We start from the raw sequence: 288,358 nt of genomic DNA, 5'->3' as shown, positions 1-288,358 counted from the left end.
ATTAGGGGTGTGTCAGGCACCGACACTTCTAGCAGAGGAAAAGAAGGCCAGATAGACCTATCCTAAGTCTCTCATTGGATTCCCTCAACTGCCCCTCCCCTGCCTGGGATTGACATCAGGATAACCAGCCTATAGTTACCGTGGTCATCCCACTTGCCCTTTTTTGAATATTGGCCCAAAGTTAGCACTCTTTCAGTTTTCTGGAATTTTCATTATTTTCCAAAAAATTAAAAACAGGAACATCAGCTGACCAGAGATCTCCTTAACCAGTTCTTTTTGGACTCTTGGGAAGAAGTTAAATGGGCCTCTCAATTTTAAAAAATGTTTATTTCCAGTTGATGTTGCTTAACCTCCTTGGTTACTAATGGACTGTAAAATATTTTATTATCCTCATGTGATACAAGTATATCATTGTGATTTTCCTCTAGGGATCTCAAAACACTTAAAGGTAGAGAACCATTATTATCCTCATTTTACAGATGGTAAGACAGAGTGAAACCAAGTCTCTTACCCAGGATTACACATCAAATAAATGGCAGAGTTGGTAATAAAACACAGGTCTCCTGACTCCCTGTCGGAGGCCCTATCAGCTGGACATTACTACTTATACAAATTAGTGGAAGATGGGAAACTAACTGGAATAATATATTGCTGTCTCAAAATACTACTTCCAGTCTGATGCCCTACACGCTGAAAAATGCTGCCTCCCTATATGCTAATCCAATTTCACAGGAAAAAAAGGTGCGTTCACAGAATGCAGCAGTGAAGTATATGAGATTTCAGTGAAGCAAGTCTTTAGGAATAAATATTTTCAATAGGGTTGGGCGGGAGTGAAAACGGAGAAACAATACAAAGAGTTCCAGAAAGGTTAAAATTAGGGACTTAGAGGTAATAGACAACAAATTCTTTGATAGACTTACTGGCCTAGTGGATGGGGGAGCGGGGGAAAAGCAGAGATGATATCTTGATTTTTACTAATGCTTTTAGCACAGTCACACGTGACATTCTCGTAAGCAAACTAGGGGAATGTGGTCTATATGAAATTACTATAAAGGTAGGTACAAAATTGGTTGAAAGCCTGTATTCAGAGTACTTATCAATAATTCATTGTCAAACAGGGAGGGCATGTCTATTGGGGTCCTGCAGGGGTCAGTCCTGGGTCTGGTACTATTCAGTATTTTCATTACTGATTTGGATAACTGAGAGGAGAATATGCTTATAAAATCTGCGGATGACTCCAAGCTGGCAGGAGTTGTAAGCACTTTGGAGGAAAGGATTAAAATTCAAAACAAGCTTGACAAATTGGAGAATTTGGTCTGAATTCAGCTAGGTGAAATTCAATAAAGACAAGTGCAAAGTACTTCACTTTGGAAGGAAAAAAATCAAATACCCAAGTACTACATGGGGAATAACTGACTAGGTGGCAGTACTGTACTTCTGAAAAAGAACGGCGGATTATAGTGGATCGATCACAAATTGACTGAGTCAACACATGATGCAACTGAGAAAGGCTAATATCATTCTGGGGTGTATTAACAGAAGAGTTGTACGTAATAGATGGGAGGTAACTGACTTGCTCTACTCAGCACTGGTGAGACCTCTGGTGGAATATGTACATGAACATAAAAATCACAGTATATTAGAGAGACAAGGTGGGTGAAGTGTGTGGTGGTGTGTGGTGTTTTTTTTTTTTTAATTGGACCACCTTCTGTTGGTGAGAGAGACAAGCTTTCGAGCCACACAGAGTGCTTCTTCAAATCTGGGAAAGGTACTCAGTGTCACAGTTAAATACAAGATGGAACAGATTGTTTAGCATAAGTAGTTAACACTCATTGAAAGAACCCATTCAAGGTGAAGTGGCCAGTTAATTGTTGTAAGAAACCATAAATCCAGTTTCATTATGAAGACCATGACTTTTAGTGTCTAGCAAAGGTTTGTGTGTGTTTGTTTTTTGTTTGTTTTTTTTAAAGGTTTTTTGCATGTTTCCTTTGAGGATGAGTACTGAAAGGTCAGTTATGGAGCAATCGCTTTGTGAAAAGTGTTTGTCTATAGGTGATATGTTGTTTTTTGTCTTATCTTCCTGTGTGTGAGTTCATTTGAGTGCAGAGTGATTGTCTTGTTTCACCCACATAGTTGTTGTTAGGGCATTTAGTGCACCGGATGAGGTACACCACATGTGATGGGCATGGGTGGGACTCAGGGATCTTGAAGGTATGTCGTGGCGGGGGGCATTGATCAGTGTAGATAAGATTTAAGGTTTTGCATCTGTTGTTCTGGCAGGGTCTGGTGCCGCATTGAGTTGGTGTGTCCTGGTCTGTGGGAAGCTTGCTTCTGATGACGAGTGTGGTGAGGTTGGTGCTTTGTCTGAAAGCCAGCAAAGGGGATTCCGGAAAGATTTCTTTCAGGAAGTGTTCCCCACCAAGTATGGGTTGTAATTGTTTAATGATATCCCACACGAGTTCCAGGATGGGGTGGGAGGTGACAATTAAAGAAGTGTGGTCAGAGTATTTTTTCCTCCCTGTATTGAAGCAGGTTCTCTCTGCATATTTGGATGGCCTGTTCCATGACCTGATCTACCTCTCTGGTAGAGTGTCCTTGTTTGGTGAAGGCAGTTTTAAGTGTGTTAAGATGTGTATTCTGAACTTTCTCCTCTGAGTATATTTTGTGGTATCTGAGTACCTGACTGTGGATAACCAATTTTTTCGTTGTGTTTAGGGTGGTTGCTGGATCTGTGGATAAGTGTAGTGATTTGGTCTACTTGTATACAGTTGTTTGAAGGGTTCCATTGTTGAAGCTGATCAGTGTCCAGGAAGTTAATGCTGGTGTGGGAGTGTTCTAGAGAGATTTTGATGGATGGTGGTTGTTGAAGTTGTGGTGGTAAACTGAGGGAGTTTAGGTGATCTGTACCTGTACAGAGGATACAAATATTCATGTGTCTCAGGTATATCATTGGTTTCATGGTGCATTTGTCCAGAAATTCTTCCCCAAGGTGGCTCGTGAAGAGGCTGGTATATTGGGGAGGCATCTCAGTACCCATGGCTGTTCCCATGGTTTGGACAAAGCGTTATTGAATGTCAGATGGTTTGGGGTGGATATCTGAGTGTCGATTGTCTTGTAGATATTTGAGGCAGGCAGCAATGCCATCATTGTGAGGGATGTTTGTGTATAAAGGGAGATTGTTTAAGTTGTGGAGTTTCTAGAGGAAGTCAGTTGTGTCCAGGAAGAAGCTGGACCTTTGTGTGGTGAGTGGTTGTGACATTCTCCACTGATGTTCATCTGGACCGGTGATCTGCTAGGTCACTCCAATCCTTGACTTTGGTAGTCAACCTTACCCTGCTCTGCTGTGAGAACCCCCATTTGTGGGCTGTTCACGCACCGCCTCTAGCATGTAAGCTGCTCCTTGGATTGTGCAACTGAATGACACTAGCCAATATCGCCAGTCCCAGACACAACCCTAGGAACCTCCATCTTGCAGTGTCCAGTTATGCCCGCTGGATGCTGCAAGCTTATATGAGTTTGTCAATTTAACAAAGAAATTGATACGTACCAGGCTTGTTATCCCAAGGAGAGTCTCTGACCACGCTTCAAACCAAACACACTGTTTCAGGTAGAATAAACAAACACATTATATTAACTATGAAAGATAGATTTTAAGTGATTATAAGTCAAAGCATAACAAGTTGGATTTGGTCAAATGAAATAAAAGCAAAACACTTTCTAAGCTGATCTTAACACTTTCAATGCCCTTACAAACTTAGATGCTTTTCACCAAAGGCTGGCTGGTTGCTCTTCAGCCAGGCTCTCCCCTTTGATCAGCGCTCCAGTTGCTTGGTGGTGATGTCAGTAGATGAAGGTGGAAGAGAGAGGAAGAGCATGGCAAACATCTCGTCTTTCTTCCCTCTTGGCTTTTCCCTGCCACCTTCAGAGTTAGGTGAGCATTACCTCATCGAAGTTCCAAACTGATCAAAGGAAGGTGGGTGACTCACTCGAGAGTTCAACAGATCCTTTTGTTGCTGCCTAGGCCTTTGTTCCTGTGAGGCTGGGCTGGGTTTGTCCCATACGTGCCCTGATGAGGGGTGAACTGCCTCTCTCTTGGAGAGTTTTTGCCTGGGCTTATTTTAAGCCATGAAGACACATTTTCAGCCTCATAACTATGTACATGAAATTACAATCTATAACATTACAATAACATCACTATAACAACAATGCTCAATGCATCATGAGCCTTCCGAACACACCCGACATGACAAACTTTGCGATTGGATAGCACACAATCCTTTTACCAGGATGAACATGGGGGTGCTGGGTGTTCCCCCAAGATACAGAGCATCACAGTGGTTTGAGGATGGTTTTAGTCCCAATATTCCTTTGGTAAGAGTGCCGTGGCCAGATGTGGTGGATCTGTGTGGGTTCCCTTGTTTGTGTATCTTGGAAAGCACGTAGAAGGTCCCTGGGGTGAGTTCATAAGGGATGAGGTTGTAGAGTTTCTTTTGGAGTTGTTTGGGGAAGGATTTGATGGTAGCCTTAAATTCTGGGGTGAACTGTGGCATGGGGTCATCCCTGAGTCCTTTATAGGAGGTGGTGTCAGAGAGTTGCCAGCTGGCCTTGTTAACGTAGTCATCATGATTGAGAACTATGATGGCATCCCTTTGGTCTGCTGATTTGAGTGCTGTCTTGTGGTTGGATTCAGGGACTGAATGGTTGTCCTTGCAACAGTCGATGTGATGTACGTTAAGGATTTCACAGTCAATTTTTTTCCTGAAGCAATACCTTAGCATTTTGGTACATGCTTTGTGTTTGTAAGAAGCTTTCATTTAAGCAAACTGAGTTGGGTGAATACCACTAAAATGCAATGATCATTAGGTTCCATTATACTTGCTCACTAAGTGAAGAGAACTGTAAATGCTTTTCTTTAAAAAGAGAGCTAATATTAATGTTTCAAATTCATCTTCCATTCATTGTTGGTTAGGATAAAACAGGAGTGTGACTGATTTAGAAAATGATACAAGTAAAAGTAGGCCACTAAAAAGATTTTTCTCTACAATGCAAACAGCAGAATGAGAATAAAGATTATTATTTAAGAAATGTGTGTATCAGAGATGAGTGCCTTTAGAGAGGTATATATTAGAGTGATGCTGATCTAATATATTTCAAAATCTGTATTGCATATTTTCAGCATTCAATTTGCTTAGAAAACTTCCTTAAATATGGAAATACTAAGAAAGGACAAAACTCCCATTGATTCACTGGTGCAGAATCAGACCATAGGATTCTAGGTAATGTATCACCAGGGATGTGCCCCATGTGCTGAATCAGCACACCTTGAGTAGCCTAACTCAGTTAAGCCGGCCCAACCCCCTCTCTGACTGGCCTTTTCTAATTTGTGGGGTGCACTGGCTCTGGAGGAGTAGATCTATGGGGCAGCTTGCACTACTGTAATGCCTCTGCCATACACGTTAGTCCCAATGACTAGCAGGGGCCTAAGGTCTGCTAATGTAGGCATGTGCCCCACTTTGGGTTTGTTCTGGTCTGCGTGGCTCTCAGGACAGAATATCTGTGGGTTTAGAGAGAAACCTTAATTCCCTGCCAGTTTCACCCTGTGCCCCTGGTGTCACAATGTGCAGGGAACTCGAGTTGAAACTCAGAGAGTTTGTCCCCTGTGTTGGAAAAATCTTGCAGGGAAGAATACGGAGCATTGATGATATTTCTGCATCATCACTGGGAAGGAAGAAATACTTCCCCAGTGTCCACTGCCCTACTTCATCTCTGGTTCTGTTTTACAAACTCAAGGAAGCATTCACTATTCAATACACTATTGTCTATCTTCTAATGCTCCAGCAGAGCTTCTAAATGAATTTCTGTATTGCTGGTGAAAATTAGTTATTTAACAAAAAATTCCTGTTGAATACTGTTATCTTTTAATTCCCATTTTTCTCAACGTGTGCAGTATAACCCAGGGTCTTGCATGATGTGATCAATAATTCAAAACATTCCCCAGTTTCAGAATGTCCTGAATAGTTTGAGATTTTCTAGGGAGTCTCCCATAGGCTGCAAAAACTGTTGGCAAATCCAAATTTGAACCTTTGCTTGTCTAGCTAAGGCTTCTCAGACTGAACATGATCTGAGTAAAGATTCACTTAAGCAATATTGATCCGGTCCAAGAGCTGCTTATGTTGAGACTAGTTGATTTGAACTGTTCATACAATATATTTCTTCAGTTGTTGTAGTTTCTAGGAAAGCTGCAATAAATCGATATGTACATGGGATCTGTAACAGTGTAGGATAGCTGATGCATAATGAACTCATTTTATATGAAATTCTATTTCATAACCACATTAGATTTCTTTTCTCTAGGTTCATCAGTTCCTATTACTTTTAACTTATGATAGATTATTGATCTATAATAAATCCATGGAATCATGACAGGATAACTGGTACGCATGTGGTAGAAAAGCTATGTGACCTTCAGATTAATCCTGATTTTGTGAGACAAGGAGAGAAAGTGGATAAAGCACATGGAAAATGCTGGAAATATGTCATGGCAATTTAATGCTTGCTTGAACAGTGCAGTGCCATACCTTTTGCTCCTATTTTGCTTGTGGTGAATATGCTCTCTATACATTCAAACTGCACAATGGAGTATAAGCCTATAAGTAGAAGCTTCAGAGCAGAAGGAGCTCTTTGCGCCTTCTATTCTTGGATTTATAGAAGAGCTGCTGTCAACAGCCTTGACATATCTTACATACCCAGAATTCCACCAGTTACTCTTGGAAGTCACCCTAACTGAACCAGACCTGGTAGAGAGGTGAAGTTTGAACTCTGAAAGGGAAAGAACTCTCTGCTTACGGTGAACAGCTCATCTCCAGGTAGCAAGGACGCTGACCCAGTGTCCTGGATGCTCTTGTTTTCCTCATGCTAAGGATCCTGTGGTGCATAGAGGACTCCTTGACAGACAATAGCACAGCGAGGCCTTCTCAACATAAACCAGAGGGGCTGTTACAGAGCAGAGATGACTTCAGTGTGATCCTCCACTACTCAGCACTTAAACTGAGCTGAGTCACAAAATCTGGGTGAGGTGGTGGCACCTCATTGCACAACTTGGAAAGAAGCTTTAACAGGCCAAAGCTAAACATGCAGAGACTGCTGCCCTTAGGTGTCTGGGCTACTGCTATTCGCTGACCTGAGCTGTGAGAGGGATTTGTGGTAGGTGGCCTGGGAACTCTGGCCTATTGGGCATTCAGAGAGACTGGTGGGGAGGGATTTGAATGGAGTGCTTTAATCTTAATTTGAATGTATTGCTGCTGATTTTTTTCATAGAATCATAGAATATCAGGGTTGGAAGGGACCTCAGGAGGTCCTCCAGTCCAACCCCCTGCTCAAAGCAGGACCAATCCCCAACTAAATCATCCCAGTCAGAGCTCTGTCAAGCCTGACCTTAAAACCTCTAAGGAAGGAGATTCTACCACCTCCTTAGGTAACGCACTCCAGTGTTTCACCACCCTCCTAGTGAAAAAGTTTTTCCTAATATCCAACCTAAACCTCTCCCACTGCAACTTGAGACCATTACTCCTTGTCCTGTCCTCTTCTACCACTGAGAATAGTCTAGAACCATTCTCTTTGGAACCACCTCTCAGGTAGTTGAAAGCAGCTATCAAATCCCCCCTCATTCTTCTCTTCTGCAGACTAAACAATCCCAGTTCCCTCAGCCTCTCCTCATAACTCATGTGTTCCAGACCCCTAATCATTTTTGTTGCCCTTCGATGGACTCTCTCCAATTTATCCACATCCTTCTTGTAGTGCGGGGCCCAAAACTGGACGCAGTACTCCAGATGAGGCCTCACCAATGTCGAATAGAGGGGAACAATCACATCCCTCGATCTGCTGGCTATGCCCCTACTTATACATCCCAAAATGCCATTGGCCTTCTTGGCAACAAGGGCACGCTGTTGACTCATATCCAGCTTCTCATCCACTGTCACCCCTAGGTCCTTTTCCGCAGAACTGCTGCCTAGCCATTCGGTCCCTAGTCTGTAGCGGTGCATTGGGTTCTTCCGTCCTAAGTGCAGGACCCTGCACTTATCCTTGTTGAACCTCATCAGATTTCTTTTCGCCCAATCCTCCAATTTGTCTAGGTCCCTCTGTATCCTATCCCTGCCCTCCAGCGTATCTACCACTCCTCCTAGTTTAGTATCATCCACAAATTTGCTGAGAGTGCAATCTACACCATCCTCCAGATCATTTATGAAGATATTGAACAAAACTGGCCCCAGGACCGACCCTTGGGGCACTCCACTTGATACCGGCTGCCAACTAGACATGGAGCCATTGCTCACTACCCATTGAGTCCGACAATCTAGCCAACTTTCTACCCACCTTATGGTGCATTCATCCAGCCCAGACTTCTTTAACTTGCTGACAAAAATACTGTGGGAGACCATGTCAAAAGCTTTGCTAAAGTCAAGAAACAATTCATCCACTGCTTTCCCTTCATCCACAGAACCAGTAATCTCATCATAGAAGGCGATTAGATTAGTCAGGCATGACCTTCCCTTGGTGAACCCATGCTGACTGTTCCTGATCACTTTCCTCTCGTGTAAGTGCTTCAGGATTGATTCCTTGAGGACCTGCTCCATGATTTTTCTGGGGACTGACTGGCCTGTAGTTCCCAGGATCCTCCTTCTCTTTTTTAAAGATTGGCACTACATTAGCCTTTTTCCAGTCATCCGGGACTTCCCCCATTTGCCATGAGTTTTCAAAGATAATGGCCAATGGCTTTGCAATCACAGCCGCCAATTCCTTTAGCACTCTCGGATGCAACGCATCCGGCCCCATGGACTTGTGCACGTCCAGCTTTTCTAAATAGCCCCTAACCACTTCTTTCTCCACAGAGGGCTGGCCACCTACTCCCCATGCTGTGATGCCCAGCGCAGCAGTCTGGGAGCTGACCTTGTTCGTGAAGAGAGAGGCAAAGAAAGCATTGAGTACATTAGCTTTTTCCACATCCTCTGTCACTAGGTTGCCTCCCTCATTCAGTAAGGGGCCCACACTTTCCTTGGCTTTCTTCTTGTTGCCAACATACCTGAAGAAACCCTTCTTGTTACTCTTAACATCTCTTGCTAGCTGCAGCTCCAGGTGTGATTTGGCCCTCCTGATTTCATTCCTACGTGCCCGAGCAATATTTTTATACTCTTCCCTGGTCATTTGTCCAATCTTCCACTTCTTGTAAGCTTCTTTTTTATGTTTAAGATCCGCAAGGATTTCACCGTTAAGCCAACCTGGTTGCCTGCCATATTTTACTATTCTTTTGACACATTGGGATGGTTTGTCCCTGTAACCTCAATAGGGATTCCTTGAAATACAGCCAGCTCTCCTGGACTCCTTTCTCCTTCATGTTATTCCCCCAGGGGATCCTACCCATCAGTTCCCTGAGGGAGTCGAAGTCTGCTTTCCTGAAGTCCAGGGTCCGTATTCTGCTGTTTACCTTTCTTCCCTGTGTCAGGATCCTGAACTCAACCATCTCATGGTCACTGCCTCCCAGATTCCCATTTACTTTTGCTTCCCTCACTAATTCTTCCCAGTTTGTGAGCAGCAGGTCAAGAAAAGCTCCCCCCCCCAGTTGGCTCCTCTAGCACTTGCACCAGGAAATTGTCCCCTACATTTTCCAAAAACTTCCTGGATTGTCTATGCACTGCTGTAGTGCTCTCCCAGCAGATATCAGGAAGATTAAAGTCGCCCATGAGAACCAGGGCGTGTGATCTAGTAGCTTCTGCGAGTTGCCAGAAGAAAGCCTCATCCCCCTGGTCCGGTGGTCTATAGCAGACTCCCACCACATCACCCTTGTTGCTCATGCTTCTAAACTTAATACAGAGACACTCAGGTTTTTCTGCAGTTTCATACCGGAGCTCTGAGCAGTCCTACTGCTCCCTTACATACAGTGCTACTCCCCCACCTTTTCTGCCCTGCATGTCCTTTCTGAACAGTTTATAACCATCCATGACAGTACTCCAGTCATGTGAGTTATCTCACCAAGTCTCTGTTATTCCAATCATGTCATAATTCCTTGACATCATCAGCTTCTGTGTCCTTTTCTCTTTTCTTAATAAAGTTTCCCTTGTTTGTCTAATGGACAGAGTGCCTGGGGGAGGGGAGGAGTCCTGCCTGCACAGGGAACTGGAGCAGGATTTGTTTTTCCCCAGAATTCTTGGTGGGGGCTTGATTTTTTTCAAGAGACTCCACCTAGACATACTGACCCAGCCTTCATTGTTAAGCACCTAGGAGAAAATTACAAGAGTATATTTCTGCATAGACCTTTTCAACTGTGTTATCCACCTGGTCAGTTACTGCTTATCGCCAGCAGAGCAGACAAGTTGCAGATTTTCCTTTCTTCTTCCTTCTGGAGCTAACCATAGAGGTAGAAATTACCTTGCCACTGAAAGACCACCGATTCTTGGTGTAGAAAGTAGCAACCAATTGGCAAAGATATCAAGGCAGTCTGCCTACACTTAGAAAGCACCATGGGATCTGTAGCTTCCATGGAGAAATGACAGGACCTAAATTCTAAAAGGTTCACCTTGTTGCCTATGGTTCCTGTGTTGGCCATCTCCTTTCCTTTAGGCCATGGTCCAGCAATCAGATCTGTGCAGCCAGACGTTGATGCCTTCACCCCCATTTATGGTTTTAACTGAAACCAGGAAAACCTTGTTGGTTTTAGCTGAGTTTTAGACTTACTAGTGTGTCTGAAACTAATTTATTTTTCCAGTCTGACTGCTATCTTACGCTCCTAGATTCACAGCTGACAGGAATTTAAACTTCCCACACGCTTGTATTATTACACTAAACCTCTGAGTGTTTTACCTAATCCAGAGTGTTACAATGGCAATGCTAGTCCTTTTAAACTATTAATTAGTGCCTTAGGGGAAGAATGAAGTTGAATGGAAGCCTTAACTTGAAATGTACTAGCTTTTATCAGCTTGTGTCACAACTTTTAAATTAATTTTAACATTAGTTTTTCATTTTCATTTTAGTTTTCTGGAAACAGAATTGTTGGACAGAAATGTTATCTGGGATTGCATTGGAAATAGTTGAAAAATAGCTTCAGAAATAAAGACAAAGTGTTTTAATAGTTATGTTAGTCAAGCTCTTAAGTGATGGAGTAAAAAGATTTTCTTTTTAAGACCATAACTGCTATTATAAGTGTCTCAGTGCAGAAGTGAAGATAATGCAGACAAAAGACTTAATGATAGACATCTGTAATGATCACAGATGGGAGAAAATATTGTTTTAGGTGTGATCTATTCTAAAAGTTCAATTTCAGCAGGCACTCCAATCTTGACAGCAAATTAAATTCTTTAGAATTTACTTTAAGTTGACTTATCTTTATTTGTGTTGACAGAGGAGACAGAGAGCAACCATAATCTGATTTTTTCCAAGGCAAGTTTACAGGTGTATTAGGCAGTTTCCCAGTGAGGGTGGGATAATTTTAGAAGTGTTTGTACTGTAAATGGTACACAGTATGCTGGAGCAGCGGTTGCCAATACATGGATAAGTTACTGGTTGCTCGTTGTTTTAGCATGAGGTTTGAGCCATTCTCAGAGGTATGAAAACAAACCTGAAGACTCAGACAAATGAGAGTTGTAACAGGTATAAACGTACCTAATATACTCATTTACAATTATGGGGACAGAAACCCAACCCAAACAAGTACTTTTAAATTCTGGCTGTAGTTCTTTGGGGCACAAGAAAAGCCTACAAGGCTGAGATACTGTCACTGGATCTTCATGGGTGGATTCCTGCAACTAATGATGTTTTCAGTCTGGGCCAGCTAGCCTGGCTGAGTATATAGGCTAGAGTTCAGGTTCTACTTTCGCTCAAGCTGGTGATTCACCCACTTTGCAGACTGCCCGGTCGAAACGGGACCCTCGTGGCTCTGATCAGCACAGCTGGACTAGGCCGCTAAAAGTCTAGTTGCGTGCAGCACCAGCAGGGCAGGCGGGCTCTGTGCCCAGCTACACGTGGCTTCTGAGAAGTGGCCGGAATGTCCCGCTAGCTCCTAGGTGGAGGGGCGGCCAGGGGGGCTCCATGCACTGCCACCACCCACGGGTGCCACCCCGAGCACCGGCTCCGCAGTTCCCATTGGCTGCAAACCACAACCAATGGGAGTGGTGGGGGTGGCACCTCTAGGTAGGGACAGCGTGCAGAGCCCCTTGGCCGCCTCTCCACCTAGGAGCTGGAAGGGGGACGTGCTGCTGCTTCTGGGGAGCTGCCTGAGGTCTGTGCCACCCAGAGCCTGCACTCTGAACTCCCTCCCATGCCCCAACCACCTGCCCCATCTTGGAACCCCCTCCAGCACCCTGAACCCCTCGTCTTCTGCCCCACCCCAGAGCCCATACCCCCTCCCACACTCCAAACCCCTCATCCCCAGCCCCACCACAAAGCCCCACCCCAGCCAGAGCCCTCACCCTCTCTGCACCCCAACTCCCAGCCTGGAGCTCCCTCCCACACTCCGACAGGGCCAGCCCACAACATTTTGGCACCTGAGGCGGGGAGCTCAAATGACGCCCCCATGCCCCTTCGCTTGGGCCAAAACTTTGAAAGGTCTCAATACTGCCTTCTTCCTGTTCTACTCCTCTCATGGTACTGCTCTGCTACCTACCCCAAGAAAGGAGAACTAACAACTTAAAATCTTTAAACAAGGCATTTTAAGTTAACACTTAACTGGATGAAATGAGCTATAGCTCACGAAAGCTTACGCTCAAATAAAGTTTAGTCTCTAAGGTGCCACAAGTCCTCCTTTTCTTTTTGTGGATACAGACTAACACTGCTGCTACTCTGAAACTTAACTTTCAAACACCTGAACAGCAAACGTAACTTTTCTTGTCTGCATAGTAAACGCTGGCATTTTTATCTGTTTGAATAATCAAAGTGGTGCTTTCCGTGTCTTCTTGGTTGCAAAGATTTGAACTGCTTCCTGCTGAAGGTCCACAGTCTGTGCCAACTCATGCTCTATTGAGATGGTTGCAAGGCCAAACAGTCTCTCCTATGTCATTGTGGAGCGTAGATGTGTTTTTTATTAACTTCAGCTTGGAGAAGCTGCGTTCTCCACTGGCAACTGTTACAGGAAGTGTTAGAAGTATGCACAGAGCAACAAAAGCATTTGGAAAGAGGGTGGTCATCTTATTCATGCGCACATATTCCAGAACAGGCTTTGGAGTTGATCCTGCTGAAATGTATCTTGAAAGGGCTTTCAGTTCATCTCCTAAATCACTCGCATCAATATCGTGTATGTCATCATGTGTCAACATTGTCTCTAGTGCCCTGCATTGCTGGTGTAGGTCTTCTTCAGGTACAGTGAGGAGTTTTGGAATATCATACAACATCCCAAATATACTGTGGTGTTCCTTAAGCTGCATGAACGTTCTTCAACTGACTGTATTACATGATCTAGCACCTGGTTAAAGAATTCAACTTTGAATTGTTGTTTGGGGTCTCTTATGGGATTATCCCGTGCTTTATAATCAAAATATCGTCTTCTTGAGTGACTCTTGTATTCTTGAATGGGTGGGAAAATAGCTTCAGTGTGAACTTCCTCTGCCAACTTCTGTGCAGTCTTCAGAATGTTTTGAAATCCCTCATCTGACCGGTAAGACTGTAGGTATGACTTTGCTCTGTCCAGTTGTTCCATTGCTCCAGATATATCAAGGTCAACACCTTGGAATCTCTTGCTTACAACATTTATTTCAAACAGTATGTCATGCCACAACACTAAGCCACACAGAAATTTGAAGTTATGTACATTTCTGGTGATTCCATTTCCCTCTGCCACTGTTCTCCCATGAACAGTTCTTGTCATAGCATTATCCTCCATAATGGCAATTATGGCATCATTTATCTTCCCAATTTGGTGTTTGATAGGCTTTATCGCCTCCACTTGACTTTCCCATTATGTGGCACTCAGTGGTTTCAGTGTCAGAGAGGATGTTCTCAGATGTTGCTTCAAAATTTGCCATCCAATGGGTTGATGCAGAGAAAAATACATAGATGCTTTGAATTACATTAAAAAAATTCAGCAGGCTCACTAGAAGCTGATGCTGCGTCACTGACCACCATGATGGCAGGTTTTGTAGAAATTTTGGTGGTGCCCAGAACCATCCCCCCCCAAACTCTGCCCCCCATCTGCCTAGGCTCTGGGAGGGAGTTTGGGTGGGGGGAGGAGGTCTGGGGTGCAGGTTCTGGGATGGAGTTTGGGTACTGGGTGCAGGCTCTGGGCTAGGGCAGGGAGTGGGGGTGCAGGCTCTGGGATGGAGTTTGGGTGCAGGCTCTGGGCTGGGAGTGTAGGAGGAGGTGAAGGTTGCAGGCTCTGGGAGGGAGTTGGAGGTTGTAGGGGGTGCGGAGGGTGGGGGTGCAGGGATGGAGGTTTGGGGTTTGGCTGGGGATGAGGGGTTTGGGGGGTGGGAGGGGGCTTAGGGCTAGGACAGAGGGTTGGGGTGAGGGCTCGGGGGTTCATGATGCAGGAGGGGGCTCAGGGCTGGGGCAGAGGGTCAGGGTGCGGGGGGGATGAGAGGTTTGGGGTGTGGGAGGGGCAGAGGGCTGGGGCAGAGGGTTGGGGTGCAGGCTCTGGGGGGGCAGGGCTGGGGATGAGTTTGGGGTGCAAGCAAGCTGCCCCTGAGCTGGGGCCAGAGAGGAGGATTCCCCACAGCCTTCTCCCTGCCAGCAGCAGTGAGCTCTGGGGGAGGGGCCCCCCTCTTCCCTCTGGCAGCACACTCACCTTGCACCACTGTCACTGCACATGCTCCATGGGCCCCTCTCAGGTTCAGGAAGCCCCCTCGCTTCCCCTGTGGTGGATGCCAGGTTGAGGGGGAGAGAGGGCTGCCATCACATGTGCCCCCTCATTATAGCCTCAATGGGGTGAGGGATGGGGCTGCCCCTTGCCCAGCATATGGCAGGAGTGGTGACTGCAGGCAAGGGGGGGCCCCGTGCTGGTGGAGGATCCCACTGGAAAAGGGAAGGCTCCTAGGCGGAAGGGCAGGGTCAGGGGAGCCTGCCCTGCCACTAGTGTATGGAGGGCACTAGGACCCTGTGGCAGCAGTTGATGCCGGGAGCCAGCAGGGCGGAGGCAGCGTGGAGCTGCAGGGGAAAGGTAGGGACACTCCGGGACCCAGGGGAGGTGTGCAGGGGCAGCAAGTGGGGGCCAGGGGACATTTGGGAGAGGTGCGGGGGGTGGCAGGCGGGGCCAGGGGAGAGACCCGGCCCCAAACATTTTTGGCGCTGGGCCCCCGGGCCCTGAATATTGCTGGAGCCTGAGCACCACAGGCCCATACAACTTGCCGCCCTTGTTGACCACCAACTTCAATGAATGAGACCTGCATGGAACAAAAAAACCTCGAGAGTTTAACTCTCGGATCCGTGTCTGCACTGCTCTGTTCTTTCCTCTCATGTTGGCACAATTATCGTAGCCCTGATCTCTCAAGTCAGCTATCACAATTCCCATATCTTCTAGCTTTTTAAGAAGCACATTTGTCATACCAGCTCCTGTAATATCATCAATGTCAATAAATTCTAGAAAATGCTCTGACAGTCACCATTGCAGGGACATTTTCCCTAGGTTCTGTTGTTACAAAATGCACCATTAAAGCCATTGTTCCGTATGGCTGATGTCAGGTGTGCAGTCCAGAATAACAGAGTAATATCTTGCTGACTTCAGATCTGCCACAATCTTCTGTTTGACTTTTGTTGCCCATAACTGTGTGATCTCATTTTGAATGTTTTTTTCCAAGGTAGTGGTGTGTACACATTTCTTGGGTGGTGACTCTTCTTAGATGCTGCTGGAGTACAGCATCAAACTCAGCCATCAGCTCCACAATTTTAAGGAAGTTTCCATTGTTTGGCACGTACAGCTGAGCTGAGGTGCCACGCAGTGCTAGGTTTTGGGTCGCAAGCATTCTCACAATGCCAATGAGCCTTTTCAGAACATTTTGCCAGTAAAGAGACTCTGATGCAATCATCTCTTGATGCTGATCATCTATGGTGGCCTTTAACGTTAGTCTCATCTCAAGCACTTTCCACCTATGGAATGCTCTCTGGTGATTTCCTGTCTTCTCATGGCATGCCAGATTTCTAGCCAGATTTTTCCAGCCCTTTGTTCCTGTAGAACCCAATGTGGCTGGAACATTAGACTGGAAGAATTTGCAACAAAAACATTATGCAGCATTCCGGGTTTCTGAGTACATAAGCCATGGCCTCTCCACTTTGTCATCATTGGGGATTTCACACCACTAATGTGTTGGATGGAAACTTCTATTTTCATTGTCTTTGGGGAACATGAAGTTTTTCCACTTGCTGTGTCCCATGCAGTACAAGGTAGTTCCTCAGGCTACTGCTCAAGTGGGTCTACAGTCTTGGATCATCTAGACTTAAGGAACTAAACTTGGCAGCAGCTGTTCTCTGATCTACACTTTTCTTCAGGAATGTGCATGGTTACATCCATTTGAGATGGAGATATGGATGCTGCAGTGGCTGCCAGGTCACCTGCACTCTGACTAACTGAAAGATCAGGCATCTCCTCGCCACTCACATCCTCACTGGGGCTGGAAGGCTCACCATGAACATTTGTGTCTATGGATCTCAGGAGAGCTCCTTCTTGCTTAGATAGAAAAGCTTGCTTGCTTGCTTGCTTTTTCCAAATGCTGCCCCAGAGGGGCATTTTCTTCCTTTACTCATGACTGATGTTCTGTGCCAGCTATAGTGGCTCTCAACGTGTAATTGAAGGGGACAAATAAGCAGGCTGGTAGCAGGGCCTGAGTGAGGGAAGATATCAGCATCTTAAGGGCGTAACTGGCTCCTACTACTTCACTTGACTGCCTGTTCTCCGCAAGTGGGTTCAGGGAAGCAGCAGGAAACAGGAAGCTCCCTGAGAAGCAGGTGTTAATCAGCCCAGGCTCCTGGGGCTGCTAGAGAGGTACGTAAGAGGCTGATTCTCCTCTCTCTCTTCCTGCAGCTCCTGCTGCTTTCTGTTAGTTCCTCTTACCTTTTCTCCTGCCTGCCAGTTATGTCTCTTGTGCCATCCTTCCTCCAGCACAGCACTCCACCATCTCTGGGCATCTAGAGTAGAGAGAATACATATGCACCAGCAGCAGACATAATTTTCTACGTTCTGGGTCCTAGTGACACTCCCCCACAGTCTGGCACCTGAGACGGCTGCCTCAGTTTGCCTCATGGTAAGGCCAGCCCTGCACTCTGAACCCCTGAGCTCCAGCCTGGAGCCCCCTCCTGTACCCCAAACCCCTGCCCCAGCCTGGTGAAAATGAGCACGTGAGTGAGCGTGGGGAAGAGGGAGTGAGGATTGAGTGAGCGGGGGGTGAGAGAAGGGGTGGGGCAAGGGTGTTCAGTTTTCTGCAGTTTCAAAGTTGGCAACCCTACAGTTAGGACTCAGGCTAAATCACTCAAGTGCTTGTAGTCCTCCAGTGCCTTCCCACATTTCCTTCTATGTGCCTAGAAGGACAGCTGAATTCTCCTACAACTCACTGGGAGAAAATCAGCATAAAGAACCACGTGCTATGCCCCCAGGACTGCTAGTGACACAGGGAAATGGGAGTGCAGCACCAGTGAGGACACAGTAAGTTGGGTATGGCTTTGCAGCATGTCTCCTCACACCTGGCCTATGCTAACCCATGCGCTGATCACCCAGGCTAACTTCTCAAGGAAGATATACTCCAAGAGAGACCATGCATGATGCTGTGTGCTGCCAGTGACTGATGCTATATTCAGGAGTGATAAAACCACAGCTGAGAGATGTGGCTCGTCTCAAATTGATGCAGGTAAAAATAAGTTTGTGACTGGTACCTATTTAGAGGTACATGGGAGGTAGAGGATTCAGTGAGCTTTCTGCCTTCATGCTCCCTGTGCTAGGGCTACTCACATTCCCAGGGGTCTCTTCTAGGAGCAGGGATTGATACTTGCTAGTACCCCTTGTAGTGCAAGCTACTCTAAAGGGGTTGGGAAGGAGGCAGGTCAATGGATCTACTCTCCCTCTTCACCAGCCAGCAAAGCTGACCAGCTCTATAGGAAAAAGTACACTAAGTATGTTTCCCATGTGCTTTGGGATACTCTGTGGGTGTGTTTACACCGCAATTAAAAACCTGCGGCAGGTCTGTGCCAGCTGACTCGGGCTCGAGTGGCTTGGGCTGTGGGGCTGTTTAATTGGCATGTAGATGTTCAGGCTTGGGCAGCAGCCCAAGTGCCGAGATCCTCACTCCTCGTGGAATCACAGCCCGAGCCTGAACATTTATGCTGCAATTAAACAGCCCCTTAGCCTGAACCCTTTGAGCTGAAGTCATTGGCATGAGCCAGCTGTGGGTTTTTAATTGCAGTGTAGACAAACTTTAAGAGATCACTATGCCTTCTTGAAGTGCCATGCCTCCCACCCCCAACTCAGAGCTAGGAACCACAAGAGAGTCCGACGCATTTATACCACCACACTCCTTCCCTGTGGGTCACTTCTGGGGCCAGATCCTGTTGTTCTGTACCACAGTGAGTTGAGTCACTCTGATTCTTTCCTAGTGAAGTGTGGGAGAAACCCATAATATATTCTGAATATCCCATGGATTTCATAGAAAAAAATTACAGCAGGCTTTAACCATTCTACTGATACTATTTTTAAATGTCCTTCCAACTATAAAATCAATTGTCTTCGTACCATCAATCCAATTGCCTTGGGACTGCTATAATTTACACCAGGCTGCGAAGAGCCACAATGTGGCTGGCCACAATCCCTTTCCCTCCAGCCATCTACTATTTTCCCTGTTACAATGGCAGCACAGAGGGGGAGTGGTGGAAAGCCCCTGTGTCAGCTCTATACCCTGGTGATCGCCCATTTCACTGAGGTGAGGGTAATCACCTCAGACTCCCTGGGCTGCTTAGACTGATTTAGAGCCAGAGTCTGTTGGTACAAAATGGCTGCACCACATCAGGGACTCTGGCTCACTGTGCCTTAAGGTTGCACTGAACCAGGACTGAATATTGCCTGGCCCATAATCAGATAGAAAAACAGGGAACACTTCTGTGGCTGGTGACTTTAAGAGACCAGGTGGCTCTTTGAAAGCAGATCAGATGTTGGGGACGTAAGACACGGTCTGGTTGGAAGATGGATTAATGGGCAGAGTGCAGGTGGTTCCACAATTTTTCCACATGGATTCCTTAGAGATCTTTTAACCTTATTTAGGATACTAGGGAACTCTCTCATTAATTCCCTCCATTTTTTTTCTTGAGCCTTTTTGTGGTGCCAATATGTCTTGCTCCTTTCCTTTCTCTCTTCTTTAAATGTGAGCATAGCTAATTTTTAGTGCTTTTTTACTTGTTTTGAGTTTCTATTTTTAGAAATACAGCTGCCTGTGCTCCAAATGTTCCAGATGGTAACAGCACTGCTGCTCTACTTTTTCTCTTTAACCCATCCTGTACTCATTCCATAACCCTCCAGAAGAGGAGTAGAATTTAAGGCCAGAAGTGACCAACAGATCATCAGTTCTGACCTCCTGTATATCACAAGCCACCAAACATCATCTGGCACCTGTACACTAAGCCCAGAAACTAAAAGTAAACCATATTACAGCCCTAGGAGACTAAACTATTGTGTCACAGGCAGAGAATAGGAGGGACTGAGGTGCACCATGTCAAAGGCCCCTGCAGTGACAGTGAATTGATTAAAATGAGAGATACTTGGACAATCTCGGCAAGTGACCTGCACCCACATTGCAGAGGAAGGCAAAAAAACCCCAAGATCACTGCCAATCTGACCCATGGGAAGATTCCTTACTGACCCTACGTATGGCGACCAGTTAGACCCTGAGCAAGCAATACCCCCACACAAATTTGTCCAGATCTCTCTTAAAACTAATTACAGTTTTTGCTCCCATAATTCCTATTGGGAGGCTGTTCCACACCTCTGATGTTTAGAAACCTTCTTGTAATTTCCAGCCTGAATTTGTTCATGGCAAGTTTATACCCATTTGTCCTTGTGCCAACGTTGTCCTTGAGCTGACCCATAGCTCTTCATCCTCCCTGGTGTTTAACCCCCTGACATATTGATGGAGTGCAGTCATATCCCCTCTGTCATCTCTTTACGAAAATAAACAAGCCAAGCTCTTCCAGTCTCCTCTCATAAGATAGGCCCTCCCTCCATTCCCCAGATCATCCTACAGCTCTCCTCTGCATCTGTCAAGGTTCCTTCCCTACTCTGAATTCTAGGGTACAGATGTGGGACCTGCATGAAAGACCCCTTAAGCTGATTCTGACCAGCTTAGGTTAAAAACTCCCTCAAGGTACAAACTTTGCCTTGTCCTTGAACTGTATGCTGCCACCACCAAGCGTGTTAAACAAAGAACAGGGAAAGAGCCCACTTGGAGACATCTTTCCCCCCATGCCCTACACCCCCTTTCCTGGGGAAGGCTTGATAAAAATCCTCACCAATTTGCATAGGTGAATGCAGACCCAAACCCTTGGATCTTAAGAACAATGAAAAAGCAACCAGCATCTTAAAAGAAGAATTTTAATTAAAGAAAAAGTAAAAGAATCGCCTCTGTAAAATCAGGGTGGTAAATACCTTACAGGGTAATCAGATTCAAAACACAAAATCCCTCTAGGCAAAACCTTAAGTTACAAAAAGACACAAAAACAGAAATATACATTCCATTCAGCACAGTTCTTTTACCAGCCATTTAACAAAAGGAAATCTAACTCATTTCTAGCTAGATTACTTACTAACTTAACAGAAGTTCTGAAGAGCATTCCTGACCTGGTCCCAGCAAAAGCATCACACAGACAAACAGACCCTTTGTTCCCCCCACCCCGCCCCAGCTTTGAAAGTATCTTGTCTCCTCATTGGTCATTTTGGTCAGGTGCCAGCGAGGTTATCTTAGCTTCTTAACCCTTTACAGGTGAAAGGGTTTTGCCTCTGGCCAGGAGGGATTTTATAGTTCTGTATACAGAAAGGTGGTTACCCTTCCCTTTATATTTATGACTGCATCTGTTCCAGTTTAAATCCATCTTTCTTGAACATGGGTGACCAGAACTGTGCACGGTATTTCTTTATCCAAGATAGAAATGCCTGACCTGATACACCTTAGGATTGCATTTGCTTTTTTCGCAGCTGTATCACATTGGTAGCTCATAGTCATCCTCTGACTGACTAATATACCAGGTCTCTCTTCTCTATCTCTTCCAACTGATGAGCCACCCCAGCTTATAGAAGAAATTCTTATTAGACCCTAAGTGCATGACCTTGAACTCTGTACTACTGAATGTCATCCCATTTCTGTGACTCCAGCCTTCAAGGTCATTCAGATCTTCCTTAACAATAACCTGATCATTATCCATACTGACACTGCCTTCCAACTTTGGATCATCGCCCAGTTTCATTAGCACCCTCCTCCTTCTCGTGCCAAGGTCATTAATAACAGTATTGAGTAAGGTTTCAGAGTAGCAGCTGTGTAGTCTGTATTCGCAAAAAGAAAAGGAGTACTTGTGGCACCTTAGAGACTAACCAATTTATTTGAGCATAAGCTTTCGTGAGCTACAGCTCACTTCATCGGATGCATTGAGTAAGATTGGTCCCGAGACCAATCCTGGAACTCCACTAGTAACCTCCCTCAAGTCCGATAGTTCTTCTTTCAGCACAATCAGCTGCCTTCTCCCTTTTCCCACTGTACAATTCTTGTATTAATCACCATTTTCTCTAAGGGTATGTCTACACTATGAAATTAGGTCAAATTCATAGAAGTTGGTTTTGTAGAAAGCGTTTTTAAACAGTCGATTGTGTGTGTCCCCACACAAATGCTCTAAGTGCATGTAGTCGGCGGAGTGTGTCCACAGTACCGAGGCAACCGTTGACTTCCAGAGCGTTGCACTGTGGGTGGCTATCCCACAGTTCCCACAGTCTCCACTGCCCATTTGAATTCTGGGTAGAAATCTCAGTGCCTGATGGGGCTAAAACATTGTTGCGGGTGGTTTTGGGTACATATCGTCAGGCCCCCGTTCCCTCCCTCCCTCCGTGAAAGCAAGGGCAGACCATTGTTTTGCGCCTTTTTTCCTGAGTTACCTGTGCAGATGCCATACCACGGCAAGCATGGAGCCCGCTCAGCTCACTGTCACCATATGTCTCCTGGGTGCTGGCAGACATGGTATCGCATTGCTACACAGCAGCAGCAACCTATTGTCTTGTGGTAGCAGATGGTACAATAGGCCTGAAAACCATCCTCATCATGTCCGAGGTGCTCCTGGCTGCCTCAGTAAGGTCAATCAGGAGCGCCTGGGCAGATATGGGTGCAGGGACTAAATTAGGAGTGACTTGACCAGGTCATTCTCTTTAGTCCTGCAGGCAGTCCTATTGTACCATCTTATGGTGAGCTGGCAGGAGATGTGAACGGCTAGCAGTCCTATTGCACCGTCTGCTGCCAGCCAAAGATGTAAAAGATAGATGGAGTGGATCAAAACAAGAAATACACCAGATTTGTTTTGTATTCAGTTGCTCCCCCCTCCCTCCATGAAGTCCTGCCTGAAATACCAGAGGGAGGGATAGTTTACTGGGTTGAGCATTGGCCTGCTAAACCCAGGGGTTTGAGTTCAATCCTTGAGGGGGCCATTCTGTGTGACAGTTGTTTTTGTTTCTCCTTGACGTAAAGCCACCCCCTTTGTTGATTTTAATTCCCTGTAAGCCAACCGTGTAAGCCATGTCATTAGTCGCCCCTGCCTCAGTCAGAGCAATGGCAGACAATTGTTACGCGCCTCTTTTCTGTGCAGACACCATACCCTGGCAAGCATGGAGCCTGCTCAGATCACTTTGGCAATTAGGAGCACATTAAACTCCATGCGCATTATCCAGCAATATATGCAGCACCAGAACCTGGCAAAGCGAAACTGGGCAAGTAGGCGACGTCAGCATGGTGATGAGAGCGATGAGGACATGGACACAGACTTCTCTCAAAGCATGGGCCTTGGCAATGCAGGCATCATGGTGCTAATGGGGCAGATTCATGCCCTGGAACGCCGATTCTGGGCCCGGGAAACAAGCACAGACTGGTGGGACTGCGTAGCGTTGCAGGTCTGGGACGATTCCCAGTGGCTGCGAAACTTTCGCATGTGTAAGGGAACTTTCATGGAACTTTGTGACTTGCTTTCCCCTGCCCTGAAGCAAATGAATACCAAGATGAGAGCAGCCCTCACAGTTGAGAAGTGAGTGGCAATAGCGCTGTGGAAGCTTGCAATGCCAGACAGCTACCGGTCAGTTGGGAATCAATTTGGAGTGGGCAAATCTACTGTGGGGGCTGTTGTGATGCAAGTAGCCAACGCAATCAAACATCTGCTGATATCAAGGGTAGTGACCCTGGGAAATGTGCAGGTCATAGTGGATGGCTTTGCTGCAATGGGATTCCCTAACTGTGGTGGGGCCATAGACTGAACCCATATCCCTATCTTGGCACTGGAGCACCAAGCCGGCGAGTACATAAACCGCAAGGAGTACTTTTCAATAGTGCTGCAAGCACTGGTGGATCACAAGGGACGTTTCACCAACATCAACGTGAGATGGCCAGGAAAGGTACATGATGCTCACATCTTCAGGAACTCTGGTCTGTTTCAAAAGCTGCAGGAAGGGACTTTATTCCCAGACCAGAAAATAACCGTTGGGGATGTTGAAATGCCTATAGTTATCCTTGGGGACCCAGCCTGCCCCTTAATGCCCTGGCTCATGAAGCTGTACACAGGCAGCCTTGACAGAAGTCAGGAGCTGTTCAACTACAGGCTGAGCAAGTGCAGAATGGTGGTAGAATGTGCATTTGGATGTTTAAAAGCGCGCTGGCGCAGTTTACTGACTTGGTTAGACCTCAGCGAAACCAATATTCCCACTGTTATTACTGCTTGCTGTGCGCTCCACAATATCTGAGATAGTAAGGGGGAGATGTTTATGGCGGGGTGGGAGGTTGAGGCAAATTGCCTGGCCACTGGTTATGTGCAGCCATACACCAGGGCGGTTAGAAGAGCACAGGAGGACACAGTGCACATCAGAGAAGTTTTGAAAACCAGTTTCATGACTGGCCAGGCTACAGTGTGAAAGTTCTGTTTGTTTCTCCTTGATGAAACCCCCCACCCCTTGGTTCACTCTCCTTCCCTGTAAGCTAACCACCCTCTCCTCCTCCCTTCGATCACTGCTTGCAGAGGCAATAAAGTCATTGTTGTTTCACATTCATGCATTCTTTATTAATTCATCACACAATTAGGGGGATAACTGCCAAGGTAGCACCGGGAGGGGTGGTGGAGGAGAGAAGCACCAGGAGGGGTGGTGGAGGAGGGAAGGACAAGGCCACACAACACTTTAAAACTTATTGAATGCCAGCCTTCTGTTGCTTGGGCAATCCTCTGGGGTGGAGTGGCTGGGTGGCCGGAGGCCTTCTCACCGCGTTCTTGGGCATCTGGGTGAGGAGGCTATGGAACTTGGGGAGGAGGGTGGTTGGTTACACAGGGGCTGTAGCGGCGGTCTGTGCTCCTGCTGCCTTTCCTGCATCTCAACCATACGCCTGAGCATATTAGTTTGATCCTCCAGAAGCCTCAGCATTGAATCCTGCCTCCTCTCATCATGCTGCCACCACCTTTCAGCTTCAGCCCTCTCTTCAGCCCGCCACTTACTCTCTTCCCAGTCATTTTGTGCTTTTCTGCACTCTGATATTGTCTGCCTCCACACATTCGTCTGTGCTCTGTCAGTGTGAGAGGACAGCATGAGCTCAGAGAACATTTCATCGTGAGTGTGGTTTTTTTCGCCTTCTAATCTTCACTAGCCTCTGGGAAGGAGAAGATCCTGTGATCCTTGAAACACATGCAGCTGGTGGAGGAAAAAAAGGGAGAGTGGTAGTTAAAAAGACACATTTTATAGAACAATGGGTACACTCTTTCATGATAAACCTTGTTGTTAACATTACATACATGGCATGTGTGCTTTCGTTCCAAGGTCACATTTTGCCTTTCCCCACCACGTGGCTAACAGTGGGGAACATTTCTGTTCAGCCACCGGCAAACAGCCCAGCAGGAATGGGTACCTCTGAATGTCCCCTTAAGAAAAGCACCCTATTTCAACCAGGTGACCATGAATGATATCACTCTCCTGAGGATAACACAGAGGTAAAGAACGGATGTTGTTTGAATGCCAGCAAACATACACTGCAATGCCTTGTTCTACAATGATTCCCGAGTACGTGCTACTGGCCTGGTGTGGTAAAGTGTCCTACCATGGTGGACGGAATAAGGCTGTCCCCAGAAACCTTTTGCAAAGGCTTTGGGAGTACATCCAGGAGAGCCGCAAATGCCAGGGCAAATTAATCATTAAACATGCTTGCTTTTAAACCATGTATAGTATTTTTAAAAGGTACACTCACCAGAGGTCCCTTCTCTGCCTGGCAGGTCCAGGAGGCAGCCTTGGGTGGGTTCCGGGGGTACTGGCTTCAGGTCCAGGGTGAGAAACAGTTCCTGACTGTCGGGAAAACCGTTTTCTCTGCGTGCTTGCTGTGAGCTATCTACAACTTCATCATCATCTTTGTCTCCAAAACCTGCTTCTGTGTTGCCTCCATCTCCATTGAAGGAGTCAGATAGCACAGCTGGGGTAGTGGTGGCTGGACCCCCTAAAATGGCATGCAGCTCATCATAGAAGCGGTATGTTTGGGGCTCTGACCCGGAGCGGCCGTTCGCCTCTCTGGTTTTCTGGTAGGCTTGCCTCAGCTCCTTCAGTTTCATGTGGCACTGCTTCAGATCCCTGTTATGGCCTCTGTCCTTCATGCCCTGGGAGATTTTGACAAATGTTTTGGCATTTCGAAAACTGGAATGGAGTTCTGATAGCACGGATTCCTCTCCCAATACAGTGATCAGATCCCGTACCTCCCATTCAGTCCGTGCTGGAGCTCTTTTGCAATTCCAGGACTCCATCATGGTCACCTCTGCTGATGAGCTCTGCACTCACCTGCAACTTGCCACGCTGGCCAAACAGGAAATTGAAATTCAAAAGTTCGCGGGCCTTTTCCTGTCTACCTGGCCAGTCCATCTGAGTTGAGAGTGCTGTCCAGAGAGGTCACAATGGAGCACTCTGGGATAGCTCCAGGAGGCCAATACCATCTAATTGCGTCCACAATACCCCAAATTCGACCCAGCGAGGCCGATTTCAGTGCTAATCCCCTTGTCGGGGGTGGAGTAAGGAAATCAATTTTAAGAGCCCTTCAAGTTAAAAAAAAAAAAAAAAAAAAAAAAAAAAAAAGGCTGCTTCGTATGGACGGGTGCAGGGTTAAATCGATTTAACGCTGCTAACTTCGACCTCAACTCCTAGTGTAGGCCAGGGCTAAATAAATTAATAATTTCCCATGTGGTACTGTGTCAAATGCTTTACTGAAGTCCAAGTATTAGATCTATTGCATTGCCTTGATCTTAACTGATTTTTTTTCTCAAAGTAGTATCTCAGGTTAATCTGGCACAATCTACAGTCTAGTAAATCCATGTTGCATTATGCCTCCTCTTATGTTTACCTCCATGAATTTAGTTATTCTCTTTCAAAATGTATGTTCTAAAACCTTTCATACTACTGAGACCAGACTAACAAGTCTATAATTGCCCAGATCACTTCCACCCTACCCCACTCCTTTCTTAAATGTAAGTACAATGTTAGCTATTCTCAATTCATATGGTACTATTCCCAAATAGATATATTTATTTAAAAAAAATCCTTGCAAATGGACTGGCAGTCTCATGTGACAGCTCTTTCAGTATTCTAGGGATGGAAATTATCCCGTGTCTCCAACTTGAGCACATTAAGCTACTTAAGTTTTAATTCTGCTTCAGTTGTGGTAATTTCCATTTTTATAAACTCACTTCCATCAGCCTTCCTGCCTTCATACCCATGTTCCATATTCTCATCTTTATTGAGAAGTGGGGCAAAGTATTCATATTGGTTTGGGTCAGACTTAAATTATCTTTAATCTCTTCCCTGTCCATACTGCATAGCAGCCTGACCATATCCTTCCTTATTCTCTTTTTATTTATATAGCTTTAAAAAAAAACCCTCTTATTATTTTAATTTCCTTGGCAAGATCTTATTCAGCTTGACTGTTATCAATTCTCACTTCATTCCTAAATTTTATGACCTCCAAGATGTAACTTGCTTTGCTTACTCTTAATAACATTTTGAGGTATTACTCGTCCTGTTGAGTCTGGAGCCTTTCCCTTCAATTTTCCCCCACTTGCTTGGCATGCAAATTGCAGATAGTTGTTTTTTTTTTATAGTTGGTTTAAAGAAAATTCCAAACCTCCTCCATAGTTACGTCTTTGAGCTCTTCCATCCAGTTGACTTTTCTAACTAATTTTCTTCGTGTCCCAAAGTCTGACATTTTGAAATAAAAAACCATAATTGATTACCAGGTTTTGATTATCCTTCCATTTTATTTAAGATGAAGAGTGTGAACCTGTTAGTTGGCTCTCCTTTGTAAATTTAAATCAACTTTATTAAAAAGGGGAAACTTTCCTTATGTTGAAATTAATGTCAGAATGCTGAAAAGTGTGGCAAGCTTATGTGAACCTCAGAAGTTAGTGAGATGGCTTCTATAAATGTAGTAGTATAACCAGATGACCATCTTGATCCCCTGGTTAATCCTTTCATATATTACAAAGTCCCCTTCAACTCCAGCAAATCTCACTGTAGCAATCCAGTACTTACAGCTGATGGCAGGCTGTTTAGTGGGAGTCAGATTTCCTCCAGTAAATAAGTCAATATTTCCTCTGAATTTTCTCCATAACTGATTATTCTACGTTCCTTTAAGTAAGGCACTTATCTGAGAGATTCACATTCAAGTCTCATGTACACTTTGTTTTGGCTTTCAGATTTTTACATCAGAAACTCTGACAATAACTGATTACAAGACTTTCATCCTTAGGGAGAATTGCTGTACCCAGTGCAGAGCCCAAATAACTGTGCACTGAGGAAACGCCCGCCCCCTCCCCCACACTCTCTCTCTCTCTCTCTCTTCTTCCTCAGTAAAGGCAAGTGATTTGTATGTATTGTCAGCTTCACTGCCCATTGCGTAAGTTACTAAGCTAACCTGTGCTTTGCTGCTCTGGGGTAAGCCTTGATACAGCTGGGAATCTGATGAAGCTCTCTTTCCACTCAGCCTTATCAAACTGAAAGTCTTTAGGAGGGATGAACACTAGCATTTTCTTTGCCTCTTGTTTTTGCTGGTTCAGAATGAGTCCCTGCCTGACATGCTATCATTTGACAGTAATAATGAAATGAAGAGCCCTATTTTCTTACAGTGAATAAGGAGTGTACATGCAGTGTTGCTGTAGCTGTATTGGTGTTAGAGAGACCAGATGGGTGAGGTAGTATCCCTTATTGAACCGATTTTCTGGCCAATAAGAAAAGGATATAATATATCCTTCCCCTTGTCTCAGTGAATAAGGAACTTTGTTAGGAAAGGAAAAACAGTGTTACCCCCAGAGAAGCTTTAAGGTTATGTCTATATTATACTGCACACTCCTTACGGCGATGTGTAGTGTGTCGCACTGTCTGGAGTGACTCACAACTGTGAGTGCCTATCTCAGGGCAGACTGTCAGAAAACAAGGGCAGATGCCCCAAACTGGTGGTATATTCTATTAGATTTCACCAAGTCAATAACAAATGTAAACTTCTGGATCACAGTACCAGTCTTACCATGGAGTCACAGACAGTCACCTTACACTCTCCAGTCTGTCTTGTCACCCCGGCAAACTGAACTTTGTGATTAAAAATTTACTTAAACCTAAAATCACACCACATCAGTTTTATCCCAGTCCCAAGAGACCAGTCATTCATCCTAGATCAACTGGTACTCTAGATCTTACACCAAAGATAATGCTTGCAGCCAATTCTATGATCAACAAACTACAGGTTTCAGAGTAACAGCCGTGTTAGTCTGTATTTGCAAAAAGAAAAGGAGGACTTGTGGCACCTTAGAGGCTAACCAATTTATTTGAGCATAAGCAACAGCTCTCTTCATCAGATGAGCTGGAAATGGCCCACCTTAATTATCATATACATTGTAAGGAGAGTGATCACTTTAGATAAACTATTACCAGCAGGAGAGTAGGGTGGGGGGAGAGAAAACCTTTTGTAGTGATAAACACCCATTTTTTCATGGTTTGTGTGTATAAAAACATCCTCTGTATTTTCCACAGTATGCATCCGATAAAGTGAGCTGTAGCTCACGAAAGCTTATGCTCAAATAAATTGGTTAGTCCCAAGTACTCCTTTTCTTTTTTTTTTTTTTTTTGAAACTACAGGTTTGTTAGCTAAGAAAAAAGAATGAGTTTTTGAGAGGTTAAAGCGGGTCAAATATAATAGATAAATCACAGTTTGTAACTTCAAATTCTGCCCTATTAGAATTCAAACAGTCCAGAGATGAAGGATCTTTCTTTGAATCCATATTTACATCTTCTCACAGAAGACAAGTTGACAGTCTCTCTACCCACATGGGCCTTTCCTTTGATGACAGTGAGTGAGGAAGGCACTTAGACTTTTGACCTCTGACCATATCTTGCAGTGTGAGTCACCGAGAGCCAGAGGCCCATGAGAGCCTTCAGGGATGTGTTGCAGAAGCTTTGGGCCTGCCCTCTGAATGCATGCCTTCTGCTTCAGTGAACTATATTGCATTCGACCAATCTCCTTTGCCCATGCTCAATGCGGCTGACTGGCAAGAAGCCCAGCTGCAAGATACTGACATTCGTGATACACTACTTGCCAAAAGGGAGGGGTGAAGCATTGATTTCCTGTCTTTAGAAGTAGACAAGAGGAATGTTGGGAACATTCTAGTAGTGACTGACCATTTTACGCGGTATGCACAGGTATATCCCACACGTGATCAGGGGGCCATCACTGTCACTCGAGTACTGTGGGAAAAATATTTCTCAGTTTATGGATTCCCAGCCCGGATGCACTCAGATCAGGGGCGGGACTTTGAGAGTCATCTTCTGAAGGAGGTGCTGAGGATAGCAGGAATTAAAAAGTCTAGGACAACACCTTATCACCCGCAAGGTGATCCTCAGCCAGAGAGGTTCAATCGAACCCTATTAGATATGTTGGGGACTTTGCGACCAGAGCAGAAGGCAACCTGGAGCCAACATTTCACATTTTTGGTGCATGCCTACAACGCCACAAAGAATGATGCTACGGGAGTCACCCCATATCTCTTGATGTTTGGGCGAGAACCAAGATTACCTATAGACTTGTGCTTTGGTGTATCAGAGGATGGAGATAGCTATGAAACTCATCAGCAATATGTATCCTGACTAAGGGAAAAGCTGCGAGATGCTTATCACTTAGCTTCATCTGTGGCTCAGAAGAACGCAGACCGCAACAAACGTCAATATGATGCTAGGGTACGTTTGCAGGAGCTCCAGCCGGGGGACAAAGTTCTGCTGCGAAATTTGGGTATTGCTGGCAAACACAAGATAGCTGACGGATGTAAGGCAGTACCTTACTTGGTGATGGAAAAGCTGGGAGACCTGCCGGTCTACAAGATCAAACCTGAAGAGGATCCAGGGCAAATAAAGACAGTGCATAGAAACCTTTTGCTCCCGGTGGGGGAATTAGTAAGTATCCCTTATGAGATGGACTACAATAGGGCAACCGGGCAGGATAAAGTTGCTAGACCAAAGCCACCATCCAACATCTGCAGCTAACCTACCCCCATGCAGCACATCCAAGAGTGAGTCTGAGGATGAAGACACAACCCTGGTGTATCCTGGAATGGAGACATCCTCGAAGGAAACCTCTCCATTTGTCACTCGGGGATGTTCCCCCTACCACGGCAACAGAGATTCTCAATAGACGAGACAGGGTGATAAGACCAGTAAAACGGTTAACTTATGCACCTGGGGTGACTAGTGAGGAGCCCATACATTTAGCACACAGGCTTATGGAAGCTAAAGTGGGCTTCCTGAGGCCCTTTGGAGGAAGCCAATGAGTTGGTATAAAGGGAATGTGATTTGTCAGGATGACAAATTCTCGGCTGGGGGGAGAATGTAAGCAGAGTCAGGACAGGCTCCACCCTGACATCCGGTGGTGAGGTGGCAAGTTGTGGAAAAGAACTTCAGGGGCTGATTTCATTTGCATAGGCACACCCACCCTGCCTAGAATGAGCCCATAGCTGCCCAAATGGTCACTTTGGCTGCTGTGGGATCCCCACTGTCTCTGTTATTGGGGCAGGAAGAATAAATTGTTATCCCGATTATGGGAATCAAGGACAGTGGAACTGTACTTGGCCTTTTGTTATGATGGAGGGACTCACCATCAACTAAGTAGCATTCGCTAGGCAAGGGACATGGGTTCCAAAACTCTGTGAATTGAGAGAGGCTGGAGACAGGTATTAGTACCTGGTGGCGTGGGCCCCTTTTGTGAGGGCCTGAAACATCAATTGCACCTCCATCTCTCTCCACTGTGGAACATCGGAGCTAATTTTGGGTCTATTAGGAGTCTAGCTATAGGTGCAGAGCTGAATTCACTTTAGTCTTATGGTGCACCAGCACTGAGGCTCCCACTACTACAAGCTGAAATCACTGAGCACTGTGTCAAGTAGTGGGGAGCCTGAAGATCTATTGCAGAGCGGAGCAGTTCGCGGGACGGCTGGAGCGGCTGGTGGAGCAGTTCACAGGACGGTGGGAGCCGCTTGTGGGATGCGGAGCAGAGCAGTTCATGGGATGGCTGGAGGGGCTCGTGGATCGGCTGGTGGAGCAGCTCGTGGGACGGTGGAAGCCGCTTGCAGAGCGGAGCAGTTTGTGGGACCGCTGGTGGAGCGGAGCGGCTCGTGGAGCGGATCAGAGTGAAGCCCTATGGAGCTGCGGTGCAGTCAGCTTCAGATCATGTAAGGTGCCCCTTACCTCTTCCCCTTGCCCCCCCCCCCATTTTCACCCAGACTGAGGAGTAACACTCTGCAGATGAACTCTCGAACTCTGGGGCTGGACTTTTGGGTTGTTGGACTTTTTGGACTTTGGGTGATTTGGTTGCTGGACTCGAGACATTTGGGTTGTTGGACTCAAGAACCCAAGGGAAAGGACCTGGCCCAATTTGCTGGGGTGGGTCTTTGCTCATGGTTTGGTTGATGAACCGTAGCTGTGGTGGTTTCCCAATTTAATGCTGATGTCGTTTACCTCATGTTAAAGATTCTCTGCTACACCGAGACTCTGTGCTTGTGAGAGGGGAAGTATTGCCTCTTTGAGGCGCCCAGCGGTGTGTGTAAGATTTTCCCAGGTCATTGGGTGGGGGCTCGAGCCAGTTTTGCATTTGCTTTGATGAGAGGGAACCCCTGTGTATGGAACCCAGCTCTTGCGGCTATCAACTCGGCCTGGCAGAAGGGTTACATATAATGGCCACTTGCTCTGAAATCAGCATTTTCTGTTAAAGACCTTAAGTCCTTCATTAGCATTTCACAAGATTTCTTTGATGGGTAATGTAGTTGCAAAGGCATTTACCATGTAAATGTTTACTTGTATTGTTTTCACTTATCTACTCCGGTCATAATGTACTAGCAATCTTCCATTAGTTTTATGAAATTTAAACACCAAAAACACATAAACATTTACAATTGCTTTGATCTAATACGCAAGTGAATTGATCTCAATACACTCTAGCATGACCAGGTCAGCCAGGATCACATAGCGTACATACTCTGCCCACACCCCCTAGCTCAGGTATAAATAGCAATTTAGATGGAGAGGCATTGGTTAGGTGAGTCAAGTAAAGAAACACCTGAACTCTGCGGACATGTACCCTACATCAGTGGTTCTTAAAGCCAGTCCGCCGCTTGTTCAGGGAAAGCCCCTGGCGGTCCGGTCCGGTTTGTTTACCTGCCGCTTCTGCGGGTTCGGCCAATTGTGGCTCCCACTAGCCATGGTTCGCTGCTCCAGGCCAATGGGAGCTGTGGGAAGGGCAGCCGGTACGTCCCTTGGCCCTCACTGCTTCCCGCAGCCCCCATTGGCCTGGAGTGGCGAACCGCGGCCAGTGGGAGCCGCGATTGGCCTAACCTGCACAAGCGGCAGGTAAACAAACCGGACCGGTGCGCCAGGGGATTTCCCTGAACAAGCGGCGGACCGGCTTTGAGAACCACTGCCCTACATGGCTCTCTACGTGTCCAAGTAGTACCTGTCCTATCTACACTGCTATTTTTACCACTGTTGTGTCCTGCTGCCTCACTGCTGCTGGCGCATTTCGCCACTGCCTACTCCCTGTCAGAACCTTTCATTGAGGCATGTAGCTACAAGTCACGGTGTGGACGCAGCAGGCTTTTCACTGCGGTGTCTAGTTACACGTACGCTACATGTGGCCGCTTGTGGTGTGCGGTGTAGGTGGACCCTGTCTTGCCTTCAACTTTACTGGAAAATCTACATGTAGAACCTTACTCGGCACTGCCACAGATTTAAAGAAACCTGACTGAGTAGACAGTATCTGCAGTCACACATAGGCCCACTACTGCTAGACCTTAGCAAGCGGTTTCCAGTTAAACACAGACACCAAAAAGTGAGAGAACTAAATTGTGACCAAGATGCATTACATCACAATGCTCCATCATAACAGAGACAATGTGAACTAAGCAGGAATTGTTCCTCTTCAGGTACAGACATGATCCACATTCGCAGGCACCTAGATTAATCAGCACATCCCCAGCAAATACTGCAGAGCGGGAGAATGCTACAGCACTAAGCAATGGCTAGTCACTGATAGCAAGAGAAGACAGGTGCTGTGGATTATACCCAGTGACTAAAGAGAAATTTGGTTGAAAGCTACAGTTTGGAGACCTTGGGGAACTTTATTTCCTTTCTGGTAATATTCATCTATCACAAACTGTCCCACAAGCAGTGGCATCAAACCAGGAGGGCTCAGTTCCTTACATATCTCAGATTCAAGTACCTACCACCCCAACCGTAGTGGAAATACCAGCTGAAAAATTTCAGCCAGTTCTAATTGGCAACTAGGTTTTGGAACAATACTGGTTCCTGTGGCAACTGGTCTTCCACTAGAAGTCAGTTAACTGGTTCTAATGGAGCCTATCTAATGGAGCCCCAGAATTTCCACTGGGGGAAACAAAGTCTGACCACCACTGAGGGATGTTCTGAATCTGAGGTACACCAAGACACATACACCACTGGTTGAGCTGCTGCAACAAAGCTTCACTAGTGTCAAACCCCAGCAGAGGGTATATTAAACACACGGCTATTTATTAAGGATTTCTTATGTAATGGCTAAAGTTTTGGTTTCAACAGGGATTAAACAAGGGTCCTCCAGGGCTTAAAAAGCATGAGCTGCTATTGCATGAGCTAAAGCTCCCAAGCTAAAACATATAGTAGACTCATTCTCTGTGGATTAGCACAGAGGTGGACCTATAATACACACTCACCAATGGGTTCCATTTAACCCAGTCTCTCATGCAGACCACGTAATGAAGTTGAATTTTGTCCTGTATCAATATAGTGACTTCAGGGATATCATGGTTGTGATGGTAGTTGTATATTTTTGGGAATTGAACTTAAATCCTTTGTGGGTGAGAAGCCATGCAATCTGGTGCATATAGGGTTATGTAGCAAAATGTATAATGCTTCTTATACTATATTTTCTATAATGTTTTTCTATCCCGGATCCTCAGCTGGTGTAACTGACCTTTCTTTATTGATGAGAGTGGAGCTATGCTATTTCACACCAGCAGAGAATGTGTCCCCAAATCTCGCTCCATTCAAATATTTACTCATTGTACTGCATTATTGTCTCTTTACTATTGGTTATCAATTGGGAAAATAGTAAGAGAACCAATGGTCATAATAGAAGGCTAATTCTACTAAGTAGTGAAAGTAACCATGCTTATTTGTCAAATTAATAGTGATCACAAAAAAAAGTAGCACAAGTATACTCAATACCTGCTAACTAGTCTGGCCCATTTGTGTTAGTTGTTATGGTAATAGGAATTATAATACTAAAGATTCTTTTGGCTCATTATATTACAAATTAGGAGAGAGATCTGGAACAAAGAAATTAGATTCCCTACAGAGGCTGCAATTACTAGAAGAAGATATAAGTCATTTTCATTTGTATTTTATCTAGTGCTTTTCATTCAGAAGGAGCTCCAGGCACTTTAAAATTTAACCAAGTGATCTTCTAAACATGAGCTGTATTCTCCCCCCTTGATATTTGCACAGAATGCCTATTAACACCAGAGGAAACTGCATGAGGATCGAGAGCATGATATGATACCTGGCACTTACACAACATCTCAAATCACTGTACAAACACTAAAGGTGAACTGCAAAGGGAGAAAGATTAGGATTGTGCCCTTTTTTGTCTTTATAGTACTCCACACTGTTAGCTGTCCTTATAGGAAATATTTTGGCTGGCAATCTCTAGAATGCCGCTCGAGAGTCTGGGGCAGAGCATTCTCACTAGCAAGGACCTTGGCTGTTTAATGTGGACATAGCCCTGGCTGGGATGATTTAATTGGGGATGGGTCCTGCTTTGAGCAGGGGGTTGGACGAGATGACCTCCTGAGGTCCCTTCCAACCCTGATATTCTATGATTTGGTCTCACTAGAATGCATGAGAACTCCAAGACTGATTGTGTTGAAGACAGGATATAACACATCTGTGTTTATAGTGCCTAGGGACCCCCAACTAGGATCAGGGCTCTGTTATTCTATATTAATCTGTATTTATGCAAGCTCTCAAGAGCTCTTCTTATGAGTTTTTTCTTCCCAGTAGGGTTTAGTCTTTGCAAAGTTGTGTTTTTCTTAATTTCACACCTTACCTTTGTGTGAAATTTACATTAAACTTTGTGAATTAGAAAGGACTAGATTCTCATCTCCATTAGACTGGTGTAAATCCAAAACAACTGAATCCAGTTACATTGAAAATGATCTATCCTTAAAGTCACTTGCCTGAAATTTCATGACAAATGAGCTTAGACACAAAGATCCACACCCTGCCCCGATAACCAGACTGTCTAGGGACTGTCCTCTTTTAACAAGAAGGAGACCTATTTACTATACTTCACTTGTGTGCGGCTCTGTGGGTTTGCAACCCACGTCTACTGGCTCCTGGGTGGCTGCTATGGTCCAACACCTCTGGTGAAAGGAGGAACAGCAGTTTGAGCCCTATGGGTCAAGCAACGCTGGATGTACTGCCCACAGAGGTCCTGAATGGCAGAGTCTACTGTATTCTCTGATAGCCCTTAAATAACATGCCTGGGCAAGTGAAAACACCTTGGAGGCTGCTTGTGTCACCAGGTGGATCTCTGCTTTGCTGATGCAAACAGATCCTGCTGCACACTCCTGCTATCTTGCCCTGCTCCTGCTACCTGGCCTCACTCCCGGTCCTGATCTCCTGCTCTGCTCCGGTCATCTCACCCTGCCTTTGTTCCACTAGCCCTACTTTGGCTGGCTACCTGGCTTCTACATGGTACAGCTAACTGACCTAAATTCTGACCTGATCCTATGGTATAACACTGGTATGGATGGCTGCTTCTGACCTTAACTTTCCAGATTGAATTTAGCCTGTGTTCTCGAGCTCTCTCCAACCCAGGCCCTGGCCTCTACCCACGCCCTGTAGCAGGGTCCTGACAACTTATCACCAAAGTATCTGAGCATCTTTTCAACCTCCCTGGAGATTACACCCATTTCTCAACTATGCAAACTGATCTTGGAATGAATGTGATTAAAAACAGTCACTCCAGCAATCATGATATTTCTGACAAGGGAGGCAATGTCAGAGAATAGAGAGGATGATTCAGCTGTTGTATGGGGTTCATTTTTTATCTTATGTCACATCTTCTATATCATGTTAATTTGGTTGTAAAGATTAATATTAGGTTAGGTAGAAAGATTCTCATCAGAGAAGAACTGAGTAGTTAAATGGGAATTTCAATGACGTAATCTCAGGTTGAGGCCTTTTAGATAGGATTATTATTATATTACAGCACTAACAGCAAGAACTAGCAGGAATAAGGATAATGGAGGAAGAAGGAAAACAAATCCTATAAGTAAAAGACTCTTAAGTGTTTTATAGATGAAAGCAGCATCCTCTATGGACAGCTTTAATTCAACTCTTAATAGTGCATCTGGCACTTAATAGTGTACCTTCAGTAATGGGTACATGGGCTACAAAGAGTAGATTGTTTGTTTGTTTTTATTATGCCTTTCAATGCTCTAATTGCTTTAGAGTGTGGCAGGCATATATAAAATATCTACATAAATATTACTGAAAACGTTCTGTAGTGTGTCAAATTAACAGCACTTGAAATGTGTGAGTATTTAGAGTAAAAATCACTTAGCTGTTAGAAGTAGGTGTAGGATTCTTCAGTGAAAGGGACTGCCTTAGCAAGTGAAAGTATGTCCTGCAAACATGCAGCATATGCTTATCATACAGCAGATGTTAGAATTTGGAATATATACATAGAACAGTGTCCAAACTATATTTGTTTTCAGAGTGCTATTTCTTTCTTGAATCTATACTACCATGACTTATTTAGGAAGATTAAATTTGTCTATCAAATCACTAGTACACAATATGATGCTTTCATAATTCTCAGTGGCTGATGGCTAGATTTCATGCATTCATTTTACCAAGTTGCCCTCTTGACTAGCAGATTCACAGCACTCAGTGGTCCAGTTCATATCAAGGATTTGAAAGGAATTGGAGATATCCATTTAGAAAATCAGCAAGGATCGTTTCTACCACTACTTGTTAGCTAAGGAAATGCAATTATTCAGTAGTATTTTTTTGCCGCTTAGCTTAATAGTATAGTGTAAAGATTTCACTTTCATCGAAGTGCTGTAGATTTCAGATGTAATTACTGTGGGAGTTTCCAAATCAATGTTTAGCTTTTTATATTCTAGATGCTAATTAAGGGCCTGATCCTGTTTGCATTGATTTCCATTGTGATTTTTTCCACTGAGGTCAGTAGCACAGTTGTGACCTATATCTGTGGAATGAGCAAGTTGCAGTCCAATTATTCACACTCTGTGCATTGCAAAATATAAGCAAAAGCAACTTGAACAGTTTGTGTTTTCATCGCTTATTTTGTAATGTAAGTTCCAGGTTAAAATAAGTTCTAAAGCCTGTATAAGAATTATCATAATTCACTAGAAAGACAACGGTACATGCTGCATCCTCTTGTAGCAGACAGAAATAACTAGATTATTGGAAAAGAGGCATTATCTATGGATGAAGTCACTAAAAATTCAGGAATTTTCTGTTCTATTCTGTCCACAGAGAAAACTGCACCCAAAGGTCTTGATAATTGTTGGAGAAGGGATAAGAGTTTAAGGGAGTTGGAATGCAGTCTGTTCCTTCTGGAGAAAGAATTGTGTGTCTGGTAGGTAGCTGGAGTGTTCTTTGAAGTTTTTTCCTCTTCTAGCCAGAGTCATTGAGATTCTGGGGCACTTCAAGGGAACATAGAAAATATTACATTCCACTGCTTGCTGCAGAATTCCAGGAACCTTGGCTGTTCGTGATTGCATTGCTACAGAGTTGGTTTTATCCTGGCATTCTACTCTGTGCTCATGGATTTACTCAGGGACATTTAAATGTATGCACTGTACCCATGTGATAGATGGGGAAACTGAAACAGTGAGAGGAAGTGACTTGCCCAAGATCACACAACAGTCAGTGGCAAAGCCAGTAACAGAAGCAAGGCCTTTTGACAGTCTGTGCAGTGCCTTATCAATAATTTTACCTCCTCTTAACTGTGTATAAAACTGGCTAACTGATAGGTCCCAAAATGTTAGTTGTAAATTGGGAGTCCTCATCAAGGGGGTATGTTTGTGGCGAGGACCCTGGGCTATTTAATGTTTTTATCAATGACATGGATGAAAACATAAATTCTCACTGATAAAATATGCAGATGACACAAAGTTGGAGAGTGGTAAATAATGAAGAGTACAGGTCACTGATACAGAGCAATCTGGATCCCTTGGTAAGATGGGTGGAAGCAAACAATGTATATGTTAATATGGCTAAATGTGAATGCATACATCTAGGAACAAAGAATCTATGCCAGTCTTACAGGATGGGGGAGTCTATCCTGGGAAGTAGTGACTCTGAAAAAGATGTGGGTGTCTTGGTGAACAGGTAATTCAACAAGAGTTCCTACTGAGATGCTGTGGCCAAAAGGGCAAATGCGATTCTTGGATGAATAAAGCTGGGACTCTTAAGTAGGAGTAGAGAAGTTATTTTACCTCTGTATTTAGCATTGGTGCAACTTTGCTGGAATACTGTGTCCAGTTCTGGTGTGCACAGTTCAAGAAGGATGTTGATAAATAGGAGAGGGTTTAGAGAAGAACCATGAGAATTATTAAAGTATTTACAAATATGCCTTACAGTGTTAGACAGAAGGAGTTCAATTTAGCTCAAGAGGCAGGCTATGTGAGTGTCTTGATAAGGGTATAAGTACTTACATGGGGGACAAATATTTGATAATAGAGGGCTCTTCAATCTAGCAATCCAATGGCTTGAAGTTGAAACTATGTAAAGTTAGTCTGGAGATAAAGTGTAATTTTTTAACAGTGAAGGTAATTAATCATTGAAACCACTTGCAAGGGTTGTGATAGATTTTCCATCACTGGCAATTTTAAAAATCAAGTTTAGATTAGAAATATACTCTAGTTCAAACAAGAATTAATTCAGAGAAGTTCTGTGGCCTGTGTCATACAGTAGGTTAGGCTAGATGATCACAGGCTTTATAATATATGAACATTTCATTATGCAAAAATACTCCAGTGTTAAAAGTATACCACAAAGTTCTACTTTAAATACAGCTAGCATGACCTGAAGCTATGATAATCTATCCCGTCCTTGTTAGTCACCTTGCCATTTGATATAATTAAATGGTTCTTATTATGGGGACAAACACTGGGATCAGAATAAATAACCACAGAATCCATATTCACTTTGGCCTATACCCAGGAACCAAACTCAGTTCCCAGAAGGTAAAATTATAGTGAAAATCTATTGTGCTACTTAACCCATCACCCCCACTTTAAAATGTCAACTTATAAAGAACCAAAGCATAATATAAACCTAGTTTAAGATGTCACACTCCAGGTGAAAAAGCTATAAAAGCACCTTAGTGTTTAGTGTAGGTTAAACTCCTGTGATGTTCTGAAACAGGCCTTACATGTAGGCTAGAATAATACACTTCATCCGTCTATGCTAGTTCTTGTTAATGGTACTCTTAAGACAGTCTTTGTAGTAATAGGGCTGTTACTCATCAACTCATAGGCAACTGACCAGCCACCAAATAAGAATGACTTTTGGTCATTATAGATCTGGAAGCAGATTCCAGCCTGGAAGTGAAAGGCTTTTGGTTTGGAAGACTAGTTTACAAATCCTATTACCATATCTAAGCCATCCAATTGCATAGCTGGAAACCTGGTGGTCAGCAACAGAACCCCAATCAGGGGTGAAAGTAAGTCGAGTGACTTACTGGTACTCTGGGGCCATCTCTGGCCCCCAGAAGGGGCGGGGCCTAGGGCGGAAGGGGTGGGGTTGAGGGGGTCAGAGCCAGCCCCAGCCCACCCTGTAAGGTAAGTGCCCCTCCCCCCACCGGGGTAGCAGCAACAGCCCGGGGCTCCGGGGGCTATTTAAAGGGCCCCGGGGCTCCCCTCTTCTATCATCGAGGTCCTTTAAATAGCTGCCAGAGCCCTGGAGTAGTGGCGATGGGGCTCTAGCAGCTATTTAAAGGGCCCGGGCGGTAGAAGCAGGGGAGCCCCAGGCCCTTTAAATTGCTGCTAAAGCCCTGCAGCCACTACCCCAGGGCTCCAGCGGCAGGGCTCTGGAGGCAATTTAAAGGGGCTGGGGCTCCAGCCGCTGATGGGAGCCACAGGCCCTTTAAATTGCCCCCTGGGGAAGCTGGGCTGCCCCAGTACGGTGCACCGGCTCTTACCAGTATGCCGTACCGGGGCGTACCTGCTTACTGTCACCTCTGACCCCAACCTGCACATCTGATTGTCCCTGGGTTCCTCCATGGCTAACATAGAGATCTTTATATAAGGTCTTAGAATAATAGAATATCAGGGTTGGAAGGGACTTCAGGAGGTCATCTAGTCCAACCCCCTGCTCAAAGCAGGAACAATCCCCAATTTTTGCCCCAGATCCCTAAATGGCCCCCTCAAGAATTGAACTCACAACCCTGGGTTTAACAGGCCAATGCTTAAACCACTGAGCTATCCCTCTTGCTAGTGTATATGAGGAGCTGTTCTATAAATGAGAATTTCTTTCCATTCCACTGTCAATAAATCAGGTGCACTGCAGAAAGAACTATGCCAATTTAAATATTGAAGAAACATAAACATTCATGAGCCATTCAAAGCTGCTAGTGAAGTTCTGTGCGAATATTTGAATATGTTTTATATACAATAATCTAGAGGATGTAAGAGCGGATATAAAATAACTCATCTGAAATTCTTTCACGTGCCTTTTTTTATGGTGTTCTAAATTTCAAATTTTGAATAGTAACTCTTCTAGCCTGGACACACAACCCATAATTTTTGGCCATTTGCTATATGGTCCTTGATTTATGCAAACTGCTTTTGCAGAGACTAAGTGTTATGCAAGTGATTGAGGCTGATTGCATCGTTCTTTGCATCAATAACTTGGAAGTGAGGTATAACCACCAAGGAACGATTGAACTCCCTTTCTTCAATCAGGCATAATCATATTTATATTTCACAGGAAGGAATCAACTGAGAAAAAAGACACACACATTTCTCTACATACATATCAATAATTTAATTTTAATAAACCTGTGGTGGAATAAAGAAAGTGTGTCTGCTTATTCACTTAAATAATAAGGTAACTTCTAACCAAATATGTGAATGAAGGTATAGCTCAGGGGTTCTCCAACTGTGGGTCGGGACCCCAAAGTGGGTTACCAGGCCTAGCTTAAGACTTGCTGGGGCCTGGGGCCGAGTCCTGAGGGCTTCAGCCCTGGGTGGCAGGGCTCAGGTTACAGGCCCCCTGCCGGGGTGGTGGGGTTCAGATGCTCAGGCTTCACCCTCGCCACCCCCCCCACACACACACTTCCTGGGGTTGTGTAGTAATTTTTGTTGTCAGAAGGGGGTTGCAGTGCAATGAAGTTTGAGAACTGCTGGATATAGCTTATTGCTGTCAAGGCTGGCACTACTTTCATATATACCGACTTGTAGAGCGCTGAGGGCCAAAGTTTAAAAAAAAAAAAAATTCGGACATGCAATTGCATGTTCAAAATTTGCAAAATTATGTTGTGCAGGTGAGGAAAATGTCCATGGTTGTGAGAGTAAATCAGGTAATTGCATGCACATATGACTGCAACTGACTATTTCCATATTTCATTTACAGTTTTTTGTAGACGCAATTTGCTGCATATGCAAATTGTTCATACATCTGCACCACTAACCCTATTAAAAGCTGGGTTCCTACACTGTGTGTGCGCATACTACATATATAAATACAGTAAGCCACCTCTGAAAACAGCACAGCATTAACTTTAATGAAGTTGCACAGGTCTCACTTGGTCTGAAGACAATGGATTCTATCAGTCTAACTGAAAAGCCTGATTTGGCCTGCAGAGACTTTTTATTGGTGATACATACATGGGATGAGATGGACCAGCTTTACTGTCAGAGCCCCAAATGTGTGTGCGGTGCTGGCAGTTATAACTAAATATTAGGCCTGATTCTTTGCTCACATCAGTGCAGACCAGGAATAACTCCACTGAGGCCACAGAGCCATTTTGACAGTTTAGCCTATTAGGATAGAACTATACTTTAAATATCACGTTCAGCAGAGCTCCCACTGTGTTTGAATGACAGTTTAGGACACCTTAGACATGAGTGAGTGCGTGTGTGTGTGTGTGTGTGTGTGTGTGTGGGCATGTGCAGGCATGGTGGGAGAGATGACAACGGATTGCTCAGGCTTAACTCCTATATTGAGTTTAGCCAACAGACAGACATGTAAAATGTGTGTAGAAGCAGAGTATATATTCAGCACAGAATCTATTCCTACCTTTCCACAGTGCCTTTAAAACAGTAGTAAGTCTTTCTGGTGATTTTCCTGCTGTATCTGGGCTACATAATACAGCATGGTTGTTTAGGGCAGGCTTCAGATATTTATAATGTTGTTTTTGATAAATACATTGCCAGAAAACCTCATTGAAAAGAGGTAATGCCTAGCTTACAAACTCATTGAACTAGACAAGTGAAGAGAGAGTATGTATGTATGTATTTATTTACAGAAAATTAACAGTACTATTGAGCCCTCTCACTGCTTTTGGACAAATTCACAATTGTGGGGAAAAAGTTTAATGTCTAGTCTTTCTGGTAGCTTCCAAGACCAGGGAGATTGTCACTTTTCAAAATTTTCCTGGCAGAAGGCCATTGGCCTCACTTTCTCTAGCTCCCTCCTACTGTGAGTATGGGAGTCCTATTCAATTTCATCCCTTGACATCTGTTCTCTTTACTCTGTCTCTCCTCACCATTCCATTTGGAATCTTCTGCAGCCTCTGCCCATTGCAGCCTACCAGCATTCTGTGTTTAAACCCCAAAGGATTCAAAACATGTCCACATAGGATTGCAAGTTTAAAATATTTTATCAGGTGGGGCTAGATCTCCTTCACTTCTAAAATAAATACAATATAGTAAAAGAACTAGAATAAAATAGATGTAGCCCTGTCCACCAGCATAGCTGTGAGAGGCTTGTTTAGTTCTTGACCACTAGTACTGTATCAAAATGATAACACTCAATAAATGTATATCTAATATGTAATATAGAGCTATAGTTACACTCACACTGCATGTCTGAAGCAACACCACTGAAGTTATTTTGGAATTACTCTATACAACAGCATAAAAGTCAAATTTGGCCTATGGAGTGAAAGTAAGTTATAGTGAAACTGTTGTAGAATAAAAATGTTTGACAGCAGGACACTGCATCCAAAAGCGAAGAACATTTTTGCCTACTAGATGTCACTTTTTCAACCCAAGTGACAGTGTATGTTCATATAAGCTGAAAACTCCCAACTATTTTTACTATACCTGTTATGAAAGTGGTTTCACTTTCAGTGTGCTGAAGATTCATTCAAGTTCACAGGGGCATGTTACCTTGTCAGCCAACCACAGGGCAACTGTGTGCCCACCTTAAGAACATAAGAACGGCCATACTGGGTCAGACCAAAGATCCATCTAGTCCAGTATCCTGTCTTCCAACAGTAGCCTATGCCAGGTGCCCTAGAGGGAATGAACAGAACAGGTCATCATCAAGTGATCTATGCCCTGTCGCCCATTCCCAGCTTCTGGCAAAGCTGATAAGCCTAAGGGCTTGTCTCCACTGTGAATGCTTTGCCAGTATAGCAATGCCAGCAGAGCCCTCTACTGTAAATACAGTTTATGCTGAAAGTTTTTCTGTCAGCACAGCTGAACCACCTCCCTGAATGACATTAGCTACGCTGACAGAAGCACTCTTCTGTGGTTTAGCTGTGTCTCCATTGGGAGTTTGCTCACATAGCCTAGCTGGCTAGAGGGTGTGCCTTTTTTCCCCCACACTCCTAGCTATGCTGGTAATACTTCTGTAGTGTGGATTAATCCCAAGTGCGAAAAATGTGCTAATTCTGTTTTGCACATTCTCTTTACAGTTTGGTTCTGCCCTGAACATTGTCAGGGACGTGTTTAAAGTTGGGGGTGAGAGACAGTGCCTCCATTCTAGCCGTTCCCTGAAAAATCCTTTTCTGAAGTTTTGGAGCCGCCTCCCACTTCTCCCAAGGTCATTAATGTAGGTAAATGGTGGGAGGGCAAGGTGGTGTTGAGGGAAGGAGCTCTGGAGACTGGGGGACAGTAACCACGCTATGCTAGCCCTGCCACCTGGTTAGTACTTGCCAGTAAGGAGAAAGCTCCCCCCTCTCTTTCAATAGATAAACTACAGACAAAAACCTCAAGGCATTTAAAGCAAATACTGACTGGTGCTGGGGTCAACCACATTATAAGGAAAATTGCCCTTGGCAGTAATTAAAGTAAATTAAAAAAGAGCGAGAGCTCTTGCCACACCAGGCAAAAGAGGAGGAGGAACTGTGGGAGAGTACTGTTCCTCAAAGTCCTGGAGAGAAGGAGGCGCTCTCTCTCAATTTCAGTGGAGAAGGGGAAGCTGGTTCCACCTACTGCCTGTTACTTTAATCCCAGCCCTCAGGTAAAAATAGTTAGCAAAAATATTGACTTCAGTGAAGTTGCATGGCTGTTGATAAGGCATTTTGGGAGCCATTCGGATGGAAGGCACTATATAAATGCAAAATGGGATTAGTATGTTATATTCTTATAATGCAAAAATGTTTTGCCTCCTAGCCAAACTTAGGTTAGGAAAAAGACTTAGTGCTAAGAGTGTAGCACAAAAGTAATAGTACTTTACAGACAAATGAACAGTGGGCTGGTTCTCAAGAGCTTATCATCTAAAGAGAAACAAGTGAATACAAAAAACAAAGGGAATAAGAGAAGATCAAGTAGTTGCTTAAGAATTTGATCATGATGAAAAAAGTTACTCACCTTCTCGTAACTGTTGTTCTTCAAGATGTGTTGCTCATGTCCATTCCAATTAGGTGTGTGCGCACCTCATGCACAGTCGTTGGAAAATTTTTCCCCGAACAGCACCCGTCGGGGTGGAGTGGTGCCTTCATGGCACTCAGTCTGTGACCCTGCCGACCCAGTGCCTCCTCAGTTCCTTCTTGCCGATTACCCTGACAGAGGGGAAGGCGGGTGGGTCTGGAATGGACATCAGCAACACATCTCAAAGAACAACAGTTACGAGAAGGTGAGTAACCGTTTTTATTCTTCAAGTGATTGCTCAAATTGATTCCAATTAGGTGACTCCCAAGCCTTCCTAGGCTGTGGGGTCAGAGTTATGGAATCGCTGATTGGAGCACCGCTCTGCCGAAGGCTGCATCATCTCTGGCATGCCGGATGATGGTGTAATGAGAGGTGAACATGTGCACCGAGGACCAAGTTGCTGCCCTGCAGATTTCTTGGATCAGGACCTGGGCCAGGAATGCCACCGATGGGGCCTGTGCCCTTGTGGAGTGTGCCATAACTGCCGGGGCTGGTGTCTTGGCCAGCTTGTAGCACATGCAGATGCAGGATGTGATTCAGGAAGATATTCTTTGAGATGAGACAAGGAGTCCTTTCATCTGGTCTACCACCGCTGGTTCGACTTCCTGAACAGCTTGGTGGGTTCGATGTAGAAGGCTAGCGTCCGCTGAACATCCAGAGAGTGCAGCCTTTGCTCACAGCTACTGGTATGAGGCTTAGGATAAAAAACAGATGGGAATATGTCTTGGCTAGTATGGAAATGTGACACAACCTTTCATTGTTGCCCTGGAGCCTTTGAGGCTATGCAGCCTGGAGTCAGTCTGTTCAGCAAACAGGCCCACTGTATCAAAGGGTAAGTTATGCATAGTTCGCTGAAACTTGGGCGGGAGCCCCGAGGCTTACAGCCATCAACTACTCCGCATAGCTAGCCCTGAGGACAAGGTGCACGCTGCCAAGTCTGCAGCATCCAGTGAGGCCTGTAAGGAGGTCTGGACTCTGCTGGTACCAGCTCCCTAAACTTCAGCATTGAGTTCCAGAAGTTAAAACCATATTCTTTTTTTATACGGTCTCCCAAAGCATTCTTGCCAGCAAGTTAAAGTAGTATGGATTGGATGAATGGACTATAAGGTGGATAGAAATCTGGCTAGATTGTTGGGTTCAACAGGTAGTGATCAACGGCTCGATGTCTAGTTGGCGGCCGGTATCAAGCGGAGTGCCCCAGGGGTCAGTCCTGGGGCTGGTTTTGTTCAATATCTTTATTAATGATCTGAATGATGGGATAAATTGCACCCTTAGCAAGTTCGCAGATGACGCTAAACTGGGGGGAGAGGTAGATATGCTGGAGGGTAGCGATAGGGTCCAGAGTGACCAGGACAAATTGGAGGATTGGGCCAAAAGAAATCTGATGAGGTTCAACAAGGACAAGTGCAGAGTCCTGCACTTAGCCAGTCAGTCCCCAGCCTGTAGTGGTGCGTGGGATTCTTCTGTCCTAAGTAGCAGTTCTGCAGAAAAGGACCTGGGGATTACAGTGGACGAGAAGCTGGATGTGAGTCAGCAGTGTGCCCTCGTTGCCAAGAAGGCCAACGGCATATAGAGCTGTATTAGTAGGAGCATTGCCAGCAGATCGAGGGAAGTGATTATTTGCCTCTATTCGGCACTGGTGAGGCTGCATCTGAAGTATTGCATCCATTTTTGGTCCCCCCACACTACAGAAGGGATGCCTGCTGGTTGGCAAGCCTGAGTTGCAAGCCCCCCATGGAGTAAACTTTGCATCCGAATAAATCCAGTTGCTTCGCGCCCTTAGTTTTAGCCACTGGGGCTTGCTGACCATGCCCCTCTCTCATTTACTGCCAACACTACCAATGAGCAAGGCTGTGGGTGTGTGAACAGGTAGTTGAACCCTTTGGAGGGTACAAAATACTTCCCCTCCACACCCTTAGTAGTGGGAGGGATGGAGGCTGGGGTCTGCCAAATGGTCTTTGCATTGGCTTGTATAGTTTTAATGAGGGGTAGAGTGACCCTGGATGGCCCTTCTGGTGCCTGGATATCCACCATAGGGTCCTCCGACTTTACCACCTCCTCAGCCTGCAGGTTCATATTTCGTGCCACCCTGTGCAGGAGTTCCTGGTGGGCACGGCTATCTATAGGGGGATGGAGGTGACTGCAACCGCCTCGTCCAGGGAGGATGACGAGGACGCTAGTGTGGGAACTGGGTTCTCTGGACCCTCTTAGTCCTCAGGGACTTCCTGCCCCCATTCTAGCTCCGTGCCAGACACTCCAGGGTCTGGCTTTGGAACTGGGGTGGGTTCCAGAGGAGGTGGTGCCACCCTGTGGGTGGGGTGACTGGCCGCTGCCTCAGGCTCCCTAGGCTCAGACGCCATCGAGTGTGAGGCCTTGGACTGGGCCCCTGGGCCTCGTAGTATGCTCATGGGGTCCAAAATGGCTACTGCACTGGCCTATGCCACTGCACAGGCCATGGCCCTGCACTGACATCAAGTCTATCCCATGCTGACTTGTGCTGGGGCCACTGTGAATATTTGGACCCCATCTCTGAGTCCGAACATGGGAACTGCGACTGCGATGGCCATTGCAGTGCCGAGCGCAGCTGAGCTGGGGAGCGGTGCTGCGAGGATGGGGAGCGGTCCCGTGAACGGCATCTGCGCAGAGAGCCGGATCAGTGCCAATACGAATGGTGTCGAGATCAGGACCTACCGCAAGAAGGAATCTGTGCCATGAGCAGGAGCGCTGGAGGGACCTGGATCAGTGCTGCGAGTCAGACCCGCTCTGTGAATGCGACCGGCACCAGGACTCTGAGCGGTGTTGGGATTCCGAGCGGTACCTCCCCTCTGCAGGCTGAGTCGGAGGGAAGATCGTTGTCAGCTTTCCCCAGGATGGTGCTGCCTGTGGTGGTATCAGAGGCTCAATACGAAGGGCCGGGGACCTCGTCATCGCAATGAGTTGGCAGCCTCAAAAGGTGTCTGGGGTGGAAGGCAGTTCCACCTCCTCTACCACCAGACGTGGGGAGTCCAAGTGCACTGGACTCAACAGTCCCCCTTGTGGGGCAGAAGTGAATGGTGCAGGCTCCAAAAGTTTCGGTGCCGGGGGCTCCTCCCTAGGACTTGCCCCATTGGCCAGCTCCGCTGGGGTGGATCCTGAAATAGGGAACCACTCCTCCCTTGCTTCTGGTGCCGCGTCTGCAGCGGTGAATGGGATCGGTGCCGGGTCCGTCTCATTGTCTTCAGTGCTGGGGAGTGACGGTGCTGCGGGCTCTACCAGAGTCCTTCGCGGTACAGCCTCTGCCACCCTGGCACCGGGTCCAGCGGCGCTGATGTGGGTTGCGGTCTAAGTGCTGCCTCCCTAAGGAGCTGCTTCAATCTAAAGTCCCCCTCCTCCTTGGTTCAGGGGTGAAAGCCTTTACAAATCCTGCACTTTTCTGACTGATGTGCTTCCCCCAGACACTTTAAACAAGTGTCATGAGGGTCGCCTCTTGGCATGGCCTTGTTGCAGGACTTTCAGGGCTTGACTTAGGCATGTTAGTCCCCCAAGGAGAATGCAGTCGGGTTGGAGGGTAAACCCCCAGCCCAACATTTAAGTAACTGGCTGATTAGTGCTTAGTTCGTTTTTAGTTATTCTAGTTCTAATCAACTATAAAATACAAACAGTCTGAAAGAGAAGCTAGGGAAACATGGAGAGCTTGCAAAGCAAGGTGCCACAGTTCCAACAACCGTCACTGGCCGTAAGAAGAATTGAGGAGGTGCCGGATTGGCAGGGTCATATGTTGAGCACCATGGAGGTGCCACTCTCGGGGGCTCCATAGCCGACCCATTGGGTGCTGCTAGGGGAAAAGCTTTCAGAGACTGTGCATGTGATGTGTGCACCCCTCATTGGAATCGATATGAGCAATCACTTGAAGAATTATGGGCTTTTGTTTTATTTGCTATATTAGTCTTTTTTTAAAAAACAAATATTAAGGGACTAAATGAAACTTTCAATTGTGCTGTTAGAGGAAAAGGACAATGAATGATTGTGAGAGTCAGTGAATGAATCTGCAACCAACAGTAACGATATGGAGAGACACAGTTTAACCTAATCAGTCAGAAGGACACGTTGGTAATGTATTGTTTTGAGTTGCAGATGTGGGTCAGAGTGATGTTAGTAAGGAAATTAAAGAAATGGAATTCTATAGACAACAGCCTTAGGCAAATCCCTGCATTATGCTAATTCTTGTAGAAGGCTTTCTCAAAGTACAAAGGGAACTGTGGAGATGGGGCTAATTTTACATTGCTCAGGTAAGTCTTAACAATGTTCTGGCTATCTTTAAAATAAACTTGCACGACCTCACAAGTACTGTGTAAAAGATTCGCAAAAAGAAAAGGAGGACTTGTGGCACCTTAGAGACTAACAAATTTATTTGAGCATAAACTTTTGTGAGCTACAGCTCACTTTATCGGATGCTGTAGCTCACAAAAGCTTATGCTCAAATAAATTTGTTAGTCTCTAAGGTGCCAAAAGTACTCCTTTTCTTTTTGCGAATACAGACTAACATGGCTGCTACTCTGAAACCTGTGTAAAAGATTGCAATTCCAATTTGCTGATTAAGAGCCCAGTCCTGCATACCTTTACCGACTTGATTAGCCCTTACTGACCTGAGTAATCTCATCGGTGCTGATGGGACAACTCACATGACAGCATGTAGGACTGGAACCTAAAGCTTCCAAGTGAAATCCTGACCTCTCCTGAAACTAATGGCAAAAGTCCCCTTGACTTCAATCAGGCTAGGATTTCACTCCATATCATTTCAGTACGATAACAACATAAAATGTTTGTTTATTTTCACAAGAATAACAAAGATAATAAATGCAACTGCTACTTAACAGTATAATTTGTGATAAATTTAAGAGGAGACTGGATTGGAGCTTTTACTTTGTTGCTGGAACATTTTCTCTTATTTTATGACCTGGAGGCAAATCTTCATAGATTCCGAGTCCAGAGGGGTCCATTGTAGTCACCTATCTGATCTCTTGTATAAAACAGGCCATAGAAGTTCACCAAAATAATTCCTAGAGCATATTTTTTAGAAAAATATTCAATCTTGATTTTAAAATTGCTAGTGATGGGGAATCCACCATGATCCTTGGTGAGCTGTTTCAATAGTTAATTACTCCCATTATTAAAAATATATGCCTTATTTCCTGTCTAAATTTGAATAGCTTCAACTTCCAGACACTGGAACATGTTTTACCTTTCTCTGCTAGATTGAAGAGATGATTATCAAATATTTGTTCCCCATAGGTACCTTATAAATCAGCCCTTCCCATTCTTTTTGTTAAAGGAGCTTAATCTATTTATCTTATCACTATAAAGCATGTTTTTTAATCCTTTATTTGTTCTCGTGACTCTTCTCTGAACCCTTTCCAATTTATCAACTTCCTTCTTGAATTGTGGACCTCAGAACTGGACACAGTATTCCATCAGTAGTTGCACCAATGCCAAATGCAGAATTAAAATAATCTCTCTACTCCTACTCAAGATTCCCCTGTTAATGCATCCAAGGATCACACTAGCCCTTTCGAGCACAGCATTGCACTGGGAGTTCATTTTCAGCTGATTTACCACAATCCCCAACCTTTTTCAAAGTTACTGCTTCCCAAGATAGTCCCTGATCCTGTATTTTATGCCCTACATTCTTTGTTTCTAGATGTGTACATTTATCTCTATTAAAACACCTATTGTTTGCTTGTACCCAGCTTACCAAGATCCAGCTCTCTCTGTATCAACGACCTGTCCTCTTTGTTATTTACATCCCTCCCTAACTTTTCTGTCATCTGCAAACTTTATCAGTTATAATTTTTGTTTTCTTCCAGGTCTTTGATAAAAACGTTAAGTAGCATAGGGCCAAGAACCTATCCCTGAGGGACCGCTCTAGAAACAAACACACTTGATGATGATGCCCCATTTACAATTACATAGACTTGTAGGACTGGAAGGGATCCTGAGAGGTCATCTAGTCCAGTTTCCTGCACTCACAGCAGGAGTAAGTATTATAACATATGAGTTAGCTTTTAATCCATTTATTTTGTGTGCCATGTTGACTTTTTATATCATTCTAGTTTATTAATAAAAATGTCAGGAGGTACCAACTTAAATGCCTTACAGAAGTTTAAGTATATTATATCAACAATATCATCTTTATCAATCAAACTTGTAATCTCATAAAAAAGATATTAAGTTAGTTTGACATGACCTATTTTCCATAAACCCTTGTTGATTGGTATTATTATATTACCTTCCTTTAATTTTTTATTAATCAAGTCCCTATCGGCCACTCCATTATCTTGGCTGAGATCAATGTCAGACTGACAGGCCTGTAATTATCTCAGTCATCCTGTTTAACGTTTTTAAAATATTCTCCCAAATTAGCTTTCTTCCAGTCTTCTGGAACTTCTCCAGAGTTCTAAGACTTATTGAAAATCAATATTAATGGGCATGTGAGCTGTTCAACCAGCTCTTTAAAACTCGTGGATGCAAGTTATTGGGAACTGCTGATTTTTAAAATGTCTAACTTTAGTACCTGCTGTTTAACATTCTCCTGAGATGCAGAAAGAAGAGAGTGCTACATAAGAATGGCCACAGTGGGTCAGACCAAAGGTCCATCTAGCCCAGTATCATGTCTTCTGACAGAGGCCAATGCCAGTTGCTTCCGAGGGAATGAACAGAACAGGGAATCATCAAGTGATCCATCCCCTGTTGCCCATTCCTTGCTTCTGGCAAACATCCCCTGCCCATCCTGGCTAATAGGTCCATTAATGGACCTATCTTCCATGAGTTTATCTAGTTCGTTTTTTAACCCTGTTATAATCTTCCCTTCACAACATCCTTTGGCAGAGACTTCCACAGGTTGTCTGCATGTTGTGTGAAGAAATTCTTCCTTTTGTTTGTTGCTGCCTACTAATTTCATTTGGTGACCCCTAGTTCTTGTGTTATGAGGAGGAGTAAATAACACTTTCTCCCCACCAGTCATGATTTTATAGACCTCAATCATACACCCCCACCCCCACGCCCCATCATCTCAAGCTGAAAAGTCCCAGTCTTATTAATCTCTCCTCATATGGAAGCTGTTCCATGCCCCTAAATCATTTTTTGTGTTATGTGATATGACATCATCCATTCCCCCACCCCCATACAGAATAGAAATAATTATTTTGCCTTTTCTGCATTATTATTGACAATTCTACCATTTCCACCTAGTAAGGGACCAATACCATTGCTAGGATTCTTTTTGTTCCTAATATACTTCAAAATGCCTCCTTGACTCTGCTGGCCATAGATTTCTCCTAGTGTCCCTTTGCATCCCTTATCAATGTTCTACAATTCTTAAAAAGAAAAGGAGTACTTGTGGCACCTTAGAGACTAACCAATTTATTGGAGCATGAGCTTTCGTGAGCTACAGCTCACTTCAGCTGTAGCTCACGAAAGCTCATGCTCAAATAAATTGGTTAGTCTCTAAGGTGCCACAAGTACTCCTTTTCTTTTTGCGAATACAGACTAACACGGCTGTTACTCTGAAACCTACAATTCTTAGTTTCTGGTGTATATTCATTACTATCAACTTCTCTTTTCTTCCATCTTTTATATATTATTTTTTAATTTTTTATAGCTGTTTTTTTTAGCCAACATAGCCTTCTTCTTCGATTGTGGGATCATTGTTTTTTGGACTTCTAGTAAAGTATTCTTAAGCAATTTCTGATTATTATTCACATTTTTCTGATTAAATTCTTCCTTCCACCTGATTTGGCTCATAATTGTTTTCAGTTTTGTGAAATTAGCCCTTTTAAAGCACTGTGTGTGTGTGTATGTATGTATGTATGACTGGTCTGGTTTTTATTCTGTCTGAACATTATATACGATCAAGTCATGATCACTTGTACCTAAGCAACCATTTTATTTCTGTGATCAGTTCCTCTTTATCTGTCAAGATGAGGTCTAATATAGAATTTCTCCTATGTTGGATGCAATGCTTGTTGAATTCGAAAATTGTTATCTATAATATTTAGAAATTCCAAGGATACTTTAGTACTGGCAGCATAAGACCTCCAGAATATGTCACTCAGATTGAAGTCCCCCATGATCACATAGCTTCCCCCCTCCCCTACACATTATAGATAAATGTATAAGGGGCCAGTCATCCTGTTTGATAGTGTGATTAGGTGGCCTGTAGCAGACTGCAACTAATACCCCATCTTGTGCTCTATCTGTTAAGAAATTGATCCATAAGTATTCAAGATCATTTTCTTCCACTTTATCAGTGATTCAGAAACAGGTAATATCATTTTTGATATAGAGCACCACTCCCCTCTCCTCTTTTGAACACTCACTCCTTCATAAGTAGGTTATAACTATTGATATTAACATTCCAGTCAAGTGAATCTTCCCACCAGGTTTCAGTAATACCAACTAAATTAAATTTAAATTCCAGTTCCTCTTGTTTGTTATCCAGGCTTCTAGAATTTGTGTATAGGTTATAATAATATCTCTTCTCTTCCTGTTCTTTGGTTCATTGATTAATTTTATTCTCAATATCTTGATTTTTGTGCTACATTCATGCTCATTCTTTTGTGTACCCTCCTCTTTTATTATTTAACTCCCTCTTGAGTTGCACAAATTATTTATTACAAAAATACATTGCCTGCATTTGTCAATTATTAATTTCATCTGGCATCATGACGCTCACTGACTTAACTTTAGTAAGTCCTTTTCAAGTTCCTCACAGTCTTCTTTGGAAGATTTTTAGTCACCTAGTTGTTGACACCCTTTTCCAGATAACTGATACACATATTAAAACACCTATCCAAGACCAGACTTTGGGACAAGGACCTTTACTGTCTTGTCATGTTGAAAATGGTCCATTTATTCCTATTCTTTATTTTCTATTTCTTAGCCAATTTTTAATCCATGACAGCACTTTACCTCTCACCTCATGAACACTCAGTTTCTATAATAGCTTCTTGTGAGGGACTCTGTTAAAGAATTTTTGATAGTCCAAATATGTGTTAACTGGTTCTCTTTCACCTAGTCTCTTACTGACATGCTCTAAGTCTAAGAATTCCATTGCATTGGCATGAATTTCCTTTGCAGAAGGCCTCCTGGTTTGTCCTTTTCATATTACAATCTATTTTAAAATTCTATTTAATTATAATGTCAACTAATTTACTATGTACCAAATTAAGGCTCACTGCTCTGTAGCTCTCTGGATCATGCCCTAGGAACCTTTTTTTAAGATAAGTGCAACATTTGATACCCTCCAGTCCCCTGCTACAGTAGCTGATTTTAATGAGCAATTGCATATTTTTGTTGGAAGCTCAGCTATTTAATTCTTAAATTCCTTCCAGGGAAAGCTTAGCACTTCGCATAATCGGACTTTTAATGGAAATACACTCATTTTTCACCTCAGGGATGAAAGTTGAAATGTAATAAGACTAACGTGCCATTCAAGTTGCTCAGAGGATTTTAATTTTTTTTTATTTTTATTTTTGGCCACTTGAACTCTGGTGAAGGGATCAGGGTCTTAAGGGAAAAATTTTCAAAAATGACCGTTATAAATATAAAGGGAATAGTAACTACCTTCCTGTATACAGTGCTATAAAATCCCTTTTGGCCAGAGACAACATCCTGTTACCTGTAAAGGGTTAAGAAGCTCAACTAACCTGACTGGCACCTGACCCTAAGGACCAATAAGGCGACAAGATACTTTTAAATCTTGTGGGGGTGGGGGAAGGGTTTTGTTTGTGCTTTTTTTTTTTTTTTTTTTTAATGTGGTAAATTTCTTTTGGGACTGAGGGAGGCCAGACAAAAATCCATCTTCTCCAACCCATCCTAATCCAAGTCTCCAATATTGCAACCAGCATAGGTAAGCCAGGCAAAGCGGATTAGTTTCTTTTGTTTTATGTGAATTTTCCGTGTTAAGAGGGAGGTTTATTCCTGTTTTGTGTAACTTTAAGGTTTTGCCCAGAGGGGGATCCTCTGTGTTTTAAATTTGAATACCCTGTAAAGTGTGTTCCATCCTAATTTTACAAAAATTATTTTTACCTTTTTTTTAAATAAAATCCTTCTTTTAAAAACCTAACTGATTTTTCAATTGTTCCAAAATCCAGGGGTTTGGGTCTTTAATGATTTTTGTAACAAATTGGTAAGGATTATTATCAAGCCTTCCCTAAGAAAGGGGGTGTAGGGATTGGGGGAATATTTTGGGGGAAGACATCTAAGTGGTCTCTTTCCCTGTTCTTTGTTTAAATCACTTGGTGGTGGCAGCATACTGTTCAAGGACAAGGCAAAGTTTGTACCTTGGGGAAGTTTTTAACCTAAGCTGGTAAAAATAAGCTTAGGGGGTCTTTCATGCGGGTCCCCACATCTGTACCCTAGAGTTCAGAGTGGGGAAGGAACCCTGACAATGACTGACTAGTAATTTTAGATGCCTCAATTTTTGGGTGCCCAACTTGATGATCCTTACAGGGGGTCTCATTTACAGAAAGTGCTGAGGATCCAGGGCTGGCTCCAGGCACCAGCGAGAAAGACAGAGTGTCTGCGGCGGCGGCAATTCAGCAGTAGTGTCTCTCTCTCCTGCCATCTGCGGCGGCAATTCAGTGGTGACAGGTTTTTTCAGTGCTTGGGGCAGCAAAAACAGTAGAGCCGGCCCTGTGAGGATCACAGCCTCTCTAAAAATCAGGCCCCTCTAACGTCTCAAATTGCGGATCCAAATGTAAATCTGAAGCCAGATAACCAAAAAAACAGATTTAATATGTCTTTTTCTGTTACCCCTCCCACAAGCAAAAGATACTATTAGAGCTCACTTTTCTGATAATAAAGTCTGCTTGATTACATTTGACTCAAGGAATCAAATTACTACCCTAAGGCCTTGTTTACACTACAGAGTTTTTTGTCAACAAAAGTTAAGCTGACAATCAAAAACTGATATATTTACATAGAGCATAGTGTGAACATGCATGAGCGGTCTGTTGACTGAGCATGTCCATACTTTGGTGCACTAGCATTGACAGTCAGAGCAGTGCACTCTGGGTGCTTATCCAACTATGCTACATGCCACCTTCAGCTAGGAGTTGTGGGAAGGCAGAGTGGATCGCAGTGCATCATGGGTGTGGGCTCAGTGCCCCATGATGCAGTTCTTTCTGTTCCAGCATTCCGTGGGCTTTCGACGGCATTTTGTGGCATTTTTCAACGGCCCCTTTTTACTGTGTGCCCGCCATCTCTGTCTGAAAGGCTGGATCCTGCGCTGTTCTCTACTGTGGTGGTTGCTGTTATGAACGCATCACAGATGATCATGCAGTATATCACGAGCTCCAAATCTTAACAGGAATCAGAGTTGCCTGACCTACTGTGTGCCATGGAAAGAAACAACACCAGATTACTTTTGTTATTCACGGAAAAGCTGAACATAGTGGACCGTTGCTTTTGGGCTCAGGAAACAAGCACTGAGTGGTGGGATCGCATTGTGATGCAGGTCTGGGATGATGAGCAGTGACTGCAGAACTTTCAGATGAGTGGAGCCTGCCCCAGCAGCACAAGGACACCAAAATGAGAGCTGTCCTCTTGGTGGAGAAGCATGTGATGATCGCTGTGTTGAAACTGGACTTTTACCAGTTGGTCACAAATCAGTTTGGAGTCAGAAAGGTGACTGCTGGGGCTACGTTAATGCAGTGTGCAGGGCCATTAATCGCATCCTGCTACAATGGACTGTCTCTCTTGGAAATGTGTGTGAAATAGTGGATGGTTTTGCAGCAATGGGATTCCCTCACTGCAGAGGGGCAATAGATGGCACACATATCCCAATTCTGGCCCCAGCCCATCTTGTGACTGAGTACATCGATAGAAAGAGGTACTTCTCTATGGTATTGCAGGCACTTGTGGATCATCATGGGCCTTTCACTGACATCACCGTGGGGTGGTCAGGGAAGGTGCATGATGCATGCATTTTCAGGAACACCATCTGTACAGAAAGTTTCAAGCAGGGACTTTCTTTTCAGACCAGAAGATTCCTGGGAGGGATGCTAAAATGCCCATAATGATCCTGGGAGACCCAGCATACCCTTTACTCCTATGACTCATGAAACCTGACACGGGAAACCTGGACAGCAGCAAGGAGCACTTCAACAAAAGGCTGAGCAGGTGCAGAATGACCATGGACTGTGCCTTTGGCAGATTAAAAGTGTGCTGGCACTGCCTGTATGGCAGGTTAGACCTAAATGAGGAAAACCTTCCCATGGCCATAATATTTGTAAGGCTCAGGGTGAAAAGTTTTTCCCCTGGGGTGGAGCGTGGAAGCTGATCACCTGGCGGCTGAATTTGAGCAGTCAGGTACCAGAGCTATTAGAGGGGCATAACGGGGGGCTATTTGAATCAGAAAGGCTTTGAGGCAACACTGTGACAATGATTACCAGAAAGACACATTACTGTACAGCACTCCGCCATGCTTCTCTTGCCGCCTTGCATGAGAATCCTGACTATTCCTGACCAGGATTTGTAGGCAGCAAGTGATCAAATTGCCACTATGTGTTACTACCAGCAGCAACCACCCTGTGTAGGAGACAAAGTTTTATTATATACCAATTAACACACATACAAAAGGCTTGGTGGGAAGGGAAATGACAGTGTAGGGCAGCGTATGCTGTCAGAGCTGTCTGTATGTCCAGCTATTATTTTGGAAGTTCTACAAAGGGGTGGAGTAAACAGGGTACTGAGACATTCTGGGAAGTTGCAAAGAATGTATGGGAGGAGTTTGGGGGGGGGGCATGGAAAGCAGTTCTGTATAGGCTGCAGGGGCGAGCGAGCATGCATGTGTTCTGCCTGGAGCGTGAATTGGGACTTCAATATCTCTGTTCACACCTCTATCACCTTTATCATCCGCTCCTGGCCCTTTAAAATGTGCTGCTCACTCACCTTTCTGTCCTGCCTTTCTATTCTACACTTTTGCTTCAGGGTCTCTCTCCATTTCCTGTGTTCTCTTTTTTTAGGCCTCTGAGGATTGGAGTGCCTCTCAGAACATGTCCTTCTTGCTCTGCCTTGGCTGCTTGCTTATCTGGTAGAGGCACCCCACCATTGTGTAGGGGGTTCCCCTGAAGGCCACATCTGCAGAAACACAAGAAACAGTAACAGAAGCATGCTAATTAGTTCACACAGAGCGTTGAATTATTACGGTAAAATGCATCTTTTAATGTATTAATCACTTTCTCCCTGTCCTTTGGCAAGGGCATATTGTGGCGAACACACTAAACATGGTGAATTCAGCCCAGGTGGGGATTGGCTGTTCAAGATGGGGCAAAGGGTCTAGGTGTGTGTTTGTTTTTTTTAAGGGTATCAGTGCAGGTGACTAAGAACAATATTGTAAAATCTGTCACCAATTTCCATGCAGGGGTCAATCCTCTCACTCCTGAGGGTAATTAAGGATGTAAGGGTGCATCTGCTGCATGCATGTGGCTTCAGACCAGGTCCCTATGCTGCTTGCCTGTGTGCTGCTTTGGTCCCTGCACAAGTCATGGCTGATTGGCACAGGAAAGTTTCCTGCAACAGAGGAAGAAACAAGCAGCTCTGCCAAAGCACCTTCAGCAGAAGATTGGTAAGTAGCTCCAGGAAAATTTCCTTCAGATCTCTCTGGAGGATTCCTGTGAAATCTCCGTGTGCATTAACACACTGTTCTGCCGCACTGCTTTGCTACACAGGGGAATATGGAGCACACTCAAACACAGCTAGTCTTGTACATTTCTATCCCTTCATCCACTTCTAGAATACACAGAGCAAAGGACAACTACACTGCATATGAGTTAACCGAGCAGCATCAACTCAAAAAGATCAGGGCTCTCCTCTGTTGTATCATGCCCACCAGAGACTGACTGCTGGGACTGGCTAGACCCCTCCACAGTGGAAAGGAGGTCCTGACTTCCTGTGCTGCCAGACAACCCTGCCGTGTGCTCTGCATCATCCTCCAGCTTGACGACCTCATCCACAATTTCGTTAGGGCCACTGTCCGCTGCCTCCAGCCCCGATGAAGTATCCACAGGGTTCTTGGCAGTGGAGGTGGGGTCTCTGCTGAGGATGGCTCCTTATAAAAGCGGCAGGTCTTCATCATAGTACCAGAGTGAAGGTTTGCATCCCTTGCCTTCTGGTATGCCTTCCTCAGCTCCTTTATCTTCACACTGTGCTGCTACGTGACTCGTTTGTAAACCCTTATCACACAAGCCATGAGAAATCTGCCTGTAGAAATCTAAGTTCCTACAGCTGGAGCGGCGCTGGGACTGCACATACACTCCCCATACACTCAGCAGATCCACTGGGTCCTGTGTACTCTAAGCAGGAGAGCATTTGCTGCGTGGAACTGCCATGGGCAGCTGGAAAGATGTGATGTGAGTGGTTCACGCCAAGCAAACAGGAAGTGAAATTTTCAAAATTTCCTGGACCTTTAAAGGGGGAGGGGCAGAAGCTTGTGTACCTGTGAGCAGGGCAGTAGAGTTTGAACTGCTGACCCAGGGCGATCAGGATGGGCATTGTGGGACACCTCCTGGAGGCCATTTACAGTGACATAATCAAGCTTGGTGTCTACACTGACACTTTGTTGATATAACTGTTGCAAAAGCTCTGCGTCTCTTGATGAGGTGGTTTGATTTTGTCAGCAGAAGTGCCATTGAAGTGTGTACACCTCCAGTTTTGTCAGCAAAAACCTGATTTTTCTCGACAAACCTGTATAGTGTAGACAAGGCCTAAAACTTTTAATGTAAGATTTAGAGGGGCAGTTATCCCCTAGAGAGCAAAATCTGATGGATTTTTCCAATGGTTTTGGATTAGTCATATCTGTTTTTTACATGGTATCAAACAGCCCTTTTTAATCACTAAAAAGAAGCTGACAAAGCTACCTTAATTCTATACATATATTTCAATAAGGTTTGGCCTTGAAAGGGATTAATCACTTCCACTAACGCATCATCGTAGATGGTAAAGCCTACAAAAATAAAAGGAGTACTTGTGGCACCTTAGAGACTAGCCAATTTATTTGAGCATAAGCTTGCGTGAGCTACAGCTCACTTCATCAGAGCTCATGAAAGCTTATGAAAGCTCATGAAAGCTTATGCTCAAATTGGCTAGTTTCTAAGGTGCCACAAGTACTCCTTTTATTTTCGTGAATACAGACTAACACGGCTGCTACTCTAAAGCCTACAAAGGAATTCATTTATCCACTTCTATACTCTTTCACTTGTTTCCTCTAGGTAGCTATTAATCATCTTCCCACTTTCAAAACCAACATGAAAAATGTATAAATTTGGGCAAAGGTGGAACAGATAGGAGGTGATGAGCATGGCACATTTCTTGACTGGCCTTTAAGGGGGGAGAATAACTTTTTTTCCCTCTTTACCGCGGCAATTGGCAACTTACATGGCAACAGGCAATCTGCCCTATTTCCCTTCTCGGAATGTTGTCCTAGCATACCACAGAACATTGTCTGTTTGATCTGACAGGGAAGTATTTCAATTTTCACCATTTTGGGAATTATCCTTGCATAGTTTTACTGACATCTTCCACTTTGTGTTCTTTCCCTAGCGCAGCAAACTCAGTTTTCACCTTTTTTTAAATGCCAGAAGCGATGCTTTTTTGCTTGCTCTGGATCACTGCCTTTGTACGCCCTGACAACACACACATTCTCTCTTATTCAGCCAAGACAATATTGTTAATTTATTATTTTATCTCCTATTTGAAGAGGCAATTGCTGGTTCAATACTGAATGTGGCCCCCCTCCCTAAACCCCCCCTTCTGATCCTGAGGGCCATACCTCTACTCTTTCCATTTGAAAAATAACAGACTATCCAGGCCTGACTGTACATAGAAGATTTTAATAATGAATCACATGAAAAACTCAGGTTATGCAACTGAAAACTGAGTAATGACACCTTACATTCAACTTTGGATAATCTCACATTTTCCAGAAATGAAACAGATCCTAGCATCTTGTTAGTTTAACTCTTCTACTTTGATCAGTGAAATCTATGTATGAAGTAGTCACACACTTACAATCCATTTTTAATACTGCTTTAAAAACTAAGACACAGTGCAGCATTTTCCCATTAATTCAGATTTTAGAGAAACAAACATGGCACAAGCAGAACATTCATTGACAAATGTACAGGTTTGGCTGTAGATAGTCTGTAGACCCAAATAGAAAAACCAGTGAAGAACTGTCAGCATATTACATTCTAGCCTTTGATTGTTGAAGTTATAACACCATAAAAAGGGGGGAAATGTTGCTACGCAATACTTGAGAACAATTCAAAACCACCCCTGGGGTTGGAAATGAGGGAGTTATGCAAATCTTGGGTGTTCCCAGAAACCAAGTTTGAATATACTATAATCACCTCCCCTAGGCAGTGAGTGGAATGTTTGAACTAATATTCCCTGATGCTGACATTTTCACTCTGTACTGCTCTCTTACAGAAAGATTTGGAACAAATCAACAGGTGTCTAACCTCCACAGCTCCCTATCCTATAAGCCCAGAAGGCCCTAAACTCAGCAGAACTGATGTGATACAGCTCATAGGAGACAGGACACGGGGGCTACTCAAAGGGACTTTGCACTCCTTATGTGCCATGGAGACTTTTCTATTATGCCTCTCTTTGCAGTAGTGCATGCGTGCACATCTAGGCTGTGGCAAGAGAGGAGCTAATGGAGCCATATGTCACGGCACCTTCACCTAGAGAGGATGTAGAGCCCTAGTTGCTAGTACTATAAAAGCCCCTTAGTTGTGAAGGGAGGTTTCACCTGACCCCTCTCTGATCCTCTGTCCAAGCTTCATTTATGCATGCTTTGTATGCATGGCAGGAGAGCAGTGAACAACATTTGGGTCTTAATGAGGTGCTGAAAGAACCTTCATAGCTGAGCTCAAAATGAGATTGCTGGTGGTTGCATTCAATTATTGAAGGGTTAAACCTTGCTTCAGAAGTTCAGTAATATATCAGGATGCCAATGCAGTCTTAATTGATCAAAGGTCAATATTATCAAGGATTAATGCCTACCAAGTGCTTAGAAGATGAGCAGCATGAACTATTAATTTTAATTGTTATTAAGAGCCCATTTATAACAACCTAACTCAAGTGGAGTAGTACCTTACTCTGAGAGCAAGCCTAGCTTGTGAAGTAAGGTACCCCTCAAGTTGAGTAAAAGTTCTCCCACCATTCTATCAGTCGGAAAAGGAAGACCTCTGTGCTCGAACTGAGATTTTAAATGTTCGTATTGTTCACCAACCCAGCAGCACGGGCTTTGGCGATTTTTTTTTTTTTTTTTACTTCAAAAACCTGTGTAGCAAAAAATAAAATAAACCCAAGAAACAAAGAAACAAAACCACACACAGGCTGCACACAAGAGCTATGCAGTTTCAAGTACTTTCTTTAAGGAAACATACTGGTGTAGTTTTTCCCCCTAAAGATCTGATTAGTCCTAAAAGATTCTCCATTGGCATAATCCTGATTCATTACACTTTTCTTTAGCAGCAGAACAGTCTGATTGTCCATGATATTACCCAAATTATACATTGGAGTAACTCCACTGACATCAGTAGCTACCCAATGTAAAATCTGGTATGGAGAACGAGAGCATTCTTTCCTGTTACCCAGCAATGAAGTTGCTCCGTTGGGTAATTAAGTTCTAGTAATGGTTAATATGGGCAGTATGTACAAAAATATACAAATCACAGTATATCGCATTTAGAGAAACAAGGTGGGTGAGGTAATATCTTTTATTGAATCAACTTCTACTGGTGAGACACAAGTTTTTGAGTTTACACAGAGCTCTTCTTCCAGTCTGGGAAATGTGCTCAGTGTATCACAGCTGAATACAATCAAAATGAAGCAGCCAGTTAACATGTCTTCAGTCATGGGCTGGGGGAGGGAGGAGAAGGAACGGAGGAGGGACTATAGATTATTGCTTCCCCCTCCCCCCTTCTTTCCTTCCCCTATACCTGGATAGGTGGTAACTAGCCACCTCACCTTGAATAGTCCCTTGAAATATGTGTTAACTACTTATGCTAAACAATCTGTTCCACCTTGTATTTAGCAGTGACAGTGGGTATGTCTACATTGCAATCAGACAGCTGTGGCTGGTGTGTGCCACCTGACTCTGGCTCTCGGGGCTTGGACTAAGAGGCTGTTTAACTGCGGTGTAGATGTTTGAGCTCAGATTGCAGTCCAAGCTCTGGGACCCTCTCACCTCACAGGGCCCTAGAGACCAGGATCCAGCCTGAGCCCAACGTCTACACTGCAATTAACCAGCCCCATAGCCTGAGCCCAAGTCAGCTACCATGGACCAACTGCAGTACCCTCTGAGTACATTTCCCAGACCTGAAGACAAACTCTATGTAAACTGGAAAGGTCATCTCTCTCTCCCTGCAACAGAAGTTGGTCTAATAAAAGCCATTACCTCACTCACCTTGTCTCTCTCATACCCTGGATCCAAAATGGCTACTACAACAGCAGCATACAGCATAGATTATTTGGCAATAACAACTTATTTTAGGGTATGATTTAAAAACATATTAGGTTAAAACCAAAAAATCCTCACCGAGGCAAACATCTGAGAACAACTTTTTAAAAATAAAATATACATGTCAAATTTACAATTTTAGTATTGTGCAAAATAGCTCATAGAGAAACATGGCTCACCCTAAGAGATTGTACATGCTCACTGAGGACTTATCCCCAAAGACTGCTAATTATGGGATTTATTATTTTATTTAGAAAGTGCTTATCCCTATAGTATCTAAGCACCTAAGGAATTAAAGGAAAATAATTGAAAAATATTAAAAAGTGAGCCATAACTTGCCTAAAAAACACTAAGAATCAGGAAGAGTCAACGTCACAAACCAGAAACCCCTGCTATTTTCCTATCATGAAATTAAATGGACATTGGGTAACATTTTTAAAAGCACCTAAAGACTTAGGAGCCTAAGCCCCATTTTCAAAACTAACTTAGGCACTTCAGAGCATTAGTCCCATAGGCCTTCAGTGAGACTTTGGCTCCTAAATCACTTTTGAAAATAGGACTTGTGCTTTTAAAAAATGATACTATTGTTATAGTCTGGGCAGCTCAATGTTTGATTATTTTTTCTTCTCCTGTACCTATCTCCCCGGAGCCCACTATTCAGAATATGTGGAGTTTTTGTTTTCAGAACAAATGCTTCACTGTTATTTGCTTTAAACAACAGAAACACAGTGCCACCAATCTAGCACTCTTGCTAGTATTTGTGGGATGGAGGGAGGAAGCACGTCAGTAATTATGGAAACAAATTGCAGTTTGTCTTCTGGAGACAGTGGGAGCGAGAGAGGTTCTTATGAGGAAAGCAGCTAAAATTAAAAATGAAGGTGGAAAAAATTACCATGATACTGTCCCTTTCATTTTGAAGTGCAATTTTAAAAGCCTATTGGGAAAAGCTGAGAAATAAAACTTACCTCTCCTTCTCTTCGCATCCACTGACTCACACCCAATCTCTGCCACTAGCATATAGGTCCACCCATGCAAGCTGGCATGTGGCATGTTGATCAGCCAGTCCTTGCTCAGGATCCCTCCACCCAGTTCCCACTGCCAATCCAGTTTCCCTCTCCTAGTCCTGATCCCCTCCCCATCCATTCACCTGATGATCCACTCCACACGTTTCCTGGAAACTCTGGGTCTTGTTCCCACCAGGTATCACTGTACCTCATCTCAACTTCCCAGCTGCCACTGATTTACTTTATGCCCATATTCTCCTGGATTAAAAAACAAAAACAAAACAACCCTCCCGCCCCCAACATACACAGGGGTATTAATAACACAAATGCTGAACTGTTAGAATGATCACATGCTTTCCAAACCAGCAGAGCACATGGGTATTTTTTTTCCATAAAAAGAACACTGAATGCTTAGATTATTCTGTTTTTAGTTTCACCATTCTCCAGTGTAGAAGAGAAGTTATGTTCTTGTTCTTCACTTGATTTCATTTCTGATGAAAACTGGCTCATCTCCCGCCCTTCTAAAGTCACTTTATTCCTTTTGGCAAATGCCTGGCTGATTTCATTAATAGTCTTATTTTTTGTTTCGGGCAGGACAAAAAACAGATAAGTAGCTCCAGCAAGGCAGATGACAGCAAACACCAGGAAACAAAATGTCTGCAGTCCAGCCTGTGAACAGAAAACAAATGAAACCAACATTACAGATACTAGAGAGGCAAGAATCTTATGATTAGAAGTAATTCTTGGGAATTGTTTGAAAGAAAGTACATTAAACATACAGAACAGCAGCCTGGGTGAATTGCATTTATATTGAGAGACCTGGAGCAATTTTTTTGTACAATAGTACAAAGTACAATAGTAGGCTGCATTAATTGCAAGCCAGCAGAGCAAATCATTACCAGTTTAAACATGCTAATTTTTCAGTTACTTCATGAGGAAGGGAGGGTACAAAGAGCTTCCTCCAACCTTCTCCAGGACCCTTACTTAAGGGCCAGATCAGGAGCTCAGAGGAGCACAGGATTGCAATCAAGGTGCTCCTGAGTCATGTTGCACTCCAAAGCAGGTGATGGAGGAGTCACTCACATGACTTCAATGGGACCTGAGGCTGCTCACCACTTCTGAAAATCAGGCCAGTTACTTAGGTGCCTAAATATGGATTTCAACATCTAGGTTTGAAAATGCTGGCCAATATTTTTAGTAGCACCCCTTTGTACTTAGGTTAGCACAATATTAAGAATCTGTCACAGCCTTCAGGGAGCCGAATGAAAGTTTTGAGATTATAAAGTCAAACACAGATTTTTTTTCCCTCTGTTTCTAAAGTTATAGGTATATATTATATAGGAAAAGATGTTACAATAAGAGCTACCTTTCTCAAGAAAAGAGAGAGCATTGCAAGGATTAACTAAGATCAGTGATATGAAATACAATCCAAGTTTACATGCTTCAGATTTTACTGCTGCAAATGCTCTACTGTACAAAAAGTGATAACTAACTTCAATAATTTATCATGAAAACTCTAGCTAGATTGTAGGACTTGCATATTATCAAAATGACAGTGTTTCTATCCTGCTGGTTGTTAAATGACCCTTGTTAGTCTACCCAAGTTTTTATAAAACAATTTTTCAAAATGTGCTGTAGTATTCGAGACACAATATTGCAAGGTACAGTTTCTTTAAACTGGGAATGCAGACTGACATTCTGCCCCCACTGAAGTCAATGGCAAAACTGTCATTGACTTCAATGGAGCCAGGATATCAACTGGAGTTTTGAAGTATCTCCCGTCTCTGTTTTTATGTAACTTCATACACTCAAACCAGATGTGTATGGTACCCACAACAAATCTTTCATTTATTTTTATTTGCAAGGCAAAGTTTAGAACTAAGCATTGGTTGCAGACCTAATAAAAGAATAGCTACACACACATTGCATATTTTCCATGACATCTGACATGCAGTCATGAGTAAAAAATACAAAGGGAACTAGACATTACACACACACACACTTTTCTAAAGACAGAGGTTGCTAGAAGGCAAGTTGTATAGAAGACAAACAAAGACTGATTGGAGCAGGGGGACTGGCTCCTCAGTCTCCCACCTCCCCCGTTAATACCCTAGTTGCCAAACTTCAGGGTCATTCTCATTTTCCCTGGCCTAGTGATGTATTTAGCCACAGTGGAACAGCTTCAATAGGAGAGATAGAGGGCACCCTGCCTCAGAATATCCCATAGTTCAGTGGTTAGAACACTCTCCTGAGAGGTGGGACATCCATGTTCAAATCCTTTCTCCTCCGCTGAGAGGGTGGAATTAAAGTTGGGTCTCCTGAATACATCCTCGGTGAGTGCTGTAATCACTAGGCTAAAAATTATAAGGTGGGCGCCTCCTTCAGCTATTTTGTGGGGAGTGAGGCGGGTGCCTAACACATTCTCAACAGAGTTGAATTAGATGTCTAAGCCAAGTGACTCCAGGAGGGGGTTCCCAGTTGCAGATAAAGGGCAGAGAGAGACTGTTCCCTGCACACCTGGTCTTGGGTGCCTAGCTCCTTTGGAGGGGTGGGGTTTAGCATGCACCCATCTCATCGGAATCTCCCATTGGCTGCCTTGAGCAGCTCCCTGCCTACTCTGCTGGCTTTTGTGGATCATATTATACAGTGTCTATTCCTCCCCATTCATTGTATAGAGAGCCTAGCCTAACTAAGCCTCATGGATCACAGTGTGGTGCCAGTGATTCTTCTATGCACCTAAAAGTTAAGCATTGTGAAGTTCAGTGTCACTTTGCCTAAATCTCATTTGTGTATCTCGGCCCAAGTCACTATCCTTTCCACATTCAAATTCCGCTGAAACACTCATCTCTGCTGTGAAGCCTACATGAACTGAGCTATGATTTGTGTGTGTATATATATATATATATATATATATATATATATATACACACACACATATACACAGTTACAATTGGTCATTAAGTGTACAGGAACTGATGATAATTTCACACAATCTTTATGAAACCCTGACTTTCCCCAACCTTATAGTATATTCCTCCCCTCTTTGTTGTCCCACATCTACATTCTAGAATGCAAGCTCTTTGGGGTGTGGGGCATGTGTTTGTACTATGCCTAACATTATTTTACATGTCCCATTCAGTTACCATCACCTAAATACTAGGTGTCACAACTGATGCAAAACAAAACACTCTCTGGTGAAGGCTAAGTCCAATAAAAGAGATTTCTTACCCTGTCATTTTTAATATTCTGGCTGAATTACCAATTTGGCTAGTCACAATGTTTCCAGGGATAATTAATCTGGCTCTGCCCTTTTATTCACTTTTGAAATGCAAAGAAAGCACATCCTCTGATATACTGACTAAGGCCCCCTAAATGCAGCAGCCCAATGCTCCTGAAAAACCAAGCAATAATAAGAGCATGTACACATGAAATGAGGTAAGGACGCAGATCTGGCTTTCAAGCTTATGAACAGACAGAAACAAATGGATTTAATAGCTATGAAAAATAACTTCACAATGTCTCCATAAGTTATCCTGTCATCTTGAGAACTGTAATTTTGAATGTGAGTTTTCAGCTTTTAGTAGATTTGCATTTGATTTTTATCTTCCAGAGTGTAGTACTTCGTAATTGCCTTTATTGAACTTCATCTTGTTGAATTCAGATCAGTTTTCCAATTTGTCAAGATTATTTTAAATTCTAACGCTATCCTCCAGAGTACTAGCAACCACTCTCAGCTTGGCCTCATCTGCAAATTTAGAAGTGGACTCTCCACTCTTACCATTATCTAAGTCATTAATGAAAATATAGACTAGTACCAGACCAAGGACTGACCTCTGTGGGACCTCACTAGATATGTCAGCAAACCATTGACAACTCTTTGAGTACAGTTTTCCAATCAGTTTAGCACACACCTTAAAGTTATTTCATCTAGACTACATTTCCCTAGTTCGTGTATAAAAATGTCCCATGGGAATGCATCAAAAGCCTTACTAAAAATCAAGATATATCATGGCTACAGCTTCCCCCCATTATCCTCTAGGTACTTACAAACTGATTGTTTAATAATTAGTTCTAGTATCTTTCCAGGTATCAAAGTTAGGCTTTATTCCCCAGGTCCTCTTTGTTCCCCTTTTTAAAGACAGGTACTCCATTTCGATGTAAATGCAGTGCAGTCAATGGACCCTCTCAACAGGATAAAAGATACAAAAATGTTCCAAGCCTGCGTAGGGTTATTATTGTGTGCAGAGACAAAGTACAGGCATTATCTTCCCTCCACACCCAAGCAAACGCTGAAAGACACTGAGTATTGATTTTTGCCCTTATCAAAAGTCATTTCTTTCAAATTGCAGCATCCACCCACATGGAGCAAGTATTAGAGAGCTCATTTTCAAATCAAGAAAAGTGAAATGAGTTGAAAAAAGATCTAGTATTAAAATAAATGTTGCTATGATTTCTGTATATGCTGAAAGATTTTTTTAAACTTAAAGCTTTCAAAAGCTGTTAAAAAGAGGAAAAATCTACACCTGTTTACATTCTGTAAGTACCATAGCCTGGAAGAATGTCCCTTGCTGGATCATTTAATAATGTGTCAACTGATTCCTTATTCAGTCCATCTTGCTGTAGGGCTCAGTTACTAAGTGATGGTGTGATAATTGTAAAGAGGATTAAACTACCAGTTGGCAGGAGGTATTCTCAGAAACAGAGAAGAGAATGAGTGAATGAATTCATTCTGGAGAGGTGTTGAAGAAACCTGAGCTTTTGAAACAGGCCTTTTAAAATCTTCTCATTTGGAAAAAGAAACCTTAATTATCTTGCTCTGATGTTGACCTGATGTTTTTTAACTGAACTGTGAACCTTTTTGAGATTATTCTCTATGGAAATTTAATCCAAAACCAAACTAAAATGTATTGAGTATTTTTTTTATTTGTACCTGATTTGCCATCTCTAGAATAGCGGCAGTGTTTCATAATTATTATCGGATTACCCCGTTACTTGTTTGGGGAATTTTACCTGGGAACTGTTGCCCTTCTCTTCATTTTCCTAATCTGCTGTTTATTTACAGGGGCAAAATTAATGACATTTAATCAAGAGCCCATGTACTCTGCAACAACTGATATTTAAATTCATAGATTCATAGACTCCAAGACCAAAACAGACCACTCTGATCATCTAATCTAACCTCCTGTATAACATAGGCCTTAGAACTTCCCCACTATGATTCCAAGAGCATCTCTTTTAGAAAAACATCCAATCTTGATTTTAAAATAGCCAGTGATGGAGAATCTATCATGATACTTGGTAAACTGTTTCAATTGTTAATTACTCTGTTAAAAATCTACAACTTATTTCTAGTCTGATTTTGTCTAGCTTAAACTTCCAGCCATTGGAACATTATACCTTCCAACATTATACCTTTCTCTACAAGACTGAAGATACCACTATCAAATATTTGTTCCCCATGTAGGTACTGATAAACTGATCAAGGTAGCCCTTAACCTTTTCCTTTTAAGCTAAATAGATTGAGCTCACTGAGTCTATCATTACTGTATAAGTAAGGCTGCATGTCTGTCAGAGGTCATGGAAGTCACAGATTACCTGACTTTCGCATCGGCCAGTGTGGCAGGCAGCCCCTGGGCCAGCAGCAGTTTGGGTGTGAGAGGGGGCTCAGGGCCGGGGCAGGGGTTTGGGGTGCGGGAAGGTGCTTACCTTGAGGGGCACTCCCTGCAAGTGGCCGGCATATCCCTGCAGCTCCTCCTAGGCAGAGGGGTCAAGGGGCTCTGAGCGCTGCCCCTGCCTGCAGGCACCATCCCACAGCTCCCATTGGCTGCGGTTCCCGGCCAATGGGAGCTGCAGAGCGGGTGCTCATAACAGGGGCAGCGCTTGGAGCTTCCCTCCCTCTAGGAGCTGCAGGGACATGCCGGCCGCTTCTTGAGAGATGTGCGGAGCTGGGTAGGGAGTCTGCCAGCCCTGGCAACCCTCTTCCCCTAGCACTAGCAGGGGTCCCGGGTTGCGTGCCACTGCCTGGCCCCAGCACCAGTGGGGGTCCTGGGCCATGCGGCCCCCTGCACCCCTGGCACCAGCGGGGGTCCTAGGCTGACACTTGCAACCCCCCCACCCCATCAGCAGGGGTCCACTCCCAGCTTCGTCTCAGGCCACCCTTCCCAGCACCCACAGACCCCGGCCCAAGTTTTAGTTAGTAGTATATAGTACAAGTAATGGACAGGTTTACTGCCCGTGACCTGTCCATGACTAAAAATACCCATGACTAAAATGTAGCCTTAATTATAACGCATGCTTTCTAATCCTTAATCATTCTTGTGGCTCATCTCTGAATCCTCTCCAATTTATCAATATCCTTCTTGAATTGTGGACACTGGAACTGGACGCAGTATACAGACGTAACTGCACCAGTGCCAAATACAGGCATAAAATAACCTATTTGAGATTCCCCAGGTTATGCATTCCCAGAATCACATTAGCTCTTTTAGCCACAGTGTCACACTTGAAGCTTATGTTCCTCTGATTATTCATCACAACCCACAAGTCTTTTTCTAAGTCACTGCTTTCCACAAAGTCCCCCATCCTGTAAGTATGATCTTCATTCTTTATTCCTAGATGCATACATGTACAATTAGACATATTAAAAATGTCTATTGTTTGCTTGAACCGAGCTTACCAACAGATCCAGACCACTCTGTATCAGTAATCTGCCATCTTCATTACTTACCACTCCCTAAATTTTAGCGTCACCTGAAAACTGTATCAGTAATGATTTTATGTTTTCATCCAGGTCACTGATACAAATGTTAAATAAGATAAGCCAAGAACTGATCCCCATCGGACCCAACTAGAAACATAACCACTCAATCATGATTCCCCATTTACAATTACATTTTGAGATTTATCTCCTTCTGTCCCTTTGCTTCCCTTCTCAATTTTCTAGAATTCCTAGCTTCTGATTTTTATGTTCATTACTATCTCCCTTCCTTTTGTTATATATAATATTAAAAAATATAAATAAAGCTCCCTTCACTTCCCTGCTAACCCAAGTTAGATTTCTAAGCAATATGACCTTCTTCCTTGATTGTGGATTTTGGGTGTTCTTAATCAATTCCCAATTATCATTCTTATTTTTCTGATTAAATTTTTTAGCGAGGCCCTTTGTTTTCTGAAACACCCAGTGGAATACATTAGACATTCTGTATCAGCTCCTGAATTTACTGAATTAAATATGAAAGTGAATATCATCATCAATGCATTTTAGTTTGCTCCTAAATTTGCAGTTTTCAGAGTAATGTCACAGATTTTGACATTGCATGCCTGCATTTTAGAAATTGCCATGGGGGCAACTTAGAGGTCATGAGCATTGACTAGGGATGAATTGGAGTTTCTGGCACATGAGAGGATATGTGATGAGAACTGATAAGCACGCTGATCGGATGTTTTTATTAAAACGATCAGCAGTGAAATATTTACTCATGACGACATTTAAATTTGTGACAATATGTTTCAGAATCAGCCACCAACTGAGATGAATGCATTGTTGAAGAAACCCCATATGACTCCTTGCATCTACTTTAGGCAGCAGGAAAGCGGTAGGTGCAGGAGGTTTAAAACGGATAGTAAGAAAGTCACCCAGTCTTGATTTGAAGACATCATGAGATGGAGAATTCACTACTTCCCGCTGTTGTTTGTTCCAGTGGTTAATCATCTCACTGCTAAACATTTTGCCTAATTTCTAATTTGAAATTTGGCTGGCTTTGGGTTCCAGTCATTGGGTCCTGTCCTGCCTTTCTCCACTAGACTAAATAGCCCACTAGTACCCAGTATTTTCTCCCCAGTCACCCTCCAGTCTTCTTTTTGATAAATTAAACAAACTGAGCTCTTTAAGTCTCTCACGATAAGGCAATTTCTCCAGGGCAAGGCATTTTGTTGTTCTTTTCTGTACCCACTCCAATTTTGAATATCCTTTAAAAAATGTGGATACCAGACCTGTATGCAATATTCCAGGAGGAATGGGGAGGAGATTCTGAAAGGCATAAATTGCAGTTAGATGCCTAACTCCCATTCATTTCATATTTCCCCCTTAATACATGATGCAGCATTTAATTCTGTACTTGTAGTAGAAATAGCCCTAATGAGCTTTTCCTTGTCTAACCTTCCCATGAGAAAGTGAAAAGAAATGCTGATTATTTTGGTAAAAGATAGTCATTTCTCTAACTACAGACATAATTATTTTAAAACACCAAATACACTTATAAAAGCATAAAATAACTCGATTAAGATAATACCAATGGATAGGGAAGCCTTGTTACTCACTTTTTTGTCAGTACTCCCCATTATTCAAATTATTGTGCAGCATAATTTAAAAAAATTTAAAATGTATCATTACACATTGGTGGAAATAATCAAAAGGAACCCTACTGGGTAAGTGAATCTCAGGAACTAAAAAGGGGACTCTTGAGTGTAGAAAAATGAGGCAGAAACAATATGGAGGTGCATGCAGGGTGCTAATGAAATGTATAATGATGTGGAAGTGCCACTTCACCAGGAGAAATGAAGATACACAAGGGAAACGGGGGAAAATTAAAACACATATCAAGCCTCATTGCATCTTAATAGCAGGCAGAACAGAATGAGCAGCACTTCATGGCACAGGCAGTTCTTACTGTGCACAGATCCAGCTGGACTATGATGAACGAAGCAGATTTTTAAAAAAAGACACTGCAGTGAACACCATCCTTAAAACTGAAAGAAATCAACACGTACCACGTTTCTCATACGCCAGCATTCCGACTCATGCAGCCATATCGGCAAGCCAGTTATTTCCGCTCCAATGATTTTTGTTTTTAATCAAAATGTCTTAGCCTTCAAGACCTTGCAGACTGAGCCCTTACCTAGGTCTTTATGTATTCAAACCACTACACAAAAATCATGCAACTTATTGCCCTGCCCCCGCCACTGCCTCGGCCTTGCTGCAAGGGATGGCGCTGGGAAACAATGTGTCTGCCTCCTCCTTGTCCCTTTTGGGATGGTTTGAGTCTCCAGGGAAAGAGAAGGCCGGGGGAGGGGGTGGGGGGAGAGGAAGGAAAATCACAGCCATCACCGAGGATAGGGGATGTACTCAGACCCTGAAAGGTGGAAGGAAGGCTCCTCCCACTCACTAACTGGCCCAAACTAATGAAACTTCATTTTTGGTCCACCAATTTCCTATGCACTTATAGCAAAAACCTCATTCTTCCTGAGTTTGTATTAGAAATGACATATATCCTCATTATCTAAACTATCAGTTTTTCCATTTACTTTCCATGGTAAAGTACAGTGTGATATTCTCAGGCTAGTTTCCAGCCTATGGCTTAAGACTTGTCTGACTGAAGAGTTCTGCCTTGCCTCCCTGCTTCAGGAATCCCCTTCCTCCATCTCCAGGCCTGCACCTAACAGGCTACTCCTGCCTGATGCTCAGGCAGGAGAGGAACAGGTTATGTGAGGAGGCAAGTGTGAAGAGGAACTGACACGGAAACTTGCAGATGAGACAGTGAAGAAGCAACTGGTCTCTGCAGGGTTGCAAAGGTTAGGTTCTGGCTCTCAGTTTTGGCAGCTGGGGTGGAAGTCTCATTTAACTGGGAGAGGAAGAGTTGGAAGGGAACCATTACTGGTATTCTAAGAGTTAAATGGTGCCACTTACTTAGACTGAAGGGGGTGCAATTGCCACCTAAGGCATTGCTGTGTAGGTCACCACACCAAGGGGCATCATTTCCTCTTCTTCTTCCATTGCTCTGCATTTTGACTCTTTCACATTATGGCAGAGTCATGATTAAAGAGAGGTAAGACAGAGCAATCATCTTTTTGAAAACAGGCACAGAACACACAATAATTTTGGAACACTCCAGGACAAAAGTGATTAGCTCACTGCTGTTTTTAATGTTACTTAGGCAAAGAAGCAAGCATAAATTAGCACCTCCACACTAAAATCCCAGATTCAATAAAGCTTACACTGATCTGAGTACTCACTGAAGGTACACTGTGAAGAGTTCTGTGTTATTGTATGTACCTCCTTACTAGGGTGCCAATATTTCCCTATGCTGAATACAGGACACCTGGTAAAATTACTCATATTCAAGCAAGGTCAACAGCAACCAATCAGAACTATGCAGTACAAATGTTCAAATTAACATCAAGTTGACTGAGCCCCTGTTAAAAAGAAATCCTGCATAGCTGGATTCTTTTTAATTTACCTTCTTGTCTTTAAGGCTTTAGGGTTCACACAGGGAGAGGTGACACACACCTCTACCCCCACCCATACAGAGTGAGGTGACCTCTCCCCCCGCATATCCCTCTCTCACACGGGAGGGCGGGGGTGACCGACCGACCTTACCCTCCCTGCCTGGTGCTCTCCGCCCTCCATGCCTGGCCGGACCCTCGCGATAAACCTGCCTTTCCTGGTACCTGGCACCACCTCTTCTCAAGGCAGTGGGGGGCGGGGGATGCGGGATCACATCCCACCATCAGATTCCTGCCAATGTTCACACTAGAATGTGGCCAACAGCAGCCTTTTGGCCCTGTGCAGGAGGGAAGGGACAGGAGCTGCTTCCAGTCACAGGGGAGGAGGAGTAGGAGAAGAGATAACCTGGCCTATGTCTCTCCAGAGCTCAGCCCTTCTTAACCCACGTTGCCCCGGCTGGAAGCAGCCTATCCCTCCTGCCTGCTAAGTGTCTAAAGGAGGCTAACACTTCCAGGCTGCTGCTCGCCACTGACATAACCCAGCTGCCTCCTGTCCGCCAGCAACAGCCCAAGCAGGAAGGGGTTAAGCCCTAAGGTTGCATTGTGCTCCGAGGCCCAGGGAACCTAACTGCAGGGCCTTCAGCTGAGCCGCGGAGCCTGGCCAGAGAGGTGGCTCAGCAGGGGAGGGTGCCTAAGGGATGGAGCAGCCCCGATGCCCTGGGGGCAGGACCCAGGGTGGTGGTGGGGGAGAGGGTGCTAAGCCCCTGCCTGGTGTGGCTGCTGTGGAGCAGGTTCAGGGTGGGAACAGGCTGGAAATCACTTCCCCCACATATTCCAGAGCTTAGTTGCGGGGCGGAGAGGCTTCCCTATGCCAGCGCTGCACGGGGCTTTGGCACACACAGGGCTTGGCTCCTCCTGGCAAGTGTGGAAAGTCTTGTGCTTTCTCAGGACTCCAGCCCAGCCAGAGGCAGTGGGGGAAGGAAGGAGCCTGCCGGCCAGGCTCCTGGTGAGCTGAGCGCTCTGACCAAGGGCTGCTTCTCTGCACAGCACTGCGAGCAGGATGTACCCCGTGGGGGGGGGGATCTGGAGGAGCAGCGGGGCTGGGCGGGGCGGTGAAGGGGCAAAGTGGGGAGAGGACAGCGAGAGGGGGAGCACGTAAAGGGCCAATGGGTGGGCAGCAGAGGGAACATGTAACCGGCCACTGCCTGGAGCACGCAGCCAGTGCCAGCTGTAAATGGGACGGGGCCCAGGTAGCCAAGAGTCAGCATGCATTGGGAACTGCACTGATGGACCAGCAGGGAGAGCGGCCCACCCCTGCACGGTGCAGCTTTTCCCCATCACTAGCCTTGCACACACCCCCCCCGCACACTCACCGCTGGCGAGCAGTGATCCAGCCAGCAGGAACCGCCAGTACTGATGTGGGGGGAGGAAGACAGAAAATATGGGGCAATTTGCCCCTTTTAAAGAAAAAGTCGGGACACTTGCAGAAGGGCTTAAATATGGGACTGTTCCATTAAAAATGGAACATCTAGTCACTCTACTGATGACTGCCACAGTTAAATGCACTGTACTCACTGCCATACAAAAAGAAATTTCTGTGAAACTGCCAATTCAGCTATCTTACAGCATAACGTTGCTTTAAAATGTGAGTGTTAATTTAACTTCAATGATCTAAAAGAGCAACCTGAAATAGAAAGTAAGAGTACATCAATGTAACATCTTAAATTGCTAAAGAGACGTGAAATTAATTGAAGAGGCAGACTGATTATCATTCATATGTACTATTTATGTAACTCTTTATATTTACCTAGTGCTTTGCAAACATATAAAATACAGTATACAGCAGTGGTTCTCAAAGCCGGTCCACCACTTGTTCAGGGAAAGCCCCTGGCAGGCCAGGCCGGTTTGTTTACCTGCAGCGTCCGCAGGTTTGGCCGATCGCGGCTCCCACTGGCTGCGGTTCGCTGCTCCAGGCCAATGGGGGCTGCAGGAAGCGGTGCGGGCCGAGGGATGTGCTGGCCGCCCTTCCTGCAGCCCCCACTGGCCTGCAGCGGCGAACTGTGGCCAGTGGGAGCTGCAATCGGCCAAACCTGCGGATGTGGCAGGTAAACAAACCGGTCCGGCCCACCAGGGGCTTTCCCTGAACAAGCGGTGGACTGGCTTTGAGAACCACTGGTATATAGGATCTTTGTCCTGAAGAACATACAATCTAAGGCCCTGATCCTCCTGTAAGACCCAGACAGTTTGCAGGGGTCTGCCTATGCAGGCTTTGTCGTTGGGTTGGGGTTTAACATGCATTAACATAAAACTGTTCTACTACGCAATGATTTGGGGCCTGATCCTGCCTTCCTTATGCAACCAAAACTCCCAGTATAGCTAGTAGAAATTCTGGCTATGAAAAGAGTATCCAATTCTGTGCAGTGCTAAGTGTCCTCAATTCACATGAGGTATTCAGTAGCTGGTATTATCCAACCTCAAATGCTAGGCTGGGCCCTTGAAATGTGTATTATAAATACACTGATGTGCTTAAACAGAATCAAAACCGGTCAAGTAACATTTTATTTCAGCAGCATGGGAGGAACTCAGGCCTGGTCTACACTACACAAAGTTGCTTTGGCATAGCTATGTTGTCTAGGAGTGGGAAACATTCACAACCCCTGAGTGATATAGCTCTGCTGACAGAACCCCCAGTATAGATGCAACTAAGCTGACAGAAATGTGCTTCTGTTGGCCTAGCTAACGTAGTTCAGAAAAGTTTCAGAGTGCAACAAACCCCAGTGCTAACTCCGTCCACATATCTATTCAAGGGACACACATCATCAAAGGTCCTAACCACATCAGCCACACCATCAGGGGCTTGTTCACCTGCACATCTACCAATGTAATATAAGCCATCATGTGCCAGCAAATGCCCCTCTGCCATGTACATTGGCCAAACCGGACAGTCTCAACACAAAAGAATAAATGGACACAAATCAGACATCAATAATTATAACATTCAAAAATCAGTAGGAGAACACTTCAATCTCCCTGGTCTCTCAACAACAGACCTAAAAGTGGCAATTCTTCAACAAAAAAAACTTCAAAAACAGACTCCAAAGTGAAACTGCAGAACTGGAATTAATTTCCAAACTGGACACCATCAAATTAGGCCTGATAAAGACTGGGAGTGGTTGGGTCATTATAAAACCTAAACCTAATTTCCCCAATACTAATTTCCCCCTACTGTTACTCTCACGCTCTTGTCAACTGTTTGAAATGGGCTACTCTCCTTACCACTACAAAAGTTATTTTTCCTCCCTTGGTATCCTACTGTTAATTGAATTGTCTCATTAGACTGACCTCACACTTGGTAAGGCAACTCCCATCTTTTCATGTATTTATACCTGCTCCTGTATTTTCCACTCCATGCAGCTGACGAAGTGGGTTCTAGCCCATGAAAGCTTATGCCCAAATAAATTTGTTAGTCTCTAAAGTGCCACAAGGACTCCTCGTTGTAGTTCAGAAAGGTGGTGTTACTATGTTGGCAGAAGAACTCTTTGTCATCTTAGTTTAATGTATACTGGGGTGTAATGTAGACCTGGCCTAAACACAAAAGAACAGGACAGATATTTCATGGCATTATGGATGGCATTTATATCCATAAATCAGTTATTAAAAAAACAAACCAAAACAAAAAAAAACAGTATCACTATGTCATGATGACTACTTTAAGTAACATGGCAGTCAGACCACAATTCAATAAATATTCTGGTAATTTATAGTCAATTGTAAGGCCCAGGTTAGGTTGAACTCACACAAATCCTTTAGTTAAATGGCACAGGAAATCACTTAATAATGCTGTGTAAAAAGAGAACATTAAAATAGCTATTCCATGTGTGTTCTATTTTGCCAGATTCAATTCTGAGCTTTCCTTGAGCAAATATTTGCAATACTTCTGTGATTAAATTAACAGAATTACAGGACCCTACAGGACCCTTACTTATCAGCATAATGGAGTGATATGGAAATTCAGAGGAGTGGGTGGAGCTGGTGAACACGGCAAAACAGCGTTTACTATCAGTCATTTGAAGTCTGGCCATTTGGGATATGAATACACTGCAGCATGGAGTGAGCCTCCCAGCTCGGGTAGACAAGACTTGCGCTAATGGGGCTCAAGCTAAAAATGGCACTGCACTATAAAGCCCACCTGACCTGGCAGACTTGAGAGTTTGAGCTGCAGCATGATCTGCAACATCCACACTGCTATTTTTAGCGTGCTAGCTGAGCCCTGCTAGTGCAAGTCTGTCTCCCCTGAGCTAGGTGGTTCACTCCCACTGCAGTGTAGACATACAAACACATACAAGGGTATCCCTTTGGGCTCACAAATACTCACATGAATGAATTTTGGTTCCCATGAATGTTTGGGGAGTGGGTGGTCTCTATATGAACACCTATATCTCAGGGTGGATGAGGCTATCCACAGGCAGGCAAGAGCATCTGTTATATGCTATTAGTTATTCATTATTCTCCTGTTTAAAATTTCATTCACCCAATCAAGGAACAGAATTAGTGATCTGAACTACAGATTGTGAATTATGAGCAGTTTATACAAAGAATTTGCGAACAGCACATCGGTTGAAATTTGTTTGTATAAACTTTCCAAACAATTACAAATAAATTAATAAAAATCAGTCTGTTCACAAAGAATTAATGAACAAAACAAAAGGTTCAATTAATTAAAAAGACAGATTTACAACAAGAAAGAAAGTATCTGATACTCAAGCTTTCTTTAATCAAGCAGACAAAAACACCACAAGATCCAAAGGCTGGAAGATGAAGTCAGAAAAGTTCAAGCTGGAAATAAGATGCAAATTTTTAATGGTGAAGGGAACTGATCATTGCAATAGGTTACCAAGGGAAATTCTTCATCCCTTGGAATCTTGAAATCAAGATTACATGTCTTTCTAAAATATATGGTCTTGTTCAATCACAAGATGGGCTAGATTACAAAATAATTGAGTGAAATTTGATGGACTGTGTTATGCAGCAGAGTAGATCACCACAGGTCTCTTCTGGCCTTAAAGTCAAAGAAATCTATTAAATGTGATCAGTTTTAGTAGAGAAGGATTATTGAAAAAATGAGGAACTTTCTCCACTGACACAATTCTCTCCCCATCCCTACACAGCCTATTTTCAAATTCCTGGTGAGAGAAGGTGAAACCAACGTTGCAAATAATGAGATTTGCAATTTACCGTCCATCTGAAAGTCCAGCCTGGGAACAGGGAGTAACTGAGTGTGTGTGACATCTGAAGAACTGGACAGGTCCATCTCCAGCTTTTACTAATAGGAGACAAGAACCTAAGGGTGAGATTATGGCTAGTCCTGCAACAGATGTGCTAGAGGGTGGGAGGGAGAATGGGGACAAATAAACTGGCTGCAAACTACTGGGAAACAAAGATGTTGAATGGGCAGCCAGCACAGTTAGCATCATTCAAAGCCCAGAAGAGGAATGCCAGGGCACAATGTAGTTGCGACTATGGCTCTGCCCCATGCACACTAGTAAGTTTAGACAGCTCTGCATTTGAGAGAGAACAGGAGACGTGATGGCTACACCTTTTAATTCTGCTGCCCACCCTGATTCCCAAGCCCCTGGAGCCACTGCTCTTTACAAAGACATAATGCATTTCCCCCCAGTACTCAGCCCCATTAATGTACTCCCCTGTTCCACAGCCTTTCAAGCTTTTCAGCCATAGGTTATGCCTAAATGTATGGGTTGCATAAATGCTCATCTGCAAGATCTCATTAAATCAATTTTTCAAAGACGGATCAATTTTATAGACTTCAAAGTCTTTGACAGCTAAAGTCACTCCCAGTGGGTTTGTGATCAAGCACTAAACAGAAAGGCCAAAGGGAGCATTTTAAATTCCAGAATTTTATAAGGGCCCTTGAAGGTAATAGTTACAAAGTACTAGCTTGATTCTATAGTTCTCTGAGTAAGGGTTGCAAAATTTTAATAGCAGCAGCTGAAAATAAATTTGAAGAGCTTTTGACTTTCCTGGTCTGCATTCTAATAGGAGTGTGAAGGATTTCATGTTCTGTTTGAACTTTTTCAATTGCACAGCTCCATTTTATTCAAGAGCTACAAGTTAGGCAAACTTCCGGGAACACCATAAACAATGTTTATTTAATGCTATACCAATGCTTTAGTAAACATTAATGTAAAGTTAAGCATTATTAGGATATTTCTCCTTTGTGCAGCATAATTTTCCTGTCTCATAAGAATTTAAAAAACATTTCCCATCTTGAATTGGGAGAAAAAGTTGAAATCTTCAAAATATTTTTTCAGATATTTGATTTGTGAAAATTTTTGATTGGATCAATTGAAACATTTTGGTTTAATGATTTCAAAATGTTTCATTTCAATTTTGACCTTTTAAAAAAACTATATATATATTTTAAAATAAATTATTTTGACCCAAAAACATACCCTTTCCCAGGAACAGTCTTGGTTAGATGAATCAGTATTTTTTAATGAAAAACATTTTGTTGAAAATTTTCCAGCCAGTTTCTGGTTTTTAACTTAACCAACAGCACCTGTAGAAGTCAGCAGTGGGAGCTCAGAACTTTTGAAAATAAGGCTATATATTTAGTTATTTTGGGTCTGATCCTGTTCCACTGACTTTGACGGGTGCCGGATTAGACCCACAGTACTTAAATATGCATTTAGAAGCCTAACTTTAGGCACACGGGTTTAAAAGTTTTGGCCTAAAGCATTTTACACATTAAGTGCAAAACCTATGGTTAGTTAATTTTTTAATAATGAACACTAAAGGAAAAATTAATGATGAAAAATAGAAGTTTATTTTTGCTGCCTTTACTTCACTGTATACAAATTGATTTTAAGACATAGCCATAAACTGAAATGTGATTCATTTTATTAGCCATTGTAGAACAACCGAAAAATTGCAAGCAGCTGTTCTTGAATCACTGATATTCAGTTTTATCACAGCTAAATTGTCATGTATTTTGAGGAACTTCTGCAGCTCCATTAATTTTTCCTGTTGCGTTATGGCCTAAGGCTAAGCCACTATATTAATATTTGTACTACTTTTTTCTGTTATAGGCCATTTCTTGTTTACTTTATTGTCTATGTTTTGGTCCTCTGCAATTTTACTATTTTTTTCTGGTAAAAATAATTAGAGCTGCGTTCTGTAGTTCTACTAGAATAGGAGATTTGCTAGTGTCTCTGAAGTAAACCCGCGTTTCATAACGATGGCTTCTAAACTGAAGCCTGACATAGAAAAGGAGTGGTGTGAAAATCCTACGCATACTGATAGGCTAATATAGATCCCTATTGATTTCTGTGCTCCATTCTATTATGTACAAGCATCAAGAAACTCAAAAGAGCAGAGTTTTCAATCAAACCATAATTAAAAGACTGAACAACTTAGGTCAGCCCAGCCTTGGGGGTTGTGACCCCAGAGGCATAGTGAACACATGTCGGGTGGTCACAAACACCATGCCCATTCCATATAGCTAAAGGGGAAGAGGGTTCTGGTTAAATGACCGGAGGAATTCTGGTATGGAAAAATTAAGAATGACTAGATTAGATGACCTGGATACACAGACTTCAATTTCTATGTTTCTAAGAGTCTGAATACTGCTCATGGTGATAGAGACTGACAGTTATTAATGGCTCTTTAGTCCCTTGTGATAGATAATCTGGTGACCTCTGTCTGGATCCTAGCAGACTGGTATCTACAACACATGAGTAATCCTTGTTGACAGCTTTGGAAGAAAAGCCAAAGAATTGGCAGCACACAGTAGTAGCTAAATGACCCTCAGACTGCTAGAAGTACTTTGATGGGCTTTGATTTAGGCCCTTATAGTGTTTATTTTTATACCTGCTATACATAGAAAAGGGTGCATTTTTGCAGCTTCCAAAGATGGAAAGCTCTGATCTGATGGGCTCTAAGCATTAGAACATCAGTCAGCAAGCTTAAGTCACATAAGCTATCACCACTAGCTCTGATTAGCGTAACTTTGAAAAGCTTGCAAGACAGTCTAGATCAAAAGTCCATTGCTAGAAAGAAAGTATACACAACGCAATGAATGGACTCTTAATTTTCTCTTTTATGTTCTCTATACAAACGTACTTTTTTTGCTCCCGATGTAAATGGCTTACTTTTAATATTTAAATCTATTTGTGAGTTTTAGTCAAAGACTAATTCATATCAGGAATTAAGCTTTTAAGTAACCTGGAGGGTTCATATGATACCCACAATCTAATGATTAAAAAGGAAGCTTGTGCAAAGTAATTAATGTGGTGCTCTAATTCCAAGCCAAGTAGCATGAAATGTAATTTAACCTCATAGATGAATAGATTCAGGATATTCAAATATTGTAGAAAAAGATCCCGCACTAAAAATTAGATACATACAAAAATAGGGTTCATTCGGTCTTGTCTTGTCCTCTGCAGATTCCATTGGCTAAAACAATGTGGAGACAATCGCTCTGTTGGTGTAATTCCATTGAAGTCAGTGCAATTGCAGAGAATGTGACTCTGGACTTGAAGTACACTAGCTTGTGCTGGGATCCCATTAGATATCACAGGCTCAGCAAGGTGAGTGTGGATTTGTACTTGGATGGGAACCTGCTAGTGAAGATGCAGCGCAATTTATAAAGTGCCTACCGCTGGAGGAGCGAAGCACTGTTCACACAAATATTTGAAGAGAGACAGTGGGATTTCCAAAGCGCTCATTGTTGTCATAATTCCGCCCCAGTGACACCTGTAGAACAGCCAGTGTTCAGCGCTTTTGAGAACCCCACCTGGAAATGATATTAACCCCATGGTTAATGAACTATTCCTGGCACCATCAAAATGATATGGGCACTCAGGTTGTCAAGAATGAATAAAGAGAGAAAGCAAAAACAATCAAGGAGGGAAACAAATGAATACACTTGCCATCCTGCCTTGAGGGTCACCCAACACAGTCTCCCTAGCAGATTTCCAAAGAGAGAGCGTTCCAAAGGAACGAGCACAAAGAAAGTCTTTCCACTGGATCAGAGGTTGTAATGCCAAAAAATGACAGCAAGAGTATCATCCAAGCTGGCCTTAGCAAATGTAATAAATAGTAAGAGGTGTTCTCTCAGCTAAGGACTGTGGAACTGTGCAACGATAAAAAGCAATAAGCATCTTTCATACTGTTCCTTTTATCCTGAAACATTAAAACAGCCTGAGGAAAAAAATATTTTTTATTAATATCTAGCGATCTGGCCATTTTACATATTTGTAATGTTCCATGACCAAAGTATATAGGAACCTAATGTGACCCCATTTTGATTCTTCTTCTACTTAACTGACCTATACGGTCTCCTTTTTTCCTCTAAAAAAGAACAAATATGTTTTGGTGCTTCCCTAACAGAGTGCCCCCTTGTAGTACTGTGCAGTGCAGCTGTCACAATTCAGGGCAACTGCACCCGTATTTCCCCTCAGTGGTAGAGCAAGGGCACCCAATCTCAGGCTTCCACCTCCCTAGCTGTTCCTCTCTTGAGTAGAGACCCACACCTCTCTCCCTTCTGAACAGGGTATTTCCAGGCTGCACAGTTCCCTGCCTTCACTGTGTATTTCCCAGCAACAGACAGTTTGCTCATGGACACCTGCTTGCTTTCTCTTGAGAGAGAGTTAACAGTTGTAAGTACCACACAATTCTATTACAGGAGTGGGTGGGTGAGGTCCCATGGCCTGCAATGTGTGGGAGGTCAGACTAGAGCAGGGATTGTCAAACTTCATTGCACCACAACCCCCTTCTTCAAACTTCATTGCACCACAACCTCCTTCTGACAACAAAAATTACTACATGACCCCAGGAGGGGGGGACCGAAGTTTGAGCCCACCCAAGCCCCACCACCCCTGGTGAGGGGCGAAAACCAAAGCCCAAACGCTTTAGCCCTAGGCAGGGGGCCTGTAATCTGAGCCCCACTGCCCAGGGCTGAAGTCCTCGGTCTTCGGTTTCAGCCCTGGAACCCAGAAAGTCTAAGTCAGCCCTTGTGACCCTATTGAAACAGGGTCATGACCCACTTTGGGGTCCTGACCCACAGTTTGAGAACCACTGGACTACATGATCATGACAGTCCCTTCTGGCCTTAAATCTACAAGTTTATGCAAGTCTACTTCATTATTAAGGTAAAAAGCATTACAGAGAAAACATATTAAAAGCAATAAAAGAACCTGCACACACGCGAATAAACTTACCTGAATTAACCCCAACCCTAACATGGATCCGGACAGGCTCAGTCCTATGCTGGACCAGGAAGAAGGCCCTAAGCCAGTTTAAAACCAGGTAATTTATCCAGAATCCCTTGCTTTGTCTATTCGACCCTGGAGAATCTACTTTGAACTAATACAGGCATATGTTTCCAGGGGGGTGGTTTCTCTGGAGATGTTACAACCTGAGTGAATTTGCCAAATCACTCCTGATGTTCTCCTATTCACCCTTCCCATGGAAATGCACACAATTCCACAATAACACATACCCAATTGCATTTTTAATACCATGGACCCCAAAGGTATTAACTCAATTCAATAAGTTCACTCAAGATATTGCAGGATATCGTCAGTCTGTCACAGCAGCAGTGACTCACCTCAGTTTCCCAACAACTCGCCCACTGCTCTGCCCAGCCTCCAACACCTTCTGGGTTGCAGAGACTTAGCCCTCTGGCTGGTCGCTTACAGTCCTACTGCTTCTGAAGCAATCAAAGTGCAAACAAGTCCGAAGCAACATAAACTCTTCCTATTCCTCCAGGAGAGCTGGTAGGCACCAGTCTCTGACCCTAGCCAGCCTTCTTGCCCACAGTGAGCACCCCATATCTCTCTGACTATCCTCCCTATCCCCCGAGCTGAGCAGGGCTCTTCTTTTTAAGCTCCTCCCTTGAAGACTATTTCCTGCTCCAGGTGTCCTAATTTGGGGTTGATTGGGCCTCCAGTAGCCCACTAATCCCTTCCTGCCTTGCGTGGAGGTTTTCTGCCCCATTACCTCTCTCTCTAATTGTACTAGGCTTGAGAGAAAAAATTGCTACAAATGATTTAGCTCACATGAGAACACTGTTTCCTCAAATTTGTTTTACAATTTTTGGTGAGTTTTTTCTTTCCCTCTATAGATTCATCCTGAATACACTACAATTATTAAATACTTAAAGATTGAGGATGGGATTTTCAAAAAAGCTCAGTGAGGGCTGAATTCTGCAGGAATATTAGTCAATGGGAATTTCACCAGTGACTTCCATTGAGTTTAATGGGAGCAGAGTTCAGTCAATGGTGAGCAGTTTCAAAAATCCCAGTCTAAAATTTCAGCTGTATTGGTAAGCTGTGACTGATCGCATAAGATACGTTATTATCTCTGCTCCCTGACTAGATGGGCATACGACAGCATGAATGCATGATGGCATGTGCAAATTTAAAATTTGCTTTGAATGAGTATTTGCAGATGCCTGTTTCAAATATGCTTTCAGCAAACAATAATGATCATTAAACTGATTACTTAAATGTTTGGGTAAAGAACATAAAGGACACTGTGCAAGTGAACTAATTTTGAAATGTAAGTAAATACTTGTTGGAATCTTTTTGTTGTATTCACTTAGCTCTGAATAGTACTGTCCAACTCATTATTTATCCAGAAAAGAAAATCACAAAGTGAACCTTTTCATGTTTTATGCATTCCCCAAAAGGAACCTTTAGCAAACATTTCGACTTGGTACATAACAGAGAGGAAAACAGACATAACTGAGTTCAACATTTCAACCTGACAGATTTCTTAGAATGAGCTAAAATCTCTCTCATGGATTTACTAAGAATCCCATTTCTGACAACATGCCTTCTTTAAAATTAATAATGAGATCTTATTATGAGGCAATATATCAATCACCCTCTTTCAAGAGCCCTGAAAAATTATTTGAAAGGCAACGGCCAAAGACATTTATACTAGCCTGATCCTATGCATTTGAGCAGTGAGCCTATGAATACTACTTGTATGGACGACCTGATGCTTGGGACATGAGACACATACTTTAGATCTCAAGAAACTGTATTCACCAATGTATTATTCATATGGTCCAGGAGAATTACAAGCCTTTTACAAGATTTGTTTTGGTCACTTTACTTTTTGAAATAATTTCACACAGTAGAAAAAAGACTGATACTGCAGGCCACATTTTCAAAGACTTGCTTTGTTTTAACAACGAGGAGTCCTTTTGGCACCTTAGAGACTAACAAATTTATTTGGGCATAAGCTTTCGTGGGCTAGAACCCACTTCATCAGCTGCATGGAGTGGAAAATACATGAAAAGATGGGAGTTGCCTTACCAAGTGTGAGGTCAGTCTAACGAGACAATTCAATTGACAGCGGGATACCAAGGGAGGAAAAATAACTTTTGTAGTGGTAATGAGGGTGGCCCATTTCAGACAGTTGACAAGAAGGTGTGAGTAACAGTAGGGGAAATTAGTATTGGGGAAATTAGGTTTAGGTTTTGTAATGACCCAACCACTCCCAAGTTAGAAATACAGAAGGGAAACATTTTCAACCAGAACTTGTTTCAGTGAAAAATACAGATTTGGTGATAGTACAACATTAGCAAGTTCATGTCAATTACATGAAACTCAGTTAGAAAACATACTCAAAAATTTGTGAAAAAATAGAAAATGTTTTGACAGTTTTGAAATGAAACATTTCAAGTTTTTGATTTGAATCAACTTTCTGTTTTGAAATTTCCTTGGATTTTATTAAAAAAATTAAAAAACATTTAAAAATGTTTGAAATTTAAATACATTTTAAAAACTTTTTGATTCCTCCAATATTTTAGAAAAAAATTTGTTTTGGTTCAATTCACACAGCTCTCGTTAGGACTTTATGTGCCCTTTAAACCCACAAGATGGTTTAATATGATTTTCAAAGGACGTTACCCAAAACTGAGATAATGGATGATTTCCAACACTCACTGTCAAAATTCTCGTGCAGGGCAGAAGCAGGGATTGGCGCAAGCTCATTATCTATAGTAAATGAGTGAAGTTAGTGTCTAAGAAAGAAGTTAGGGCTTGATGCTGTCAGATGGTGAATGTCTCTTATGACATGCTGAACACCCTCAGCTCCCACTGACTTCACTGGGTTCTGTTGGGAGCCCATAAAATCAGCCAACTTATTGAGATAGCCAAATACGGATGTAAGAAACTAATTTTAGGAACACATTTTTGAAAGTCTTGGCCAGTCAGTGTGGAACTGATACAGTAATTACAGTTACATAAAAGACAACATTGCTTGTTCTTAAACTCATGTCATTTGCTGTTTTTATATTATGCTTATACAGTTTTTGGCAAGTGAAATAATTAAATAATTAGAGCTGAGCTTAAATAAATAAATAACTTTAATATTGAAGACAACAAACCCATTACTAAATGATCACATTAATACAGCAAATTAGTATTTTAATTTACTTTCAAGAGATTGGGCCAGGATGTTGAGGGTTTTAGGTCTCAATTGGGGGAAGACCGAGGCCGATAATTAATTTTATGGATGCCGGTAATCCCTCGCTCATGTGTGTAATATTACACATTTGCATCAATCTTTGCAAGATCAGGACTTTAGTTTGCTCTGTTTAGATAGAATATATTCAGGAAGATTTCCAGCTCTCCAGGCAAATACTCAATCTCAGTATATTATTTTTAAGATATCTGAAAAAAATGCCCTTTCTCAAGGTGTGAGCAAATAATAGAAAGCAGTGATTTCCTTTACCTGCAATATCCTTAGCTTTAAGTACCGAAGTGGAGTGAGCCCTTAGAAGTTTGAGATTCATGCCCCAGTTCAGTGCATTTATTTTAAAAGTATGGATCATCAGAAGCAGGAAGCCTGCCAAACAATCAGTGGGATCACTTGGACAACTGAAGTGCTAAAGGAGTACTCAAGGAAGACTAGACCATTGTGGAGAAGCTAAATGAATTCTTTGCATTGGTCTTCACTGCAGAGGATCTGAGGGAACTTCCCACACCTGTGCCATTCTTTTTAGGTGACTCTCTCAGACTGAATCATAGAATCATAGAATATCAGGGTTGGAAGGGACCCCAGAAGGTCATCTAGTCCAACCCCCTGCTCAAAGCAGGACCAATTCCTAGTTAAATCATCAACAGATTGATGAGAGAGGTGTCAACAGAGGAGGTTTTGGAACAAATTAACAAATTCAACAGTAATAAGTCACCAGGGCCAGATGGTATTCACCCAAGAGTTCTGAAGGAACTCAGATATGAAACTGAAGAACTACTAACTGTGGTATGTAACCTTTCACTTAAATCAGCTTTATACCAGATGATTAGAGGATAGTTAATGACACCAATTTTTAAAAAAGGCTCCAGACGCAATCATGGCAATTTGCAGGCTGATAAGCCTAACTTCAGTACAAGGCAAATTGGTTGAAACGAGAGTATAGAACAGAATTATTAGACACAAAAATGAACATGATTTGATGGGGGAATAGTCAACATGGCTTTTGTAAAGGGAAATCATGCCTCACCAATCTATTAAAATTATTTGAGGGCATCAACAAACATGTGGATAAGGGTGATCCAATGGATATATTGTGCTTGGACTTTCAGAAAGCCGTTGACAAGGTCCCTCACTAAAGGTTCTTAAGGAAACTAAGTAGTCATGGGATAAGAGGGAAGGTCCTCTCATGGACTGATAACTAGTTAAAAAGATAGGGAAAAAAGGACAGGAATAAATGGTCAGTTTTCACAGTAGAGAGAGGTAAATAGGGATCTGTATTGGGACCAATGCTGTTCAATATATTCAAAAATGAACTGGAAAAATGGATTAACAGTGATATGGCAAAGCTTGAAGATAATACAAAATTATTCAAGGTAGTTAAATCCACTGCAGACTGCGAAGAGTTACAAAAGGAGCTCATAAAACTGGGTGACTAGGCAACAAAATGGATGAAATTCAATGTTGAAAAATGCAAAGCAATGTGTATTGGAAAACATGATCCCAATTATACATACAAAATGATGGGGTCTACTTCGCTGTTACCACTAAGGAAAGAGTTTTTGGAGTCATTTTGGATAATTCTCTGAAAACATCTGCTCAATGTACAGCAACATGCAAAAAAGCTAACAAAAATGTTAGGAACCATTAGGAAAGGGATAAATAATAAAGACAGTAAATATCATAATGCCACTATATAAATCCACGGTACGCCCACACCTGGAATACTGAAGACAGTAAATATCATAATGCCACTATATAAATCGACAGTACGCCCACACCTGGAATACTGCATGCAGTTCTGGTTGCCCCAACTTAGAAAAATGTATCAGAACTGGGAAAGGTCTAGATCAGAGCAAAAAAAAAAAAAAAAAAAGATTAAGGGTATGGAACTTCCCTCTGAAGAGAGATTAAAAAGACTGGAACTGTTCAGCCTGGAAAAGAGACAACTGGGGACATATGATAGAGGTCTATAAAATCATGAATGGTGTGGAGAAAAAGGTATTATTTACCCTTTCAAATAATGCAAGAACCAGAGGTCACCCAGTGAAATTAACAGGCAGCCGGTTTCAAACAAACAAAAGGAAGTACTTCACATAACGCACAGTCAACTTGTGGAACTTGTTGGCAGGGGGTGTTGTTAAGTCCAAAAGTATAACTGGGTTCAAAAACGAATAAGTTCATGGAGGGTAGGTCCCTCAGTGGCTATTAGCCAAGATGATCAGGGATGCAATCTCATGCTCTGGGTGTCCCTAGGGCTCTGACTGTCAGATGCTGGGACTGGACGATAGGGGATGGATCATTTGATAATTGTTCTATTCTTTTCATTCCCTTTGAAGTATCTGACACTGCCCACTGTCAGAAAACAAGAGATTGGGCTAGATGGACCTTTGGTCTGACTCAGTATGGCCATTCTTATGAGGCTAAATCCAAGAATGATAAGAAGTTGTTGTCACCACCCTGGACAAAGTATTTAAAAATAGAAATAAAGCTTTAAAAATTACTATTGCAGCTGCAGGGATTTTCCCTCAAGAGAACTTTTAAGAAAGTTTCCCTCAAAAATTGTGGTGATTATGTGGGTAGGTCCCATGGACATTCTTGCAGTTTGTCACCATGCTGCCAAGAGTGCACTTACTCAGCCCCAACTTACATGGCATCGGATCTGTTGGCTGTTTTATGGACAGCTATAAAAATAACCCTCCCAGATACAAGATCCACATGGAAAAATGTATATGTTAGGAAACAGGAACCAACCCTGAAGTGCTAATTCAGTCCAAATATCCATTTGATGGACATTTTGTTTGAATAAAGGACTTTGGGATTTGGCCTATAAAGCAGACAGCATTAAAACAGTCTAAAACTCTACCACGCAGAGAAACACTGGGGCACTGTGGGGGAAGGGGCTGCAATATCTTTGTGAGCTGTTTCGTAAATCTGGTCTACAGACTCCCTTCTCTCATTAAGGTCTGTCTTTGTCTTCAGGGCCCAATCCTATGAACTATGGAGTGTCCTCAATGCCCAATGAAATTAGAGGGTGCAGAGAGCATTGAACACCTCTCAGGAGGCAGTCTCCTGAAGTGATGAATAGGAGTTTGAAATGCCTCCAGACTGAGAAATACAATTTTTATCATGTGTTTGTATATGAAAAGGTTACAAGATCACGTGTGATGAAGACATCACAATTCCTACAATCTTAAGCTAATAAATTTAATGCATAAAACAATGAATGTTTTTGACATCTGTTATTTAAAAGATATTACGGCTTTGCTTCTTAATTTTCTTGTTGTAAATACTATATGTACCTAAACCTCGCAGCTCAATCTGAGCAGCTGTCCCCACAAACAAAGATATGACCAGATAAACATAGAATTTTGCCATCTGCCAGTAGAAAAGGACTGCAGGGACATGTTAAAGTTGCAGACTCCTGGAGAAGAGAATAAAAAGTCTTGACTGGACCATAACAGTTTTCAGTTTTTCATGGTAGCAGAATACAGCCAGAGGAAAAAAGTTTTAAAAACTTATGTTATTTAGAAATGGGTAGCTAATCCACAATGTTTGTGTAATAAAGAGGGAGCAACAAATAACTGTTTTGAAAACATTAGAGCCACACTTTTTTTGCACTGCAGTGATATGATTATAATGTAGTATTCAGATGAGCAGATCAAATACACCTTGAATATTTCCATATAATGTACTGCTTTCCATTTTAAACTTAATTTTGACCTTCCCTCTAACTTTCAATTTTTAAAATAGTTATCACATTGAAACCAATTTAAGAAATCGATACAAACAAATTACTCTACTTTCAATATTCTACAATGAGGATGGGAACCCATATAATATTTTCAATTATGTATTTGCTTTAGAATCTTAACTCTATATTTTAGTGCACGGGTCAGGCAAGTATCTTACTTCACTAAATTTAACGACAGGGATTGATGGAAATTTTGATGTTCAAACTAATTATTAGGTGACATTTTGGTGAACTGACTGCCAGTGTTTCACCCTATCTGTGATTTGGGGGGGCGTGTCATAAATATAAAGGGAAGGGTAACCACGTTTCTGCATACACTGCTATAAAATCCCTCCTGGCCAGAGGCAAAGTCCTTTTTACCTGTAAAGGGTTAAGAAGCTAAGATAACCTCGCTGGCACCTGACCAAAATGACCAATGAGGGGACAAGATACTTTCAAAGCTGGCAGGGGGAAACAAAGGGTCTGTCTGTCTGTGTGATGCTTTTGCCGGGAACAGAAAAGGAATGGAGTCTTAGAACTTAGTAAGTAATCTAGCTAGAGATGCTTTCAATTTCTGTTTTGTTTAAATGGCTGGTAAATAAGTTGTGCTGAATGGGATGTATATTCCTGTTTTTGTGTCTTTTTGTAACTTAAGGTTTTGCCTAGAGGGATTCTCTATGTTTTGAATCTAATTACCCTGTAAGGTATTCACCATCCTGATTACAGAGGTGATTCTTTTACCTTTTCTTTAATTAAAATTCTTCTTTTAAGAACCTGATTACTTTTTCATTGTTCTTAAGATCCAAGGGTTTGTGTTCACCTATGCAAATTGGTGAGGATTTTTATCAAGCCTTCCCCAGGAAAGGAGGTGTAGGGCTTGGGGAGATATTTTGGGGGGAAGACGTCTTTCCCTGTTCTTTGTTTAACACGCTTGGTGGTGGCAGCATAAGGTCCAAGGACAAAAGGTAAAAGTTTGTACCTTGGGGAAGTTTTAACCTAAGCTGGTAAGAATAAACTTAGGGGGTCTTTCATGCAGGTCCCCACATCTGTACTCTAGAGTTCACGCTACCAGCACTCCCAGCTATCTTTGAGACACCACTGACTTCCTGAGGAAACTACAATCCATCGGTGATCTTCCTGAAAACATCATCCTAGCCGCTATGGATGCAGAAGCCCTCTACACCAACATTCAACAAAAAGATGGACTACAAGCCGTCAGGAACAGTATCCCCCGATAATGTCATGGTAAACCTGAACTTTCATGGTGGCTGAACTTTGTCCTCACCCATAACTATTTCACATTTGGGGACAATGTATACCTTCAAATCAGCGGCACTGCTATGGGTACCCGCATGGCCCCACAGTATGCCAACATTTTTATGACTGATTTAGAACAACGCTTCCTCAGCTCTTGTCCCCAATGCCCCTACTCTACTTGCGCTACATTGATGACATCTTCATCATCTGGACCCATGGAAAAGAAGCCCTTGAGGAATTCCACCATGATTTCAAGAATTTCCCTCCCACCATCAACCTCAGCCTGGACCAGTCCACACAAGAGATCCACTTCCTGGACACTACGGTGCTAAGAAGCGACGGTCACATAAACACCACCCTATACCGGAAACCTACTGACCGCTACTCCTACCTACATGCCTCCAGCTTTCATCTAGACCACACCACACGATCCATTGTCTACAGGCATGCTCTACGATACAACCGCATTCGCTCCAACTCCTCAGACAGAGGCAGACACCTAAAAGATCTCTATCAAGTGTTCTTACAACTACAATACCCACCTGCTGAAGTGAAGAAACAGATTGACAGAGCCAGAAGAGTACCCAGAAGTTACCTATTACAGGACAGGCCCAACAAAGAAAATAACAGAATGCCACTAGCCATCATCACCTTCAGCCCCAAACTAAAACCTCTCCAACGCATCATCAGGGATCTACAACCTATCCTGAAGGATGACCCATCACTCTCACAGATCTTGGGAGACAGGCCTGTCCTTGCTTACAGACAGCCCCCCAACCTGAAGCAAATACTCACCAGCAACCACACACCACACAACGGAACCATAACCCAGGAACCTATCCTTGCAACAAAGCCCGTTGCCAACTGTGTCCACATATCTATTCAGGGGATACCATCATAGGGCCTAATCACATCAGCCACACTATCAGAGGCTCGTTCACCTGCAACTCTACCAATATGATATATGCCATCATGTGCCAGCAATGCCCCTCTGCCATGTACATTGGCCAAACTGGACAGTCTCTGTGTAAAAGAATAAATGGACACAAATCAGACATCAAAACTATAACATTCAAAAACCAGTTGGAGAACACTTCAATCTCTTTGGTCACTCGATTACAGTGTGGCAATTCTTCAACAAAACAACTTCAAAAACAGACTCCAACGAGAGACTGCTGAATTGGAATTAATTTGCAAACTGAATACAATTAACTTAGGCTTGAATAGAGACTGGGAGTGGATGGGTCATTACACAAAGTAAACTATTTCCCCATGTTTATTCCCCCCCAGTTCCTCAGACGTTCTTGTCAACTGCTGGAAATGGCCCACCTTGATTATCACTACAAAAGGTTTCTCCTCCCCCCGCCCCCGCTCTCCTGCTGGTAATAGCTCACCTTACCTGATCACTCTCATTACCGTGTGTATGATAACACCCATTGTTTCATGTTCTCTTTGTATATAAATCTCCCCACTGTATTTTCCACTGAATGCATCCGATGAAGTGAGCTGTAGCTCACGAAAGCTTATGCTCAAATAAATTGGTTAGTCTCTAAGGTGCCACAAGTCCTCCTTTTCTTTTTGCGGATACAGACTAACAGCTGCTACTCTGAAACCAATTAATTTTCAATAGCTATGAATATTTTACACATTTCCCCCCAAAAATTTTAACATAAAACTATTGTGAAAAGTATAAAATATGTATAAATAACTGCCTCTTCTTGTTGCTTTATAAAAGAAATTATTGAAATAATTCATGGAGCAATCATACTAAAACTTAAACAGATTGAATGGATTAATCATTTTGTTACGATGTTTCAAGCATTGATAAGGTTTTTTTATATCATGCTATAAGAACAAAATTACAACAGCCTTAACCAGGAAATGACTATGGGGCTATTGACTCTGTAATGAAGTATGTGACTCAGATGCTATAATTCAGAAAACAAAGCTGACTGAAGGAGCTGGACAAAGAGAAAGTTAAGGAAGACCATTCTTAAACTCCTGATTTATTCTCTCTAGCTTTGTGAATGAGGAAGGCATTACTGGTCAATTTCATGAATAATCTTAGAAGAAAATTAAAACACAAGTAACTGTTTTCATGTACATACATCTGATTTCAAATTATAAGGAAGCTCTATGAACAAAAAACAAACACACAAAAACAGCAGTACACGTTGCCTTCTGTATAACTGAAGATGTATTTTTGTCATGAAAAAGTAGAATTTTTCATGAAGCTAAATTGTGTATTTCCCAGGACAACATGAAATCACTAGAAAAATGTTAGTATAAGATGAAAAACCAAAGAATTTCAATCACGTTTTAGCCTGCTGAGACCTACATAGTGCCTTTTTAAAGAGTTAACATTCAGGGCATGACCTCTGATGAAGAATTAGCAGAAACACAGGATACATATAATACAATCTAGCAAAGATAATCATGGACACATTAAATGAGAGATGTGCAAACATGAGGCACCTTGAATGTCCTACAAGAAAAATCTGAAAAAAGTGTCATTTTCAGGAGAAAACTGCCCTGACAAATGTACACAATTATGGTGGGATTTTCAAAATCACAGAGCATTAGCCTAATTACACTGAAGAAAATGGGAGCTTTAGTTACTTCAACAGGAGCAGAGTTAGGAAGCACAAAGTACATTTTGCAAATCCTTACTCTTACTTTATGGGTTGACCCAATGCCTAGTGAAGCCAATGAAAAGACTCCCATTGACTTCACTGAAGATTGGATCAGACTCTTGGGGCTTATTATTGTGAGCAGTCTAACGGAAGTCAATGACAACAATTTTTGATGAATGATAAATTTACCAAAAAATGAAGTTTTGGCCAACGAAAATATGAGGAAGTTGTTTTAAAAAAAGTCAAGAGAGTTCATTTTGACATTTTCAAAATGAGCCATTTTGAAATTTAGTTTCAAATTGATCTGTTTCATTTAGAAAATGTCATTTCGAATCAACGTTTCATTTTTAAAATGTCTTTTCGTTCGACCAAGATGATTTTTTTTTTCTGTTTTTTTTTGTTTTGGTAAGAAAAACCAAAAACACCAAATCAGTTCAGATTTGTTTTTTTTGGATTTTTCAGTTAAGCCCTGAACCCAAAACATCAGTTATTCACTCACCTCTAAGGAGTAGGAAAGGTACAAAGGACTGGGATCTTTGTATTCAGTTTACATTTTGAATGTGTTCTTAGTAATCAAAAGGCTAAAGACTTCCCCACTACCCCCTCTTTTAAATGCAAGATTAGATTAGCTGGGTCAGTGTTTATAACAGTTTCCAGATCGCTCACATAAATTATAATCCATGCAGAGAAATTTAACTAGTGCTAGTTGGTAAAAGATGTCCTATATGCTTCTTCTCACTGAGAATACATGTCTAGCAGAAACAGTACATGGTTTACATCAAGTATTTTTTCAGTTATGAGTAGACACAAAAAGCAATTTTCAGAAATTAAAAAAACCACCACCTATTCCAAATCTCATTATCTAGAAAGGACTTGTCTAATTAGCCTCAGACTTTCCAGAACAGTTCTCCTCTGGACAACATTTAAATGTGAAAAACTTTTGCTTTCTTTCCTTAAAACATTTTCTGTTTGTATCCACTTAAAATGGTAACAGGCAATTATGGTGTCACTACTTTGGCTTTGTAATTGTGAATTTCACTTTTATCATGTTATCACAGGGTGGGATGGCCCTTCCAGGTAGCTGGGTTTAGTCCCCACCTGTGATTAATTAGTTGCATCCCAGCTGGTGAGATAAAAGGCCAACAAGCAGCTCACTTACAGGGAGAAGGGATGCTCATGCAGGAGACTCAGGAAAAAACCTGGTAAGGAGGGCTTGCCACACCAGCCAGATGAAAGGCCTGGGTGGAGATAACTGCTATGTAGGCAGCAGCAAAAGACCTCTGAGGCAAAGGCTTTAGCAGGGGCCAAGACCTGGTTTACCTCTTTTGGCTGACATTTAGCTGTGTTTGAACAATAAATGCATCCCCGGAGAAAGGGACTGAAATATTGTCAGTGGTGGTAGATTCACTGATGCACTGGCCAGTGAACTAGCCCACCAGCTTGCCTGAAAGTGGGGAAACAAAAACAGGGTTCTTTGCTATGTTTGGGGAGACCCTGCTACACACATGTAGCACTGCGATAGGTATATGGCTGACAAAGCGGTCAAAAAGCTTGATGTAAACAAACTGGAGAGAGTCCAGAGGAGAGCACCAAAAATGATAAAAGGTTTACAAAGCCTCACCTATGAAGAAAGTTTAAGAAAACCTGGCATGCTTAGTCTTGAGAAAAGAAGACTGAGGAGGGACTTTATAAGTAATCAACTGTTCTCCCTGTCCACTGAAGGTAGGAAAAATAGCAATGGGCTTAATCTGCAGTGAGGGAGATTTAGATTAGACATTAGGAAAAGAGCTGTAAGGACAGTTAAATTCTGGAATAGGTTTCCAAGCGAGGTTGTGGAATCCCGGTCAACAGAGATTTTTTAAGAACAAATTAGACAAACACCTGTCAATGATGGTCTTCTAGATATACTTGGTATCAAAGTCCCTTTGAGCCCTACACTTCTACATTTCTATGATTCTATCCAAAATCCCATTTGACTGAAGTGAATGGGAATCTTGGTATTGACTTTAACGGGTACTGGATCAAACCTGAAGTCCTGATTTATCACCCATGTTCATCATTTCTTTGAATGTCATCATTCATTTTTTGGGAGCATAACTCTCTCCTTCTCTAAGTCCCCATTGTGACATTCTATACCTTGGAGGAGCATACTGCAACCCCATATTCCTCATTTTCATATAATCGTGATCTTACATATAAAACATGCCTTGTAAGGTATTAGGGGAAAGGTTATGATCTGCTGAAAGTCAGTTCTCTATCCATACATGTATATCATTAATGCATATGAAGTTATGAGAATTGTGTTGTATGGTGGTCACTAAAACATGCTGTAAATTGGGGAATCAGCCGGATATTACCTCCCCAGAGGCAACAGCAAGGAAAGTAACCAACACCTGGACAGGGTGTCAAACAACCCATCAACAGCCACTGTCCAGCAAGGGAGCTACAATGCAATGACTCACCTGCATGAGGCCACACCAGGGGAACTGCTCAACCTCGCTTGGAGAGACTCAGGGCTAGTCTACACTCGAAGTGCTAAAGTGGTGCTGCGTCAGCGCTTTAACGTGCCTTGTGTGGTCACGGCGCAGCGCTGAGAGAGAGCTCTTAAAAAAACCCACCTCCATGAAGGGCGTAGCTACCAGCACTGGGAGAATGGCTGGCACTTTCTGTCTACACTGCCGCTTTACAGCGCTGAAACTTGCTGCCCTCAGCGGGTGGTTTTTCACATCCTTGAGTGAGAAAGTTGCAGTGCTGTAAATTGTCAGTGTAGACAAGCCCTCAGCAATGCCCCCCAAACATGCCTGGACTTGTGCTCCCCAAGCACATGGACTGAGGGTATAAAACAGACAGAGTGGACCACACTGGGCCCTTCTCCTGCCCCCACCTATGGTGCAATCAACCAAGACACTGAGAAGAAGACAAGACTACAACACAGGAGATTGGCCCAGGTTTAAGGAACAAACCTGTATATTAAGGACTGCAATATTCAGTGGGGTGAGAAAAACGGCTTAATCTAGTTGCTGCCCAGTCTAATAAGGTTGAGAGTTTAGACTGTGTGCTTATATTTTATTTCTTTTGGTAACTAACTCTGACTTTTTGCCTATCACTTAAAATCTACCTTTTATAGTCAACACATTTGTTTAGTTGTTTTTCTTTATCAGTGAGTTTGTATGAAGAGTGTGGCAAAACTGCTCAGGTTTTCCAAAGGCTGGTGTATGTCCACTTTCCATTGCTGAAGTGGTGAACCAATTAACAAATATGCACTGCCCATCTTGAGCAGTGCAAGATGGTATATTCCTGGAGTACAGTGCTGGGAGCTGAGGGGATTTGGCTGGTGCCTTTCTCTGTGTGATTCATGAGTGGCTCTGGGAACATTCATACAATCCGGCTGGGTGTGGGGACTCCACATGCAGTTGTGCTGAGTGATCACAGCTCCTGGAGGGGTTGCTGCTGGTCACTAGCAAGGCATTGTGAAAGATAGCACAGGCTGGGGAGACTTCAGAGGGCACAGTCCCAGGATGCATCCCAGTCCCAGGCTGCACCCCGGGGGGATCCCGTCACACCCACCTTCCCCACCAGAAATAAGCTATTGTTCACAAGCCCACAACATAATAATATTTTCCTCCTCACTTTCCATTAAGTGGAGCTTCAGCATAACACACATTTACAACTGACACACTTAAATGCACCAAAAGGAGGTGCAGGTTTCAATCCACTTCTCAACAAAGAAAGTTTCACAATGACCCAATGATAAACTATTAATTCAACTATCATACAGTTAATTGTGCAGGGTGTTTACCTGAATGAAAGGGAAAAGAAGTCCCACTGAGAAGTTGGAGAGCCAGTTGACTGTCCCAGCTATCAGAAATGCGGCAGGCTTTTGAGACTGCTGAAAAAACTCTCCCGTCAAGACAAATGGAATCCCACCTGAAATGTAACAGCCAAGAAATGGTTGGTTTAATAAACTCTGATGCCTAAAGCTGTGGTAGCAATCAATATGGAAATGTCAAAAATTCACAAGCACTGAGATCTGCGACATCAATCAGTTGTCTGGTGCAGCTCTCCATCTCTATTCTGGTGTGAAGTTATAACAGGTAGACCTTGAACACTACGATTTATTATTCCACATGGTTTATTGAAACTTTAATTTTAAAGGGCTTGGCTTTCCCCTCCATTATACCAGCTTTACATGAGTATAACTCCTTTGTGGAGTTAGAATGACGTAAAACTGGTAACAGAATGGATAATGACAGGTTTCAGAGTAACAGCCGTGTTAGTCTGTATTCGCAAAAAGAAAAGGAGTACTTGTGGCACCTTAGAGACTAACCAATTTATTTGAGCATGAGCGGACAGTGGGGTGGGAGGAGGTATTGTTTCATATTCTCTGTGTGTATATAAAGTCTGCTGCAGTTTCCACGGTATGCATCCGATGAAGTGAGCTGTAGCTCATGAAAGCTCATGCTCAAATAAATTGGTTAGTCTCTAAGGTGCCACAAGTACTCCTTTTCTTTTTAGAATGGATAATGGAGCCCAAAGTGTTTACCAATTTAATTTTAAGTTGATTACACATGGGAGCAGTTTAACTCCTGTTCTTACTAAAACAGTCAAAATGCTGCAGATTGAGGGATATTCTGAAACAGATTTTATGTTAAACATTAGTATTTGGACAGGTGATTTAGAAATATACTTTAAAAAAGAAAGATGATATATTAAATAACTTCATAATTATTCACATTTTTGTGACAGTGAAGCTGGAAATGATGAAAAGACAAATGATTACTACTTTATTTGGTATACTTTCATTGTTATTTATTTTACACACACACAGTTTATATTGAAAATGTTCTTTTAATTCTAATCCCTCTGGAAAATCCATTTTTCCATATTACCCACAAATTTAAAAAAACAAACCCTATTGTATGTTATATCCATTCTCTGTGTTGTCTCCCAGTATGTTTCTATCTGATCTCTCTTTGTCCTTTCGATTGTTATCTCCTTGGGTGGAGACTTTATCTTCATTTGGCTTTTGCATAGCACTGAACACACTTGTCAGTGCTTAAAAATGATATACCAATAGACTGCTACAATACAGTAACTAGTGCTTAACAGTACAACACTTAAAATACATATAGTATCAACCATACTATGAACACTAAGACATAACCCTTTGCAGACATATAAAGGGACATATAGAAAAGATAGGGCATGTACCTTACTAACATGCAGTAGGAAGACCGGTCTCTGCCTCAAAGAACTTAAAGTCTAGTGAAACAATGGACACATGGAAAGAGGGGAATGGGATGAACAAAAAGCCATCTGACTGATAGTACAGTTCAGCATGCATCATATTAACTATTACTATAATTTATTCATCTTACGACAGTGTCTGAAAGCCCCAACTGAATTTGAGGCCCTATTGCGCTAGGTCTGTACATACACACAGTAAAAGACAGTCCCTGCCCCAAAGAGCTTACTGTCTAAATGGACAGTAGGAAGGGGACAGAAAGGTAGTATTGTTATCCTCATCTTACAGATGGGGAAATGAGGTACCAAGCCACTAAGTGCTATTACCTCAAAGCTACCCATCCTGTCCATATTCTACAACTAAAAAACTGTATTCATCTCTATGGGGAATTAGTAGAGTGCACTGGCTTTTCTGTACAGCACTTTGAAGATGTATAATGAAGTGATATGTAATGGTTCAATAGGAGCATCTCTTATAGTGTATATTACAAAGCACAGGCAACACACTGTCTCTTAATCCTCCTAATCTCCCTGCACAGAGAGATTTCCGTACTCTTGGGACCTGGGTTCAACTTCTAGGTTCTGGCAGGCAACATAACTGCATCTGTTATGTCAGCATCTGTTTCAGATCTTGACATGCCATGTGAGGAAGCTGTTTGCCAGAGCATTTGCCCTGTGGAGAGAGGAAGTGAAGCACTGCATACGCAGAAACCATAGAATGAGGATTTATTTATATTTATTTATTCTGTCATGCCTTTGCTGTAGGACAAGCTACAGAGGTGTTGCTGTTCTTGTCAGTATAATCAAAATCTTGTTCTAGATCCACTTGAGAAAATACACATTGTATAAGAGAGGAAAAGAGCCAAAGGCAAAAAGAAAGAGAACAGAAGGACAGAAACATGTCATAAAGCATAAATGTAACTGTGCTACTTGAAAAACAGGCTCTTGAAAAATCATGTGTGCTTTCTGGATACATATTCAGCACCAGTAAGCCTATGCTTTACATTAGTCACCAGAGCTCTTGAATGTAATTAAAAAAGAATCTTAATTAATTTAATTAAAACCATGTCCAAGAGATTTTCTAGAAGTCAAGAAAAGGGAGAGTGATGCTGTGGAGGCCTTTCCAAAAGTGTTTTTTTTTTTTTTTGGGCGGCGGGGGGGGGAATATTAGAGATGGCACAAACAAGTTGTTCCACACTTCAGGGGGATATAGCCAACTGTTTCTGAAAGGCACTGACTAGCTAGCATAGGGAGGATACGCTACTGCAGTGGGATGATGTCAGAGATGGCGTGAGAGAATGAATCAGCCTCTGCGTGTGTGAAGGAAAGTCTGACTGAGCTGAAGCATAGGGCAGTTCTGAGGAAAACGAGGAGGCTGGGTTAAGACAGATTCTTTGATGCAAAGCCTTAAAATATCACAGGGCTTATGCTGCACTAGGACATGAGGCATGGGGATGAAGGGGTCTTCCAGGAGTCAGTACATGGTTCATCGAATTGTGGTGAAGGAGCCACTGCAAAACAGAGTGAAATGAAGCAGGGATTGAACCACTGGACAAACCATGGAAATAACCTTTGAAAAAGGGGTCTTGGCTCAGGATCCAACGGCCTTTCAATATGAAACCTAGAGTAGAGAAATCTAGAGTAAAAAGCAGTGAGATACAGGTCAAGATCAGGATGTCAGAGGAGTGACCAAGCTAAGGTACTGTATGTATAGGTAGGATTTAATGTTTGAGTATAGGAATATGAATGGACAAGATACACAATCTAGATATGTACATCATTAAAATCGACTGTTTATTGTTGGCTTGATTTGGCCCTCTAACATCAATGAATCAATTTAGATGAAAATTACACCAACATCTATGACAATTAAACTTTAGAGCAGCATGTCTCAGACTTATGAAAACAGCCTCCTTTCAGGAAAATGAAATCACTTCTCCCCATTAACCTAACCAAGGCCCGCCCAAAATAAGTGGTCTGTTGTGATAATTGTGATGCAGAGCAGGCTGTGCAGATTTTCATAATCTTCCTCTCCTTTCTTGCATGCTTTGGTAAACAGTGAAACAGTAAATAATGTTGACATTTAAGCCTCATCTTTGGCATCTGAATCTGCAGAACCCATTGAAGTGAATGGGTCAGCATACACCTCAGATTTAACATTTCAGGCTCTCTGCAAACTCAGGTTGACATCACAGCATTGGTTACACTTAGATGACACTTCCAAGGTTTTCTCCACAGCAACTAGAGGTTAAGGCAGATTTTTAAAGGTATTTAGGTGCTTACGAATGCAGATAGGCACTTCTGAAAATCCCCACTGGGTGCCTATTTGTATCTTTAGACACCGAAATACCTTTAAAAATCTGGCCCTTAATTCTTTTTTGAACAAAAGCAGAGTCTCTGGAAAGCCACTGGGATACACGTCCTAGTCCCCCAACTGATCAGTTACACATACAATGGGGCCTACTTCACACTTTAAGCAGCATTTCCTAGGGAATTGCATTCAGTTAAAAACAAGAAAGGAAAAAGAAAGGAAAACACCATTTTCTTTGTTACAATTTATGGTTCTATAAATCTGGGTACTATTCTTGGCTCTCCCATATCCTTGAGAAAGTTGCTTAATCTTTGTGTACCTCAATTCTCAGTCAGGTCTCAAGCCATCACCTGTCTCTGGGCAGGGAACTTGGTCCCACTCCATTCCGAGAGGTGGAGTTTTAAGGCTTCATAACTTCCTGCCTTAGACTAGGATATCCACAGAGAGCCAGTCTGCCTAAAGACCAGTGCTTGTGCTTTGCTTTCCGTCCAAGGGCTATGATCAGTGTATTGCCAGCAGTCACAAGCCACCACACAGCTAAACAAGCAGACATGTTCTTAAAAGGTAAAAGCATTGCAGAGAAAACATGATAAAAACAATAAACAGATGTAAACACACACTGAACATACCAGGAATCACCCATCAGTCTTAAGGGGCCCTAGTAAGACAAAGTCTTTCCAACCCTCCCACAAGGATTGGGGCCCTCCTTGGATAGTCCTGTCCGCTTGTTGGATCAGAAAGGAGGCCCTGAATCAGTTCACTCTTTTTTATAGCAAAAGCTCTTTCTGTCATGTGACTGGGACCTGGGCAATCATGCCTAGTGGGCAGAGCAGGAATTAGGCCTAACGGTCAGAACAAGAGTCAGTACCTAGGAATCAGAGCCTAGGGTCAGCACTGGAGCCAGGTGACAGAGCCAAGAGCCACCGCCAGAGACAGGAGTTGGAGCCCATGGTCAGAACCAGGTTACCCAGTGAGGCAAGGCTGTAACAAGGCAGGAGCGATCACAGCCATGGGTAAATGCTTTTAGCAGCCACTCAACTGAACTGCTGCAGATGCCGGGCTGAAGAGCCAGTGTGCCGACTTTTCCAACCATTCAGGCAGCACAGCCAACCAGGCAGCCTACTACAGGCCAGCTGCAACTGTTAGGTGGCCTGGAGACTGGCTCTGCAACAGCCTTGATTCCTGAAACTTCCTTTGTCTGATGGTCTCTGGAAAACTCAGTTTGAACCAACATACGCAAACCATCCCACGGAGTGATCCATTTCTGGAGGTAGTTACAACCTAAGTGATTCACCTTAATCACCCCCCACACATTGTTTCTGGTTCCTGTAGGAGCTGAGATAACCCTCCCCCCTGGAGTTGCAGACAGTCGCTAGCCCAAAATGATACATAAGCCCAGAGGTGTTGCATGTGGTTACAATATCTGTCACCTGTCCTAGTGGGGGATGTGAGACTTCATCAGTGTCTGTAAAATATGAGATTTTTGGATGGAAGTTGTTATTAAATGCAAATTATTATTATTCCTGTGATATTTGTAACTACACTTCTGTACCAAAAGAGGTTCAGCTTAGATTCAGTATTCAGATTTTGGAAGTTTATACAAACTGAACCTGCCAAACTGAAGGAGGTGCAAATATGGTCTTCACACCACCAAGGTGAATCATCTTGACACGTATACCAGTGAAAGAAAAAATGAGGAATGGACACCGTAGGTAAACTAAGTTTTAGAGTTTCCTTGGATTGTTGTGATAAAGTTTGTCTTTATCAGTCATTCCATACAAATGAGCGAGTGCCCTCATTCAAGTGTCCCCTTCCCTACCACTAACGTGAACTGAAAATTTCTGGCCTATGTTCACATATGATTTTTGTTATTGGAAATGATAAATAAAAGCAGCCAGTCTGACCAATTCACAAAGGTGCCATGGCTGTCTTGAAACACATGATTGTGGGATCTTGCAACTTCCACTGTGTGTATTTACATGGGCTGACATTACGGATTCAGCACACCTCTGAATGATGTACTTTCCCACTGAGAATGAGCCATACCTGAGCATCACCATCAGAAGGCTATAAACAAGTTTTTCATTAAAATAGCTATTTTTTGGTACTGATCATTACAAAAAAAAATGTACATTAGGAAACTTTCCTGTAGGAGATTTTCAGCAAGGCAGCTTCTGAACATTAATTTACAGAGCTAGTGCACCGACCATAATTAAGGTGGTGATTCACTTTTATTACTTTATTCTTTTCAGAGTTGCAATGAATATAATAGGAGGAGGAACTCTTAACACACTGTGATGTCTTAATGAAAAACTAATATACCTGTTAACCTGCTACCACCATTACAACTCACAAGTCTCTTATTTCAGCTGTAATATATTACGGGTCAGATTTATAAACACCCAAAAATGTGTGTACACACAATTTGGCAGACAATAATATTTGGGTATTTTTGTGCAATATTTATTTGCATACATAATTATCAAAATTGCAGTCAATGTAATTCATTCACAAATGCCCACTTACTCATCCAAATAGTCAGTTATGTATGCAACTGATATTACAGCACAAAAATAAATAAATAAATACAAATGGCAATTTCATGAATTTAGGCACACAAATGCACATGAATTTTGCATATACAACAGTGTGCATTTTAAAAATATATATAAAATATGAATCAACAATAAAATTGTATTATAAAAATTGTGCAGTCTTTAATATTTAGTTAAATGGTATATTTTCAGATAAATGCTGCTTAGTAGGAGTTGATGAATGTAATATAAAACCTAAATCTCTCTTTCAAAGGCTTTTAAATACAGGAGCAAATTTTTGATCATAGAAAATATGCAAAGTGAGCAAAATCTTGAGATCCTTACTCTGTTTTTACTCAGTCCTTACTTTGGCATTGAAGTCAGTGGAGTAAAAGTAGGATTTCGGGGATGAAATTAAGAAAGGGAATATTTAAACTGAGTATCAAGGAAATTTATTGCTTTGGTGAACAGTCCCAAGGGAAGGGTAGAAACTCTGTCTCTTTTGAATGACCAAAGAAAATGGTATTCCTTGAGAAAAAATTTGCTCTGTTTTAGTTGTGGCCATGTATAGGGAGTATGAAATTTCAGGGAGTTATAAATACTTGCAAATATTTTTCCTGTGTCTGTCTGGACTAAGTGAGACAGTAGAAGGGTATGTCAAAACTGTAACCTCAGAGAGTTACAAAGAAACCTCAGAGTCTGAGTCAATTGGCTCCAGCTGTTGGACTAAAAATAGATGTTAGGGCTGGGGCTAGACCAGGGGAGGGCAAACTTTTTGGCCCCAGGGCCACATCAAGGTTGCAAAACTGTATGGAGAGCCAGGTAGGGAAGGCTGTGCCTCCCCAAACAGCCTGGCCCCCGCCCCCTGACTGCCCCCCCTCAGAACCCCCGACCCATGCAACCCCCCCTCTCCTTGTCCCCTGACAGCCCCCTCCCGGCATCCCCCACCCCAGGACTCCCACGCCTATCCAACCCCACCTGTTCCCCGTCCCCTGACAACCCCCCACCCCGAACCTCCACCCCATCCAACCGCTCCCTGCTCCCTGACTGCCCCCTGGGACCTCCTGCCCCTTATCCAAACTCCCCGCCCCCTTACCATGCCGCTCAGAGCGGCAGGACTGGCTTATTGGAAAGCCTGGGAGGTGGGTGGGTGCAACCTGTGCTGCCCGCGCAGTGGCGTGGCTACGGGGGAGGTGGAACAGCAGGAGAGGGGCCGGGAGCTAGCCTCCCCAGCCAAGAACTCAAGGGCAGGGCAGAAGGGTCCCGCGAGCTGTAGTTTGCCCACCTCTGTGCTAGACCCACCCCCCTCATGGGGTCTACACTGATCACAAACATCTACATTGCAGTTGCCCGAATCTCATGAGCCTGAGTCAACGGAGCTGTGCCACAGGTCTTTTACTGCAGTGCAAATGTACCCACAGAGTCTTCCAGGGATGGGAGGCCAACTAAGATACCACTCAATGTCAGTGAAAGACTTCAGAATTTGATGTCAAAACAGTGGAGGACTAGAGAGGACTTAGTAATGGAAATGCATAAAGAATGCTCCATTTGATCAGAAAATCACATGGAGTCAGAGGAAAAGTGATGAAGAGCAGGACAAAGTGGCTGAGGAAAAATTTCTGGATGAATATCAACATCATGACATTGAGCAGAGGGAATGAGACATCGAATTTCACAGGGACAAGTTCTAGCTCATGAGGTGGAGGGGCAAATCCACGGGGCACATGACTCCTGTGGATTTGCCTCGACATTGCCATGCCCTACAACTCATGCCCAACAATGACTGACAGAGCCAGCCAGAGAGCCACTCACCATCCAGCCACTCATGGATCCTCACAATATCCGCAATATCAGCTGCACTCTAAACCTTCTCCAATTTGAATGTCAATAAAGGTAAAGAAGAAGGAATCTTTATTTCTCTAATGTGTGCATAAACACTACATTTGATCTCCAGGCAACAGCTCAATGCGCTATACAACACCATTAATCGACCACAGTGTAAACCTTCTGCAGATTGTGAATGCAAGTGTACGAGACATCTATCATGGCTTTTTTTTTTTTAAACAGACCCAGGACCACAAATAGTTGCATTTGGTAGTTGTCTGTAAGCAGACCACAAAGCATCATTGCTGGTAATCCATTCCATCTCATATATATAGTGATTAGGATATCTTGTGTGCTTTACATGTGTGGTGGTAACTGTCCAAACAAGTGAGTAAGCAGCACCCTCTTGATTTCAGTCAGTCAAAGGCACATTCCATCATGATTCTGCACATGCTCAGCATGTAGTTAAACTGCCTCTTATCCAATCTGGCGCATATCAAGATAAACATTTATCAACTAGGGCAGCAGTTTACCTAAAAATCACAGCACGACTGTTGGGGGAAACAATGTACCAGCTGGCCTATATTGACACAACCCAGATTTCTGAAATAGCCTGGCATTATGCACCATGATACTGCATTCAATGTTGGTGTCCATCGAATATGCCATGGTGGTCCATAAGGCCTGTGCAATGATGGAGTAGCAGCCTTTCCTGTTAATGTACTCGCTTGTTTGAAATGGCATACATAGGCTAGAGATATGCCACAGTCACACTTGCACGGTTCAGGAACATCATCCATTCAAACCCTGCAATTATTTCAGGAATATTTCCAATTTTTACAACCTGAGGGGGGGATGGGACAGCACAGTATTAATTGTCTGGCATACCTCCATGATTGCTGTGCCACCTCAAGAGGTCATCTAGTCCAGTACCCTGCACCGTGGCTTTGCTAACCCCGAACTGATTAACAACAGATCTATAACAGTCTAGTGTTGCCAGCTTCCACGGCACAATAGCAACACACTTCTGGACCATTATAGGCCGTTTCATCTGGGTGTTCTGCCTCTCAAGGGCAGGAGCAAGCTGCTTATACACCTCATGTGAAAGTCCTGGCCTCACTGCTGGTCTCCCATGTTTGCATCACAATGTGGCCCTAACAATATGTGCTGGTGGTCCCAGTCTAGCAGCGTGTGTGTGTGGGCGCGCGCACATGTGCATGCAAGTACGTGGAGGGGATCTCCCCTAAAAAGCAGCATCCACTCAAACACTTCATGGTCCTGTTCTTTTGTTGTTGTTGTTCTGCTTGTAAGCTGCTGCCTGTGTCTTCTCTGGGCCAAAAGTAGTCTCAGAAACACCTGCCATGGTCTCTTGGCAGCAGCTTCAGCAAAGGCACGGAAAAGAAACATTGCCTCCATAAAAAACAGCAGCTGTTGGTTATTAAGGCGAGTAGGATTCAGACCTCTGGCACAGAATAGCACATCACCACACCGACTTTGGTCCTGCCAGGAAATGAACTTCCTGGGCCAAGGCAATTTCTTCACACAATCCCCAGAGTGGAAAGGCATGTTGCCCCATAACACTCTGCAATTGTGAGGATAGAATGGTGTAGTGAGTTGTGGTGCAATGTATCTCAGGATAAACAATACAACTATCTGGGTGTGTATCACAACCAGATACAGTGCTGGTGTGGACATGGGGCATGACAGCAGCATGCTTATATCAACATATGGTCATGCTGAAGTGGGTTTGGCTGCCATACACTGAATAGCCTGCAATTGCTGAACCTGGGGTTAAGCATGCAGTGAAGACATGGCCTAAAAGAAAACTGGATAAAGTGCTGAAAAAAGAATATTATAGGAAACACCCCTGCCTCAGCAGCAGAGGGACTAAATGACCTAATATGTCTTTTCCATCTCTGATTTCTATTAATCTATACATGGAGCAAAAATTCTGAAAAATATTTAACTAGAGTTTTGAGATAATCTGACAGGTTACAGAAAATCTCCTTAAAGTGTAAATTCCATTTGATAGAATAATGCTCAACAAATAACAGTGTAGCACATTCAAATGCAAAAGTGGTATTGCCTAGCTAATCCCATTTAGGGAATTAGGAGCAGAATATGTGTGGCAGGGATGTAACACTGCTCTGATTCATGAACAAAGACACTGTGGTCATCTTTGTGGATTTAACTTGAGACCTTCAGTCTGTACTGCTTGACTTTTTCAGAGTTAAGTATCTAAAATGTGCCTCGTCAGTATTTTGGTTTAAAGTGGCATATCTATAACAAGTACAAATGATAATTAGGACATAATGTCCAAAAAACAGGGACCCTCCTAAAGCTTTCCCACCACTCCAACCCATCTACTCATCCTGGCCTCTTTCCTCCATTGGTTAGGAGAACAGGAAGGTTTTGTGCCATGACCTGAAGGTCAACAAATTCAGGCTCTGATGAACTGCTGGTGGAAGTGAATTCCACACGCCAGGGCCTTGTCTTCAGTCCCTCATCAATAAATCAGGGGACAAGTCAACTGATCTTATATGCCACAGATTCAAACAAAACAAAGCACTGGGGCAGACCCTCAATTAGTGTAAACTGACGTAGCTCCACCAACTAATATCAGTTGAGGAGCTGGCCCCAGTGGTCTTTATGAACCAGACCATTTAAAGCTCTATCAGTTGACACAATAATATTACCAAGCATCCTGAAGTACATAATTACTACTAGTCATGTACTGAACTATATTCCAGAAAATGAAATATAGTTAAAGCTGCTACAATCGATAATCTTGCATTATTAGTTTTTATCAGTCACAGGTCTGCTCTTTAACAGGATAACAATGAGGAGTCCAGTGGCACCTTGAAGACTAACAGATTTATTTGGGCATAAGCTTTCATGGGTATAAAATCCACTTCTTCAGTTGCATGGAGTGAAAATTAGATACAGGCATAAATATATATTGGCACATGAAGAGGAGGGAGTTACCTTACAAGTAGAGAACTAGTGTTGACAAGGCCAATTCAGTCAGGGTGGATGTGATCCGCTCCCAATAATTGATGAGGAGGTGTCAATACCAAGAGAGGGAAAATTGTTTTTGTAGTGAGCTAGCCACTCCCAGTCCCTATTCAAGCCCAAATTAATGGTGTTAAGTTTGCAAATGAATTGTAGCTCTGTGGTTTCTCTTTGAAGTCTGTTTTTGAAAATTTTTTGTTGAAGAATAGCTACTTTTAAATTTCTTATTGAATGTCCAGGGAGATTGAAGCATTCTCCTACTGGCTTTTGTATGTTACCATTCCTGACGTCTGATTTGTGTCCATTTATCCTTTTACATAGAGACTGTCCGATCTGGCCAATGTACATGGCAGAGGGGCATTGCTGGCACATGATGGCATATATCACATTAGTAGACGTGCAGGTGAATGAGCCTTCGATGGTGTGGCTGGGTCCAATGATGATGTCACTAGAGTGGATATGGAGACAGAGAAGGCAACAGGGTTTGTTACAGGGATTGGTTCCTGGGTTAGTGTTTCTGTGGTGTGGTGTGTAGTTGCTGGTAAGTATTTGCTTCAGGTTGGGGGGCTTTCTCTAAGTGAGGACTGACCTGCCTCCCAAGGCCTGTGAGAGTGGGAGATTGTTTTCCAGGATAGGTTGTAGATCGTTGATGATGCACTGGAGAGGTTTTAGCTGGGGTGCTGTTCGTGATGGCCAGTGGTGTTCTGTTATTTTCCTTTTTGGGCCTGTCCTGTAGTAGGTGACTTCTGGGTACCCATCTCAGTCTGTCAATCTGTTTCCTCACTTCCCCAGGCGAGTCTTGTAGTTTTAAGAATGCTTGATAGAGATCTTCTAGGTGATGGTTTCTGTCTGAGGGGTTGGAGCAAATGCGGTTTTATCGTAGAGCTTGGCTGTAGACAATGGATCATGTGCTATGTCCTGGATGGAAGCTGGAGGCATGTAGGTAAGTATAGCAGTCAGTAGGTTTCCGGTATAGGGTGGTGTTTATGTGACCATCATTTATTTGCACTGTAGTGTCCAGAAAGTGGATCTCTTGTGTGGACTGGTCCAGGCTGAGGCTGATAGTGGGGTGGAAATTGTTGAAATCCTGGTGGAATTCTTCAAGGGCCTTCTTTCCGTGGGTCCAGGATGTTATTTCAGGGATCTTTTGTTTAACATATATTTTGGTTTGGTACTCAGAAAGTGTATCAATTTAACAGCATGTAGAAAGTCAGCCCTGGGAGCATTATTAATGTTATTGGTGCATAACCCATATTAACAAAACTCATCTCAGAGTAAATAAATAAATTAACCGATGGTGTGAACAAAAAGTATAAACTGATATCTGGTGAAATAACTCCATTAGTATAAATTTTAGGTTTTTAAGTCTATGTACTTTACTCCTTAGTGGTTAAATATATAATTAAGTACAGATACAAAACCATTAGATGAGAAAAAAATAAAATAATCTTTTTATGCCCATTAGGGTAATCTTTAAAAAAACCCACATATTCCTTGTGCTTTCTTTTAATTTGCAAAAATTAAGAATACCATTAATCTGAATCACCTGATGATTTGTTCTCCACTGAATAAAAGTTCGTCCTTCCTTGAATAGTAATTACTGAGTTTTGGTATATACTCAGTTCCAAAAGGCAGCACTCTCAAGCAGAATTTTCAGAACCGTAATTTACTGGCTGCATTATTCTTTCTCCTAATTGTTTTTATACAAGAAAAGTACACTCTGCAACAAAAGAACCACAGGAATTTCAACTGGATTAAAATTTCACCTTTCTTGGTGCTTGTAATTCCCTTCTCCCATTAAATACACCTGATCTCCTGGATACCTAAATGTCATTTTAAACTTACCATGGTTCCTTATCTTTCCTCCATGACATTCTACAGTTTCCTCGTCCTCTGTCACTGCTGATAACACTAACTTGCTCATCGTCACCCAGGCTTGTAATGTTTGCGGGGAGGGGTCATCTTTGACTTTCCCTGCTCCCTCACCCAATACTTCTATGCAATGTCCAAATCTTGTTGCTTCTTCCTACATAACTTTTAAAAGATCTGTTCTTTTCTCTCTTTCCATACAACTGAAACACTTATCCAAGTCATCATTATTTTTTGTTTTAATTACTGTAAACTTTTTCTCTCTGGTCTCCACAACAACCACATTGCTACCTCTGGTTAATTCAAAAAGCAGCTGGTAAGAGAGTCATTTTGATCATGTCACCTACCTACGACATCTTTGAATCTTTCTACTAGCTCCACTTTTACCACTGCATCAAATTCTAGCTCCTTGGTCTCACCTTCAATAAGTCTCATAGATCTGCTGTTCCCTCCATATCTGTTCATCTCTAACAAGTATTTCAGGATGATGAGTTGAAATAAAATCTCTTATCTGCTCTAATGTAGTGACAATCTCACAGTAAATTGTATTTCAGAACCGATTCATGGTGACATGGGAGATATAAATGTTTTGGACAGAGCTCCTCTACACTTTAGACCATGGCTTTGGAATATTCAAAGCAAAGACAATCTCTGAATAACACAACATACGTTTTACATAAGATCCAGTGAATGCCAAGATAAGACATTCAGAGGCTTAGGCTCAGGTCCAACTCCCAAGGAAAACAACTCGAATCTGCCCTTCAACTTCAGTTTTGCTAGATCAAGCCCTTAGTACTTTGAGATCTGCAGTCTTGCTGCATCAGAAATCTAATCATTCTTCACCAGAATACCCTCAACCCTGAAAATTCCTTATATCGTGGCATGCTAAACACACTAGAATGCGTCAACTTTTATTGTGCATCGAGAGGACTGGGCTATTTCTGAATGTTAGGAGTCAATACAAAAATTAGTACACAGTCAAAAATCCAAATGACCTCAGTTAGAATTTTGGATGCATAACCACTGTGTGACTGGTTCTTAGAGTAAAATTAAAAGACTCAGTACACAACAGAAGGAGATTAGAAAAGGGGTAACATGATATTTTTTAAAGCAGCCTATTCTTCTTCTTCTTTAGTATTTGTATTTTGATAGCAAAAGTTATAAATCAGAACCTCATTGTGCTAGGTGCTGTACAAACACAGAACCTAAGTACATGGCTGCATTTTTTAAAAACAAACTGAAAGAATTACAAAACAAACATGCAGCGGCTTAGCCTCGTCAGGAATCAATTGGAGTAGTCTTAACAATATCACAATGAAATGCCTGCGAATTTAACATCAAGATGGTTGGGAAATCTACAGAAAGCTGGATCTAAATAATTATCTATTTTGGTGCTATTAATCAAGTGGAGATATATTGCCTTTTGCTTCACCATTACAATTCTGTACTTCAACTAAGGCATAAAACATTATTCAGATATACACCCTTTTCTTGAACTACATGTAAAAACTCTATTTTAACCACCTTAATTGTATTCTCAGACTCCATGTGCCATATCAAAACCCTAATTATAATCCGTCTTTCCACTCACCTGCTTGAACATACAGCAAATAATTTCTTTATTGAACTACATAGCTAGAAATCATTATTCAGGTAGAATTACTTTTACACTTTTAAGCTTCAGAATCTGATAATAATTACTTCAGCTAATCCTTAGTTTATTATGAGCAAATGGACTTTAAGAACTAAAGAAGCTTTTTATAGTTACCCCTTTAAACTCTATTAAACAGTTGGATTATCTACTACATTTCTATCTTGCAACAGACAGCAATACCAGGAATTAATGATTTACAGGTGTGACAACTTGCGGCGTAAATGCACAATATTCTTATAGTCATGTCAGAATCACAACATTTTACAAATCCAGCTAAATTAGGTTTACTACTTCCCTTGATAACATACTTATATAAAAATCAATCAGGCATGAGTTCCCTGTCATGAATTCATGATAACAGTTCATTAGCAACAAACGTTGCTGGCTGTGAACTACCTCTCATTCAAAACTGTCTTAAAAATTTGATGTGATATCTAAGGCTTCCCTGGTAAAATATTTTAACAATAACAATCATAATAAATAATAATAATCAATTATATTGTCTTATATTTATAATAGTCCCTTTCATCCTAAAGGATCCAAAAACTCTAGGCCAAAGTCTAGGCCAAAACTCTAGGCCAAACTCTATCTGAAGCTGGGATGATAGGATCTGGGTTTTCTGTGTATATTTAAAATAGGCAAGACACTGAAGCTTCCTTGTTAATGACTGCCAGAAGTCATTAAAATTTCATGGACTCTAGGGCTTCAGACGTGCACCGGGGAGTAAGTAATGTGTGCACTCTGGGGAATAAATAATGCGGATGGCCCAGAATGGCACATGATTTGAGTAGAGCTGGTGTTGTGCCCAATGGCCAGACTCAACACTGCCACTGGAGGGAGAAGGGAATGAACAGAGAGCTTGAGGCCTTCCCCCCATTCATGACGATGTCCCATCCAGAAAATGGATATCAGCCGCTAAAGCCCAACAGAGGTTTTAAGGTTTCCTTCTGATGAAGGGATGAGCGTTCACAGTGTCTCCAGGAAATGATGCAGGAGAAGGGGAAATGGCAGGTCTTCAGAACAGAGGATAGCCTTACACATTTTTTACATTCTGAAAAGGTTTGGATGGCATCTACATTCTGGATGTTCATACAAACTGAATCTTTTACTAGATCCTTGAGGAAATTTTGCTGGATACACATTCTATTGGAACATGACTGATCCTGATTCTATCCTGAGTAAATATCAGTAGCGTGGCCTAACCAAAAGCTAAACACTCTATAGACATACATAGGTCACAGAGAGTTGGGATGGAGGTTGGGGTGATGTGGAAGGTCAATACAGCTTGCAGGTTAGTGTGTTGGCTCAGTGTGACCATACTTTTCTAAGAACTGAGAAGGCTGCACAGACTTTGGTTGCTTCAGTGTCTGAGAGAGTAGCTGGTGAGCCAATGTAGCTCTGTTTGCTTTGGGACATCCAGTTATTCCAAAAGTGAAGTGGTCAGCAGGAGCTGGATGTGAATCCTCTAGATCTTAGGAGGGTTATTGATTGCTGGGTCAAACATACTTTGTCAATCAATGCCTTGCCCATGTACTCATATTTCTGGATGAGTGCTGCGCCTTCCCACCAGACTGATTCTACCCAGTGTATTTTTTGCCACACAACTCCTCCTGGTGCTCATTTGTGTGGTGTTCCTTATAGAAAATAAGTTTGCAAGAAAATACATTCTTGTCCTTAGGGTCATTTAACAATGCATCTTAAAACTCATTACATTTTAACCCTTAAGTCCTAGTGCAACCTATAGAGATCATGCTTGCTTAAGTTAAAAAGAAATGTGCTGAAAAGTAAGTAAAGAATAGGTTTCTGGGCCAAAATTTTGGCTTGATAACAAAAAGGCCTAGTAAAATATGAGTGAAGTGAGATAAGTTAGGAGATAACCTTTGGTTATATGGTAAATATATATATTTTTTAACAGGTTTTAACAAGTGTTGTAGGGGAATTTTTGGATGTTTTGGGATATCGGTAATCACAGAATTTGCATTGACACAAATGATAATTAGACTGATGTTTTATATTAATAGCCAATAAAAAAAGATATTTGGGTTTGGGGTACAGAACATTACATATGGCAGTGGAAATATAGATATGGTAACAGACAAGCTTAATTAATTAACAGGGTGCTATAATTGATTATAAAGAAGTTAGTAATTTTAGATTAGTATGCATCGTTCATTAGAGAAAGAATTATATACACATTCTTCTCATCCAAAGACAGATCACCACCGGCTGCACCATTATACTTTGGAATGTGAGTATAAATGCAGTGTATGGTTATATTGTAACATCTGTTTGCTTTACCTAATTATTTTATTTTAAATAAAGTCTTAATTCAATTACTTTTTGTACCATTCATAATCCTCCACTAAATTAAATGATCTGTAACTGCCCCAAAAGCTCGAATCTTAAAGAGTTCAGTTTGGTCCTATTAATAATCTTTAAACTATTAATTGGGAACAAATAAATCAAGGTTCCACTAGTCGACTGCCTTAAAGAAACAGAGGAAGGCTGGCCTTTAGAGAGTGCGTGCGTGCATGGGTATGTGTGTGTGCACATGCACAAGGAAGAATTAAGGCCTGCTAATGTTGTTAGTACAGGAATAATGTTGTGTGGTAACTATAAATACACTGCTTTATTCATAGTGTACAAAAGAAAACTGTTTGTTCACCTTTGCATATACCAGTGTTGTAGGCTGTGATTTGCAAAGCCACCAATATAATTTGAACACCCAATTCCCAATAGTTGTGATGAGAGTAGGGTGTCCAAACGCCACAGGCAACTTCTGAAAATCTTCACCATAAACTTTTAGGGATATGCAAAATTCTAAAACACATGGCTGAATTTTTTCCAACTTAGCAGTGGATTTCTAATGTCTTAGAGCTGTGAGTCATTAACAAGCAATTAACCATCATTCAGGAAAACATATTTCAAGGCTAATGTTCTTTTCAAGTGCTGCAGTAATCACAATATGAAAGCTACAATTTTAATTGAAATGAAGATCATTTTCCACAATCCATTGTTAAAAGGGGAAAGTTCATAAGCTTTACTGATGTGGAGGTCCTCAAGTGTCATCTCCAGTAATTCTCCATATCTGACAGATACAGATGATTATAACCTTTCAGTTATTGTAGACCCTCATCTTTCTTTTGAAACCTTTACTAATTGCAAAAGCCCAAAACGGCATCCCTAGTGGAACTCTACGAAAGTCAACAGGCTTACACTCTAGGCTCAATGTAGATAACTTCTAAGCGCATATTCAAACCAAATTAAAAGTGTATTAATTCTGAGATGTCAGTAATAATGTCTTATTTAATACTGTGAGGGGGTCACAGTTTATCCGAATACCTTCCACATTCTGACAGATAAAATGCATCAAAATCCAAACCAACCCTGGTATTGTTTCTGCACAGCCCAAACCACCATGGTGTGTCCCTTAGGGCAGTGATTCTCAACCAGGGGTACATGTACCCCTGCGGGTACACAGAGGTCTTCCAGGGGGTACAGCTATTCTAGATGAGTTGATATTTTCCTATTTTACAACAGACTACATCAAAAGCACTAGCAAAGTCAGTACAAACTAAAATTTCATACAGATAATAACTTGTTTATAGTGCTCTATATACTATACACTGAAATGTGTGTACAATATTTATATTCCAATTCATTTTATTTTATAATTATATGGTAAAAACCAGAAAGTAAGCAATATTTCTGTAATAGTGTGCTGTGACTCTTGTATTTTTATGTTTGATGTTGTAAGCAAGTAGTTTTTAAGTGAGGTGAAACTTGGGGGTACCTGAGACAAATCAGACTCCTGAAAGGGGTACAGTAATCTGGAAAAGTTGAGAGCCACTGCCCTGGCGAGACAAAACAAGTGAGAACCTTTGAACTTTGCTGGTTCAGATCAAATGGAACCTGGACTCAAACCTCGCCCGGTATTTGTTATGCAAAACCAAAACTGGCCACTCCCTCAGCTCATCTCTGTGGGTGTACATGCTGCAAACATTTACATTACTTGCAATTCCCGGCGTGAAGCAAATTGACATAGTTAGATTGTAAGCTCTTATAAAATCTTCAAACCAGGGACCCTATCCAACGTTTGTAACATATCTCAGACACCATTAGCCCTGTATAATAGATGAATATTAATAAGTAACGGGGCTCTGGAGCCTTAAGAAAACCCTCCATCCCTCACAATTTTATGGTTTGGTTCATTCATATTTGGATAGGAATTCTTTGACTTCAATTATTGTGGGAGTTATCTCTGAACTGGACTAGACCACACTGTAAAATGTTTGGAATATTTTCTGTTTAACTGCTTTTGTGTCAGCACATCTTTAGATCTAATGTTTAACCTACAAAAAGGCCCCGTAATTACAAAAAAGCCCATTTATTTTTTTATTTAATATAAAGGACTATTAAAGGTTACTTCCTCCAAAGAGGTCTTAATCTGTCCTCTTATATCATATAAACATGCCTGTTGCCTGGGAGGATTTCATTAGCTTCTAACCGAAAGGATCAAAGTCCCTGTTTGAAAATACACAGGCATTTTAAAATGAATGGCTTTTTAAATTAAAACACACAAAAAGTGACATAGGATTTGTTTAGATGGTACAAATTTCTGTTGAAAATGGAGGCTTATGAATTCAAGCCTGGATCTAACACTTGCTCACAGTGCACTAAAAAGAGTGCATTGAGATGAGACTCAATACATGCATCCCTGTAACTGGAGAAACTACAATAATACCACACAATGCTGCTTGTAATTTTCTTTTCAGAAGGTAACCCTGAAATTGCATTTTAGGTCAGTCCTTTTTCTCTGGCTGCACATAATGTAACATGTAAATGTGAATGGTGTAACTCTTTGCTTTTGTCATGGATTCAGGAACTTTTTTTACTGCACTCTCAGGTCGAACAAGCCTCCTGACTTTCAAAGTGACCCTTTTTTCACAACCAGCTCCACCGTCAATACAACTTTGTGCTGACATTCAGAATACGAGTCCAGACTGATTTAAAATCTAAATACCAACCTCAGGGTGCATCAACCATTTCCTCTGAATTTCCTCCTGTCCACAACATGCCACCAATTTAACATATGCCAAATGTGCAACTACCATAATTTACCATATATACCTTGTGTCTAAATTCAATCTTGAATCACTTTCCATAAAGTTCCAGTAATCTTGGAACTAAATCATTACAAAACCATAAAATAAGTCACAAACTATTAAAGAGAGACAAAAGATAAGTGAAATCTCCTTCTGAGACAATTTAGTTTGCTAGTATGTCTTAGCCCTGTGTATTAATGCAGTCAGCAGTAAAAGTAACCGTTGGGAAACATTAATCCTGGTATTATAGGATTATTTTTTAAATTAAACTGTTGGGGTTTTTAAAAATTCTTTTCTTTTTCTGGGAGCACATTATTAGGGTACATTTTATGTTTCCTACTGCCAGAACATCTGCTAAATTAGTACTTCTAGGGCTGATGACCCTTACTTATGTTGAGTAATACCGTACCGCACAAGTAGTCTTATTGAACCAGATTCTGATACCCCTATTGCACATGGAATGATGCCTTATGCTACATGAAGTCCACGGGATTATTTCTGGAGGAAGGCGCTACACAACTGGAAGAAGGTTCACAGAATCTGAGCCATTTGCAACAAGAGTCACTAATTGTGGAGAAGAGTGCTACAGAACATGAATATAAGGGTGGCAGAGTCAGGACCCTGAAACTACTGTATCAGGACTGCTTAGAGAATCTGTCACCCTTATTAACACTGAATAATCTTTACGAGCAGTCCCACTGATTTCAATGAGGCACTAGTCAAAGTCAGTAACGATGGCAGAATCTAGTCTTTAAATGAATGAATACAATGACCAGAAAGGCATCTCCCTACAAAGATGATCACTTTCCAGGAAGTGTACAGGTTTCTTTAGAAGATCACTATTAGAAGATGACTGTTATAGGTAGGGACCTACCAAATTCACGACCATGAAAAACATATCACGGCCCGTGAAATCTGGTCTCCCCCTGTGAAATCTCGTCTTGTGTATGTTTTTACCCTATACAATACAGATTTCACAGGGGGAGACCAGCATTTTTCAAATTATTCAAATTCTCAAGTTCCTGACCCAAAAGGGAGTTGCACAGGGGGTCACAAGGTTATTTTGGGGGGGGGGGGGTCACAGTACTGTCACCCTTACTTCTGCAGTTTGCACTGCCTTCAGAGCTAGGTAGCTGGAGATCTGTGGCTGTTGGCTGGAAGCCCAGGTCTGAAGGCAGAACCACCACCAGCAACAATGCACAAGTCAGGGTGGAAATACCATACCATGCCATCCTTACTTCTGCACTGCTGCTCCAGTGGCAGCTCCGCCTTCAGAGCTCAGTTCCTGGCCAGCCACCGCCGCTCTCCAGGTACCCAGCTCCGAAGGCAGTGCCACGGCCAGCAGCAGCGCAGAAGTAAGGGTAACAGTACTGCAACCCCCCCTACAAAACCCTTGCGACCTCCCCCCTACGACTCCTTTTTGGGGCAGGACCTCTACTACAATTACACAACCAAGAAATTTCAAATTTAAATAGCTGAAATCATGACATTTATTATTTTTAAAATCCTATGACCATGAAATTGACCAAAATGGACCTTGAATTTGGTGAGGCCCTAGTTATAGGGTAGCCAGGGAAAAGGGGTATTTAGAGGGTCTATTTTGGTCATGTATTTCTCTGAGGAAAAGGGAAGAGAGCCCACTATTATAACTGGCTTAGTCCGTTCTTATTTTGGGGAGAAGCATCCGAGGAAAGGAAGAAAATAACATTTCAAAACTAGAATTGCTACACGTCCTCAGCTATTTTGGGCACGAACATTCAGAGCTGGGTCTTCTCAATTCAGATTTTCCACATGGCATTACAAAGAGAGAGGGTGTTAGATTCATGAGGTTACAAGAAATGCATGAAAATAGCACCCAAGTAAACACAGTTAATTCTCCACAAATAACTGAAGTTAAAGAGATGGATCAGAAAGGCAAGATAATTGCCCACGCAGAAGCTCACCCTCGGACACAAAAGTATCCTTTCTTGTTTTCTCTCTCAGTTAGTCAATATTTTAACACCTATCTTATTCTAAGCATACAGTCAACCCAACCACTTAATATACCTTAGCTTCTTCGACTGGTAGCATACTTTTCAACTGTCTGTAACCCTATGTCATACTCCTAGATATGATTAAAACTATCAAAGGCATAAATGAGAACTGAAAAAAATATCAATCCCATACTTGAGCTGGATCCAAACTAGTACAATTTCCAGAGCAAAGATGGTTGGGATAAACTTCAAGTAACAGACACAGAACCAACACTTCAGATCTCTGAAGGTTCACCCAGCATTACTACTCACTGTTCCTCATTCAGACGCAGACAGATTTCCTCTCTACCGTAGCAAATAGCTTTTTGATACCATTCCACAAAACAAGGAATACTATTGTGTCTCTGTTTTTGTTTATCAAAAGCTTCATATTTGTTGTCTTAGTTTATATGCCATTTCAGTGGTCAAAGGACAGACAGCATGATTGTATCTCCCTGTAGTGGTATTAGGTCAATGCTAGTTGTTTCAGGTGAAAAAATAAGTCTGTTTTTTTCAGTTTGCTAAAGCTGCAGGATTCTGCTCTAAAAGATATTGCCCTAATTTCATAATTGGAGGAGGGGGGAGGAATCTTAGTAACAGGCTGTATTGGCTATAAGCAGTGGACAAATAGCAACATAATCACATACAAAATGCTAAACTATTTGGAATACTTAACAAACCTGGATAAAGGAACATTACAATTTAATACAATCTTGGCTTTTGATAGGATTAAAACATTTATGTGCCAGGTCAGTAAATATCTGGTGTGATATTTAAACTGGGCATCCATTCTTTCATGGACATTTTTGTACTTGTAATTCATTTATGCGGATTTCTGGTAATTGATTGCAAGCGTTGAATTGCGGGTGCAGTTCCTTGTGGACACTTTCCAGAAGGCCCAGTCTGAAAGCCTGACTGCCTATTGTTTACCTCCTTATGGGCTGACAATACTGAGGTTTGAAATTATGTTAACTAATTACATTTAATATTCAAATAAGTAGCTAAAGCCAGCATTAGAGCTGGGCACAAGATGACAATTCTGTTTCATAGGAACTTTTGAAATTTGTTTTCCTTCTGCAACACCTTTCCAATGTTTTTGTGAAAGTGGAATGTGTGTCACAATATCCGTTTTCAGATCGAAATGAGATTTTTTGTATTTAAGAAGTTTCTCTCTCTCTCTCCCCCTCCCTCACATGTTCCTGACAAAACTTAGTCATAACTAATATGTCTTTGTGAAACTTTCTGACTTCAACGTAACATAATCTGACGAAATTTTACTTAGATGGAAATGTTCCAACCAGCTCTACTCATCATTGAGTTTCCATTGAACTCATGAATACATATAATATCTTTGCTTTTTGATCAATTAATCAGAGGTTAATTTTTATTCTATTTTATTTTCACTGTTCTAGCCTATAGAATGTTAGTATATTGAAAAAATTATTCAAGAAACAAAGTACAGATCCGCCCCTATGCTGAAGTTGCTTTGGACTGCTCTGCTGGCATAAAGTTGAAAGACATTTTCAATAAAAGTCAATATACTTTCTTCCATGCCTGTGGTACCTAACCCAAATGCTCAGAGACTTTATAGAGGTTTTTTTTTTTTTGGCACTTTTTCTTTGGATTTGTGTGATCCTATGAGCCCCTCCATGCCAAATGGCAAAGGGATCACTGTCATGTAACAGCATCTCTTATCAGGCCTGACAATCTCACTACACCTAATACATTGCTGTCCTAGTATTTATCTATAAAGAATGTTGTATGAGGTATCAAATAAAAGCTGGTCATCCTAAGAATTGTGAGTTGTATGTACAGGTGTCATACAAGAAGTTTGTACATATATACTAAATATGTTTAAACTATGTGTCAAGGTTCCTTCCCCACTGTGAACTCTAGGGTACAGATGTGGGGACCTGCTGAAAACCGCCTAAGCTTATTCTTACCAGCTTAGGTTAAAACTTCCCCAAGGTACAAACTATTTTATCTTTTGCCCTTGGACTTTATTGCTGCCACCACCAAGCGTCTAACAAATATATAACAGGGAAAGAGCCCGCTTGGAAACCTTCTTTCCCCCCAAAATCTTCCCCAAACCCTACACCCTTTCCTGGGGAAGGCTTGATAAAAATCCTTACCAATTTGCATAGGTGAACACAGACTCAAACCCTTGGATCTTAAGAGCAATGAAAAAGCAATCAGGTTCTTAAAAGAAGAATTTTAACTGAAGAAAAAGAATCACCTCTATAAAATCAGGATGGTAGGTACCTTACAGGGTAATCAGATTCAAAACATAGAGAATCCCTCTAGGCAAAACCTTAAGTTACAAAAAGACACAAAAACAGGAATATGCATTCCATTCAGCACAGCTTATTTTATCAGCCATTTAAACAAAACAGAATCTAATGCATATCTAGCTAGATTACTTACTAAGTTCTAAGACTCCATTACTTTTCTGTTCCTGGCAAAAACATCACACAGACAGAGCGAACCTTTGTTTCTCCCCACCTCCAGCTTTGAAAGTATCTTGTCTCCAAACTGGTCATTTTGGTCAGGTGCCAGCGAGGTTATCCTAGCTTCTTAACCCTTTACAGGTGAAAGGGTTTTTCCTCTGGCCAGGAGGGATTTTAAAGGTGTTTACCCTTCCTTTATATTTATGACACTATGTAACCAGGCAGGGTTGATAGATAAGTTTTTCCTAAACAAAGGAATGTTGATTTACCCATCTGCCTAGATCTCTGATGTAAAGTAAGCAGGATAAACCAACACAAAGAAAGCCTCATTTGCATATTAAGTCAACAGGAAAACAGACTAATGAGGGTATGTGAAATCAGCATGGGAAGACACCAGACTAAAGCCACAGGGTAGCTGTCTTGTCTCTGGGGTCAAAACAATGAGTTTTGGGGAAATATAAGGAGAAGCAAAAAGACGTTTTGTTATCCATTTATTGAGGAGATCTCTGATATTGTGTGGGGGAATCATGAAAATCTGCATCCTGATTTGATTGAAAAGAAATGGTTATTTAATGTAACTCTGGTTCTTTGAGATGTGATGCAGATGTATTCCACTTAGGTGCATGCACACCCAGCACACTGGAAGCTGGAGAATTTTGCCTAGTACAGGGGTTCCCAAACTTGTTCAGGGTAAGCCCTAGCGGGCCGCAAGATGCTTTGTTTACTTGAGTATCTGTAGATATGGCCGCTTGCAGCTCTCAGTGGCCGCGGTTTGCCGTTCCCGGCCAATGGGAGCTGCGGGAAGCGGTGCAGGCCTGGCCAAATTTAGGAACCCCTAGCCTAGTAGTACCAATAGGAGGCAGCACTTGTGCCTTGTGCTCATAGTTCCTCCCCTGGCTATATGACCACCGCCTCAACCCCCCTCATTTTCTTCACACCGAATGCCCACAGACTAGACTCCGCTGCAGAGGGGATGGCAAGTGGGTCATGGAATACACGTCTGTATCACATCTCAAAGAACCACAGTTACACTAAATAAACCATTTATTTTCAATCAAATCAGGATCTAGATTCAAGTAGATGCAACTGTGTAGCCCACGTAGGTGGAATATTCCACTTGATACAGGATGTTATCCATTTAGAGAGAGAGACTGTAAAGAGACCGCTTGCCCCTTCATACGATCTGCATGTGATACAAACCACCGAGGCAAAGCATGAAATGGTTAGTCCTGTCCAGACAGAATGCTAGGCGTTGCCTGACTTCTAATGTAATGAGATGCTGCTTCTCCAGAGATTAATGTGGCTTAAGAACACAGGCAAATGTACAGTTCAAATATACCAGGCCTCAAAGTCACTTTGTCCTGAGAGAATTGTGTTTAAGGAGGCTCGATCCTCAGAGCAGATAACTCACAGACACTCTTTGCAGATGTCATCACTACCAGGAATGCAGTCTTCTAATATGACAGGTTTCAAAGTAGCAGCCGTGTTAGTCTGTATTCGCAAAAAGGAAAGGAGTACTAGTGGCACCTTAGAGACTAACCAATTTATCTGAGCATGCATGCTCAGATAAATTGGTTAGTCTCTAAGGTGCCACTAGTACTCCTAGTCTTCTAATATGTAAGCAGAAAGGGATAAGATGTTGGGGGCTCGAATGGAGGCCCCATGAAAGGTCCCACATAGGAACTGGCTCTTCGACTGGAGCATGGAGAAGAAGAAGCCCTTTTAAGAATCTTGCTTCCTTGGCATTGGAGAAGATTGATATTCTCTGAATGGGGGGTCTGAAATGCTGATGTCATTCTCAGTGACTTTGCATCAAGTACTTCAAGATGTGCTGGACAGAAGCCAGTGTCAGCTGGATTCCACGCCCTAATGACCACACCAAAAACCACTCCCATTTCTCTGAATAGACCATTCTGGTAGAGGGCTTTCTACTGTCAAATAGGACCTGTCAAACAGCTGCCAATCACTGTACTTCCTGCTTATTCAGCCACAAAGCAGCCATGCCATGAGATGCAGGGAGCTGAGTGCAGGATGTAAAGTGCAAGTGTGATTCTGTGTCAGTAGTTCAGGAGGGAGAGAAAGTGGTATGGGAGGCTGAACTGACAGTGTGAGAATTTTTACCATACATTTGGTAAAAACCTGACAGGCAGAAGAGAGGCCAGAGGGAAGCACCGTATACTGAAAATGGCACTCCACTATGACGAATCAAAGGAATTTTCTGTTGCTTGGCAAAATCACCAAATGAAAGGTCCGGAGCAACAAACCAGTTGTTCTGAGACAATAGAGGGAGGACAGTCGATAGAATGTCCATTCGGAAGCTCATGTAGTGGATATATTTGTTGAAGCCACAAAGGTTAAGCATAGGTCTTACCCCTCCCTTGGCTTTAGGCACTGGAAAGTACCGGGAAAAGAAGCACGGACCCTGATGTTGATGTTCTGGTAGAACATCCTATGCAATTCCCATAGCCAGTAGAGAGCAAACCTGCTTGAGGAGTAGTTTCTCATGAGGGGGTCCCTGAAGAGGGACGGGGAGGGATGGAAAGGAACTGGATGGCAGAGCCTGATCTGACAGCACTTCGCACCCAGCTGTCAGTGGTGATCGAGCCCCAAACATTTTGAAAAAGTGAGCCAACCTGTCCCCAGACAGAAGGGACAAGGGGAAGGGAATGGCGACTGAAATACTGCTGTGGACCAAGAAGTCAAAAAAGGGTGCCTGGGGAGGCTGCAAGGGGAAGGTGTGTCAACTGGCCAAACCCTGAACCCGAATGCCTCCTCCTCTGGGTTCTATGCCCCTTTCTGGGGTCGCCCCATGATCTCGGGGGGAGAGAAAGACTGCCAAAATCAGTGCTGCATATGATACTGCTGCTGCTTGTGCTGCTGTTGACCACTGTAGTGGTGACTGCACTGCAAGCATATAACCCCACACCAAGAACAATAGGGTAGCCGTAGCATCCTTGAAGGAGTGCAGAGTCTCATCTGTCTTGTCCAAAAAAAGCACATGGCTGTTGAAGGGCAAATCCTTTATGGCCTGTTGCACACAGGGGGCAATATCCAACTTCTGCAGCCATGCTGCCCATCTCATGGTCACCACCAAGGCCACCTCTTTGGCCAAAGTATCTGTGACATCCAGTGCAGACTGAAACAGAGCCTTAGCCACCAAGTAGCCTTCAGTGATAAATGCCTGAAATTCCTCCCTTAAGGCTTCAGGCAGCTGGTCTGCAAACTTAGACATAACCACCCAGTTCACAAAGTCATATTTGGACAGCATAGTCTGCTGGTTAGCAATGCACATTTGCAAGGAAGAGGAAGTGTAAATCTTCCTATCCATCAGGTCCATCTGTTTGGAGTCCTCGTCCTTGGGAATGGACTTAAATCTTCCCTTCCAGGCTCTATCGTTCACAGGGGTTACACCCACGAAATTTGCAGGTAGGTGGGAGTAAAAAGCTTTAAATCCCTGCACCAGGTGCTTTGCAGTAGGCAGTACCAAAGTCAGCGTGCTCCAGAGAACCTTAGCAGTGTTTAGGAGTGCACTGTTTATAGGAAGGGTGACTCTCCCAGGGGCAGATGGCTGCAGGATAGCCAACAACTTATGTGTATTCTTTTGCAGAAACTCTGCTTGAATAGCCAGCGAAGCAGCCACACACCACATATGTGCTTGGTATGCCTTGAAATCCTCCAGTACTGAACAGGAAGAAGAGCCAGGCATCATGGAGTTGTCTGGGGATGAAGATGAAGTGGTTAATTGTGCCAGAGCCAAAGCCTGCTCCACGACTGACAGACCTGGATGGGAAGACTCCGGAGGCTCCTTGAGGGGAAGGTTAACCAGTGCTTGGGCCTATGGTGGATCAATGGTCACCAGACTTGCCCAGTGATCTCGTCTTAAGAGAGAAATGAGGAGTGGGACCTTGGTAACTGAGGAACATTCCAGAGATTCCACGGAGACCAGTGGTATGGATAGAGTATTGGTGGCCAGTGGGCACCGGGCCCCTGTCCCGACCGTGAGATGAGAGAATCTTGGTACCCATAGGGTTCCATGAATGGCCCCTGATAGGGTCAGGCGATGGAGAGCACAAGAGGAAGATCCCAATCTGGATACTGAGGAGTCCCGGGCTTCAGGACATAAAAGCGGAGACAACAACCAGTATGACTCCATAGCCCAGAATGAAGAGGGAACTGGTACCAATGGTGGAAACAGTACTGCCAACACTGAGTATGCCTCTGTCATTTCTGGTGCCAAAAGCAGTGTTGACCCCAAAGTCAGCAGTGTTACCTATGTGACTGATGGTGCCAAAGTGGAGGGAGGTGAGTGCCACCATGGTAACAATGGCAGCGCCAACAGCGTGGGTGCCAAAGAAGTTCCTGGTGCCAAGTAGGTCCCTTGTGCTGAGCCTACCACTGGCCCCACTTCTACTGTCTGTAGAAGGGAAACATTGGGGTGTGGTGCCAACAGAGGTTCAACAGCTGCCCAACCCGGGGCTATAAATGATGCAGCCCTGGCAAAGTCCTGAACTAATGGAGAGGCTGGAACAGAAAGGCTGGGGAAGAACCAAACAGGCTGCCTGCTATGCCGCTTAAGTGGAAACAGCTGGTGCTGACATCACCCTCATCAGTACCAGACTCAACAGACACCCTGGGCCTGGAACTAGGGTGGATGGTATGGGATCTCTGACATTCAAGCACAGTATTGGGGAGTGGATGACAGGACCTGCTCCATCCTGTGCTTTGGTGTTCACACCATGCCGGTCCATGCTCCTCTGGAGGAGACACATGGGTCCTCACATGACCTGGAGCAGCCTCCATCTTCTTTTGTGACCTTTTCCTCAGTGCACTTGCTGGGGAATGGCTCCTCCATCTCTTTGGAGAGGTTCTAGCTCCAGAGCAGGAAACAGCAGCACTCTCAGAACCCGAGGGTGACCTTCGATCCAATGTAGCCCTTGGTGCCAAATCAGGCTGTGTGGACTGTTGGAGCAGTGTGGCTTTAGACAAAGATCCCTCGCCACGAGTCCATTTTGTGAACAATTTGCCAAAGAAACACCATTCCTTGATGTGGGCTTTGCCTAAGCACAGGAAGCACTGTGTGTGTGGATCATTATTGGAGGTCGCTGCCCCACATGACTGACAATGTTTAAACCCCCATGAGGGCATCACCGGGAAACACTTAAACTAAACTAAAGCTAACCAACTAACACTATATAAGGGTACAAATTAACTATATACAACTAGAAAAAGTCACTAAGATACAGATAGTTTGTAAGGTTAGGAACCACACAGCGCTCAGACTCCAGCCATGGCAGTAAGAAGGAACTGAGGGGGCAGAGGTGGTAGTCCCTCAGATAGCCATGGCAGGGGTTATGAGCACAAGGTGCAAGGGCTGCCTCCTATGGGTACTGCTAGGCAAAATTTTCCAGCTCTGATATACTGGGTGTGAACAAGCCTAAGTGGAATATACAGCTGCATCTGCTTGAAGAAGAATCAGCAAGCTTTACAGAAAAACGTTGTGAGAGTGAGAAAACTGCTTTAGCCAAAGGGTTGTAGTTTGCTAGATATGTTTAGTCTCTTGGAATGTGCTATACTTTTGTTTTATTTGTAACCAATTCAGTTTCTACTTTAAAACGCTATCTTTGGTAATAAACTTCACTTTGTTTTATCATAAGTAGATCTCAATACAGTAATATTAGGCAAAGCATGAATTTTGAGTTGAACGAAACAATCTGGTTTGTACACTGTCTCTTTGGAGATAGCAAACTTGATAATTTCTGTGAGTGCCCAGTGATGGGCTGGTTACCTCAGGGGAACACTCTTCCAGGTGGCCTGCGAACTGGGGTGCACCAAGTGTTACCTGCAAGGCAAAGTAAGGGCTGGCAGAGTCCTGAGAAATTTGTCTGGGGTGGCTAACAGACTGTGGAGACAGGGAGTGTCACCCAGGTTAGCACCGGCAAAATCTCTCTCTCACTGATGCAGAGGGGTCACACTGACCTATGGTTTTGAGCATCCCAAGACAGCAACACCATTTGTTTTCTGTTTTGTTTGACTCCATAGTAACCAGAACCAATCCCCTTGATTCTGTGTCTGTGTCTATTTTTTAATCACATGAAGCTTCTTTAGATCAAATATATCAGATATTTCAGCTGAAATGTGTGGGCAAGAGACAATGACTTCCTGCAGCTCCTGCTTCCTGTGTGGACTGCTCTTTAAAAGCTATTTACTAACTTGTGTTTCCTTAACCAGAAATAATCTTGCATCCAGATACTTGTAGTTACATGAGATAACTAAAAAGACTGAAAACAAATAAGTACCTAGAAGCAGCATTTTCCCCACAACCTACAGAAGAGTCTGTTATTTTTCAAAGGATATTTTTCTGTTTTAAGTTCACAAACTACTGTTGAACTCCAGCCTGTGGTCATTTAGAACCTAAACGAACTTTTTGATAGACCACCACTGGAAAACGTTAGGAAATACTGTGACACTGCACCCCATATTCTTCATAGTGATATTATTATGATATTATAGCATAATTATGATGCATTTTATGCAAGTCGGCCATATGAAATGTCACTGGAAAAGTTATGATTTGTTGAATATGATTATCCTATTTGTATGCATGTATCATTTTTGTATCTGAAGTTATGAATATTGACTATGTATCTATATTTCAAATGTAGTTATACCTGGGTGTATAGCTGCAAGATGCTTTCAGTCTAGACTGGTGGGTGGGGAAGGGCCTATTCAGAGTAATAAGCCATTAGGGAAAACAATAGGCCTCAGGAGAAGCTTATCGTCCTCCTTGTGAGCCTTCCTGAGAATGCTCCAGACAGCCTGTAAGTAATGGCTACTATGACTCTGCAAGGACATAGGACCAGACCATGTCTCTGGACTTCATCTTGGGATGTCAGTATTTTTCCACAAACTGATCTGGGAGACAAGTTTTGAAACAAAGGGTTCCCACCATATGCTAAAGCTGTATAAGGCAGGGAGTGACATCATCTGGTGTTCTTCACTCTCCACACAAGACCCAGACCTTGAAACTGGGCAAGGAGAGAGAAAAGAATGAACTGCTACATGCTTGTTTACCACCTCACAGATTAAGAGAACGGGATCAGGAAATGAGTAGAACCTGGGCTCTATTTTCCAATACACTAGCCAGCACAGATATGCCAGACAAGGGGTGTCATAACTTACTGCTGGTACAAACTGGCAGCAAATTGTTAATTCCCACCACCCATGGACAAAGGGAAATCAGGAAGGGAATCAGCTATGACACAATTCCTCCTGCAGCTTATGTGCCAGCCTGTGCTCAGGCACACTCAAGCCTAAATTATGAGAACTGAAACCTCATTATTAGGATTGCAACCACATTTGTCCCTCTCAAAGTAGATCCGATAATTGCACTAAAAATTTCAAAGTTATGCCTCTGTCTTGTGACATGGACAGATGTGGATGTTGTACTTTTCAGTTACACTTTTTTTTAGGTTAACAATATGTATCTGATGAAGTGAGCTGTAGCTCACGAAAGCTTATGCTCAAATAAATTGGTTAGTCTCTAAGGTGCCACAAGTACTCCTTTTCTTTTTGCGAATACAGACTAACATGGCTGTTACTCTGAAACATTATAGAGAAAATATTTCACCCAAACAACAAATAGCTTATACACATGTCTAGCTTACCAGGTATCACCCAGCCTCCATATGGAGGCTCTGGATCAAGTGTGAAAATAACCTCCCTCCTCAGTCAGGGTGGTCACTTTAGATGGCTTTCAGTTCTTTATTTGCCTGGCCTCTTGAACCATGTCAAACCAGTATGTGTAATTTCCCCCCAGGGATGAAACTTCTTCAGACTTATTACTTGCCTTAGGGATGTGCATTAATTATTCCCTAGTGATTATAGTTCCTGAGGAAACATTTTAACACCCGTATTGAATCAGGAATACAATCCCTAGCTCATAAAGACATACACAAAATTTATAAGGTTGGAATATTCATAGATTATTGTATCATGTGCTGATAGCATCCATCACAGTCACCATATTTTCCCCAGCAATTAGAGTATTTGACTATATCGGAATGGTAGATGGGTTGGTTGTAAAGAAAACAAAGTGCCATGTTTTCTTCCTTTCAAAAAACAGAAACAGAAAACACAACAGCAAGAAGAATGCTGCAATTTTAAAGATTTTCTATAGGAAGCAGTCTGTGATACTGAATAGACGTTCCAGTCTTGCATACTTATAGATGTACTGCCTCAATACGAATGCAAAATGCATTAGAAAATCCTGACTGGCAGCAATGAAGGGACAACAGCTAAGTGAACAAAAATATAATCTATCATAGGGAACAAAGGAAAAAAGAGGAAAAAAGAAAAGGAAAAAAGTGGAGGATTTATTTTAAAAGGTTGAACTGTGATGTACATTTGAAGTTTTGAAAACTAGTGAATATCTTTTAGGGTTGGCCTAAATTACTCTGTAAATTTGTTTCTATGGGGCTTTTTGGAAGAAAAATAAGTAGAGGTTACAAGTGTTCATACTTACTTACTTACAGGAGTTCAACTATTTTTGCAGATTTAAAAGGAGAATTGCAAGAAGTTTAAAGTCACCACTTGATCTCTCAAGACTATCTGGTTGAGAACCAGCTTTGATTTCAAAATGCTTTTTTTAAAAACCCAGCAATCTATTGCTGAGAATTTTGTTTTAAACATGAGGAACTTGGGCAGAACTGAAATTTGCCCTTACAAAAGCACAAGGGGGTTGCATGATGATTTGCATCACGGGTTTCAGTGCCAGGGTTAGGTGGGGGTAGAAAGAGCAGTCTTCAAGGGACTTCTACTCTCTACTGCTCCCGGGCTCCCACACAGATAGAGGGCAGGGCAGGAAATTTTCAGTTTTTTCAAGTTAGTGTGGCTCCATCCATATATCAGCCAGTGAAGTTCAGAGAGCATGGAAGGAGACTGGCATAGATTAGTGACACAGTCCCTCCCCCAGGAGCATTAGGAAACTAGGGAGGAACTTGTGAGTCAGAGTCATAGCTTCCTGGTCTTTTTCTGAGCTGTCATGGATATGTAACACCTCTCTCTCAGAGGGTAGAGAGGGGGGGTTTCAATATTACAGTTTAGTCCTATTTTATTAGAGGATCCCAAAACACAGGATGCTGCCTTTTCCAGCTGTCTTCCCAGTAGCAGTTAAATAATAAAACACCACCACAAAAGACAAAAGTGGCCTAAGTAAGTAATGATGATGACGACGACAACAATGATGCACAGGCAAGGAAACGAAACAAAAGAATCATGTTAACTTTCAGCTTCATTAAAAAGAAAGGAGAAAAAAATGTTGAAATGTTGAAAAAATGGATGAAACCATGGCAGAAGTGATGGGGACAGAAATGTTGTTTTCGGATTTATAACAGAACATATATGAAGGAAAACCACAAAAGCAGTTCATTTCACCACACCCCACTCCCCTTTTTTGTGAAGAACAGTTTGTTACAGAATCTCTGGGAAAAACCCACACCTCCTTTTAGCAGCACATACTGTACATGAACTATGCTCTGGTTAAATTCCTCTTTCTGCACCTGCAAACATATGCTATCGAAATTAGTTACTTGCTAATTCACAAAGCCAGATTCTGTTCTCTGTTAAACTGATGTAATCCTGGAGTAACAATGTTCAAATCAATGGAGTTGTTCCAAAATTACACTGATGTAACTGGGTTCCAAATCTAGTTCATTATGTGTCAGTGTTTCTTAATACTTCTACTGAAACCCCTGCTCCAATGAGTCCTAGAGTTCATTGTAATAAAGACCGCAAACTAAGAATATACAGTATATAAAGTTGTATCTATTGCCATGAAGAAGCCTAATAATCCTGACAGAACCCGCACAGGTAAACTGAGAACAAGTGAGATGTCGTTATTGGCACACTAACAACATAGTGATCCAAAGGCATCAGATTCAAATTCATGAAGTCTATATAGAGTTGACATGCAATGGGGAACCCCAGAAGCATTATCAACAGGAGACTAACCTTTCTGATTATCTTCTTATACAAGGCACACACACACAAATCCCTGCCACACACATAGCAAAGTCTAATGTCATGTCACTTCAATGTGCATGTTTTAGTGTTTGGTGCATGGAGAAATGACATGGAACAACATGAAAAAAAATTACTTACCTGGGCCAATGCAAAATGATGCAATTATTGCAAGAATGCAAAATATACTGAGATAGGGGAGCCAGTATGCACGATTCTGGAAAAAACACAACAAAAAATAACCCACACTAGCATTACTTATGTCAAATGCCTAATAAGAGATCACATGGAATACAAAATATTCTTTACATTCTTTCCATAGATTAGGGTTTATGCCAAGAGTTAGTCTTAGAAATCAGTATTCCTGAAATATTTATTAGACAATTTGTATTAAAATTAAAATTTGGAATCTATACAGTGAAATGTCAAGAGGTCTGCTACATTGAAGAAGCCACAAATATTCAAAAAACTCATAACTTCTTATGCTGCAATTCAAGCCAAGCTGTGAAAGTTTCCTTGGGTTGCACAAACTCTTCTTAGTCACCTTCCCCAGATGTCTCTGCCATATTATTAAAGCCAGTATGGCAGATTTTTTAAATGACAAAGTTAATCTGTGTGAAGGATGGATTAAATACACGTCTCTCAATGGGACAGGGAGTTCTGTTCACCAGAAGCTGGGACTGGGTAACAGGGGAAGGATTGCTTGATGATTATCTGTTCTGTTCATTCCCTCTGAAGCATCTGGCAAAAGACAGGATACTAGGCTAGATGGATCTTTAGTCTTATCCAGTATGGCCTTTCATACGTACTAAGCTTAAAATAATATACATTGGGTGTGGTCAAACAGGTTGGGATATTCAGCCACATCCTGAAATTGTAGACAAACAACCTAATGGATCTGATTCTGCAGTAAAGGAAAGTTTTGTATGGAAAAGGACAGCCACAGGATCAGCCCATAGATCAGTGGTGGGAAACCTGCGGCCCGTGGGCTGCACACAGCCCATCAGGGCAAGCCGCTGGCAGGCCACCAGACCGTTTGTTTACATTTGCTTGGCCACTTGCAGCTCCCAGTGGCCAGGAACAGCGAACCGCGGCCACTGGGAGCTGCAGGCAGCCGTGCAAATGTAAACAAATGGTCTGGCGGCCTGCCAGCGGCTTGCCCTGATGGGCCGTAGGTTACCCACCACTGCCATAGATTGTAGATGGTTTTATAAGTCTTTGGGTATGTCTAAACTTCGAGCTGGAAGTGTCAATTCCAGCTCAAAGAGGCTTACATGCACTAGCTTTCATCAAGCTAACGTGGTAAAACAGAATGTAGCCTCAGCAACGTGAGCGGTGAGACGGTATAGGTGCCCAGGGTATATAACTAGCATCTTGCATGGGTATGTGCTCAGGGCAACTAGCTCCTTGTGCCATTGCAGCTACACTTTATTTTTAATGCTTTAGTTTAATCAGATCTAGTGCGGGTATGTCTCCCTGACCTGGAATTTACATTTCCAGCTTACAGTGTAGACACAGCCAGTGTATTCTTCCAAAGTTCCACACTTCTATTTCTATTACAGATTACGTGGTTTTGTGAGGAGTTCATTTTGTCTACAGAAAACTAAGTGAAGCAACAGCAATACAGGTAAAAAGTAATCAAAAGGAACTGACTAAGATTAAAAAGAAGAGCTTAAAGGAAGGCAACATTTGATTCAATAGGATCTCTCTAAATTATATGAGCTTTCCCTCTAGCTTTAAATACGGAGAGAGAATTCTACTGAATTGCCAGACCACAGTCCCTGATCTATGTAATGCTGAAAAATAAAAACTCCCGATTTCTTCCCACAGCCCTGTGGTCTCATCTTATTTCTCAGAAAATTTTGAATAGCAGAATGTTATAGTGAGGTCGCAAGTCTTTGTTATTTTTACAAAATATGAAGATATATTTACTTAGAGTATCTGAAGCATCATCATACCTATACTTGCCAATATAAATGACTGATGTACAGGTTCAAACAAAAAAGTACTATACTGGTTTGTTCCTTTTTAACTTCTTTATTCATTTATACACTAACTCTCAAAATATGATAATATGTGAAGGCTCTTCTTGGCATTAGTGTGAATTCATAAACTTATATATTTATCAGAGATGAGCTCATGTTGGATCCAAAACACAGATCTAAACTTGTTAGCCCCTTATACAGAGAGGACACAGGTGCAAATTCAGAACCAGATATAATTTTCCTCTGAGTTCAAGGCTGTTTGCATCCTGGGTTCTTGGTTCAGACTTATATCTAATACTTAATGCATAATGGACTAGATATTCAGCTAATGTAAACTGACGTCACTCCACTAAAATCTAACTCACAGTCAATGGAGCATCACTGATTTACAACAGCTGAAGATCTAGTCCAATTAGTTTAAACATGTCACATTATGTATCAAAGGGTTTGGAAACGCCTACTTTTCAATCAGCTCATAACAAAACTTGCAGCCTTCTATCTTATGTGTCTTGAGGTTGTGCTAACAACCTTGGTTTTATGACCTCGTCTGTAAAGTACAGTTCTGTTGTTTCATACAGTTGACAATATGGTAAGTCCTATTCAGATAGTTCACAGATTCATAGAGTTTAAAGCCAGAAGGCACCATTAGATCATCTAGTTTGACCTCCTGTAGAACACAGGCCCTTAAATTTCACCCATTTACCCTTATGCTGAGCCCAATAACTTGTCTTCAGATAAAGCACATCTCCAGAAAGGAATCCAGTCTTTATCTGAAGACATCAAGAGATGAAGAATCCACTGCTTCCCATGGTACTTTATTCCACTGGTTAATCACCCTCACTAATAAAAATTTGTGCCTTATTTCCAATTTGAATTTGTCTGGCTTCAGTTTCCACTCACTAGCTCTTGTGATGGTTTTACTACGTTCACATGCTACTCACATTGACTCTGAGGGTATGTCTACACTGCACAGTAAGGTATAATTATAGCCCCAGTGACCATACCTGTGCTAGCCATAAGCTAGCTAGCGCAGGTACGTTAGCGGTGAAGAAACAGGGGCATGGGAAAAGAACCCAAGTATGTACCCGGGGTCCCTGGCGGGATTTTACTGGGATAGGTAGCCTACTCTGAAGCTTGTGTTGCCACATCGTCACTGGTACTATCACCTTCGCTAGCCAGATTAAAGCAAGAGCAGGTATACCTACCCATAGTATAATTACACGTTGGTTTGCAATATAGACATACCGTCAGTGGCTCCCTTCGTATTAACTCAAGCAAAGAAATAGGATACTGCAGTAAGATAAATGGTGAGGCTCATTTTAGCTGCTGTTCCAAAGACAGAGAAATCTTGACTATAGCCAGCAGAAGAACAACTTGCTGAAAGATCACTAAAAGCAGGCTGTTCCAATCTATCAGAACTCTACTTTTCAGGCCCCAAGAACAAAAGAAAGCTGTACATGATAATGCATACAAACGGAGGACAAAAAAGGCAGACAAACTGATTTCCTTTCAGTGTTATCGTTTGTTTAATAACCTTCTTCCAATCATTTGACATAATCTCTTGCGAAATAAATGCTAACCCTGCATCTCCATGCCAGGTGCTTCCTCCAACAAATAATGAATCTTCACCTTTTGAGTCCAAATAGCTGAACTGAACTTCAAAGCTACGGTCGCACTGGAATGTTTTCTCCCCCAGGAGCCTTCTGTTTGAATTTAACCTTTTTGCTTTTTCAAAAAAATCACCAGTAAACAGAAGGCACATAGAGAATGCAAGAAATTTCAAGACGATATATACTGTTTTACAGCAAAAGTATGAGGTGTTGAATGCAGCGTTTCTCAACCATGGGCAAAATTATCCTCTCCAATCTGCTTGCATGAAACTCTCACTTGGTAAGAAATGAATGAGACAATCTTTTAGATCACATTATGACTAACAGTCACACTCTGAAATAATTAAGTTTATAATTAAGCAGAAGACAGAACTTTAAATCTCCAATTCAGAATAGGCCATCATTTAAACTTAATCAAAAGTTGGAATGGTCCACAGAAGTAAGCTGAAGCCAAGAAGTACTATATACCGGACATTTAAAATAGAGAAATGAAAGAGAATAGTTACGTAATGAATATACTGTACCTGTAAAGTCAGGGATACTGAAAGTATCGTAAAGGAGATGACCATCAAACCAAAACCTCCGATAAGCAGAGGTCTACGTCCAAGTCGTTCAACAGCTAAACCCTGAATAAGAAGAAATGGTATTTTACTTTCTTGAAGAACCAGTAGAGCTTCGTTAATTAACAAAATTCTTATAGTGAAGTGATAGGTGCTACGTAAAAACCATAGATAGTAACAATTAACTTCATTTTGTTAATTCTCAGCTACAGTGTGTTCATAATTACAGTCAGATTACATCATTTGACGTCTTTTGGAAAACAGGTAATTGTAATATTCGGCATTGCTTATTAAAAATAGAGCAAATAAGTAATATTTGGTTGGGTTAAATTTTTTTCCCCTACAGAACCATAATGGGACTATACATGGAAGAATGTGAAACTTGTAATCGACTGTCTTAAAGTGCAATGGTGAAGGTTCAATTTCCATTAGTGCAGTGGATATCAAATCTCATTCAAACGTGGCATAGATACACAGAAACCTGTGCATTTATGCACCTTTTCATTTATTTATGTTGACTACTTTGCAGACAAAGGAACTTAATTAAAAAAATCACATAAAATCAGAGTATGTCTGCTAAAGAGGAATATAATAAAAAGAGCTCTAAAAAGGGTTAGTATAAAACAATTGATTTTCCTAGATTCATACGTAAATGAGTGAGATACATTTTAGACCAGACACATCAGAACATTCTCTAACATACTATTCCCACCAGTAATTACTAATTAAAATCGCTTTCTTATGAAGAAAGGGTAACATTACTTGAAATCTAAAAGGTATGTGTCAAATAACTGCTTCAGATGATTTTAAAAAGGTAGACACAAATATTTATTTGCCAGGTAAATAGTTACCTTGGACGGAAAGCCTGAGTTCAAGCATCACCCATGCGAAAGGTGAAATGCAGAAATGAAATGAATTCTAAATTACATGGGCCTCCGTGGTGGTTTGCAGCCATGGAATTCCAGGAAAAGTTGTGTTATAGGCAGGCACGTGTCTGTAGATGTGGAGGGGGAGGACAACACTTGTGGAGTGGGTACTCTCTCCACAAATTTCAGCTCTGCTAGTTGTTATGGAAGAGGCATGGGGGTACGCAGCACTAAGTGAACTTAGTGGACCAAAGAAACCAACCCATGTAGATTTTATGGCCAGAAGGGACCACTATAATCACCTAGTCTGACCTCCACAACACAGGCCACAGAACTTCATTAGTAGTGGAGAGAATTATCCTTCCCTACTGCACAAGTAAACACACTCAAGCCCAGTAACTCTGGGTCAAAACAGAGGCACCCCATTGTAGAGGTAGTTGGAAAACTTTAGCCCAAGAGATTTTCCCAATCTCACAAAGAAAGTCCTTGGCAGAGCTTGGAACAGAAGACAGATCTCTGTGCTTCAACTAGTAGACCATGCCCTACGGACTTGATCCTGCAAGGTGCTGAGCATGCTGGCCCTGATCTAGCAAAGCACATGCTTCACAATGGGACTACTCATGTGTTAGAAGTTAAACAGATGTGTAAGTGCTTTGCTGGACCTGTGCCAGAGCACTCAGCTCCTTGCATGATTGAGGTCTAGCTCCCTTATGCAGGGAAGTCCCCATAATACAGTCTGTGGTGACCAAACAGGAGAGAGTAAATTACCTTTATATAATTCTTTTTCCCCTCTGGGTAATTCTGATTGCAATAATCAAGTCATAGAACAAACACCAATGTCTGTAGCTAAACAGAACCTGCCAGAAAATTTCACAGAGGGAGTAAAAGAAATTTAAAAGGTAAAGAAATGTATTTCTTTGCTGAATGTTTCCCACAGAATGATAGGAATATGTTCTGAATGTCCCTGCCTAAGGGTGGCTAGGGGGAAGGTCTACCTTAGAAAGTTTTGCTGTTTTAATGATACAGACAATACCAGCGTACTACTGACAGTATGAAAGTGCTTATACCAGTATAACTTATGCCACTTTGGAAACCAGCAGAAAATATGCTGGTAGAAAGCACAGTTATACCAGCATAACTACCTCTACACTAGGGCTTTCAGCAGCACAGTTATGTTGGCAAAAAAAAAAAATCACACCCCTAACTACACAGCTATACCAGTACAAACTTTTCAGAGTAGACCAGGGCTCAGTTTTCATTTCAGCTTTGCAGTTCATCACAATAAACCTAAATGTAAATCATTATTGCCTTAAAACTAGAACCCAGATGAACTTGTAGGAAGTAAGTCATTAACAGAAATAGAGAGAATGTTATAATTAATTAATTAATTAAGTGGTTTATGGTGCAAGCGAAAAGACGTGTTATTCATTTGTAAGAGTGAGAACAGTGTTATCTTTCAAAACAGAATTCCTGTAGGATTCTTCTGTTAAACTGTCATACAAACCATGCACAGAGTTTGTCCCTCGGCATAAGGTGGTCATCTATATACCACAATGGAAACTGGTGCAAAATAAGACACAAAGACAATTAAAAACTAGCTTCAGATTTTCTATACCTCTTTTTCCTTGAAAGCATTTACAAATACTTCTCCTGCCATATATGTCAATCCTAGAGGTGTATTTTTATTTTCAAGTTAAATAAATGTCATGCTACTGTAGTTTCAGCTGTGGATTGTGCTTGGATATGGTCATGCTTCAGAAGTCATGCCTACAGTGCAAGTTATTTTGGATTGCAGCACTATTTTCATTCATTTTACTTTCACTTTGGATTGTTCTAGTTATTTTAAATAACAAAATGAAGAGGTTTTTATTATTTTAAATAGCAAAAGAAACTGGTTTGGGCATCACCTAAGGATTCAAATTTTATATATATATATATATACACACATACATATACACACACACACATATATATATATAAAAATAGGACTATAATGACATATGAATGACAAGTTACAATTTCATGCTATGTTTTAAACTTTTGTCCCCTTTTGAATCTAATAAGCCACTCTAAATAAAATTTGACCGTTCTAAAAACTTCCGATAGTTTCAGTGGCTGAGACTTGGATATATAAGGTGCTGAACACTTTTGTGAGATGTTGTGAGCCCTCAACTACCAGTAAAGAGCCAGTCTTGAAAACACTTATGCATATGGATAACCTTGTTCTGGTAGGACATTTGTTTATGGTTGTGAGAGATGAGAAACGTTGAATAGAGCTGGATGGAGACTGCGCTTTCTACAAGTTGTTGGTGATTGGATGCTTTGCAATGCATTTGACATAACTGGATTCCTTAATTTTCCATATAGAGTTGGTGGTGGTTGTGAATGGGAAATCTTCTGTGTTACACAACATTGTGTTTTTGTACTGAAGTAGAGAAAGGGTATGAATGTCATTGTGACACAAAGGAAACTAGGGGTATGAGCAAAGATTTCATACAAGGAGCAATCTGAGAAACAGCCAAGATCAGGTTGAAATTTATGGCTGTTACCTTAATAATACAGCAAACCCCAGGAAGGGGGGAAAGTTTAGACCATTTTGTGTATGTGTGTGTGTTTGCACATACCTACAGCACTACAAGCAGATTGGGAGTGCCACCAAAGCCTTACATCTTGTATAAAAGTTTAATATTCTCTTAACTAAGAAATCATTTGACTTTTTCCTACTATTTATTGGTTTTCAGTGGGGGTGGGGCGGGGAACAATGGAAAGGAAGCAAAACACAACTATACCAAAGCATTCTTTTCACAGTCAGGTATATGGTTTACCATGTTTTTTCACATTACATATTTGTTATTATTTCTATTTATAGAATGGTAATACTTCCTGAATTTCCCATTCCCCTTGTCTTATTGATCCCAATGCTCCACTGAAATTAAATAGAAAGCTAAAGAGAAAAGGTCTCAACAAATAAATAAAAAGAAAGTCATATGTTATTGAGCTTGTAATGAGTTATTACATGTTTCATTGGTAAAGAATGCTACAGTTAAGATAACATACAGACTTTGATTATAAGCCCCTCTTTTGACAGATAACTTGCTCAAAAGTTGTTAATTAGCAAAACCCACTTAGATGTTTTTGTTACTCAGTGTGAAAAATGTTTCTATCAGTTTTAAAGCATTTATGGTTCTGCATTCACCATTTAACCGTAATAGGAATATTTCTCAAACCAGTAAAAACTGGTAGAAATCTTTTTGTACCTTAAGCCACTGTATATGGCATAAAAGGAAATACACGTGTTCACCTATGGTTACAGAAAAAGTGCAGCTGCTTTCTATTACTCTGGATTGTGCTACCTGCCAAATAGTACAAAATATAGCACTTCGTTGTGAGATCATGAGCACACACCCGGGAAGGAAGAGTTGTGGTGGTTTCTGTGATTAACATAACTCTGAAGTTCTTGACTTCTGTGCAATTAATAATGCAACCGTAAAATTACACTGATGTAACTTTTCTCAGGTAGCAATACAACTTCATATATCACCAGTCAACAAAGGAACTATGTTCTCTATCAACAGATCACACACAACTACCTTTTGACTGACAACTCCTTTGAATAAATACAGTGTTAAAAAACCAATCGCCAATCGCTTCCACTTGAGTCAACTGCAGAAACTGGTGTTAACATAATGAAATCAGAGCATATTCAAAAATTCTGGGCATGTTTATGTGGTGAAAATGATTATATAAGGAAGTGGAATTGCTAACAGGTCCCAATTCTGTAGTTCTTACGGTAGGTTCCTGAATACTTCATTTCAAATTTTCCCCAACCCTCAAGTTTTGTTAAGAAAAACTCCCAATTTTACTCTCTTAATATCTTAAGACCTGCTATTAAATATGCTCTACTACTTTTCAATATTATAATTATTATTTATATTACTTTTTTCTCCTGACAGGCTTCTGACTGACTCTGTCCTGAATAAAGAAAAGGAGTACTTGTGGCACCTTAGAGACTAACCAATTTATTTGAGCATAAGCTTTCGTGACCTACAGCTCACTTCATCGGATGCGCATCCGATGAAGTGAGCTGTAGCTCACGAAAGCTTATGCTCAAATAAATTGGTTAGTCTCTAAGGTGCCACAAGTACTCCTTTTCTTTTTGCAAATACAGACTAACACGGCTGTTACTCTGAAACCTGTCCTGAATAAGAGCTTCTCTTTAGACTCAGACTCATGTGATTAACGTGACTTGCCACTTCTGTGCTATTTCCATCTTAAGCAGTAGGATTAAGTAGATCATCAAATCTCATGTCTATTCATCATTCAGGGTACAGTCACTTGCATCCAAGAAAAGAGTAATAGACAATCCAGAGAGGTGGATTTATAGTTTTACTTGTAGCCCCTTTATTCACAGCACAGTCATTTCTCCTAGAACATGAACCATGCTGTTGCAAAAAGAAAAAGAATCAGGTACCTAAATATGGATTTAGAAGTTTAGCCTGAGGCACCCAGTTTGGGCACATCACACTTTAATAAATATATGTCCTGCTTGGCTCTTGCATCAACTTGGGTGGGTACCTTCTTATGCCCTCATAGAACAACCTGTTGAGCATTTCCTTCATTCAGGGGACTGTCAGCAACTGATGGCATTGGTCTATAGGTTCAGTCTGATCAGTCAAAAGGCCCTCAGTAAGGGAACACCTCCTGAAGGAGGTCCATTGGATTCCCTTTTTTGGATATCTTTTAGGCATGCTGAAGCCCCCATCTGTTTCAGCTGCTCTATCTTTCAGGTTTTGGGGACCTCTCTCTGACTTTCTGACCCTGAATATAAGAACTATTTCTAATGGTAAATGGAGGATGATTCAAGGAAGACTCTGGAGACCTGAATTCTATTCCTGGCTCTGATACTGACGGACCGTGTGGCCTGGGGGAAGTTGTTTAACCTCTCTTTGTCTCAGTTTCACCATCTGAGAAACTGGGATAATGCTGCTTCTCTCCCGTGAGATCTGCAGATGAAAAACACTGCGTAAGAGCTAAGTATTATTATAGTACCCCCTTCCTCTCATCCCATTAAACTATAGTTTTGGCAAGTGACCCCTTTTGGTGATGAGGTGGCTGGAGGAAATGCTGGGTTTTGCCTTGCACCAGATTACTTTCCTAGGTTCTGTCTACACTGCACACCTTACAACCGTGCGGCTGTGTTGCTGCAGCTGTGCCGTTGTAAGGGGCACTGTGTGGTTGCACTTCAGCGCTGGGAGAGAGCTCTCCCGGCGACAAAATAAAACTACCTCCAGCGAGGAGAAGTAGCTTCATTGGTGGGAGCACACTCCTACCGATGAAGCGCAGTCCACACCAGCGGTTTTTGCTGCTAAAAGTTTTATCCTTCAGGGGGGTGTTTTTTCATACCCCTGAGTGACAAAAGTTTTAGCGACGAAAGTGCCACTCTAGACAGAGCCTTAGTTAAACTAGAACTTGAACTGGTTGGTTCTTTGTGGTAGATTTCAGTGCTTCTCACAGCCCAGACTACCCTCATTCACATTGAGTAGTATCTTAATCCAGAAATAGTCACATTGACCTCAATATACATGTGGATTAAGGTACTACTAAGGGTGAGTTTGGTGATCATAATTTGGCCCTACATTATTGAGTCCAGATTCCCCATGTAGTAGAAGACAACCACTACACACACACATACACATAAAAGAATGTCTAATGCTCTTGAAAATTTTCTGGGACAGTAGCTATTTTCCACTACTATAGCATTACTAGATTTTACATTTGTATGTGGTGTGACACTAGTCTAAGTATCTTTCAGCTCACAAATTTGCTTCATAAGGATCACAGACAGTTGCATTCAAAAACTGCAAAATGAAGATGAGCTCATGAATACAGATTAATTAGTGAATCATTCTTTATGACCAGAAGAATAAAGTGCTTTACACACTGAATAAATCATTGAGTATTCTTTGGCTACCACTTACCACACATATTTGGGAGACCTTTCATAGGTTTAAGTGAAACACATTAAAAATTTAATCATCTAAAAATTCATGCTATTGAAATGTTATGCGGTCTAAACAAATTAGCATGGCAGTCAATTTAGAAAACCAAATGTTTGCTCGCATGGGCAATTATTTATAGCTGGATAAAATGATAGATGATGTTCTGCATAAACATTGCTCTTGGATAAAATTAACAGTTTTTTGTTCCATGGTTAATTTTATTAAGGGGAAAATGCTGTTTTAAAAGGCTGTAAATCTTTTTATAAGCACTCTATGGGGGGAAAAAGGTAATAGAGAATATTTTTAGCGAACTGCTGTAAATTTTTAAAAAAACAGTAATACTGGCAAAGGGTATTTTCTCATTACAGTCTGTATTTACTAGTAAAAAAATAATAATTGTAAAAAAGCTACTTAGATTTCACAGTATCTTTCATTCCAAAGATTTCCAAAGTGCTTCACAAACAAACTGAATTCAGCTGGACCGCTCATGTAAATGAAGTTACTAATGCAAGCATGTATTGCACAACTGGATCTTTGAATTGATAGATAATTAATAGTTCATCAAGTGAAGACTCCCTACCCGACTGAAAATGTAAGGGACATTTAGATAGGGAAAACATGGCAACCAGAGTTTGTATGCGACCAGAAGTCTTGAGTTATCACCCCTATTACTTTATTAAAAATACTATGGGATATTTAATGAGCTCGCATGGCTAAAACCACTGTTTCTCTACATCTCTCAAAAAAAAAAAAGCAGTAACGTCAGCAGCACAGTCCTCCATAAAACCCTGTACTCGGACACTGATTGAGCAATGGCTGAGAAGAAGTGTGTCATCTACTATATTGAATCACTGAGACCACTTCCCGCAGCATTTAAATGTTCCTCTGGTCTTTCATTCAAATACTGATACAGCATGTGCCCACTGAACTAGTGGGATCATAAGTGCTGGAGCACACAATGGTATGATTCATGAAAAAATCTACAGACATTCTAGACAGGAGTTTCAGTCTGGGCATGAGCCTGGGAACAGTGGTATTTGCAACAATATCTGCATTTCAATTTTCAAGTTCTTGTTTGTTTATGTGACCATTGGGATTTCTACTCTACAGAAAGAGTAACAGGGCTATAATTAAAGCTTGCTAATAGCAAGCAAGCAAATATATTAATGTAATGGCTATGTATTAATGAGATAATATTTGAAAATGCTTTGAAGAGACAGTGCTATAAAGGGGCAAATTAATACTATAATTAGAGTTACGATTTTATCCCGGAGATCACGGAGAGTCATGGAATCTGTGACTTACAAAGACCTCCGTGAGTTCAGCCCCGCGGTTGGGAGCTGCAGGATCCTGCCGCCTCCCACAGCGGCAGGGAGCTGCAAGATACCCCTGCCACCTTAGGCAGTGGGCCCGCAAGCTGCCAGCAGCCAGGGGCAGTGGGGGTACCCCGCAGGTCCCCGCCACTACTGGCAGGGCGGGTACCCTACAGCTCCCCACTGTGGCAGCAGGGCAGAGGGACCCCTGCAGCTCCCTGGCCACTGCAGCAGGGCAGGGGGACCCCGCAGCTCCCCACTGCGGTGGTGGCGGCAGACTATGGGGAGGGGGACCCTGCAGCTCCCCTCTGCCACGGGGGGGAGGGGAAGGAGCAGAGGGACCCTGGATCTCTGAGCCCCCATGGGTGGTGAGGGCCTCAGAGCTCCCAGTCCCTTCCAATTTTATCATGGATATTTTTTAGCAAAAGTCAGGAACAGGTCATGGGCTCCAGTGAAGTTTTCTTTATTGCCCATGACCATGCTCACAAACCGGGTAGAATTAGTGGGGGAAGCAAAAGTGGATGGGAATCTGGGAGGCAGTGACCATGAGTTGGTTGAATTCAGGATCCTGACGCAGGGAAGAAAGGTAAGCAGCAGGATACGGACCCTGGACTTCAGGAAAGCAGACTTCGACTCCCTCAGGGAACGGATGGCCAGGATCCCCTAGGGGACTAACATGAAGGGGAAAGGAGTCCAGGAGAGCTGGCTGTATTTCAAGGAATCCCTGTTGAGGTTACAGGGACAAACCATCCCGATGAGTCGAAAGAATAGTAAATATGGCAGGCGACCAGCTTGGCTTAATGGTGAAATCCTAGCGGATCTTAAACATAAAAAAGAAGCTTACAAGAAGTGGAAGGTTGGACATATGACCAGGGAAGAGTATAAAAATATTGCTCGGGCATGTAGGAATGATATCAGGAGGGCCAAATCGCACCTGGAGCTGCAGCTAGCAAGAGATGTCAAGAGTAACAAGAAGGGTTTCTTCAGGTATGTTGGCAACAAGAAGAAAGCCAAGGAAAGTGTGGGCCCCTTACAGAATGAAGAAGGCAACCTCGTGACAAAGGATGTGGAAAAAGCTAATGTACTCAATTCTTTTTTTGCCTCTGTCTTCACTAACAAGGTCAGCTCCCAGACTGCTGCGCTGGGCATCACAAAATGGGGAAGAGATGGCCAGCCCTCTGTGGAGATAGAGGTGGTTAGGGACTATTTAGAAAAGCTGGACGTGCACAAGTCCATGGGGCCGGACGAGTTGCATCCGAGAGTGCTGAAGGAATTGGCGGCTGTGATTGCAGAGCCATTGGCCATTATCTTTGAAAACTCGTGGCGAACGGGGAAAGTCCCGGATGACTGGAAAAAGGCTAATGTAGTGCCAATCTTTAAAAAAGGGAAGAAGGAGGATCCTGGGAACTACAGGCCAGTCAGCCTCACCTCAGTCCCTGGAAAAATCATGGAGCAGGTCCTCAAAGAATCAATCCTGAAGCACTTACATGAGAGGAAAGTGATCAGGAAAAGCCAGCATGGATTCACCAAGGGAAGGTCATGCCTGACTAATCTAATCGCCTTCTATGATGAGATTACTGGTTCTGTGGATGAAGGGAAAGCAGTGGATGTATTGTTTCTTGACTTTAGCAAAGCTTTTGACACGGTCTTGTATTCTTGTCAGCAAGTTAAGGAAGTATGGGCTGGATGAATGCACTATAAGGTGGGTAGAAAGCTGGCTAGATTGTCGGGCTCAACGGGTAGTGATCAATGGCTCCATGTCTAGTTGGCAGCTGGTGTCAAGTGGAGTGCCCCAAGGGTCGGTCCTGGGGCCGGTTTTGTTCAATATCTTCATAAATGATCTGGAGGATGGTATAGATTGCACTCTCAGCAAATTTGCGGATGATACTAAATTGGGAGGAGTGGTAGATACGCTGGAGGGGAGGGATAGGATACAGAAGGACCTAGACAAATTGGAGGATTGGGCCAAAAGAAATCTGATGAGGTTCAATAAGGATAAGTGCAGGGTCCTGCACTTAGGACGGAAGAACCCAATGCACTGCTACAGACTAGGGGCCGAATGGCTAGGCAGCAGTTCTGCGGAAAAGGACCTAGGGGTGACAGTGGATGACAAGCTGGATATGAGTCAGCAGTGTGCCCTTGTTGCCAAGAAGGCCAATGGCATTTTGGGATGTATAAGTAGGGGCATAGCGAGCAGATCGAGGGACGTGATCGTTCCCCTCTATTCGACATTGGTGAGGCCTCATCTGGAGTACTGTGTCCAGTTTTGGGCCTCACACTACAAGAAGGATGTGGATAAATTGGAGAGAGTCCAGCGAAGGGCAACAAAAATGATTAGGGGTCTAGAACACATGACTTATGAGGAGAGGCTGAGAGAGCTGGGATTGTTTAGCCTGCAGAAGAGAAGAATGAGGGGGGATTTGATAGCTGCTTTCAACTACCTGAAAGGGGGTTCCAAAGAGGATGACTCTAGACTGTTCTCAATGGTAGCAGATGACAGAACAAGGAGTAATGGTCTCAAGTTGCAGGGGGGGGAGGTTTAGATTGGATATTAGGAAAAACTTTTTCACTATGAGGGTGGTGAAACACTGGAATGCGTTACCTAGGGAGGTGGTAGAATCTCCTTCCTTAGAGGTTTTTAAGGTCAGGCTTGACAAAGCCCTGGCTGGGATGATTTAACTGGGAATTGGTCCTGCTTCGAGCAGGGGGTTGGACTAGATGACCTTCTGGGGTCCCTTCCAACCCTGATATTCTATGATTCTATGTCCGTAACTTTTACTAAAAATATCCATGACAAAATCTTAGCCTTAATTATAATCATTGTATGTTTGTTTTTCCTCAAGGATCACACCAACCTATTATTACTGGGCTATTATTCCCAGAAGGTAACTTAAAGGGACACTTTCTATTTGAATTTTATGTTCCTGTATTAAGGATATACTGTGAATTGAATGTTTTTTAGATTCTTTATCAAAAAATATATATTATGGTTTTTCTTCTCTCCCGTCTGTTGGGTAGACCCAAAGCACTACTACCAAATGCTCTGCTGTCTTTTTATACAACAGCGTGCTGCCTGTATAACCTACTGTCTAATTGCATCATGGATCTTTTAATGACTAGTCCACAAAGAGGATAAAAGTCTACTGTTGCTATCTGACAATGGAGGTACTGTAATTCATTAACTCACTTGGTAGGGACCTGTGCGGTGGGTTCTATTCCTGATGGTGACCTGGTTTCAGTTTCATTTTGTTGCTATTTGTAAACACCTAATTGCAGATTCCTGTGAAAGAGTGTGCTTATGAACTCCCACCCAGAGCAGTGCAGGAGAGTGGTGCAGTTTGCCATCAACAAAACAGTGAAACTGACCATACATAAAATGCTGGCAAATGCATAAAAGAAACAAACTTGGGGAAAAAGAAAAGAAAAGAAAAACATACCCCCTTCAATCTCTTCCAACTATAATAGGCTTAGGAGTTACTTGGAACAAGAGAAGGTATAATAACATTTTCAAATGGCAATGTAAAATTCAAGTTGGTGTCCCTTGGAACAGGAACAATAAAATGTGCCAGAGGATTCTTGAAATAAAACTAAGTCTATAAAGCAATGTTTCAGTGTATCTCATAAGAGCATGTTTGAAAAGTTAGAGATTTCCATACATCAGTATTTCCAGAGGCACAGCAAGCAGACTGCATATAAAAGAAGGGAATTAAAAATAACCTTGTGGGCATGAGAAACTTACTGAAGAAATCACAGATACCGGGAACTAACTTAGACATTTCTTGTTAGATATAAGAATGTATTCTGAACATGCCCTAAAAATTGACTGTATGGAACCCACTGAAAAGACAACAGACCCTCTTTATAGAATGGCTTTTATATCATCAAACCTTCTCCGTGTAATTTTCAGTGCCAGAAAACAAAAGGTCAGCATCCTCCCCATATAAAAATATCTGCCAAATCATTTTTTGTGTTTATCTTAAACAAAGAAATATTAAAATAATGTCCCATTTATTTAAAAGTGTGGCTATGTATCTAAACTGAGATCATCACAAATCTAAATATAGATGTGTGGAAAGGTACAAAGATCAGGAGAAGGCCTTTGTGACATTTAAGATCTCCTTATGTCCCGTACAATATGGAAATAATGTTGATAGCTTGATTTTAGTATAACATTTAAGGGGCCACAAAACACTTGTTATCCTACTAGGATGGTTTTTTTGCCAAGATTGTTTCTCTGACATTTAAAAATGCTTTAAATCCCAACATGATTATGTAATATTGTTTTAATAGTATTAGAATATATGCAGATAAAGCTTTAATTAAAAAGTATGAAATTTACCTTTGCAGTTAATCTGTTGATTTGCAATGTCACATTCCAAAAACATTTAAATGTTTTAATTATAACAGTGCAAACAAAAATAAGCTTACACTAACAGTGAGCAATTTATTCAACTACTGAAAGTTCCTTCGGTTTTATTTTGTCACAATAGCGTATCATGTTGTCTAATCAAGTTTGCTGGTGAGGGTGGGGAGTAATGAAAATGTATGTGGCTACTACTTCTCCATCAAAAGTTTATGGGGATTTTTAGCATTTGAATTCAGTATACATTCACAGCATATTATAGATTCTGGTGCTAAAGAGCTTTGTATTCGCTACCACTGAAGGGGCCAGAAGTGAAAACATGGAACTTTGGATCCTCCACATGATTGTGGTTGTTTTGCTTATCTTCCCATCACTGTGTAAAATGAACGGCTGGTGTATAAACAAACATTTACACGTACGCCATGCAAGGTGAAAAATTTTGCTTGATACTCATTAATCACTATGGAATAATTGTCACATCACCACTTTTTGACGGCTTTCTGAAGTCCAAAATGACTTACCTTTTTTACCTAGCCCAACCCTGAATTGGGATCTTGAAGATAAACTTCTCCATGCTCTTCTTTCTGTTCATTTACATGGAGCAGTTTCACAACTCACTATCTGGATAAATTTGATACTAAAGCTGTTGCTATATAGTTTAAATGTAATTCTGGGGTATATACACCCTACAGAGTCATGGAAAGTAGGTCTAGAATTGGACTCAACAAATGGTATTTTCAAGCTGTTGAACTTAATCATCAATATATGACTGCTGATAAAGTTTTTAAACATGAATAAAAAAATAATACATCAGTAACATAATATTAAATAAGTAATTTTAAGGGGGTTATTTATCATCAAATGTACACATATCCAATTTATCACTCAACTTACGGAAGAAACAGCAGACAAAATCTCAACAGTGCTGGTGCTCAAGGTAACATAAGGGATCAGTTTAGGACTTATCCCAGCTTCCCTGAAGATGCTGTTTGTGTAGTACCAGATCTATATTAAAATACAAAATAAATGCTTCATTAGCTGTCATAGTTTGAAAAAGAGGACTTGAACATTTAATTTGAATATATAAATAGAAGATTTAAAAAAAACCCAAATAATATTGCACGACGAGCTGCCTGAAAGTGTTGAAGTGACTATAAATCTTAAATTGGGGCACATGATCGATGTATAATTTTTTGTTTCTTCACTCACAAATCAAGAACTTTGAGCAAAAAATGGATAAAACCTAAAAGGCAAATTATAAAAGCTGAAATACAATATTGGGTCTAATTCTGTACTGCCTTACGCCTTGTGAGGTGACCTGTAATATTTACACCTGTGCATAATAGACTGAAAAGGGGGAGTAAAACACAACCAAGTCACTAAACTAGTATCTTACACCCACTCTGCACAAGTGCAAATGGCTACACAAGATGCACGGCAGTACAGAATATCTAGGGCCCAACCCAGCAAGGTACTGATGTGATGGCTGACATCTTGGCCAACACTTTGCACACTGAACTGGAGGACCCCCAGAACTACAAGCCTGAGCTACTACAACTTGGCCTCTCTAGTTCGGGGCTGTATCAACTCATCTCCCCTATGGACTGGCACAGAGTGGGACTTTAACACACATTCACCAGTGGGTTACACTGAGTGCCCGCAAGTGGCCCACAAGTCAATCAAAGGCATTCAGTATCTTGATGAATATGGCCCTTGGCAAGTAAATGACAGCACAGAAACATGGCACATTCTAAAACCTCTACAGGCCAATAGATTTTTGGGAAGGGCTGGATGAAGCTGATTTGTATTTTCTACAGTTAATAAGGACTGCTTTCTACCTAGACGGTCGTACACCATGTAATGTGCTTGTGCTTTAAAATAATGTGTCTGGGCAATACCAAAGCATCAGCTACTGTTCAGAGAAGTGAAAACTGTAAACATTTATTTGAAATCTGAGATTCTTGGACAGAAGGAAATGAGACAAAGAAAATCAGATGCCAAAACATGCAATGTGATTAGCGGTTCTACCGTAAAGCAGAAACATCTGGCGGACAGAGAGAAGGGATGTCTTTGATTACCAGAGAAAGAGAAAAATAACGGATTGCTAGAAGGATGTGAAGTCTCTAAAATAAAGCCCGTCACCTGCCATATTGAAAATGAAAGCCATAAACAACATCTTGGCATGTTGAGTGAATGGGCTTGGGAGAGATTGACAATCCTCCCACTCCAAACAAGATGCCAGCAGACGACCAAAGCCTCTTCAAAGGGAAGCTAAGTTTAATAAGCCCAGTGGGGCATATGAACCTCACTGAGGGGAAGTCAAGCCTGAGAAGTCCACCAAAGCACCTGGGTCTTAAGGGATCCTAGTGAGGGTGTCTGAACTCAAGCAGCCCAGAGAGTATGTGACACCACATTCTGACTTGGTGCCTTGTGTGGGTGGAGCTTAGAAGAGTATTACCATCTTGTTCACCCAATTCTGACCCGTGGACAATATGATTCTATTAAAAAATGGTTCAGCTCAACTAGACATGGCAGAAACAAAGAGCAAAGGGAGCATTCATGTCCCTGTGCAATTCACATGCCAAGGAATAACTGTTTGAGAGAAGAATAACCAGTGCCAATGATTTATTTTAGTAATCTGGATAAAATATTTCAGCATCTTTGCCCTTAAACATAATTTACAAAATAAAGTTAATCTTTGTTGATTGTCTATCAGAAACTTTTTATCCCTCAAAATTTTATCTTAAAGTTGCACATGGTGTATGTTAAGCAGTTTTAAATTAATTATATTAAATATGAAGCAGGAGAGAAAAGGAACAGATCAAATTCACCAGTGATGAGAAATTATATTCACTTCATTTAGTTTTATGTGTACTTTAGGGCTGAGATACTTTATTATTAATTTATATTTTGAAGTTAATTCCTTGTCCATGGTATATAGATTTATCATATACAACTTTTTATTAACCAGTAGAACTAATACAGCTTTCTTTTGAATACTGTGATTGATTGTTTAATGATTCACCATAATTACATCTAGTAGTATGATCATCAATGTCTTCATTATAGTTTCTGGTGCATCTAGAAAATAATGTACTTGGTGGAATTAAATGGTGAGATTTTTTATTACAAGATAAAGCCTTAGAAGGAAATAATTGCTAGATATACTCCTCAAGATACCAGCTGGACAATTACAGAAGGCAGCCACTTGGTAATCTCCCGTGGGAATGATCTGAAGCTCTTGGATAAATGTGGAAGGATCAGTCCAATCTTTTTTCTGACACACCCATCTGGGCAAGACATATGGCAAGCCCTGCCTGGCTAGTAGGCCACCACAGGCCAGCTGGATCTTAGAGTTTAATATTATGAAGGATTTTCACATTGTAAAGAACTCCCAGTTGAAATCAGAGAAAAATGTTAATCCACTTAAAATACTGTGTCTGTGTGAGAATGGATTTATTGAGTGCTTGCGACTGAGTAGGCAAAATACTTGCTCATGGGCCAAATCCTGATTGCCACATAGTCCCACTGGTTTCAGTGGGATTCCTATGGAAGTTATGTCAAGTCTGTAAGAATAATGGTTGCATGGTTGAGAAACAAAAGGCTATACTTATTTTTTAATTCTCTCTCAAAATTAAAACAACGTTATCTCAAGAAACCTCCACCAGGAGAGGGTGGGTGCCTGCAAGCGCACAATCTTATTTTCCTGCCCAAAGGACAGTAGCATCTTTCTCTCTCAGTCCCACTGTCCCAACTGGGGGCCTAATCCAAAATCCACTGAAATCAACTGGAGTTATTTGCACTGGCTTCGGTGGGGTTTGGATCAGGCCCAATCTGAGAAAACAGTATACACCATGCAAGACATCATATACTTGCACTGTTCTACTTTTAGATCCTATAGGGAAGAAAGAACCTGCTTGTTCTTTGTGCCCTCCTATATGATGAATAATCTGTAGATTCCAATAGACATTAAAATGGCAATTTCCACGAGATAACGGGATTCCAACATATGCCTAGGTGTGAGGACACTTTCTGTGTACCAAGAGATTTTTTCAGAAATGCTTAGCATTCCTCAAACTAAGTCTCTGATTACGTTTTCAAGATTACAGTGGATGTTTATACTGGTGAAGAATTCAAAGCTCAGGTATGCACATGTACAGAAGCACGGTCCTGATTTAGCAAAGTATTTAACCATATTCCTAACTTTAAGTAATCGATGGAAGTATGCATCCACTTAAATTTAGGACTGTGCTTAAATACCTTCCTGAATTTAGTCTTAAATAAGGAATTCAAGGAGACATATTTCCCAAGTGAGAAATGAACATACTGGATAAGTTACTGTGAAATATGATTGATGCAAATAGTGTAATTAAGTTAAAAAAAACAGCTGGGGCAACACTGTCATTGAACATGTGCATGATTTCCATTTACCTCAATGGGAGCCCAGTAAATATATCAAAGAGCTGAATTTGGCTATGATTTGATTTTGCAGGAAAAGAGTAGAGAGGGCTATAAAATTGACATCAACCAAAGAAAAGCAGCAGTAGGTATGTCCAGGTACCTTACCCTCTTCTTAGAATGTCTTAAGTTCTTAGTGGCATAACAAAGAAAAGTGAAACAGTGATTCAGTATGTACTTTAGCCAATTTCTATTACACAGCACCTTTCTTGCAGGCATCTCAGAAGGTTTTACAATAATAATAATTTAACTAGAAAATCAGTTTCAAATCTTAATTCAAAACTCAACTTGTGTAACAAATTTTACATAATTGGCAGAATTATATGGAAAAAGAAACAAAAGAAAAAATGAGATAAAAATACCTAATTCCTACAATTACAGGGCACTGTCAATTGATATTTCTATATGGAGCTTGATTTCAAAATGTGCCTACCTAAAATAAATGCTGCATTAGTTTTGGAATATGTACAATAGTTTTAAAAAAATTATACCCCACCAGGAAAGATATGGTATTTTGCTCTTAAAGCAGGTCATATTTCATTGGAGCTGGTCAATTTTGGTCTTTCAAATATGCCAAAAGTCACACATTTCTCCTTATATCCCTGAAAATATATCTATGGGATTTTTTAAACAATGCAAGCACATAACTTTATTAGTCTGTGTTACTTACTGTAGGTGTCATTTATTTCATTTATAAATTGAGTTGATAAACTGTAACAAAGAATGCGTGACAAGATAATTCCATTTCATTTCATCTCAAAATATCCACAACAAGGAACAAAAAACCCTGTCATCAGCACTGAAATCTTGCAGTTAGAAGAAAACAATATCTACTGTGCTAGGTTTTTTCTAGTGTATCCTAAAAATTGAAGAAAATCTTTTAGACTTCTTTCTCGTATGTGTTGAAAAGTTTTTCTGTTACCTGGGTTACATTTCCAATTCATTATTCTGCAGTACGATCTTAGACAAATCACTTTAGGTAACATTTTCAAAAGTGCCTACATGACTTTTAAGGTATGTCCACACTGCAGCTAGGAGTGAGCCTCCCAGTCTGGGTAGACAGACTTGCACTACCGTGCTAAATACAGCAACGTTGACGTTGCAGCACTAAGGGAGGCTTGGACAAGGCATTTGTGCACATGCCCATCCTGCCCCTTGAATCCTAGCTCAGGTGGCTATCCTGAGCCTATGCCAGGGCTGCAAGAGCCAAACCACTATTTTTTGCACTCTAGCATGAGTCCTGCTAATATGAGTCTATCTATCTGGGCAGGTGCCTTGCTCCCAGCTGTAGTGTAGATAGACCCTTAAAGGCTCACTTTTGCAAACTGGGACTTATGCTCCTAAGAGCATGAGTCTTACTGAAAATCAAAGGGACTTAGGCCTCTAAATGCCTAAGTCACTTGTGAAAATGTTACCCCCAGGAGACCCCAATTAGAGTTGGGCAAATAACTGATTTTTCAGTTCACTGGCAGTTAAAAAAAATTGGGTCGGGTTGAACCAAACCCAAAAATTGTGAATGTGAATGACTGTGAATTGCCACTATGAATGAGGGGGGAGAAGGGGGAAGGAGTGGGGAAAGTGTGTGAGAGAGAGAGAACAATGCATACACAATGTCAGGTGTGCCAGAGGGAATGAACAGAACAGGTAATCTTCAAGTGATCCACCCCTGTCATCCATTTCCAGCTTCTGGCAAACAGAGGTTAGGGACACCATCACGAGGAATAGCAGAGAAATGATAAATTATGAAAATAGTCAAGTATGAGAACATATAAATACTGATTAACAAAAGATGTGACCCATTAGCAGGCTGGATACTGAAAAGGAATACTTACAGCATTTAGCCCACAGAGCTGGTAGCAGGCCATGGTGATGATCACAGTAATGATCTGCCAGTGTACAGAGCGGTTTCTCAGAAGTTGAAGGACAGACTCTAATTTAACATTTCTCTGTGCTTCACTCTCTTCTAATTCATGAGACACATCATCTTTCCCAAGGAAGGTCTGGAATGCTGCAAATGGACAATCGGATACCTTAGTAAGAAACCTAATATGCTTTATTTTAAAAAACAGGTGAGTTTCGCAAAAGTTGAATACATTTAAAAACACACAATGTTTTTCACCTCTTTAGTGTAGCTATTTTGCTCCCTTTTTATTGAGCGTGGCCTAGCTTACCACCATCACTACAATGGAATGCAATTTTGGGGCCCAGTCCTGCAAGCTGCTGAGCTTGCTCGACTCCAGCCAAAGGCAATGGCCGTCGAGGCCATTCAGCATCTTGCAAGATCAGTCACTTTCTTTTATTTTGCGTCTTTCATACAAATTCTATCTCCAAAATACTTTACCAAGTCAAAACAATACAAAAGACAATGGAGGATGTAAACTGAAGGAAATTTTAACCAGGATTTCACAAGTGGTGCTGAACACCTCATTTGGTCCTGACTACCCATGTAGCCAACCAGTTGAGCACCTGTTGACACTCATCATCAGAATGGCAATTTTTGGTAGCATAGGCAAGGTTTTAGTCGGAAGACCAAAAGCAGAGGGGAAAACTACATTACAATGCATAGGAAAGGGAGAAGTGGGACATTTAAAGATGTGATTTAAAAAGAAACAGTTGTGGAGGCAAAGATATATAGGAAGGGAGAATTAATTTCACCTACAGCTACAAAGACTTACATGGAGCTTGACTGATAAATAAGATGACAGGGTCCTTGCCTCAAGAAGGTAACCTTTTAAGAGACTCATCTCGCTCCCATCGAGTCCCAAATGATTTGGAACTTTAGTGACCTGAAAATCCCACCTCTCCAGCTCTGTGATAGCGCAGCAATTTTGATCAGTGGAGGCACTAGAGGCAATTGCCCCCTGATTTCACAGGAAAGAGCCTTAATGTCTGAATTAAATGAACATTTATTTAAATTAAAATAAATAAGAGGTCATTTTATGTACAGCATATAAACGCTTTTAGTTACATAGCATCTGTATTTGTGTGCCAATACATTCTCCCTCCTCCCCTTCTCTCTGTTTATGTTACAATACAATACAGATTCTTTACATTAAAGAAGAGAAAAAACTTAGGAGGAAGTCTGGAATTCACACAGAACTATTTAACATTGATTGTAACAGATCTATGCATCCAATATACCTATGGTATCTCTCTAGCACCTATCACCACAATATCCAGAAGAAAGGAGGGATTTTCCAAAGCACTAGCCTAACTCAGTTCCATAAAGGTTAATGGGAGTTTTACCATGGACTTTAAAAAGAGCGGTGTTAGACCAAGCAAATGGGTGAAAATCCCACCTAACAAATGCAAGTAGCAATGAGATCAAGAGACTTTGTTTCTGAAGATGAAACAGACTGAAAAGTAATGAGAAAAAGCAGAAAGATGCAATTATTATAAGCCAAGAAAGAACATACATTTGGGGCTGAAAGATTTTACCCTTCCTAAAACAATAAACAACTTCTTTATGTAGACAGATTACAGCCAAGGATTCAACTCCTTGGTGTATTAAATGGTTGGAAAGAATTACCCAAAGCAGTTAGTATTTTCCCAGTTCCCATACATAGAAAACTGGGAATCTAATTCACACCACTTTCCTTATGTCAGTGTTTATACCTCATTAACATGCATCAGCCAAAAAACAAAAAACCTAAACCACCTTGATGCAATAACAATGTGTGAGGATTTACTGCATTAACTTTTCACTGTGAACAATAAGAGCTTTCTACTGCATTCATGCACAAAACATTTCCAGAAGCATTAGTCACTTTTCAAAGAACCCTTAATTTTGAAGTCGTCCTATGGGTGTGCTATAAATTGCTGATATTTTTATTAAAATCTCCAAGAACATGTCCTGGGGGTTGGCTTCATAACATATATTTAAATGTTTGACACCTTGGAATTATTTCTGCTACAGAGAATCAATTGCATTATAAAGGCTCCTGTAACCAGGCTGTTCTGAACACTGTAGGAAGCAAGTCTCAAAAACAATTATTTACTCAGCAGGCCACTTAAAATTCCTCCTTTTAAGGAAATAATAGCAGTTATTATTATTTTATTAGGAAGGAAAATGATAGCGTTGCTTTGATTTTCCTGAGAAAGAAAAAAGCGGACTTTTGGCTTATTCACATTATTCACAGCTTTGCAAAGTATTATCTACAGAGGCATAATGTGCACGCCACTCTTTTAGACCGTACCAAGGACTTGGATATCTAATAAAGACAGATACACTGAGTCACGACGATTGAAACGCCCACATTCCATTTAAGGTCTAAAATTCCTGGACTGTAGCACTGTCTAGCAAAGAAATAGGCCATACTGTGGAATTTTAATGTTATTAAGAACATCACCCAAATCAAACAAAAACCCCATAATATCAATGTTCCAGGACCTGCGTTAGCTACCAGTTCAGTTCTCAGTGGAATTAAAAAGGACCTAGCCAAAATCTTCAGAACTGTCTAGCAATTTTGGACACCTCCATTTTTTTCATGCCCAACTTGAGACCTCTTAGGGCCTGTCTACATTCAACTAAACACCAGCAGATGGCCTGTGTCAACTGATGTGGGCTTGTGGGTCATAAGCTGTGAGGCTGTGGTGTGGACATTCTGGCTCAGGGTGGAGTCTGGGCTCTGGGACCTTCTCCCAGCGCAGGATCCCAGAGCCTGGAATCCAGCTCGAGCCTGAACATCTACACAGCCCCATGGCTGAGCCCTAGAAGCCTGAGTCAGCTAACATGGACCAACTGTGGGTCTTTAATTGAAGTGTAGACAGACCCTTTAAAGAGTCTAATTTTCAGGGCTGGTTGCTGATCACCTCCTGAAAATATGGTGAGTCAAGCTGGGCACCCAAAATAGAGGCAAACAAAAACAGTAGTCACTTTTGAAAATCTTGGGTCATTAGCTTTAACCTATAGCAACCTAACTACTTTGAGAGCTGCATTCTCAAGAGACCTCATCTCTCAATGCTCCATTCTACCATCCCTGACCAAGAGAGGCATCCGTACAGGATCCCACTTCATTTGGAAGAAAGGGGGCTGCTAGCAGAGCATTATACCTAAAGGGCTTTTTCTTCCACAACTCACAGTTTTCCCTTTGGTGCAACACAGACAAGGCTATTTTTTAAACCTTCTGGCACACTGCTTAGATTCATCTAATTATGCAGGTCTTTTGAGCAGAGGTAGGTTAATAAACAAATCTTAATTGTTTTGTGGTTGGGGCCAAGGAAGTGTCCTTTTCTCATGGACAAATTATAATTCATTGAATTATATTTTTTAAATGATGTAAGTAATTCTTGTTTAAATTATTGTAATGTATGTAGAACTTGGTATAAACTGTAAAAGTAGAAGTAAATCTAGGTATTAGTATATTTAATGACCGACCTACCTACCTATCTCCATATTATATTCTTTATTGTTAAGGATGGTAATATTGAAGAACACCACATAAGGAAGGTAATTAGAAGTACAACATTAAAGAGCTTCACATATTTTTAATGCATCTGTTTTATTTTTTTATTGGTGTAAATCAGGTCAGTGAACAATTTTCTTCATTTTTCCTGTTCTCAGAACTCTCAACATCCCTGTAGGGCATGCAGTCAAAATACAGGTGCAGTCAAGTAAAAAGGAAGCAATCTGTCCACTCTGCACAGGGGGTTTGGTATATTTCTAACCAGAGGAGGAAGTCAAAAATTGTTAATACAGAAAATGATTAATCGAGCACAAGGTAGGAAAAAAAAGCATTTTCCTTTCCCTCCCTGCAGTTCAGAATAGAGATCTAACTGTCAACAGCAAAACATCACAAATACGTGAAACACCAGTAAATCAATGAATGCCAACAAACCACTATTTCCCTACATTAATGCATAGTATAGAGCACACTTGTACAATGCTGTATCCTTTCCAGCAGATTTAACAAAATTTTGTGTTACTCAACACTTATCCTGAAATTTCCTCCAACCCCCCAATTCCAATAATGTCAGAAATATAATTTTATACGTTAATAACATTATTTGTTAGGATTTTTCAAGCCTGCTTGACTAAGGAAGAATATGCCTGGAAAAGTGGTAGAAAGCTCAGACACTCGTATCATTTAAACTCAGCAAAGTACAAAGATAATAAACTGAAGGAAATAAATCCTGCACTGGCCGGGAGATGGCCAGTGTGCAGTAATGGGGCTTTTCAGTCAGTTATGTCTAATTTTATTAACTTAAATTTTTTAATTTGAGTTGTTGGAATTGCATGCAATAGCAATTTTTGTCCTGGCAAAAAGAAATGATTTGTTTCACTTTTACCCAACCTGGAACACTTACTTTTCCATCTGTGGCTGGCTGGCTTTTTATCTTTATAAGAAAGCTTTATTTTCACTTCTTTCCTGTTGTGCCATAATGACTCAGGACTTATTCCTCTGGCATCTCTTAGACTTCTTTCCCCCTGGTCTTTTATTTCTCTCGGGCAACTATGTGCCAGATACTTTACACTCAAATGCTAGAATCATAATGATTGGTAATAGGACATGGAAACTTTCAACTCTAAACCACTAGCTGAAATTCATCTCAGATCAGTGAAGAAACGAGTTGGTGTCTTAACCTAGTTGTTAGTCTCCAGGTGCACATACCACAAAGCCCATCATCACAAATGTACAGTTCTGTTGGCAGTCCTAGCCAAGGTTTCTATCTGCACACAATGGACTACCATCAGAACTTTAGTAGAGGCAAGGGTTAGAGTGGCACAGATATGCTTGCAGTGATGCTGAGCACCCTGCCTCCAATCATCAGACCAGTTTATGCTAGGCACTCAAACATTGCTAATTGCTTTTGATAATCTTGGCTGTAACATTCGAAGACTGTGAAGGGGCAAGAATCATTGCTGTAGAGATCAAAGAAAGAGGTGAATTTTGAGAAGGAACTTAAAGGAGGAAAGTGTTGTTGTGTTGCATATTGGGAACAATATTACAAACACAGGAGCTGTGTGGGAGAAAGTGCCAAGAGGCTTGAAAGAGAAATACACGAAGGAGACACGAGGGGGAAGTGGTAAATAGAGATAGTAGTGGTGATTACAATACTCAGGTCCTCAAAAGGAAACACCCGTATAATGGTCTGCTTCCCAAGGGTATGGCTAGGTACAACTCATTAAATGTTTATAAAACAGTATGTGTACCTTGGACTAAAGGTGCCACATAGATGCAAATTATTAATATTAAATTCATTTTGGATAACATTAGCTTTCTCTTCCATGCAGTAGCAGACATACCAGATGTCTCATTCTTTCCTCACTAAGAGCTTTGATTGTACATCATGTTCCACAGAAGTTTATCCAATTTCACAGACCTTTGAATATGGAATGTAAAGTTATTTCCTCTCCCAGTTACGTGAACCTTGTTACCATTTCGGCTTTGCAGCAAAATATTTGGCAAAGTGAAAATTAGTATTTGCACACAACACTGACTTTATTAGGGTAGCTAGTAGCCAAAAAGGATAATTTGGATGTGCCTTGGTAACTATATACCTATTAAAATAGGAGCAAGAGATGAAACATTTACTGAGGGCATAGGGGGCTGTTAGTACATTTATAAGCAAACTGTGGCAAAGTTTAAGAATAAATCTGGGACTTCCTATTTTGATTTATTAAATATAACTGAAGTTAAAAGCTAAGGCAGCCAACTCATTGTGTACTCCTCTCACACACACGGGAGCTGTGCCTGCATGAAACTCCTTGCAGGATCAGGGTCATAGTTCTTGTATTGAATTTTCTCTTATCATTTGTGGTTCGACCTTTACCTGGTTTTGTCTCCAGTTTCCCATGGTGCGCACACAGAACCATAACCCTAGCCTAATTCCCTTGAAAATAGACGCAGGAAAGGTTTGCAAAACAGGGTGGTATGGTATATGGGTTTCATAATGAATTTTCCACACAACACTAAATAGCAGCCATTACAGTATCTATTTTCTGTGAATATAAATTTAGAGTGCCTAAAATGAAATACAAGTAAAGATGAAAGGTGTTATCTCCTTGTGGATGTTTAGTTGTCACCTCAAGCTAAACGTGGTTAAAACAGAGCTCCTAATCTAGCCCTTGGGAGTGGCGCCCGCATTGCACACTATAAGGGGCGCCACTGGCTCCCCCAACCCTTAGTTCCTTCTTGTTGGAAACTCCGACAGTGCGGAAGGAAGGCGGGTCGTGGAATGGTCGTGAAGAACACTAGTTACGGAAAAGGTCACTGTCTTTTCTTCTTAAGAGTGCTTGCTCATGCCCATTCCACATTCGGTTACTCCCAGCAGTTCCCGTGGAGGCGGGTAGGAGTTCACGGCTCCGCAGATTGTAATACAGCTCTGCCAAACGCAGGATCATCTCTGGCCTGCTGAGTGATGGTGTAATGAGACATGAACGTGTGGACTGAGGACTACTTCACAGCTCTACAGATGTCCTGGATCAGGATGTGTGCCAGGAAGGCCACCAAAGATGCCTGTGCTTTAGTCAAATGGGCCTTGACGATCAGCAGCGGAGGGACCTTTGCTAGCTCGTAACAGGTCTTTATGCAAGAGGTGATCCAACTGGAAATCCTCTGCAAAGAAATCAGAAGGCCCCTCATCCTATCCACCGTAGCAATGAAGAGCTGGGTCAATTTACGGAAAGGCTTGGTACGATTCAAGTAAAAAGCCAAGGCCCTCTGCACATCCAGCGCATGCAAATGCCTCTCCTCAGCAGTCTTGTGTGGCTTGGAACAGAACACAGGCAGAAATATGTCCTGGCTCATGTGAAAGGAAGGAAGGCTGGGTGGGGACGCAGCTGGACCTTGTGTTTATAAAACACTGTGTAAGGTGATTATTCTGAGGTCAAGGCCTTAATCTAGGAGACTCATCTCGCCAACGTCACCACCACCAGGAAAGTGACTTTCCAGGACAAATAGGAAAGGGAGCAGGAGACCAGTGGCTCAAAAGGCAGGCCTGGAGAGGACCAGGTTAAGGTCCCGCTGCGGGACAGGGGCCCGTACCTGCGGGTAAAGCCTCGAGGCCCCTCAGGAACCTGACAATCATGAGAAAAGACCATCTGACCTTGGATCGGCTGGTGGAATGTGGAGATGGCCACAAGGTGCACTTTAATGGAAGAGCCCTGGGTCCTGAATTGCAGTAAGCAGTCCAAGATGGACTGCACTGAAGAACGCGAGGGAGAAATGCCCCACTCGGATGCCCAGTGGGAAAACCTCATCCACTTGGCCAAGTAAATTAGTCTCGTGGATGGAAGTAACTGGACTTTTTGTGGTTGATCAGTAGTCCCAAGGAGCAGCAGATGGCTTGTAGTATAGTGACATCGCATTGGACCTGAGCCTTAGAGCTGCCTTTGACCAGCCAGTCATCGAGGTACAGGTAAATCTGGATGCTCCGACACTTAAGGTAGGCCGTGACAACCACCATACACTTGGTGAACACCCTTGGTGCTGTAGCCAGGCCAGATGGAAGGACCACAAAGTGGTAGTGGGCCGAGCCAACTGTAAAACGGAGAAAGCGTCTGTGTCCTGGGAAGATTGCTTTGTGAAAGTATGTGTCTTTCAGGTCGAGGGTGGCAAGCCGGTGTCCCAGATCCAGGGAGGGGATAATGGAGGCCAGGCAGATCATGTGAAACTTTAGCTTCCTTAGGAGAGAGTTTACCACAAGGCGCTGGATATCTTCAATACCCCTTCGTGAAGGGGAAGAGCCACCCTAGCAGGGGCTATGGAGAAGATGACATCAAACAGGGAGTCCATTTGCTCCTCCACGTGCAGGCCAAGGTTGGATGCGACCCTCTTTAACAGCTCCTGGTGCGCCTTAGCATCATCTGGTGGAACAGGACGAGGGGGCTTCGTGATGGCCTCGTCCGGTGACGAGGAGGAGGTGGCCAGTACCGCAGGTTCCACGACATCCACTGGTGGTCCAGCAGGCTGTTCCCCTTTGTCCACACGGACTTGCAGGGTGAACCCCAAGGGTTCTAGGGGTACCACGGGCTGGGCCACTGGGCCTAGAGTCTCAGGGCAGGTTTCAGTACCAACAATGCAGGTGACACCGATGGTCTGGGTGGCTGCCCTGCTGATGTGGAGCCTGGCTCTGTACTGTAGCCATATCCAGAGCGATTGCTGCCCAGTGATCCAGATCCACTGGAGCAGCGACCCAGTGCCTGGCGATAATCATGGTCACATCTAGAGGAGGACTGGTCCGAGCGGGACGTGCATCTCTGTGGGGACCTTGGTGACCGGTGGCATCCGGAGGATCCACAAGAGGAAACTAGCGGTCCACGCCTCGCACTTCGAGACCGGTAACAGGATGAGGAGCGGGATCTAGAAGTATCGCGGGCTGGGCGGATCTCCCCGAATATGGTAATATCTGTCTTGGGGATCATTGGCAGGACCCACGGCTGCGGTCCTCTGATTATTCCCAGGATCCGTAACGGCATTCCAGTGACGTTAAGGGCCGGTTCCGATGTTCCTACCAGGGAGCGTGTGCCTCCGTGGGTCTGCGCCAAGGTAACCAGTGAAGTCCACCTCGAATCCCGCTGCTGATGCCCACGGTCCGGTGACAGTAGAGGGCTCCAATGCGTTTGCCTCCCTAACTCCAAGGCATGATGGCTTCGAGTGGGTGAATGGTGGCGGGATGTCCCCTGCAATGGGGAGCGGTACCGTTGGGGAGAAGGCAGACTGAAAGGTCCCAAGGAGGTCTGGGCATTGCCGGGGCCAGTGTGGGCAGCACTGGGAGGGTCCAGATCTCCTGCGCAGCCTGAAGCTGAGGAAGGCCCACCTCTGTGTCTGGGCTATCAGGCAAAGAACGGGGTGGGCTGCATCGCTCGATGTGAGCCGAGGCCCAGCTTCCCGATGGGGGAGATGAGCTGCACGGCGCAGGTCTTAGCTCGCCCCCAGCCTTGTCCTTCCCCTGGTGGGGAGCAGGAGACCATCCCCTACCCACCTTCTTGGCCGGGGATCAGTGCTGGCTCTTCGATGGCGCTGGTGGGGCACTACGCACAGATGCCGCGGTGCTGGGTGCCGAGTCAGACCTTTGCTCTGGGGCCGGAGTAAGCACCGACTCCATCAGGAGCACTTTGAGCCTGATCTCATGTTCTTTCTTGATCCTAGGTTTAAAGGACTTGCAGATTTGACACTTACCACTTATGTGCCCTTCACTGGGGCACCTGAGACAGCTACTATGCAGATCATTCACGGGCCTGGGCCGTTTGCAGCAATCACAGGGCTTAAAGCCTGGGGACCGGGGCATGCCCCATCCTCCCGGCTAAGTCCCTGATGGGACTAACAAACCTCTATCTACTGCTAAGGACTAACTAATTTGATTACTAACTATGTACACTAACTTTACAAGAACTCTAACTCACATGAATGAAGCCTAAGCAACGCTAGTAAGAGCGGCAAATATTCCATACACCGTCACCGGCGGCAAGAAGGAACTGAGAGTGGGGGGAGCCGGCAGCGCCCCTTACACTGCACTATGTGGGCACCCCTCCACAGGGCTCCAGAGCTGCTCCTCTCTAGATACTGCTGAGGGAAAAACTTCCAGCACCGCTGCATGTGGGGAGCACACACACAATGTGAAATGGACACATGAGCAAGTACTCAAACAAGAACAGTTAGTTTGCTGATGCAGAGACCACGGCCCATCATCTAATCAATATTGTCTCATTTTTACCTTTTATTGCCCTGATTGTATCCATTTATCTCGTCTTATACTTAGATTGTAAACTCCTTTTTGCTCTGTTTGTACGGCACCTAGCACAATGGGGTCCTGGTCCATGACTAGGGCTAGAATAAGACAAATAATAAATAATCAAATAAATAAATAAATAAAATAAGTAATTCACCATAGATGTAGGCGTTAGCAACTCCATTTAAGTGAATGGATTTGCAACCATTTGTGCCAGCTGTGAATTTGGCTTCACAATGTCTCCCACCCAAATAGTTTCGGTGGCTTTGTCCAAAAATAGCCACTTTTGTTTTTTCCTTCACCATATCAAACATCATCAACTCAAATCCATCCCTTTGAAAATTAAAAAATACATGTATCGTATCTCTTACCAAGGAGGTCTGGCAGTGCTACAGCATGGAAGCAGTTTTAAGTACTTGCTGTATCCCCTCTTTCATAAGTGTGGGTGTTTTAATGTATGACTGAACATATTAGAGAAACGGTTTTATATATGACCAGTAGATGCTAATGTGACACGATGTGTAAAGTTATTTGACACTTTTTGACACTTAACACATGCTAATATTTTTTCTTGCAAGTTAGAACACTCATTGAATTCCTTTACCTATTTATAGGATACATCATCACAGCTGCACTGAAACTAATTATTTGCTCAGGGCTATTCTTTCCCAATTAGAGACAGCATACTTAGAAAGCTTTCTTTGGAGTGTTCTTTAGCTGAACAATTAATTTCTAAAGCTGACAAATTTCTCCCTACCACATCACAATTATTATTATTATTTATTTGTATTGCAGCAGGGCATAAGGGACCCAGTCACAGATCAGGATCTTATTGTGTTAGGTGCTGTACAAGAATATGGTCAATGCCCAAACGAGCTTACAATCTAAGAGGTAAGACAATTACCAAGACAGTAAGCTTCTCTCGTTCCCTCTTTCTGACCCCAGCACTCTGTTCCCCACTGCCACCCTCTGTTCCAACCCTTCAACATTTTTGTATTGTTATTACATGCATCTCCAGAGCTTCCATCACTGTAGTATCTTTCCATCTTTCTCCAATTACCGCCGCTACGATCCAGCAGCGGATTCCAGGATCCAAAAGCTGTACTAGGCGAACCGCTCCAAGGCCATGAGGGAGATCCTAGATGGGCCCTCAACCTACTGCACGATCCCATCTGAGCGTCTCTACAGCTACTTCAAGGATGTATTCAACCGCATAGCCCAGGACGACGTGCAGCGCACAGAGTGCCTCCACTCCCTGCCCCATGTTGACAAAGCAGGTGTCCTGGAGATTGACGATACGCCCAAGGAAGTGATGGCCAGACTCTCAAAAACAAAAAACACAGCTCCTGGGAAAGACAGCATCCCTACAGCCTCCTGAAAAAGCGAGATCCCAGCTGCCTGGACCTCACCACGCTCTTCAACCAGTGCAAGTGATTCTGCCAGACTCCCAGCTCCTGGAAGAAGGCCATGATGGTACTGGTGTTCAAGAAAGGCAAGCAGGACGACCCCAGCAACTGAAGACCCATCTCCCTCTGCTCCACGATGTACAAGCTATATGCCAATTGCCTGGCATCGAGGATCACAGAGTGGTCAGCGAGCGGAGGAGCCATCAGCTCCATCCAGAAAGGCTTCATGTCCTGCGAGGGCTGCTATGAACACAACTTCGTCCTCCAAACCACCACTGAAACGGCCAGAAGGGCGCGGAGGCAGTGGGCGGTAGTGTGGCTTGATCTGGCTAATTTTGGGTCCATGCCCCACCACCACACCTTTGCCATGCTCCAGGAGTTTGGGATGCCAGAGAACTTCCTTCGTTTGACTGGAGAAGCGTACGAGGGATGCAGCACCACCATTCGCTCGGTCGAAGGGGAGACCGCTGAGATCCCGATCCGGAGCGGAGTTAAGCAGGGCTGTCCCCTCAGCCCCATCATCTTTAACCTCGACATGGAGCAGTTGCTGAGAGCGATCTCCAATGGCACAGATGGCTTCAACCTCCATGGTGAGAGGGTGAGCGTCCTGGCTTACGCGGACGACCTGGTCCTGACCGAGGACGACCCAGAGAGCCTCCAATGTATGCTAGACGCCACCAGTTGAGCTGCCAACTGGATGGGGCTCCGCTTCAATGCAAAGAAGTGCGCAACTCTCCACATCGACGGCAGCAAAAGGGACTCGGTGCAGACGACGGGGTTCCAGACCCAGGGTGAGCGTGTCATCCCCCTGGCAGAGGGGCAGGCATACCAGCATGCCGACGGGTTTCCGTGTTTGGCAGACACCCGAGGACACCATCCAGGAGATCTTGCAGGATGCCACCAAGATAGACGTCTCCCTGCTGGCACCATGGCAGAAGATAAACGTCCTGAACACCTTCCTGATCCCCCACATCTCGTTCGTCCTAAGGGGATCCACCGTGGTGAAGGCAGACAAGATCGTCCAGCAGCTGGTGAAGAAGTGGCTGTTTCTTCCCCAGAGAGCCAGCAACAAGCTGGTCTACGTCGCCCACAGGCATGGCAGTGCCAATGTCCCCGCATGGGCGACTTGTGTGACGCTGCGGTGATCACCCACGCCTTCCGCCTGCTGATGTGTCCCGACGCCATGGTACGGAACATCGTGGTGAACGCCTTCCATGACGTGACAAAGAAGAGGATCAGCAGAGCCCCCTCCAACCAAGACATCGCCAGCTTCCTGAGCGGTTCCCTGGATAGCGAATTCGGATGGGATGGGAGCAACATTGCTTCACTGTGGTCCCGCGCTTGCAATGCCATGCATCGCCTGGGGAAGCGCATCGGCTGCCGCTGGGAGTGGTGCGAGGAGCGCCAGGAGCTGGGAGTCTGGATGCCGCAGATCAGGTCCGATGACAACACCATCGTCACCCCGAGTGCCAGAGGCATGCTGGAGAGGACCCTGAAGGCAGCTATCCACTCACCGTACATGGAAACCCTGAAGCGTAAACCGGACCAGGGTAAAGCCTTCAAACTGACCAGCAAGTGGGACGCCAGCAACTACTTCCTCACTGGGGGTGGCTGCACCCATTTTGCTGACTGGCAGTTACATCTGGAGTACTTACTGCTTCTAACTCTGACTGGTAGAAGGGTTACACATACTTTCAAGTAAATATATATTTAATGGCAGCCATAAATTTGTAAACCCCGATATGTGAGACTCATGCTTGTGGACTCAATATTTCAAGCCCACACTTGAGTATTCACAGTACTGGATAGTAAACCTGGCTTTATAATTCTGGACCTGGGTTTCACAAACATCCTAACATATCCATATTGCATTACACAGACCTTCTGACCTGGGTCTGTGGCTTGAGTTGTATCCATACTGCAAAATGACAGGACCTGAGTGTCAATGGGTGGGTCCTAGGATCTGGTGCTGACCTGAGTCAGAAAGATTTGCGTATGGATGGTAGTGGGTTTGGCTCAGTCCAGAATCTGATCCTGGATTTACAATGCAGCGTAGACATACTTCCCAACACCCACGTTGTCCTCTCTAGTCCACAGAAAAACCTGACACAAAGATCATCTTCCTTGGTTGTTGATCTGATCAGGTCATGCTTGTTCTCCTTGATTCCCTCCATTGGCTGCAGCTCTTCCACTGTATCCAGTTCAAGCTTCCTGACTTTCCCTTTGTATAGCCCTAACCCTTTCTATTTATTTGTCCTTGTCTCTTTTTGTCACTAATTCCAAATCCCACTCCACCGACGGTGCTGAATTCATCTGCCCACTCATCTGCTTCGCTCACAAGCCATCTCTTTTGCCTCCTTCCATACTACCCTATTCTGAACAGGTCTTCAAGGGCACTCCTCTTTCCATATTCAAGTTCCTGCAGCAGTCCCACCAAGACATGTGGATATGGGTAAGTGACTTACTAGTACCTAATAGTACTTATTGTACAGTAGCAGGTGATATGCTTTAATTAAACATGTGCTTCATACTGGTTTATACACAAAATGTATGGATCACACTTTCCAAGTGACCCCTAAAATTCTGCTTGCCTGTTTTGCACCTGCAATTGTTTGTCCGAGCTACCATATGTCAGGATATCTAGCAGAAGAACCCTGAAGTGTGAATCAAGACTGTAGAGCAGGGGGCGGGAAGTGGGAGGGGGTGGATAGGGGGTGGGGGCCAGGCTGTTTGGGGAGACACAGCCTTCCCTACTCAGCCCTCCACACCGTTTCACAACCCCGATGTGTCCCTCGGACCAAAGAGTTTGCCCACTCCTGCTGTAGGGGAACTGAGGGAGTTATCCAAAATCCCACTGCATTTCAATATTTTGGTGCCTAAATCTCGTAGGCTCATTGGGAAATCCCATTCTAAAAGAACAGTATTAATTTCTTCTGTCCTTACAAGCCACAGATTCCAAAAAGATTCCAAATAAGTTTGGCCTTCTCTCAACTAGAATGTAGCTTGTTATTGCTGTTTGATTTAAAAGTGAGTCAGGCCCAAAATGTTAATGTTGTGTCCTTTTTCTCTTAAGAAGTTGTTTGGAAACTTTAATGGTCTAAGACTCACATTTCAAAAAAGCTTCTAAATTTAAAAGAGCAGTTTTTAAGACTGCCCATTATCATCACTTTTCTTACTCACGAAAGTAATTTCCAGTAAGTTGGTTGCTAAAACTCATTTCAACTACTAAAGCATTGGCAATTAGGTGTTGGTAATGTTGCTTTCATGATAGATTTTCCTGCAACTCTGAAATCCTCCTCCAGTTTGCTAGCCACTTCCTAGGCCTCTGGATTAGCAATCAAGTCATTCTCAGAATATACATACACTAAAACCATGACACAAGCTATTGATATGCTACAAGCAATGGTCACTGGCACCAGATACAAGGCAGGTGAGTTATTTTAAAGCCCAGATTCAGCATTGGCTTTTTAAAGAGCCTATTTTGTGAACTCTCTGACAGGTTTTATTCCGTATTTGCGTCTCAGAAGTCTTCAGGTCCCTCCAGTTCTTCTTTGATAAATGGATGGGACAAATTCAATCCTCATTCTACATGAGAAACCCCAGTCCCACTGACATCAGTGGCAACACAATAGAGTATACAGGTCTTCTATGCACAGTCTGGAATAAGCCTCTGCTGTACACTAACACGGCTGTTACTCTGAAATCTATCCAAGTAGTATTCCTGAGAGCAGGCCCTGCTGAACCAGGGTATGGCCTATCGGTTCAGGGGTTAATTCCCATCAGAGGCAGCTCAAGGATGTAACTAACAGATGGGATTTGATCAGGTGCAGTTGAACCTGTTTAAAGTCAGCATCTGGGTATCTCTCAGGATGGAGTGTTAGCACAGACCCATGCACCACTTAACTCCTCAAAATAAGGCTAAAATGAACACATAGCTTTTGTGCTCACCCACTACACAGGGATGAATTTTAGCTTCAGGTGGTTGTGCTCACCAGAAACCAAGCCAGGGACATGTGCGGAAACATGGGAGTTGTCCTATTTGGTTTGCACTTTTTTTGTTTTTATTAATAATATTTATTTATTGTGTGTGTTTACTGCTTATAAAATTGCATGGAAGGAAATGGAGAGAGAGAGACTTTTGCCCAGATCAGAGAAGTGTGGATTAAAACAGAACACCTATAATAAAACCTAGAAGTATTCTAAGTATTTACAAAGCACACGTACCACAACCACAACAAAACCCTCTAAAACAAAACACTCCACTGCATGCACCTATCTCCCCCTGGAGAGAGGATGAGAGAGAGAGAGAGAGAGAGAGAGAATGAACCCACATAACAGATGTTAGTCATGTCACAATGTACTACTGGAAGGTACTCAGATACTAAAGTGGCATCCGATGAAGTGAGCTGTAGCTCATGAAAGCTCATGCTCAAATAAATTGGTTAGTCTCTAAGGTGCCACAAGTACTCCTTTTTGCGAATACAGACTAACACGGCTGCTACTCTGTAAAGTGACACGGATGATATAAGATAATTTATGCAGAATGGAACAGAATATTCAATAGTATTTATGCCAGAAACAAAGTAAAGTTCCTAAGTTTATTGTAAATGAATTACTATAACCTGTACAGTATGTTGTTCTCCATCTAGTGGTGTGGTTTATTAATTCTAAATGCTGATTTGTTCTGAGAGTTTGACCCAGCCAAAAGGAATGCAAAAATGCACTTGAAGACATTTCACAAATGATCAAATATCTGACAGCCACAAAACCACAGTCCTGAGCTGGATTCTTCCCTCAGACATATCAAAATTATGTCATGTCTCAAAATTCTGCCTTTACCATGGAAATAGGTTAAAAAAATGTACTGTGAGATAATTAACTCTTTAAGTAATGTATTAATTTATGATGCAAAAGCACACAAAGAACGGCTTTGTTTGGTACAATTTTCATAGTCATCTGTGGTATTTTTAAATGAACAAGTACTGCTGGAAAAAAATAACACTAGTACGTGAGTCACTTTAAAATCCAACCCTTTTTAATATAATTAAGAAAGTTACCACAACACCCCCACAAATAGCTCATAGGATTCTTTTGCAGACCTCATTCAAAACTTCTCTCTTGCTTTAAAATTCTCCATAGACCTACTCCAGCCTACTTCAAAGACCCTGGCCAAGACTTTCAAAAGCAGGAATCTAAAGTGAGGCACCTATGTCCATATTTAGACATCTGCCAAGTGACTTGATTTTCAAGAAGTGGTGAGTACCTCGCAACTTTGACAGAAATCAATGGACACTGTGACACTGATTCAGTTCAATTATTTAAGAGTTTAAATGAGGACTTAGGAGCACAACTTTAGGCACTCGGGCTTGACAATCTTGGTCCTTTTCCTTCATCCTCTTGGCTCATTTATCACCCACCTCCTTCCTATCCCTGTCACTCAAGCTGACTACTGTTAGCAGGCAGGCCTTCTGCAGCTCTTTCCTGTTGGAAAAGCATTTTCCATGTCACTGAATCTCCAATCTCTTTTCAAATCTGAGCTAAGAACTAATCACTAACTAGACATAATGTACACTTCCTTCAGTACCTGCAAGATTCCACAGAGTCTGTGAACCCCTTCTCTTTGTCAAGTGTTTCTACCTTAGGCTAGGACAGATGTTCTACATACTTGCATCTAGAAAAGGAGTACTTGTGGCACCTTAGAGAATAACAAATTTATCTGAGCATAAGCTTTCGTGAGCTACAGCTCACGAAAACTTATGCTCAGATAAATTTGTTAGTCTAAGGTGCCACAAGTACTCCTTTTCTTTTTGCGAATACAGACTAACACGGCTGTTACTCTGAAAGTTGACATCTAGTAACTCTGCTAAATTTAAGTGTTTATTGGATATAAATCCTGCCAGGTAAAGGGTGAGACAGAATGACACGGCAATGTGGGAAAACTTCCATCACCATTGTCCATGCTGTACCTGTTCTGTGGAAAATTAGAGGTCTTCAGTTATCAATCAAGTCGGCAGCTACTTCACTTACACAAAAAATGGTGAAGGGAAAAAACTAATAAGATCATATTTAGTTTGTAGGCTACGGAAAGCATGATGTTCAAAATTACTTGCCAGCGAGCATCCCTTTAATATCAACATTTATACTATGTGGCAAATGATTATTACCCTGTACCTTTTTCTGCTCCACTTGTGTCATTCTTTTCGAGGAGGAGGAAGTGAGGACTTTCAGGGAGAAAGGGCAAAATCCCAACTTGAATCAGTGAAGGAACAGCAATCACTCCAAATAAGTAGGGCCAGCAAAATTCCTACAAACAGATGCAAACATGACATTTAGTAAGGTTTCCCTTTAGTGAAGCCAAGATGAAAAATAGCTTTGAGGGAGCAAGCTGTGTCTTTTGAGATAACTTTGTGAAATGGACATTGTAATAATTCTTCCATTTCAGTTTAGCCTGTGATTTGAACACAGCCTCTGTGTGCGGGGAGAAGAGAGAGGGGGAAAAAGAGGAAGAGAGAATATAAAAAAAGTCAACTGAGCATCAGTGAAAAAGAGGAGTGGGGAGGGGAGCTGGGAAGAGGCTTGGGATAGGTTAAATATATGGCATGCTTTTGCTTCCCTTTAATATTACAAACCACAACCAAAATGACTCAATATTAACAAAGTCAAAATGACCACAATGAAACCCTATCACCATATCACCTGTCAACTTTAGGAAGCAATACAGTATTACAGTGGTTATATAGTTACAGACGACTGCTCATTGCATCTTAGTTCTATCTACTTGTTTAAAAATCATTCAGACTGGCTACAACACATTCAACACCTCATAAAAATGACAAAAATTATATTTAGGAAAAATTCTACTTTCTCAATGCATATTCTTTATTTCTAGTAATCAGAGCATGGGGCTCAGAATGGGGTACTTCTGACTTGAACTGAGACACCGAACTCAATCTCAATCTCTGTGCCATGTGTAAAATCAAGATAATACTGCAGCAAATTGGTGGGTGACCAGAATTTCATGGTTGCTACTACGCTGCACACTGTGACCATTCCAAACTTCGTTGGCCCTAGGAGTACACCTTAGATCCTCCTGTCTCAAAACACCAAGGTGCCCATTGACTTCAATGGTGTCCAGATGTCACCCTAAGCCTCTACTATTTTAACTAAAAGGAAATTTTGCCTTAGCAGTATCGGCTCTCCATATATAGTTGAACAGTTCTAATTCCATCCAGTAGAGGGCACAAAAACACAATTCACCATAATCCTTACCCTTCTCTTCACTTATCTTGGAGTCATGATCTGGCTATGTTCTATGAAATATTTATTTTTATAATTATCTAGCTCTAGCACAAGAGCACAGCACTAATAAGACAGTAGACTTTTGAATTATAAAAACACAGAATACTATTTATTTAATATTGTAGATATTTTTGCATTTAGAAAATAATTTTTTCTAAAAGAAATGGTTCAAACAGTAGGAGTACAGGATCACTATTCTCTCTTTCACCTAAAATTGTTAAAGGGAAAAATGAAGTTATCAAGCAAATAGCATTCCCCTCCACAACTCAATAAAACCTGTTTTGATTTTTTTTCAGTCATTTCCTTGCTCTCTTTTTAAAAATACAGTAAAATGTGTAAGGAATTATATTTTTCTTTTTGTCTCTCTTTTTAAGACTGAGGGGAAAAAAAACAGAACAGCAAAGTAATTGAAAACCTTTTAATCTAACCTGCACTTCCAAGTCTATTTATAACTCCTTGGCAGAGTGAATAAGAAATGTGCCTTAATTCTAACATTATGATTTTATTACAACATTTAAACAGCATTATGCATGCATGACATTCACCAAGAACTAGAAAAATGATCATGCTAATTTATCTTGGACTTTCCCTAGTAATAAGGCTCGTAATTTCATACTGTATTACATAAGCTATTATGAACTGACAGTCTGTGACTATTAAACATTGCAGCTATTAAAATGTTACAGTTAGTTATATTATTTTAAAAGGTATTTTACTGTAGTTTCAGTGAAATTCTTTAAAGATTACTTGACAGTAAACAATAAAACAGGAATAACATCACACCAAATGGAAGATTCCTCTATTACACTGCACTTGAAGAAACAAACTAAAAGAACATGAATAAAGAAATGTTTTCCTTCCATCACCAGTCTAGGTATTTATTTGTCTAGGTACTTATACGACACTTATCACTGTAGTATCTGAGCACCTCCATGTTATCAATGGAGATCTCACTGCCACAGGAAATCACTGAAGCCAGGACCTGAGCAAGGTTCAAAAAGGGATTGGGCGTTTATATGGATAAGAAGAAGAATATTCAGAGTTATCATCATTAATGTTAATAAACATTTTGGGGGAATGACTATTAAATCTCATGCTTCAGTGATTAAGACAATCTCTAACTATTAGAAACCAGGGATGAGACTATGTGGAGGTCAGATTACCCCACATCTGCCTATTGCATAGTTCCTACACCTTCCGAAGCATCTGGTGCTGGCCACTGTCAGAAGCAGGGTATTGGACCAGGTGGACCTCAGGTCTCATCCAGTCTGGCAATTTCTATTTGAGCACCAATGCAAGGGCAAAATTGCCTAAATTCATCTGAGGAAATGGAAGGGGATAACTAGGAATAATGGAATGAAATTTAGCAAAGGAAAATGTAAACTGGCTATTGGGGAGGGGAAAATCCTTAGAAAGAAGTCTATCAGACTGGAATAGCGTCACAAGAGAAGTGTCCCATCAGTAGGATCTCAAACCAGGACATGACAAGGCATTTGAGAGAACCATCTGCCCAGGGACTGCTGTATGGAAGATTCCTATATTAGCAAGGAACTAGACAAGATGATCTAGAAATCCTTCACATCTCTAATTTCTATCAATATAATCAGGAATTCATGCCGTTGTCCATATTTCCGAGAAATATAATTTTAAAAGAAAGTGGAAACCTTGCATACCAAACTCAGGTCCTCTGGGCTCAATATTAGACTCTTTGTCTACAAAGATATTATGTAACATATGGACATTCAGTCACGGAGAAAATCAGCTGCAAGAGTAGAATGTATGGAGCTACCTAGGAAACCTCATGAAAAGTTACCGGCATAGTGGATTTTAGATTTAACTTTTCTTCCATAATAATCTTTGAAAATCACTGAAATTTGATCACGACACTGAATACTGTCATTATTTAAAACAAGAAGCAGATGGGGAACTCAGGGAAAAGTACTTCAAAAGAAGGGTTTCTGGGGAAGGCAGTTTACAGAAAATGTATCAAGGGAAATCTGGGTTTCCCTTTGAAGAAATAATGGAAATATGTAGGAGTATCGTGAAAAAAGCAAGAAAACAGGATTAACATTAACTCAGAAAAGCAAAATGACCTTTTGGTATCTTTCTGTTCCTAAAATGTCTTATGTTCTAATTCTGTAATTAACATTGGGATAACAATCTTAGCAGTGGTCTCATTTTAAGATGATCATAAAGTATGATTTCACTCTGCCTATCGCTGGTGGTTTCATTTCATTTCATTCATTCTAATTAGAGACTTGATCTTGAAAGGTGTGGAGCAAACTGCTCAGATTTCAGTAGGGCTACTTGTGCTCAGTTATGTGCTTTTCACAGGCTTGGCTGGATTGGAGCAAAGTGCTCAGCACCTTGCATCATCAAGCCCTCAGAGCACCTCTCCAAGTACTTTGGAAATGATTTCTCCAGCAGAATCAAAGCCCAAATCTTTCAACAAGAGCCAGCTGCCATTTTTCTATCTTTCTGAATGGAAAATTAGGTTTCCAAAAGTGGCCACTTTCTGTGGAAAGTTTTGACCTTTTATCAAAAACTGAACACCCATACCTGCTCCCCCCACAAAATGTTTTGATTTGAATTGCTGTCACCGTTGCTGTAGTTTGGGCGCCTCATGAGCGCATTCTCCTGTACGGGCCAGGTTCCTCAGAAGGACAGCATCTCCCATAATGCACTGTGGCCAGGGGTCAAGCCAGAGGGGAGACTGTGGTTCATCCGGAGAGACATAGCCCAGGCAGGGAGCCCAGCCCCTAGAGGAGAATGAGAACATGGGATACCCAAACAACAATTCTCCTGAGGCATAGCAGTGGCATTTCTGAATCAAAATTTTCAGTTTGGGATTTTCCACTAAAAAGTCAAAATTTTCCACAGGTGGAAAAAAAAGATTTTCCAACAAGCTCTACTCTCAACTGTGTCTCAGTATTTTTCTGTAACAGGACCCCCCCACTATAAATGCTGCAGGGCCCTTTTTTTCCCTCTCAAGTGTTCAGGAAGAAAGGAATTTGAGGGGGAAGCTTTTTATTTACATTAGGAACATCAGGAGTTGCTAGCCATCTATGGCTATCGCTACACTAGGAGCTAGAGATGGGATTCCCCTGCCCACATCCAAATACTAGCCTGAGTATACAGATCAGTGACATAGAGGGAGGAGCAGCAGCAGCAGAGGCATAGCTGAGCCCTGCTGAGTACATACCCATCAGTTTCGGGCAGGTTTGTAGTGGGCAGAGCTCAGCTGTGCCTTTACTGGTGCTACCAGTGCAACCACAGCTACACTGTTACTTACACTTGTGCTAGCTCGATGAGAGCTAGCAAGAGGGTGCATACAGGAGCAGGGGAAATCACAATCCCTAGCTTGGAGCGTAGAAGTAAACGGAGATGAGATGAGCAGTAGTCTATTTGTTTTATTTGATCATGAAATGAGAGAGCCATTTTAATTGGTGTAAAGGAGACTGAGAACACACTTGTTAATGGAATAACAAACCTTTGTCAAACAAAAGAAGACACTACAAAGCAAACAGCTATTGTAACTGGCTGTTTTGCTTTGTGGGCGGCTAGAAGTAGATAATTTCTTCATTTTTAATGGTCAAAAACCCATCTTATTTCCATTTAGAGCCCATGATGACTTCCCAAAACATTGTAAAAGGTAAAACAGTAACATAAAATTTTTCTAAAGTTACATTAGGTCTGTGAAAGTAATGTATAAAAATTTGACTCTTGATTAGTGTCTCAGATTTCTTGTACATTTTTTCCATAGTGCCAAGGACACCATGCAAAGGAGAAAAAAAAACAAATTACTTTTGTAGATTATTAATTATTATTATTAATGTTCTGCCAGCCTAGGGAGTCTTATTTGCAATAAACCTTTACTAAATCTATACTCCGTGGCTTTTCAGTTTTTCACTTTTTTCTCCAAATACGTCTTTTAAAACTATTATTGTGAAAAGCTATACATGAGAATGAATTCAGTCCTTATAATAAATTTCAGGCCAGCACAGTACAATAAAAATCTATTTTTACTGTACAAGACATTGATCTTCCTTTGTTTCCTCTATAGAGGAATTTTACTTTTTATTTACAAAAAGGAGAAAAAAAAGAAAAAGAGAGACAGTCCTTATCTAAAGCAATAAAAAAGGTGCCCTCACCTTCTAACAATGCATTTTAATGCACACTGACTTTGTAGTTCACACAGACCTTACAAGTCTGCTGTTTTCCCCTGTAGGCTAAAGATTTTTGACCCTTTCTACAGGGAAATTGAGCAATTTGTTGTTTTCCTCTTGTGTATGTGTTAAGAAATATTCTTGGCATTAAGCACCTGTGAACCTTTCCATTGATTTCAATGGGCTTTGAGTCAGGCCCTAGAATACTGCAAATTCACATTCTGTTTCCATTCACTTCTCTCATGATTTACACTATCCAAATCCAGGTTCCTCGTACCAACTCAAAACATTTTTTCTCTCTCTCTCTCATTGGTTTGTTTGTTTTGGGATTTTTTGTGAATGTCTTATATCTCCCAGTGAATTTCTTGAAACCACTTTGCAATTGTTCAAGTTCTTCTCTGGAACCAGAGAAAAAAATTCTTTTTCAGAAAACAAAACAAACCGGCAAGGTGTTCTGGAAATCTCAGTTTGCACATGCTCAATAGAGATTTGTTAGTTTGGTAGCTAAATTCTTTAAATATTCCATATGTACAGAGCATGCTCTAGTCCCATGATGCAGGGACTGAGCAGGACTTTCATGCAATTGCTCCTCCTCTTCTGCCACAGTCCCCTAAGGCACTGGATATAGTAGCTGAAATTAGAGACTCTCTTTTGTAGACTCGATATTCCCCCTGCTGATGCCCTGGCTCTCTGACTCTTGTCTCCAACCTGAGCTTTCCAAAAAGTGTTAATTTCTATAAAGATTATTGCCAACATAAGGAAAAATCAAGACTTTGGAGACAGTGACATTACAATTTTCAATCAAAACTTACTAAATTCAATGGAAGTCTTTCTACTGATTTCAGCAGGGTTTGGATTAGGCTCTACAGAAGTACGATAGAAAGATGGATGCAAAATGCAACATTAACAGCAGCATCCAGATTCCTAGACATTTTACTCACTAGTAGACCTGTATGAATAATGCTTTTTTTATTATTTATTGGCAATTCCATAAAAAGTTTTGATTTCAAGTCTAACCAAAACCTTTTTTTTCTCCCATTTTGTTCTACCATATATATGGAAGAACAAAATGGGTTGCAATTTCAATTTTTTTTAAAATTAAACTGAAAGCAATATCAAAACAAAGTCATTTTGAACTGAAAAATTGAAATGCTTCATTTCAAAAATGTCAAAATGTTTTGATCTTTTTTGTTTCCCTTGCCCCCCCCCAACACCAACAAGTTGACAAAAACCAATAAAAAAATTGCAAAATATTTTTGTGTTCCCGAATCTGCATTTTTCACACACAAAAATAGTTTTGGATGAAAAATTTCACCCAGCTCTACTCATTAGGTCATATTGTGCAAGGTACAGAGAATTAATTTGCTTAGCATTTCACAGATGTTATTCTGAACCTAATTTTCAACCTGTTGAAGTAACAGCTGGTCTTCACTTCACATTTAAAGATGCAGCACTCCACAAGTGATTACGGCATTATTTCCATAATTTCTGTTAACTTTCATTTATTTAGTCCTTTCTTACTGGATTATACTAAAACAGTGCGTGTGTTGGGGGGCAGTGATCTATTTTCAACAGCCAATGTATAAATGAAAAATATTTTAAATAAATGCACTCTTATGGAAAGTATTAGAAAATATATCCCATCACTCAACAGAATAACTGTGTGCTAGTTAGTGCAGGATGCCCAGTCTACTTCAATTTTGGTATGCAGATTGCAAACACATACACATAGGGAGAAAGCTACTTGTCTTTGTAACTGAAATTCTAAAAATTCCCAGGCATATGGAATAATTAGAGGGTGGGTATCTTCACTGTATGTGAAAGGAAGTCACAGGTCAAAACATTTTTTAAGACTCACTACTTATTAAAGGACTTGGTACTAGAGCATCTGCTAATGCCTACAACAAGAGAGAAATCAGTATCAGAGAGTTTTACTCTCACTCTGACACTATGAGCAGTGCTAACATAATGCTTGATCATATTTCATATACAGGGCTCCATACCCACACAGCCAAATAATCTATTCGAGTTTTTTAGGCTTAAAGAATGCAGCACTGGGATCAGGATTTGAGCACGTTACACAGGATTGGTCTTCATGAACTACTCCTAAACCCCGTGGAACCAAGTCTTGCAGCATATTCAATTTTTAAAATATTTTTTTAAAATCAGAGCTTTTATTTGCAAAAGTGGAGATTCACTGCTGCAATGTCATGTCTTATTGAATTAATTAATGAACTCCATACAGGTAACAGGCAAATACAGATGGTTTTGTAACATGCTAGAGTTTCACTAATTTTTTAAAAAAACTTCAAATTAATAAACATGTTCACTTCTAATCTTTGGGAATACTGATATTTATGAACAGACCATATGAGACTAAGCAAAGCACCATGGGTAATTTATTAGTGTTTGTGGCTACCTGAAACAAAGCCAGCACTCAAAGGGCTGGTTGCAGAGAAGCTGTCTTAGTCTTTCCACTGGTGGTTTTACCCCTGTAACCTTTCAAACTAGGTTTTATAAAATCCTGTGTACAATTCCAGTGCTGTAAAAACAAATTTAATATAGAGAGAAATGCACACGGTTCTTGATTTAAAATCCTACAGCAACATGCACTAACCAACAGGCCAGGCCCTGCACTGTTGCCAGGTCATGCACCAGTGGGTGATTTAGTTTTTGTTCTGGGTGGCTTCTGAGTTCCAGCTCAGCAACTCACAGCTTATAATTAGGTAGAAATGCTTAGCTGTATGACAAGAAAATTGCTTAAGAAAAACTACATCCTCTGCCTTATGTGCCACTGGGAGAGGTATATCACATACATCACAGCTAGATAAATAAAGTATGCAGCTCCTAAGAGTGTGCCTCAAAGGGAACTGTGCTCTGTTAATAATTGTTACCCCTCAACCAACTCTCTTACATCTGGGAAGGGTAGAGTTGGGCACCAATTCATAGCAGCAAGATCACCCATAATGCAACATTGACACAGCTATACAAAGTTGGGCCCTCTGTTCAGAAAAGTGCCTAAGTACCTGCTTAAATCCATTCCTAATCAAGTAAGCCCTGAAGTATAGGCTGAAAGTTGATGGAGGATTTAATGGACAGGAGGTCACAAAAAACAGCTTAAAGCCACCTTAGTCCCCACTCATCACCCCAGGCTGTGAGTTCTGTGCTTTGTTTCTTAGAGGCACAGCACAAAATCTCACCCTATATTTTCTACTGGTATCTTATTTCTAAGCCTATTATAAAATGCTTTTTAAAAATCTTTAAGATCACCCAAGACTATTCTTTGACTCATTCTACTAACTGTTCTAAGTGACACAGGGTTTAAATGTCTTGCTGATAGCTGGAGATTTATGTTCACTGTAATGCTAAGGCCCTACTTCAGGAAGGAAATCCTACTGAAGTCATTGGGACTATTATTTATGTGCTTAAAGTCAGGTACATGTGTAAGCAATTTGCTGAATTAGGGCCTTGGTTTAACTCTATCATTCTTTACTATTTTAAATATTGGTAGAGAGAGGCTATGATGGTTCTTTGTGTAGCTCAGAAGCTCTCTGTATATTAGTGTAAATGTAACTTTTTCTGACATAAGATCTGGATAGAATGCCAGGGTTCTATTTTCCTGCACATGGTTCCTTTAAGATTTAAAATTGTGCTGAAGAAATCAAAGGGACTTTGCTCTGGGGAGTAGAGTGTGGTTTCAGAAGAGATTGGGGCTCATGAAAGATGCTCCAGCACTGGGTTTTATCCAACCCTGTTTGTAAGTGTTTGTTGGATTCTAACAAAAAGCTTTAATAAAATGCTCACATTTAATCTGATCTGAAAGTGTAACATTCACATGTAATTAGTATGCATCCATGTAGACAGACTTCTGTGCAGAGCCCCACTGACTTAAATGAGGCTTCAGGAAGGGTCAGGATTCCATCCATGCAGTTTCCACCACAGGATTGGAACCTAACAACTTTTAATCCTAAAGTAATAACAGAACACTCCCCTCACAGAGAAATCTCTTTGACTACTGTCATAAGTATTTCAATGACAAAGGATTTATATTTATTTACACACACACACTTACACTTAAAGGAATCACAGCACTAGAAATGGATGGATTGCTCTTCATGTTATCATAGTAACATTTAACAGTCTTTCAGCTGTCATAGATCATGTTCTCCTTAGTCTCTACCTGCAGGCTGCGGCTGCCTGGGAACAATTCTTTATAGCTTTCTTTACTGAATTTAGAGTATATCATTAGTTACCAGGCAGCCTTTGAGTCTGAGTCAAGTACAAAAAGTCCTAGGAAGGAGCAGTTTTAGAAGCCGAACAAACAATGAGGCTTTGAGAAGCAATGTAGCTTAGTTTTTGGGACAGGTTATTGTGCCTTCAACGATACAGAAAATTATGAGGTAGCTGGCTATACAACATATTTCAGTGCATCTGAAGCAGCACTTAAAAGCATAAGAAAATGCAACCAGCAAAATACAAAAGGTTCATATGTAAAAGGTTTTAAAAACAATTATCTTCTACTTCTAATATCATGTCATTTCTTGGGGACTAGTAAAGATTAAGTCTAGAAAGGGAACTACTAACATTTTCTTGGCATTTTGATATAAAATATATGCCTAAGTAAAATCCATTTAAGATCCCATTTGATGCAGAATATTTTTCACAGGTCACAAAGGCTTAGTCTACACTAGAATGTTTTTGCTGGTATAGCTATACTGGCAAACTACCCCAGTGGAGATGCAGCTTACACCAGAAAAAGAGTTAATTTACCAATATAGTTTATACCAGTTTCTTGAATGAACTACGTCATACTGGCAAAGGGACTCTTTTCCAGTATAAACTGCATCTACACTAGGGCTTTTTGCCAGTATCAGAATGTTGTAAAGAATCACATCCCTACCCAACATTATTATTCTGGCAAAAGTTTCTAGTGCAGGCCTGGCCAAAGACAGCTGCCAGTTCCTCAAATACTGGATGGAGCTTTACTGTTCTTAAAAAAAAAAAAGGAAGAAAAACAAACTAACAAAAAATCTATTTGCTCCTATTGTTTCAGTGACAGCTGCAAAGCACAACATAGCCACAGCAAAATTAGTGTGCGGACATTTAAAAAAATCAATTTGAAACCCAGGTCTGATGCTGTTCTTGCCTACTCTAGTTCTGTGCTGGTGTAATTCCGTTTCCCAAAATGGGGTTATTCCTCATTTATGCAGGTGTCAATCAAAGAAGAATGGACCACTCCTGTTGCAAGGGAAAACACGCATACGCACTTCTTATTTGAATTCCCCGGAGTCTATCCCATCTATACATGGGGTATGCATATGTAACTTAGATTTTAACTGTGAATGGGAGAGACTCACATAAATTTCATGTACATTGCTGAAAGAAGAGATTCTCCAGTACATCCAAAGCATAAAGAACAAGCAGGTTTCCTTACAGCGTAAAGGTTCATTAGAGATTTAAAGAAAAAAGAAAAAAAAAAGATGGATAAACACAAAACTGAACAGCTAAGGAATAATGCATTCCCAAGTCTATTTAATAAAATTTTAACTCTATACTGGTGTTCAGATGACACTGTGGAAGCAAATTACAGCTAATTTTGTTGAGCTCACCAAAGCATCTATATGGAACTTTAGATTAGCACTACATATTCTGTGTGTGTGTCATTCCTTACGAGAAAAGGATGAATATATATGGAACATCTTCATGACAAGCACAGACACAAATGAGAAATAAAATACTGTATCATTAGACAGAAGTGATCTGTTGCAAGATTTACGATCTCTACGCACAGTGACATCAGCTAATTGTTGTCCCTCCAAAACATTTGCTGGTGTACTGAACCAGGACCACCAACAACAAAAGCACAGGCTTCTACTTCTTGAGCTGTATGTGTAAATCTATTTGCACCAGACAGTAAAGGGGGACATGATATGCTTAGTGAGTGTGTTACACTTAGGCCACTAAACTATCCCTTCTGGTTTAGTTATGTTAGAACCTCTAAAAAAAAAAATAATATCACCATACACTTACTTATTTTCCAGCTTAATATAATTATATAGTATATACACACAAATTATATTAAAAGAATATTATTAAAAGGTGCTAAGTCAAACACTCAAGGTTAGGAAATAGCAGAATTACGGTTATCTGTGCAATTTTAATTATGGCCCTTGCATATGACTCTTGCATTATGGTACAGTCTTTAGTTACACAATCACACACCATTTTTTCCACATGACCCCTGCCTCATCCAGCAGATTTGATGGATGGTGCTAACTTAATGAGCAGCTATTCAATATTTTGTTTTCTCATTGTTCAGTGTGCAGCTCCAAACCTTATTTACTAGGCAGCCTCTGCTCTGAAGAGAGAATTATCATGATTAATTTCCTCTTGGGCTTTTCTATAGCACTTAGCACTAGAGTGCCTGAGTTATTATTGCCAAGCATGCTCAGGGAGGATGGACTCTTAACGCCGATATCAAAGATGTTTCTCCTGAGCGTGTGCGATCTGCAATTTTAAAAAAAGGCTTATAACTTGGCCAAATTTGGGTGGATATTTTCAGGGATGGCACAAAGCACATCCTGACACAAAGGCCACCCAACTGCCAAATTTCAAGCCCCTGCTTCCAAAGTATGGGGTCAAGAGCTACTAGGGGGGAGGGAGTGGGAAGAGAGAAAGATTATCAGAATTTTTTTACATGGGCAAAACAACGTATTTTTCCCTAGCCTTGTTCTCTGAAATGGCTGGAAATTTTTTTGCAAAAACATTGCTTCAAGCAGGCACCTGGCATGTGAAATTTCAGGGCAAATGATTAAAGTTTGCCAACCTTATAAATAACTGAAAACAGGGCCATATAATGAGAACTATCAGGCAACCTTAGTTATAGACAGCTCTAGCATCCTTCCCTATAAATATGTACACAGACTTTTTGTGTATATTTCTTTTCTCTCTCTCTCACACACACACGCACAAAAGAGAAATGTATAGACAGAGACACAATTCACACATATCATGCATACCCCAGCAATGGGAACGGTTTGTTCACAGAGCTAACTCTCGGATCAATGGGACAAAATTAAGAAAGCGAAAACATTTGAGAAATCCTTCTGACAATGGGATGTACCAGTATTAGATCATGGAAAAATCCTCCAAGAGAAGCGTTATAAGCTTGGACTTACTCTGCCTGGAACAGTCCTGACAGGACAACGAACTGGATGAAAAACAGCCTTATCCTCAAAAGAACATATTAAAAGTTGCACATGCTAAAAAAAAAGCCATGAATGCTCAAAATTAAGTAATTTTGGAGCCAGTGGCAATATTATATCTCCCATGTTACTCAAGATAACACAATTACATTCTTGTGGGCCAGCATAAGTTTACATTTGCAGTTGCTCTGGCTTCCTGAAGAAATAATGGCTTCAGGTTACAGAAGGCTGAAGCATGATGGTGGTCTAATTAGCACACTACGACATAGGAACTGGGATGATACAGAGAAGCAGATCACCTGTGGAAAAGTTTTTTTAAAGTAATTATATTCTGTGCCCAATTCTGGTCTCAAAAATGGTTTTACACTCATGTATCTCCACTGGCTTCCATGGAGATATAGTAGACTTTATTATTTGTATTTGTGCAAAGGAGGTCAGAATCAGAGCCTTGAAGTTCAAACTAGTGTTTATCCAAAATTAAGGGGAGAAAAGGGGATTTGGAATAATTGGGGGACATTGACACAGCAGGTACAGTAGAGAACCAGCAGTGTGACTGTTTAACTTGATTTCCAGAGACCTATTAAGCTTTCTTAAAATATTACACTCTAAGGAGGACAGCATCTATAGATTCAATATTATCATTTAACTAGCTTCAGAGTCAAAGGCAGTAAAAACATGTCAGAATCCAAAAATATCTGTATTTAATCTCAACAATCTGCTACTGTGATGGCCTTTGCATTCATTCCAATAGACTCAGATATTAAGGTCAAAAGGGACCATTATGATCATCTAGTCTGACCTCCTGCACAATGCAGGCCACAGAATCTCACCCACCCACTCCTGCAATAAACCTCTCACCTATGCCTGAGCTACTGAAGTCGTCAAATCACGATTTAAAGACTTCCAGGTGCACAGAATCCTCCAGCAAGTGACCCGTGCCCCATACTACAGAGGAAGGCGAAAAAGCCCCCAGGGCCTCTTCCAATCTGCTCTGGAGGAAAATTCCTTCCCGACCCCAAATATGGCGATCAGCTGAACCCTGAGCATATGGGCAAGATTCACCAGCCAGATACCCAGGAAAGAATTCTCTGTAGTAACTCAGATCCCACCACATCTAACATCCCATCACCGGCCATTGGGCCTATTTACCATGAATAGTTAAAGATCAATTAATTACCAAAATCATGTTATCCCATCACACCATCTCCTCCATAAACTTATCAAGTTTAATCTTGAAGCCAGATAGGTCTTTTGCCCCCACTGCTTCCTTTGGAAAGCTATTTCAGAATTTCACTCCTCTGATGGTTACATCCCTTGCTAAAAAATTAGTTTGCTTACAACATTGATGTCTGTATTCCAATATATGACATAGAAATAGCTAAGAATGCTTCTCCAAAATGTTGTGATAGTATCAGCAATACACCAGAAACATCAGTTCCTCATCCTATTCAACAAGGACAAAATAGCAGAAACAGCATTGCTACGATGCTGGTGGCCAAAGCAGTGCAGAACCCACAGAGAGAGAGACTCTACACTTCCATATGCACCATGTATATAATCTTTGCATCAGAACTCTCAAGGCAATGTACAAGGGAAAATACATACATGTCTGAAGTACGGCTAGTGTGTCCACCAGCATGAATCCACATAGCCCGACATGAATGTAGGAATGAAGCTGTGAGTATGATGTTACCTCCCTCACAAAAAGTAAAAGTTAGAAAAATCCTTGGTGCACAAGCATACTGCATGTTATTTTTATTTTGAGGTGAGGATTCAGTTCCTTTCTCTGCTGCATTAACTCTGAGCCAGCATCTCAACCCACAGAACCCAGAGAACGTAAAATGCAATGTAGTGAAAAGGTTTTACCTGTGAGAGTCTATAACAGCGACATTAGTTATAAATATTGCACCTTCACAGTTCCAATGTCCACTGGCATTTCCACACTTAAAAGGACAGTGCCATACTCTGCCAGAGAGGAGGCTGGCAATTAAGGCATTAATCAAGACTCCTATTCATTTCAATGGGTTTTGGATCAAGTCCACATACCACAGAGTTTTCCTGGAATACTGAAACATCTGATTGGCAAATCCAAGCCCATATTCTATTCACTCCCATGTGTAGGAGTCTTATTTTTCATTACAACAAGTATTCAGACAACCACTGACTTCATTAAAATTCCTGAAACTTTTACATATTTTAATATTAATGATTATGGATCTGAAAGTTCATAATGGATGTCTGTTATTTCCTATCTGTTATTTCCTTATTTTAAAAATTCCAATCATCCAGTCAGAGAACAGAAAAAATGCCCTCTGATGTAGCTGACCAACCATGCAACACAAATGAAGAGCAGAGAGAACAATGTACGAAGATATAGTCTAAAGGTTATTTTTTCAAACTATTCAGTGAATACTTATGAATAACAAATGCTTTCAAAGAAATCAGGATCCATTTGTTAAGAATTCATGAACAAAAAAAGGAGCTAAATTTGTAACAAATATTACTTTCAACTATTTCTGATAGAAACTAACAATCCAACATGCAACAATAAAAAGTGGTGTGTCAGTTTTTTTAAACAATTATGAGAGTAAACAAGGCCAATTTATCTTGTATCAGGGATCTCAAACTCAAATCACCACAAGGGCCGCATCACTGAAACATTTTCATACAACGATACAAAAATATAGTAAAAAATGAAGAGTAATATAGTATGCTATTAAAAGTCAATGTATTAACTTTTTTAAAACTAATGCGATGAGGGGTTTTAATAAAATATAAACACTCAGTAATGCACCTCACTCAAATGAGGAAACACACATTTACTTTCAGAATTACCTTGGTTAAAGCCCCTCTCCCCCTGGCCCCGCACCTGCCCCGCCTCTTCCCAACACTTCCCCACCCCCATTCCAACCCCTTCCCCAAAGTCCCCACCCCAACTCCATCCCCACCTCAGTCCCGCCTCTTCTCTGCCTCCTCCCCAAGCGCGTCCCTGCTCCTCCCCCTGAAAAGTCTGAAGTGTCGCCAAACAGCGGCAGGAAGTGCTGGGAGGTAGGCAGAGGAGCGGGGATGCAGCACGCTCAGGGTGGGAGGTATGGTGGGTGAGGAGAGCTTGGCTGCCAGTGGATTCGGCACCTATGGCAGGCTGCAGGAAATAACTCTGTGGGCTGCATGCGGCCCCTGGGCCACATGCTTGAGACCCCTGTCTTAGATTAAATCCTTTGTTCAGTTAGTTTTCCATAATTTAGCACAACCAGCTACTAAGGATATGACCCTTGGTGAGGTTTGCAGGTTTCATCAAGATACTATTAATTGGGGCTTTCTTTGTCTGTTTTTTGCAAATTCCTGCACATTTTTTGCAAATTCCTGCATATTTAAGTTCTCCACATTTTACAGTCAATGACACCATCAATTAGGATGTTATTAAATTAAGACATTGGCAGGTGGCAGAATTTGCTTTGCAGTAATAAGAACAACGAGGAGTCTGGTGGCACCTTAAAGGACTCCTCGTTGTTTTTGTGGCTACAGACTAACACGGCTACCCCCTCTGATACTTAACAATAAGATCCATTCATAACCACCTACAGGGTAGGGCTATATTACAAGCAACATTAAAATCACCCCATAAGAAGATGTATATTAGAAACACTGTCACTCTATTCAAGGTCATATGGTATCCTCTTTGTCAGTTTTATATAAATTTTTAGAAGTCATTTAGAAAACAGTTATTGAAAAGCTCTAGGCACCTTTTTCACATCTTAAGAAATACAAACAAACAATGTGAACAATACTAGGAAAATCCAGCAATTTCCCATCAGGAAAAGGGAGAAAAGGAACCTACTCCAGCCACTTAGGCTGTTTAATATTCTGTTGTCAGACTGGAAACCTCTTTTGTAACTATTTTCTTCATAATGACTCTTGCATATCCAAAATGACTGACTGACTGACTGACTGACTATCTAAAGCCACACTCTTCCACCTCATTAATAAGAACATAAGAATGGCCATACTGGGTCAGACAAAAGGTCCATTCAGTCCAGTATCCTGTCTACCAACAGTGGCCAATGCCAGGTGCCCCAGAGGGAGTGAACCTAACAGGTAATGATCAAGTGATCTCTCTCCTGCCATCCATCTCCACGCTCTGACAGAGGTTAGGGACACCATTCCTTACCCATCCTGGCTAATAGCCATTAATGGACTTAAATTGATGGAGGTTATCTAGTTCTCTTTGAAACCCTGCTATAGCCCTAGCCTTCACAACCTCCTCAGGCAAGGAGTTCCACAGGTTGACTGTGCGCTGTGTGAAAAAGAACTTCCTTTTATTTGTTTTAAACCTGCTGCCCGTTAATTTCATTTGGTGGCCTCTAGTTCTTATATTATGGGAACAAGTAAATAACTTTTCCTTATTTGCTTTCTCCACACAACTCATGATTTTATATACCTCTATCACATCCCCCCCTTAGTCTCCTCTTTTCCAAGCTGAAAAGTCCTAGCCATGATAATTAAGTACATACACATGACACACACAAGCTTGTGGGAAAAAAAAAAAGACTTGTGTGTGTGATGTGTATGTACTTAATCATCATGGCTAGGACTTTTCAGCTTGGAAAAGAGGAGACTAAGGGGGGGATGTGATAGAGGTATATAAAATCATGAGTGGTGTGGAGAAAGTGAAGAAGGAAAAGTTATGTACTTGTTCCCATAGCGTGGTTTTCTGCCTACAGAAGGAACAGTCACAATCCTCAGTGTCACTCTTTAAATGCAACACACAGAAGGACAACATCCACTAAGTACTTACATTTCCAAATATTTCTGGCAGCCCCAAAACCTGAGCAACGAAAACTCCAATACAGATGAAGATTGCTGTGACCTGCCCCAGAGCACCCCGGATCTCCTTAGGGGAGATTTCACTCAAATAGATGGGAAGGGCACTGAGAGAGACACCTGTGAAAGAAGGGAACAGCAGAGAAATTGCTGTAAGTACAATTGACTTAACATTGAACCAATAAATGAGCAAGAATTTATTTAGAAAAGTTTGACTACCAATCTCAGACACCACCATGATGAGGGTGGCATAAGAACCTATATAGAACAGAACGTATGCTTGTGTGCGTGCGCACGCGTGCACTAGTATCCTTGTACCATCTAATCATCAGTAGTTTTAATTACATATCTGAAATGATGCATGCTGGTCAGGACTCCATTGCTACAATATGAAGAGGGCTGTTCATTCTATAGAAATTACCACTAGGGTCCTGGGGCGGGGGTTGCCTTACTCAGCCAGACATCCAAAATAAGCAGGATGGGGAAGCTGTCCTTTTGGTTGCCCGGAAAAAAACCGGTAGGAAGGAAAGGGCTAAGTTATCCCCGGATGGGATGCATGTGTGTGCTAAGGAGTGGGTTAAAACAGCACTGACCTTCTTGTCAAGAAGGCAACTATCAGTGTGGGGAGCATAGATGAGTAATAGCAGGATGCCTCTCTCAATTCTCTGGGTATCAAGGGGCCATCGTCTGCTCCCTGTCAAAGAATAGCAAGGGAGAGGATGCTGATACCGCACTGGTTTCACCCTTCTTTCAGGCTGTGTTTATTGCAAAGGTTGTGTGTTGTGAAGATGTGCATGGAGTGTAGCAAGAAAGTGAAGCCTCAACCCTAGATTTTCCAGTGGAAACCCCATACACTGCTATGTCTGAACCCTCCCATTGCTTGTCCATTGTTAATGCTATTAATGGGGTATTAGAGATTCTGATGCCTGAAAGACATCAATGTCTGTAACATTCACTAGACTGATTCTAGCATCACCAGAACAACCACCAGCAGCATAGGAAGAGAAGGAAGGAAGAATGTGTAATGGTTCACAATGGAAGTCTCTTGTCACTTCATCAATAACCTGGACACATGTAAATAAGAAAAATCCAACAACCTGATTTAGCAATATGTCAACTAGACAATATTAAATACAACATTTACACTACAGAATGCATCCTTGTTGTATCAGCAGAGAGAGAGAGATGTTCCCCTTAAACATGCTTACAATTCTGATGGACTTTTAACAGCATGCATGAATTAGAGAGGGGAACACACCCCAAAATGTGGGGAAATAAAAAAGTCAGCGTAAAGCCACCTTAGTCCAGCAGATTAACATTGGTATAAAGGTACCAATTTTTATGTTAACAACACATGTATCTTCAAGGCTACTGTAATTAGTTCTTACAAACAAGATAACCTACTAAATTATTTTGGTGGAAGTGGTGGTTCCACGTGGTATTTTAAGGGTTGGAAAACATTTATTACAAATGGATAGCCATGTTCTCTGCCTTCAGTTTTATCTTATCATATTGATATGGCATCTAGCAACACCAAAATGCAAAATAGTAAGCAGCTTTAATAGACAGGCCATGTTCTCCTACCCAAAGGGTTTCTGTTTTGCGAAGACAGACATTCTGTACGAAGGGAAATTTTCTGTCATGGTTAATATCCATTTATGTTTCTTCATTAAGGGTCAGATTCTGCCATCCTTACTCATACTGATTGTTCCCATTGATTTCAGTGGGATTATGCATAGAAATCACTCCTCAATTAAAGGGTGGCAGAGGATGCCTAGTATAAACTGTACATGTATATACAGCATAACATAAAGCTTACCTGCATGAATACCCATCACAGTGCGGCCCAACAAGAGCATTTCAAATGATCCAGCTATCTGACAAAGAGCCATCAACAATGCAGCCACAACTGCAAATACATTATTGATTAGCAATGTATGTTTTCTGAAAGAAAAATATATATGTTACACTTATATTAAAATTGTACATAACATTTTTAAATAGTCATATTAACATACATTTATTAAAATAGCTAAATTGTACATAAAATTGCAGATCATTAAAAACACAGTGCTTAACACAGGTTCACTCATGTTAAGCATTACAGAAAGAGTTTCAAAAAACTGCAGCTAAAGATATCTGCTGTAGAATAAATACAACTAGTGTCACAAAATAAAGGTCCAAATTTCAAAGGCATGAAGATTTGCTTTCTTATGCTTCCCAAGAGCAAGATAAGATATATTTAAGATTAGCACGTTCTGGATAGCGGGACATATGTAGCAGGGTCAACTGTTTCAAATTGTAAAAGAAATAAGATATACTTCAAATTTCAATATGTTGAAAAAGATGGTAGAACCTTGCATGGTATTTACAAAGTTTTCAACAGATCAGTGTTTGGAAAACTGCAGCATGTACTGCAATGTGGCCAAATTCAATTCTTGAATACAGAATGGAAATCTGGAAAAACTTCATGGATGTCACCAGATTTACACTGTTAGAACTGAAAGCAAAATTTGTCCCTCATTCATGATATTATAGGTATATAAAAGGAAAGTGAGCTCATGCACAGCTGGGCAAAACATCTGGGTTTTTTAGTTCATTGGTAAAACCAACTTCTTTTCACAAAAATCTGGAAATTCTCCATAATTTTAAATTTGTTATGAAATTCCATCTATTTTTCCAAATTCACTATCACTGGATGAAATAACTAAGTAGTAGTTAAAATGAAAAATTTTTCCACATTTCCAAAACCAAGTCTGAAAAAACCCCCACTCTCTCTGCCTTTCCTCTATCACAACAACAACAGCCATATATATTTATCATTTAAATACAGTTTTATCCATATTATTCTTTGCTGCCCATGCTCTCTCTTTCCATATCTTTTGAGCTGTGAATCAAAACACTGTAATCTCGCTCAGCCTATAGAAGTGGCAGCATGAAGAATTTCCTGGATCTTTTGACTCTTTGCTTCCCTTACTTCCTTGTGGTTACAAGGTCAGATTTTGCCACGCATGTGTAACAAGAATGTTAAAATATGAAATCAATAGCTCTACCAAGATTAATTCTGTAATGATTATTCCCCGCTGAAGGATTAAATATAAAAGCCCTCTCAATGCTGAGATTATCACTACCATCTGACTGGATGTCTCTATTACCTACTGTCTCAAAGAAAAAAGCTCCAAATGGCTTCTTTTTCCTAAAAATAGGTATATAAGAAATGGATTGGCAGGGCTCGCCAACCCCTAGGATAGCGATTAATTGAAAGGGTTTCAGGGTATGTCTACACGGCAAAGGAAAACCTACGGTGCCAAGTCTCGGAGCCTAGGGCAAGTGACTCAGGCTCGCAGAGCTCAGGCTCAGGAGACTAAAACTAGCAATGCAGATGTTCTGGCTCAGGCTGGAGCCCAGGTTCTGAAACCCAGCGAGAGGCTTAGAGCCCAAATGCCTACACTGCTATTTTTAGCCCCGCAATGTGATTCTCACAAGCCAAGTCCATTGACCCCAGCTCTGAGACTCAAGAACTGGGGGTCACCCAATGAAATTAATAGGCAGCAGGTTTGGAATAAATACAATGAAGTACTTCATGTAATGCACACTCAATCTGTGGAACTCATTGCCCGGGGATGTTGTAAAGGCCAAAACGATAACGGGGTTCAAAAAAGAACTAGATAAGTTCATGAAGGACAGGTCCATCAGTGGTTATCATCCAAGATGGTTAAGCATGCAACCCCATGCTCCAAGTGTCCCTAGCCTGTAGTTGCCAGAAGCTGGGAGTGGACAACAGGAGATGGATTACACCATGGTTGCCTGTTCTGTACATTCTCTCTGAAGCACTTGGCATTGGCTACTGTTGGAACAGAGGATACTGGGCTAGATATACCATTGTTCTGACCCAGTATGGCCATTTTTATATTCTCAGTGATATTAGCTTTTTTTGCAACAGTGGTAAACTGTTGACTCACATCTAGCTTGTGATCCACCATAAACCCCAGATCCCTTTCTGCAGTACTCCTTCTTACACATTCATTTCTCATTTTTTATGGGTGCAATTGATTGTTCCTTCCTAAGTGGAGTACTTTGCAGTTGTTCTTATTGAATTTCAACCTATTTACTTCAGACCATTTCTCCAGTTTGCCCAAGTCATTTTGAATTTTAATTCTAATCCTTCAAAGCACTTACATCCCTCCCAGCTTGGTCTTGTCCGCAAACTTTATAAGTGTATTTTCTAGGCCATTATCTACATAATTTATGAAGCTACTGAAGAGAACTGGACCCAAGACCAATCCTTATGGGACCCCATTCGATATGCCCTTCCACCAGCTTGACTCTGAACCATTCGTAACTACTGTCTAGGAATGGTTTTCCAACCAGTTATGCACCCCCCACCTGGCAGCTCCAGCTAGGCTATATTTTCCTAGTTTGCTTCTGAGGAGTTAGCAGAAGCCTTTCTAAAGTCAAGATATACCACATCTACTGCTTCCCCCTATCCACATGGCTTGTTACCCTGTAAAAGAAAGATAGTAGGTTGGTATGACTGATTGGTAGGTTGGCTTGACAAATCCATGTTGATTGTTACTTATCACCTTATTATCTTCTAGGTGTTTGCAAATGGATTGCTTGATTATTTGCTCCATTATCTTTCTGCATACTGAAGTTAAACTGACTAGTCTGTAATTCCCCAGCTTGTCCTTATTCCTTTTTATAGATATACTGTATATTTGCCCTCTTCCAGTCCTCTGGAATCTCTCCAGTCTTTCATGACTTTTTGAAGATAATTGCTAATGGTTCAGATATCTCCTCAGTCAGCTCCTTGAATATTCTAGGATGTATTTCATCAGGCCCTGCCGACTTGAAGACATCTAACTTGTGTAAGTAATTTTTAACTTGTTCTTTCCCTACTTCAGCCTCAGATCCTACATCACTTTCACTGGCATTCACTATGTTAGACGTCCGATCGCTACAAACCTTTTTGGTTCAAACTGAAACAAAAAAGGCATTTAGCACTTCCTACATTTCCACATTTTCTGTTATTATCTTTCCCTCCTCATTGAGTAAGGGGTCTACCCTCTCCTTGATCTTCCTCTTGCTTCGAATGTATTTGTAGAATGTTTTCTTGTTACCCTTTATGTCTTTAGCTAGTTTAATCTCATTTTGTGCCTTGGCCTAATTTTCTCCCTATATGCTTGTGTTCTTGTTTTTATATTCATCCTTCGTAATTTCACCTATTTTCCACTTTTTGTAGGTCTTTTGTTTGAAGATCATTGAAGATCTTCTGGGTAAGCGAGGGTGGTCTCTTGCAAACTTTCTAGCTTTCCTATGCAGTGAGATAGTTTGCTCTTGTGCCCTTAATAATGTCTCTGGAAAACTGTCAAGTCTCTCGAACTGTTTTTCCCCTTAGGTTTGCTTCCCGTGGTATCTTAACTACCAACTCCCTGAGTTTTCAGAAGTCTGCCTCCTTGAAATCCATTATTTTTATTCTGCTGTTTTCCCTCCCACGATTCCTTAGAATCAGGAACTCTATCATTTCATGATTACTTTTCACCCAAGGCACTTAGGAGCCCAATCAATGGAACTTAGGCTCCTAAGTCATTCAGATGCTTTTGAAAAGTTTACCCTACTTCTGAGAAATGTAATCTTTAGTCCAGCAACAAATAAATAAATGTTGAGTGCTGTATTTCAAAACAGAGACATTATTTCTGGACAATATGTTGGTCCCTTCTGTCTCACTGTTCTAAGTCAGTGTAAATTAAAGTCAGTTTCACTATTCACACCATCCAGCAGCCCGCATGCACACTGTACTATGCAGAAAGGGCTTTTTATTGTCTGTCACTGTTTTGGTGCCCTTTTTAGGTACTACAGTTGAATACTTAGACAAGTTTCCATACCTATCATGAATATTAACTATCCAAAAGGACTGCAGTGTGAATAGTATTCCTGAAAACTCCTTCTTGATGGGCAGTCTTGATCCTTCAACAGCTGTTGAAGGCACGGTTCCTTCCAGCTACAAATCCTTATTCTGTGCTCATACAGTAGCTGCATGGCAGAGCTATCTATTTTCATTACTTGAATTCCCATATTCTATGGGCAGATGGACAAAACCTTGGAAGTTTAACCCCATAGCCTAGGAATGTGATCTGAGATGGAGAATTTGGGAAGGGTGTGAATTGATGAGTTGGAGAGGAGGCTGAGAAGTGAGTTGTTAAATTGAGGGGAAAGGATACTGAGAACAAAATAGATTGGTGAATTGATGGGAGGGAAGGCACAGAATTGGTGAATTACTGAAGGTGGGAAAGGGAAACAGTGGACAAAGGATTTGGAGGGCCAGAGAATAGATATTTGCTGTGTGAATGTAGGAATAACCACAAAACATACTGTGTAAGGTGAAAAATGGGGAAGGAAGAGAAAAATGGACTGCGTGTAGAAAAGGGAAGTATAGGAGACAGAAGATTTGAGGAAATTGGATTGTAGGGAAATAACGGGTAGAGTAAGACAAGGGAGAAATTAGAATCAAGAAGAAGATGGTAAAAAAGGAGGAAAATAAAGGCTAAAAGACAAGAGAAAACAGAACAGGGAGAGTGGGGGGGGGGATGTTTTTATACATGTCTATGTATTTGAGCCCCTGTGGTGACATTTAGTAGAACCTAATTTGCCAGTAGCAAGTCATTCTGTGAGTCATCTTAAAGGATTTAAAGAAATACTCATGAGACTTTCTTTTAAAAAAAATTCTGAAGTTAGTTTTTTAACCCTTAAAACCCCTCTTGAATATAAGAAATAATATTTTGGTGCAAGGACACCCCCCCCACCCCCAAATCCTCTCATTTAAGATTTTACTGGCTCCCTCACAGTTTCCCAAAGCTCCCCATTTCTCTCTGTGGCTAACTTCAGACCCGAAGCCACCTCCGGATATGACTCTTGGTATGAGCTGTGCAGGAAAGCAGAAATCTGCCAATGCAAGTATTCTGCTTTACAGTAGCCATGGAATTTAGAAATACATGTTACAGCTGGTCAGTGTTTACCCAGGGACAACCCTGAACAATGGCCCTACGAAACTCAATCTGTGCATACTACTCCAAAAGAGACAGCCCCCTGATTCAACTATCATCTCTGGTGAATGCTACAAATTTAGAATTATAAACAATAACAATGGTAAACTTTTCCTTGTCTCCTGTGGGGCAGCACCATCAGATCATATAAAATTTAGAAGCTATCTAATGTAGTTTTCCTAATTTGAAGGTCTTTAAAATGAGAAGGAAATTTATTATGTTAGAAAATATTTTTATGGATGCTATAAAAAGGGTAAATAAGATACCAAATTCAGAGCTTTGTAATGTACCTACCGGCCAAGGAACTTCACAGTTGGTGTGGTAATTATCGCACCCACCAGTCCACCAATGGAGAAAATAGACACGGTTATAGACCAGAGGAGTGTAAGAGTTCCTCCATCTATTACGTGGCCATATCTTCTTTCCCAACTTTCATTGTAAAACCTCTTGATATACTGAAAGTAAAGAGACAATAATGGTATGTGTGAAAGCAGCTTACTTGACGAGTAAGGACACTGAAATTATCAATCATGATTTAAACAATGGCAAAATAGTAGCTTTCTGTATAGAATAGACACCTGTGACATCCATCTTTAATTGTTTTCACCCTAATCTTGAATGATTTGGAACAAATTAAAAATATGTAAATTCAGTTATCAGTGTTATGGGTTGAGTTATACATTGTTATGAGTTGGGTGTAGCTGCTGCCTTACATTCAGGATAAACATTAAGAAGCCATTGTGAAGAAGTGGCTGAACCAACAGCAGTACAACTCAACACACAGGCACATGAAAAAACTTGAGCTGATGCTGACCCAGGCACTAGAGATTAAGACAGAAGCAGAAATAGAAAGTCAAGCCACAGTAACAGAAAGCTGGGATGTGGCTGGAAGACAAAATTAAAATAAAAAGATTTTGGGGTATGGAGCACTAGCTGGATAGGCAGGCATGGAACCGCAGACACAGGAATTGTCTCCTGCTATTTGATTCCTACTACAATCAGAGAAACAAGACTTTGTACATTCTTAATGAATAAGCAAAATTGCATCAAAGAATTGAACTGCACCACCAATTTCTCCTCCTAAGTGGAACAACCTACAAGACCCCAAATTATGGGCTATCCAGTTGCGTGAAAAGGGGTATCATTATTATCTGTATTGCAGTAGCAGCTACAGCCCATTGTGCCGGGCACTATACCAATATATAACAAAGAAATGGTCCCTGCCTCGGAGAGGTTACAATCTAAATTCACAGCAAAATGCTGTTAATATTGTATTGTAGTATCCTTATATTAGGAACACATAGTTTTACCGAATACTCCATAGGTCTCTACTGAAAACAATTTAAAAATAGAAAAACTCCAAGGGAAAGGAAGAGAAGAAAAAGGGCAACAAAGGCAGAAAGAAGAAAAGATGTCACTTGTAGAGAGCGATGTGGGGTGGGAGATTGGTGAGGAACAGAAACTCAAGAGGAAAAACAAGAAGCGAGACGCCAACAGAAGATGATTCCTGATAATGAGGAGACTAGCCTGCCTTGTCCCATAAAATGGAACTTCAAAAGCAGGAGAGAGTAACAGGGATGATTTCTGTTTTAATCCCCCCCCAAATTCTGTAACTGACGATTATGAAAATATTTTATACCGATGCTTTTTATCGGTCGGTGCACATGTAGGTGCAGAGCCAGGGGTTGAGCAGTGAAAACCCCCTGGCCCATTGGAAAGTTGGCATCTGTAGCTCTAGCCCTGGAGTCGGTGCCTATACAAGGAGCCACATATTAACTTTTGAAGAGCTGCATGTGGCTCCAGAGCCACAGGTTGGCCACCCCTGGTCCAGGAGAAGGTTGGACAGTAGAGGACATACATTTCTGGGGGGAAATCTAGGATTGGGGGTGTGTTGGGGTCACCCTGAAGTATAACCCAGGCTGGCAAGAGTCAGAGTGTAATCCAGGTAATGGCAGGCTGCAGTTACACACCAACATTCAGGGTGTAGCCTGCATGCTGAAAGGCTCTGAGCAGACCAGCTGGAAGCTGCTTCAACCAAAGCATTGTAAAGCACCCATAGTTGCTAAGCAGGGGGGACACCGCTGCTCATTAGTCTGGACTGTACCATGGTAAGTCACAAATGGGGCCCAGCATCTCCCAGAGGCTATTTGTGAGTGCTGGTTGCATCTAAAAAGAAGTGCATTTTGAGCCTGGACCAAAACCCATTGACGTGAATGGATATTTTTACATTAACTTTAATGGGGTTTTCTGCAAATACAACAAATGAAAAAGGTCATAAATATGGGAATAAAGGGTTGCTAGACCTTGCTATGGTAAGGGTGAGGGTAAGTGGCAGTTGCCAGGCATGGGGGCAGGTATTACAGGGTCATTGGAAGCTAAGCTGATGAAATGGAATGGAAATAAGTTATATAAATGAAAAAAAAGTGACTGTGAAGAAGGGAAGTCTGCTGTATTTATTCATTGGGAGTTCAGCGTGCCTTGGGACTCTGCATCTGAAAAAATGAGAGCATGAGCCCTAATGCACAGTAGCTGTAAGGAAAGCTGAAACATATTTCTGGTTCATTAAAAGGATATTCAAAACAGTGAGGCAACATATTTATAATTATGCAATAAATTTACAATTTTCAAAGGGTAGATGATGCATTTATTATCTTATACCACATAATATAACCCCAAGTACCTATCCTGAAAATTAACTAAATGCCAAATCTCCTGCACAGAGAATGTATGAAGAATGCTTTCTATCTCTTCGCATCAAAGCTAATTGTGTTATTTCCACTGCTTGAAGGATGTATTTTTTTAAAAAAAAGCTATAAAATGACACCAAGAAATTGCTACACAGCTGGAATCCAGTTAGCCTCTGGCATTTTACCATTTCAGTGTTCCATTCTGACTCATACATAACTTGTCATAAAATTTGCCTCAGTTTTTTTGAGTGACTATAAAAGGTACAGAAATAGAACATTTTCTGAGTGAAGGCCTATGGTACACTCACCATGACATAAGAGTCATTACTGTACTTTACATTTTGCAGTTCAGGTTGAACCCAAGGTCATGGACTTGTTTGCAAATGGTCTATTTTCATTAATTTTAAGGACAATCTTTTAAAACTTGGATGAGAAATCAGGCCTCTAAAGGTATATTTAAGTGCTGAAGTAAGTGCCCTCATTTTCAGAGGTGCTGAGCACTCACCAATTATAATGGTAAATTATACCAGTATAGCTAAACCAATGTAGTTATATCAGCAATATTCCACATAGGGACATTCTTATTCCAGAACTAGTACGGGAAAGCCTATGTTTTGCATGGGTGTGGCAGCTGGATCAAGTAATCCATCAGCCGTACAGTCTTTCTCAAACAACTAATAACACAGCTGCATGCAAATTAGCTGTAGACTAAGGGTGCTGATTGGTTGAATTACTTCTAATATCTCAATGCTCTAGCACTCTTCATGGCATAGATACAGCTACAGTAAGGCATGTATACCAGATAGCTGTAATTCTTGAAGTCAAAATGGGCAAGAATTTAAAAACTGGACAGTAACAGATTTCAAATCCCAGTGATGATTCAACCTGCTCATAACGCTAAACCAAAAGGGCTCTCAACCACACCTGTAGCAGTTTCCATTGCACTGACTCTACAGACATTCTCGGCTTCCAACTGACATACAGACAGATTGACAATCCTGATACCTTATCTTGTATAAGAGTGGCTTTTTTTTAACCTAATCTCCTTGCAAAATGGCATAAACTAAATTGAAAAAAGTGCTCTTATATCTCAGTTTTTAGAAGAGGTTATTTTGTCTTGAATATTTAGAGCTTTTTAATAGAGAGAGTCTTCATATATTCATGTAAAGAAATAGCAGTATTATCTTTCCAGGACATTAAAAGGTATTCAGAGACACAGCCAAACACACTGGTATCCACTCTTTACTCTGCCATGTATAGTTCTGAAGCAAAGATGGCAATGATTTTACTCTAGTCAGTGGGGACCTCAACCTTTTCCCTGCTTGACCTCATAATAAAAGAGAAAAAGATTTTCAGATTCCCCCTCCCATTTAGCTATAAAGAAAAGTAGAGAGTCACAACCACTCTTGGACCTGGCTGTAACGCCCTGATCAAGAACCCATGCTAGAAAATAACTTCTCCAGGGCCAAAGGACAGTTCCACAGAAGAAAAAAACTGATACTATGTATCAGATAGGAGTGTTATTTTCTAGTTATGTGGGGGTGTGGGAAGAGGCAGAGATCAGACATTTAAGAAATGCTACTATTTGAGAGAACATCTAGAATTGGAATGCAATGGCAGAGGTCAACTTTTCCCCCCTAAACAGTGTAACTGATAAGGGATTTTGTATAGTAAAATCTACTAGCAGGCTAAGAATCCATCTATCTGTCTAGGCATTCCTAGAGTCATAGAGTTTAAGGCCAGAAAGGACCGCTAAATGTCACCCAATTACCTGTGTATTGAACCCAATAACCTGTGTTAGGTTAAAGCGTATCTTCCACAAAGGCATCCAGACTTGATCTGGAGACATTAAGAGATGGAGAAAGTGTACACTTTCACACCAGAAGGAACTTGAACCCACAATCTCTGTTTTAGGAGGCCAATGCCTTACCCATTAGGCTCATATGGACCTCATCACCATTGTATCTGACATAATCATTAGTGGATTCTATTCCCCGTGAGGTAGGATGGTATTAGCTGCCCCTCTGTAAAACGGAGATGAGGCAGAAGGTAGATTAGGTGATTGCCCAAGGTCACACTGGCAGTCAGTAGCCAAGCCGGAAACTGAAGCCTGGTCTTCTCCAGCCCTGTTGAGTGTCTTAATCACAAGTCTATCATCCTTCCTTGAAGCCTGGTGTCAGGTTTTAGCCTGATAGACATGGAAGTGCCAAAGCTGGAGCTTCTACATATAAATAGGATTATAATAGAAATGCCAATAAACACTTAAATTTAGCAGAATTACTAGATGTCAACTTTCAGAGTAACAGCCGTGTTAGTCTGTATTCGCAAAAAGAAAAGGAGTACTTGTGGCACCTTAGAGACTAACCAATTTATTTGAGCATAAGCTTTCGTGAGCTACAGCTCACTTCATCGGATGCATACTGTGGAAAGTGTAGAAGATCTTTTTATATACACACAAAGCATGAAAAAATACCTCCTCCCACCCCACTCTCCTGCTTATCTAAAGTGATCACTCTCCTTACAATGTGTATGATAATCAAGGTGGGCCATTTCCAACACAAATCCAGGGTTTAACAAGAACGTTGGGCGGGGGGGTGGTGTTAGGAAAAAACAAGGGGAAATAGGTTACCTTGCATAATGACTTAGCCACTCCCAGTCTCTATTCAAGCCTAAGTTAATTGTATCCAATTTGCAAATGAATTCCAATTCAACAGTTTCTCGCTGGAGTCTGGATTTGAAGTTTTTTTGTTGTAATATCACAACTTTCATGTCTGTAATCGCGTGACCAGAGAGATTGAAGTGTTCTCTGACTGGTTTGTGAATGTTATAATTCTTGACATCTGATTTGTGTCCATTTATTCTTTTACGTAGAGACTGTCCAGTTTGACCAATGTACATGGCAGAGGGACATTGCTGGCACATGATGGCATATATCACATTGGTGGATGTGCAGGTGAACAAGCCTCTGATAGTGTGGCTGATGTTATTAGGCTCTGTGATGGTGTCCCCTGAGTAGCTCTTACAGGCAGGATAAATTTTCATAACAAACCTGCACAATTGAATTAGGGATATTTTGCTGATAAACATTATAATTCTCTATAAGAGTTGTGCCACTATACATTGAGTGAAGGCTGAAATTAATATAACCCTATCAATTCATGTCCCTTATTCCTACGGCTCTTTGGACTTGAGGGTCATGAATTCTGTGACTTCCCATTTTTTTCCTGAGAAACCTGAGATGCTGCTTCTTACTGTTCTTAATCCCAGCTGAGGGGCAAAGAAAACCATATTTTCCTTCCAAGAAATCCAATGTGGGGAGGAGGAAGAAGAGGACAACTTCCTGAGCTTCCTAAAGAGAAATAGAAGAGACCCATTGCTCCTGCTCATGATACACCTGCAGTGGGAAAATAGACTTTCTGCCCTCAGTAGCTCTACAGAGTGAGTGAAAGAAAATATATTCTATTTCACCCATGGTTATACCACCTCAAGAGATGCCAGCTGATCAAGACAGGACTGAAAGCATTCTGCATTAATAATGAGAGATGAAGCACAAATCCAGGATTGAGCCAAAATTTGCCATGGCTTTTTTTTAAAATACCCTGTTCCATGGCAAAATAATAGCCCTTAACAAAACACTAATAGCCCAAGAGATGCTAAACATTAGTATTCGATATTTATGTTATTGTAGCACCCAGATTTCAAACAGGATCAGGGTCCTACTGTGTTTAGCCCTGCACAAATGTAAAATAAAAATCATAGTTCCTACCCCAAAGAATTGACATGAGAAACAGATTCATTGCAGCCTAAGGAAAAAATAAAAAGCTACAAAAGTTTGCAATTGCTGGTCACATACTGGTCAACAACAAAACAAAACCAATTCCTCCAACCCCATCTTTTTAACATATTGCTAAAGTCAAGATCTATTTGTCACTTGTATGACTGAGTTATGACGTTTCCCCTTCTAATCTAAAGTCAAACTTTGAAAGCTGCTTTATGAATTAAGTTTAGGGGTGCAGAATGAGGCAGAACATTTCCTATTTAATAACAAAAGTGTCTATTCCAAATAATAATCACTTTACCACTTTGCTAAATGAGCAGGGACTCATAAGAAATTAATTCTATAGATAAGCACTAAAGCAGTTAAGCTAGTTCTATAGGAATCAGCTACTGTACCATACAAATACAGCTGCATTTTGTGGCATTTGAATCATATGCCTAGTGTTTTAGCACCATATAGTGGTTTAAAAAAAGATATTAGGCATGCTCCTATATCAAAATATGCTGTTTCCAGACAAGTGGAGCTGGTGAATATTATGGACTGCTATTGCTGATATAATCTGGGGGCTGGGAAGAGCTGTAAACACCACAATTGGTTAGAGGAGTTGTGTGAAACTTGTTAATAAGCCTCACATCACTTTAAAGACATGTGATCCTTGAGGACATGAAAATAGTTTGGATTGCACTGCAAAGATCCTTCCTGAAAAAACACAGGTTGGGGCCTGTGTGCGACAAGACCTGTTAACATCAGTAAACAGAAATGGGGTAGAAGGTGTCACTGAGAACTCAGAATGGCAGAGAACAAAGAATTCAGATCAGCTCTTGCCAGTAGACTAGCAAGGAAAGAGACTAGAAGGTATGTAATAAAATGCAAAGTAGCCTGAAATTGTACTTGTGCCATAGTTTAGGCCTGTTCAGTTTTGGAAATATCATGTAACTTAGGCCTGGTCTACAGTACGCGGTTATTTCGGAATTAACCGAGTTACCTCAAATAAAACTGGTTCTGTCCACACGTCCAAACCAGTTTTTTCAATTTAAAGGGCTCTTTACTCCGATTTCTGTACTCCACCTCGGCAAGTGGAATAGCGCTAAAATCGAGATTGCAGTTCTGGGTTACAGATACTGTGGACGCAATTCGACGATATTGGCCTCCAGGAGCTACCCCAGAATGCTCCCTTGTGACTGCTCTGGACAACACTCTGAACTCCGATGCACTAGCCAGGTAGGCAGTAAAAGCCCCGGGAACTTTTGAATTTCCTGTTTGGTCACCATCAGCACAGGTGACCATCAGCAGAGTCCACCATCACAGGCGACCATGCAGAGTCCACCATCTCAAGAGACCACACGGTCCTGGATTCGCAGACGAGCTCCAGCACTCTGGGTCACAACCCCATACATGCTGCTTCTACCATGAACTGCATGAAATTATGAGGGGTGACGACACCACTACCCCACCACTGTCCATGGACACCTGCAAGGAGGGAGGAGCACGGAGCAAGGAGGATAAGTTTTTGGAGAATGGAGGAGGAGGAGGACAGTGCACAGGCGGCAAGTGGGGAATCTGTTTTCCCCCCTAGCCAGAAACTATTCTTAACGTTGGAGCCAATAGCCTCCCCCTACTCCCAAAGCATGCTCCTAGACCATGACCCTGGAGAAGGCACTTCTGGTGAGTGAGAGCTTGATCGGAGCCACACGGTGGGGGGTAACCCAGCCATGCTGAGCTGTGCGCGTTTAGTTTAAAGGGCTCATCCCTGCTCAGAGCCTCATCGGAGCCCCGTGGTGTGTGTGTGGCGCGGGCGGGGGGGTGGGGGTGGGAAGAGGGAGGGTGTTGTGTGAAGCGATCATCCCAGAGAGCCCACAGGCTGCCTGCAAGCTGAATTCTGTTGCCTGGCCGCATATGAAGGTTTACTCACACCAAAGCGGCAGACACTTCAGTATAGGAGGCAAAATGAGACCTTGTACAGAAAGAATATGTGCTGTGTACTATGAATTGCCTGTTTCACTGAGAAACAGTGTCCCCTTTGTTCTCTAAAATGTATCTTTTAAAATACTACCCTCCCTTTTTCTCCTCCTGCAGCAGGTGCAAATGTTTCAATGTGGCCCCTATCTACTCCATCCCAGAGGCTGGTCCAGATTAGAAGGCGGAAAAAATGAACTCGGGACGACATGTTTGCCAAGCTCATGGAGTCCTTCTGCACTGACAGGGCCCAGCTGAATGCATGGAGGCAAACAATTGCGGAGTTGCGTAAAGCGTTACATGAATACGAAGAGAGGAGGGACGCACACGATGAGAGCAGGCGGGATGCTATGGTCAAGCTCATGGGGGAGCAAACTGACATGCTCCGCTGTATGGTGGATCTAATGTGGGAAAGGCAGCAAGACCACAGACTGCCGCTGCAGCCCCTGAATAACTGCCCTCTCTCCTCCTCAAGTTCCATACCCTCCTCACCCAGATGCCCAAGAACACGGGAGGGGGGGGCGCCTACAGGGACCCACACAGTCAACCCCAAAGGATTGCACAAGCAGCAGAAAGCTGGCATATCCTAAATTTTGATTTGGTTTCTGGACTTGTCCTTCCCTCCTCCTCCTCCACCCCCCAACCCAACCCCCGCCCCATCTAGCTTCTGATTTCTCTCAATGTTTTGTGCAACAAATAATAAAGAACAGTTTTTAAACAATTGTGACATTATATATATATATATATATATATATATAGGGGGCGGGTAACTCTAAGAGAAACAAACACAACTCTCACACCATACTCTGGCCAGTCATGAAACTGGCTTTCAATGCTTCTCTGATATTCAGCACGCCTTGCTGTGCTCTTCTAATCGCCCTGTTGTCTAGCTGTGCGAAACTGGCCACCAGGCAAATTGCCTCAACCTCCCACCCTGCCATAAATGTCTCTCCCTTATTCTCACAGATATCGTGGAGCACACAGCAAGCAGCAATTACAATTGGAATATTGGTTGTCCTGAGATCTAACTGAGTCAGTAAACTGTGCCAGCGCGCTTTCAAACGTCCAAACGCACATTCTACCACCATTCTGCACTTGCTCAGCCTATAGTTGAACTGCTCCTTACTACTGTCCAGGGTGCCTGGGTACGGCTTCATGAGCCATGGCATTAAGGGGTAGGCTGGGTTCCCAAGGATAACTATAGGCATTTCAACATCCCCAACAGTAATTTTCTGGTCTGGGAAGTAAGTTCCTTCCTCCAGCTGTTCAAACAGACCAGAGTTCCTGAAGATGCGAGCGTCATGCACCTTTCTCAGCCATCCCATGCTGATGTTGGTGAAACGTCCCTTGTGATCCACCAGTGCTTGCAGCACCATGGAAAAGTACCCCTTGAGGTTTATGTACTGGCCGCCCCGGTGTTCCGGGGCCAAGATAGGGATATGCATTCCGTCTATCGCCCCGCCGCAGTTAAGGAACCCCAGCGCATTAAAGCCATCCACAATGGTCTGCACATTTCCCAAAGTCACTACCCTTGATAGCAGCTGGTTAATGATTGCGTTGGCTACTTGCAGCACAGCAGTCCCCACAGTAGATTTCCCCACTCCAAACTGATTCCCGACTGACCGGTAGCTGTCGGGCATTGCAAGCTTCCTCTGGGCTATAGCCACTCGCTTTTCAACTGTGAGGGCTGCTCTCATTTTGGTGTCTTTGCGCTTCAGGGCAGGGGACAGTAAGTCAAAGTTCCATGAAAGTGGCCCTATGCATACGAAAGTTTCTCAGCCACTGGGAATCATCCCATACCTGCAACACTGTGCGGTCCCACCACTCTGTGCTTGTTTCCCAGGCCCAGATTCAGCATTCCATAGCATGAACCTGGCCCAACAGCACCATGATCTCCCAGTCACCACATGCCATGCTTCTAGGAACGTCTGTGTCCATGTCCTCATCAGTATAGTAATCGCGCTGTCGTCGCTTCCTTGCCCGGTTTTGTAGGTACTGTACATACTGCTGGATAATGCGCGAGGTATTTACAATGGTCAAAACTGCAGCGGAGATCTGATCGGGCTCCATGGCTATGGCACCTGCACGGGTAATCCTGGAAAAAGGGTGCGAAATGTAGTAGAGCAGAGTGGCAGCAGAAGCTGTGCTGTTCGGTTCACGGTAGCCGAACAACGGTTGAAAATGGTTGTCTTCTGTGGCTTCCATGGAGGTGGGAGCCCAGGACAAACACCATGTAGAAGCTTGGAAGCGTGGCAATAACAGGAGAGCAGAGTTGGCGGTGGAAGCTGTGCTGTTCGGTTCATGGTAGCCGATCAATGGCAGAAAATGGTTGTCTTCTGTGGCTTTCAGAGGTGGGAGCCCAGGACAGACAACATGGAGAAGCTCGGAAGCGTGGCAATAGCGGGAGAGCAGAGTTGGCAGCGGAAGCTGTGCTGCTCAGTTCACAATGGCCGAGTACAGTTGAGTTGGAGAGGTGGATTCATGGAGAGCAGCGGTGCACCGTCTGCTGAAAGCAGTATGGCGTCTGCATGCCAAAAAGGCACGAAACGATTGTCTGCTGCAGATTTCTGACTACACACACCCAGAAACACCTGCGAGAATGTTTTTGCCCCATCATGCGCTGGGAGCTTAACCCAGAATTCCAATGGGCGGCGGCGACTGCGAGAACCATGGGATAGCTACCCACAGTGCACCGCTCCGACATTCGATGCTAGCCTTGGTACTGTGGACGCAATCTGCTGAATTCACACGCTTTAGTGGGGACACAGAAGACCGAATGTATAAAATAGTTTCCGAAAATTCGAATAGAATAATTTCATACTGTAGACGTACCCTTAGTAAAACCAAAGTTAGTTCAGTCTCAGAGTTCTCCACTAAAACCAATTAAACCTATGATCTAGTTTTAAGTTTGCCACATCTCAAAAGATTTTCCACCACCTTAGAGAGAAGTAAAATACACATGAGTAAAAGCCCATCATGATTTAAATAATGTTATGATAAAGTGGGTGGGAGCAGCCAACTGTAAGGAATGTTCAAAGTGATGATTCATATGGCAGGTTAGGTAATCAAATGGCACAGCCTTTCTCAACTTAAACATTCCAATCATTTTGTCTAACAAAAAAGTTTCCTTTTGAAAACAAGGTTTATTACTCCAACCACGTAGAGCAGAAAAAAACCTGTGGCAGGACCCACTGACTGCTAGCATGTGTTCTATTATTTATTTGTATTAACGAAAGTGATAACACTCCTGAAATTCCTCCTATTCAGGACTTGGACCCAGAGCAAAGATAACTAACAAAACAACAGTCTCTGTGCCTGGCAGCAACTGCATCACAGCAGAGAACTTTACCTTTTGGTGACTAGCATAACAAAAAGAGGAGGGGAAAGGGTAGAAAAATGTACTAGACAAAGATAGAAAGCAAGAGGGATGCATTAGAAAAGAGCAGGGAAACCCAGCAGTAGAGAGGACTGAATCAGGATAATGAAGATGTAGGAGACAGGAAAGAGGGGGAAATAATCCTTTACACCCAACTATTTAGACAAGATATTGTCAACTATATATAGTGTGCAGAGCCAGGAGTCTATTGCTGGAATCCATTTTTGCAGGAGGGGTTATTTGGGAAGTGTCCAATTTTTTTTTTTATAGGTAGGAGATTTGCATCCTTAAACTGACAGTGAATCAGTTTGCCTGACTGTTAACTTTTTTATAAAATTACTGCTTTTTAAACTACATCGTGCACTTAGAAGCTGCTGTTAAACATATTTATAAATGTAATGGAAAAATTACTATAGCTTGTTAAGAACTTGGTCCATTCTCAGGGAATGCCCCAAAATGATACCTGTTCATGTTCTTGTAAACCAAATCCCAAAATGGATCTGAGATTAGACAAGGTCCCTTGTCATTTGTTTCTTATACAGCAGCACACAGACAAGTGAGAAACTGGAACACAATCATTCAATCATTCTCTTTCTCTGAAGATTCTCTCTCATACCAAAATGAATTTTGAAGATCATTTTATAAGGCTTTATATTAGCATTTTTTGTTAATGTTGATTACTAAAATATGTAAATTCCATTTATAATATTATAGCTAATTTTCATGTAAACTAGTTCTCAGTATGCTCTGTTGTTTACAAAGATATACACAAAGTATCTGAAAAAAGTCCTAATTGAAATAAGAAAAAGAAAAAGAAAATTGAACAGGTCCATGGGTATTTGCATATCACATTTTACTATAAATGGAAACCCTCCAGATAATGGAAAACTGTTAGGATAATTTTGCATAAAAAAACAAAACCAAAGAACAACCTTGTTTTAAAGAGCTGTACATCAACTATCTATTCTAATGAGAGCCTGATCTAAAGTCTATTGAGGTCAGTGGAAAGACTCCCATTGACTTCAATGGGCTTTGGATCAGGCCCCTTAAAGAATGACAAACAGCATGAAATTTTAGAGAACATGCCCATGCTCACCCCCGACTCCCAAAAATAAAAGGTTACAAGAAATCTTTAGATTGTGTGCTGTTAACACCACCACGTGTTACCTGCGGCACTTCACTGAGGCACCCTCCCAGAGAACGGCTGCCATCTTCCTGTGCTGGGGGAAGCCTTTATGAGGAATTTTTCCCTGGCTCCAGGACCATAAGCAAATGGCATAAACCAACATGTAACCACTGATTTTAATTTATTATGTGATGTTATGATTAACTAACTTGTTATGTAATATAAAATTATTGTATGCTAAATAGAATTAAATTGTAGGATTATAGACATATAAGATTTATCAGTAGTTAGAGGGGACAATTCTATATTAGGCATTTAAGTAGGGCTGAAATGCAAGGTATGATTTTAGCTTAGCCATACTAGGCTATATGCTTTAGCCCTGGTCTACACTAGGACTTTAGGTCGAATTTAGCAGCGTTAAATCGATGTAAACCTGCACCCGTCCACACAATGAAGCCCTTTATTTCGACTTAAAGGGCTCTTAAAATCGATTTCCTTACTCCACCCCTGACAAGTGGATTAGCGCTTAAATCGACGTTGCCGGCTCGAATTTGGGGTACTGTGGACACAATTCGATGGTATTGGCCTCCGGGAGCTATCCCAGAGTGCTCCATTATGACCGCTCTGGACAGCACTCTCAACTCAGATGCACTGGCCAGGTAGACAGGAAAAGAACCGCGAACTTTTGAATCTCATTTCCTGTTTGGCCAGCGTGGCAAGCTGCAGGTGACCATGCAGAGCTCATCAGCACAGGTGACCATGATGGAGTCCCAGAATCGCAAAAGAGCTCCAGCATGGACCGAACGGGAGGTACGGGATCTGATCGCTGTTTGGGGAGAGGAATCCGTGCTATCAGAACTCCGTTCCAGTTTTCGAAATGCCAAAACCTTTGTCAAAATCTCCCAGGGCATGAAGGACAGAGGCCATAACAGGGACCCGAAGCAGTGCCGCGTGAAACTGAAGGAGCTGAGGCAAGCCTACCAGAAAACCAGAGAGGCGAACAGCCGCTCTGGGTCAGAGCCCCAAACATGCCGCTTCTATGATGAGCTGCATGCCATTTTAGGGGGTTCAGCCACCACTACCCCAGCCGTGTTGTTTGACTCCTTCAATGGAGATGGAGGCAATACGGAAGCAGGTTTTGGGGATGAAGAAGATGAGGAGGAGGAGGAGGAGGATGTAGATAGCTCACAGCAAGCAAGCGGAGAAACCGGTTTTCCCGACAGCCAGGAACTGTTTCTCACCCTAGACATGGAGCCAGTACCCCCCGAACCCACCCAAGGCTGCCTCCTGGACCCAGCAGGCGGAGAAGGGACCTCTGGTGAGTGTACCTTTTAAAATACTATACACGGTTTAAAAGCAAGCATGTGAAAGGATTACTTTGCCCTGGCATTTGCGGTTCTCCTAGATGTAGTCCTAAAGCCTTTGCAAAAGGTTTCTGGGGAGGGCAGCCTTATTGCGTCCTTCATGGTAGGACACTTTACCACTCCAGGCCAGTAACACGTACTCGGGAATCATTGTAGAACAAAGCATTGCAGTGTATGTTTGCTGGCATTCAAACAACATCCGTTCTTTATCTCTCTGTGTTATCCTCAGGAGAGTGAGATATAATTCATGGTCACCTGGTTGAAATAGAGTGCTTTTCTTCAGGGGACACTCAGAGGAGCCCATTCCTGCTGGGCTGTTTGCCTGTGGCTAAACAGAAATGTTCCCCGCTGTTAGCCACAGGGAGGGGGGAAGGTTGAGGGGGTAGTCACGCGGTGGGAGGAGGCAAAATGCGACCTTGTAACGAAAGCACATGTGCTATGTATGTAATGTTAACAGCAAGGTTTACCCTGAAAGAGTGTAGCCACTGTTTTATAAAATGTGTCTTTTTAAATACCGCTGTCCCTTTTTTTTTCTCCACCAGCTGCATGTGTTTCAATGATCACAGGATCTTCTCCTTCCCAGAGGCTAGTGAAGCTTAGAAAGAAAAAAAAACGCACTCGCGATGAAATGTTCTCCGAGCTCATGCTGTCCTCCCACACTGACAGAGCACAGACGAATGCGTGGAGGCAAATAATGTCAGAGTGCAGGAAAGCACAAAATGACTGGGAGGAGAGGTGGCGGGCTGAAGAGAGTAAGTGGCGGGCTGAAGAGAGTAAGTGGCGGGCTGAAGAGAGGGCTGAAGCTCAAATGTGGTGGCAGCGTGATGAGAGGAGGCAGGATTCAATGCTGAGGCTGCTGCAGGACCAAACCAGTATGCTCCAGTGTATGGTTGAGCTGCAGCAAAGGCAGCTGGAGCACAGATTGCCACTGCAGACCCTCTGTAACCAACCGCCCTCCTCCCCAAATTCCATAGCCTCCACACCCAGACGCCCAAGAACACGGTGGGGGGGCCTCCGGCCAACCAGCCACTCCACCACAGAGGATTGCCCAAAAAAAAGAAGGCTGTCATTCAATAAATTTTAAAGTTGTAAACTTTTAAAGTGCTGTGCTTAAAGTGCTGTGTGGCATTTTCCTTCCCTCCTCCACCACCCCTCCTGGGCTACCTTGGTAGTCATCCCCCTATTTGTGTGATGAATGAATAAAGAATGCATGAATGTGAAGCAACAATGACTTTATTGCCTCTGCAAGCGGTGATTGAAGGGAGGAGGGGCAGGTGGTTAGCTTACAGGGAAGTAGAGTGAACCAAGGGGCGGGGGGTTTCATCAAGGAGAAACAAACAGAACTTTCACACCGTAGCCTGGCCAGTCATGAAACTGGTTTTCAAAGCTTCTCTGATGCGTACCGCGCCCTCCTGTGCTCTTCTAACCGCCCTGGTGTCTGGCTGCGCGTAACCAGCAGCCAGGCGATTTGCCTCAACCTCCCACCCCGCCATAAACGTCTCCCCCTTATTCTCACAGATATTGTGGAGCACACAGCAAGCAGTAATAACAGTGGGAATATTGGTTTCGCTGAGGTCTAAGTGAGTCAGTAAACTGCACCAGCGTGCCTTTAAACGTCCAAATGCACATTCTACCACCATTCTGCACTTACTCAGCCTGTAGTTGAACAGCTCCTGACTACTGTCAAGGCTGCCTGTGTACGGCTTTATGAGCCATGGCATTAAGGGGTAGGCTGGGTCCCCAAGGATACATATAGGCATTTCAACATCCCCAACAGTTATTTTCTGGTCTGGGAATAAAGTCCCTTCCTGCAGCTTTTGAAACAGACCAGAGTTCCTGAAGATGCGAGCATCATGCACCTTTCCCGGCCATCCCACGTTGATGTTGGTGAAACATCCCTTGTGATCCACCAGAGCTTGCAGCACTATCGAAAAGTACCCCTTGCGGTTTATGTACTCAGCGGCTTGGTGCTCCGGTGTCAAGATAGGGATATGGGTTCCGTCTATAGCCCCACCACAGTTAGGGAATCCCATTGCAGCAAAGCCATCCACTATGACCTGCACATTTCCCAGGGTCACTACCCTTGATATCAGCAGATCTTTGATTGCGTGGTCTACTTGCATCACAGCAGCCCCCACAGTAGATTTGCCCACTCCAAATTGATTCCCAACTGACCGGTAGCTGTCTGGCGTTGCAAGCTTCCACATGGCTATCGCCACTCGCTTCTCAACTGTGAGGGCTGCTCTCATCTTGGTATTCATGCGCCTCAGGGCAGGGGAAAGCAAGTCACAAAGTTCCATGAAAGTGCCCTTACGCATGCGAAAGTTTCGCAGCCACTGGGAATCGTCCCAGACCTGTAACACTATGCGGTCCCACCAGTCTGTGCTTGTTTCCCAAGCCCAGAATCGGCGTTCCACAGCATGAACCTGCCCCATTAGCACCATGATGCATGCATTGGCAGGGCCCATGCTTTCAGAGAAATCTGTGTCCATGTCCTGATCACTCACGTGACCACGCTGACGTCGCCTCCTCGCCCGGTATCGCTTTGCCAGGTTCTGGTGCTGCATATACTGCTGGATAATGCGTGTGGTGTTTAATGTGCTCCTAATTGCCAAAGTGAGCTGAGCGGCCTCCATGCTTGCCTTGGTATGGCGTCCGCACAGAAAAAAGGCGCGGAACAATTGTCTGCCGTTGCTCTGACAGAGGGAGGGGCGACTGACGACACGGCTGACAGGGTTGGCTTCAGGGAGCTAAAATCAATAAAGTGGGTGTCTTTACATCAAGGTGTATTTCAGGCAGGACTTCACGGAGGGTTCCAATAAGAAATGGTGCACCTAAGTTATCGTTCTTATTGGAACAAGGAGGTTAGCCTGGCCTCTGATTGATACATGGCTAGATTTACCTCGCTGCACCTTCTCTGTGAGTGACTGCAGTGTGACCTAGAGGAATGAGTCCCCTAGACAGGGGAGGAGGCAAATGAGTACAAAACAAATCTGGTCTATTTCTTGTTTTAACCCACTCCATCTATCTTTTACATCTTTGGCTGGCAGCAGACGGTGCAGAAGGACTGCATGCCATCCACATCTCATGGCTGCTCGGCAGAAGATGGTACAGTACGACTGCTAGCAGTCCGTATCGCCTGCCCGCTCACCATAAGACGGTTCAATAGGACTGACTGCAGGACTAAAGAGAATGACCTGGTCAAGTCACTCCAAATTTAGTCCCTGCGCCCATGTCTGCCCAGGCGCTCCCAGCCGACGTGGCCAGGAGCACCTCGGACATGACGATGATGGCTACCAGTCGTACTGTACCGTCTGCTGCCACAAGGCAAGGGGTTGCTGCTACTGTGTAGCAATGCCGTACCGCGTCTGCCAGCACCCAGGAGACATAGGGTGACGGTTACCTGAGCGGGCTCCATGCTTGCCGTGGTATGGCGTCTGCACAGGTAACTCAGGAAAAAAGGCGCGAAACGATTGTCTGCCCTTGCTTTCACGGAGGGAGGGATGGAACGGGGGCCTGACGATATGTACCCAGAACCACCCGTGACAATGTTTTAGCCCCATCAGGCATTGGGATCTCAACCCAGAATTCCAATGGGCAGCGGAGACTGCGGGAACTGTGGGATAGCTACCCACAGTGCAACGCTCCGGAAGTCGACTCTAGCCTCGGTACTGTGGAAGCGCTCCGCCGAGTTAATGCACTTAGAGCATTTTCTGTGGGGACACACACACTCGAATATATAAAACCGATTTCTAAAAAACCGACTTCTATAAATTCGACCTTATTCCGTAGTGTAGACATACCCTTAGAAATGCTTGACATAAGTAAGTGACCAGTGAATGACCCTATACCACAAGCCAATCAGAAATGACCCCTTCCAGCTCCATACCAGTAGAATGCAACCAGGAAGTGATTTCAAGTGAACTTTATGAAAATTGAGCGTCATAAGGGTGAAACAAGTATTGTAGGGGCGAAATGCGCAGTCAATTGAAAAGCATCGTAAGTCGGGCATCCTAAGTCCAAGGACTCCCTGTAATATAGCATTACTAAATTAACTTTAAATAAAACAATAGGCTACAAACAGAAGGGACGAGAGTTCTCTCATATAGAAGGTAAATGATCTAGCTCTTAATTTTACAGCCTTCCAGATCTTACAGTGATGGGTGCCAGAGTAGATATTCCAAGTTATCATCTTGAACTACATCTACAGCAGTTCTAACTTTCATGGTACAAGATGATACAGACTAACACAGCTGCTACTCTGAAACCGATGATACTATCAAATCTGGTTTATTGCAGGAAGAAAACAAACAACGTGTAGTAATAAAGGGCAGAGATTTTTCACTTCCACGACTGAGGTCAAAGTGCACTGCTATACTGGTGTCCCAGAGACCTCACCCAAAAGCACAATCTGTGCACTGAATGAAAAGAAGTCCAGAAGAACACGGGTCTTTGATTTACACCCAGCCAAACTGTTCATCTCAAACTTTCCCAATTGTTTTTGGAGAGAGTTCTGTTACAGCCACATATAGGGCTGCGCATGTGTGCAAGGGACAAAGAGGGTCCAAGGAGACCCCTTATTCTCCTGTGTGGATTACCCACATAGTCATACCTTGTGCAGGACGAAGAACAGCTGTTGTTAGGCTGCTACTCCTCTCCTATGAAGGTGAGTGGGCAAGGGTGGGGAATGGGCTGAGCCCCAGTTTCAGTGCACCAGCCAATACAGCTGAGTTAGCATGGTGGAGGAAACAAGCTGCACCAGCAAAAGGACGAGTGCATTTTATTTCCCCCTTGCAGCAAGGTGGAAACAAGTTGACGCATTTCCAGTGGGATTACTTCCATTGCTGCTTGTTAGCATGAGTTAAGACTTGCAGTCAGGCCCTGGTGGAGAGGGGTTCCTCCTGTCTGAGGAGACAGTACATCCCTAAACACTGATATAAAATTGTATTTGTATATTCTCCTTGAAGGTTGTCCTGGGAAGACCTGATAGCCAGTTGTTTTGAATCAGCTTTGGATTCCCTTCCGGCATATGGTTCCATAAGAACGACCATACTGGCCGCGGGGGGGAGCGGGGGGGAGATGGATCAGACCATCTAGCCCAGTATCCTATCTTCTGACAGTGGCCAATGCCAGGTGCCCCAAAGGGAATGAACAGAACAGGTGATCACCAAGCGATCCATCCCCCGTCGCCCATTCCCAGCTTCTGTCAAACAGAGGCTAGGGACACAATTCCTGTCCATCCTGGCTAATAGCCATTGATGGACCTATCCTCCATAAACCTAGTTCTTTTTTTAACCCTGTTATAGCCTTGGCCTTCACAACATCCTCTGGCAAGGGGTTCCACAGGTCGACTGTGCATTGTGTGAAAAAAAAAATCCTTCTGTTTGTTTTAAACTTGCTGACTATTAATTTCATTTGGTGACTCCTAGTTCTTCTGTTATGAGAAGACTTATGATTTGTATAGATCCAATTTCCTAAGTATCCACTTTTTATCAACAGCTATATTGTCCAGGTTTTTATTACCTGCTACCTCCCTTTATAGTACCTCCTTTCTTCAGTTTTATCTGAATGAGAGGCCTGATCTTGTGTAGTGCTGGGCACCTCTTGCGAGATGCTGGACATCAATGAGACTTGCATTGAAATGAACAGGAGCTGAGGGTGCTCCGCACATCACAGCAGGGCTCAGCAGTATATAGAGTCAAGCTGCAAACAATCAAAACAGTTCAGTCGCTCACCCAAGTTTACTGACTCAGCACCTCAATTTGTTAGCTTGCCAAGTGTATGTACAGCACTTGTAAGATATACAGCGCTATAAAAGGTGCTAATTATTAACATCTAATTCATTCAGGGCCCTCTACTCACACTTAGTAGCACCTTACCCCACAGGGAGTCCCAGTTAGAGCTGACTGAAACTCAGAAACTTGATATTCAGAACAATTTTCATTTTGGAAACACAGGCGCATGGGGTGTGACCCATGAAGGGCCGTAGGCATTGCAATGCCGAGTGTCACAGCACCTAACTTTTAAGATGTCTACAAAATCCAGGAACACTATGATCCACAAAGCCAAGTTATGCACCTATGTTCCCTGTGTAATGAATGAAGAGAGACAGGAATCTAAGAACACAATGCACAGAAGCCAGCATGCTAGGTGGCTGGGAGACGCCTAAGCTAGCTAATAGGAGATGCCAATGTCAGAGGTGTATGCTAAGCCCCATCCCTCTCTCAGAGACGGGCACTGAAGTCCAGGTTGCAGGGAGGCCATCCAGTTCTGCTGGAGATCCAAAAATGGTTACCCGATACCTGGAGTCAGGTAGCTTAGGCCTCTAAGGAGTTTCTTGCTGGAATGAGTTGAGCGCCTGCCTCACTCCACACAAAGGAGCTGGAGGTGGTGCTGGTGCCTAACTTACGACTTTTAGCCCTGTGGTTAGAGCAATCACCTGGGATATGAGAGACCAGGGTTCAATTCCCCCATCTCTGACAAAGGGGGAGAAAGATTTTGAATAGGAGCCTTCCACCCTTCAGAGAGTGTGTTAACCCCTAAACTATGGAATATTCTCCCTCAATCTCTTCTACTGAAGCTGTTGCACTGTAGATAACTAATGAAAGAGTGATTGGAGCAGAGGAGTGGATCCTGAGTCTCCTGACTCACAGGTGGGTTCCCTAACCACTGGACTACAGTCATTCCGATTCTCTCGTGCTCTCTGGTCCAACAGCTCTTTAAGTATTTATCCACAGTGGAACACCTTCAACAGGAGAGACTGAAGGAGCTGCACAACTGCATATCCCATAAGCCAGTGGTTAGAACACTCTCTTGAGAGGTGTGGGAGACCCCTATTCAAATTGTCTTCCCCTCTACTAGGGATGGGGGAATTCAATCTAGGGCTCCCATATCTTCACTGGGCTAAAGGTTATAAGGTGGACATCACCTCCTATGGCTGGATTTTGAATGGGACCCAATCCGGTAGGTGTGCTAAGAGGACAACTACCATACTGGGCCCTGCACATAGTTTGTGAATCACTCTGCTTTAGGCAGGAAATAGGCATCCAGACGCCTAGAGGAAGGCAGCAATGTGCATGCCCAGAGGCAGTAACGTAAATGCTGGGGGAACTTTTAACCAGAAAAAAAAAATTACGTGCCAAATGAGTTTAGACACCTACACAGTTCAGTGGGAGTTTTGTGGATCACAATGGAACCAAAGGGACTTAGGTGCCTCCCTAAGTACTTTTGTGGATCCCACCCATGGTGTTTCCTAAACTAATTATGCTCTCCAGACCCCAGTGGCGGCTGGACAGGGAATCAGCTGGCTCAGAGATCTGGAAGCTTTGTTATCTCCAACCTATGGTAATCTGCATAGTAAGGCTGCCCTGGAGACCCTGGAAGCTGCAGTGTAAGATTCTGTTTTCATTGGAAAATTTGCAACCACTTCTGGTTCCAAAGGGCCTGCTTACAGAGAATCATGACCCATGCTACACATCCATGCAGGAGAATATTGGGGCAGAAGATATCTACTTCCCTTGGGCAGGGTGGAGACCAGTTTCTGCATGGCTGCTAGTCCCCCTTCCATGCATACAGGTAAAAAGTGAACAATAGGGGCAGGGCATGAGCAAAGTCTTGACTCTACCTGTGATGCTATATGGAATTTGAGGGGGCACTTTAGGATATTATGAATACCAACGTTGTAAAATTGCAATGAGTTATGCCAGATATGCCGCCTAAGGTATCTGCAAAAATGTTATAATTTGCCTGGTATAATAATCTCGTTTATGTGTTTGTATCATCTTTGTATTGTAAGTTATATGTATGGTGTGTCTATATGTGCTGTGCATTTGAGTGACACCCCCAGATAGATTGGCTTTAGCACTGCCTACCCTGACATCAGCTATACAATTGATCCATTCAGAAGGCAAGGGATACACCCTATGACTCAGCAAGGCATGCAGGGGCATGCCTATGGACAGAATGGTCTAAGGCTTCCAGGCCATGTGCTGGGCAACTTGTGTTTGGAACAAAGGAAATCAAGCTGCCTCGTAAAAGACTATAAGAGGAAGCTGCATCTTCTCCATTGCGTCTTTATTCCTGCTTCTTACCTCTAGACTAACCTTTCTACAAACGAAGCTCTGAACAAAAGACTGAATGACCCTTCCAAACTGTGGATGTGCTCAAGCCAGCAAATTCACCAGTACTGCTAGGAACCTGATGGACTTTGAATCTTTGTATGCATGTGACTGTTTTACCATCTCTCTTCTTGTTCTTTCTTTTTTCTTTATAATAAACCTTTAGTTTTAGGCACTAAAGAATTGGCTGGCAGCATGATATTTTGGGTAAGATCCAAATCTGTACTAACCTGGTAATGTGGCTGACCCTTTGGGGTCAGAAGAACATTTTTATATATGTGAAGTTTTTTAAATAACTTCCCACTGTACTGGACCTAGGTGCTGACTGGGAGCCAGAGAAATGAAATGCAATAGAGGGGGCTGTGTGATTTATTTTTTGCTTCTTGTTAACTAGTGTGGGGGATGAGAAGTACAGTTTGTGACTGGTTGGGGACTTTAACAGTTAAGTGTTACCCAGGCAATCTTGGAAATATCTGCTCTCCCTTTTGCAGCCTGCCTTGACCTTGGCATTCCAGTAAGGACTGCCCTAGACACACCAGGACACACTACCCCCTTTCCCAAAGCACTGGCCTGTGCAGCTAAGCTGGCATGGGCAGGAAAGTGACCTGTGCTTTCCTCCCCAGCATGAGAGGGGAACCAGAAGACAGGTTGTGGTTCAGCTCCTGGGGCAACATACCTACATATTGACACCTTTACTCAGGGCTTGTGGTAAAAACCTCTGTGTAGTCCATAATGAGGTACAACAATGTGAATAAGAATGGTACAATCTTGTTCTAAATAAGCAGCACTGGCAGCATCTGCTTTTGAACCGTGTAATAGATTGCGTTGGGGAGCAGCATACAAAGTGAGGAGGTCAAAGCTGCATAATAAATACAACTCCACTATGATTAATTGTCATGTTACAAGCCTCAGGTGCAGTTATCAAACAGCTGCCTCTCTCTCTCTCACACACACACACACACACACACTCACTCCTACTCCTGCAAAAACAATTTCTAACTATTAGGCACCCTGTTTTGTGCCTCAGCTGAGAATTGGGCCTTCTAAGCTCAGGATGACCCCTTAGACTATTTCAGGGCAATATTTGTTCAGAGGGGAAAAAGTATCACCATCACTAGTACTTGCGGCACCTCAGTTTCCCAAGTTGCTTCCTTGCTGTAGCTCATGGAAGCTTATGCTCTAATAAATGTATTAGTCTCCAAGGTACCACGAGTCCTCCTGTTCTTTCTGCGGATACAGACCAACACGGCTGCTACTCTGAAACCTGTCTATGTACTGAACTTTCCCGAAGTTGTTCATTTTATGAGATCTACCAAGATCACAAGCTGAAGTGAGTGATACACAGGAAATGCCATAATGGATCAAACATGTAGCTCATAACTAATCAGACACGATCTATCTAGTCTTCTTTCTGACAGGGGCCTGTACTTGCTGCTTCAGAGGAAGTTCCTAGAAATTTACGGAAAAAACTTTCCCACAATCCAAGTATCTTCCTAACCTTATGGATTAATGATTTGCTTGTGCTGTGAAGCATGAGGATTTATATTCTTTAAGTTTATTACCCTATTCAGTAACAGAGAACATTCTCATTATTCATGAAATATCATATCTGCTGAATCTGAATAAGCTCTTGGGGGTAAAAACCAAGCCGCACTGAATTAAGTGGAAAAACTTCCATTAATTTCAGTAAAACCAGGAACCACTGATGTCAACAATCTCTTCCGGCAATGAATTCCACTGGTTAATTATAAATTATACAAAAGGTCTTTAAAATTTTTCACTTTCAATTTCATTGACTATTCCCTTATTCTTATTTTGTGATAGAAAAAAAAGAGCACAGACCAATTAATGATAAGTGTACTTTGAACAAAGCATTTAAACCTTAATTTGTAATAATATTCAGAATAAAATTCCAAAAATATACTATAGATCATTTCATAATATTCCATTCATTTAATATATTCCATCAGCAGAACTTGCAATCATAGTTGATAAATGGCCAACATAGCAGTTTCACTACATGGACCATAAACAAGGTACCAGTATGAAATGCAATAGAATGGCCCCAGTAGAAGGAAGAGCAAGAGCAAACTCTATTATCCAACTGTGAGAACAGAATGCTCTACAATTCTTAAAAACAGAACAATGTGATCAAAAGTTAGTATATAGTCAATAGCTGTATATACTTAGTACTTAAAAGTCTGCTTCTGGAATTATTTTACCACACAGAACAAACTCATATGAAATGAAATTACTCATTTCAAAAGGAACACTTAGTTTTCATGACAAACATTAGAACTACACTGTGACTTCATGGGAGAAAGAAACAAACAAAAGATTACAAAAATTTAGTTATAGGGAACAAAAGTATTTCATAAGTTATTATATCTCTTTTCTCTCCCACTATACAAAAAGTCTTACAAACAAGTATTTCAAATAGTTTGTGTAATTTTTGGACAACATCACCCTCTACTGGAATTAGATTTTAAAAGCTTTCAGTCACTTACCACTGTGGGTGCATTCACTACGGAGAGATTATAACCATAAAGAAATGAAGACCCAAAAGCTCCAGCTAAAGAGGCAATAATAAGCCTGCCAGACCAGTCCTGAAAAGAAAGTAATTTAGGAATCATCAGTTTACTTTTTAAGATACAGCTATAATTATTAATAACAGTGTCTTGCAGACGATCAAGTACATCCTCAAGACAAAGGGTAACAGCTTGGAAACATATTCTCACTTGTAATTCAACTGAAATGAATGTTGATATGAAGTTGTCAAACTTGTACATATATTTTAAAATGAGATTAATGCAAAAGTCTTGCAATGTGCACATTTTTACTGCACCTGTTATTTTACTATAAAAGATGTAAAAAATTAAAAGCTGCATTCAACAGAAACCTCAATCCCCTTGGGTGCTGACTGCAGAAATGCAGATTGGCTACAGAACCTAATGCAGGTCCAGAAGAGAGTTTTATTCTTGAGCACAGAAGAAGTATGGCCTAGTCCAGGGGTGGGCAAACTATGGCCTGCGGGCCGCATCTGGCCCTCCAGACATTTTAATCCGACCCTCGAGCTCCCACCAGGGAGTGGCGTCCAGAGCTTGCCCCACTCTGCGTGGCTCCTGGAAGCAGCAGCATGACCCTCCAAGTTCTACATGTAGGGGCAGCCAGGGGGTTCCGCACTCTGCCCCTGCATCTCCCACTGGCCGGGAACCATGGCCAATGGGAGCTGCAGGGGCAGTGCCTGCAGACAGGGCAGCGAGCAGAGCCGCCTGGCCGTGCCTCCACATAGGAGCCAGAAGGGGGACACGCCGCTGCTTCTGGGAGCTGCTTGAGGTAAGTGCCTCCCAGAGCCTGCACCCTGGACCCCCTCCTGCTCCCCAATGCCCTGCCCCAGCCCTGATCCCCCTCCGGCAATCTGAACCCCTTGGTCCAAGCCTGGTGTACCCTTCTGCGCCCCCTAACCCCTCATCCCCAGTCCCACCCCAGAGCCCTCACCCCTGCACCACAACCCCTGCCACAGCCCAGAGCCCCCTCCCACACCCTGAGCTCCTCATTTTTGGCCCCACCCCAGAGCCTGAACCCCCAGCCAGAGCCCATACCCCAATCCCCAATTCTGTGAGCATTCATGGCCCGCCATACAATTTCCATACCCAGATGTGGCCCTCGGGCCAAAAAGTTAGCCCATCCCTGTTCTAGATTATAGGTAAGGTCCTATTTCATTCACAATATTGTGGATTCTGCAATATAAAGGCTTCAAGAGCCATTTTGTTTTAAATTAGCTTACTTTGCACAGTCCACAATTGTGCATACATTTTGAGGTTTGCAACACACACTTTTTTCCCCCATTAGTACATGAAATGATCTTGAAGAGTTTTGTGCAGGCCACAACCAGGGTGGGGTGAGCGGGGGAGCCACCCAGGGCGCAAAACCAGTGAGGAAAGGGGGAAATGGGATGGAGAAATGATGGTGGGGGGGAAACGATGGGGGGGGGGGTAGAGTCCTGCATCAGGCATGGTATCACCACCCTTACTTCTGTGCTGCTGCTGGCAATGGTGCTGCCTTCAGAGCAGGGTGCCCAGCCAGCGATTGCCGCTCTCTGGCCTCTCAGCCCTGAAGGCAGTGCAGACGTCTGCAGCAACACAGAAGCAAGGGTAGCAATACTATACCCCCTACCAGGTTTTTTGTCATTTCACCCCCCCACCACCCCGGTTTTCCACCCTGGGCAACTACCCCACTCACCCCTCCCTGGTTACGGCCCTATAGTTGCATCAAATTGTCTGGTTATCAAAAAGTTCGCAGGCATAACATAATAGTTGAGTGTTTATATCATCCTAGCAAATTTTTCTTAAACAAATAGGTCTACTGTGACTTTTCCAAATTACTGCTATTAATAAAGATCCATTAATACTTTTCCGCAATTCAGCTACAATTATTTGAAGATCATCCTGCAATTCAGATAGAGTCTTCATTATAGGTCATATTTGTATTGTATCCAAGATCAGCCCAGCAGTTACTCTGAGACAGCCCAGGAACAGGAAACCTTCTGCTAGGGCTCCATAATTTCTAGTTTTTTTTTATTTTGAAGATCTGAGACAAATTTTCTCATAGTTATTTGCTACAAACAGTTGCTGTTAGCTGGACAGGTTTTTTTCCTACCGTGTCGCTGCCAGTAATTGCCAACTGGTGCCTCTCCTTTAAGTTTGTCTTTGCATTCACCACTTGTGTTGGCAATTTGCCGTTTCATATTTGCCATCTCAACACCCGCACAGAGGGTAAGATCATTCTGCAGCTGGAGTTTTTGCCAGACTTAACAGTCTTGCATCCCAGTGAATATTTTGTATCAAGTGCATTCATCTTTCACTATTCTCATCATCACAAGTCAAGATCGACACCACAAAAATGTCGGTTTCTCTCAGTTTCTGATTATGCCTGTGAAAGCTGTCCCTTTTATGGACAGTGATAGGTTTGGGATTTAAATGTTCCTCCTATTTCCCCAACATTATCCACTTTGTTCTCTGTGTCAAAGCTGACTAGAATGGAAGGTGTCCTCAGCATGGGTACCAGAGCACAGTCAGAGAAGCGACCTGTACCTCCTGTGAATCAAAGCTCTACAGAATTGCTCATGGAAATTCCTGGCCCGCTGGAAGAGTCACTTTGGGACGCTGATCCTAGATGACAGCTCATCTTTATTGGCCCTTGAATTTGTGGCATGCAGATATCCCATAAATTTGTCCGAAGCGGTTACAGTAATTGAAAGTCAAAGGTTTTAGTCTTCTAAATGCTTAAATCCTTTTGAAAATGGGATTTAGGAAATAAATCAGACTGGGCTTAAACAGATGAGTCTGCATCTGGAATGCAGATACAGGGTAAAAAAAGTTCCTAAGGACAATTATCATAGTCTCTATTCCTCTCAGGAATGGATGGGCCTGTTAAAATGGAGCCACTTTAGAAATAATCTACTGGCTCCAGAGCATTTCCGGGGGATAATTAGGGACTTTATAGCTGCCTCATCCTGGGAATCATTGCTGCAACTGGTTAGTGGATCAGCATACAGTGTCCGTCGTCTACTGAAGTTGACAGAGAGGCTCTTAAGCATCCTTTCTCTTTGCACTGTTAGTAAACCATGCCTGACCATAATAAACTGTGGGAGATTAATGTGTCGAGGCAAAGGCTGCACCATGAGGGGACAATGTCTGCTGAGGTCAGTCACCTCCTGTATTTGAAGTCAGGGAGAGCTCACAAACATGCTATGTTGGAGGGCCTAGAGTTTATAACTTCTTCTGTGCACTATGGTAAATTTCAGAGAATTACACAGCTTGTTAACCATTCTTCTCCCATTCAAGGCAGTGAGAATTATGTGCAGGAAGTCGTGGGTGGGAAATGTATTCCATTGCGTTTACCGCTTATTACAAGATGGTTTGTTACGATCAGCCAATTTTCCAGAAGGAAACAACGAAACAAAAATGTGTCATTCAGTTTTGATTAGAAGGGGCAATTTTAGAAATGCAGGCTCTTTACACCTATCAATAGAAGCGTCCAAGTACTTGATACTTGCCACCCTTCATACCAGTGTTATTGCACCACTAGAATTGCTTCAAATATTGAGTTAAAGGCAGGCTAGAAGGTAAATAGCAAAAAAGCAATTAAAAGAACAGATCCAGCTGGGCATTCCCAAATCATGGTCACGGACAGGCACTCTAGGCATTCCAAAACTCAGTGAAAGAATGAGGTTTGCAGCAAGAGACTAGATACATATGCCTACTGGGTTAAAGAAGACCCAGAGTACAAGTGTCATAAATATAAAAGGAAGGGTAACCACCTTTCTGTCCACAGTGCTATAAAATCCCTCCTGGCCAGAGGCAAAACCCTTTCACCCTGTAAAGGGTTAAGAAGCTAAGATAACCTCGCTGGCACCTGACCAAAATGACCAATGAGGAGACAAGATATTTTCAAAGCTGGAGTGGGGGGAACAAAGGGTCTGTCTGTCTGTGTGATGCTTTTGCCTGGAACAGATCAGGAATGCAGCTCAGAACTCCTGCAAAAAGTTAGTAAGTAACCTAGCTAGAAATGCGTTAGATTTCTTTTGTTTAATGGCTGGTAAAATAAGTTGTGCTGAATGGAATGTATATTCCTGTTTTTGTGTCTTTTTGTAACTTAAGGTTTTGCCTAGAGGGATTCTCTATGTTTTTAATCTGATTACCCTGTAAGGTATTTATCATCCTGATTTTACAGAGGTGATTCGTTTACTTTTTCTTTAATTAAAATTCTTCTTTTAAGAACCTGATTGTTTTTTCATTGTTCTTAAGATCTAAGGGTCTGTGTTCACCTGTACAAACTGGTGAGGATTTTTATCAAGCCTTCCCCAGGAAAGGGGGTGTAGGGCTTGGGGGGATATTTTGGGGGAAGACGTCTCCAAGTGGTCTCTTTCCCTGTTCTTTGTTTAACATGATTGGTGGTGGCAGCATAGGGTTCAAGGACAAGGCAAAGTTTGTACCTTGAGGAAGTTTTTAACCTAAGCTGGTAAGAATAAGCTTAGAGGGTCTTTCATGCAGGTCCCCACATCTGTACCCTAGAGTTCAGAGTGGGGAAGGAACCTTGACAACAAGTCTAAGAAATGCTGCCAATTAGGAATAGCCCTCTACCTCATCCTTTTATAATGGTAATGGTCACTCCTGCACAGGGTTTATGTGTCACTTTGCCCTGGTCTACACTAGGAGTTGAGGTCGAATTTAGCAGCGTTAAATCGATTTAACCCTGCACCCATCCACACAACGAAGCCCTTTTTTTCTTTTTTTCTTTTTTTTTACTTAAAGGGCTCTTAAAATAGATTTCCTTACTCCACCCCTGACAAGGGGATTAGCGCTGAAATCGGCCTTGCCGGGTCGAATTTGGGGTACTGTGGATGCAATTAGATGATATTGGCCTCCGGGAGCTATCCCAGAGTGCTCCATTGTGACCACTCTGGACAGCGCTCTCAACTCAGATGCACTGGCCAGGTAGACAGGAAAAGGCCCGCGAACTTTTGAATTTCAATTTCCTGTTTGGCCAGCATGGCAAGCTGCAGGTGAGTGCAGAACTCATCAGCAGAGGTGACCATGATAGAGTCACAGAATCGCAAAAGAGCTCCAGCATGGACCGAACGGGAGGTACAGGATCTGATCGCTGTATGGAGAGAGGAATCTGTGCTATCAGAACTTCGTTCCAGTTTTCAAAATGCCAAAACATTTGTCAAAATCTCCCAGGGCATGAAGGACAGAGGCCATAACAGGGACCCGAAGCAGTGCCACATGAAAACTTAAGGAGCTGAGGCAAGCCAACCAGAAAACTAGAGACGCAAACGGCCACTCCGGGTCAGAGCCCAAAACATACCGCTTCTATGATGAGCTGCATGCCATTTTAGGGGGTTCAGCCACCACTACCCCAACCATGTTGTTTGACTCCTTCAGTGGAGATGGAGGCAACATGGAAGCAGGTTTTGGAAACGAGGAAGATGATGATGATGAGGTTGTAGATAGCTCACAGCAAGCAAGCGGAGAAACCGGTTTTCCCAACAGCCAGGAACTGTTTCTCACCCTGGACCTGGAGCCAGTACCTCCCAAACCCACCCAAGGCTGCCTCCTGGACCTGCCAGGCGGAGAAGGGACCTCTGGTGAGTGTACCTTTTAAAATAGTATATATGGTTTAAAAGCAAGCATGTTTAATGATTAATTTGCCCTGGCATTCGCAGCTCTCCTGGATGTACTCCCAAAGCCTTTGCAAAAGGGGAGGGCAGCCTTATTCCGTCCACCATTGTAGGACACTTTACCACACCAGGCCACTAGCACGTACTCGGGAATCACTGTAGAACGAAGCATTGCAGTGTATGTTTGCTGGCATTCAAACAACATTGGTTCTTTATCTCTCTGTGTTATCCTCAAGAGAGTGATATCATTCATGGTCACGTGGTTGAAATAGGGTGCTTTTCTTAAGGGGACATTCAGAGGTGCCCGTTCCTGCTGGGCTGTTTGCCTGTGGCTGAACAGAAACATTCCCCGCTGTTAGCCACGGGGAGGGGAGAGGGGCTAGCCACACGGTGGGGGGAGGCAAAACGCGACCTTGGAATGAAAGCACATGTGCTATGTATGTAACGTTAACAGCAAGATTTACCATGAAAGAGTGTACCCATTGTTCTATAAAATGTGTCTTTTTAACTACCACTCTCCCTTTTCTTTTTCCTCCACCAGCTGCATGTGTTTCAAGGATCACAAGATCTTCTCCTTCTCAGAGGCTAGAGAAGATTAGAAGGCGAAAAAAAACACACTCACGATGAAATGTTCGCTGAGCTCATGCTGTCCTCCCACACTGACAGAGCACAGACGAATGCGTGGAGGCAGACAATGTCAGAGTGCAGGAAAGCACAAAATGACCAGGAGGAGAGGTGGTGGGCTGAAGAGAGGGCTGAAGCTGAAAGGTGGCGGCAGCGTGATGAGAGGAGGCAGGATTCAATGCTGAGGCTGCTGGAGAATCAAACTAATATGCTCCAGCGTATGGTTGAGCTGCAGCAAAGGCAGCTGGAGCACAGACCACCGCTACAGCCCCTATGGTAACCAACCGCCCTCCCCCCCAAGTTCCATAGCCTCCTCACCCAGACACCCAAGAACACGGTAGGGGGACCTCCGGCCACCCAGCCACTCCACCCCAGAGGATTGCCCAAGCAACAGAAGGCTGGCATTCAATAAGTTTTAAAGTGCTGTGTGGCCTTGTCCTTCCCACGTCCGCCACCCCTCCCGGTGCTTCTCTCCTCCACCACCCCTCCCGGGCTACCTTGGCAGTTATCCCCCTACTTGTGTGATGAATTAATAAAGAATGCACGAACGTGAAGCAACAACGATTTATTGCCTCAAGCGGTGATCAAAGGAACGAGGGGAGGGTGGATAGCTTACAGGGAAGGAGAGTGAACCAAGGGGCGGGAGAGTTTCATCAAGAAGAAACAAACAGAACTTTCACACTGTAGCTTTGCCAGCCATGAAAATGGTTTTCAAAGCTTCTCTGATGCACACCGCACCCTCCTGTGCTCTTCTAACTGCCCTGGTGTCTGGCTGCGTGTAACCAGCGGCCAGGCAATTTGCCTCAACCTCCCACTTCACCATAAACATCTCCCCCCTTACTCGCCAGCTTGGTGCTCCGGTGTCAAGATAGGGAATGGGTTCCGTCTATGGCCCCACCACAGTTAGGGAATCCCATTGCAGCAAAGCCATCCACTATGACCTGCACATTTCCCAGGGTCACTACCCTTGATATCAGCAGCTCAGTAATAGTGTTGGCTACTTGCATCACAGCAGCCCCCACAGCAGATTTGCCCACTCCAAACTGATTCCCGACTCACCGGTAGCTGTCTGGCATTGCAAGCTTCCACAGGACTATTGCCACTCGCTTCTCAACTGTGAGTGCTGCGCTCATCTTGGTGTTCATGCACTTCAGGGCAGGGGAAAGCAAGTCACAAAGTTCCATGAAAGTGCCCTTATGCATCCGAAAGTTTAGCGGCCACTGGGAATCGTCCCAGACCTGCAACACTATGAGGTCCCACCAGTCTGTGCTTGTTTCCCAGGCCCAAAATCGGCATTCCACTGCATGAACCTGCCCTATTAGCACCATGATGCCCACACTGCTAGGGCCTGCGATTTGAGAGAAGTCTGTGTCCATGTCCTCATCACTCTCGTCACCGTGCTGACATAGCCTACTTGCCCGATTTCACTTTGCCAGGTTCTGGTGCTGCATATACTGCTGGATAATGCGTGTGGTGTTTAATGTGCTCCTAATTGCCAAAGTGATCTGAGCAGGCTCCATGCTTGCCGTGTTATGGCGTCTGCACAGAAAAAAGGAACGGAACGATTGTCTGCTGTTGCTCTGACGGGGGGGGGGGGGGCGACATGGCTTACAGGGTTGGCTTACAGGGAATTAAAATCAACAACGGCGGTGACTTTACATCAAGGAGAAACAAAAACAACGGTCACACAGAATGGCCCCCTCAAGGATTGAACTCAAAACCCTGGGTTTTGCAGGCCAATGCTCAACCCACTCAACTATCCCTCCTTCTGGTATTTCAGGCAGGACTGAATGTCCATTAAAGTTTTCAAGATGCCCCTGACAGACCTCACCAAAATGATTGTCGGCCGTTGATTTCACGGAGGGAGGAGCAAATGAATAAAAAACAAATCTGGTGTATTTCTTGTTTTGATCCACTCCACCTATCTTTTACATCTTTTGCTGGCAGCAGAAGGTGCAGTAGGACTGCTAGCCATCCTCATCTCCTGCCTGTCCGGCAGAAGATGGTGCAATAGGACTACTAGCCATCCTCATCTCCTGCCTGCTCACCATAAGATGGTACAATAGGACTGCCTGCAGGACTGAAGAGAATGACCTGGTCGAGTCACTCTTAATTTAGTCCCTGCGCCCATGTCTGCCCAGGCGCTCTGGACCGACCTTACCGAGGCAGCCAGGAGCACCTCAGACACGATGATGATAGTTTTCAGGCCTATTGCACCATCTGCTGCCACAAGGCAATGGGTTGTTGCTGCTGTGTAGCAATGCAGTATCGCATTACTGCAGGCACCCAGGAGAGATACGGTGACAGTGAGCTGAGCGGGCTCCATGCTTGCTGTGGTATGGCGTCTGCACAGGTAACTCAGGAAAAAAGGCGTGAAATGATTGTCTGCTGTTGCTTTCACAGAGGGAGGGAGGGAGAGAGGGCCGGCCGGCCTGACGACATGTACCCAGAACCACCCGCGACAATGTTTTTTGCCCCATCAGGCATTGGGATCTCAACCTAGAATTCCAGTGGGTGGCGGAGACTGTGGGAACTGTGGGATAGCTACAGTTCAACACTCCGGAAATCAATGCTAGCCTCGGTACTGTGGAAGCACTCCGCCGAGTTAATGCGCTTAGAGCATTTTGTGTGGGGACACACACAATCCACTATATAAAAACGATTTCTAAAAAACCAACTTCTATAAATTCAACCTAATTTCATAGTGTAGACATACCCTTTGTGTGCCATGCAACCTCTCTTCTAACCACTATAGGAAGTTCCCCAACACTCAAAATTGCTTGCTCCAGGGTTTTAAAGCAGCATGCTTCACTTTTGTTTGTGACCTGCCTCTCTGCTCCCACTAGTGCAGATTTACTCAAATTTCAGGAAAGCAAGACACAGAAGAAAGCAGAATTAAGTAAGAGCTTTATCAGACAAATGCTTTTGAGAAAAATATTAATTCTAATGGGATCCTAAGCACTTCAAAAGTTCTTTTCCTTATTCCTTACAAACACACTTGGATGATCACTGGGAAAGTAAACTACCACTCCTCACACACTCCTTTGCTTTACACTTAATGCCATCAGTTTCCTTGTATCAGTCAGAGGTCACCATTCAAGGCACAGTTCTGCCTGTACCACACTGATGACACTCCTTTAGGTGACGTTTTAAAAGTGAGTTCAGAACAAAGATCTCTGAACAATCCAGGGGGAGCCTCTCAAAATTCAGGTAACCAAATGTCCCCATTAACACCAAAACTCGCAACAGCATGGCCTACGAGTCATACTGTCCCCTACATATCTTAACATTTTTTTTTACTCACAGCATGTCTCTCTTGTCCAGAAATTAACAGAAGATTTATCCACTAATGAGTGCAACTCTTAAATTCAGTCTTTTATTTTGAATTGCAACATTTGCAGCCCTGTTGTTTAAAGCCTAATTCAAACTTTTAGTTATACAGAGTTACAGTCCATTTCTAAGACTACAATTAAACAGGTTTCAGAGTAACAGCCGTGTTAGTCTGTATTCGCAAAAAGAAAAGGAGTACTTGTGGCACCTTAGAGACTAACCAATTTATTTGAGCATGAGCTTTCGTGAAAAGCTCACGAAAGCTCATACTCAAATAAATTGGTTAGTCTCTAAGGTGCCACAAGTACTCCTTTTCTTTTTACAATTAAACAGCAAGCTGTAAAATGTAATATTTTACCAGTACGTGGGTGACTTAAAGAGATACTGTCTAGATTTTCAAAAGTGACTAATATAGGTTCCTGGATTTTTGAGACACCTGAAAGGGGCCCAATTTTAAGGAAGTGCTGAGCACCTACTCTCTGAAAGCTTTTCAGGTATCTCAAGATGGGACACTCAAGCCAAGACACCCAAAAATCAAGTCACTTTTTCAAATCTTGACCCATATTTCTTTGCACAAGCTGGCATATTTACATCTTGACTCCTCAGTTTAGTTTGCTCTTTCGGAATCTGGGACAGGAATGAAGTCCAAATCCCCCATTTCTGGTCCTTTTCTTGCTCAGATAGGCTTGTCGATGAGACAAGTGATTTTAGGAAGAAATAAAATGCAGGTCATCTAGTCCAGCCTCTTGTGCTGAGAAAGGATATAGTTCACTTAGACCAGAGGAGGCCAACCTGTAGCTCCGGAGCCACATGCAGCTCTTCCGAAGTTAATATGTGGCTCCTTGTATAGGCACTGACTCTGGGGCTGGAGCGACAGGTGCCAACTCTCCAATGTGCCGGGGGTGCTCACTGCTCAACCCCTGCCTCTGCCACAGGCTCTGCCCCCACTCCACCCCCTCCCCTAAGCCTACAGTGCCCTCGCTCCTTCCCCCTCCCACCCCCCCAGCCTCCTGCACACCACGAAACAGCTGATCAGGAGGTGCGGGGAGGGAGGGGGAGGTGCTGATCAGCGGGGCTGCCAGTGGGTAGGAGGCACTGGGAGCAGGGTGGGGGAAGGTGATGGGGGGGCTGCTGACGTATCACTGTGGCTCTTTGGTAATGTACATTAGTAAATTCTGGCTCCTTCTCAGGCTCAGGCTGGCCACCCCTGACTTAGACCATCCCTGACAGATGACTGTCCAACCTGTTCTTAGAAACCTCCAACTACTAGGGGCATGTCTACACTTGCGAGTTAGAGAGCATTAAAGCAGCCCCGGGAGCCCTAGCTCACTATCCGTCCACACTGGCAAGGCACATAGAGCGCTCTGACTCCACGGCTAGAGAGCTCCTGGTACTCCACCTCGACGAGAAGATTAACAGTTGCTGCGCATTAGTTGAAATGCCCGGGCATCAGTGTAAACGAGGAGTTGCATTTACTGCCCTCTAATCAACCTCCGGAAATATCCCATAATCCCCTTAAGTCAAGTGGCCACTCTTCTCATTGTTTTGAACTCGCTGTAGGAATGCAGATATGCCCTTTGAAAGCTCTGTTTCTGACAGCTGGCTGCTTATCTGCTCCGAGACAAAGCAACCATTACTGTAGAATGCTGTGTACGAGAGAGGCGGCAGGAGGAGGAGGGGTCTGCTGCTGTCTGAACTTACAAGACAGCAAGCTGACATGCTCTTAGCCCCCCAAAAACCCACTCTCTCTCCCCCCACATACACATAACAAATGACCTGTCACACTCCACCCCACCCCATTTGAAAAGCACGTTGCAGCCACTTACATGCTGGGATAGCTACCACCATGCACTGCTCTCTGTGGCCATTGCAAGAGCTACTAATGTGGCCACGCCAGCGTGCTTGCAGCTGTCAGTGTGGACAGCTTACAGCACTTTCCCTACTGTGCTGCGAAGGCTGATTTAACTCAACGCGCTCTACATCTGCAAGTGTGGCCCTGCCTTAGGATTCCACAACCTCCCTTCGAAGCCTATTCCAAAGTTGCTGAAGTAGCAGTCTTTGTCTTGCACCTGTAAAGGTCATTCTCCTTATCTTCAGTAATGGTGACAACAGTTCACTCCCTTCCCCCACGTACCTCTGTGTGGTACTCTGCTAATGGCAGTATTTTTAGCTGTGTAGTTTCACAGCTGTGTATCAGACAGCGTCTCTCTACTAAAACAACAGCACCACAACTTTCCTAAAAGAGAAAGAAGGTGGGTTTTTTGCTCCACTCTCCCAGTTACCTGTGCCAGGTACCGTGCATCCCTACTCACTTGTTCCACCAAGATGGAACAAAAAAAAAATCCCTTTTTGTCCCTCCCCGTTTATTTTTGTCTTTCTTTCAGACACAAGAGACTTGGTTCCAGTTGCCCTCTGGTCATGGTACAATTTGCACGGTGTTGGCGGATAAAGTCCATGACAATCCTACGCCATGTCTGGTCTTTCCACTAAACTACTTAGTTGAGCCACACAATGGAAATGCAAACGCAGCTCCTCGGGGTGAGGCTGGCTCGTTTCATGCTCCCAGCCCGGCACGAATTACCGTTAAGCAGCCACGTGGTGCTACTTACGTTGTTCCCTCTCCGGCCGGTCCCCTGGAGCAGGGGCGCCGAGTTGGCCATTTCCGGGTGAGGTGGGGGCCTGGGCTGCCGCCTGAGCCCAGCTGTCGGCCAGCCGGCGGCCGGGCCCTGCGCGCGGTGGGCAAAGCGGCCGCGGGGAAGGGGCCGCCCGCGCGCCGAGCTCTGCGCGCTTTCCGCCGGGTCGCTCCGCCGAGCCGCACATGGGGAAACGGAGCGCGTTGGGCAACCGTGCAAACGCAGCTCCCCGGGGCCAGCCGGACTCGCTCTGGTTTCATTTCCCAAAGCCGGCCGAAATTACCGTTAGCAGCCACGTGGCGCTGCTTGCGTCTTCCTCTCCGCAGCGGGTGCTGGGGGCGTTACACTGGCCGTCTTCGGGGGCGGTCTGGGCCCGTGGCGCCGCCTTCGCCCAGCTCTCTGCGCGGCGAGCCAGCCACTCCGTGCGCACGTGCAGCGGGCGTGCCGGAGCAGCCCTGCAGGGCGGCTGCCGGAGGACAGCGGGGAGAGGAAACCCGCGGAGCGGCCGCAGCTGCGCCTGGGGGGCGGGAGGGTGGCCGGGCAGCCCGGGGCTAGCACGCTGCAAAGTCCGGCAGCGGGGAGGTGGCCCCTGCGGGAGCCGGGGTGAGTTCAGTGCGCGGCGCTGTCCGCCGCTTGCGCGTGTTGAAATCCCAGCGCGCGCTTGCGGGGCGCCCGCACCACCGCGTTCCTGCGAACCGTGCGGTAGAGGCCCGCCGCGGTGACAGGGTTGTGTCACGGGTTTCCCTGCGCCGGGGCCGCAGCCGCAGGAGCGGGTGTTGGGGACCTGCCACCGGGGGGCGAGACCCGCGCTCTTTCTGCCTGATTTTTTTTTTTCAACGACCGATGACCCCTGCAGATGGCGTTCCCCTGTGAAGGCGCATTTGAGTCGGGGACAGGTCCGTGTCTCCCCGCGCCAGTGCGGATCTAGGAGCAATCAAGGGGAAGTTCAATACCTCAGTGAAACCAGCTGGTTCCGTTCTCGCCATTGCCTGGCTCTGCCCTGCATAGAACAGGACAGTCCCTGCAGTTGTCCTTTGTTATCCATACAGAATAGGAACAGTGTTATCACATGCAAAAACATGTAATCAGCTGTCCTGCCTTGAGTGCAGGGGACTGGACTAGGTGACCTCTGGGGGGCCCTTCCAGTCCTGTGATTCTATGTGACCTGCATTATATGACTACACTCTGTCCTACTCAGTTGCTCCATTTCTGTTGCCCCCAGAGTCACTGCAGTAATTACAAGCAATTTCACCTCTAAGAGACATATAACCCTTGATATTTGGTACTTGCATGGTGGTCTGTAATTGTCAGAGGTCTTAGTGAGGAATTACAGAGGTCAGATTTGTAGGGTGATATTGTACCACCATATAGCAGTAAGTGTCTTTCCTTCTGTAAAGTAGAAACTTGGTGCAGTTACTCTGTGGACCTTTAAGGATATATTTTAGCTGTTGTGTTTTTTTTTATTGGCATCACACTTTGAGATAGGAACATAGTGGATTTTGGTTTATAATACAACAAAATTATTAAACTTTAGTCAGATGTAAGCAAGATAGGGGAAAGCTTTGTAACTATGAAAATAGTTAAATACTGGAATTGGTTACCTAGAGAGATTGAAGAATCACTATCATTTAACGTTTTTAAGGTTAGACAAACATCTGGCAGGGATGGTCCAGGTACGCTTAATCCCGCCTCAACATGGGTGGGGGATGGACTCAATGACTTTTTGAGCCCTCCATTTCTGCCATTCTGTGGTGCACAGCTACCATGATTGCATGTGCCTGTTAATTGATTGCATGCACCTTTGGCTCAGTGGTCATTTTAAACATGGTGGTATATGCAAATTAGCCATGAAATTGCATGTCCATCTTTTTTAGTTCTTAAATATTAAGTCAGTATGTCCCCCTAGCAGGGATTTGCAGATTACAAGACTATCCACATACGAAGAAACAACCATTGTTGAACAGTCAGCTTTGTTAGAAGTTTACAAGTGCTTTAGTTAAAATCCAAACACTCCAGTCCATCTAAACTAGCAATTAATTGCTTTGAAACTATATAATCTCATACTATTGATGTGGTGCACCAGATTGTGTGAAGTACATTCACTGTGGGTGCAATCCTGCTGTCCATACACCATTCTTACTTGGGAAAGATGCCTGTTAGAATGCAATGGGAGTTCTGCCCAACTAAGGCCTACGGGCTTTCATCCAGTGCACTACATTTCCAGTTGGCAGGTCACAGAAAGAGTGACATGGAACAAGCTTCAGTTGTACCGAGAATTTTGAGACTTTAACTATGCTGCAGTTAAATGTTTTCACCAGCCTTCAGGCAAACAGACATGACACACCTACAGTAGTATTATATAACGGATCGTAGTTAGACATGTGAGCAGGGAAAAACTCAAGTCGGAACTACTGCTTTTTTAATGTGTCCACCCTAAACCAGTAGATTATGAATTTGGAAGAGTTTTATGGAAGTCACCTAGTCAACAATAATGTTCCCTTGGCAATAATGAAAAGTATGTTTTGGAATGGTTCCCAACCACGTGCACTTATTAGTGCCATAAATCTGTACTGATTCCACTTCTGACAGACTATACAGCTGCAGTCGCTCATTTCATAACTAACAAAAATGCCTAGCTTGTTGTGGCAAAGTATTGTGAATGTGAAAGGAGCTATAATGTGGAAACTTTTGATGTTTCCTGGATTGTTCTGAAACCAGGACGTGGCTCGTGGGATTTGATTTTTCCATTGACGTACCTTGTGTACTCATTGATACCTGAGTGTAAATGTTGTCATTATTTATAACATATTACATTTGCTTTGCACAGGGGTTAGCAATGATGCAAGATTCAAATCAGTGGAGAATCTGGCCTTTGGAGTAGGAGAATTCCTTTTTAGGATAGAAAGAAGTAAGCAAATACCCTGATATTCTTTTCTGGTTCATTTAATTCACAAGTTTTACATTCTTACTTGCAAAAACAGCAGTGCTGGTGCAATCTGACACCCACCCACCCTATATGTATTTCTCATTTAAACACTGCTTCCTCCTGCCCCAATCCCCTTGTCCCAGCCAGACATACACTCCTCAACTTTGGAATGTGTGTGAGACACAGGGAAATTTCCTGCGATGTTCCTGAAAGACCTTATTGTATAAGTTTATGTATAATCATGAGCCAGGATTGTATGTTACCTCTCTGGGCAAGGGCGGGGAGATACATCAGTTGTAAGACCCTGGAGTTCAAAAAGACTATATTGAAACTATGCCAGACAAGTATGGACTTCGGGGACAATAAGTGTTAAGTGGATTTCCTGGGGAATCCCTAGGTAGAGGTTAATGAAAATTACGCCATTCCAGTTATGGCGGGGGGGAAAAAAAACTTTTGAAGCTACTCTGAGGAGCGGGTTATTGTCCACTGATTCCCTGTTACAGAAGGTCAAAATCAAAGACCTAAACTGTATAAAGAAACAACTGATGTTCCCCCTTTTGTTCTGGATCTAAGATGGATATGAACTTCTAACCACAGAGAAAACCCAGCAGTGGGTTTTTAAGGACTAAAACAAATTAGAGCCCTTGGTTGCAGTTGGGGTTGACCTGTGGTAAGCTCTTTAGCATGCGTATAGGAATTCTGATTGTTTAGTAAGTTTTCTCTGTAACGCTTTTACTTTAAGAATAAGAGGGCTTGTGTAACCCACACACCTTCTGGATGTGATGTTCTGTCCCATCTAGTGGCACGGAAACAACTTAGAAATAAAATGAGTCTGCTCTACAGCCTTAGCTATTAGTCAGTTGGCTTTTAGCTCAGGTGGTAGAGGCTCATGTACTGAGCTCCAGAGGTCCCAGGTTCAATCCCGCCCGCTGACAACTGGGGTCTGTGGGCATTACACTTTCTTAGAAGGAGCTGTGTGGTAACTTATAACTATGGGCAATACACTGGTCGTAGCCTTTGGAGAGAAAGCAAAGTGCAGACACTGTTCTGTTTAGGCAGCCTGGCTTGTTGGGGATATCACAATATAAATCCAGGGAGCTGTGCAGCCTTAAAACCTTGGTCAGGAGGGAGTGACATGGGTCTCTGTGCAGGACAGGTCATGGCTAGGAGCTGGAAACCTTTAAGTGGATGCCAGTGGTGGACCATGAAGGGGGAAAAACAGTTTCAGGGCAACTGCATCTGTACAAAAATTCATACACACTGTCACAAGCCTTGCCGGGACACACTAAACACTTTTGGCTTCTTATCATTCATAATAGACCATCAGCAACCAAACAAAATACTCTGCCATCCACCTTAATGTATGGCCATCGAATCATCATTCCCTCACACAACTCCCCAGCTCTCCTACTCAAGGACAACTTAGCTTTCTCCCTTCTTGCTGTGAGAGAAGGGTTATGCAACATTTCTAGAAAGTTGACAAACAGGCTCTGGCACAGCAAGGGGAGGAGCAAAACTGAGGGGTTTCCACAGGAAGGGTCCTATCAGCACCTCTCCTTCAAACCTCCTAAAACGTTTAGTTTGCCCCAAGCAGTATTTGAGTTGCTACCATTATACAGATTTTGGAACAACCCAGAGTTCAGGGTCTCAGTGTGCTAGACACTGTGCAGATATACAGTAAGAGACAGTCCCCATCCCAGAAAGCTTACAGTCTGAATAGATAAGACCAACAGAGGGTGAAAGATATCCCAGAAACTGAACTCCAGTCCCATAAATCCCATGACTGTACCTGAACCACAGGACTCTTCTTCCACCTCAAAGAAATCGTAAAGCAATTAGGCCCAGATTTGTAAAGATATTTAGGCACTTCTGCACTCACCATTTCAATGCCTAAATTATTTAGGAGCTTAAATCTCATGATCAGAAAGGGATTTAGGCTCTTAAGACAGACTGTCAATGGAATTTTGGCTCTTAAGTGCCTAAATCCCTTTCTAAAAATGAGATTTAGGTGCCTAAATAATTAAATGTTGCAACTCTGAGCGCTGCAATGCCTAAATACCTTTACAGATCTGAGCATTAGTGATAGTAGTCTGCTCGTTGTCAATTGTCTTCTGTATCTTTACTCCCAAAGTGAATGTTTGTCTTGATAAAAGATTTAGGAGGAAGAGGTGGGGGGGGAAAAACAACTCACCACTTTCTTTTTCTCTGGCTGTTTTTCTTTAATCTCACCATTGCTTTTCTCTTTATTCTCCATTCTGTTGTCGTCTTGTTAATCTGTTAATAGTGGGGGGGGAGATTTATTATAATTACTGTACATTTGTATAGTGTGGCACCTTTAATCTGAAATCACTTTAAAAAAAAAACAAACACATACACACACCATAGTGCCTGATCCAGCAAGCACCTGAGAAAACCTTATTTCATGTTGATAAATTGGGGAGGGTCTGGAGAATAGCCATGAGAATGATTAAAGGGTTGGAAAATATGCCTTATACTAGATTCAAGAAGCTCAGTCTGTTTCACTTAAAGAGAATTTTAAGGAGTGACTTGATCACATTCCACCTACGTACATGGAGAACAAATATTTGATAATGGACTCTTCAGTCTAGCAGACAAAGATATAATGAGATCCAATGTATGGAAGGTTAAGTTAGACAAATTCAGATGGGAAATAAGGCATAATTTTTTTAAACAGTAAGGGTAATTAATTACTGGAACAATTTACCAAAGGTAATGGTAGATTCTCCTTCAGTAGAATATTTTTAATCAAGTTTACATTTTTTTTCCAAAAGGTATGCTCTAGTTCAAAGACTAATTAATTTAAAGGAAGTTCAGTGGTGTCTGTTATACAGAAGGTCAGACTAGATGATCACAATGGTCCCTTTGTTACTCAGGGTTCTCTCAACCCTAACTTCAGGGTAACTATGCTCTTTGTGAGACAGTGTTAGGAACAAATCAAAGGGGGACAAAGCACATCCATCTGATTAAAGATTGGCATAAACCTAAAGTGCTTTCATCCAAACTTACTATTTTATTAGCTCTCAAGCACACACAGAGACGCAAAAGGTTAGAGCACCCCAACCACTAGTTACCCATGGTCTGGAGGGGTCTCGAGTGTTCAAACAACAAGGTTCAAGTGGTCAGCTATCCACCTGTCACTGGGGATTCCAAGAGATGTCGAGAAGGTCAAATTCAAATTATTCAGACCTATCTACCCCTTTTATGTTAGTAACTGCAATAATTACATTAACATGTCAATCAAAGAAAAAACATTAAGCAAGCACTTTTAAAACCATTAGTCCTGCAGCTGTACTTCCACACAACAGTCCAAAGATATAGCTAGACTTTCTGTTTTTTGTTTGTTTGTTTGTTTGTTTTTTTAAAAGACAGACTTCAGCAGTTTCATAGAAAGCTTTGACAAGGACGGCAGCAGGGTCATGGTCACTTCTGGTGCACATCCCCTTCCCCTCCTGGCCTGCCTAGTTGTGCTAAGGCTGCTACAAAAGCCTACTAGCATAGCTGCTTTTGGCAATAAATATGGCAATTGGTATAGCAGTTACTGGTGGTGGCCTGGGCATTTTGCTGCGCTGCCAACGTCTCCCCTGACACTTTCTAGCCTTGGAATCTATGAAACTACTCCTGGGAGTAGTCCTACTGACTTGAGTTACTCATCTCAGTCCAGTTCAGGAAAACATCTCTACTAAAGACAGCACTGAATTGACTGAAGTCACTGGGGCTTAAGCATACGTTTAAAGTTAAGCACATGTGCTTAAGTGGTGTGCTAAATAGGATGAACTTAAGCACATGCTTAAGTACTTAACTGAATCAGGGTCTTTTCTCCTTTAAAATTGTAAGGGCAGGGACTGTGTTTTACTATATGTTCGCACAGTACCCAGTGCAACGGGTTTCTGGCCTAGTTGGGACCTCTAGGCACTACTATTAACAAATAAAGAGCAGCAGCAGGAGGTGGTTCAGGCCCTAATGAAAAAGTTGTGGACAAGGATCATTTCATCAACTTCTAGAGTAGAAAGCAGCGGCTGTTCAGCAATGCACAGCAAAACACACTGCAGGATTTTCAGACAGAATACCCATTGAAACCACAGGAGGAATTTAGGTAGCTAGATGAAATTACAATATTAGTGTTGGGTTGTAGCCAGGATACTAGGCTTAGTACCCCACAGCTAATCACTCATCTTTGCTGACCAGCTCATCAAGACGACACTACCTCCAACAGCAGTGTCTTATAATACCATGCTGGGGCATTAGATCAAAACTGACACAGGGAAGAATAGTAAATAAGTAATGCTCTAAGTTTTTTATTAATTCTTGTTCTGAGATACCCAAATCATTATGTGTTTTAACGTTACACATTTTAGCTCCTGTTTATTTGCAGGCTAACAATTACTAGTGGGAGTTTCAGAGAAAGGAAGGATGATCTGGTGGTTAGGGATGTTCCAGGGACTCAGAAGACCTAGGTTCAATTCCTTGGTCTCCTACAGACTTCCTGTATGATCTCGAGTAAGGCGTTGTCTACACTAACAAGGTAAGTTGATCTAAGTTATGATAGTTATGTAAGTTACTTAACTGAGGTCAATGTAGCTTAGATCAACTTACAGTGGTGTCTACACCGCCCTATGTCGGGGGGGGACACACTCTCCCATAGACTTATCACGTCTACACCAGACCCGCTAAATCGACACTGCTGCATTGATTGCAGCACCACCACTTTAGCCCGTAGTGAAGAAAAAGCCCTGAGTCGCTCAGGCTCTCTCTTCCTCAGCTCCCCATCTGTAACATGGGGATAATAGCACTTCCCATCTCACATTTGTGTATTCTTGCAGCACCCCTAACAGATTGGGAGGTGCACAGATACTACAGTAATGGGACCATGTAAGTGCCCATGATACTTACGGTTTCCAACCCCAGTACTGTAAACATTTAAACTGATGCAAGTCTGCAGAATATAACTGTTGGATTCTGGATTTCTTATTAAATTTAGCCCATGTTTATTGAAGTTTGGCTCAGGATTGGTCTCAGCTGGGGCTTAAGTAAACAATTTATGGTTTGAAGTGAAAGCCACATGATAGGGCTTGTGTTTTACTATGGCATTTACAGTATAAGAAGAAGTAAGCGTTGTGATAAACTTAGATCCTCATGACGGTGCTTCAGGCAAATTTAATTACAGCTGAAATTTCAACTCAGCATCAGCAAGCAAGTAAATGTATTCCTGAATATGCAAAAGTGCTATGATGACGATAAATCATAGACCAAAATAAAGTGTTGCCAAGATGGATTCCCAGGCAGTTTACATGACCAGAATATTCCAAGGTAGAAATTTTCTACTTATGCCACAAGCACTTTCTTTCTTGTTAGCTGTTTACTCAAACAAACAAACAAAAACACACATAGTGAACTGAACCCTTCTTGGACTTCTACAGGGCCTGAGCACCCACAGTTAGAATGGAAGTCAATATGAGGGTCTCAGTAACTCTGAAAATGAAGCCCCTGGCATTCTATGAAGCAAGATGCTGCAAGTCTCCTATGAGTTCCCTGGAATCATACATGACAGCACTCAACATCTCGCATGACCTGGTTGACTTGAATGGGGAGGGGGACGGAATGTTAATCATGTGAGTAAAGCCAACAGGAACAGGGTCCATACATCTAGCCTTTTGTTAAACCTGAATGAAAGGTTTTTAATTTTTTTTTATGTGAAGGAGGTCAAAGGCTGAGATTTGTACTTTTTGTTGTTAACCATTTCATTCATCATTTGTACATATAAATTTTTAATCTCTCCTGGACGCTCAGGTGGATTACACTAGAGAAAACATTTATTTTAAGAGAGGACTCTTTATTTTATTCCAAATGACATAATGATTGTATAATTATGATGTAATTTTTGTGCTTTGTCACAGCAGTGGAAGATTATCCTTCCCCCAGAATATTCAGTCATTGTGCTGAGATCTGAAATCTAAGAAAAGGGAAAAGCTCTTTTTTTTAAATTAATCTGATGGCCAGAATTTTACTCTGTATTATGATAGTAGTATTAATGAGGTCATTTTAAGACAGCTACTTAGCTCACGTTTATTTGTAGGCTGTACCTACTAGCATATAAAGATAATCTTGTTGCATATGAGGTTGAGTTAGATCATGAAAAAACAGATTTGAACATGCATATATATATAGCTCAATTTTAGTTTGCTGTTGCTGCTGGTGGTAGGGGCCATAGTATTCCATATTTGAACCACTGCTGAGTAATCATGCAAAGGTTTGAGATCCCCAAGAGTCTGGTGAATTTGAAGCAACAATAGCATATCCATGATTTCTTTTCCTTCTGGTAAGAATTTCAGTCAGTCAGGGGAGAAGCAATTAAAAATGACCAGTCACATCACCAACAGCAAATACTCGAATCGTAAGTTCCTGAAATACACATAGTTTTAAAATTCATTTAAATCAAGAAAGTAAATTGCCTAGGGTGTCCCCACAAAGACACTTTACAAGTTAAGGATCATTTATGGCAGGGGTGGGCAAACTCCGGCCTGGGAGCTGCATCTGGCCCACCAGACGTTTTAATCCGACCCTCAAGCTCCCGACGAGGAGCCAGGACCAGGGCTTGCCCCGCTCCCTGAGGCTCCTGGAAGCAGCAGCATGTCCCCCCTCCAGGTCCTATGTGTAGGGGCAGCCAGGGGGTTCCGCATGCTGCCCCCTCATCTCCCACTGGCCGGGAACCAAGGCCAATGGGAGCTGCAGGGGCAGTGCCTGCAGACAGGGCAGCGTGCAGAGCCGCCTGGCTGTGCCTCCACAAAGGAGCCAGAGGGGGGACATGCTGCTGTTTCTGGGAGCTGCTTGAGGTAGGTGCCATCCCGAGCCTGCACCCCAGACCCCCTCCTGCTCCTCAAGGCCCTGCCCCAGCCCTGATCACCCTCTGGCCGTCTGAACCCCTTAGTCCCAGCCTGGAGCACCCTCCTGCACCCACAACCCCTCATCCCCAGTTCCACCCCAGAGCCCGCACTCCCAGCTGGAGCCCTCATCCCCTCCCACACCTCAACCCCCGCCACAGCCTGGAGCCCCCTCCCACACCCTGAACTCCTCATTTGTGGCCCCACCCCAGAGCCTGAACCCCCCAGCTGGAGCCCACACCCCAACCCCCAATTTTGTGAGCATTCATGGCCCACCATACAATTTCCATACCCAGATGTGGCCCTTGGGCCAAAAAGTTTACCTACCCCTGATTTATGGCATAATGGCCACAACTTTTTTTAAACAAACATGTGAATGTAAACAAATTAAGGAGGGACATGAACATAGGCTTGCAGCAAAATGTGGTTGTAGCTAATCAGCCTAAGCATGAACCACCCCTTTGTCCTGATTGACAGACCCCAAAATCAAAATGGCTACCTGGCTAGAGATACCATCAGGCCCATCCAGCCCTAGACATGTGGCTTTCACCAAGCCACACTTCACTCCTACCAAAGAGAGTTAGAGCCACTGCTGGAACAGACACCAGGAAGTCTCAGCCTCTGAGCCTTTCAGTCCCTGCTACACATGGATCCCAGCTGTGGGAAATACATACCCCTCCCTACTTTTCATGCCTGTGCAAACAGCTGAATAAATTTACCCTGCTGCTGCAAAGGCTACATCTACCCCCAAAGTTGTGACATGATGTTGAGGAAGATCCTCAACCTGAACGGAATTCTGGCTTCGCTTGAAGAGTAAAGGAAACAATAGTTAGCATCACAACAACAAAGAGCAATTATACACCAATATAATTTTCCAAGGAACAGAACCAACTGCTTGGCCTAATCCCTGGCTGCCAGTGCACAGGCAGATGTAAAGGAAAAAACTTTCTGCAGTAGCATAAGAGTCTGAATGACCCTTTGTTCCCTCCCTGAGCCCAGCCTAAGTGTGTGCAGAAGGATGCAGCTTCCTCCCTCCCTTGTGACCAATAAAGAGGGCTCTTCAGAGCTAGATGGTGTGATTGGTCTGGAGGGCGTCTCTACAAGGAAAGCCCCAGAAAACCCAGTCCAGCCACAGCTCCACCACCATGTGGGTCTGTGTCGAGGGCAGCAGAGGTTAAGGGGAGAATGAGTGAGCTGAAATAGTTATGAGTACCAAAAACATTAGCAGGCTCACAAATGGTTCACAAACCAAAACAGAAAAACCACATTTTTGTCTGACAAGCATTATTTGACTAACTCTCCTCTAAAAGCACTTTTCCACTTCCTCTGCATTTAGAAGTACAAGAATGCCCAGCCAAAGCATGTTACACACTCACCAGGAAAAAGCATTTTGCCATCACCTCTGTGCTGGCTTTTAGCCTGATCTTGGCTTGCTTTTAGTTTTTATTTTAAAAAAGTTAAGTTATTGTGCTTTAAATGTTTGATATGCAGCTTTGTAACTTGAATATGGACAATCCGTAAAAATGCAGGGTTGCTGTAGCCGTGTTGGTCCCAGGATATTAGAAAGACAAGGTGGGTGAGGTAATATTTTTTATTGGACCAACTTTTGTTGGTGAGAGAGACAAGCTTTCCAGCCACGCCGAGCTTTTCTTCAGGTGTGGAAAATGAACTCTCAGCGTCACAGCAAAGCGCAAGGTGGAACCAATTGCTATTTATGCTAAACTTCTGCACAGATGTTACTGCACACTTTAATTTATTGCGGGTGGGGGGTAGGCTTAGAGGAAGGTTGCACTTTCTGAAGCATCTGCTACTAGACATTGGCAGATAAGATAGTGAACATATTGATCCTGTATAGTGATTCCTATGTTCCCATCATAGACCTTGGGCCTCTCTCTCTCTGTCTGAAAATAAAATGTAATAGCTTTGATTCTTTTAATGGAAAAATAATTACCCAAAGAAACTGTTGAAAAAGCATGTGAATTATGGAACTTCTTCAAAATACATTTGTGATACAGCAAAAGGTCTTAATGAGTACATCTATTTATGCAAGAGGCTGCTAAGTCATCTCTTACTGAGGCATCCACATGCTGCATTTATAAACACCACGTGACACTGCACCCCATATTCTTCATAGTGATATTATTATGATATGATTATGGGAGAATTATGATGCATTTTGTACAAGGTGGGGCGTGTAAGGTGTCATTGGAAAAGTTACTTGCTGAATATGATTATCCTATTCATATGCATGTATCACTTTTGTATCTGAAGTTATCAATATTGACTGTGTATCTGTATTTCACATGTAGTCACGTGGGGAAATGAAGAACAACAGATGTCACTCCCCACCTTATACAGCTTTAGCATATGGTGGGAACGGGAAGTCTTTGTTCCAAAAACAGTTCCCAGCCTGTTTGTGGAAAAATACAGGCCCCCAAAATGGAGTCCAGAGACATGTGGTCTGGTCACATGTCCTTGCAGAATCATAGCAGCCACTACTTACAGGCTGGCCGAAACGTCCACAGGAAGGCTCACCAGGTGGGGGATAAGCTTCTCCTAAGGCCTATTTTCCCATTACCCTGAATGGGTCCTTAACAACCAGCTATTTAGACTGGAAGCATCTTGTCTAGTGGGTTAAAGGCCTTTTGACACTCTTCGGTCCACTGAACGGCATTTGGCTGTTTCTTTTTGGTTAGATCTGTCAGTGGGGCAGTGATTTGGCTGTATTGCGGTACAAATTGCCTGTAATATCCGGCCAAGCCTAAGAAGGATTGGACCTGTTTCTTTGACTTTGGGACAGGCCACTTTTGGATAGCATCCACTTTGCTGATAGTTCCTTGACCCACCTGCTGTCCAAGGTAAGTCACTCTGTTTAGGCCTACTTGACGCTTCTTAGCCTTAACAGTTAGTCCTGCCTCTCTTATGCACTTGAAGACTTTTTGTAGATGTTCCAGGTGTTCTGCCCAGGAATCCGAAAATATGGCCACGTCGTCAAGGTAGGCGACTGCATATTCTCCCAATCCTGCTAGGAGACCATCTACAAGTCTTTGGAAGGTGGCAGGTACATTCCGCAGCCCGAAAGGGAGTACATTAAATTCATACAGCATGATGTGTGGTGAAGGCAGACCTTTCCTTGGCAGATTCATTTAGCGGTACCTGCCAGTACCCCTTGGTTAAGTCTAAGGTAGAGATGAACTGGGCCCGTCCCAGTTTCTCTAATAGTTCATCTGTGCGTGGCATTGGATAGTTGTCTGGGCGAGTTACAGCATTTAGCTTATGGTAGTCCACGCAAAAACGTATCTCCCCATCTGGTTTGGGAACTAGAACCACTGGAGATGCCCATGCACTGCCAGAGGGGCGGATTACCCCTATCTGTAGCATATCCTGGATCTCCCGTTCTGTAGCAGTTTTAGCTTGAGGAGACACCCAGTAAGGTTGGGCTTTAATTGGGTGAGCATTACCTGTGTCAGTGGAGTGGTATGCCCATTCAGTCAGTCCTCGGGTGACTGAGAACGTCGGCGCGTAGCTAGTGCACAGCTCCTTGATCTGCTGTCCCTGCATACGCCCAAGGGTCATGGAGAAGTTCACCTCTTCCACACCACCAGCACTTTTCCCTTCATAGTAGACACCTTCAGGCCACTCAGCGTCATCTCCTCCCTGGGATGTAAACTGACAAACCTTTAATTCTCTGGAATAAAAGGGCTTTAGAGAATTAATATGGTACACCATAGGCTTTCGGTTGGAGGTGGGGAATGCTAGGAGATAATTAACAGAGGTGAGAAAATATTCAGCAATATCACTGGATGCATCATACTGTGGACATAGTCGGTCCCATTGGTGGATTGTTGGGGAAGGGTGGTTAGGGTTATCCAGTAGATTCTGCTCAGCCTTTGCCTTTTCCATCTCCAGTGCATGCTTCCTCTCCTTTTTTCCTTCTCCTCAGCATGCTTCCTCTCCTTTTTTCCTTCTCCTCAGCATGCTTCCTCTCCTTTTTTCCTTCTCCTCCATTTCTTTTTCCTGTGCCTCCATAGCTCTCCTGTGGGCAGCCTCTTTGGCTGTTTCTGCCTTGGGCTCTGTCATGTTTGCCTCTCTGTTTTTAACTAACTTTACACCCGAGAGTTAGAAATAAAAACAAACAAACAAACAAAAACTTGGCTTGTCAAAAAAATAGGTTGTGCTGTAACCTGATACCCATGTTCTCTGATAGTATTCTCCGCCTACAGAAAAATCCTTTGTCTCCAAAGAATTATGAAATATTTTAAAAACAATTATTTGCTGTTTTCCATTGATATTTTGGGCTATCTGTAGTAATGACAGAGAGCCAAATAGCACTGCTCCGTTATGGGTCTAGTCTGGCTGCTGTAAAAGAGCTTGCAGAATGTAGTCAAGGCATTTTCATAGCTTGTTTCCTCTGAACAGTGATGGTTAATAATTTATCCTTCACTACCTTGGCAATTAGTGTGGATTAATCATTTCCCTCTCTATTTACACACAAAACCATGTCATTGCCAGGAAAAATCCTAGCATGTGCCCCTGTAATTTTCCTACATATTTGGGAACTACATTGTTCCCAGTATAGATAAAAGATTAATATAACCCCCTCTCTCTAAAGTAGCCTTTACAAACTGCTCTTAGCAGGAGCAGCAAGTGCCATTTGAAGTGAAAGAAGCTTACCATCTGATTTCCACATGCTATTTTATTCACCAGTTACTGAAATGTGGGAATTATTTTAGGGCAGCTAGCAACAGTAGCTGCTCCCCACTCTTCCTTTTTCAAGAAGGCAAAAGACCCCTAGAAGGAATTTTTTTCCCAAATGACTGGTGTCATTTGAGGGAACTTCCACTGATTTTTAACCAGGCAACTGAAATTAGGTGTAAAAACTGGGGGGGGGGGGGGGGATATTTTCTCCTGTTTCTGAGATCCAGTTGGCACAGAAGAGGGATATAGCTCCCTGATTCTGAGGGTCAGGATGCCCTGGCATAAGTAAGAGTATCTCTTAGGGTGCTCAAATATCCACACTGCAGTTAGACGCCCATGGCTGGCCCGTGCCAACTGACTCAGGCTCACGGGGCTGTTTAATTGCAATCCCACCTCACAGGGTTCTAGAGCTGAGGCATGTCTACACCACAATTAAACAGCCCCTTAGCCTGAGCCAGCTGGAATTGGCCAGCTGTGGGTGTCTAACTGCAGTGTAAACCTACTTTAACTTACTCCCTTTAGAAACTGTATGCCATGGAACTGTATACCAGCTCACAGTTCCCCCTCCACTGTGGGAATTCTCAGCTAGCCAGTTACAGCCAGCATCTGGCTCTTTTGCTGCATGAGTGGTGAAAATGAGCCTATTCAATTCTGATTTTTTTTTAAAGTTTTAAAGATTTTTTTTTTTTTTTTTACATCTGGCTGAAGGCTGCTGTCACCGGACCAGAGATTACTATGTTGTTTTTCATAGTAATATAAATTACTTAAAGAGTTTATGACTCAATCCCTCACCCTACTAAATCTAAATGTAAAAACACAATAAAGGAGCCAGCACAGCATCGCATGTGAAACCAGAAATCTCTTTATTTTGTCTGAAGTTTCCCTGCCCGTCTGCTTTTGTCTTTCTTTGTGTCACGTTGACTCTGACTTAGGGGCATGATCCTGTAGAGATCCCACACGTAGTTCTTTCTACCAGGAGTCACACTGAAGCAATTCTTGGTAGAAGGGACTACAGCTGGTAATACAAAGTTTGCAGGAGAAGAACCCTAGGAAATGGCTCCCATAAGGTAATGGGTGCACTACCCCAATTCAGCAAAGCACAAGATCTTGGCTGAACTGGGGGCAGTGCATTCAGCACTTTGAGAGTTGAGTCCATTAGATAACAAGCTTCCCAGGGCAGGGACAGTGGCTTTCTTCTCTCCATTCAGCATGATGCTATGGACACAATGTTAAATATTTTTTAAATGGCCGATATAGCCTTAAGTTTGGATAAGAGATCTCTATTATAAAGGACAGATCATAAACATGCAGCAGTTTCTTACAGGATCTCAAAGATTGATTTTTCAAATCAATAAACCATTTATATTACATTTCATTGCTTTTAGAAATGTTTATACAGACTTCCTCTCTATTCCATCTCTCTGTTTTCTTATCAAGACTGGATACCTTGCTGGAAGATAGGCTTTAATCAAATGTGTTACTGGGCTCAGAACAAAGATAGCTGAGTGGAATTCTAGGGTATATAAAAACTCAGATTAGTTGATCTAATGGTCCCTGCTGGGTTAAACCTATGGATTTATGAACTATACATAAAAGTACACACATAACATTCACTGAACTAGCAATTTCATGCATCTCTAGCTTGTGCCAGACCTCTGTGCTTTCATTTTATATGGTATAATGGGGAGTAGGTATGTATAATACATGAGTTGATTGCAGAAAATAGTAAGATCTTTCCATGAACATTTTCAGGAATTCTGAATGAAGTGAGAAGTTTTCATGGAATGTTCTGATTCACATACACCTCCTCCCCCCAATAATATTAATTTGGTTTTGTTTTTTGAGAAATGAAAATATTTCATTTTGGGAAGGGGGGGGTGTATGTGTTTTATCCACTCTTTTCTTTCCCTGGGGTGGAAGTGGGTAGGTAGGGGAGAGAAAAAGCCAAAATCGATTTTGATATGACTTAGCAGCCTCTTGCATAAATGGGGAGATTATATATCTAAAGCTGAAGTGAATGTTTTCTATTAAAGGCAAAATAAGAATTCGCACTTCATTGAAAAAAAACTGACACAGATTTGGCCACCTCTAACCTTATAAATGTCTTCATTTCAGTAATTAATTTGTTTAGATACTCCTGCAAAGCTATTTCTGCTACGTTAACATATCCGTATTTCCATCTTCCTCAGTCTTTTTGCACAGGGAAGGGCAGTTGTAGTTTACCTATCCAGGTTTTTATCCAATGTTTATCACCAGAGTAAGCAACCTAGCGCCTTACAAAAATAGTTAATTAAAAAAAAAACAGATGAATGGTCTAATTTAATTTTTTCCCTCTCTACATCTTATGAGGTACTGAAGATTATGGGTCTTTGGTTGCTGTCTTGTTTTTTTTAACCTTAATTTTTAAAATTCTTTCTTCTTCCTCCCCTGGCCAACTAGTCCTCTCCTCTCTTCCTTCTGGTCTTCTCTCCTGGTCCCTCTCCTCTTTTTTGCTTTGGTGTTTTTAGTTGGATCTGCTGAAGTAGTGTGTTTTGCCCTTTGCTCTGAAAGTCATGAGACGGTGGTTATTCTGATTGCTGGCAGCAATGAGGTCCAAAGCCTTGGTCCTTTTACTGAGAAGGTTCGATCTCTCCCACTTTCACAAGCTTTGTTCCTGAGATCGACAGCTTCAGAAATCCCCAGGAATACAGCAACTGTGGAAGACAGTAATGGGGGATACTTTGGTGCAAGTGCAGTCCAGTGGAAGGGCTTGGGCCTCTGACTAAGACTTACAACTTGACCTGCTAATCTATGGGGAGCCACTGTGCAGAGTAGACTATTGGAGTGATGTTCTTGAAGCTGATGATGTTGAGAATTCAGGCTGTATTCTGAACTAACTGAAGCTTCTAAAAAGGTCTGTGAACTGCTACATAGGCATAGCAAATTGCTGTAACCCAGAACATGAAGGCATAGATCATTGTGGCCAGGTTTTCATTTGATAGAATGGGGCTGCATCCTATAGCCAATTACAGAGGGAAAAGCAGGATGTTTTGGGTTTTGTTTTTTGCAGCTGTAATTATTTGAGCATCCAGCAGCAGTGTAGAATTAAAAAAGGACCCCCAGGAGTCCAGAATAGCAAGGAAGGAAGGAAAGACACCTGGGGCAAATTACATTTTCTGTTATATCTGAGCAACCCAATTGAGTCTCCAGTGTAAATAACTTAAAAATACCTCACTCTAATAGAGCTTTTTATCAATAGATCTCCAATTCACAGTCTTTAATATATTAATCTTTCCTACACCTCTCTGGGGAAGGGAAGTCTCATTATTCCCATTTTATAAAAGAGGAACAAGGCACAGAGGCTCAGACTTACCAAAGGTCACATGGGAAGTCTGTGGAGGAGCAGGGAATTTTGAGAGTAGAATTTGGCCCTCTATTATACAGAGCGAAAGCCAATGGAAGAATCCAATGCCAAGTGTTAACACTATTCGTTGTTCACATTTAGAACTCAGTATTGGCCATCAATCTCTGGTATCGGAGATGAGCAAAATACTTCCCTGCATTTAGAGTAGGAGATGCATGTGGTAATGGTTGGCAATTGTTTACTTTTAAAATGGTTTACTTTTATATTTATATACTGCTTTATTTATGGGTGAATGTAAAGTTAAGCATGCAGTACAAATATTTGTTCTTCTCAGTTCTGGAAGAAGCAGAATCCAGAGTGAATTAAGGTTGATTTCCCTGAAATTTTGAATGAACTAAAAATACAGACTTTAGTTTCAGCTTAAAGCTTTTACACTGAATGATTAGTCATTCTTAGTGGATTTTGATTGAGTGAAAGGAAAGATACAAGACTTCCTTAGATTTCTACAGTACAGGCTAATGAATAAAGTGCATATTTTTGCACCTCAAAGAGTATTAAAGTTAAAATCTGTTAATTATTGTTTTCCCAGAAATGCAGTTAGATTTTTTTTTAAAAAAAGATGTTCCAAATATTTCACACATCTTGTTATCATTTCCTATACTTCTAATTTCCAAATTACTTCCTGGATTTGACCCCTCAGCTTGCGCCCGCCCACTTCCTGGGACCCAATTTGAGTTCCTCATCTATGGCCCCAGCAAGAGACAGGGGAGCAGCAGTATCTTGTAGTTATCTTTCTCTATTCATCAGAAGCAACAGAAGTAGTAAAGAACCACAAATAATTAGCCGAGTGTCAATGTAATTAGCCTGTTCCAGATTAATTCAGCTCTTGAATACTATAGGGATTGGCACTAACTCTCAGAATAGAAAAATAATGTTGCTAGGATGGGCCATTGGATGATATTACCCAACCTTATTGGCCTGAAGTCAATATGTCCCTGCAGCAGTCCTGCCATATTCCACCAGTAAATTTTTGCTGGCAGGATTGGCTCAAGCAAGTCTGAAGGGTTATATAAAACCATTCAATTAAGCTCAGAGCTGTAAGGCTCAAAATGTAGTAGGTGAGCTTTTTTCTGTGACATACCATACAATCCAGACTAGTGAGTAGCTGTGTCACCCCCACCCTGTAACCTAGGATGCCCTTTATAATGCTTTGCTGCTGCAGTTTCCAACCTGGACTACTCACAAACAGCCTCCAGCATGTAAGTCACTCCCAGCTCTGTGTCTGTCTGCTGTAGTTAGCCAGACACACCTTGGCTCTTACCAGCCTTTGTCTCTTCTGGTGAAGTGAATATGATAGGCAAGGAGAGAGAGATGGGTGCCTTGGGGTTGTTGTCCCTCCTTTTTATATTTTCAGTTCTCCTCCTGAAAAACATTTCCAGCTGGGAAGCAGCAGCCAAAGAGCCTGCTGGTTTTTTCACCTGTTTGAACTTCTTTTGCCTACCCCTCCTGATTGCTGACTCTGTTTAATGCTTAAATGCAAACTAAGCAGAGCACATGTTCCTTTGTTTAGGACAGATATATGTGCCAGCTTCTGTTTGGGTGGAGTTGTGGGGTTTGGAACATGTGTTAACACCCCCATAGAGAGGAATCTTATAACTTCACACTGTATTTTTTATATTTTATGCAAGATGGTTCATGTAAGGTATCATGGGAAAGATTATAATTTACTGAATGTGATTATACACTTTGTATGCATGTATCATTTCTGTATATAAAGTTAGGAATATTGACTATGTAACAATTACATCTGTATGTATACTTGGGAAATGCCCACCAGACATTAAGCAATCAGCCTTAATGGGCCATTAGAAAAAGACAATGAGTCTTCAAAGATGTGGATCTCCCATCTGCCTGGAGTTCCTTTGGACAGTTTGGACAGTATACCTCAGAAGGAGAGGACTATAGTGACCTGGTTGGAGGGCCAAGTCATGAACAGGAAGCTGCAGCTCCTGGAGTGAGAGAGGCCACAGGGTGAGAGAAGATGATGGGCGGAGAGACTGCCAGAGAAGGGTGCAGCACCCAGAAGTGACCAGAGTGACTAGGAGGATGTGCCACTTGTGGTGAGTGCACCCCAGGACTTTGTCTTTTTACAGATTGGCCCTATATTTGCCCTCTGCTAGTCCTCTGGAATCTCTCCTGTCTTCCATGAGTTTTTGAAGATAATTGCTAATGGTTCAGTCAGCTCCTTGACTAGGTGAGGATGTGTTCAGCCATGCCTTCCACTAGAGGTACCAACTGTTATTTTCATGGAGGAATGAGGTTGGGTTTAGCGTAACCAATTATGTGTAGCTAATATGAATGCTGGTGAACTACTTACTGCCTGCATTATAGCATCTAATTAGCCACACAACTGCTGCTGGGACCCATCTAATTCCAGTTTTCAGTAAGAAACAGGAAGTAAGATTGCATAGTGCCTTAAGTGCGGCAACTTCTAACTTCCTGATGACTTTTTATTCTTCATAGCACAACCCATTTCCAAAACACAGGTGAGTCGGTGGCTTCCTTTGTAAGTCCATATTCAACACCAATTACTGCACAGTAGTATTTAACCTAGTAGCTTATATGTAGAACAGGAAATAACTGTGGTTTCCATTAGCAAATGCTGATCTTTTGAATGGAGAGCCCTGTGCCTCATTCAAGAGTGACTCAGTGAAACAACTGCTTGTAAAAGTTATTAGCCTCCTGTCTATAATTAGCCAGTCGACTAAAGTTTACTTTTCTTAATATCTTTCAGACAGTCTAATTAGTCTTACAAAATATTCTGAAGTCTCTTAAGCACTATCAATACAGTGTTAATGACAAGGAAAAACACTCAGACTTCAATCTTGCAGTAGCTCCATGTAGATTCCTGCTGATTGCAATGGGATTCCCCAGAGAACTACCTGCAAAGGGCCAGTTGCACAATAAGGGCCTTATCTGACACTTTTGTTCTATAGATCTCAAAGCGCTTTCGAAAGGGGAGTTCTCAATAATATCCCTATTTTACTGATGGGGAAACTGAGGTTCAGAGACATGTTCAAGGCCATACAGTAAGTCCATGGCAATACCAAGAACAGAGCCCAAGTCTCCCAGCTTAGTCTGGTGCCCCATATATGCTTCCGAAACAACAAGTTTAGAAGGTAGATAAATAATTCACTAGATTAATATGTTTGCCTGTTTTCTGCTCTGCAAACCCAAGTTCAGGTGGTGGTTCAGGTCCTAAATAAATCTGACAGTGCCATCCTAACTCCCATTTACTAACTAAGCAGGCAGGTATCGTCAGGAATGAGAGAGCTGCTTTGCCACACTAGCCACTGCAAAGGGAACTGAATTTTCCGGGACTCACTCTGCTGGGGGTACTACTGCGAGACAAATGTATTGACAACTCTGATGATAGCTTTACATGATTCTTACCCTTTTGAACAGAGGCTAGCTGACACTTAATTTCTGTCCATGTAAATCCCAGATATGATTGTGCAACAGGACGCTTCTTCATTTTTAGCCAAAAACAACATGAAAGAGGAATGTCAAAAAGGAGAAGTAAATTCCCTTGAAATCAAGGAATGAGTAGATAATATGTTCACACATGGGTGTGATGAATAGAAAGTTTATCTTTGAACAATGCCAAGAGGCAGAAATCACTGAATGTAACAGGAGTCCGAAACATAGCCCATTTCCCACTTGTAGTTCTTAAAACCCCACTTTTCCCAGCAGGCACCGACATCAGCATCTTTCATGCCCCTAAGTCCTATCACAACCTGGGTCCAGCTCTCCAGTGTAGAGACATCAGCTTCTCCCCTTCACTGCTCCCCTGCCTTCAGCCCTCTCCAGCCCTATGCACGAGCTCTCCAGCTTAGAGCCAGCACACACCTCCCTCTGCTGTTCCCTGGCCTTCAGCTCTCTGGCCCTGGCCCTCTGACTTGGGGATGGCAGCCAGCAAACTCTTCTTGCTGCTGTCAGACTTCAGCCTTCTCTCAGGAACCGCTGTCAATCTCCTGGCTCTGGCAGCTCTCACCTCATACGTTTTCCCCAACTCATGAAGTCTCTCCTGCACTGAGTCCCACCTCCTCTAGGGCCCAGGTGCCCTCTTTTAAGCCCAATTCTTTGGCCAGATGAGTCACAGGTGCACTGGTCCTACTGCTCTTTAAATGTCAGTGTCACCCTGACACGACCACATCCTGAAGCTGTAAAGGACATGATCATGAGATGGAGATGATCATTACCTAGAAAGATCATGTTCACCAGTTCAGGGCCAACCCACCAAGATGAAATGGCTCCATAAAGCTAGTTACTATTTGTATTAGAGTAGCACCTAGAGACCTCAGTCAGGGATCAGGGCCCCATTGTAGCGTCACTTGTATTTAGTTTTCATTACATTCACACCTAGATGCTTAGCATATTGTTAAAAAGTCTATATTCAAAGATGTCCCAGGTTTGGTTTGCAGTGGGGGCTTGGTCCATGACTGGGGCTTCGAGGCAGTCTGCTAGTACAAATATTAAACAAGAGGAACATAGAAGAGGGTGTTCAGTGCAAGCAGCAGTGCAGGACACCTCGCCAGTACACAAGAGTGCCTCTTGTACAGCTGTTTGGTGCTTATTTTGCAGTCACCAGCTATGGCATTCTAGGGTGCTGTCCAGACCAGTGAGAGACTCTCTGCAAACTCGGGTGCCTGACAATGCTTGGCTGCTCTAGCTCACACCTGGGCTACTCACAAACAGCCTTCTAGCATGCAGGTAACACCAGGAGGGTCCATGTATAACTGTTGCCTGCCAGTCACACATCAGTCACTCTGGCTTCTACCACCTTGGTTACCACTTGCAGGGTGACCCAACACGCTTCCAGTCCCACATTTTCCCTCAAAACATGCGTCCTGCACTGTCCAGTCCTCTTCTGGATGGTCCAGATATGTTAGACCTGTTGCCCCTTTAAGGGGATCAATATACAACACTCTGCTACTTTTAAATAGAGTTACCCAAACAATTCACAACCCTGGACTAGTTTTAATTAAAGAATAAAATAATTTTGTTTAATGGCTTCTACTTGTACTCACTTAAAATCTCTTTGTAGTTAGTTGTAAATGGTTACAAGAGGAAAAAGATAAAATGCTTCATAAATTTAATAAACTAGATTTGGTTCAAGGTGAAATTCTTACCAACAGTTCCCAGCTACATTGTTGACCAAGTTTCAGGTCAGGATTTGTTTCCAATGTCCAAAGGCTGTTTGTTTTTGTTGTTTTTGTCTTAAGTAAAGGAAAAAGAGATGGGTCGAGGTGTTCACTTGGGGTGTTCTTGCCCTTCCCTTTTATAGTTCAGTCACCCTTTGAAATGCATTTTCCATAGGGTTACTGCAGTACATAGTAAAGGCGGTGACATGGTGTCTGGTGGTGAAAGAGGTTACATGCTGTTTCTTCTCACGTCTGTTTGCTGAAATGCAGATTTTCCTTCTCTGTCTTCGCCCTCTTGCTATCTGAGCAGGGCCGTCCCTAGCTATTTTGGTGCCCTATGCAGCCCCACTGCAGAGGGGCTGTGTGGGGCCCCAGGCCTCCGGGAGCAGGGTTGCTGTGTGGGGCCCTGTCCCAGGCCTCCATGGGTGGGGGGCTGGCCACTTCCTGCAGGAAGTGGAGTGACCCAGACCCAGCCTGCTCCCCTCCCCTGGCTCCCAGCTGCATCACTGGCGAGTACTGGGGGGCGGTTTCCCACTCCCCCCAAGCCTGAAAGCCAGGGGAGCAGAGCAGCCTGGGGCTGGGTCTCTCCACTTCCCTCAGGAAGTGTCCAGGCCCCCCTGTTCCCAACAGAGGCCTGGGGCCAGCCCCCCCCCCCAGAGTCCTGAGGCCCCACACAGCACCCCCACAGAGGCCTGGGGCCAGCTCCCCTTTCTCCTGCCTGCGGAGGCCTGGAGCCCCAGGCTGCTCTGCTCCGCTGGCTGCCAGGCTTGGGGGGAGGGGGGAACTATCCCCCAGCACTTGCCGGTGGCGCGGCTGGGAGCCAGGAAGCGGAGCAGGCTGGGGCCAGGTTGCTCCACTTATCACGCAGTGAGTGCAAGGTTGGGCCTGTGTGCAATCTTCAGGGGAGTGAGGGCGGGGCTGGGGCAGGGAAGGGGCAGGACAGAGCAGGGGCGGGGGCCTGGGGAAGAGCGGGAGCAGGGGCCAGAGTAGTATGCAAAATTTCCTGGTGCCCTGCGCAGCTGCGTGCTTTGCGTATTGGTAAGGACGGCCCTGTGTCTGAGGACCCTGTTTACAATTTACATGTAAATTGAAATGTACAGCCACAGTCCTTTGTTTAGGATAGACCTGTTCAACAACTTTTCCCTAGGGAGGGCTTGTGATTTGGGGGGGGGGGGGGGGGGACATGTGCTAATACCATACAGGGACATTTAATAACTTTACACATAATGTTGCTACATACATCTTGATATTGACCAGCAAGTTGTTTTTCAAATGATACCTCACAAGGAATATTTTGTACAAAGATTATTACAATGATGTCTAGTGTGACTACAAGGGTGCATTTGGTCCCACGAAAACATGAAGATTTTTGCTGGAGACAGGTTTCCTAATAAGCCACCTGCCCTTCCCCACTCAGCTGCCAGGCAGTTTCAGGTGTGCATTCTTATTTAAGACTATAAAAGCAGAAACTTTTTTTTACAGACCTTCTAGATCCACATAAGACCCTCTGACAGCCCCAGATCCCCCATTTATTTGAAAAACCATCCTTTGGAAGTTGGCTGTTTGGGAGGGGAAGGAATATCTTACTTTCTCCTCTCCCTTACCACCACACAAACTGCCTCCCATCTCCTCTTTGTCCAGATAACCAAGTATTCCCAGTTGCCTACTATGTTGGCTGCATCTTAGCTTTAATGGGAGCCTCTGGCTGAGCATAGGTGGGGGTAGGGGAATGAGGACTAACAATACATCTGACTGATAAGACCAGGGGCGGGGGAGGGGGAAATCATTTGGCATCCAAAGCAAATCTTCAGTCTTGGAAAACTTGTGAACAATGTTTATGTTTGTCTGCTTGAAAGAATTAGTCTCAGCAAAGGTGCTAAGGACGGAAGAGGCATGGAGAGCACTGCTTGACCCCCTAACGTTGGAGAGGAGAGGAAGCTGACTCTGCTGGGGAGAATGACCACTCTAGAGACTGACATTCTTTCTATCTGGCATTTACAAGCCACATATGTCACACAAACCTAGCCAAATTGTTTAAGGGGAAAAAATCTGTTTCTCCCAATGTTAAAGGCCTTTGAGAATATCTACATCGCGGTAGAGTGTACAGTCAAAATGACATGCTTTCTAAAGAGTTGTATGGCACTGTCAAGGTTCCTTCCCCACTGTGAACTCTAGGGTACAGATGTGGGGACCTGCATGAACACCTCCTAAGCTTATTTTTACCAGCTTAGGTTAAAACTTCCCCAAGGTACAAACTATTTTACCTTTTGTCCTTGTACTTTATCGCTGCCACCACCAAACGTCTAACAGATATATAACCAGGAAAGAGCCCGTTTGGGAACATCTTTCCCTCCAAAAATCCTCCCAAATCTTACACCCCCTTTCCTGGGGAAGGTTTGATAAAAATCTTCACCAATTTGCGTAGGTAAACACATACCCAAACCCTTGGATCTTAAGAACAATGAAAAAGCAATCCAGATTCTTAAAAGAAAATTTTAATAGAAGAAAAAGTAAAAAAGAATCACCTCTGTAAAATCAGGATGGTAAATACCTTACATGGTAATTAGATTCAAAACATAGAGAATCCCTCTAGGCAAAACCTTAAGTTACAAAAACACACAAAAACAGGAATATACATTCCATTCAGCACAGCTTATTTTCTCAGCCATTTAAAGAAAACGGAATCTAACGCATCTCTAGCTAGATTACTTACTAAGTTCTAAGACTCCATTCCTGTTCTGTCCCCGGCAAAAGCATCACACAGACAGAAAGAGAGCCTTTGTTTCTCCCCCCACCTCCAGCTTTTGAAAGTATCATGTCTCCTCATTGGTCATTTTGGTCAGGTGCCAGCAAGGTTATCCTAGCTTCTTAACCCTTTGCAGGTGAAAGGGTTTTTCCTCTGACCAGGAGGGATTTTAAAGGTGTTTACTCTTCCCTTTATATTTATGACAGACACCTTTGAGATAGGTTTCAGAGTAACAGCCGTGTTAGTCTGTATTCGCAAAAAGAAAAGGAGTACTTGTGGCACCTTAGAGTCTAACCAATTTATTTGAGCATGAGCTTTCGTAGTCCCATAAAACTCTTTGATGCACCCTACAAAATGTTAATGCTTGTCTTTATGCAGAGGCGACACAGGTGGATAGTGAGGGGACACAATTGAAAGGTTCTGTGGGGGCACATGACTACCCCACGCCTTCCACCTCCTGAAACCTGATATGTGTGTAGACAACATACACTAGCAACTTCCTCCTGCTTTCCGTCCTGTGGCTCCCTAGCCTGTTGCAGAGCTTGCAGGCATCCCTCCTGCCTGAACTATCATCAATCAATTTAGCAAGCGTTCAAAGCAAGACCCATGAGAGGGGACAATACAGTTGGGATGCCCAGTCCCCCATGTGCCACCAGGTTGGGATGGAGCTTGGGGCTGGATTGTCTCAGTTAACAAGAAGTTGGAGAATTATCAGTCACTTTTTGTTGAGGGGGGGATATGAGACCCCCCAAATTTCCTTCTCCTTGATAGGCACACTGGAGGCTGCTGCTGTTTCAATGCATCCCCAGCACAGGTGTAAAATATAACCAGAATATCTGCATTTAATTCTGTGCCCACTCACGCAATTGACCATAATATCTGATTTATTTAAAGCCTGAAAATCTGCAGTGATTTAGTAGTATAAGTTAATAAGCCAAAACGATGAAACCACTGATATACTATAATGGAAGTATAATGATATATTACAATGGATTAAAATCAGCAAAATTTTGACGTTCTTTAACATGTAACTGACACAATGCAGCCATTATGACAGGATTTTTCTGTTAAAAGGCATCTCTGTTCTAGCTATATGACAAACTGCACCAGTCTGTTTATCTTGTTACAAGCTTTATTGGAGACTTCACCCATTGCACATGACCATAACTTGATTATATCTAATTGTAAATCTCATGTCACTATAAAGAATGCAACTTTAATTCATTTTTCACTTAGTTCAAGGGAAGGGGCAGAGAACTAGTTGTACCTGAGAGCACTAAGATGCCAGCATCTTGAAAGAAAAGGCAAAACAATCTCTAGGGTTTGGGTGGGAAACAGATTAACTGAGTAGCCTCTAATCTGGAGAGATAATGGACTCAAAGTCTCATAGGTTAATCAGTCCTGATTGTCCATATCATGAAAGTATTGCATAGTTTGAAATAGCAAGTAATTGGTTAAAGATAGACCTCAGACTCATGAATTATAATGATTGAGGCACGTTGGCCACTGTCTGATTGAAGGCAATGCTAATAGAGCCTAAATCTGCATTGGTCTAAGTGCCCTCATCTTCCACTGGCTTCAGTGAAAGTTGAGGATGCTCAGCATATCAGGAGATGTTCAAGGACATGCAGGAATCAGCTTTAAGGCTCTGATTTAATAAAGAACTTTAGTATATGCTTAACATTTGCACATGCTTAAGTCAAATGTTAAGCATTTGTTTAAATGCTTGGCTGATTCAGGGCCTTAGTCTTAAGAAGAAAATTCACACAGAAATACTTCAGTTAGTTTAAAAAAAAAAAACAAGATTACATCGTAAAGCTGGTGAAAGTATCATACAACAATAGGCTGAAGGTCAATTACAGTAACATGGGTAAATTCTGGGGGTTATTGGGAAATTTAGATTGTACAGTAGAACCTCAGAGTTATGAACACCTCAGGAAGGGAGGTTGTTCGTAACCCTGAAATGTTCATAACTCTGAACAGGACATTATGGTTCTTTCAAAAGTTTACAGCTGAACACTGACTTAATACAGCTTTCTAACTTTACTGTGCAGAAGAAAAATGCTGCTTTTAATAATCTTAATTTAAATGAAACAAACACAGAAACAGTTTCCTTACCTTATCAGTTTTTTAAACTTTCCCTTTATTTTTCTTAGTAGTTTACATTTAACACAGTACTGTTTTCTTTGTTGGTTGTTTTTTTGTTTTGTTTTGTTTTTTTGTCTGCTGCTGTCTGGTTGCCTACTCCCAGTTCCAAATAAGGTGTGTGGTTGACCAGTCAGTTTATAACTCTGGTGTTCGTAACGCTGAGGTTCTACTGTACAGTGTTATCCCAGTATACATAGGAACATATAACACAATTTCTGCTTCAAAATTTAATAATGAAAACACAGAACATATCTCTGCTGCTGATGGATGGTGGTTGAAGCCATAAGATTTGGCATATCCCAGCTACAGATAAACTGATATTAAGCCTACAAAACAAATATAAATACTATGTGCTGACCTGTACAGGTTTTTATACTTCTCCCATCAATAGAATATCTGAACACCTTCCAGTAGAGCATATGGGGATTTGACTAATATGTCACATGTGTGGTTCATTTTTTCTCATCCTCTCCCCAGTTAAAAATAGTGTGTGCACAGTAGTGTTTTGGTTTTTTTGGTTGTCTGACTACAGTGATCTTTTCTTTCTCAGCAAAGGCAAGGTCAAAGAACTATGCCTTGCACATGGAGTGCAAGGTGTTGAGGTTGCAATAGAACTGATCAGCAAATGGTTTTCGTTGTCCCATGAAAGCTTTCACAATTTGTAAGTCCCCACCCCGCATTCTGCATCAGCGCTCCTCAATTCAGAGTAGGGTGTCGAACCTGGGCCTCCCACATCAGAGGCTACTGGCTCTTGTGGTAGGCCTCTTTCACTCTCAGATGGTGCTGTTTCTCTTTGTATAAAGGATTAAGTATTTATCGGAGCAGGGATATACGATCAAATTTATTTCCTAGCTCTCTTTTGTTTGTGTGTGGGATATAAAATAAAGTGGTGAACAGAACACATAAGGAAGAAAATTACAGCTTCTTGAGACTGCACACAGCCCAGATCAGGGATTAGAGTATTAGAACTCAAAGAACACTCCATAAACACACAAACTGATATCTTTCTTACATGACTACATTAAGGAAAGATCACAACTATATTTCCTTAGTCTTCAGATCTGTCCTCTCTCCCACATCTGATGCATATTATCTCATAAAAAGGTTTATTTGTGAAAAGTGTTTTGAAATACAGATAATTAAACAGATGAAACATTTAATGAGGCATTTGTCCCACAAGCACTGATGCAAGGCTTTTCCATTTGCAGTGTGAAATCTGTTTCAACAAGTTTTATGTCTGAATACAGAACTGATACCAGTCCTCTTCCACATGCTGCCAAACATTCTGAACTTCTGGCAAGATCATAACACGTGTAATAATGTCCTCTTCATTTGCACAAGAGTTCCAGTAAGAGTCACAATTAACAGTCCTTTTTAAAACAGTTTGGAGTTAAAAAGATTGGAATAACTTCAAATGATAGAAATTGAATCCTTGGGGGGCTTATTTATTTATTTATCTTTTTTAGCAATGCACTGAAAAGTCAACAGTATCCTCTCTCAATTTACCATTCTCAGTGTGTTCCTGAAAATATTTTCTCCACTCCTCTTAAGGTCATTTAATAAGGCCTAGCTGTGCTGACTATACTTTTAACTATAGAGACCACAAAAAGAACCTTTCTTATCTTGGATATTAAGAAAACAACTAATAATGGTAAAATGCTATTTTACCCATAGACATTGTTTTTCTCACTGGCAGATTACTCCCTCTGTCTGCATGGTGCAGTTGGATATAGTCTTGCAATTTTATAAGATGTTTTGAAAACTCCCTGGTTAAACAGATCTCCAGTATTTTTGATTCCTACTGATTATCATTGTGACCAAATAGAACAACATCTTCCCAGTCTAAATTTGGTACTAGCCAAAAACCACATAGTTACACCCTAGTGTAACTCCAGGATTAGTGAAAGGGCACTGTGCCAGGGAAAAGGAAAGGATTTTTGCCATTAAAGTAGGGTAGATCACCAACGGTGTCTTGGTGGAATTATTCTACCTCACCCTATGGGCAAAGACGTTTTTTCCTTGAGTTGCTCTCCCAACGTGATTTTCCTAACCCGTATGATAGTTCCCAACTAGTCTGAAGTGGGAACCAGCAACGGAGAGGTGAGTTACATCAGATGGTTAGTAGGGAGGTAAGTCTGGTAGCAGAAGTAAGAAGTATGTACCAGATGCTGGAAATCACCTAAGGCTGGGGAAGATGACATACAGCTCCCATCTCATGTGTGGGATTGTTTTCAGAATAACAGAGGGAAGAGAAACTGACACTGGGAAGAACAATACTAATACTACTACTATTTTCAGTGATTTAACATAGAACTGGTTGGAATATTTTTGCCAAAATATGCTGTTTGATCAAAGACAAAACATTTTGTGGAGACATATTTCTTTCCACTAAACTTTTGTTAGGAACGTTTTTGGGTCTGGGACAGAGGAAAAAACAAAATAGCTAGATGATTAGGGTATTGGCCTGGGGTGTGGGTCTCATCCCAGTACTGTAACCCTCAGACTATGGAGTGACACACACACCACCCCACTCTCCTTCCCTGACACAATTCAAATATTTTTTTAAAGTGTTCAAAGGGTTTTGCTTTTGTGCCAGTGCAACTTCTCAAACCTCAGAAGTTGCCATGAGATGGAATTCTCATCCCGTGGTCAGTTCTAGTTTAATGGTTTTTAAAAATAGCGTGCTCTTTTTCTACTTGCATTACTATAATAAAAGCAACTTTTAAAATTCTAAGGTGTTATTGAATACATTTTTGCATAGAGAAACAGTGAAATGTTAACCACAACAGCTAAATACAATAGGCAACTCCACATTGGCTCTATATTGGAGGACCTCTGGTAGTTTCTAATAGGTGAGACTGGTAGGGCTATAAAAAGTTTCACAATACTTACTGTTATAAGGCCCTGTTAACTTTGCCGAACTCTGGTCACTGGGGCTAAAATTTTTGGTGGTGTCTGCCTTAAACTGTTGAATTTCACCCTAAACAGCTCAGCCATGTCTGAGAATGAGGCTAAAGAATTACTAGTGTTGATCAGATTGCACATGTGCTATTCCAACAAAGCAACTGAACGTGCTCCAGCCCAGAACTAAAGGGGGCATAGCAGGACTTCACCTGTAATAGTTGCTGGGCCAGGTTGGGACTGGGGCACGAACTTAGAGCAGGGTGCTTGTCTTTCCTGTGCTCTCAATGACCCTCCCCACCATCCTCCTCCCCCCACCCCCACAGCACCCAGGCAGCATGGAGGGGCAAGCTGTCTGATTCAAATGCAAGGATGACAAAATCTGAACCCAGGAGGAGAAAAGGAGTATACTGGGACAAACAGTCTGGTGAGACTGAAACTGGAGGGTGCAGTGGAGAGAAACTGAATGAGACTGGTTGGGCAAGAATACTAGAACTTAGAGTCAGGGGAAAATAGGACTGTTTGGGCAAGAAGACTGGGACACAAAGCTGTGGGTGGTTGTGGGAGACTGGGAGCCAGTTGACTGGGGAAGGGGCAGGGAAGTACACTGAAATTGGATGGAGAGTTGGAAGGTCTGTCTACTAAACCACACTCCCCTCCAGAGCCTGCAATGGAACCTAAGATTCTTGAGTCTTGCCATTCCTCTGCTGTCAGCAAATATCTATGAACCCCACGGGCAAAGTGTTTCATTCACATCTAGTTCTGGTCCACAATGAAGATGCTACTGCTATTTATTATTCTATTAACTCAAGTGGCAGAGGTTCCCTAACTTTTGATTGCTCTACTGTGCAATCTTAATGTTCTTTTAACTTAGCGATTTTGTGTTTTATATATTCGGTGGAAATGCCCCTGAAGTAACGTTGGAATTAAACTGCTATGTAATGTTCTGAAATAAAAGGGCAACAAGTCAAACTGTCTCCAAGTAACCACCTGGGAATCCAATGAAAACGAAACTAGAAACGTACTTGATTCCACAGCCAGCGTACTTGATTCCACATCTAATTGTGGCAGTTAGCATTACCATAGACAAATAGTAAAGCCCTAAGATACTACCTCTAGAAAGAAGGATTGCTAAACCCCAGGAAGTCCACACTTTGAAAACAGAAGTTATATCTCTAGAAGAAACTCTTATTCTAGACAGATGAATGCCATAGATTATTTAAAAGAAATGATGTATGGAAGTCCAGCTTACTTTGCATCATTTAAGCTATTTGTTTTTTATGCACTATAGAGAGGCTGTAGTGGTTATAGTTTATTTGTCTTCCTTTCTATTTAAAGATTCAGAAGAATCCTCGATATGTTTGTAAAGAAGTGAGACTTTAATTTTTACATGAAATCTTAATGTAGGGCCTAAACTATTTGATGCATTCCCTTTAAAACCAGCTGAAGTTTACATTGATACTTCTCCTGATTTTTCTTTCCCAAAACATTTTAATCCACAGTTAACTGAACCATCGGTAGCACTCATGTCAGCAGAGAATCAGATCTTACAGGGATTAGTTCTGGGATCTCTTTTATTATTGCATGCTATGTATCCCTCCAACAAACCAGATGACTTCTACTTTATTTGCTTGTCTTCCAGCTTAGTGGGAAGAAATTCTACTACTTAGCCTGTACCACAGAATTAATCTTCAGAAGCCTGACATGGATTTAGAGTGAGATCTAGTGCCCGTTAAAGCACTGGATCTGAGCCTTTGTCTACAGCAGGTGAAGAGACATCCAGGCACCATCAGTTTTTGCCACCTGGTAGCACATATCTTAAGGGCTTTTAATACCCTTGAATGCCCATAGAAACCATCTTATCCTTCCCATCCTCCCTTTACAGCTTAACTTAATTTATTAGTCAATACACAATGACACTATAAAGACACACAGAAACTTGGGCTTGGAAGGAAGGTTCAGCTCATTTTCCACCCTGGATGGGTTTTTTTCCCTTCTAAACAAGGAGCACATGGCTATTATATAAAAATATTCTATTTTCAGACACAATTAGAAAGAGAGCATGTGATTTCTCTTTGAGAGATGCCCTTAATTTGTCCCTATGTCCATGGAAGAAAGAATTTGTTGACTCTTCACAGATCACACTGATAACAGAACATTTACTTTAGGAGGTAAATATAGAACAGACAACTCTCTGGATCATAGTATTTCTTTAAACAAAACAAACCTTTTTTAGATTGATGAGTAGAGAGGCAGCTGCAGGGTTCGAGTTGAATCCTCTGGCACATAAGGGGAGAAATGAGAAAGTGGGGAGTCTCTTCCTGTCTTCTCACACCCAACCAAGCAGCAGAACAGAAAACATTCAAGACAGCATTAGGAAAGACTCAAACTGCAAACTAAATTCCAATCAGTATATTACCTATGGACAAGGAGGTGTGTCCAGTGAGCCAGCTAACTATAATCACTAAGTAGGGCGTCCCTCTGCTCCTGCCTACAGGCTAAATGTGCAGCACAACACATACGTCAACCCACCAAGAGGAGTCTTATCCTGGCTACTGCCTTCACACTTGTTCACGGGGCAGAGCAGGATGTAGCCCTAAGTCTTTAGAACATGAGCAGAAATAGAATGTGAATGAACAGAGCCATTTGTCATTTCCCAGAGATACTTCATTAAATATTTGGAAGCTGAAAATAAAATCAATCGGCAGGAAAGGGGTTGAAAAGAACTCAAAAACTCCATAAGCAATATTATTTAACTACTCCCCTTCTAAATAAAAATAAACGGTGTTACAAACCACTGCTACAATTACTGCATGAGAAAGTGTAGGGGCAGAACGATTACTGGAACTGAATAGGATAAGAGGAAAAAAGTCTGTTTATTTTATTACATTGACACTACCGGCCTGGTCAGATTTCCCTGTTTGTGGGTCTGCCTCACAGCAAGAAAGAAATCAAACTATACAACCGCAAAAAATTGGCTGGAGGACTCAGGGCAGATGTAGTAGATGATAGTAACTTCAATTCATATTTAAATGAACAAGATTTTAAACTCTCAGTAATCTCATATTAGAAAAAAGTCCCATTTAATTTTTATATTCTAAGATTTTTTAAAATTTCTGATTGTTCCTACCTCATAAGGACAAGAGCAGAATAAGTCTTCAAGAGTAAATAGCATCTGAGAAACCTTGACTTTTATAATTCCAATCACATGGGTTTTTCTAATAAAATAGGTTCTCTTCGCTGTCTGGCTTTCAGAAGTTTTTTTGAATATTTTTTTTCTCCTGTGTAGGAACTTCATTACAACTCGATCCTAGACTTCCAAGTTCCCTGCACCTCCCACTGAGGCAGCACTATTCAGCCAGAAGGACTGTCTACACTTTTTGAAGTAGGCTCTGGGATATAGAACACACTATAGTAGATCCATCAATGCCTTTCTTAATAGTCCGAGTAAATTGCCTACAACGCCAGCTCTTCTGGCTTAGATCCCAGAGACTTTAATAGCAGTGCCAGTAACCTTAATATAGGTGACACATCTAATTTCCCTATTCCTCATTATTTTTAGTATTCATTATTTGCATTGCAGTAGTGCCTAGAGGCCCCAGTCAGGACTGAATCCCACTGTGTTATGTGCTGTCTAAACACAGATGAACAGACAGAGTCCCGGCCCAGAGGAGTTCATATTCCCTTTTGAGAACAAGACACAGCAATGAGTGGGATAAACAAAAGGGGGAAAAGAGGACAAGGGTAATGAAAGTAAGGTTATGTGGTGCACCTATGCAACAGACTGATAGTTTCTAATTTCCACAGTGGAGGTTTTTTCCGCTCAATCCCAAATGTCTCTGAGATACCTGGAAAGATGGCTTAATGTAGAAAATCCATCTTTCAGAAAGTGCTATGCAACTATGTTGGTCTTCAAGATCATTGATCAGCCAATGAGAGTTTGTGCTGATGATGTAATGTCTATCACTTAGTATCCTGCTGCAACTTTTGAGGAAAACTTGTGTTGCATAGAATACTCCAGCCTGATGGTGCTATTGAAATAGTTTCTTTATGAGTAATTCAGTCCTGGCTTCATTGCTTCCATACTCTTGACTAGTGTTCTGAACACAGCCATGGTGCAGACCCAGGAGTTAGGTGCATAGATCCCACTCACTGATGTATGCAGATGTAAGCAGAGTCAGGATGAGCTCCACCCTGACATCTGGTGGTGAGGTGTGGCAAGTTGTGGAAAAGAACTTCAGGGGCCGATCTCATTTGCATAGGCACACCCACCCCGCCTAGAATGAGGCCATAGCTGCCCAAATGGTCACTTTGGCTGCTGTGAGATCCCCAGTGTCTCTGTTATTGGGGCAGGAAGAATGAATTGTTATTACCCTGATTATGGGAATCAAGGACAGTGGAGCTGTATTTGGCCTTTTGTTATGATGGAGGGACTCACTATCAACTAAGTAGCACTCGCTAAGTAAGGGACATGGGTTCCAAAACTCTATGAATTGAGAGAGGCTGGGGATAGGTATTAATACTTGGTGGTCCCGGTGAGGGCATTACATGCTAATTGCACTTCCTTCTCTCTCCACTTTGGAATATCAGAGCTAATTTTGATTCTATTAGGAGTCTAGTTACAGGCTGCTGAGCTGAATTCACTTTGGGCTAATGGTGCACTAGCACTGAGGCTTCCCTACTACAAGCTGAAGTCACAAAAGAGCTAAACTTACTAAGAGCTGAAATCACTGAGTGTTGGGTTAAGTAGTGGGGGAGCCTGAAGATATATGGTGGAGCAGTTTGCGGGATGGCGAGCAGAGCGGCTTGTGGAGCAGAGCAATTTGCGGGATGGCGAGCAGAGCGGAGCAGTTTGTTGGATGCCTAGAACACCTCATGGGGTGGCTGGTAGAGCGGAGCCCCATGGAGAGGTGGGGCCATCAGCTTTGGACCATGTAAGGTGCTCCTTAACCCCTTTCCTCCCCATCTCCACCCAGGTTGGGAGGTAAAACTCTGCAGATGAACTTTTGAACTCTGGGGCTGCCCTGACCAGGGACAGAGACTTTTGGGTCATTGGACTTTTGGGACATTGGGTGATTTTGGGTTGCTGGACTCAAGAACCAAAGGGAAAGGACACGTCCCAATGTGCTTGGGGTGGGTTTTTTGCTCATGGGTTGTGTTATGAATCCTGTTGGTGGTGGTTCCCCTGCATAATGCCACATTGTTTCTCTCTGTTATTAAAAGGCTTTTTGCTACACTCGGACTATGTGCTTGCGAGAGGGGAAGTATCGCCTCTTGGAGGTGCCCAGCGGGGGTGGTATATATTTGTCCCAGGTCACTGGGTGGGGGCTCAAGCCGGTTTTGCATTGTGTTATTGGAATGGAACCCCTAGATACTGAACCCATAGAATCATAGAATATCAGGGTTGGAAGGGACCTCAGGAGGTCATCTAGTCCAACCCCCTGCTCAAAGCAGGACCAATCCCCAATTAGCCCTTGTTGCTGCCAACTCTGACAGGCAGAAGGGTTACACAAGCTAGGTTAATACCTAGGTATGTGCATGTGCAAACCCATCCTGGGAATATATGAGAGAGGGAGGGAAAGGATTGTGCACATCAACTAGGCTTCCAAAACTATTTGAAAAGTTGTCCTGCTTTTTCAGAAATCTGTCTTTGAAGCCACGGAAGGCTGTGCAAGTCCCTTCTATAGCTCACATGCTTTTGTGGGGATGAGGAAGTGAGAGACATGAGTATCCTGGTGTGGTAGCCCGACAGAGGCCCACGTTTCAGTTGCTTTATGCACAAGAGAATAAGAGTTCCATTGACATTACTGGGACTACTAGCATGAGTTAGGCAAACAAGATATGGCCCTGAACTTAATATTAGTGATTCTGTGCTCAGCGCTGTACAAAATAGAGCCAAAGCCAAATGGGCTGATGTCATAGGGTGTATATACACCATATTGGCCTGGCAACCCAGAGGTTAATGCAGCAACCACCAGCCAGCACTCATTGACAGCCTCAAAGCATCTGGGAGAATAAAAGAGCTGAGAGGCAGAGGGTGGCTGCCGGAGGAGCAGGCAGGCTGGAGAAGGAAAGTCCTGCTAACAGTTTGGTGAGAAGCTGCCCAGGGACAGCACCCAGAAAAGGGATGACTGAATATACAGGCTGGAGAAGCCTACAGAACCTAGGGAAGGAGCTCAGGGCACAGCAGAAGGAGTTGCTAAGGCCTGATTCCACCTGCCTGGTTTTAGGGTCCTGAGCTGGAACCCAGTGGAATGGGTGGACCTGGGTTACACCTGGTGGACCCTCAGAAACTTAAGAAGCAAACCAGTTTCCAGACTTCATGAGTACCAGGACTAGCTGAACCCGCCAAATGGAAGGGGCAAACCCGTACACCCCCACCAGGACTGCCGCTAACACCCTTCATAGCCTAGAGTGGCGCTATCACAGAGGCTCAGGCAAGAGGAGCTGGCTAGATCGAGTGGACTCTGAGCAATGCTCTATCTGACTAAAGGGTGTACTGTTGCATTAACACACCCGTTCACAGCTCACAAATAAACAGTGGCCACTATCTGCTCTCTGCTGACCATGCCACAGCATCACAAGATGGATCTTTTCACACTCATATCAAAGTGCAATTGGAAGAGGTGATGGTGGTCGGGAGCCTGCCAGCCTGTAATGTGAAAGGGACACTAAAAAGGTGAGAATTTCTTAATCCTTCTTCCTAACTGTCTCCAAATATAAGAGAGGGAAGAAACAAAGAAAAACAAACAATCCTCTGTTTGAGCATTGTACCTCCTTATGCTCTGAGCTGCACAAACACTGTTGTAACCTTGCATATTGTCATGATGTTTTTTTGCTAAGACTCACCCTTACATGCTCCAGGGGTGAAAGTTTCTCCACTTTACGCCAGCATTCTCTCACTGTTAGGGTTACCAGATAGCAACTGTGAAAAAACGAGATAGGGGGTAGGTGGTAATAGGTGCCTATATAAGAAAAAAATCCCAAAAAACAGGACTGTCTCTTTAAAAATGGGACATCTGATCACCCTACTCACTGGGATCCTTGTGTGTTCCAGTTCCTGTGCCCCACCTCCCACCCTTGTGCTTTCTCTCACCTCATAAGGAAAATGAGCACTTAGCACCTGTATGAGATTCCACCTCATTCCTCAGAATGACTCATTTGGGAACATCAGCCAACATGTTTTACTGACTCTCCTTTTTAAATATTCATTTTAATTCTTCCTGTTGGAGGTAAATGAAACTCCTAAATGCACAAAAGTATTTTAAATGACTCCTCTCAGTGAAAAGGCCCATTATGCAAAGTAAATCCATTTCATTCAGTTCATCTCCCTCCAGTTTCACATTCATTCTATCTTACATGGCAAGCAGATCCATGAAGACCAAATGTGCACCAGAAGTCTCTCTCAAAAAGAAAAGGTAAAACAAAAACCAAGCAGATATGCTAAGTGCAGGCTGCTACACAACCTCACAAGAGATTTTACCTTGTTTCATTCACCCAGATTAACCTGGTTACTTGGCAACATACCAAAGATAACAATAATCAGAAAGAACCCTTAAACACTTAGAGTGAAATCCAAGTCTTGGCCTGGGACTAGGTACAAGTCTGAAAAGCCACAGCTGGAAACAGGAAAGCTGGCTGCAGCATTCATACTCTATTGTACCTCCATGGCCAGAACCATGAAGTGGTCATTCTGCAGACGATCTGGTCCATGCACTAAAGCCCTGATTCTGTTTTTGTTGAAGTCAATGGAAGCAGTCTCATTGACTTCAGTGGCACAAGATCAGGCCTTCAGCACACAGGAAGCCCAGTCTAAAACTCACTGAGTGTAGCTCACGAAAGCTTATGCTCAAATAAATTGGTTAGTCTCTAAGGTGCCACAAGTACTCCTTTTCTGTTTTCAAAAGGAGGCCTTCCTTTGACTGCAGTGAGAATTGATAAGGCTCATGTCTGCTAACTCAGTCATCCCATGGCTCATTCAGGTTATTCCTAATATGAATAATCTGTATGTGAATATGAGTAGCCTGAATAAAGACTAATATTAATCTTGCTTTTGCAGTATTGGGTACCTATGTCTACACTGAAAGCACTTAGATCTTGAACATGGCCCTTGTTGTGGTCTTAGGAAAGAAGTCCTTTTTCAAATGATCTTGAAAATGTTAGAAAAGGAATATGAACCAAAAGGGACCTTTTGTAATCTAGAAACTTACATATTAAATGATTTAGAATTATATGGGTTATTTATACAACACCATTAGTGTGCCTGGTATTTGAGAATAAAAGAGAAGCTTTGTCCCTCTTCCAAAGAGCCAACAGTGTATACTTAGATATAAACACTGTGACGGACAACAGACAAAGGGGGTAAAGGCACAAGTGTTACAGGTATTAATATTTAAAGGAAATCTGACTGCCAACCCAAGCTTCAGGAGAGTTAACATGTTATAGACAGACATCACAGAAATTTGAAAAGAAAGTTTACATATTATATATAAAAATGCACTTTAGCTTTCCCACTCAGGTAAAAAACAAAAACAACCTGTAATGGTTGGACTTGATAAGCGTTAGAGATGTGTTATTCAATATAGTACCACACCTTTGAGTCTAAACAGTGCCAAATTCAGGTTTCTCATAATCTTTTAAGCATTTTTTACATGAACTGGGACTGAGACTGAAGATTATAGGATGCGTTTTAACTAACTGGTGAGTCACGTTTAAGATTTCACAATACAAGCTTAACTTAGCAAAGGTATTTCTGCTCTTCTGTCTTTTGAGGTACTTGAGTTTGATGTGGTAAAAACTGGAAGAAAACAATGAGATTAGCTAAGTGGGACTAGCAAGGCCGGAGGAGTAGAGGGGAGGACTCCATTTGCAATAGCCTGCTGTGCAAACCGGCGGAGGAAAGGAAAGAGGTCAAAAAAGCAGGAGATTATTAAACAAGGACAGCAATGGCAGCCCCAATTACTTCCTGTGAAATGTACATAGAGCTGCTTATTACTGAGTCCAGTGAGTGTGGTGGTAGTCCTTTCGTGGTCATCACAATTGGGGTATGACTTGTCCACACATGCTGGAATTGTATTTAGGATATAGGAGCAAAGAGTGACATCAGTGTTTTGGGTTACTTTCGTGGGGGTTTGGCAAGAGGGGAGGTGGGGGAAATCCAGTCAAAGCTACATTTTGAAAAATCTTAGACTTGCAAGTGTACGTGGCGTTATTTGTTGGTCAGAGAAAAAACTGCAGCATCTAAGGTTATTGATTCAAGTGTGCATAAATGTGCTATTTATTCAGTAAAGCACCACTGGGAAATTCCAATGATTTTTTTTCATGTTCCTCCAAAAAAACACACTGAACAGCAAAGATACACAAGGGAATAAAGCTATATTTTATCTTTCTACTTTTGAGTATTCATCTAGCCCTTTAAGGATTCTAAAACAACATCTTTAACCCAGCATTAGGCCAACACAAAGCTTTGAACCCAATGTTAGGTGAGAGCTCCCAGATCTTCTCATCAAAATGCTTCCAGCTGTACATTCAGGTTTACCAGCTCTCATGAGCTGATTTTCACTCTGTGGGTGGGTTCACTCTGCCCTCTCACAGGCTATCACTGCCACAGAGTGGTCCTTTCCCAAAGACTCAGGAAAGAAACTCAGGATAGAGCCAAAGGCCAGCATGGTCATAATACTTGAATACATAATACATAATAATCTGAATCATTTCAGGGCAAGAAAAACAGACTTTTCCTAGCACCATTGTAGGGCTGAGACTGTGATAGCCAACATCCTATTCTGGGGCAAATGCCTAAAACAGGATTCTGCCCTGAGCCTGGAGATATTCCAAACTGAATTGAAACAGAGTTCATTACTAGTTCTGAGTCACAAGCCTAAAGCTTTTCTGCTAAGTGCATAGGCGTGGAGGGGAGAGTAGGAACACATCCCACCAGTTCCCAGTCTTTTGTTTGCTTTGTTTATATAACTGTCCAATATGGCCAAATTAATCCCCAGTGTAAACTCACCAAAGTTGGTGCATTTATACAGGGATGGATTTGGCACAATTAACAGGGAGTAGGGAATCTGGCTCAACATAAAAAAATAAATGTACCTTTGTCAATTTCCTGAACTATGCCCACATCAAGATTTCAAAAATGGTTTAAAAAAAGAGAATGGATACAGGTCTGTCTAGCAAGACTGAAGCATGAACTGCTGCAACAGCAATTAAACCATTTAAGTTACATAGCGAGTTATGTCTTCCAAATGTAAAACGAATATTAACTTGATGGGATATAGTCAGCAGACTTTATGGACTAAACACAGGGAAGCTAACTCAAAATTAAAGGTAACAAGAAAAGTGATTGAGAAAACTGAGGATAGAACCATTTTTTTTAAGAACATGGTTTGACAACTACGCATTCATGCTTTGTTATTGCTATGTCTTGGACACTGCTATGTATGATTAGGTAGACACCCCGGGTCAATATATTTTACTCTTTATCTTCTTGAAAAGCTGATTGGTGTAAATTATTATTATTTATATTGCAGTAGCACATAGGAGCTCCAGTCATAGACCAGGACCCCATTGTGCCAGGCTCTGTACCAACACAGAACAAAAAGATAGATTGTAAGTTCTTTGGGGTAGGGTCTAAGTACAAGACAAGAGAAAACAGATGGCTACAGGCAGACAGAGAAGTACAAGGAAAGAATATTTTCTAACTAGACAAGCTAGCCTCAACATGGGGGGAAGGGGTTGGACACACAAGCCAAGTGAATTATGTAATGGCAGCAAACATCATGTTAGTTCCACAATTTCTGGAAATATTCCCTTGGCCCTAGGTGGTCCTTAGGACCTGAAGGTCCTTTGGAATAACAAAATGAAAATACTGTCAGGGGGAAAAAATGATAAATATATATGGGAAAGCGAGAGAGAGACAGTTTCTTGGAACGTGCACTAAGAAAGTGCTCAATGAAGTTTTGATGTGAAGCTAAGTGTGTTGACTTGGGATCCCATGTTAAAAATAGAAATTTAAATGGGCAATAAAAGAAGAACCTATCCAAACTCAGGGCCACTTGCCAGTATTTACCTAAACCTGCTTTGCAAAGAAGTGGGTGGAGGAGAGGGTTATGGGTGTTGCAATATTGCATGTGGCACAATAGCCAAAGAGCCATTTTATAGGTTCAGGACTGGCTGTTGCAATACACTGCTGAGTCACTCTTCACAGTGCCTCTGAGAAGGAAGCACTTGACTGCTTCTGCTGATGGCAGGACGCATGCTGGCTCATTGGCAGGCTGTAACCACCACGCAGCCTTCAGACCACACTGTGGTAGCACATCGTTTTGGGGCTCTTCCGAACAGTCTCAGAAGAAAGAATCTTTCTTTGCTGTGTGCACATCTCACAGTACTAATAGGTTTTCTATGATCTCTCCCACCTCCCCGCAGCAGCCCTTGTCCAGAGCACAGAGAAGGATTTAGTTCTTTTAATTTATAGATGGTTCTTTTTTTCCTGTTTTTCTGTGGGATTAGTAAAAATATTTGAACACTGATATAAAATAATATACTTAGCTTTACTAGAGAAGGCACTCCCATGCCAGCAAATTCCAGTTTACTTTAAAAAGTACATATCCATATAAGTGGTTTTGGCTAGATAAACCCAACAAAGAAAGTTGGGAAGAAGTCTAAAGAGGATAGCCTTTTGCTTGTGGCTAGGATTAGTAGTAATGACAGTAAGATATGTACTTAAATAAGCAGAACTCAAAACAAAGTTTAACACTGACTTTCCACAAGAAATTGAACGCATCCTGCTGCCTGTCTATCAAAGCCATATTGAGGAACAGATAAGAAAAATGGAACAGATTACAGGTGACAAAGAAAGAAAGATACATACATACATACATACATACATCAAGCTGACCCATTTGGAGAAGGTTGGTCTGGCATAAAGGGCCAACCAATCCTCCAAATTAGAACATGTCATCTGTGTGGGTCCCACAGGTATCATTTTGTTAGTTCTCTAGTTTCCATAGAATCAATCAAGCTACGGAGAACCTCAAATTCTAAAGTAAAAAGAGAAAACAAATAAACACTGAAAAAGAGAGGGGAGTTATTTTGCAAGAAACACAACAACTTTCAAGGTTTTGTTTTTGCTTTTGAAAACAAAAGCTCAATATGTTGATCCTTCAGGTCACTTTGGAAATAGAAAGTTATAAGAGGAGCCACAAAAGGCCTTCGCAAAAAGAAAAGGAGTACTTGTGGCACCTTAGAGACTAACCAATTTATTTGAGCATGAGCTTTCGTGAGCTACAGCTCACTTCATCGGATGCATACCGTGGAAACTGCAGCAGACATTATATACACACAGAGATCATGAAACAATACCTCCTCCCACCCCACTGTCCTGCTGGTAATAGCTTATCTAAAGTGATCATCAAGTTGGGCCATTTCCAGCACAAATCCAGGTTTTCTCACTCCCCCCACCCCCATACATACACAGACCCCCATACACACACAGACTCACTCTCCTGCTGGTAATAGCTTATCAAAAGTGATCATCAAGTTGGGCCATTTCCAGCACAAATCCAGGTTTTCTCACCTCCACCTCCCCACACACAAACTCACTCTCCTGCTGGTAATAGCCCATCCAAAGTGACCACTCTCCCTACAATGTGCATGATAATCAAGGTGGGCCATTTCCAGACCACTCTCCCTACAATGTGCATGATAATCAAGGTGGGCCATTTCCAGACCACTCTCCCTACAATGTGCATGATAATCAAGGTGGGCCATTTCCAGACCACTCTCCCTACAATGTGCATGATAATCAAGGTGGGCCATTTCCAGACCACTCTCCCTACAAAGGCCTTGTATTCGGTGGCTTCCAGGGGGAAGAGAAGTAGAAAGTACATCTCCCCCTCAGATATAAGAATCTGCCGGTGTGGTTACCAAGTGAAAGATTTTTCCAGAACTATCAAGGAGGCGTGTGTGATCCGAACAGGACTTTGGGAAGTGTCCAAGATCAGTGTCATTGGATATTAATGCAGTAATTTAGCACCTATATAACGTTTTTCATCTGTGGATCTCGAAGCACATTACAAAGGACTGTAATATAGCAGATTTGCAGATAGGGAACGTGAGTAAAGAGGGGTTACGTTTTCCAAGGGTCACACAGCAAATCCTTAGCAGACATAGGTTTAGAACTCAGAATGCCTGATTCCCAGTGCTTTACCCTGTTAGCCAGACCATACTGTCTCAATAGACATACTAGATCACCAGGTTATTGATGGGGAAGTAAAAACCCAAACACAAAAACAATCTTTTTCCTAGTTTGAGTTTATTTCCTCGTTTCATATTTATCAAGTTCTTGTCTCAGACTGCTATTTAGTCCCTTGTAGCCCCTGCCAACAAATCCATGTGTTTCGCTGAGAAATGCCAAGCCTCTTTTATACTTCTCTCCTAAGGTGAATTCAGGTGACCTGACTGTGACATACCAGAGGTTCACTCAGTAATTGGGTGGACACAGAACTCCCAAGGGCCCCAGTGGGGAAACGGGAAAGCGAACTCCTCCAGCCCAAGAATGTGCCCCTCCAAAAGTGGTCAAATTTTTATTCCTCCCCACATCCCCGCTCCCAGCTATGTCTGTGTGGGCTGCAGCCAGCCAGCCAAACTTTGAGTTTTACCTTAATTATGTTGCACACCTCCAATCCTGGATCTTTCCCCAGAAATTTATGACCTGTACTGCCCAGCTCCCTTTGGACAGTTCAAATATACTAAGTCTGTTACTCCTTTAAGGGAATAATATGCCATCTTATTACTTTAAATAGTTACCCAACTCTTCAGCTTAAACTCACTAGATTAGATAAAATAGTAAAATGAGTTTATTAACTACAAAGGAATAGATTTGAAGGGAATAGAAGTAATGAGGCATAAAAGTCAGACATGGTTACAAGCAAAATAAAAATGTTTATTGGTGTCTAACTTAACAAACTATATTAGATTCAAAGCAAAGTTTTCTCACCACATGCTTCCAGCAATCTTAGTGACCAAACTTTTTAGGTCAGGACCCCTCCCCCAGAGTCCAACAGCCGCTTCCTTTGTCTTTTCAGATGGAGTGAATGCAATGGGCAGGGTGGGGAGAGAGAGGTGTGTCTTGGGGGTGTCTGCCCCTTCCTTTGATAGTCCTGTCCCTGTTTGGAGAAGCATTTCCAGCTGGGAGCAAGGCGACAGGCAGTCTGTCTGGATGGAAACTCAATGCTGTTTCTTTGCTAAGATGTAGATTTTTGCCCCTGTTCCCTTTCCTGCCAAAGAATGGTCGCTTAGCATGGTCATTAGCAGATAATGGTCCATCAGCCTCATTTATATCTGACTGAAGCATCAGCTGGCCCTTTGTCTCTGAGGAACTGGGTTAGCCACTCCCCAGACTTACCTAGAAAAAATACTTTTAGGGCTTGTCTACACTGGCACTTTACAGCGCTGCAACTTTCTCGCTCAGAGGTGTGAAAACCCCTCATGGAGGTGGTTTTTTATAGGTGCCGTGACTACACAAGCCACATTAAAGTGCTGCCGCAGCAGCACTTCAACATTGCTAACGAAGACATGCCCTTAGTCATGCCCTCAACTTACATTTATAACTTTACATATAACCCTGCTACGTGCATTTTGTCATGGTAATACTGATCAGCAAATTAAGAGCATGTAAATGATACCTCTCAAGGCATACCTTGTACAAACATTATTACAATGGTGTGTAGGGTGTGAACAAGGGGGTACATTCTGTAGCACTGAGTAATTGAACAATGCAACCAGCTGCAGTCCCTCTTCTGAAGAGCTGTTGAAAAGGAAGGAACTCCTATCACCTACTGTAAGGAAGTTCTACTCCTAATAACCTATAGAATTCACTCTCAATTTCATTTTCCTGTGAAGAAGGTCATATCATCTCAGGATTATAAGGCTCTTGGGCCTTTGCATGGCTGAGCATTTTTCATAGGATGATTAAAACTACTTCAAGTGCTGAAACTGAGGCAGGATGGTCAAGCCTCAAAGGGATGAGTTGTTCCATCACAAGCTAGAATAGTTTTTCCCATGTATTTTGCAGCCATAAAACAAGTCACACATCATGGCATGTGTATTTAATCTCTTGGGTGATTTTCCTCATGACACATTTATCCAAAGTTACCCGTATATCAAAATATGCTCCCATTTGAGAATAATTCAAAGCATGAGATATTTAAACTCTATTTATTATTTTATTCATTATAAAATGGGTCAATGGAACACAATTTGACTAGCAGATTTATTACGGGTTTATTCTATTTGTTTGGGATTTTCTAAAGCTTCCTGCTTTAATTCTGGTCCTATTGAAATCAATGGTAAAATGACTATTGGTTTAAGTGGTAGCAAAGTAAGACCAACACTAACTATTTTTAGAAAGTCTGAACACTTTCAGAAAACACCAGTTACATTTAGACCTATTCTACACTAGAAGAGGTTTACTGGTATAGCTAGGCTGGTTTCCCTGAATGAAATAAGCAGGTTTTTGCTGGTATAAATTCATCTGCACTAGAGCTTTTGCCAGTATAAAAATACTGTTTAAAAACAAACATACACATACCCCTACTGGCACTACTATACCAGCAAAATTTCTAGTGTAGATGTGGCCTACAAGTCTGACTGCATGGGGTATAATTAGTAGTCTGCATCTACAAAGCTAAAATCCTTTTGTAAAGTTGAAATGGTCCTTTCTCTCAAAGGTGACAGAATTTCCTTAAGACCCCACTTCTGCAAAGACTTACAAATGTGTTTAAATTTATGCACTGGGAATGCTTCCATCGACTTCAGTGGGGTTAAACACAGTGCACAAAGTTTAAGCATATGAGTAAAGTCTTGGCAGGACTAAGGCCTAAAACTCTGGCACATTTTGTGTAAAGTACACACACAACTAATCTGACTCCATATTTGTCCATACCACATACAAACAGGTCACACTGAGAGGACACCTCTGTATCCATAGCATATTTCTGATACCCAGTCTCTTCCAAAAATTCTGATATTTCACTCCAGGACCGTTGGCTGATATATTTATTACGTATATTACAGTTATTATTTTATTCTGTGTCAGTTCCAACTGGTTGTGCATAATGACAAGAACTTCACAGTGCCCTGCCCAGACTCTATCTGGGAAACTCAGTCATTAAAGGCACCTAGGGACTTAAGACCAGGGTCCCACTGTCCCATACAAATATATAACAAAGTCAATCCTTGCCCCCGAGGAGCTTTCAGACTTTCCAAAGCATATCCCAAAAATCAGATGTAGTTTTCATACCTTTGTGATACATGGTATGACTAACACGAGTCAAATAAAAATATTAGACTAGAAGAAAACCACTTTTTTGATGGACTAGATTTTGCCTTAATTTCTTCAAAAGTGCGCAACTGCTTATTCTGTACTCCAATCTTGTTCCTATTTAAGCCTTGAAGTTTGTAGAAATGATAACTTGAACACTCTTTTTTCACTGCCTCTAAGGTCCATGGGAAAAAATTGTTACTTAAAGAATGAATTCTAATTGATTAAAGTTCATGAAATGATTCTGGGCTGGATGATTCTCTGATAGCGTCCAAACTGGAGTTCTCTCTAAAATATGGGAATTTGGACATAATAAGCAGCTTCTATTCCTTTAAAAGACATGAATATCTGGTTATTCCTGTAAGTACAGAAAATATATTCTTTCAAGATTGTCCCTCTTGTCAGAAATTGACCAAAATAATTTTTGGTATATGGGGATTGAAGCCCAGATCCACCAAGCTATTTAGTCTCCTAACGTCCATTGAATACCTTGGTGGCTCTGGGGCTGAGTGTCAAAGTTCACAGAGGGGATACAGTCAGAATAGATTTATAATGTTGTGAGAACTTTGTGTTATATCCTAAGTGCCATATAAATTGCACAACCTTTAGTAAGATTTTTCACTTAATCTTCATTATATAGAACCATGTTAGCAGAACAGTTTATAAACATGATGCATGCTAAGAGTTTAAACGCTGCATTTCAAACTGGGGTGAAGTTAAAATTCAAAAAATGTAGACTGGGGAGTTTTTATTTTAGAGATTATTTTAACTATGCAGCCAATTAGAGGTGACAGATAATAAGGATTATTAGCAGAAAGAAACTCAAGAACAATTTCCACACAAAAGTTAAGTAATTAGCTTATTTCCTGCCTGTATATTTCGCTTTATTTCTTTCTCCTAGTATAGGATTTATCTTTAGTCCCTATTCCTCATCCAAAGATTTTTTTCTCTCTCATTTTATTCTCATTACATCTAATTCCAGTCTTCCCTCATTGCATCTCCCTTTCCTTCCTTCCTTTTCATGTCTCATCCCCTCATCTTGCTCCCTTCCTGTGATTTTTTTTTTTTAGGCCACTAATTGTCAGTCCCAGTTTCCCAGAGTCACAGTTAGTAGTGTGGGAAGTAGGCTCTGCCTGTGTGCTAATAAATTTGAGTTAGTTTTTTTCCTACCTCAGATATTTTTTCCCAATAATTCAACTCACACAGTCCTGCTCCTTGATCGTCTAATTAATTGTGGCAACTTAATTCTTTAGTCATGAAGAAAAAACAATTTCCTTTTCTGAAGATGCCTAAAGTGAGATCCATTAAGAGACTTAGGTTTTGCAGTGCTGAGCATCATGGCATCTACCTTATAGGTGCCTACAAAACCTAGCAAAAATCTATCCACATAGCTGAATTAAGTACCTAGGCTCCCTATATGGTGAATGGGGAGAGATAGGCACCTTACGGTGGAATCCACAAAAGCTAGCACAGTAGGTGAGGCCACCTAAACTAGCCAATGGTAGATGTCAGCCAGAGGGATGTGTCCACAGCCCCACCCCTCTCTTGGAGGTAGGCGCCTATGTCCAGACTGCAGGGAGGTGCCAATCAATGCTTAGCAATCCACAAACAGGAACTCTGAACCAGTGCTTAATTTTACTGAAAGCAGTGCCAGGTCTCAAGCAATTAGGTCCCGTGGCTCAAGCACTTTTTTTACATTCATAACTGGTGTAGCAAGCCCAGAGGTGCCGGGGCTATGAACTGCCAAGCCTAGAGGTGCTGGGGCTCACAGCCCTGGCACGAATTAAGCACTGCTCTGAGCACACCTATCGGATAAGCCCTTATGAGTCTTATGGGCCTGCTGCATATCACACAGTCAGGCAGCTGCAGTGTTAGGAACAGAATCCAGGAGTCCTAACTCCCAGCCTGCTACATTCACCAATGTACAGTGCTTCTCTTGGGTGTGTGAATAGAACGGAATTAGGTTCTACTTAGCACCTTTCATACTTAAGTCAAGGTGTCCCCCTCCCCTCAAAAAAAGAATTTAAAAAGGTAATGTATTAGATAATGGCAATGGAATAACTATGTAGTGAAATAGGACATGCTTGACACTTAGTCTTGTACATTTAAATAATTTGTTTTTTCTGAGGTGTGTGAAGCTGGTTGGTCAGGATGCCAGGGCAGTCTCTCACTACTCTTCAAAGAGGGCCATGGGATCTTTAACTTGTACCTACATAGTTATCTGACACTGGCAAAGACACCCTGGCTTAAAGCCTCACCTATCTACAAGATAGCACGATAACAGTGCAGCATTGCTTCCAGTGCATCACTGAAGTGCTAGTAATGGCTCCAAGCTCAGGTTGTGGTTTTGGGAGTGGATCTATGCAAATACCTGTCTGATCCCATGCATGTGGGTTATATGAACTGGATTCCTTGTGGTCCATTTGAAGAGGATGGCAGTGGGTCATCTTGGCAGGTTCGTTTGAAGGGTTGGGATCTATGCAAACCCAGACTTCCAAGAAAATTCCCCACCATTCTTTCTCAGGCCCTCAGGATTCCTTATCTTGCATATTTTCAGGAAGTCCCCAGTGCCCTGAGGCTGCTCTCCTCCAGCTGTGCTCCTCTGAGACTCAGGTGTCTCTTCCCTTTGGATCATTCAAGGGGTGAGCACTAGACTGTTCCAGAGAGAGAGAGAGAGAGATCATCACAGGGCAGCCTGCTATGGGCTTCCATCACCTCTTTAAACCATATGAGATCTTCAGAGGGACATGATGTGCCCCCCTTCCCCCTAGTAGAACTGTAGAAGCAGAGAAAACCTCCTGCCACTAGGCATTGGGACAGCTTGTGCTAGTGCAGAACTCCCAAGAGATGCTTTTCTTTTGTAAGAATAGATGCTTTCACTTCTCTGTTTCCAGGATCCCATGTTGACCATGCGGAGGCAGTTTGTTCAAAATGCAGCCACTCCTTTATTAGCACTTCCCTCTTTGAGCAAATTAGGCTCGTATAAGTCTTTGTATTAGCTTCTGTTAAGTTATGTACTGATTCCAGTCTTTACATGTATTCAAGGTTCTGAACGGCTGTGACCCATCCAATCTGGCTGACCTCTAAGCTTACAGCCAAGTTTTAGTAAGGGTCTGTAGGTGATTATTTGCTTTGCCCCAGTAAAAACAAGATCAGTGGGAGTCAGGGCATTTTGTAGGTATATGCCTCAACCACAGAATCCACTTCCTATTGCAAATGGAGTTGCTTAGTCAGCTTTGACATTCACTGAAAGGCTAAGGAAATAGGTTTACTGTTCTCGATTGCTGATGATTCAGAAGCAGCCAGGAAGATTGCTGTATAAACACAAGTTATTAATGTTGGTAGGCTGGGTATACATAAGGTACACTAGCACCCATATGCTGAAGATAGTGGGACATCTGTGCCATTGGCTTAGTAGAGCCTTCTGCTGGCAGTGTAACGGGATATGTCCACTTACTCTCACTACACAATTTGGAGAAGGTATGGGAGACAGGACAGCACATCCCATCCATCTCCTTTCTACCAAAGATGCTGTGAGGATTTGAGGTTAATAATGACCCATATTAGATGCCCCCTCCCTTGAACAGCCTACTAGAAAAGATCAGCCACTGAGCACCTTCCTCTGAGGAATTGATGAGGCATCTGGAGCAGTGAGGTTGTTTGTTATTAACCTTATGTCTCCCAGAGAGAACTGAAGTAGGGTTGGGAGAGCTGGTCATCATGAGTGAAGAGTATCATCCCTTTCCAAACCTGGACTAAGGTTCACATTGAGGAATAGAATCCAAGCCCACCGGGATTTCTTGTGGGTTCTGTGCAAACACTTCTTTCAGACCAGACTTGGGACTTGAATCCGTACAGTTTTGGCTCAATGGTGAAAGTGCTACTGTGTGAACCATACTGACACTTAAAGAAAATTGTGTTCATATCCACTACTTTAATGTCAAGACTTTCCTTGTTCAAGTGGCATCCTCCAGACCCCATTTTAAGAGTTAGATTCAATATCGTGGAGATGACTTTGGTAGGGGTTAGCATAACAAAATATGACAATTTGTTTAGGAATGTTGGTTGTTTGTTGAAAATTAAATTAATTGATAATGAGTATTTTTGGCAGTCAAGTTATCTCAAGTAGGGGAAGGAGTTGGTCAAGTGATCAAACTTTTAACTTAATTTCCATACAAAAAAATTGATATGAGTACATTAAGGTTGCACAGCAGAACAATCAATATTAGGATCTGCAGAAGCTGAATGTACAACCTTCCATCTGCATCCTTGTGCATATGCATTATACCATTATGTGATCACATACTATTTTTCAAACACTATAATACAGGAGCTCTCAAACTTCTCATAGAATGGATTCTATCCTAATATATTGCACTGTAGACAACCTCCCTTCCTATTCATGACTGCATATCAGCCTTGTGGCCATGATGGCAATCGTTTACATGAAAGTCATATTAAGAAAGTATGTAATGCATTTTTCTTGGTCACTTAATTTGATTAAACAGCTAGATAGGAGAAGTCAGTACCATGTGACCAGCCAGCTCTCCACAGGCCTTCAGCCAGTGTTCCATGTACCACAGTTGGAGAACTCCTGATAAAATGTTTCATATCGGGTTGACAAACAGAATTCAAAATCTTCTAACAATCTGAAATGCAGCTAAGGTTTATTAGTCATCCATGGTTG

At 42.5% G+C, this 288,358-nt stretch overlaps 1 protein-coding gene and 1 long non-coding RNA gene across 3 annotated transcripts; one reads left to right on the top strand and one right to left on the bottom strand.

Moving 5' to 3' along the window:
• Window positions 1–61,510: 61,510 nt before the first annotated feature.
• Window positions 61,511–241,677, bottom strand: SLC2A9 (solute carrier family 2 member 9). 2 transcript variants are annotated; one of them, XM_084625976.1, is made up of 12 exons: window positions 241,600–241,677; window positions 224,218–224,316; window positions 199,601–199,761; window positions 194,083–194,207; window positions 192,238–192,383; window positions 174,944–175,076; window positions 157,526–157,701; window positions 152,130–152,240; window positions 138,659–138,760; window positions 134,681–134,756; window positions 100,310–100,437; window positions 61,511–65,826 (listed from the first exon to the last, which is right to left on the bottom strand). In XM_084625976.1, the coding sequence occupies exons 1-12, from the start codon at window positions 241,660–241,662 to the stop codon at window positions 65,569–65,571; spliced, it is 1,578 nt and encodes a 525-aa protein (XP_084482102.1). In that variant the 5' UTR covers window positions 241,663–241,677; the 3' UTR covers window positions 61,511–65,568. The 2 variants fall into 2 exon arrangements, with proteins under 2 accessions (XP_084482102.1, XP_084482103.1); XM_084625977.1 differs by lacking the exon at window positions 241,600–241,677 and adding an exon at window positions 236,459–236,789.
• LOC311519470 lies at window positions 236,927–245,231 on the top strand. The gene is made up of 4 exons (XR_014711284.1): window positions 236,927–237,085; window positions 239,310–239,390; window positions 243,802–243,951; window positions 244,847–245,231. It is a non-coding gene; the product is annotated as an uncharacterized lncRNA (long non-coding RNA).
• Window positions 245,232–288,358: the final 43,127 nt, after the last annotated feature.

Source organism: Lepidochelys olivacea (genome assembly GCF_965140295.1).
Source record: "Lepidochelys olivacea isolate rLepOli2 genome assembly, chromosome: 4".
NCBI lineage: Eukaryota > Metazoa > Chordata > Testudines > Cheloniidae > Lepidochelys > Lepidochelys olivacea.
The sequence above is the reverse complement of the archived record's forward strand: the minus strand, read 5'-3'. Positions and strand labels throughout refer to the sequence as shown.

Excerpts from the sequence above, each read along its gene's own strand:
- SLC2A9 (XM_084625976.1), bottom strand. The coding sequence starts at position 241,662 with ATGGAGAATAAAGAGAAAAGCAATGGTGAGATTAAAGAAAAACAGCCA. Across the intron at positions 199,762-224,217 it reads TAGTGAATGCACCCACAGTG|TATATCAAGAGGTTTTACAA; the intron begins GTAAGTGACTGA and ends CTTTACTTTCAG. Across the intron at positions 192,384-194,082 it reads TGTGATGGGTATTCATGCAG|GTGTCTCTCTCAGTGCCCTT; the intron begins GTAAGCTTTATG and ends CTTCTTTCACAG.